Here is a 230,338-nt window from a genome sequence, read left to right on the forward strand (position 1 = left end):
GATGTAGACAAAAATGACAGAAATGTAGATGTCAGATGTGCTTTCGCATCTACACCGAGAGCATCATAAAGGCAATGTTCGGCACAACATCGGAATCAAGTTACGCGTTCCTCCTCTTACATACTTTCTGCTAGCTGTGCCCCTCGGCATTTGACACGGGACGATATTTGCGCGAAAGAATGAATGGACTACCCACGTGACATCAGGAATGGGAACTCAAAGACAGTTTCAGGACATTCCGTAATGGACGTCTTAAGGGCCCATTGCACAAAAAGAAATTGCAGAAGGAGACTCAAGAGGGATACGACAGCAACTGGCAACATAAACAAATTCCAGTGCATCTTTGAAGGCCTGAACAGGACAAATGTTGCCACAAGCAGATAGCAAGGTTTCATGTAGCATCACCCCATTTTCTGTGCTATTTCAGTGCTATAAAATAGTAGTCATCCTCAACAAACTCTGAGCTCTATCTCATAAGCAGGTCTTTACATTCTTTTGACAGCCAAGTCCACCCGGCACATAGTTTATTGTCCCAGCTGAGACCTGGTAAATCAGGTAATTAATAACTCCACCACACCACTCCTCTGTGAAGGGTGCATTTTCGCTTTGTCTGCATTCTACATCTTGGACATGGGGATACCTATACATTTAGAAGTCACTGGAAGGACAGATCCTGGAGCTGAGACTCCAAGACTTTGGCCATCTCATGAGAAGAGAAGACTCCCTGGAAAAGACCCTGAAGTTAGGAAAGTGTGAAGGCAAGAGGAGAAGGGGACGACAGAGGATGAGATGGATGGACATTGTTACCGAAGCTACCAACATGAATTTGATTAAATTTCGGGAGACAGTGGAAGACAGGAGGGCCTGGCGTGCTGTGGTCCATGGGGTCACGAAGAGTCGGACATGACTGAACGACTAAACAACAACATACATTTAGAGGACATACATTTGCATTCCTTGTGTCTGAAGAAGTGGATTTTGATCCCTGAATGTGCACACTGAGATCAATCCGTTAGTTTTTAAAGTGCCACAATACTTTGCTTTCTCTCTTTTTCTTTTTGTCCTCCCTCCACTTTTAATTTTGCCAACATGAGAAAAACATATAACATGTCTCTGAGACCAGGCTCCATACCAGAAGACCAGAGGGGGTGCCAGTGTAACATACTTCATTCATCAGGAGGTTAGACCCAATGGCCTTGCAGGCCCCTTCCAACTCAATTATCCTATGCTTGTACAATTCTACTTTTTTATTATTTATTTTTTTTAGAAAGAGAGGGATCTCATTGGGAATTTAGGGAACTGTTGTATGTTCGGGATAAATTGGTATTATTATTATTTATTTATTTATTTGATTTATATCCCGCCTATCTGGTCGGGCGAGGACCACTCTAGGCGGCTAACAATCGCAAATAATACAGTAAAATATAAATAGAGAATTCTAGGTGATAAAAACACTACATTACAATGTACAAAAGCTTTTTTTTTTCAAAAAAGTGTTCAGCATATAGAACAGCATACGCTAGTGGCAAAGAATCAACATCAGTTTTGCAAAAGCTAATTGCTGTCTAGAGTTTGGAAAGTTACTTTGCAAAAGTAGTTTTTTCCCCCATTGCTTATTGCAATGCTTGAAAGATAAACTGTTCCCCATCGTTTGCTGCAGTTTTCAAACACGGTCACTTCAATGGCTGAAATCCTGGGTCCTCACTTATGACATATAAGTCTGACAATGTCAGCAGTGGTGGCAATCTTATGGAAATCAGATATCTCTCACTTCTGTCCTGAAGCTCCCACAAAATCGTTTTCAAGAGCAATCGAAGCCGCGGGACGAGAAGGGGAGTCTGCCACATTTTCAATAGTTAAAGACTTTCCCCTTGTAGGCTTGCTAAACTTCAATGAAATTGGACAGGGAGAAATGTTCCTCTCGTTCTTTCCGAGTATTAGAAGTTAAAAGAACAGATAAAAGGAAATACTCTTTCTCAGAGGAGAGGGCCCAGGTCAATCTGGATTTTGTCTTACCAGAACCATAAGCACGAGCACGGAGTTAGATCATTTTAAAGGACAATTTGGCAAATTCATGGCGAATGAGCCTTATCCACAACAGCTACTCCTGATGTTTAGACTTTCTCAGAGCTCCACCAGTTATGCTGGTTGAGGAATGATAGGACTTGTAGTTTTAAAAGTTAACAGTGCCGACCGCTGGCATTTCCTGGTAATCTCACACATAGAATGTCTGCTTTTTTTAAAAAAAGTTGAGCTGTTAAATTCTTTTACTGATTGTATACCTTCCCTAAGATTTATTGATACAGGGCAAGCTTATTGTTATGGTGTCATGTCACTCATTTCCAGCTAAAGGTGAGCCTACAAATTAAACTTCCTATCGTTAACAACCCTGCTTGGGATCACAAACGAAAGCCAGTGGTTTCTTTTATGAGTCAATCCACCTCATGTTCTGTCTTCCTCTTTTTCTACTGCCTTCCATTTATCTGAGCGTTTTATCAGAATCATACAGCTAGTAATGCTAAAATACATACATACATCTCTAGATCTAGATATAAACATTTATAGATAGCTATATAGATATAAATATAATATGCATATATAGAAATATAGATAGACACACACGCATGCATGCCAGCAGAATAATACTGCACATTTATCCTGTCTGTGTTCTGTCCTAAGACATCTGCCGGGCCACTATGATTAGACAATCAAGGCATATCCTTGATTGGATTCAGATTCTTGATTGGTTCTTCTTATGTATCCTTTGAAATCAGAAAGGCTAGACTAAATGCATCAGCCACCTAATGATTAGAAAGCTTCATAAGGATTCTGAACAGCTCCTTTGATCATTGCTTGTTTTGCCCCAAAAAAGATAAGCTCTGTGGGAACAGAAGATTTTGCATTTGTAAGTAAACTTGCCCGGGGGGGGGGGGGAATGCAGTAGGAACAGAATGCATGGAATCCTTCATCACACCTTCCCTGAAAGGGGAAAGGTGGAATGCCTTACTCAGGGCAATTGGAAGGACATAAGATGGAGAGCAGAAACAATGGTTGAAGTGGGCTGCTTGGCGTCGTAAGTTGCACTCGAGTAGGCCCACTGAGTTAGTGGGGATTTTGAAGGGACCATGTATAGAAAAGCACTACATGAAACACGCAAGGAAAACACACCTCACCTTTAATAAAATTGAAAAAAGGATCAGATCACACAGAATACAGTTTGGAAAGATAAAACACAGCCAGCTATACATATATATCTACATGTTTTTCTGTTCCCTCAAAGAGGGAATAAGAATGGCTGGGTTTTGACTCTCTGCCCCCAGGCAAATACCAGGACCAATCTTATCCAACTTGGACTCAGCAACCTGGACAATCACTGCACAATAACTTTTTCCTGATTAGATTAGGCATGCTTCAGTCTCTAGAGACTATGGTAATATGATCTGAATAGAGGACGTGGAACTGCATCTAGTGTGGCTGAGAAGGCCAATTCGAGAGTGACCATCCCTTCCACACTGAAGACAAACACAATCTGTCCCCCGTCCGGCTCCCTGGTTTTGCTGCTTTCGGGATTGCTTCTTGGCCTCGGTCTGCTGGACAAGGGTCTCTTCGAATTGGGAGAGGCCGTGATGCACCGCCTGCCTCCAGGCTGAACGCTCAGAGGTCAAGGTTTCCCATCTGTTGAGGTCCATTCCCTTCAGATCCTGCTTGCACATGTCCTCATATCGCAGCTGTGGTCTCCCTCTGGGGCGCTTTCCCTGCACTAATTCTCCATACAGGAGATCTTTTGGAATCCGACCCTCAGCCATTCTCATGCCCGAGCCAACCTAGACGTTGGGGCACATAATGATGTCTATTAATGGTGGAAAAGAGGAAGCATAATTTCCTTCTTACCTTGGAAGTCTAATAAATTGCTTTCCTCTCAGAACAATACAATAATGTAAGCATGTATTTCCATAATTCCTGTCTATAGACTCTGTTGTAAAATTCTGGTCTTTCAGTGATTCCCACTCCAAAAAAGTTTGGATTCCTTTGTAACCCCATCCTTTCTGCCAATAGGTCATGAACCACCCATTTCTCCTCCCATCTCCTTGCACCATGAACCATCCATTACTCCTCCCATTCCCTTGTGTAACCAGTGTTATAAAAGTCCTGGTCTTCCTGTGCATGGCATGGTTTTTCTTGCCTATATAGTGGTGCCTTGCTTAATGAGCGCCCCGGTTAATGACGAAAACGCATAGCGATTTGTTTTTTGTGATTGCATTGCGATGTTTTAAATGGGAAAAATCGCTTTGCAATGATCGGTAAGCTGTTTTGCTTACCGATTTTCGCACAGCGATGTTTTCCCAACAGCTGATCGCCGGTTCCAAAATGGCTGCCAGGTAAAAAACATGGCCGCCCACTGTGTTTTGGGACAGATTCCTCACATACCGGGCAGCGAAAATGGCTGCCATATGGAGGATTTTTCGCTTAAAGGTAAGTATTTGCCCATAGGAACGCACTGAAGGGGTTTCAATGCATTCCTATGGGCTTTTAAAAATCGCTTAGCGATGTTTTCCGTTAGCGGTGATTTTTGCTGCACCGATTAACATCGCTAAGCAAGGCACCACTGTATTTGGAGGCATGACTTCCATCTGCCTTTTTTAAAAATCAACTACAAATATACAATATAAAATACAATATAAAATAAAACAGGAAAGAAAGAGAAGAAATGAAAACAAAATGAAGGAGGAAGAAAGAAAAAAAAACACCCCAAACGCTCCTCCCCTTGGGGGACAGAGATTCAGACCTCATTGCATCCCAAATTTCCCAAGTTTTCAGAGAGCATTGAAAGCAAAAAAGGAAAAACAAAGCCCATCAATCATTTTGCCCTATCCTCAGATCTGTCCTTGGGCCCAAACATATATTAAGTTCCAACTTTGTTTTGCACAGTCTCTTGGTTGTTCTCGTAGTGCTTCTGAGAGTGTATCTCGTTCTGTAATGTCCAACAGCTTCTTCAGGAACTCCTCCATTGTAGATATGTCTTCACTTTTCCATTTTTGGGCCCAGAGTAACCTAGCCGCTATAAATATATACATAAAGCAGTATTTAATTTTCTTATCAGTAATTTCTGGCATAATATTTAATAGTGTTATTTCAGGTTTGAAATTTAATTTCTTTTGAGATATTCCTTTTATTATTTCCCACAACTGTAACCAATAACCCCTGGCTTTTTCACATGACCACCACATATGGTAATAAGTTCCAACTTTTTTTTTTTACATTTCCAACAGATATTGCTGCTACCTTCTGACATTTTTGCCAGTTTTGCAGGGGTGTAGTGCCATCTGTAAAACATTTTGAGGATGTTTTCTCTTAGATTTGCTGGCTTAATCATTTTATAACAATCCACATCATTGTCCAGTGATCAATGTCAATATTATAACCAAAATTACTTGCCCATTTTATCATCGTCTCCTTTACCCTCTCATCCTCCAGTTCGTATTCCAGTAAGTATGTATACATTTTCTTTATTATTTTCTCATCAGTGTGAATCCACAGTTTATCTACCTGGACTTCATCCTCAAAAAAGCCCAAGTTTCTATCTTTTCTATATCTTGATTCTAATTTATTCAATGACCACCAATCTGTTGCCACTCCTAGTTCCTCTAATTCTTGCTTACTTTTTATATTTTGTTCTCTCTTAAGTAATTCTTTATAAGTTAACAACATCCCTTTCTGATAAGCTAATAAAAAACAGCAACCATTTGAACTCTCGTGTCAAGGTTTTTTGGCACTCAAACTTTGACTCGCTATTCTGGAGACTAGCTCCTGGTTTCAACAATTTGGTGAGTTAACTCCTCCGTAGGTTCCACTGATTCAGATGGGCCTATCCTAGTTACAATTCACTTTTGTGTAAGCCACCACTAGAGTTGGCCCATTTATATCCATGCAACTTACAGAGAAGTTGGCTCATAAACTCCCCCATTGATTCAATGGGGTTATTCGAATGTGCCTTAGCAATTAGAGATGGGCACCAATTGTGGTTCAACACTTTGCTGTGGTTTGGTGGATCGGGCCCACAGGTGTTGCACGGGTTTTTAAGTTCCCCATGCCCTCCTCGTGTGGAGGAGGTGGGGCAGGGAATCCCAGGCGCTGCCTTTTGAGTGGGTGCCTGCAGAAGAAAGCAGAGAGGGGAATGTGGGGCGCCCGGCCAACACTTGTGGGCCTGATCCACCAAACCAAGCCAAAGCGCCGAACTGTGGTTCATCTCCACTGGCCCAAGCCTTGTCGCTATAACTTTTATAGCGACAGGGCTTGGGCGAGTGCTTTGACTGCAGGAAGTGATGGGATGATATGAAGTCATGACTGGATGAAAATAATTATAAAAGAAATAGCCATTAATGATCCTTCTTAGCCTGTTGGCAAAATTAAAGGGGAAGATGGGGAGGGGAAGAGAAAGAAAAATATTGTAGCACTTTAGATTTATTTCAATGTGAGCTTTTGTGAATCAAAATCCACTCCTCCAAACGCATGGCGTGAAAATACTACACCTTCTGTATTTACCCGTGTCCCCATGGTGCTAAAAGTCATGACCAAGGTAGGATACAGACAGACAAAAGGGCAAAGCAAGGTGTTATTTATTTGAAATTCCAGGCAATAGCCATGTCAAGTAGAACAGGCGGTCTCAGAAATGCTATAAATTATTTCTGGGGCAGAGATCGGAACGTACCAGGGGAGACAACTATATTACATCCATGAGCTATTACAGAAAGCTGGATTCTTCCTATATGTTGTGTGCTATGAAACCTTGATCTCAATTTAGACCCTTAGAGATGCACTACAACTTCCCAGGATGTTCTGTTACAGATCTCGAAGCAGCTGTTCTAGCAAAAAAAAAAAAAAATCCTCCAAGGGAAGCTTTGAACACGAGACAGCAGAAATCAGCTCCCAATGCTTCTCTTTGCTTTCAAACTACGGCAACCCTGGCAGAGTGTTGGAAGAATGTGAAATGTTTGAGGAGTGGCTTATCCCTGCCAACCCACCCACCCCTGTGCTTCCAGCAAGAATCAGGGCAGGAACAGGGAGTTTGAGTAGAGCTAAGCCTAGCTATTTGACTGTGTGGACCGCAACAATGGCAAGTCCTTAAAGAAATGGGAGCGCCTGACCACCTTATTTATCTCCTGAGAAACCTATATGTGGGACAGGAAGCAACAGTTAGAACTGGATATGGAACAACTGATTGGTTCAGAATTGGGAAAGGAGTACGACAAGGCTGTATATTGTCCCCCTGCTTATTTAACTTATATTCAGAATACATCATGGAGGAATCCCAAGCCGGAATTAAGATTGCTGGAAGAAATATTAACAACCTCCAATATGCAGATGATACCACTCTGATGGCAGAAAGTGAGGAGGAATTAAGGAACCTCTTAATGAGGGTGAAAGAGGAGAGTGCAAAAAACGGCCTGAAGCTCAGTATCAAAAAAATTCAATATTCCATCACCTCCTGGCACATAGAAGGCGAAGATATGGAGGCAGTGACAGATTTTACTTTCTTGGGCTCCATGATCACTGCAGATGGTGAGAGCAGCCACAAAACTAAAAGATGCCTGCTTCTGGGGAGGAAAGCGATGACACACCTAGACAGCATCTTAAAAAGCAGAGACACCACCTTGCCGACAAAAGTCGGCAGAGTCAAAGCTTTGGTTTTTCTCTGTGAAGGAGAACCATCCCTAGAAAATATTTCAATAGGTCTAATAACCACCTATGGAAGTGAGAGCTGGACCATAAAGAAGGGTGTCCACTGAAGAATTCATGCTTTTGAATTGTGGTGCTGGCGGAGGATCTTGAGAGTCCCCTGGACTGCAAGGAGAACAAACCTATCTGTTCTGAAGGAAATCAAACCTGAGTGCTCACTGGAAGGACGGATCCTGAAGCTGAGGCTCCAAGACTTTGGCCATCCCATGAGAAGAGAAGTCTCCCTGGAAAAGACCCTCATGTTGGGAAAGTGTGAGGGCAAGAGGAGAAGGGGACGACAGAGGATGAGAGGGGAAAAAAAGACTGCAGTACTGCAGTCAAGCCTCTGCTCGTGACCTGAGTTAGATCTTTATAGATTCAAGGCTCAAGGCTGACTCAGCCTTCCATCTTTTCCAAGACTAGTAAAATGAGAACCCAGGTTGCTGGAGGGCAAGGCGTTGTTTGCATAATTATGTTCTAAACTGCCCAGAGAGTGCTTTAAGGGCTATGGGGCAATACAGTATATAAGTTGAAACAAAGATGAAAGAACACCAGGTGGGGCATCTCCTGTCCCCCAGATGTTGTATTATGAATCCAGTCCCCTGAATGACACTGAAAACTATTAGAACAATTTATTTTATGATTGCTTTGATTTGATTTCTTGCACCACCCATCTAGCCATCTTGCTCCACTGAGTGGTGTCGATTTTAAAAAGCCAACCTAAAAATGATGCATCTTGACAGCTCCCCAGTTGTTGACAAAGCCGTCCTCAATGTATAGCGAAAAAACACACACGTGTGATGCAGTAGGTAAGCCCAAGCCAAACAGTCCTTTCGATTCTCAACACAGCACAAGTCCCTTTGCAACAACAGGTCTCCGGCTGCGCAGCGTTCAGCTGTCCTAAATGGTTATTGCTTAATGCTGCGGTTTGCCGAATCCGCCCGTACAGCCGTAAAATGGAAATTATTCAAAACATGTGCACGGGTATGTGGTTTCTAGTCCGGTCCAATGAACTTCTAATGAGAAGAAGCCAAACAAGTAAGGAGGGGAAGGGAATTACATGTCCTTATGATGAGCTTACAAATCACAACAGCTGCTAAAAAATGCCCCAGGGGGGTTAAGATAAGATATCCAACCAGAGTTGGTAGTTGCCGTAAGAGCATAAGAAGGTCAGGTTCTCCTAAGTTTTGGAGAACAGCTTTTTCTTACTCTACCTTCCCTGCTAGCCGCTCTAAATTTCTGCAGAGATGACTAGGAGAATCTCAAACATAGCTACAGCAAGGAAGATGGCAGCAGTACTAAATTTAAAAAATATATAATTCACTGTGTTTTGCTTTTATCGTCTCAGCATCACATCAAAACTCAGCTCATCACCAAAGCTTCCGAGCCTTTGTGACCAGTTTTGAACTTCTGTTTTGGGGTATATAATAACAAATAATAATAATTGTTCTTGATTGCTTTGGTTTTTTTTAAAAAACTGTTTTAAATGGTGGTGGTTGTAGGTTTTTCGGGCTGTTTGGCCCAAAAAACCTGCAACCACCATCGGATCTCAGCTGTGAAAGCCTTCAAGAATGCGTTGTTTTAAACGTCCTTGTCTTGTTTTATCGCTTGTCCCTCCCCACCTTGCGATTCTTCAATATAAGGATATTGGGATTTCAATTAACAAAATGCAAATAACAATTTTAGCACTGCCACCTTTTATATGTTTTTATCCATTGTTTTTTTTTTTCTATCGGCATCGCTTTGAATTTGTTTGGGGGAAAAGGTGGATTAGAAATCATGCGAACAGATACTTTAAGAGTCCAGAAGATGGGGTGGCAGCTGTGGCTATAAGCAGACCTGGCAGAGCACAGATGCATAATGAGATACAGGAAGAGAATGATGTGGGCCAAAGGAAGGAAGCATCACAGGAAGTGTGTTGTACACACTGGTAGTTGGTAAGTGAGCTATTCTTCTGTCATAACGCCTAGGGAAGCGATTTTCTCCCTATACTCTTTCCAACCACACCTGTCTCTCTTTTCCTCGTATTTGTGCAAATCCAGACTTGCTCTCTGAAACCGACATGCTGCCTACCTGTTCTTCCTACCTGACCTGGCTTCTTGCCTCCCCAACTATTTCTAACAACCCAAATGGGCTATTTCTGCTCTTCGTCCATATTCTTAACTCTTCCGACTTGACTCTATTATCACCTTCTGCTAATTTTACCCATTCGGCCAGGTTTTCGCCCTCCGCGACCACATTTCCTACCCCAGCCCACTGACCACTAAAAAGGGCTTCATTGCCCCAAACTAAGCAATGCCTTCTCTCCCATACTCAGGGGAAACAATTTTTGGAAAATCAGAACATTACAGGGGCAACTGGGTTCTGTTTCAAAGTATCGGAAGGTGTGTAGCAGGGCCTGATGGCGGAGCTGATCGTTAGACCCCTATAGAGCTGCTTTTCTCCCATCTACATGGAGGCCCAACGTTCACCTCAAATACAGAGGAGGAAGCAAGAGTAGCCTCTTCCACCACCATCTCTTAATGCTCTCCCTTCGTGCCATGTGGCTAACTCCTGCAGAAGCACCTTCTGAGCTCACCCCTCCAGGAATGGCAACTGCCACTGAAAAAAAAGGACCACCAAGTCCCATCATAGAGAGATGGACCAGAAGGACCGCATAGCTGACGGTACTGACAGCGACTGAGGGGTCCCACAGAGCCCACAAGCACCTGTTCCCCCCATCCAATTCCTCCCATAGGCAATCCAAGGAACCAAAACTGTTACTGTTGTGAATTTCGTTGTATGTGTATATACTTACAATGACAATAAATTATTATTATTATTATTATTGAAATTAAATTGAAATTATTAAATTGAAATGAATCTACATAATATGCCTCATCCAGGAATCTGTGGTCTTGGGGAGTCCCCACGAACCCAAGCACAGCAGCCTTAATGGTCTGCTTTTGAGGTGCATTGAGATCTTGCCTTCTTGAGGACAAGTCACCCTGCTCTCTCCAGTGATTCCCCTTTTGTAAATCCGAAAGGCAATGGTCTAGCATATATCTGGTGACGTTCACCTCTCCAAGGATCCTGTCCTCATTCTCAGGCTGCACTAGTTGAAAGGTATCCATTATCTCTGGGCAAGCAGGAGCAGAAGTGATACCTGTTTGGGGCGACATCAAATACAGCGTCCAAGTTGGAAAAGTGATTTTATCAGCAAAATGCCAGACAAATTGTTCATAACTCACTCCTCTCTACACTCTTTTTCCACAGGCAGAGCATAACAGGTCCCCGACTGCTTGGAAACAGCTTTGTTGGACATCCCTGTGAAGAAACAGCGTAGGCAAAGAAAAATGACTTCGTCCTCACCTTCATCACCACGGAGGAGGTTTTCCAATGAGCCTGTAGTCTTGTGTTCGGTTGGACCTACTTGGAGATTCCCAGCATTGCCGCTCCGGTCACTATCCTACCTGTTTTGTCACTGGGAATTCTCCAGTAAACAGGGAGACTACTTTGGCTTCACTCCATGGGAAAATGCACTCATTTCACACTCTAGCAAAGTTATGCTTAAAATCCTACAAGGTAGGCTTCAGCAGTATGTGGACCGAGAACTCCCAGAAGTATAAGCTGGATTTCGAAGGGGCAGAGGGACTAGAGACCAAATTGCTAACATGCGCTGGATTATGGAGAAAGCCAGAGAGTTCCAGAAAAACATCTACTTCTGCTTCATTGACTACACAAAAGCCTTTGACTGTGTGGACCACAACAAACTATGGCAAGTCCTTAAAGAAATGGGAGTGCCTGACCACCTTACCTATCTCCTGAGAAATCTATATGTGGGACAGAAAGCAACAGTTAGAACTGGATATTGAACAACTGATTGGTTCAAAATTGGGAAAGGAGTACGACAAGGCTGTATATTGCCTCCCTGCTTATTTAACTTATATGCAGAATACATCATGCAAAAGGCAGGACTGGAGGAATCCCAAGCCGGAATTAAGATTGCTGGAAGAAATATTAACAACCTCCAATATGCAGATGATACCACTCTGATGGCAGAAAGTGAGGAGGAATTAAAGAACCTTGTAATGAGGGTGAAAGAGGAGAGTGCAAAAAACGGTCTGAAACTCAACATCAAAAAAACTAAGATCATGGCCACTGGTCCCATCACCTCCTGGCAAATAGAAGGGGAAGACATGGCGGCAGTGACAGATTTTGCTTTCTTGGGTTCCATGATCACTGCAGATGGAAACAGCAGCCACAAAATTAAAAGTCGACTGCTTCTTGGGAGGAAAGCGATGAGAAACCTAGACAAAATCTTAAAAAGCAAAGATATGCATAGTCAAAGCTATGTATGTTTTTTTCCAGTAGCAATGTATGGGAGAGCTGGACCATAACAAAGGCTGACTGCTGAAGAATTGATGCTTTTGAATTGTGGTGCTGGAGGAGGCTCTTGAGAATCCCCTGGACTGCAAGCAGAACAAACCTATCCATTTTGAAGGAAATCAAGCCTGAGTGCTCACTGGAAGGACAGATCCTGAAGCTGAGGCTCCAGTACCTTGGCCATCTCATGAGAAGAGAAGACTCCCTGGAAGAGACCCTGATGCTGGGAAAGTGTGAGGGCAGGAGAAGAAGGGGATGACAGAGTACGAGAGCGTTGGACAATGTCACTGAAGCGACTAACATTAATTTGACCCAACTCTGGAAGGCAGTGGAAGACAGGAGCATTTGGTGTGCTCTTGTCCATGGGGTCATGAAGAGTCTGGACATGGCTTAACAACTAAACAACAACTTTGGCTTTACTCCAGGGGAAGGGACACTTGAAACCAACATGGTCCACCACCTTGGCCTGCTTCCCCTTTTCAGATGCTAATGAGGGCCTTTGACAGAATTGCCTGCCTGGGGGGGGGGAAATCCCCAAGGGCCAACAGGAAAGAATTCTAATCCACCAGTCTCCTAGAGCAGAAGATCTTAATCATCCCCACCCCCGTGAAGGTGGTGTGTTCCAGTGGTCTGTTGTGTCTATGTCAACAAGATTACAGATTGCTCTTCTACACACAATCATCATGGCTATGCCCAAAACAGAATGCCTAGTCCAGACCTGACAACTAGAGTAGAACCAGATTAACTTTTAGGAGAGAACATTTCAACATACAATGAGAACTGATGGATAGCTTAGTGGTTTAGGCATCTGGCCATAGAACCAGGGGTTGAAATGCAGTGGCGGGACCTTAAGAGAGCTGTGCATAAACAAATGTCTGCAAACCTCAATGAACTGAAGCAACTACAGTAAATTCCATTGCAACTTGCGAAAGACTGATCAAGTCGTACAGAAAATGATGGCTTCAAGTTATGGCTTAGGTTTTCGCACATGGCTTGCCCGTTTTGGCTTTATTTCTGTAAAATAAAGAACGGCACAATGTAATATGACATGTGTTGTTGTTCATCTGAGGTTGTATTTACCTGCTTTTCAGATCTGCTAAGGACCAGATTATTTTTATTATGTCCTGATACGTAAAACCACAGAATTCAAAGAGGGTGTATTTTCTTTTTCACATGACTGTATTTATATTGAAAAGTATTTTTATCCATCCAACGTCTTTTAGCTCTATAATCACATCTAATTTTAAAACTGCTATTTTTAAAATTCCCCAGTGTGATGCACAGTGGATAGAGTGATGGACTGGGACTCTGGAGAATGGGGTTCAAATCCCCACTTGACCTTGGAAATCCACTGAGGGAGTGGAACTGGTAAAACCACTCCTTAAATATCTGACCCTGAAAGCCCTATTAGGGTTGCTATGCGGGGATGCTGAGAAGTATTGAGCCTTTCCCAGAAAAAAATTGAGCTAGAAAGCTCTTACTGCCGCACTATTCTACGTATTTCCCCAGGAAGTCAATGAACTTGTGACATCTGTCCTGCAGCTTCTTAAGTCCCTGCAAATAAAATTCTTCCACTGCTGGTGTAACCACTCATTTGCAGCATTAGTTGCCTCCAGAACACTCCCAAATCATTGTCCCTTTAGATTGCCAGACATGGGATCTGTCAAAGAAAAAAACTTCTCATTCTTCTGGCAGGGAAAACCATTGAACAAGACCAGGGAATATGGTGTTGGCTTTGCGGTCAGAAATACTCTGCTGAGATCCATTGTTCCACCTACCGTGGGGAGTGAAAGAATCCTGTCTCTGCAGCTCCAGTCATCAGCGGGACTGGTCACCCTCATCAGTGCATATGCACCAACACTGTCATCCACAACAGAAGTCAAAGACAAATTCTATGACGATTTGGCAGCTACTATCAAAAAAGTCCCTGAGAGAGAGCCGCTGAGTTGGTGCTGATCACAACTCTTGGCCCACCTGTCTAGGCCGTTTTGGCATTGGGAAGATGAATGAAAATGGCCAACGTTTGCTGGAGTTTTGCTGTTATTATGGTCTTTGTGTCACCAACACGTTCTTTAATACAAAGCCTCAACACAAAGTTTCCTGGAGACATCCAAGATCGAAGCATTGGCATCAGCTTGATTTGATCCTCACTAGACGTTCTAGCCTATCTAGTATTACGATCACACGCAGTTACCAGAGTGCTGATTGTGATACTGATCATTCCCTGGTGTGTAGCAGAATAAAACTGCAAACAAAGAGATTGTATCACACTAAAAAGGAAGGAAGACCACATATAGATATCAACAAGATTCACAATCAAAGAAATGTGGAGGAATTTGCCCAAGCGCTTCAGGAAACCCTTCCAGGCCCGACTGATGCGAATGCACCTGAACGATGGGAACACTTCAAGAACGCTGTTTATAACACTGCCTTGTCCACATTTGGCAAAAAGACCAAAAAGACGGCTGACTGGTTCGAAGCCCATTCGGAGGAGCTGATTCCAGCCATCGAGGATAAGAGGAGAGCTCTAGCAGCATACAAAGCCTGTCCTAGTGAGTACAACTTGCAGGCTCTTTGAGCTGCTCATAGCCAAGTCCAACAGACTGCCAGGAGATGTTCCAATGATTATTGGCTTCAGCTCTGCTCTCAGATACAGATAGCAGCGGACACAGGTAACATCAAGGGAATGTATGACGGTATCAAGCAGGCTTTAGGTCCAATACAGAAGAAATCTGCTCCCTTGAAGTCTACTACAGGCGTGATCATCCAGGACCGAGCACAGCAGATGGAACGCTGGGTGCAGCACTACTCTGAGCTATATTCTAAAGAGAATGTAGTAACGGAAGAGGCACTAAATAACATTGAGTGCCTGCCTGTCTTGGAAGAGCTGGACAGTGAACCAACTTTAGCAGAAATAAAAGCTGCCTTGGATTCCCTTGCCTCTGGCAAGGCGCCTGGAAAGGACAACATCCCCGTTGAAGTTTTGAAGTGCTGTAAAGAGATCATCACCACTGAGCTGTATGAACTCTTTTGTCTTTGCTGGAGAGAAGGTGGAGTACCACAGGACATGAAGGACGCAAACATCGTCACATTGTATAAGAACAAAGGCAACAGGGGCGACTGCAATAACTACCGTGGTATCTCTCTTCTCAGCGTTGTAGGGAAGCTGCTGGCCCGTGTTGTGCTGAAGAGACTTCAGGTGCTTGCAGACAGAGTGTATCCAGAATCACAGTGTGGTTTTCGAGCTAATAGATCCACCACCGACATGATATTTTCCCTCAGACAGTTGCAGGAGAAATGCAGGGAACAACAACAGCCACTCTTTGTGGCCTTCATAGATCTCACAAAGGCCTTTGACTTGGTTAGCAGGGATGGACTTTTTAAAATACTTCCCAAGATTGGATGTCCACCTCAACTCCTTAATATCATCAGGTCCTTTCATGAGGAAATGAAGGGCACTGTAGTTTTTTATGGCTCAACATCAGATCCCTTTGACATCCGAAGCGGAGTAAAACAAGGCTGTGTCCTTGTGCCGACCCTGTTTGGGATCTTCTTTGCTGTCATGCTGAAGCAGGCCTTTGGAACTGCAACAGAAGGTGTCTATCTCCGGACTAGATCGGATGGAAAGCTCTTTAATCTCACTAGATTGAGAGCGGAGACCAAAGTCCAACTGAAATGCATGCGGGACTTCCTCTTTGCTGATGATGCAGCCATTGTTGCCCACTCTGCTGAAGACCTCCAACAACTCATAAATCATTTTAGCAAGGCCTGCCAAGACTTTGGACTAACTATCAGCCTGAAGAAAACACAGTCATGTGCCAGGGCGTGGACTCACCTCCCTCTATTACTATCTCCATGCAAGAACTGGAGGTTGTTCATGAATTTGTGTACCTTGGCTCAACAATCTCTGACACTCTCTCCCTAGATGTCGAGCTGGATAAACGCATTGGGAAAGCAGCTACCATGTTCTCTACACTCACAAAGAGAGTATGGCTTAATAAGAAGTTAACGGCATACACTAAAATCCAGGTCTATAGAGCCTGTGTCCTGAGCACACTCCTATACTGCAGCGAGTCCTGGACCCTTTGTGCACGGCAGGAGAGGAAGCTGAACACCTTCCATATGCGTTGTCTCCGATGCATTTTTTGTATCACCTGGCAGGACAAAGTTCCAAATAGAGTAGTCCTAGAACGAGCTGGAATTTTCAGCATGTATACAATATTGAAACAGCGCCGTCTACGTTGGCTTGGGCACGTCGTGAGAATGGCTGATGGTCGGATTCCAAAAGATCTCCTGTATGGAGAATTAGTGCAGGGAAGCCGCCCCCGAGGGACACCACAGCTGCGTTACAAGGACATCTGCAAGCGGCATCTGAAGGCCTTAGGAATGGACCTCAACAGATGGGAAACCTTGACGTCTGAGCATGTCTTCAGTATGGGATTGTCACTCTCGAATTGGCCTTCTCAGCCACACAAGACACTGTTCCAAGACCTCCATACAGAGCACGATACCATAGTCTCTCGAGACTGAAGGATGCCTACAAGGAGGAGGTGTTTTTTGAGTTTGGGGAACAGATAAGTCAGAAGAAGCCAGGTTGGGAGAATAGGGTAGATGGGGCATCACTTGAAAGCCTAAGGACATCAGTTTTGCTATTGTTTCACCTGCAGTGTGTGATGAGGCATTGTCATACAACAGGATGACACCTTTGGAGAGCTTTCCTCAACATTTTTCCTTGATGTTTTGCCTCAACCTCCTAAATAAAGCACATTATTATTTTGCATTGATGGTTGAACCCTGTTGGAAATAGTCCACCAGCAGAACTCGTTTCTTATCCCCAAAAACTGTTGCCATTTGCTTCTGCACCAACCTTTGCACTCAGAACTTCTTTGGCCTGGGGGAACCACTCTGCCTCCATGCCTTAGACTGTTCCTTTGTTTCAGGATCATAACAGTAAATTCATGTCTCATCACCAGTTACCAGTTTGCCCAAGAAATCTGACTCATTTCTGCAAAATGTTCCAAAACAGCCACCAATGACTCCACGTGTTTCCTCTTTTGTTCAGTTGTCAAAAGTTTGGGGATCCACTTTGCTGCCAGCTTTTTCATTTCCAAGTTGTTGTGGATAATGGCACCAACTCTCTCACATGATATTCTCAGATATATAGCAATACTTTTGGCTGATACTGACGGTCCTACATGATCATGTCATGGTATGTATGTAGGCATCCTTCGGTCTTGAGAGACTATGGTAATGTGCTCTGTATGGAGGTCTTGGAACAGCGTCTAGTGTGGCTGAGAAGGCCACTTCGAGAGTGACAATCCCTTCCACACTAAAGACAAATACAATCTGTCCCCAGTCCAGCTCCCTGATTTTTATGGTTTCAGGACTTCCTCTTTGACTCGGCCTGTTGGACAAGGGTCTCTTCAAAATGGGAAAAGCCGTGATGCACCGTCTGCCTCCAGGACACAATTCATGTCATGGATGGCTTTCACATTTGCAGGCACAGAGACAGAAACAGGCCTTCCACTGGGTTTATCACTTTCAACACCAAAATGGCCAGTTTTAAAATTGACAACCCAACATTTAACTGTTGAATATGAAGGGCCACTGTCACCCATAGTTTGTGATATTTCATCATGGATCTGCTTTGCCCCTTTCCCTTGGAGAAACATGAACTTGATTATGGTCCTATGCTCTTCCACACTGAACATTTCTGGAGGTGCTGCCATGTTCACTTTTGACCTGAACATGAAAGATGAGTTAAAATCACAGGTAGTTGATTTTTGCACTGTTGAATACAGACAAATTGGCCAATACACCCTGCAATTTATAGCTTCCTAGCTCAATTTTTTTCTGGGAAAGGCTCAATACTTATCAGCACCCCCTCGTACAGTATAAGTTGGTTCTGACTTGGCAGTGCAGAACACAAAAGACACACATTCTTAGCAGTGCTGATGTTTCTTCCTTCCACTTCTCCCATCAAGACATCTTTCCTGTTTTCTAGAGGTGAAAGACCAGCCATGGCTCCTGAAATCTCCTAAATTGTGAGTCAGAACCAGGACTGTCCTCCCTTAATAAACAAGCGTTCTTATATTCTAAGAAAAACAGGTGGACGATTCCTTTGCAAAGCGGGAATGCACTCAAATGCTGAGTTTCAAAGGGCTGACCTCATGAGTTACCATCGCTCCTGTGTCCATTGTGTGCTTACTCTCTCACATTGAGTCTCCGAGCCACTCCTGATACTGAAATGCCATTGTAAGCCCCTTAGGGCAGGGAGGAAACCTGTCCTTCCTGCACAGCTGTAATGTGATACAAATATACATCAAAATTAAGACAAAACTTTGACTCTAGATCTCTTTTCATAAGGGTGGAATCAGAAATTGTTCTATTATATGTGGGTCAAGTGATTATGCTTTTTCCTTTACACCATTGATTGTACAAAAGCAAAATCGAAAATTAGGATCTCTTGTGAATTGATTTTCCCAGTGTTTGAACTGATTTCCCCATGCGTCGGTTCACACAATTATTCCTGAGTATGGTAAACAGATTGTTTTGGTTAATTTTCAATCTGATTCAGGAATATGGAATTGTTGAGTCACGGTAAGAAGTACGCCTCCTTAGGATCAAAAAGGAATACAAAGTAAACTTCAGCTTCAGATGTGATACCACAAAATCACCCTATGCATACAGATAACAGAATACTGTTCTTACATGCCTGCACACCCAAACGCTGGACAATCAAAGACAGAAGAACTCTGAAATAAGCAGAACTCTGAAATGTTGATTTTTCTGGATGGCAACACAGGTTGGTTAAGGAATTTTTGCAAATTGCCATTCAAAACGTATTCCTCACTCTGTCAAGAAGCACTGAGAATCAGCACAGCCTCTGAGAAACAGCCCTCCTCTCGTCAGCCACATTCAAAAAGGTATCTGTCTTTGTTTCAGCAAAACAAAAAAAAATAAAGGTGTGGATTCATGAAGACTAGCGGATGCCCTTCCATGTCAGTTCCTGTTGACTACAAAGCACTTTCCTCAGATATGGTGGCTTCATCTTCTACATGCCTCAGTTGTCAGCTGAAAGGCAACCACAGATAATAAAGGACGTGGGACCTAGGGTGATAAGATTCAGTTACGGAGAAGTATTTGTTGAACAACAACTCCCAGAATCCAATGGCCATCTTGGCTGCAGGATTATGGGAGCTGGAGTTGAAATTAACATTTCCAAGGCCTGGATAGGAATAAGAACATAAGAAGAGCTCTGCTGGATCAGGCCCAGACCCCCTCTAGTCCAGCTTCCTGGACTAGGTTAAAAGAGAGGGTGTTTTAGACCTAACTGATAAAATTGAAGATAAATAAATCACCAGGCTCAGATGTCATCCACCCAAGGGTGGTTAAGGAATTGAGGAATGAAGTTGCTGATCTCTTAACTAAAATATACAACTTGTCCCTTAAAACGGACACAGTGCCAGAGAACTGGAGGATGGCACATGTCACACCAGCCATTGAAAAGGGAAGGAGGGAGGACCCAGGAAACTACAGGCTGGTTGGCCTAACGTCTGTTCCAGGGAAGATGGTGGAAAGCCTTATCCAAGATATGTTAAAACACATAGAAGAACAAGCCTTGCTGAGGAAAAATCAGCATGGCTTCTGTAAGGGTACGTCTTGCCTCACAAACCTTTTAGAATTCTTTGAAAAAGTCAACAAGCATGTGGATGTGGGCGAACCAGTAGATATTATCTATCTGGATTTTCAGAAGATGTTTGACACGGTCCCTTACCAAAGGTTGCTGAGAAAACTCCACAGTCAGGAGATAAGAGGGCAGGTCCTCTTATGAATTGAGAATTGGTTGAGAACCAGGAAACAGACAGTAGAGGTCAATGGTTAATTTTCACAATGGAGAAAGGTGAGCGGTATGCCCCAGGGATCTGTTCTGGGGACGGTGCTTTTCAACCTGTTCATAAATGACCTGGAGACAGGGATAAGCAGTGAGGTGGCCAAGTTTGCCGATGACACGAAACTTTTCCAGGTGGTGAAGACCAGAAGGGATTGTGAAGAGCTCCAGAAGGATCTCTCCAAACTGGGAGAATGGGCGGTAAAAAGGCAAATGCGTTTCAGTATAGGAAAATGTAAAGTAATGCACACTGGAGTGAAAAATCAAAACTTTAGTTATCAGTTAATGGGTTCTGAGCTGTCCGTGATGGCTCAGGAAAGAGATCCTGGTGTACTAGTGGATGGCTCAATGAAAATGTCAACCAAGTATGCGGGATTGAAAAGGGGATTGAAAAGAAAACAGCCAACATTATAATGCCATTTTGCAAAATGCTGGTAAGGCTGCATCTGGAGTATTGTGTACAGTTCTGGTGTCCACACTTCAAAAAAGACATAGTGAAACTGGAAAAGTTGCAGAAGAGAGCGACTAAAATGACAACTGGACTGGGGTACCTCCCTTATGGGGAAAGGCTACAGCGTTTGGGGCTCTTTAGAGAAAAGGCACTTGAAGGGGGACATGATTGAGACATATAAAATGATGCAGGGGATGGATAAGGTGGATAGAAGGAAGCTCTTTTCCCTCTCATGCAATACCAGAACCAGGGGATATCCACTCCAATTGAGTGTTGGGACAGTGAGAAAGAGATTCAACATGTGGTTAGTCTATGGAACTCTTTATCACAGGATGTGGTGATGGCATCTGGCCTAGATGCCTTGAAAAGGGGATTGGACAGATTCCTGGAGGAAAAGTCCATCACAGTCCATGATGGGGATGTGTAATCTCTGGGCTTCAAAGGAAGAGACCTCCAAATGCCAGATGCAAGGGAAGGGGTATCAGGAGACAGGTATCTAGTTGTTTTGTGTGCTCCCAGAGGCATCTGGTGGGGCCACTGTGAGATACAGGAAGCTGGACTAGATGGGCCCTTGGCCTGATCCAGCAAGGCTCTTCTGATGTTCCTGTATCTCACAGTGGTCCCACCAGATGCCTCTGGAAGCACACGAGACAGCTAGATACTGTACCTGTCTCCTGATAGCCCTCCCCTGCATTAGGAGCTCCCTTCCTTTTAAACCTGGAGATTATACTTCCTCATAATGGCTTGTAACCTGTAATTAATTATTAGTGATTAATGATTAAGAGAACAATGTGAAATCAGAAGGGATTTTATGGACATCCAGATGCATCACACTTCTGTCAAAAGCAACCTTCAGGCAAATTAGCAATCAATTCACGAGGACCTTTTGAGTTCACACTGAGGACATTTAACCAACTAGGATGGTAAATCCACTGAAAACTCCTCTGGCCTCGGCATGGAGGTTTGTCTCACTTGTTCTGGTTCATTAAAAAAGATGTTTTACAAGGAAACACATACTGTGTCATGACTGCTACGCATGCAGTAGGCTCTGCAGCCTGGAAGCTAATGTGTACACTAGCCCTGGTACCCCCAATGCTGATTTCACAAATTATTCTTCCTATATAGTTATACACAACAGCAGTACGATGTTCAGAAGAGGGCACGGCAGCAGCTATTTTCAGTCTTTTCCCCCCACGGCCATAAACAGAAAACAAAAGAAACAGAGGCTGAATCAGGACGGTGTAAGCCACATAACAAACCTGGCAAAGTGAAAAAATTGTTTCCAGTCTGTGGCCCCTTTCCAGTGTGCAAAAGCCCCCAATTGAGAATGGTTGCACTAGAGAACTCTAGCAGATAATTAAAAATACATACCTGTTCTGTTGTATTTTAAAGGACGTAGATCCACAGATCGAGGGGAGCACACTAGCCCCCAACCCTCCTTTTTTCTTGCTTTCAACCACACCATGACTGTCTGAAGGAGGAGAGGCTACTAGGCCCAAGCAGCTGCTCCGTGTGAGTCAGGAGCTTGATCCTTTGGGGTTCTGGTCTAGTGGCCTCTCAAAACATGACAAAACTATCTCCCACAATGGCCAAAGGCACAAGGGGGCTTTTTGAGCCCATTTTTTTTCTTTTAAAAAGTATAGAGACGTGGTGGCGCTAAGATCGTTGTAAGATCGAATCCACGCGATGGAGTAAGCTCCTGTCGCTTGTCCCAGCTCCTGCCAACTGAGCCGTTTGAAAGCATGTAAAAATGTGAGTAGATAAATAGGTACCACCTTGTTGGGAGGGTAATGGTGTTCTGTGTCCAGTCGCGCTGGCCACGTGACCACGAAATTTGTCTATGGACAAACGCTGGCTCTATGGCTTGGAGACGGGGATGAGCACCGCACCCTAGAGTCGGACACGACTGGACTAAATGTCAAGGGCAACCTTTACCTTTACCAAAAATTATAGCTTCTGGGGGAAGGGGTGCAGGGGGCTACATGCTCCCCACTTAAAGAATCTATACAGAAACCCCACACAATCGAGGCATCGATACAAGAACTGTAGGATCTCATTTACAAAACCAGTATATGAACACCGTGCCGTACAATACGTAACGTATACGTCGTAATGCACCACATACTTTTTTAAAAGAAAAGGCATTTGTAACATTCAGCCCTGCTCTCACCTGTCCGTCACAGCTGGGCAGTGGAACATCAGCCAATGAAGGGACGGAGGGTGGTGCAGAAGGGGGAGGAGCTGAAATATAAAAGGTGTGTGTGAGGTGTGAGAGGGTTAGATGGACAGATTGATAGATTGAGAGTTAGCGATTAGCATGTTTGTAGGTCTGTGAGCCAAATAGTCTGTGAGGAAAAGTCTGTGTGATTTAGTGAATGAGAAACCGTGATTTACAACTTGATTATCTACCCGTGATTTACTTATTTTATTTTGTGAAACCAATAAACACTGTTTTGCTCTGGAAGAAACACTTGTCCTTTTTGAATATTAAATATAAGTGGTGGCAGCAGTGGAAGACGAGTAGTGAGCACTCCTGGAGGCCTGAGTTGGAAGAGGCTTCAGAGTGGCCCGCTACAGCATTTAGTAACATTTTTAAAAACCTGATTTAAATAAAATATTTTTACTTGTTGTGTTTAATCAATTTTTATCCACTCTAGATGAAAACAAGCCAGAATAGCTTCCTATTTGAAAAAATACCTTTCTGCAACAATCCATTGGCCTAGGGCCGATATTTAATGAGCCAATCACCTCCCACAGAATAATTAGGCGTTGAGCAACATTATGGGGAGCTAGGCACTCTTCACTGGGGAGAGCACTCCATAGATAAGAATTGGCCTATGGATGTTTGTGCAAGGAGGGGGGTATAGTTTCTACCCATAGTATCTTTTTCTATTTCTAGTTTTAGTAACTAGTATATTGAAATGTAGTTGTAGTACTTCCAAAATCCCCCACACGATTCAGGTTTACTGGGAATGAAAACTTACAGGCAGCAATGAATGGTTTTCCCTCCCTGGCCCAATTCTCATGCAAAAGGGATTTTATTTTGCCAGGAGCTGTGAAGTTCTATCCTCAATTCAGTTCAGCCTCCCCTTGAAAAACATCACTTGCATGTCCATTATGTTGGAGAGACTAGCCTTTCCAGTGGCACCGACATTAAGGACTCTGGAGAATAGATCTGGTACAGTACGTGACCTAATGAATACAGTACAGTACATGCTTCCCAACATCCCTCCAAGCTGTGACAGGCTTATGCTTCCTAGAAAGATTTTCAAAAGTACCTGTATTCATTTTGTTTATTGCATATTTAAACCACTTGACAAAAGAAATTATCTGGCTGGTGTGTAAAGTATTACAAACTACACAGTACAGAACATGAACACTGAGAAGAGATAATGCATAATAAAATGTGGAGCAAAAATAAAATGCTGTTTAATATCTACATGAGGCCAGGTTATCAGTACGCTGATGACACCCAGCTCTACATCACCTTTTCTCCAACAACAGTGGATGCTGTTTCGTCCCTTCGGCGCTGTCTGGAAGCCATATTGAAATGGATGCAGGTGAATAGTCTGAGGCTGAGCCCGGACAAGACGGAGATCCTGAGGGTGGGTGGCCCCGACATTGGTGGTTTGGGAAACTCCCTCTCTTTTGGGGGAGTGACCCTCACCACAAAGAATTCTGTTTGCAGTCTGGGGCTCCATCTTGACCTGGCGCTTACCATGGAAACCCAAGTAGCGTAAGTGCTCCGTACGGCCTATTTCCATCTTCAGCGGATTGCCCAGCTGCGTTCCTATCTTGATGTGGGGGCCCTCACCATTCTGGTCCATGCACTTCTAGTCTCAAGATTAGACTACTGTAGTGCGCTCTACATGGGGCTACCTTTGAGACTGAAGCGGAAGCTTCAAATGGTGCAGAACACGGTGGCCAGACTTCTTACTGGGGTGAGAAAATATCAACATATCTCCCCTACTCTGGCTGCCCGTTCATTTCCGCATGAATTTCAAAGTACTAATGATGACATATAAAGCCCTAAACGGTTTAGGACCTCAATATCTGGCGGAATGCCTCCTCCCACCTAGGTCTACCCGAGTCACTCGCTTTAGTCAAGATGGACGGCTGAGGGACCTAACGCCGAGGGAGGCCCGGAGAGAAAGAACAAGAAAGTGGACCTTCTCGGCAGTGGCCCCTCGTCTCTGGAACAATTCCCCCCCCCCCCGAAATTTGTCTGGCTTCCTCCCTGGATGTTTTCAAGAGCCAACGCTAGACCTGGCTCTTTAGGCAGGCCTTCCCCCTTGTCAAAACCTAATTTATTTGCTATTTTCAATTGTATTAAAGTTCTTTTATTTTTTATTATTCTTGAGTGTTGTTAGCCACCCAGAATAGACGTTGGTGTAGATGGGTGAGATATAAATAAAATAAATAAAAACACTGTTATTTTAAAAGCTTTCTTTTAAAAAGTATAGCTTCTAGGGGAAGGGGTGCACGAGGCTACAGGCTCCCCACTTAGACAGTCTATCCATAAGCCCCATATAAGGAGGTGCCACTACTGAAAAAGCCCTTGTTTATTCTTCCACCTCACTTGACAGGAAGTATCTGGAAGAACTTGTACAAAACTATTGGCTGAATATTTTTGCTTTGTTTCGCAGGAAGAAAGCAAGGAGTGTAACATTCACTCTCTTCCAGACAGCAATTAAAAAGTCACTCCCGTGATTCACATGGGAACCCACATCCACTGGCTTGGCCTGCACTTCCAAATCCCAGCAGGGAGTCCTCAGTTGCCAGCTGGAAAGGAGTGAATGTTTCCCCTTTGCCTTCCAACTGTGTAACAAAGTGACAGGATTTCAGCCATTGTATTAATAATGTGTATACACAAACAAACCGTTAAGCTTCTTACTGCATGGACGGTACAGATCAGGGATACAGTTCCAGGCAAAAGGGTTACGTTACTGAAAACTGAAAGACACTTTGGGGTGTCAAAGCTTTGGAAGGCTGATACTGTATAATGGGGATGCAACAGAAGAGTGGCTGGACTGTGACAACAGAAATAGGTAAAGGTAAAGGTTCCCCTTGACAATTTTTGTCCAGTCGTGTCCGACTCTAGGGGGCGGCGCTCATCCCGCTCTTCAAGCCATAGAGCCAGCGTTTTGTCCAAAGACAATCTTTCCGTGGTCACATGGCCAGTGTGATTTAGACACGGAACGCTGTTTACCTTCCCACCGAGGTGGTCCCTATTTATTCTACTCGCATTTGCATGCTTTCGAACCGCTAGGTTGGCGGGAGCTGGGACAAGCGACGGGTGCTCATTCCGTTGCGTGGATTCGATCTTACGACTGCCGGATCTTCTGACCCTGCAGCACAGGCTTCTGCGGTTTAGCCCACAGCGCCACCACGTCCCTGACAACAGAAATACAGACAAGCAATTTGCAGGGAGAGGATGGAAAGGAGACAAGGGAGCAAAGGTGGAGGGCAGATGAGAAAGATCTACAATACCCTTCTTTGAATGCTGTCATGACTTGTGAGATGACAAAGCCAGAGAGAAAGTATTTTACAATAGTCAAGGCGAAACAGAAAGGCAAAGAAGGAAGAAAAAAGCAGAAACGTGTAACTAGGGACAAGACGGTTGATTCCAGCTAATAGGTTATCAGTCACACTTAAATGACTGAATGTGAGTGTCACATGCAACTCTACAGCGCAGGTACACTATAATTAAAGTTTCTTGTGCTGCAGTCATATACACCCTTGAAAGATGTACTTGGTGAATGGTGACCCATTGCAGAATACCTATTTGTTCCCAATGTACAAGCATCTGCAGACCAAAGTCATAATCACATCATGCATCAACTCTGCTCTTCTCTTGCAGGTATCATACACTTCCCAGGGCACAGGCAGTTTCATACCTGGAAAGAGGAAGATTTCCTTTAGCCAGCTATTGTGAATATCTTGTAAGGAGGGCAGTGAAAACTACTTCCTATTCCACTTGAACACCTTGTGAATAGCAAGGAGCACAACTCTCTCACTGCATGAAGATTTATCTGTAATTTTATTTCCTTTTTAGTGCCTAAATCCTTTGTGCATAATCCTTTGATGGAGGGCAGGCCCCTGGAATTTCCCGCAAAAGCAGAGAACTCCCAAAACCTGCAGTACTGCAGCCAAGCCTCTGCTCACAACGTGAGTAGGGTCATGATGGACTCTGGTAGCCAGCTCAAGGTTGACTCAGCCTTCCATCCTTCCAAGGTTGGTAAAATGAGTACCCAGTTCAGGGGGGGGGGGGGGAGTTCTCCTTGCATAATCATGTTGTAGACACACTAGTGCCATGATGTGGTATGTAAGTCTAAACATTTTACAAAAAAAATGAAATAGATGAGGAAACTATAAACTCAGGAAAATAGGTAGTGGAAAAATTAAAATTGCTTAATTTCTAAGTACTGTATCTGTATATTAAAACTCTGAATGATGCCAGTAGTCAGGGGGTGAGAGAGCAATACTGACACTCAAAACTCTTCAAAAAAAATGAACAGCTTTCAGGGGGAATTGAGCAGAGGACCAAGACCAGAAAGTTTCTTGGAGGAAAGAGCTATTTTGAACTCAGAAAATACAAATGCAATTATGGGTGCCCAAAAAGCATGAGGACCCAGAACAAAGGATGACCAGGTCTTATACCTTACACCTGGCATGTTATTCTATCCTAAACCTACATAAAGCCAAAACTCCATTTCTCTTTTCTATTCGCTGAGAGGCTTTCTACTATTCATTAAGGGTTCTGCACTATGTTAGCTTGATACATGACAGCGAGGTATTCTAATTAGAACAGTGGGCTACCTTATCAGAAAGAGACATTCCTCTGGATGTCTCTATCTTCTAAGAACGAGAAGCAATTAAAACTAGTTTCAACTAGGCTCTGAAGGGGCCTCAGAAATGCCAAAAAGTCGACTAAGTGAAAGTGTAAGTGTTTAGCTCACTTAGAGCTAATGACTCCCTGTTTATATAGTTTGTATGTCTTATTCACTTCGCAGAACAAAAAAATACAAAAGTGAGCAATGAGGGGAAACAAAAGTAAAAGTATGAACAGGAACATGGGAGGAACCAGTATTTATAAGCTGCAAAACAGAAACCTAAAGTTCAGATAAGGGCTATTCAATCCTAAAGAAAGACCTGGCATCATCTTTATTTCCTTTTCGCTGCAGGCTTATTTTGTCAGGCTTTCAAATATTATGGTCATTTTATGCTGGCAACCTTAGCTACCCATTCTAGTTATAATCAATATGGACTCCTGTTACATTTTTATATTGTAATTTTAAGCCACTGTAAGATCTATTGCTAACAGATAGTAAATGCTTTTAATGAAAACAGATGAAGACTTCCATCATTCACAGGATTCTTTTTCTTTTTGCTACTGCTAAAAAACTTAGCTATCTATTCGACATGTATTGCCAGTATGTCCAGAAGTACTGGCCTGTGAGATCCAGCATAGCAAAAGGGTAGCAGAACTTCTAGGAATACTTCTCTAATTTAGGTAGAATTGAGCCAGTGTTAAACACTTTTATAGCCCACATTACAATGTAAGAAATTAAGCATGTTTGACATTTCCTTTTATATCAGAGGCACAACTGTATTTCATAATACAGTTGTGCCTCTGATACAAAACTTCTTAAAACTGAACTTTTTAAAAGAGAATATTCCCAGTATTTTTCCCTTATTTTATATATTGTGTGTGCCCTGTTTTTACTTAGTGAAAACCTTTGGCTCTCAAAGAAACCAACTGAATTTTATAATTTTTGTTACATATTGCATTATGTTACATATTGTACATTTTGGAGAACTATTACAATGTACAGTGGTACCCCGCATAGCGACGTTAATCCGTTTCTGCTATCCGGAAACATCGGGAACGCATTAAACTCTGTTTAATGTGTTCCTATGGGGCGAAAACTCACTGTTAAGCGAAGATTCCCCATCCGGCTGCCATTTTTGCCACATCGGTATGCGAGGGCAGGGCGCAAAAACGGAGTGGGCGGCCATTTTATTCTTCCGGTGGCCATTTTGGAACCACCGATCAGCGGTTCCCAAAACATCGCAATGCGAAGATCGGTAAGCGAAACGCTTACCGATCATTGCAATGCGATGTTTTGCCTATTAAAACATCGCAAGGCGATCGCAAAAAACACATCGCTATGCAGATTCATCATTAAACGGTACGCTCGTTAAGCGAGGCACCACTGTACATTCCCCACAGACTCTGCAGGGAATTTAGCACACACCAAGCTTTAAAAGGCTGATTTTTACTATGATGAAATCTGCTCTTGCAAAAGATTTATACAGCTCTGTGCTGCCAACTCCTATTAATCTGCTCAAAACTTCAGTCTTGTTGGACAGCTTTTCATTAGAAAAGGAATCAAGGGTTTGTTACACACACCTTTCTAGCATGTGCAATTTGCTCCTAAGGGTCTCCAATCCTGCTACTAAAACCTGTACTAGTATTCTACTAGAATAGCACTAATCCAAGGCATGTTAAGATACTATACATAAAGGACACTGAGAAATCAATGCCTTGATTGTTTTGGCAGCTTTCCACTGGGCTGAAAGTCAAATTACTTGGTGACATTCATTCAGTGGAGAGTTAACTATTTATTAGAAGTGTCTCCTAAAATGTTTTTACAGGACTAATGACTCACAGAACTAACTGTCAACAGAGAATTCTTGAAGGGCCCATTGCCATATAGGTTACATAGATGTAGACTATGGTGAAATCCTCCCTGTCCCTAAGCCCTTCCAAGTTGGGGTATCATGCCCAGTGCCCTTTCAACCAAGCCAGGGAAATTCTTGACAGATGCCATGGTTCACAAACGCAGTCCACTAAGCTCCAGAGGAATGGAAAAGAGGTTATCCTACCTATCTGCACTGGCACCATTCCCTTTGTTACTGTAATATAATTTGCTCTTTGTGCATGCTCAAAAGCTCCTCGGTAGTTGATGCAGAATAATGTTAAGGCTCCGAGATTTCTGAACACATCAACCAGACAAGAAGTCTAGCTAAAAACTTTATTAAAAGAAAGAAAAAGTCATCAAGATAAAATGAGGACGGGATGTCTCTGGTAGAGCCAGACACACACTGGATTACAAACAAAAGGTGAAGTTATAAAGCAAGGTTATAGACAATGTACAAGCAAACAAACTGAGCACACAGAACCTAATATCCTAATTGCCACAGCACCAGTTCATGGTGCAGTAAGCCTCACTGTTTCCTTAAAGCTTCTCTTACATGTCAGTTTTTAGATTGGTCCACTTTCACTGCATTCTCTTTCTCTTCCTGTACTTGCTTTGGTTTCTTCCTAGCCTAACCTCCTTCCCTTAAGTCACCTTTCTGCTCTTTTGATCTGAGGATCAAAGAGTCTCAGGTGTGAAAAGAGAGACACGCAATTGGCAAAGTCCTTTGAAGTCTGAATAGTATGGCAACTTACCTTTTGACCACTTTCTGACGAGATTAACATACCACAGGGAAAATAGATCTTTACAACTCCCAGCTAAGGTTAATTTCAGGTCTTTATCAATCCATACAAGGAATCAATTTTGACGTGTTCCGCATCTTATGACATAGACGTCCTCACCATTAGGAAATAAACTTGGACTACAATCGAACAGGTTAACCCCTCTTTGGGGTCTCAAAACCCATTCAGCCTACTTCAGAGTGCATTCAGAGAGAGGAAGCAGGTTCTCTACACCAGCAGTCAAGTGCTACTCTAACACCTGCCTTTCAAACTGAAATTGCAACAGCTGGATTTTCAGCACCATAACCTCAGGCAAGTAAAACTGACAACTCTTATCTCAAATTAACATTACCAGATCCAATCTCCCACATAATAAACCACTATTTTTACTCCAGTCTAATAATACTAGAAATACTGCAATTCTACAATGTAATAAAAGAAATCACTAGCAATTATTGTTTTTTGTTTTCACAAGCTCTCACATGCTGGTAAGAAATTTTTACTTCTTCCAAGCCACCTCATTCCTTACAATAATTTCTGATAAGCCAACTGATTACAAGTGGTGGATGGTAGGGTGATATCCAATAACACCCATCAATAAGTATGGGCTGCTTATATGAAAGGATGGAAACTAGTGGAGAAATTAAACTCACTGGGTGACTTTTGAGTGACCAGTCACGATCTCTCAGCCTAACTGGTCTTGTAAACTACTTGCCAGGAACACACATAGGAGGCTATTGTAGGTTTTTTTGGGCCATTTGGCCATTTTCTGGAGGTTTTTCTTCCTAATGTTTTGCCAGTCTCTGTGGCTGGCATCTTCAGAGGACAGGAGTTAGAAACCACCTACAACAACCATCGTATCCCAGCTGTGAAAGCATTCAAGAATACATAGGAGGTTATTGTTGCACTCCTGCCCAGTTTCTGGGTTTCTATTAGATTATCTGGTTGGCCAGCTGGTCCAATTATTGGACCAGCTAGGCCTTTGGTCTGACTGTTGCAGGACTTTTCTTATGTCCTTATAAGATTGTGATAATGATCCAAAGTATCCCACTACACTAGCTCTCGGGGAGTAAAATTAAAAACAAATACCATGTTTCCCCGAAAATAAGACAGGGTTTTAAACCAATTTTTGTTCCAAAAAAACATATTAGGGCTTATTTTCAGGGGATGTTTTATTTTTTAACGGACAACAATGTACATTTATTCAAATACAGTCATGTCATCTTCTGGTTTCTGCAAAAGGGTGAAGGGCAGGGGTTCACTTAACTGGGGCTTATTTTTGGAGTAGGGCTTATATTAGGAGCATCCTGAAAAATCATACTAGGTCTTATTTTCGGGGAAACAGGGTACTTAGGTTTGGAACAATTCTAGGTTTAGGCATCCTAAGTTTAGAACAATCATCCCTTTGGAGAGTAGGATGGAAAAGTGAGGGAGGGAGGGAGAGAAGTGGAATCCTGTGAGGATAAATAGAAGCCCGTCCAGAGAAGGAATCCGCGCCTGATTCTGCGTGTGGCGAAAGGGAAACAAATTGGCAGTTCACCTTTAATCTGCTTTTCTCCTTCAAGGAAAAGAGGAAGGAAGGGTTTGTAGGATTTTCCTAAGCCCGCCTAGCGGTCCGGGCGGTCAAGATTCGTGACCCTGATGAGCTCAAGCCACCGGGTTCAAGCTAACCCCTCCCCCTCTTCTAGCCTGGCCTACCTTCAAGGGTTGTCGTGAGGAGAACCACCAGCTGTAGAGAGAAAGGAAACACACGCCCACCTTCTCGACCCCCCCCTCCGAGGGGAAAACAACGTAAGCACGACAACTAGCAATACACTAACCAGGAAGGGGGATGTGTGAAGAAGGGTGCCGTCTGTTGACCCGCCTCAGGCAGCACAAACTCTTGGGCTGCCTTTGCCGCCTCTTTCCCCCCCCCGACACAGAAGCCCCACCCCAACCCTAATTCCCTTCCTCTCCACAGACCATGAATTCCCTTATTTTCTCTCCCCCCAGCGCCCCGCGCCGCCGTTTATTTCTCCTCAGCTCTACCCGCCGCCGCCGCCGCCGGCCAAGCGCCCGCCGTCCGGCCCTCACGCTCGCGCCCCTCAGCCCAGCCGCCAACGGTCGCTTCTGTGCCTCGAGCGCGGCCCTCCTTTTCCCCCTGACGTCATTTAAAGCGGCCGACCAATCCGGGAAGGCGGGGGAGTCCAACCCCCCCCATCCCGAGGAGCCCGCGAGAATGCTATTTGAAGCCTTGGAAGCACGAGACGAGGAGGCGGGAAGAAAAAGCGGACCGAGGAGCACGACGCTCAAGGAAGGTGGGTGGGGTCAACTTGGGAGAGAGACAGCGGCACCCGCCCAATCAGCGGCCGCGGTTCCCTCCCACACGCTACACACACATTCGCTCTCCCACAGCGCGTCTTTCTTTTCCTCCCAACCTAACTCTGCAGGAGAAAGAGTATTAAAAAAAAGAGGCGGGAGGGGCAAGGAAAACAACCATCTCGCGCTCAGAGGAGAGTGGGAGGAGGAGGGGGGGTGGGAGCGGAAAGAGTGACACCGCGGCCGGCCAATGGAAATCAGCGAGCCTTTTTTTTTTAAATGCGCCTAGGTCCAGTTCGCGTATGGCTTCCTTTCCTCCCCCTTTTGCTTCCGTCACGGGCTGGGAGCCAATCGCCGAGCAGGGCGGGTTTGGGGCGGAGGCTTTCTCTCCCCCCCCACCCCTCCCGCCCGCTCCGAGGCGCCATGGGCTGAAAACTAAACCGAGATGGAATCTCCCAGTCTGAACCGGTTTGAGCCGGTTCCGAGTCTGTGGCACTAGAGGAGGAGGAGGAGGCGCGAGAGGGGGGGGCGGCGGCGAAAGAGCGGAAGGAGAAACGCCAGCCGCGAAAAAAGAGCGAGAGCCAGGGTGGGGGGGCTACGAAAGAGAGAGAGAGTGTGTCTGTGGGGGTGTGTGTATGTGTGTGTGAGGAGAAGGGGGGGGAAGAGAGAGAAACGCCGCCGCCGCCTTTGCCGCCTCAGCAGCACCCGGTGCCTTGGCCGCCTCGACCGCGTGGGGAGGGGCTGCGGGAAGGCGGCCCACCGACCGATGGAGCGCGCGCGTGTTTCCGTCTGAGGGGGGAGTGTGTGTATGTGCGCGCGTGTGTGAAAGGGGGAACGGGAACGGGGTTCATTAAGCGCAGGAGTGGATTGGCAGGAGGAGGAAGGAGAGAGAGAGAAAGGAGGGGGGATTGTGAAGCCGTAACGTGTGTATTTATTTGGATATAAAGGGGGGGATGGAGGCCCATTGAGGTTGGAGTGTGTTGTGCGTTTCTGTGAGGAAAAGGGGGGGCTCAGTTTGCCCCAAGGGACTGACTCGTGTGTGTAAAAAGTGCTCGGAGTTGGCGGTTTGTAATTGTTGGGGTGTGTCTTTTCTGTGGGGAAACACCCCCCCGGTATACTTTTTTTGGGGTGTGTGTGGTGTGTTTATACCCCCTTGAGATCTCAAGTCTGTTTAAAATAAGGGGTGTGTGTGTGCGCGCGCGCACATAGGGTTCTTTGGTGTCCCCCCCCCTTCCCTCCATAGCACCTCCTTGAGGTGAGGGTTTGCATTCCTAGGTGAGGGTCTCCCTCTGGGTTTTTTAGATAAAAATATAGAGAGACATCCCAGTATTTGGTGGAAGGTTGTTGTGGTTGCTGCTTTTGTAAAAAAAAAAAGGGGGGGGGTTGTCGGTGTGTCTGCAGGAGCATCCCAGTCTAACTGGATCTTGAAGGAAAGGGCGGGAGAGAGAGAAGTGGGGAGGGGGGTGTCTTTTCTGTGGGTTGTCTTTGAGTGGTTGCCCTCCTGCCTGACTCGATTCGAATCACACACCCCTTTTTCTTGGCGTGCTTCTTTTTTGGGGGGGCAGGGTGGGAGGGGGAAAAGAGGGGGGCCCGAGGCTGGATGCGTGGAAGAAAAAAGGAGGCCTGTTTGAATGAGTGGCCAAGCCCTGAGCTCTTTGCTGTGGGTGTGTTTGCAAGTTGCCCGAGTTTGAGAGGCAGAAAGTGACTTCGAGGCATTTCACTCTCTCATTCTCTTCCCCCCCCTTTTTAAATTAATTTTAAAACTCCCTCCATTTCTTTATCTCTCTTTTTTTTTTGGAAGAGGGGGGGACACCTCGCTTGTTTTCCCTCCCCCTGGTGGCAGGAAGGGTCCGCGTGTCTTGTGGGGGAGGGGGGAAAAGGGAGCCGAGCCACCGGGGGCGGGTGGGCTTGGATGAAACCAGACTTTCGGGCCGCGTGTGAACTTGGAAAGGCACCCCTCTTTTGTTTCGGTGCGTGTTGTCGCGGGGGGGGGGAGGAAGGCGGGAGTGGAGAAGGAAGGGAAGGGTGGAACACAGGTCTTGCCACGAACCCACCCACTCCTCGTGTGCTGCTTGGATTACCTCTACCCCGCCACCTCGTTTTTTTATTTTTCCCCCCTCCTCTTTTTTTTTATTTTTTTGGCATTGTTGCTCTCCGCTCCCTCGCTAGAAGACGTAGCTGTGATACTCAATTAGGTAAGTGAGTGTTTTCAATTAAGGGAAACATGTGCATGGGGCTGGGCGGGGAGGGGAAGATAGGCTGGGCAAGAAAGTTGGGAGTAGGTGGGCAAACAACCTGGAGAGAAGGGAGAGAGCGTGTGGTTTTTTTCTGGGTGGGGGGGAGGAGGAAAGAAGAGAAGTCTTCCTAGGAGAGAAATATATTTAGCCCAGGGAGGATTGCATAGCTCCAGGTTCAGCCTGACGCGTGTTGATGATGCTGCTAAGGCCTACACTGTGTGTGGATGAGCTTCTGCTTTCCCATGGAAGGGAAAGGTGACAGAGAGGAGCGAGGCGGAGGAGGAGGCGAGGGATGTGCGCAGAGGACAAAGTCCGAGAGGCCTTTTCTGCAGCGGGTAGACGCGACACGGATCGGCCCCGGGCGCCTCATGGAGAAGGGACGAGAAAGGGGTGTGTTGGTGCGCGCGCGAAAAGGCCGCGGGACGTGGAGGAGGGAGCGCCGTCAGGATGGGGCCTGGGCCGAGGGGGGGGTGGAAGCCAGCGGTGGTGGGAGGGAGGCAGGCAAGAGGCCTGGCGGGCAGGAACCGGGAGGCAGGAAAGAAGCCCCCCTGGTTCCTCCCGCGAGCTTAGGCCCACGTTCGGGAGCATGGCGGGGAAGGGAGCATGGTGGGGGTGGGGGAGAAGGAGCCCAGAAGCAAGTGCGGGGCGAGGAAATCGGAGCTGGGTGGCCAAAGGTAAGGCGGTGGGTGGCCGGGAGACCGGGGGGGGGGAGGGAAAGGAGCGCCCTGGCGGGAGATTAGAGAGGGCCCTCTGGTAGAGAGGGCGGGAGGGCAGGACCCGGTCGGCGAAGGGAAAAGGAAGGAGCCGGATCTCCAAATTATGAAGAGTGGAAGTTTCCAGAAATATTTTGGTGTGTTTGTGTGTGTGCGTGCGTGCAGCAGCAGCAGTATTGAAACGTCCGCCTGGATCACGTGGGGGCCCCTGTATAGAAAGCAGGGATAGCACGAAGGGAGGGAGGGGTTGCAGTGGCCCAGCTGCTTTTTTCCCCCCTGCTGGCGGGGAGGAAACGCAGCGAGATCCCTTTCCAAGCCTCGTCCGCCCAGGAGGGGTGGGGTGGGTGGACCGGTGGCTGCTTTCAATGTTGCGGGGGGGGGGCTCCGTGATAAGCAAAGCCCCCGCCGAGCGGTGGGGCCGAGTTGTGTGTCGGTTGTAGCGCGAATGTGGCATGTTCCGCAGGCTGCTGTGGCGAAGGGCGGCAGCCGCCGAGGCCTTTCCTCGGGTGGGTGGATGGGTGGGTAGCTCTCTCCTTTGGAGGCGCCCCGTGTGCGCGCGTGTCTCGCCTCTGCTTACGTGAGGTGCCCGGGTTTTCAGCGCGGCTCCTTCAATTCGTTCACAGTTTTCCTTCCTCGGAAGTGTATGCCTTGTTCCGAGGAAACATGAACGAAACCTTTAGAGGTGCTGGAAGAGGAAGGGCAGACTGCAGTCCTCTTAAGTTCCGTCTTCTGCAGTCTCCCTTGGGTTTCTGGTCGCGTGGTGCTAGGAGCAGATTTCCTGAACATTTCGTGCACAAACTACCTGGTGTAGTGAATACATAGAACTCTACGGAACTTCTTGGTAACATTGGCCTGGATGCTGTTTGTAACAGTGAAGTTGGCAGTGGAGTGGAGAAATCGAAAGCGCAAAAGGATGCCCTCAGCAGCTCTCATTACACCAGTGTTACACATTTCATGACATGTGGAAATCTCAGTTAGTTTATTGGTTACATGCCTTTTAGGGGGTTGTCTGTTTCCTTTTCAGATAGTCAGGATATGTGTCTGTGTAATCTCTGTCCAGAGTATGTGAGACTGCTTTGGAGTCTTCTGTGTTCTTTCCAATTTCTTTTTTTCCAGTTTTTCATAGTGCCATTGGACCATGGCTCAGTGGCCATGCTGGCTGGGTGCCATGGAAGTTGTAGTTCAACACGTTTGAAAGACACTTTCTCCTGCCATCTGCAGTGTTCCAGTGTTTGTAGATTTGCTAGTGTATCTAAGAAAGTTTATTGGTACTAAACTTGGGTATAACAATGTTGTATAGAAGCTTTATCCATATGTGCCTTTTTTGCTTTTGTTCTTTAGATTAGAAGCAGATAGGTCACTGTGAAGAGGTCATGAGTAGTCAGTGAGGTTTCATGAATAGTAAATCACAGCCAAATGCAGAAAAATACACATTTAAGAGTATTGTAGTTATGCCTGTTAGAGAAGGCAACGTTTCCTTGAAGGCTAAGTGTGAGTGAAAATTTCTACTGATCAGCCTGAAATATAGATGAAAGAGATGTACAGACACTTGGGAAAGGGGCAATTGCAGTAGCTTGGGAAAGACTAAACTACAGTACATGTGCTGCATCTAACCTAATTAATGCTGTATTTCACTTTTGGGATTTATGGGTGTATTCTTCCAGAAATTTAAAATGTTTCTGATTGTGGTACATGTGGCTACAGTCCAAACCTAACTGTAGATTACTAAAGTCAATGGAATCTCTTCCAGTGACTGAACAGAATATTGCAGCCTTCAGCATTAAAAGAATAAATATGGTCAATTATCTTTTTTGTACAAATTAATGCTGCTCCGATATAAATACTGTACTATCACCAAAACTCAACGGTATCATTCTAGTCAGGATGTAATCCACTGAGACAGATTGAGTTTGCAATCACATGTATATTGTTCATTGAACCTAGTGGAGCTTACTTCATAATAGAAGTGAGACTGTGCTGTTCAATTGTGGGAAAAATTTGGCTTTTTATGCAAGAATGTGTTAAACATAGTAACCAAACTAGACTGATGTTATTGCTTCAAATTTTGATCAGATTTTTGTGAGTGCTATTTCTTTTGATGAGTGCAGATTAAAAATGCAGAGTATTGTAAACAATTTGCAGTAACATGGAAGAAGACATTAAATGGAAGGCTTGGCAAAAAAAAACTTGTTGAAGGGAAATTTGTGGTATTAGAATGCTGCTGCACTTAGTGATCTTGTAGGTAAAGGTAAAGGTTCCCCTTGACAATTTTTGTCCAGTCGTGTTCGACTCTAGGGGGCGGTGCTCATCCCCGTTTCCAAGCCATAGAGCCAGCGTTTGTCCGAAGACAATCTTCCATGGTCACATGGCCAGTGCGACTTGGACACGGAACGCCGTTACCTTCCCACCGAAGTGATCCCTATTAATCTACTTGCATTTACATGCTTTCGAACCGCTAGGTTGGCGGGAGCTGGGACAAGCGACGGGAGCTCACTCCGCCGCGTGGATTCGATCTTACGACTGCTTGGTCTTCTGACCCTGCAGCACAGGCTTCTGCGGTTTAGCTTGCAGCCCCACCACGTCCCTTGTAAAATTACTTACAATTCAGATCAGAAGCAGATAGGTCACTGTGAAGAGGTCACGAGTAGGCAGTGAGGTTTAATACATACTAAATCACAGCCATATGAAGAAGAGTTATAATTGGTTATAATTTTACAAGATATCCTTAGGTATAAGGATATATAAGTATACAGTAGTTGTAAGGATTAGAGTTCTACAAGATACTCTCCAAGATTATTTTATGGATTTTTTCTGGTTACATACAGATAACAGAATGTTACTCTCACAATGTAGCTGACTTGATGCTGAACACTTTCATTATTACCCTGTTTTCCCGAAAATAAGACCTAGCCAGAAAATAAGACCTAGTTAAGTGAAACCCCGCCCTCCACCATTGTGCAGCAACCAGAAGATGACATGACTATAAAATAAAACATCCCCTGAAAATAAGCCCTAATGCGTTTTCTGGAGCAAAAATTAATATAAGACCCTGTCTTGTTTTTGGGGAAACACGGTATTTCTGCATCACAGTTAACAATATATAAAAAGGTAGATATTAACACAAACATTTTAGTTTGCCAAGTTGATAAGTGAGAATATTATTTTTCTCTTCCCTTTATTTTAGCCTCTCTAGATACTTTTGGGTTTAACTTTATTCTTCTGATTAGTTAGCAATAATACTTGGTGCCATGTTAGATCAGATTACCACTGTTGCAAATTGTATATATATCTTTGCAACTAGTGGAGTGCTTGTACTGTAAGCATATGCTGTGGCTGTTTAATTTCTGTATTTAGTATTGGCAGCCTTACTTGAGAAAGAATTGAAGTTTACCAAGCAAAAGCATATTTGTGTGGAATGTTTTGCAATTTGACGGCTGTTTGCAGTATACAGTGGTGCCTCGCTTAACAATTTTAATTGATTCAAAAAATTCATCGCTATGGGAAAACATAGCTAAGTGAAACGCGTTTTCCCATAGAGATGCATTGAAAATTGGATAAGCCGTTCCAATGGGAACGGATTGCCGTCCTTGAGCGAAAATCGCCATAGGAAACATCGCTAAGCGAAACGCGGTTCCCCCATTAGAATGCATTGAAACCTTTTCAATGCATTTCAATGGGAGAGAGAAAAATCACCATAAATTAAGAGTCAGAACAAAGCCAAATTTGGTTAACACAGGGTTTATTAATTGCACTAACGATTTCAAGCACTCTAAACCCTTTTTAAACAATTTAACACCTTTTAAAAATAGTGAAAACGGAGCTGTCAAAAACATCGCTAAGTGAAACAGGGGGACCTAAACTGTCATCGCTAAGCGAAGCAAGGTCCCGAACATCGCTATGCGAAATTCCCGCATTGGAAACATCGCTAAACGGAGCGCAAGATCGCTCCTAAAACCTCATCGCTAAGCGAATACATCATTAAACGAGGCAATCGCTAAGCGAGGCACCACTGTATCTAAATTACAGTGGTGCCTCGCAAGACGATTGCCTCGCGGGATGGAAAACCCGCAAGACGATTGTTTTTGTGATCACTATGGTGCCTTGCAAGACGGTTTCTTCTATGGCCATGCTTCGCAAGACGGTCCCCCCCCCCCCCCCCGAGACAGATGCCTCCCAAGACGAATAAATTCTGTTCGTTATTTTCTTTTTTCCGTTTGATTTTTTCGCAAGACAGTGATTCTTGCGGGGCACCACTGTATTTTTCTAGAGGTAAAATATGAAAGAAATGTCTAGCCAGTTGGGGAGTATTTTTAGTTTGTAATGTTTTATATTTAAATTAATTTTTTAACGTGATGTTTTTCATTAAAATTTCAGTAATCTATGCCAGCAATTATGACAATGTTAGCAGACCATGCAGCACGACAGCTGCTGGATTTCAACCAGAAATTGGATATAAATTTATTGGATAATGTGGTGAACTGCCTATATCATGGAGAAGGAGCCCAGGTAGAGTATACATATTTTATTTATTTATTTTATTAGAGTTCTATCCCGCCCTTTTAGACAGAGTCTACTCAGGGCAGGTTCCATTAAACATAAACAGTTAAGACAATTCAGAACAATGTTAGTAATGTTCAAGATGGGAAAAATAGAAAATTATAGTAAGAATAGTCAAGTATTGACAGGAGGGAAGGCCTGCTTGAAGAGCCAAGTTTTTAATTGGTTCTTAAAAACATATGGGGAACAAACTTGTAATTTGATTATATAACCCTTTTTATAGAGGAAGAAGCAACTTGTTCTGTTAAAACTATTTCTTTCATGCTGGTTAGACCTGATTTGCAATCAGTAACTAAATAAAGAAATATTTTAAGCAGGAATATAGCAGTTACACTGCAAAATAATTGAGTAGTTTTGGTGTGTTGGAGCAGAATAATGAAACATAACATAACTCAGCTAAATTTTTCTTTTGCTATCAGACAGAGTACTTTAGAATATTGCTTTACACATTTTTGTTCCATTTTTGCACTGATTTCTTTGCAGTGCTTTCTCTGTAAGGTAGATAGATATTTAGCCCTTTACTTCCATAGTGCATCTGCTTCCAACTCTGAGAATATATTATTTGTAATTCCAGTGATGTAGCCCCTTTACAAAGTCGTGAACAGTTCCACCTTTTGTAAGCATGAGTGTTTTGATGCTCAGTGTTCTTTGCCTGAATTAATGTCTCCATTCTGATTCCAGTGGCCATAAGTCCATACAGTATGATCTTATTCTGCCACAACCAAGTCTGCAGATACTCGCACACTGGTATCTGCCTGAGGTATCCTTAGTTTTGTATTGCTTCTAGAGATGGGCATGGACCTCAGTTCAGTGGTTCGGCTGTGCATTCCCAATTCTCCAATCAATGACCCACTTACCAGTCAGAGTGCACACCTCTCCTCCTGTTCAATCAGTCCGTACCAGGAGCATGGGTTTGCCTGTCCTTCCTCCTTTTTGGGTGGGCCATTAGCCAAGGCGGCGGGGCAGGGAAGCCTGTGCTGGAGACTGGTAGAACTGCTGAAGAGGACCACACTCCAGTTGGTGAGTGGGGCACCAGGAGGGATCCTACCACATTGATGGTGCGGTTATACCAACCTGCATGAACCTACAAGCCAAGGAGACATTGTTAGCTTTTCTACATTACTTTGGTTTGCAGCTTGAGTTTTTAGAATAGTGGGGCAAGGAAATATTATTTTGTGAACCAAAGAGTTTAGATGGACTAGGATTATTCTGTACAGTTAATTGGTTATCTTACTTTCTAAAATAATGTGCCTGTTGGGTATGTTCAACTCCTGAACCTTTGGTTTCTTGATAAATACAGAATAACAAAACAATGTAAAATAAGGATCACGTTTAAGTTAACAGGGACTTAAAGTTTGATGAGTGTGTGGCCATTAATTATATCTCTGAGTGATGAGTGCTACAAAAGCATTTCACTCAATCAGTATTTATCAGAATTCTTCAGGAATTCACCTTGGGGAGCAAGAGGGAGAGCTCAACCACCAGAAATTCAGACTCTATATAGTTCTTTAAAATGATAGAAAGGTATACATTAGGTTAGTGTTCAGAGCACCAAGAATCAACACTAGCCTTCCTCACTTTTTTCCTTTGAGCATTCTCTGCTTGAGATTTTGTACACTGATTCTAGGCATCAGGTCCTCAGGGCAGTACTGGGAAGTACCCTATTCTCCAAACATTCCATACCTTGCATCTAATGGCAGCCTACTACAGTGGGTGTCACACATAGTTGCTGATCAGATTTCATGGATAGCCCATCTCTTTTTCAGTCCACCTTTAGGGTGTTTTTTTCTTTTTTTCAATGGGTCTCTGGATAAAAATTGAACAATGCAAGTGCACTCTGAATAGTTCATATTGTTGACATACATAAGCCGTATAAACCTATCCAAGTTTCTTGCTGCCAAACTTTAGGTGATGCGCGCCTGCATTTATATGGTAGATTGCATAAATAATTTAAAGATAACATTTCCCAAGATTTAGTTCTTATTGAGGTTGAAAAAAACCACTGTGAAGCCTCCTTTTGTATCTTGAAACTTTTGCAAGTAGAATATATAAAATAAACCTGGAATTTTAGAAACACAATGGCTGGTATTAGCAGGCTCCATTGATCTTCCTTGTATCCTAGTTGGGGAATTCATGCTAGATGGATAATTGCATGCATTTCACCCATATACAAAAAGTGCACTTACTGTATTTGTTTCTTCTAATCTAGCAAAGGATGGCACAGGAGGTTTTGACTCATTTAAAGGAACACCCTGATGCATGGACAAGAGTTGATACAATATTGGAGTTCTCCCAGAACATGAACACCAAAGTAAGTACTTTTTAAATTGATTTCTTTCTTTCTTCCACTCAGACTTTGAGGAAGGTATCTGAATTTTTAGATTTAGCATTTGTTTGAACTTTTTTGCCTGTTCTTCAAACTTTTTTAGTCTCACCCTGTATTATCACAGTGTTTGCAAAGGTTGTCAAGTATTATTATTAATTTTTTTTGTAAAATTTTGAGTCACTTGGAATTTGTTTAAAAATTCTGGTTGGAATATGAACAGATTTGAGTATTATAAAATTTTATAACCATGCCATGTCTTTAGATAACGTGTTTGGCTTTCATTTGTCTTAATGAGAGCCATGTGCAGGTTATTGAGGGCCAAATGTGTTCCTCAATTTAAGTTTTTGAAAGACTGGTGTTTTGTACAGTTTAAAGCAGGTTAGGCACCCCAAACAATTTCTTCAGTTCGATTAGCTCTGTACTCACTTGCAGTACAGCTAATCAAGTCAGATCAGCAGGGTAGTGATTGGCTAAAGTGGAGATTTGTCAGCCTTCTGAAGTTATGTTTTTGCTGTAGAACTTCTAGGTGTTTAATTGTAAGTTGTCAAACATGTGAAAGTGGTTGTCATACAGTTGAAACTTGTGCATGGCCACATTCTTCAAACATACACCTTGGAATATCCTGTAAAAAGACAGAATGCAGCCATGTTCCAATGAGTTCCTACAGAATTTGGATGACACTTATGAAAATCTTTATAATTTTTTTTTAAAAAAGAAGGCTTTGTAAATTTTAGGACAAAGTTAAGAACTTCCTCAAAGTACTAAATTTAAATAACCATGTTTGCCTGTTTGCTTGCCTGGTAAACTTTGCTTTTTATACTCACAGACATTACTAATGTTTAAGTTGATTTATCAACAGTATTTTTTAAAACTCAAATTTGTCTTGTGAAAAATGAGATGATTAGAGGAACAGAAAGAAAGCAACAGGTAAAGAATTCTTCAATTTACATAAACTGCAAATGATTGGTGCTAAATTTATGCACTATTACATTTGGCTTTTATGCAATCATTTTTTTTCTTAAAGCTGTTAACACTACCTGATATTAATCATCATGTTCCATTATGTTGATTGCTTGTAATAGGAAGAAAAGGGGTGTCTTCCTGTGCAACTGACACAGCTAGGCTTTGACGGCAGGCCTCCACAAGGTCTACCCTTTTGATTCCCTTTAACTGAATTCTGTTCATCAATTGCTTTTTTCCTTGTTTTGGTTTCTTGGGTGGTGGGAGGGAATGGGTTTGGTACATAGAATAAATGTCCCATAATAATTTCAGCCATAGGGATCATTGTATAAATTTTTTCTTTAATTTCCTGTTTCTGTCCCGTTCTGTGTATCTTGTTTACATATACAGTATTGTAGACCTCAAAAAGTGTAAAAAAGAGATTAGTGCAAATATGTGGAGTGATGTGACTGCATGGAAACTTGGATCCTTTGCATGCCCCGGGTTATTATCTTCCTGAGAATCCCTCTCACAGGTCTAGTAGGCCTTACATTTTTGCTACAGAAATAAATTGCTCTTAATGCTAGAAAGGGAATTGGACACCGATATATCAGTAACCGGGGGGGGGGGGGAGTGGTCATAGAGCCATTTGATTGTTTCTCTTCTGTGCCTAGTTTTGACTCTTTTGTAGGTGTTCCTATATGTACCATGTAGGTGTTCCTATATGTACCATGGGATACAGAACTTAATTCTCTCCCTTTTGTGCTATATGGAGGCGTAGAAGATGCAAGAATAATTTATTCTGTCACTTGTTAAGAGTAAAGTGGTATATCAGTGTTACGTGAGGATGGTGGTAGTAAGTTAAGAAAGGAGTTATAGCTCATGTTTTATATTCAAGGTTCAGGGTGTTGTCAAATTTAACCTTTTAATCTGACTACTAGTACCCATTCTCGCACCCTCTGGAGAGTCAGGAGCACATATTAGAGGTAGACATAACAGATTTTTCAGAAGAGAAGAGAGGTGAAGTTCTATTGTAGTGCCTAGTAATACGGTCCTTTTATACTGGATTAGATGAATTTAGGTGTCATCTAGCTATCCTTGTACATTTATTGAGATTGTTCTTAATCTTTTGATTTATTTAAAAAGTGAGATTGGAATGATGCAAAGACGATACATCTTTGACATTTTGTCAATATGTGTTCACAGGAAACACAAAACAACACTTAGTAATAGTCTTTTTTATATTCCAAATGCCTTTCTGTACCAGTGAGAAAGAAGGAATGCTTACCTGCCCTTCAGTTTCCCTAAGGAGTGGCAGCAGGATGCAGAGGAGGTATTTGTAGTTATGAGCTATCATGACTTACCTTCTTACTCCCATGAGTGCAGATATTTCTCTTGGAAGTCATCAGTTAATCCTGAAATGGCTAAACCTGCCATCCCTTATGCTGGCAGGTATCCTCTGTGGTAATGTAGATGGATGCAAAAACCAGAATAGTTCTGGATGGGTCTGGCATTTGGGCAAGAAGGAGTCTCGCATTGAGTCATGTATCTGTGAATGTACTCAATGTGGGCACTCTGTTGTGCAGGTGTGATACACACACACTGCTCTGATAGCTGCCAAACAGTTGGGAACTTATTCATAGGTACTCCATGAATGCTTCCTCTGTTCACGAGAAGTTCTTGTTCAGTTGAGATTTAGGCCACAATACAAAGAAGTTATGTGCATTTGGGGGGTTGGGGAGAAGAGAACTTACACACTACTAGAGCTTTGCTTGTTGTTTGTTTGGCACCAGTTCCCATTGCTGAGGAGGCAACCTGCTGTTCGCTTTTAAGTGTTGCTGTTTACTTCAGCAGTGAGACTCGCTGAAGAAACAACAAACAAAAAATACAGCTGCAGATGTAGACCTCTCCTACTTGTCACATATAACTAATTAGTGTAGCTAATTCAGATGAATTATCTTACTAGCTTCTACTTCAGGAGGTAGTAGACTAGCCTGAAATGACTGGGTCTTTCTAAATGTGCAGATTTCTGTGAGAAGTCTAAAGAGTATGAAGAATTGTGAGGAAAGTGAAAAATGAGTCTCAGAAACCTGTTGAAATGTAGAATGTAGTTTTGGGACAATCTGTATTGTAGTGAATTTTAAATGAGGCTTACATGATCCCTTTGGCTGAAATTCTAATAACCCTACTTTATATAGACACTAACAATCTCAAGAATGAACTTGTATTCTCAGTCAAATTTTGACCAGTCGTCTTATTACTGAAATATTTGCCTTTCAGGTATTGCCTTCTTTTACTACTACTTTCGGATTGAAGGGAATGCTGCACTTATTTTACCCTTTTTGGTCCTTCTCCTGCTACATTTTTTAAAATTATGTCCTTGATTTGATACAAGTGTCATAGAGTTTGTATTGGGCATTTTCATTTTCAGGAGATAAAAGGAACAAAATGGGTTGAAGAGTGTTTCTCATTTCCTACAATGTATTGTCTTGAACCATGCCATAGCAGGCTTACCTGGAAGGTAAAAATAATCTACAGTATTTATATGGGAATGGTGAACTTTTGGCTGAACACAAAAATTACTCTTGAGACAGTAGATAAAGTTGCTGTAGGGGAGAGGCTATTGTACCATAAAATGAACCTGAGTTATCCTGTTCTTTAAATAACGCACCAGAGAAATGATGGGAATTGCATCATTCAGAACATGTTAGTGGTTGTAATGTTAAGATCTGTCCTTAACACCTAAAATGTCAGGAAGCCCATGCGTGTCTCAAGTTGCTAAACTCATTTATGTAGTGGAACTTACAAGCAGTCATTTAGGCTATGTGTTTTTATGTGGCTGCTGTTTTTGCCCCCTACAGACAATTTATTTGGCTCTCTAAATCTTTTTTTCTTGTTCCCCTTCTGGTGTGGTCCTGATCAAACAGCAGGATTTTAGAATAGCAGATGAGGAAAGTGCATGGGAAAAACTCAGTAAAGGGGTGAATAGCTATTTGTTTAACCGACTTAATCTTAGTTGTTAAGTGTGAATGATGTCAGCTCGAATGAGAATCCTGAAGGCTGTTACTTCTCATTCAGCATATTCACGTATTTTACTTTTCCAATTTCAGTATTACGGCCTGCAGATCTTGGAAAATGTGATAAAAACAAGATGGAAGATTCTGCCAAGAAACCAGTGTGAAGGTAGAGATTTGTTTAGATTTTCCCCCCAGTAAAAGTCTTTCGGACTAGTATGTTGTGACCTTTGATAACTCAGTTCTTTGACAGGAATACTTGGTCTTTCCAGCTACTTAAATTCCTGTTGTATCATGGTTAACATGATGCAAAATGTAATTTTAGACACTTAACCATGACATGTTCCTTTTGTTAAGGAGGGCATCCTTAAAATGAGATGTCTCTCCCATTTGCCTAGATAAACAGGAGCTAAAGACCAGTCTATTTTCTGCTAGCATTTCAAGAAGTTCTTTGCCGTAGAAAAATTATTTCTTATAACAATAATCTCTTTACTAATGTTATTTGTCATGGAGCATGTGTTCTGTGACAAATAATAACTTTGTTTCTGGCACTAGTTCTGGTTTACAATTATTGATCGAGGTTAGATTTTTACTGACACAGTGTAATGTAGTCAGTCTCTGCCCACCCACCCCACCTCAATGCTTCCTTAGCTTGTTTCTAATAGGCAAACCCAGGTCCACACTTAAAGCAGCTGCATTTGGCAAAAGACCTATAATGGTTAGTCTCCCTCTTCTGTGCTTCCCCCCACTCTGCCCTTAATGGTATGAGCAAATATCTTGTCTTCATCACAGCATACAATGTTTAGACAGCTGCTTAGCACTGACAAAGAAATTTATGGTGGTAATACAAAAATTGATGCTTTTGGAAATAAATAGCTACATAAAAACAGACCATAATAAAGATGAGCTGCATGTTTTGACAACGCACTGAAGACCTCAGTAAGGACAGTTTCTGAATCATGAACTGTTAGCTGTAGGAAAGTTGTATGGAGTTAAATAGTATTTTGAAACAAGGAAGGTTTTTGTGAAAATGATAATAGACTTGGTATTTGGAGCGTAATTCTGAAAGGCTGTTCCTAAGGAGAGGACGCAATTGACAGCAACTGCTAAGTGGGACTAACTTAAGTCCCACTCCAAGAGCTACTTGTTTGGTACAAAGTGTAGTCTGCTGTACTGTGAACAGTGTTGGCTTTGGGTACATAAACTGGTTGCTTATTTGTTTAAAGCTAGAATAGTGAAGCTGGGATTGGTAGGATACCAGCCCTGGAAGTTAGAGGAAGAGCTGCCAGAGGTGAGCATCATTTAGCATTACTGTTCATAAAACCTGAGTTTGTATATAGCAGAAGACTGAGTGGATAGAGTTGAGCTCTAAAGGCAGTCCTGTAAACTGGAGAGTTATGTTTGAAACCTTCTTTTGACACCGCTTTCAGCTTTTAATTCTCAATTCAAAATAGTAAGTTGAATGTCTCAATGTTTTTTCAAAAGATAGAAGTGAATTTGTAAACCTAAAATATACCTACCGTATTTGCCAGCGTACAAGACGACTGGGCGTATAAGATGACCCCCCCCCCCCCCCCAATATTTCCACTCAAAATATAGAGTGCGAGGAGGAAGAGGGGAAGCAGCTCTCTGGTGCTGTGTGGGCAAGCAGGCAGCTGGCTCAGCTGCGAGGAGGGCGAGAAGGAGAGGAAGCGGCCGGGCAGGCGGCAGTGAAGGAGGAGGAGGAAGAGGGGAAGCGGCTATCTGGCAGCGGGCGGGCGAGCGAGCAGGCAACTGGCTCAGCGGGGTGGCGGGCTCTGGCCATTCAAGCATGGCCGGCTCTGCTTCCCTCCCTCTGTCCAGACCGACCGACTGACTGCCCGACTCACTGCCTTCCTCCCCTGCCGGCGCAGCCCCACGTCACACACCCGGCGTATAAGACGACCCCCCCCAACTTGGAGGCGTGTTTTTGGGGCCAAAAAAGTCGTGCTGTATGCTGGCAAAAACGGTAGCAATTTTTTTCTTGTAAAATTAGTAGGGTATTGAATATTGAACCTGAGCCAAGTGGTATCTAGGTTTTAAATATGTCCTTCAGATACAATGACAATGCATGATTAATATATTATTTTTAAATTTTATTTGATAGATTGTTTTAAAATGGAAAAACAGTTCCTCTAAAAATCTGCCATGAATATTAATTTTTGAAACCAAAAGTTTAACAATGTTAATAGTTGTCACATTATGGACAAAATTATGTTTGTACAGTGAAAGCTGATAATGCCCTTACTTGACATTGGTAACAGTTAATTATGAGCTTTATAAGCCCCCATTTAACGTTCCATGACTTCCTAAGGCTCTCTTTTTCCCCTGGGGTAGCCTTTTGGAGCCTTGGGACAGGAAGGGGTGCCTTTAAAAGTCAGAGTTCACAGCTGTTTCATCGTTACCAGAATTGGGACTAATAGCAGATATCTAGTGGTGTGTTTTTTTTTAAAGACCTTCTTTCTTTCCTAAGGCTCTGCAAAACCTTCCTAGAGCAAAAAGGAGCCCTAGACAGTCTTGGGAACCTAAAAGGAGGCATAAAAAACTTTTAATTAGTTTTAATTATTACTGGTGCCAGGTGATGTCATCACGTCTGCTGCACAACTTTATGTGAAGAGCTTTTTGCTCTGTTTTCAAGCCATATTCCCAGGTGTAACATATTGCACACAATGTTGTTACACCTAACAGATTGCCGTATCTGTATAAGATGCACTTTTCCACCCCAAAAAGTGGGAGGGAAAGTGTCTGTGTCTTATGGAGCCAATACTGTAAAACAGCGCTCCCCAGGGTCCAGTGGGGGGATGGGGGGAGCCTCGGAAGGGTTGGAGAGTGCCTTCGAGGACCCTTCGGAGGCTCCCCCCCCCCCACAGGGCCAGCGGGGGCGAAATTGCGACTTTCCAGGACACTTTGGAGGCTTGGAAAGCCTCAGAAAGGTCCTGAAAGCTGGTGATTTTGCCCCACGGGGGGCAAGGGGAGCCTCCAAAGGGTCCAAGAGTGCCTTCCAGGACCCTTCGGTGGCTCTCCCCCCACCCCTGCGGGGCCAGCGAGGGCAAAATTGCAACCTTCCAGGACGCTTCGGAGGTTTGGAAAGCCTCAGAAGAGTCCTGGAAGCTGACAGTATCAACCCTGCTGGCCCCTTGGGTGTGGGGGGAGCCTCCAAATGGTCCTGGAAGGCACTCTCGAACCCTTCTGAGGCCCCCCTCCCCCGTGGGTCTAGCGGGCTGAAATTGCCAGAATATTTTTTTCCTGTTTTCCTCCCCTAAAAATGAAGTGCCTCTTGTGGAGAGGTGTGTCTTATGGAGTGAAAAATATGGTATTTCTAAGATCTGAACTGGATGACATTAGACTGAAGCACTCTCCCCGCCCTGCTTCCCCAGAAGTCTTTGGTGCAGTAGTCTGGGAGTTGGGGCCTGAGTGATTATTTCAGGAATGTTCCAAACAGTCACCATAAAGAGCCTAAGTTTAGGACAGTGGTAGTGCTCATTAATACCTTTTTGTGATGTATTTGCATGTAACAGCACCGTGTGAATACAGGACACAGGTAGGAGGAGAAATTGAATAGTCACTTAAAGCTAGTCAAGTTTTGTTCTTATGGTTGTCATAGCATTTATGTACTCTGCTATTTTTCAGCACAACCATACTATTGATTTAAGCCTAGACAGTTGTCAAATAGGATCAAAAGAATTCAATCTGGGTGAGAGATGATGATTCTAACAGAGTTTATGCCAGTGTTTTTGCTGTTTTTACTTACCCATATTTATTTCTGATCTTAGTCCTAGTATATTTACTGAAATATTATACTAATCTGTTGATCTATTACTTAATGTATCATGTTTCCTCGAAATTAAGACAGGGTCTTATATTAATTTTTGCTCAAAGATTGCATTAGGGCTTATTTTCAGGGGATGTTTTATTATTTTCATGTACAACAAGCTATATTTATCCAAATATAGTCATGTCATCTTCTGGTTGCTACACAGTGGTGGAGGGCAGAGTTTCACTTACCTGGAGCTTATTTTTGGGGTAGGGCTTATATTACGAGCATCCAGAAAAATCATACTAGGGCTTATTTTCAGGTTAGGTCTTATTCCACCTTCTTTGGATCCATGGCAATTTGCATACAGGAGAAATAGATCTACTGATGATGCTGTGTCCATCGTACTCCATACTGTATTGAGCCACTTAGAACAACAGGGAACTTGTGCGAGGCTGTTGTTTGTGGATTATAGCTCTGCTTTTAAAACCATTCTACCAAATAGGTTGTTTTTAAAAATGATCAACCTGGGATTACCTCAAGAGATCTGCATGTGGATAAAGGATTTTCTGACAGATAGGCCACAGTCAGTAAGGATGGGATCCCACCATTCTTCTACCCTGGTACTAAGTACAGGATCTCCCCAGGGCTGCGTGCTAAGTCCCTTCCTTTATTCCCTGTACACACATGATTGCACCCCACTATATAACACCAATGCAATTATTAAATTTGCGGATGATACGAGAGTGGTGGGACTCATAAATAAGAACAATGAGTCTGCTTATAGAAAGGAAGTACAAAGATTGATACTATGGTGTAAAGAAAATCATCTCACACTTAACATAAAAAAAACTAAAGAACTCATAATTGATTTTAGGAGGAAGAGAAATGTACATTTACCACTGTACATAAACGGTGAGGAAGTGGAGAGAGTTGGTAGTTTTAAATTTCTGGGTACTTACATCTCAGAGGACCTCTCATGGACTATAAATGCCAACATGCTAATAAAGAAGGCGCAGAAGAGGCTGTATTTCCTGAGAATGCTCGGGAAGTTAAATTTATCACAGCATTTACTTCTGTCCTACTATCGTAGCACCATTGAGAGTGTCCTAACCTATGGCATTCTGGCATGGTTTGGGAGTAGCTCTGTAGCGGACAAAAAAGCTCTACAGAGAACCATTAAAATTGCCCAGAATATCATCGGGCTCCAGCTACCAACCCTGGATGACATCTTCACATCCCACTGTCTAAGGAAATCACATAGCATCCTGAGAGACTCTTCCCATCCTGCTCATAACTTTTTTGAACTGTTACCGTCTGGCAGAAGATATAGAACAATTAAGACTCGGACCACATGTTTTCTCAATAGTTTTTATCCCAGAGCTATAACTGCAATTAATAATGAGCTTAAAGACCACCAGTAGTGAATAATTAGTTGGACTGTGAAGTATGACAGAAGTAAATGCTGAGATAAATTTAACTTGCCGAGCATTCTCAGGAAATACAGCCTCTTCTGTGCCTTCTTCATTAGCATGTTGGCATTTATAGTCCATGAGAGGTCCTCTGAGATGTAAGTACCCAGAAATTTAAAACTACCAACTCTCTCCACTTCCTCACCGTTTATGTACAGTGGTAAATGTACATTTCTCTTCCTCCTAAAATCAATTATGAGTTCTTTAGTTTTTTTGATGTTAAGTGTGAGATGATTTTCTTTACACCAAATTATCAACCTTTGTACTTCCTTTCTATAAGCAGACTCATTGTTCTTATTTATGAGCCCCACCACTGTCGTATCATCCACAAATTTAATAATTGCATTGGTGTTATACAGTGGGGTGCAATCATGTGTGTACAGGGAATAGAGGAAGGGACTTAGCACACAGCCCTGGGGAGCTCCTGTACTTAGTACCAGGGTAGAAGAATGGTGAGATCCCATCCTTACTGACTGTGGCCTATCTGTCAGAAAATCCTTTATCCACATGCAGATCTCCTGAGGTAATCCCAGGTTGATCATTTTAAAAAACAACCTATTTGGTAGAATGGTATTAAAAGCAGAGCTATAATCCACAAACAACAGCCTCGCATAAGTTCCCTGTTGTTCTAAGTGGCTCAATACAGTATGGAGTACAATGGACACAGCATCATCAGTAGATCTATTTTTCCTGTATGCAAATTGCCATGGGTCCAAAGAAGGTGGAAGACTAGCTTTAATGTAATCCAGCACCAATCTCTCAAAACATTTCATAACAACAGATGTTAAAGCTACTGGTCTATAATCATTGAGAGATACCACAGCTGACTGCTTGGGGACTGGCACTATAATAGATGTCTTCAGGCAAGTGGGGACTGAACACTGCAACAAGGATAGATTGAAAATATCCGTAAAAACTCCAGCTAATTCTGCAGCACAGCCCCTAATAACTCGTCCCATGATTCCATCTGGTCCAGCTGCCTTTCGAACGTTAATATTCTGGAAAGCGCGTCTCACATCTGAAATCTGCAGTACTAGTGGTTGTCTGTTGATGGTAGATTCTAGTGATGTATTATAGACAGTAGGTGCTGGAATAATGGTTGTTCCTGTTTCCACCTCAAAACGGCTGAAAAATTGATTTAACTGCTCAGCCAGAAAATCACTGCTGCTACACAGACTGTTTTTGTTACTCTGCCCCGTGATTTGTCTTAGGCCGTGCCATACTAGACGAGTGTCAGAACTCTCAAGATGTTGCTCAATTCTCTGGCTGTACATAGCTTTGGCATCCCTAATGCCCCTTTTCAGTTTAGCTCTGTCCTCTCTGTACTGTAGTTCATCACCAGAATGAAAAGCAGCATTTCTGGCTTTTAATAAAAGGCGCACTTCTCTATTTAGCCAAGGCTTGTTATTAGAAAACACTCGTACTTGTCTGGTAGTAGTAACAACATTGATGCAGCTTTTGATATAAAACAGTACTGTCGAGGCATAAGTATCAACATTGTCCTCCTCAAACAGTGCCCAATCAGTGCTCCTAAAGCAATCTTGAAGTTGCTCAGATGCATCCACTGGCCACACTTGTATTTCTCTAATTGATGGTCTGATTCTTTTAACAAGAGGTCTGTATGATGGAATCAAAAAAAGAGATATATTATCTGACTGTCCCAAGCTAGGCAATGGCTTCGTCTTATATCCATGTATGATGTTACTATATACCTGATCCAAGGTATTTTCCCCTCTAGTGGGACAGTCCACATACTGATAAAAGTTAGGGAGGACGGTCTTTCAACTGGCTTGATTGAAATCACCTGCTACCAGCAGCACTCCATCTGGGTAGGCCTGCTGCTGTTTGCTGATAGCAGTTAACAAACAACTCAAAGCTGTGGTTGTGTTAGCATCAGGAGGTATATATACTGCTGTTATTATAACAACATTAAACTCACGAGGCAGGTAAAAGGGGCGGCATTTCACTGCCAAATACTCCAAATCAGGAGAACAGTGAATGTCCATTATTTTAACATCTGTGCTCCAATTATCGTTAATTGCAAGCGCATGTACCAAGGTAGTGAGGGCCCCCACATCGAGATAGGGCCGCAGCTGGGCTATCCGCCTAACATGGTAGAAGGCGGTTCGTACCACGGATGCCACCTGGGATTCCATAGTGAGCGCCGGGTCCAGATGGATCCCCAAACTGCGGACCCCATCCTTGGCAGGGAGGGTCACCCCCCCAAAAGAGAGGGAGTTTCCCAAACCCCCCACTGTGGGGACACCCACCCTTAGCACCTCCGTCTTGTCCAGGTTCAGCCTCAGCCCGTTCTCCTGCATCCATTGCAGTATGGTCCCCAGGCAGCGCTGAAGGGACAGAACGGCATCTCCTGCTGTAGATGGAAAGGAGATGTAGATCTGAGTATCATCAGCATACTGATAACACCGAGCTCCACACCCCCGGATGACCCCTCCCAGCGGCCTCATATAGATATTGAACAGCATTGGGGAGATAATCGACCCCTGTGGGACTCCGCAATTGAGACTCCACGGGGCCGAGGCACTCTCTCCAAGCTGCACTCTCTGGGGGTGGTCCTCCAAGAAGGAACGGAGCCAGGCCAGTGCCAGGCCGCTGATTCCCAGCTCGGAGAGCCTCCCCAGGAGGATACAGTGGTCAATGGTATCAAAGGCCGCTGAGAGGTCGAGGAGGACCAGCAGGGACACTTTGCCCCTGTCAGCCTCCCCCAACAGGTCATCACACAGGGCGACCGATGCTGTTTCTGTACCATGGCGCGGCCTGAAGCCCGACAGAAATGGATCCAGGGCCTCTGTTTCGTCCAAGTGCGCCTGGAGCTAGTCGGCCACCACCCTCTCAACCACTTTGCTTAAGAAAGAAACATTGGCGACGGGCCTATAGTTGCCAATTTCATCTGCCGCCGAATTAGGTTTCTTTCTGATGGGCCTAATGAGTGTCTCCTTGAGGGCAGATGGAAACCTGCCCTCAAGGAGAGACTCATTAATTATTACAGTGGCCAATTCCGTTGTTATAGGCCTGGCTGCTTTGATTAGCCAGGCCAGGCAAGGGTCAAGGGAAGAGGTGGTGGCACGACAGTGATCAAGCGCCTTGGCCGCAGAATCAGGCGTGACAGGCTGAAAGGAATCGAAAGTCACCAGGCAAGACAGAGCGCTGGACATCTCTGCTCGACTCACTGTATTCAAAAAAGGAGAGAGGTCCCGGTGGATGGCCTCCACTTTCGATTTAAAAAATGCTGCAAACTGGTCCGGTGAAAAACTAGGAGGCCCATCACTCAGACCAGTTCCAGATAGGTCGCGCACTATACGGAATAATTCCGCCTGCTGGTTGGACGCTTCACTTACCCGGTTAGCGAAGTATGCTCAACTGGCAGCCTTTAACTTAGCCAGGTAAAGGTTAGTAGTGACCTTGACAGCTATCCAATTATAATCCGTCGGGTCCTTTCTCCATTTGCGCTCTAGCCGTCTCCTGACCCGCTTCAACGCCCGGAGATCCTGGTTAAACCAGGGTGCCGGGCGGGCTCTGCACTGGAGAGGGCGTTTAGGAGCGATCGTGTCTACAGCCCTAGCCACAGTGGCGAACCAGCCGTCAACCAGAGCCTCGACAGGAGCGCCAGCCAGGTCAGTCGTAACACCTCTCATGGCGTCCTGGAATCCAACTGGATCCAGTAGCCTTCGAGGGCGGACCATGACAATAGGTCCCTGCTCCCTGCGAGGGGGGAGAGTCATTTTGAGGGTACATTTTATTAGGTGGTGATCCAACCATGACAAGGGTACAGACTCTAGGTCAGTCACCATCGGACCACTCTCGCTCCCACTGGTGGAAAAAACCAGATCAAGTGTGTGGCCACCCACGTGGGTGGGGCCATTGACATGTTGGGACATGTTCAGGAAGGCCATGGTCTCCAAGAACTCAAGAGCTGGTCCGGAAGACTCTGCCCCCGTACACACATTGAAGTCCCCCAAGACCAATAGCTTTGGGGATCCCAACAGTGCCACAGAGACAAAGTCCACCAGCTCAGGTAGGGAAATGGCTGGGTCGTGGGGAGCACGGTAACCCAGCAAGATCCCAATACCATCCCTGGCCCCAACCGACACGTGGAGGGCCTCAAGACCCGGCTTTACCACTGAGGAGCGCCTAGTAACCTCCAAGATGGATTTGTAGACAATGGCTACTCCCCCTCCCCGGCCTTCCAGTCTACCCTGGTGTTGGACAGCATAACCGGGCGGACAGATGAGTGCTGGGGGGGACCGATTCTGTGGTATCTCAGTAGTCAGTGAACTTTTCAGTTACTCTTTGCCAGCCTTGTTTATGAGCGGCTGATATATTCAGCATCACCCACAGTGTGTTGTGGGTGGGTGTAAGGAACATTATTTAAAATACAGCTGAATTCTGAAATATTTGATGTTAATTTGGAATAGGACAAAACTGAGTGGAGTGTCTCAGGTTTGGATATAAGTGACAGGAATTAGAGGCCTTGTTCGGGTTAACCCTAACTGATGCTTTTACTTTGCTGTTTATGAACTTTCAAGCTTTGAAATGATAACATGAAAAGGTCCACTTGCGAAGTTTCATAAAAGACTAAAATGAAATAGAGGAATGTTATTGTGTTATCAGTTCATTAATCAATTCCATCGTTTCCTTCAGGTTCTTGCATTTTAATAAAATAGTCACATCCATCATAGTTGTGTACAAGAATACTGCAGCATTTTAGATAACTTTAGTTTGCGTCCTAGCCTTTTTGCTCACCTCTGTTGTATCCTCCATATTTTCACAATTCTGACAGAGAAGGCCACATTTTAGCTTCACTATAATCATCTTCTGTATTTTTTGCTGTGCTAGTCAAATGACATGCATTCTTTTAAAAAAATAGTATTTGGATAAATGGATTTTACTTGACTTGTGTCCAAGTTTGTGGTAAAAATTAACTGTATAATATAACTGGTTGCATAGTTGTTGTAAACACAGTTTGAAGTTTTAGGAAATCAACTTCAGTAAAGGTCAAGGGTATATTTAACTTCTACAGTCAACTTACAATTAGGATTTTCCACTTGCAGCTTTCAGTAAAGTTATTTCTCATATTTATTTCGTTTAAAATGATTGCAGAGGTTTCTTAAATGACTTCTGTTGCATTTTTAGGCACTTGTGAGGGTTCAATGGTTACCCCAGGCTTATCGGACACAAACACCGGAGGCGCGTGTTCTTGAAAAACAGAACTAGGGTTTATTGAAACGTCAAATAAAGAAGTGTCAACATTAAACTTGTCAGTAGTCTTTACTCTTGCCGCTAACGGGCCAAACGAGGGCGTCCATGCATCTTGTAAAAAGGGGTTGAAACTCTGGTCGTACCAAGGTCCCTTAGAAAACGGGTTATCTTCTACCGGTCCTTTAGCTTCAATGTCCACCTCAATTAAGGGTAAGGTCTCCTCATCTCCCTTCTCCAGGTCGAAGGGGCCGGCTCCCTCTGAATAGGGGTCCCAGGGTCCGGTAAATACCTCCTCCGGCGAACCTCCTCCAGACGCCATGCTCTCCTTTCCCTCTCTTCTCTCTCTACCTTCTCCTTTTCCTCCCTCAACCGCCTCCTCCACTCTCTAGCTTCTGATTCACCCCAATAAGATGGTCTGGGGGGTAAACCTCTTCTTCGGTAGTCTGCCTCTTCCCGAAGCACCCTGACCTTTTCACATCTCCCTGTCCAGGGATCCTCTACCCAGATTAACTCCCAACCCCTGGGTATCTTGTCTTTCTCCCCCTTTATCTCTCCATGCCCTGCCTCTACCAACGGTCGCTCCTCCACCCGGGTTCCCGCCTTTTCTGTCCCTGTCTGAGTGGCCACTGACAGTTTCCTCACATCCTGTTCTAACTCACAGGTATCGACACCCTGGTGTCTGATCGTGACGCGAATAGTCGTAGACACTGTTTGAGCCGCCTCCTCTCTTAAATGAGGATGACACTCCAGAGAGTGCCTCTATAGCCTCGCCTCGGGTCTCACAGCACTCAATTGATACAAGTCTAGATTTTGAAAAATTGCCTTTTTAAATCACATGGAATAGAATGAGAAAGATAAATCAAGCATATTTTAAAGCAGTATTTTTCCTATTAGCTAGCCATTGTCAGCGATTATTGCAGTGCAACTTCTAGACTTCCATTTTAAGTACGAAGAATGTCAGAATCTTTTCACTAAAACGCACTACAGTTAAAGCTATTTTTAAAAGAAGTAGAAAGCAAGACACCTTGAATGACTAGTTTTGGTGAAAAGGTTGTGATATTGATAAATATTTGATCAGTAAGGGATTTAAATATTTGATCAGTAAGGGATTTTTCTTACGTATAGTATTCTAATCCCTTGTCATTTAAGTGACATCTTTCTCTGCAGCTTTCTAGATGTATCTTGTATATATTATGGATATTTATGATTTTTATATTTGAGCCACTGAAATTCCAAATTTAAGTACTGACCTGTAAACGTGGAACTCATTCTGATTGTCTTACTGTGCACTTTTAACACATCCAGAGGGTTGCACTAGGCAGTAGAAACATGTAGCACAGACCACCTTCCAGAATGCAGGCCTTGATCCCACCCTACCCGTAGAATTTCAGCAGTAATTAGAGGAAATTCTCTTATTCTGTAATTCTCAAATTATACAGGAAATGGACAATATGTGTTTGTGTCAAAAGTTTCCATAAATATTTGAGTATATTAACGATGATAATTGGTTCCCAAAAATCGCTATTAAGCTGTTTCATCACTAAGCGAAACAGTTTCCCATAGAAATGCATTGAAAACCAGATAATCTGTTCCAATGGAAACGGATTGCCCTCCTTAAGCGAAAATCGCCATAGGAAACATCGCTAAGTGACACGGTTCCCCAATTGAAATGCATTGAAACCTATTCAATGCATCTCAATGGGGGGAAAATTACAACAAATTTAAAAAGAGTCGGAACAAAGTCAAATTAGTTTAACAAAGGGTTTATTAAGTGCACTTATGATTTCAAGCATTCTAAACATTTTAAAAACATTTTAAACATTTAAAAAACACCCAACATGAGGCTGTCAAAACCATCGTTAAGCGAAACAGGGGGACCCAAACTATCATCGCGATGCGAAGTATGGTCCCAAACATCACTATGCGAAAATCGCCCATAGGAACCATTGTTAAACAGTGCAAGATTGCGCCGAAAAAATCATCGCTAAGCGATTTCATTGTTAAACGAAGCAATCGCTAAGCAAGGCACCAGCGTATAGTCAATTTAGCCACATTTCCCCCTCCTGCTAATAAGATTGACGGCCCTGGATTTCCAGACCCTGGTAAAGTTTCTGTTATAGCAGTGTTGAGCCCTGATAACATCAAAGAAAATAGAAAGCATAAACCTAAAGCAGAAGTGAGAGATGGGTAAGGCAAGGATATTTGTCTGTTGCCTTGCTGGTACTCAATCCAGTTGTAAATAGATCTTGTTTTGTTTGGTCAGTAAGGGTGATCCCTTTGATTCAGAGGGGCTTAAATGAAAAAGAAACACATTTCCCCAAAGCACATAGCTGGAGCACATTCCACGTTTAAAAGGATGTACTAACAGTTCCCAGAGTGGAAAGGAGAACTGAAATTATTAATGAACAGAAAAAAAAAAGCTAAAAGATATGACACTGGAAGATGGGACCCTCAGGTCGGAAGGCGTCCAACATGTTACTCACCATTCAACTTCAAGAAATGATCACGTTACAATTTTAAGAAAGCAGTAGGGAAACTTTTTTTTTTTTTTTTTTTTTTTTTTTTTTTTTTGGTGGAATTTCAAAATCCAGAAGGGAGCATGCAAATATTTATCAGATTATTGGCAATGCAAATCCTAAACCTAAAATGAATGAGATAGGAGATGAGAATATTGGAAAGATATTTCGGTGATGCAAAAATTGAAGAGAAGGGAAGAAGGCAAAATAGGGGGTTAGGATGGCAGCAGTGGAGAGAAAATTTGGGTCAATGATGACCAGCAAATGGATGGGTATGTGGAACATGGTCTGATGGGAAATGTGATAGAAATTAGTCATTTGCATGGTTGAATAAGGGCATTTGTGTCCTGTGCTGGTTCTGGTTGTGAAATCAGATGCACAACTTACTATGCAAAGGGGAAGCCCATAAGGTGGGTGAAATGCAGTATAGGTTTTCTTCCGTCAGATTTTGGCTTCAGAGGCTGTGTCAATATTCTCAGGAGGGAGGGGTAAATGGAGATTTTATAGAAAAAGTTTTCATAGCTTCAGAAGTGGATGCACCTGGGTAGTGTAAAATATTACCTGGATTAAATTTGATAGTGTTGTCAAGGACCAGTTCTGCCAATCTGATAATGCGATGTGTGCTGTGTTGAATTATGTTTGTAATTTATAAATGATAAATACAAGATGTATATTTGTGCATAAATGTTTAAGCAGAACTTTATATATTTGCGAAGGCCTTTTTATAGTTTGTGAATGTTGCAAAATGCATCTTAAATGTAGCACATGTTGTGCTGTGTTTATAAGATTTTGTTTGAAAAGCTAAGCACGTGCATATGCTTTATATAGAAAAGCCTGCCTTTTGACTCAGGGATCCTGTTGTGAAAATATTTTTTAGAAAAAAGTAGTAAATCAAGTTATGCATTTACCCTCTTCTGTAATCCTAATATTTCTGGATTTTGCATCACTTTTACACAACTACTGTTTATTTTTGCCTGGGAACTTCTTGGTCTTGTTAGTTGTACCTGCATTGAGTATTGCATGCAACAACTATTACTTTGTGCTACTCAAAGCTGCTTCTTTTAATTTATCAGGGTGTTTTTTTTTTTACATAAGTGAACCAGTCTTATGTGGGTTTTCTAAAGTTTCTTGGACCTAGGTTCACACGTGGTGTATTTTGTCTGCTAAATTGAGTGATGTTGTCGTGCAAAGTGATTAAACATGTTAATGCCAATGTGTGATATTGCTTCAGGTTGTTTGTTTTGGTGACTTGCAGATGCATAGTTGAAAAATTGTTTAATTGTCTTACAGGTATCAAAAAGTATGTTGTTGGCTTAATTATCAAGACTTCATCTGATCCAACATGCGTTGAAGTGAGTGAGAATTCTTCAAGGTATTGTGCTTAATGGGCTCTTCCCTGGGGTAATTAAACACAGGACTTAAATGTTCTTTCTTGTTCTCTTTTCAGAAAGAGAAGGTTTACATTGGGAAGTTAAATATGATTCTTGTCCAGGTAAGTCTTCTCCCCCTGGCCTCGGCATCCTAGTGCTGAAACAGTTGAGTCTTAAGAAAGCTAGTATTACACTTCTTGTGTTTCTCATGTTTTACAGATACTGAAACAAGAATGGCCGAAACATTGGCCAACGTTCATCAGCGACATTGTTGGGGCCAGCAGGACAAGTGAGAGCCTTTGTCAGAACAACATGGTAATTCTGAAGCTGCTCAGTGAAGAGGTCTTTGACTTTTCCAGTGGGCAGATAACTCAAGTGAAAGCCAAACATCTGAAGGATAGGCAAGTGATTTTTTTCCCCCATAAAGTATACAAACAGGTTGTTGCATTCTTCGTTTTAATCCCTGGTTTTACATTGCGTGTGTTTGGAGATATGTTATATGGAAGCTGTTCCTTTATTTCTGAGACATCAGCTGAAATCTTGTTGCTTAGCGCCGTAAGTCGCACTGAAGTGGGCCCATTGAATTGGTGGGGGTCTGGCGAGTTAACTTTTTTGTATGTTCCATTGATTCAACTGACTTACTCTGGCTGTGATTTACTTTAGGGTAGTAAGTCAAAACTAGTGTATACCCATTTGAATCAGTGGAAACACGTGGAGGTGTTGACTCACAAAATCTTCACTGATTCAGTGGACCTATTCTAGTACAGCTAATTGTGCTAATCAACCAATTCTCGCCCATTACGTGTGTCTCTTAGGTTGATGACAATGTGGAAGTAGAACCATTTCAAATGTTACATTTTTAAAAGAACAGCCTAAAGAAGCAGTGCATGTTAGATAATCCCGTTTCTGTTGGAATTGGCCTTAGTAATTCACTGGTCACAGATGTGAACTATTCTAGAAAATCTTCAGGGCAGGGCAGGGGGGGCATTGCCCTCTCCTTGAGTCTATTGCAAGCTGTTCCTAGGGCATACAAAGTGTTACATTTTTTACATTTTCATTGAAAAACAAGGCCAGAGGGCAGGTGCATTGTTTAACAAAAAAAAAATTGACCTTCCAGGTGCACAATGCTATATTAAATTCCCACAGGCTTTGTTGGTAAAGTCCCCCCACCCAACATTGTGATAAATATGGTAGCAGACAAGTTCCCCTTGGTACATGGAACCTGCAGGACACGGTCACTTCCCCCCCCCCCCAAGCAATTTTGGAGTTGTACTTGCTGTTTAAAATGATAGTTGGTGTGAAATTTGGTTTTGCTTTTTCTTCTAGCATGTGCAATGAGTTCTCACAGATATTTCAGCTGTGTCAATTTGTAATGGTGAGTTTGATTGCAGTATAATTTTTACAAAGTTGTTGATTTATTGTAAGGGCAGACAAACTTATATGTAGCTTTGTTAACAGGAAAACTCACAAAATGCTCCTCTTGTTCATGCAACTTTGGAAACCCTGCTTCGATTCCTCAACTGGATTCCACTGGGCTATATTTTTGAGACCAAGCTAATCAGCACGCTGATATATAAAGTGAGTGTCTGTTCTAAACTAAGTAGTCCGCTGAGAAAAGAAATGGGATATTGTTTTCAGCTAATAAGTATGTCTCTTACACCTGGTTTTTTTCTCTCTTACAGTTTTTAAACGTCCCCATGTTCCGAAATGTTTCCCTGAAGTGCCTCACAGAAATTGCCGGTGTCAGTGTAAGTCAGTATGAGGAACAGTTTGTCACGCTCTTTACCTTGACTATGATGCAGCTGAAACAGGTAACGTGGAATTTAATACCATGTTGACTCTTGTAATGTTTTCACTAAGCAGTTGTCAGGTGTTGGTCCCTTCCCTGTTTGACCTGAAGTGAAGTTGCCAGGCCTTGACTCCCTCTAAAACTGTGCATAATGGGAGTGCCAGCAGATGGCAGTGCATAGGCTGATTGTAAACTTCCTTTGAGGAAATCAGATTAGCGGCTTTGGGATGAGTTTTGATGTAAGTCCCTCTCTGTAGCTGGAATGGTTTTGGTCCTAAGTAGCGGGCAGTATAGTCCCTGTATTCAGCTTGTGTGTTGTAGAATTCTTGTGACATCCTGGTCTTCACTGTATATGTAAGTTTGCTGCATTCTGGATATTAAGCTCGTATCTGGATAGGCTGCCAGCTTCAGTGGTAACTTGCATGTGGATTGATCTTGGGGGAACTATCTGTTTGATCTTGGGGGAACTATTGTTGGCCATCAATCTAAATATATTGCTCAAATTATGTTGGCATATATTTTGTGCTATCCAATATTATCGGATATTGAGTGTTTCTGTCGTCCTGGCTCAGTATTGTAATACAGTTGTAATACTCTGTTTTATATATGGGGGGTGTCTTGCTTGATTTGTTATTTACCTTTAGGTAATACCCGTGATTGTAATACAGGGCTTTATTTATTTTTTAGATTTATTTTATTAAAAATATTTTTATCGTGCCTTTCTCTTTAAAAAAGGACCCAAGGTGGTTTTGTGTAATGGTCTATATTACTATAGTGATGAGCTGTTTCCTTAGCTTCCTGAAAAAGCAACTGGAAAGCATGGAGCACAGAAGTATTTGCTGTAGATCTGTAGAGAGATGAATACCAAAATACATTTTTAAAATGTATTTGCAGATATGCGAAACCAGAATAATATATTGCTAGTATGAAAGAGATTTTCTGTTTAAGATTATAATTGAGTCCTACTTGTTCTTAGATGCTTCCTTTGAACACCAACATTCGACTTGCGTACTCCAATGGAAAAGATGATGAGCAGAACTTCATTCAGAATCTCAGCTTGTTTCTCTGTACCTTTCTAAAAGAGCATGGTCAACTTATAGAAAAACGTTTAAATCTGAGGGACACATTAATGGAAGTAAGTTCCCAGACAGGCTTTGCTTTATTTATGTAAGATAATGTATTTTCAAACAAATCTGTAAACTTCATGTGGTACCTCAAGTATTGTAAATAGCAATGGCATATTAAATCAGTATTATTTGCGTAAGGTCAGCCCATTTTCTTGTTAAATTATCACCATTTTTAGATACACTGTACTGAAAAGTAAGTTTAGAACGCTGTCAATCATGTAAGCTAACTGACTTTGATTATTAGACCAAATACTTGTCAATTAAGCAATGCTCCTGCACCAAAAATCTCTTTCCTCCCATGAAGCGCCAATAAGATGACAAGAGAAGTTAGACGTTGAACCATCTACCCTGTGGAGTAGGAAACGTTCTCACTGGTCATTTTTGCCTGTCCTCCCTACACCGACTTTTCTCTTGCTAGCAGTGGTCAGATTCAGTTCATATTTTCTTGAAAATAATTAGTCCTTCTAGTAGAGTAGCTTCTCTAAAACTTGATTAGACTGTGTAGAGTTTCAATTTTTAAGTATACTTCAGGTATACTTGGTCAGTTCAAATGCTGCCTGAGTAATTTAACTCCTGTATGTGTTTACTTTAGGCTCTTCATTACATGCTACTGGTATCTGAAGTTGAAGAAACTGAAATATTTAAGATTTGTCTGGAGTACTGGAATCACTTGGCTGCTGAACTATATAGAGAGAGTCCATTTTCAACATCTGCTTCTCCCTTGCTTTCGGGCACTCAGCATTTTGATGTTCCCCCTAGGAGACAACTTTATCTGCCTGTTCTGTCTAAGGTAAAGGACATATCCAAGCTTGATTACAGTCCCTGTCATGGCTGTGATTATAATTTTTAGTATTACTATGTTGTTTCACGATCCAGTAGCTTGCAAAGGAATTCCATTGGTATTTTATAGATTTGGATAGCTACAGCCTATAAAGTGGGGGCCTGTTTTTGTGAGGGATAACTTCTCTGATCAGGAACATTCTGAAAGACACTTGGATTCATTGGTTATGGCATTTATTTTTTAAAAAAATTCATGGACTATATTTTCTTGGTACAGCAGACTCCCAAGAGATCAAGGAATAATCCTTGACTTGAAATCTTTCCTCCTCGAGTGTGACGCATTTTTCTTAACCATAGGTGCGATTATTGATGGTCAGTCGCATGGCAAAACCAGAAGAAGTGCTTGTTGTGGAAAATGACCAGGGGGAAGTTGTCCGAGAATTCATGAAAGATACGGATTCCATCAATTTGTACAAGAACATGAGGGAAACTCTAGGTAAGTTCATTTACGTTTGTCTAATTTAGCAGCCTTCCAGTCTGTTCTGTTGATGCATATAATATTGCCCCACAGTTCATTAAAGTGGAAGTCTTACTTGTCCAGTTTGTATGCAAGGGCCATCTATTTCAAAATAGTGCATGAAGCTACATTATGCATGGCATTCTGTGATTAGGTTCGTTATTTGCCATGTGCGACCCCTGTCTTGGCGCCGGAATGAGAGTCGGAGGCTGCTCCTTAGGTTTAACACAACTAGATGTATTCGTATACAAACTCAACTCCATTGGCTCAAACGGATCCATTAAACTAAGTTCTGGCAACGGATGATAATCCTTAACATCAGGTGTTAGAATGTCTGTCCTTATAGAGGGACGGGACCAAACCCCTCCTTGTCGGTCATGGGCCTTAGGGGGGTGCTCCTCACCGCACACACTGTCCCACAGCAAGGGTGTCACGCCCAGTCTCCCTCGTTGTGGCTGGAGTAAAGAGGGACTGGGACGGATCACCCTCCTCCCCCCACGCTGGTTGCGCGGATACACCAGTACTGTCCATTCCAGTGGTTCGAATCCTTCTTCGCACGCAGATCTGTAGGATCAGATAGTAGTCCGCCACCAGCTTGTAGGTTTGGAAACTCCCTGAGCAGTGTGGAAAAGCCCTCCTGTCCGGCACTCCACTCAGTCTGGACTGCCCGGTCCTTCTTGTCAGGATGTGTGCCCGTTAGAATGTTAAAACTTTGCGCGCCTTCTGTCCCCTTTATATCCCCCTCGCATACAATTAAGTCTAGCTCCTCCCTTCTCTCGTCAGCCAAACACACCTCCAAACTCTCTTTCTCCTCTACTTGCTCCTGTTCTATGTCAACCAGTATTCCTTCCATGCACCCCTGCCCTCTTTCCGCTCCCTGTTGCTGGGAGGACGGCACACATTCTCTCTCTCCTTCACACTTTCTTAAAGCAGCTTGAGGCACATTTGTTTACGATATGAGTGTGTCTGAGTTTTTAGCCTCTTGGCCATTGTCTATTTTGTTTTGATAGTCCCCGTGGGCTGTAAAGGTCTACCTAACCAAATAAGAACCATTTTTTTTCAATTTAGCTGTGTTTGTTTTTCCCCAAAATATCCCTTCTTTGACAAACACCTCAATAGGGTACAGTGGGGTCTTGACTTGAGAACTTAATCCGTATTGGAAGGCGGTTCTCAAGTCAAAAAGTCTGTAAGTCAAGTCTCCATTGACCTACAGTGCATTGAAAACCGATTAATCCTGTAACAGGCCGTTTTTGTTCCATTTTGGGTTTTTTCTGTTCTGTAAGTCAAATCTCAGTCTGCAAGTCAAACCTAAATTTTGCGGCCAGAGAAATCTGTAACTCAAAAAGTCTGTAAGTCAAGCCGTCTGTAAGTCAAGGGTCCACTGTAATGTGATTTTCTTGTATGTTTATCTAACTACAGTTAATTTGATACAGTATAGCCTGTATCTGTTTCAACATTAGGTATATGATTTGTTAGGCTGAAATCGCTTTCTGAATCTCTGGAAGGAATCCACTATTCATTTTCCAAGATGCCTAATTTGTTTAATTCATTGTTTGTTCCAGTTTACCTTACCCACTTGGACTACGCAGATACCGAACGGATAATGACAGAGAAGCTTCACAATCAAGTAAATGGTACTGAATGGTCCTGGAAAAATCTCAACACTCTCTGTTGGGCTATAGGCTCAATCAGTGGAGCAATGCATGAAGAAGATGAGAAGAGGTTTCTTGTAACAGTAATAAAGGTAGGGGAAGATGAATAAATGCTACTCTCTTTTTCTGGGAACAACAATTTTGCCAGAAAGATACAATGTAGTAGTATTTTTGTATCTGAACAGTAGTACCAGGAAAGAGAAGCCAAGCTGTGGCATGGGGAATTTGTTGTCATTGCGGATACTGCAGTATCCATGATGAACGAATAGGATGTGCACCTGCCCGGAAAGACGTCCTTTCCTTCAGCTCAGTCGACCCAGGCCAGCTGCTCTTTGGAGCATATTTTTCAGGGAACGAAGGAAACCATGCTTTCTCTGGCTGACTGACAGGGTGGACTTCACCTTATTATGTTCTTCCTAGGGGACAGGGGCTATAAACGTCTCTTAACAGCTGTTAGTCTTCTGGTTTGTGGATGGAGGAGGGCTGTGGTGTGCTCCCTTTTAGCTGGAGAAATTGAGCAGAATGGTAGGGGGGACGTGGAACAAGATTTGGGAAGTTCTCTAAAATGGGTTGAAAGAATAGGAAAAAGTTTCTAATGTACGTTAAAAATTTTTAATGATCCTGCCATGATGAGAACGGGTAGGCTTTGGGAGAAGGACTACCACGTTGACACTGTGTGTGGCAGCTACACTGCTACAAAAGCAGTGAGATTTGGAATATACAGGACACAAGCAGTGCCTAATTAAAGAACTCATTGCCACAAAACAAAGTAATGAATTCATTGGAAGTAATGGCTTTCAGTTTGTCTTGTTCTCTTTGTACCGAATTCAGTTAATAAAGGCAGAATTTTATTTTTATTTATTTTATTAGATTTATACCCTGTCCATCTAGACCAAAGGTCTACTCTGGACTTCTAAAAACAGAGTAATGAGATTCTGTTAGTGATTTCTAATCTTTTCTAGGGGAAAAAAAAGTGGAACCATGTGGTGCAGATCAGATACATTTTTCTCTCTTTTGTAGGATCTTCTGGGACTCTGCGAGCAGAAAAGAGGAAAAGATAATAAAGCTATTATAGCATCCAATATAATGTATATAGTAGGGCAATATCCAAGGTTTCTGAGAGCCCACTGGAAGTTTCTGAAGACAGTCGTCAACAAGCTGTTTGAATTTATGCATGGTAACTTAACCTGGAATTTTATTTCCCATTTGCAGAAATAACTATTCTTCGTGACTTAAACGTACAGATAGTTCCTGTGTTTGGTACTGAAATGGCTTCTTATATACACCTTTTTTTATAAAGGAGTGTTTGTATCCATTTCAGATTTCACTTTAGGTTACATTGTATGACCTTGCGTGGGGTAAGTCACAGTAGCCAGAATCCTCTTGGTGATTTATGCTTGCAGGAAGGCCGTATTGTAAGCAGCAGCAAGTTGCTGCTCCCTACTGGTGTGCTGGTTGTGTTCTGGAGTACACATACTTCCAGGAACATCATTAAGGAATAGCTGTTGGCCGCTGCTACTTACATGTCTGTATTGCTGCAGGCATAATTTGTCTGTAGGATTCTGTCCAGTAGTAAGGACAAGCTGGTTAACATGCTGTAGAAAAAACATTTAGGAAGCAGAAGTAAACAAATCTTGTTTTGCACATTGTTATGATTGATATAAAAAAGAGGAAATGAGTACCATGTTCATCCTCTAAGCTGAGAAATCACAGCACAGCATCTGTGATGACGTTCTTTTATCTACAAATGACTAATTGTGTGCCATGAAGTCAATCTCAACTTACGGCAGGCCTTCAAAGGGTTATTAAAACAGAAAGTGCTTAGAAGTGGTTTACCAGTGCCTTCTTCTGGGAATAATTCTGGGACCGTGTTGTTTGCCGAAGGCCACACACTGTGGACTTAAACTCCCAACCTCTGGCTGCACAGCCAGATACCAAACATGCTGAGCTATGCAGACAACTGGCTTGTTGAGCTAACTCACAACTAAATGACCTTTCCACTCACGAGAGTCAATGTGATGTGTTGTGGATATAGTGATGAACTCAGGAGACCTGAGTTTAAATTCTTGCTTGACCTTGGAGAATTGCTGGGAGTTGGTAGTGGCAAAACCCCTCCTTAAATATCTCACATACTTGGAAAACTCTATTAAGGTTTCAGCGAGGCTGATGCAACTTGATAGCACATAACAAACAAACATCTACAGCTTTCTTCTTACTTTTTCTTTAGAAACCCATGATGGTGTCCAGGACATGGCTTGTGATACTTTCATAAAAATAGCACAGAAATGTCGCAGACATTTTGTTCAAGTCCAGGTGGGAGAGGTTATGCCGTTCATTGATGAAATCTTGAACAATATTAATACAATAATTTGTGATCTTCAGCCACAGCAGGTAGGTTATTCCTGTCTATGCATTTTTCAGAACAGAAGTATTTGCAGGAAAAAAAACTTTTTGTAGAACTCATATTTTAAGAGGCAACTGAAGACATGGCTTTTCACAGAGGCTTTCCACTTGGTATCTTGCTGAGTTTGAGTTAATTATACACCTCCATCCAGTTATTGTTACTATTTTTTAGCCCTGTTATTGCTCTGGCGCCCTCTGTTCCATTGCCTAATATGCTCCAATTGTATATTATTATTACATTACTTTGTGTGTTTCATTATAAACAGCAGAGTAGTGCTTCGGCACTACTGGGAGTGGGATAATATGGATGGAAGGATGGAGAGATAGAGAGATATCACAGTGGGTTGAAATTAAAGGAGCCTTTTCTCCTCACATTTTAGGAACCAACCCCCAGACGGTTTTGTTTATGTTTTGGGGCTTGCTTGAATAGAGAGGTGCATGAATACAAAGCACTGATAAAGCACTCCTAACCTTGATTTCCCATCCCATTTGCACAAAACCATTTTGTAACATTTTGATGCAGCTTCCCCTCACTATCAAGTAATCTTCCTTCCATCCCTGGATTTTTACAGCCTCTTGTCTGATGAAGGTATCTGGAGATATTTAAAAGACTGTATTTTTTTCCCCATAATTTTCTCTGTTTTCATACCTAAAGCATATTTAAAATTAAGATTCTAATTTTTTTTTCTTGTGGTGAGGAGTGCTACATTTGTGTGAATCTTTAAGAATGTGTGTGTGAGAGAGAGAGAGAGACAGAGAATGAGAACACATTTGGCTGAATGCTATCCATTCTTTAACAAGGAAACAATTGCATTTTAGTATTGCATGAAAAAGAGAGATGGAATTGTTAGATGATAACTTGGAAGATGAGCGTTTAGAGCAGAGGTCCTCAACCCTTGATCTGCAGCCCAATGCCAGACCGGGCCGCGGAGATAGACCTCCCCCTCCCCGCATGCACTCCCCCCTGCACAGCTGATTTGCAAGTGCGGGGGGGTGCCCCGCCTTCCCCAGCCGGTCCATGGGGTGAAAAAAGTTGGGGACCCTTGGTTTAGAGAACAAGCAGTGTTGAAATGTTGTGTGTGTGTGTGTGTGTGTGTGTGTATAAAATACTGCTTATTATTCAACAAGCAGTGTTGAAATGTAGTATATGTACTATATTTATAGCATAGAATATCAGAGTGCTCAACATAATCAATGGCTTATTTTTACTTTTTTTTTTCAATTGTAGGTTCATACATTTTATGAAGCAGTTGGATATATGATTGGGGCACAAACTGACCAGACTGTACAAGAGCATTTGATAGAGAAATATATGTTACTCCCCAATCAAGTATGGGACAGCATAATTCAGCAGGCCACAAAAGTAAGAGGATACATGACAGGTCCCTCTTCAGTCGTGTTTATCATTCTGATTGTTGCTTTTTTATTAAGTCTGACTCAAGGTGCATGGTATGTTTGTGGCTGGTTTCTAGGAAAACATTTATTGGCAGCAAGTTGTTGCTGTTGTGGACCCACATTCGGTATGCATTGGCACAGACTGCAGAAATCTAGGAAGATCAAAGGCGTTCAGCTTTTGTAACAGCAGATGTTCAACTTGTACTCAGCTTCTGCTCAGTTCCCTTCCGTCTGATGCAGCATCCTCAGAGATACCTTCATGCCAGCTTTATTTTCCCTTTTGGGAATATCTTATTTGTTTTCCAATAACACATAAAACTTAGATTTTCTGCTGATTCAGAACTTTGTATATTGTCAGTCTTCCCAGAGATGAATAATACCATTCAGCCTGGATGTTTTCTGTTTCCAACTGTTCTGTAGTTTTATTTGCTTATGTTTGTCCAACAGTAACAACATTAAGTGGTATTAGTTGAAGACCTCTTTTGGTTGCAAAATACACAGGCTTGCTTCTCTTCTGTTCAACAGAACGTTGATATTCTAAAGGACTCTGAAACAGTGAAGCAGTTGGGTAGCATCCTGAAAACCAACGTGAGGGCATGTAAAGCTGTCGGACATCCCTTTGTTATTCAGCTGGGAAGAATCTACTTGGATATGCTGAATGTGTACAAGTGCCTAAGCGAAAATATATCTGCAGCTATTCAGGCAAATGGTAAGAATCACTGTATAATTACAAGTCTGTTTAATAATGAACATAACAGATTATTTGAGGACTGTGTCATGGAGGGGTAAACTAACCATAGTTCAGGCCAAGATTGACAAAAACATTCACAGGGTGAAGGGTTTCTGACAGAAACAGACGAGTAATCCCTCAATTTGACCCTGGTTAAGAAGTCAAAAGGATCTCCTCCAAGGTGTGGTTTAGGCAAAGAAGTGTACAGTGGTGCCCCGCATAAGGGACACCCCGCTTAATGACGAATCCACATAGCAATGTTTTTTTTGGCGATCGCATTGCGATGTTTTAAATGGTAAAACATCACTTTGCAATGATCAGTAAGCTGTTTCGCTTACCGATTTTCGCATAGCGATGTTTTCCTAACAGCTGATCGGCAGTTCCAAAATGGCCACCGGGTAAAAAAAATGGCCACCCACAGTTTTTGCTCCCATTCCTCGAGATGAATTAGCAGGAATCTGCAGTTTCTGATTAAATCATTCTTGCTGTGCTGGTGCCATTGTGCAACTATTTTTTGTTTGTTTGTTTGTTTGTTTGTTCGCTACCTTAGACTTCAATAAAGATAGAATGTTTTCAGTTTTCAAAATCTGTTCTAGCTTCTGACCGATCTCAAACTCTTCTAGGTGAAATGGTTACAAAACAACCTCTGATTCGAAGTATGAGGACAGTAAAAAGGGAAACTTTAAAGCTAATTTCTGGCTGGGTGAGCCGATCCAATGATCCTCAGATGGTAAGTGGACTTCTGAAATACTTCAGAGAATTCACTTTGTCTATGATTTTAATTTTACAGCAGACAGTGTGCTAAACTGTTACTGGTTTTCTCCCTCCAGGTAGCTGAAAACTTTGTTCCACCTTTGCTGGACGCAGTTCTTATAGATTACCAGAGGAATGTACCAGCTGCCCGGGAGCCAGAAGTGCTCAGTACGATGGCTATTATAGTAAACAAGTTGGGAGGGCACATTACTGCTGAAATACCTCATATCTTTGATGCTGTCTTTGAATGCACGTTGAATATGATCAATAAGGTAAGGTAATCTGACATGCTTATACCTCCCATTATTTTCTTGTGGCTGGCCAAAAGACACAGATGGCTTCACTGCCACAGATATACATGTGAGACTTTTTAAAGGCTTTTCTTGATTAAGGGGCTTTCCAGGCAGTGATTACTGGACTTCATTCCCACATTCTAAGGCAAACAACAACTTCCTCTAGCTTAGAATGTCGACTATGTTCTTCATAACCAGTCTTGCCCCTCGATCCTAGATCTCCCATCTATCTACCCTGATGCTGCATTTTCAAACTACTTCTGGTATTTCTGTTTTGATGCCTTATTAAGTTCCTCCGCCGGGATCCAGTAGTGGCATACTATGCCATACAGCTAACAATTGTTTGAGTGGTTGTAACTTTTCAAAGCACGTGCAAGGACACATCTAAAATGAGTACCCAGCTTGCTGGGGGGGCAATGTGTAGCCTGTATAATGAAATTGTAAACCGCCCGGAGAGTGCTTGTAGCACTATGGGGCGGTATATAAGTCCAATAAATAAATAAAATACCGCTGCTGTGCCTCTTCCGCAAAATGAATGGATAGTGCTACTGATGGTCGGAGCAAGGCAGTGAAAGTTCTCTTCCGGATTTGCTGGTTTTGTAGTAGCCTACTGCTCTTCTGGGGGATGTGGTGGCGCTGTGGGCTAAACCACAGAAGCCTGTGCTGCAGGGTCAGAAGACCAGCAGTCATAAGATCGAATCCACGCAATGGAGTGAGCTCCCGTTGCTTTGTCCCAGCTCCTCGCCAACCTAGCAATTCGGAAGCATGTAAATGCGAGTAGATAAATAGGTACCACCTCGGTGGGGAGGTAAAACGGTGTTCCCTAGTCACGCTGGCCACGTGACAACGGAAACTGTCTTCGGACAAGCACTGGCTCTACAGCTTGAAAACGGGATGAGCACCGCCCCCTAGAGTTGGACACGACTGGACTGAAAAAAATGTCAAGGGGAACCTTTACCTTTACTGCTCTTCTGGATACCAGGGAAAGTGTCCATAATCTCCTCATGGCTTGTATAAGTACGCTGGCAGAGCTTTTCATTTTGCCATTACCTTTCAGGATCTTTGTCCAACTCTTCATTTTTATTTTTATTTAATTCCATGCTATCTAAATTAAAAGTCCAGACACCGTTGTGAGCGTTTACCTTCTTGATCAAGCCGGATGCCCCAAGTTGACTCTTCTGTCGCTCTTGCCCCTCTCCATCTGGTCCCACATGACTTCCCTTTAAATATTAGAAATATTTATTTATTTAAATTATGTGCTGCTTTTCTCCACATGGAGGACCCAAGGCAGTTCACAATAGGTAAAAGGAGCAATTTTAAAGCACTACAGAAATAACACAGTTACAATATAATTTAAAATACATTAATAATAAAACAGATTAAAAAACAATTGAAAAACTTTTATTTATTTATTATTTTATTTTATTTATATGCCGCCCACACTACCCAAAGGTCTCTGGGCGGCTTACAACATTTAAAATACAATAAATGCATTTAAAACCTATAAGTTAAAAATCAGGATTTTGGAGATAACATACCTCTGCTATATACACTCTTATGGAGCCCACTCAGATCGATGCAACTCTGATACATGGCCTTTCAACAATATCTTTTTTGTTGTTGTTGTTGTTGTTGTTGTTGTTGTTCTTGTTCTTCGTCGTCTCGTCTTGACCACTCCTGTTTGTTCCCTGATCTTCTGTTGTTTGAATCACTGGGTTTCACTCCATGCCTGGTTCCTGACCGTACTTTCAGAGACCCTTCTGCCCATTCCTCTCATCTTTCTGCAGTTGTGTAGCATCATTATGTTGCATGCTTATATCAAACTATGATTTCAGTTCGAATGATACTGATTTATTGGGTTATTGTCTCCTGAACGTTGGAGAAAAGATTCTTCTTTGTGGTCTCAACTAACGGGTTTGTTCTGCCCTTGTGCAGATGACCTGAGAGTCTTCCAGAGGTTAGCACCATCCTAGCACTTAACACATGCTCCTCCTCCTCCTAATGGTTTACTCCAGGTCCATTTTGAGTGCTGCTGAGGTAGTACCTCAATGGTTGTCTGAAGCCTTATTGTACTAAAAATTGTGTTGTTTTGCCTTACTTTTTCCAGTTAGCCTTCCCCCCCTTATAGTTCATTTTTTACCACGTTCCCTCCTTTTTTTATGTTCTCTACAGCCCATTCAAAATGTGTGAGACTTCTGAGAACAAAGTTCTACTCATGGGTGCACACACTGTCTCAGAGAGGGTCATCAGACACAGAATCTGTCCCAAAAAAACAGCGGGCGGCCATTTTGGAACTGCCAATCAGCTGTTAAAAAATCATCACTTTGCGATGATCGGTAAGCGAAACAGGGTACCAATCATCGCAAAGCGATTTTTGCCCATTTAAAACATTGCAATGTCTAGTCGCACTGGCCGTGTGACCATGGAAACTGTCTACGGACAAACACTGGCTCTACAGCTTGGAGACAGGGATGAGCACCACGCCCTAGAGTCAGACACGAGTGGACTAATTGTCAAGGGAACCTTTACCTATCATGACTTTCAGACATCACAAAGGAGAATTGGCAACACACCATGGCCTTTGGATGCTGGGACACCAACACTTCTGACACAGGAAATAAGGGCTGTCTGTTTTGAAGTCTTGGAACAGCCCTCTCAGTACACAACATTGAAATCATCAGGCTTCCAACTCTGATCAACTATTGACCATAAAGGCACCTTGACACAGAAAAAAGTTGCAGCAAAAGGGTTTTCTAATTCCGATGGCAAGCAAATCAGGTTCAAATCAGTGTTGACAGTGGCCATACCAAGGGCACCTCAACATCAAGTAGAGGAAAACATACAGTTCTAGGGCCCATTAGGTGGAGGAGCATGCACTAAGTGCAGGGGTGGACTAACCATTTTTCTAGGTAAGTAACCTGTCCTTGTGCTGTCTGGTTTTTTAGGAAAGGGATGTTAAGAATCTGAATGCTTGTTTTTATTTTCCATATATGCGAAGGAGTAATTTTTTCTCCCCCCTCTCTCTTTTCCTTGCCAATCAGGACTTTGAAGAATACCCTGAACACAGAACAAATTTTTTCTTACTACTCCAGGCAGTAAATTCTCATTGCTTCCCAGCATTCCTGGCCATTCCACCTGCACAGTTCAAATTAGTTCTGGATTCTATCATTTGGGCTTTTAAGCACACAATGAGAAATGTTGCAGATACAGGTAACAAGTTTTATCCTAATTTTCTATATTCCTGTTGCTGAGCAGAGACTGCTTCCTATACATGAAATTTGATATGTATAAACATCAAATTTGAAAATTTTACGTTTCTCTCAAGAATTTCTGGGCATTTGGTTTCTCTTCCACTAATCAGATCTCTCATTGGGCCTCCTTGAAAATAAAATGGTAGAATTCTGAAAACAGTAACTTATTTTCGCCATTCAAAACATATATTTAGATCCAATTTCGTTTTCTCAAAGGTATGATTTGTACTTACAGTAGATTGAGCCAAATATATAATTGAATGGCTTCATGCATTTTTTTTTCAGGCCTTCAGATCCTTTATACACTCTTACAAAATGTTGCACAAGAAGAAGCTGCAGCCCAGAGTTTTTATCAGACTTACTTCTGTGACATTCTTCAGCACATTTTCTCTGTGGTAACAGATACGTCTCATACTGCTGGTAAGAAATGTAGGGTGAGAGGGAGGGAGCACAGTGGCGTCTGCTGTGGAAAAGCTGGAAGACAGGCCTGCGCAGATTCTAAGCATTGTTCTTATGTCTCATCCAGGTTTGACGATGCATGCATCAATTCTTGCATACATGTTTAACTTAGTCGAAGAAGGAAAAATAAGTACTCCTCTAAATCCTGGAAGTCCAGTGAACAACCAAATGTTTATTCAGGAGTATGTTGCTAATCTCCTTAAATCTGCATTTCCTCATCTGCAAGAGTAAGTTTGTTTGATTTCTAAAATGAAAGTTGAATTTATCTTTTTTTTAGGTTCTAGTAGTATTAATTGGCTTTTGTGTCTTTTTTTTTTTTTTTTAGTGCACAGGTTAAATTGTTTGTAACAGGACTCTTCAGTTTAAATCAGGATATTCCTGCTTTCAAAGAACATCTTAGGGACTTCCTGGTGCAGATAAAGGTATGTCTGGAATTTCCTCTTTGAACATATTTCAGATTGGAATAGACTGAATCTTTTCTGTTAAGAGCTCTACTGTCCTCAGTATGCTCTTACATTCCTTTAACTGATACTGCCCTTTTGTAGGTAGGCTTGTACTTGCCAAATCCCAAATTCTTTGTTCCGTCATTCATTCTGTGAATATTTTCTTAGTTCAGGTTTCCCATTATGCAGGGAGATTTCCATGATGTGGGAAAGCATAAATGCAGGACCCCTGCATGTTTTTCCTTTGGTATAGCATTGTGAGAAGTATACAATTTAGGATTGGTCATTGACGGAAATGAAAACAGTTAATCTTACTGATTTAGAAAAGACAAAATCCATGCCTCAAGAAGGTTTTGATTGACACTTCGATACAAAGCTGAAAACATAAATGGAATTATGGGAGTGTACTTTCCCCCCACTGGGGTGGGAAGGGCATATCCCAGCAGCTATTATTCAAGCCGCTAAAATTAAGATGGAAGTTGCCAAATGTATAGTTCCTTGAAACACTTGCATACAATTTACAGAAACAGAGCGCTGCCTTCCTGTGTGCATGTGAAGTTGCTGAGTTTACTAACATTAAACTTTTCTACGTTTCAGGTTGAACTTTTCTGAGTTTTGCCATGTGTTTGGAGTATAATAGATTTTCTACATCTCTTCCTTTTATGTAGGAATTTGCAGGTGAAGACACATCTGACTTGTTCCTGGAAGAGAGAGAGACGGCCCTTCGACAGGCTCAGGAGGAGAAACACAAACTTCAGATGTCTGTCCCTGGCATCCTTAATCCACATGAAATTCCTGAGGAAATGTGTGATTAAAAATAACCAGTTTTGCTGTTTTCTTTCTGTACAGCTGCTTTGATGCAGGAGAAAACAGGACTTGGATATTTGTTGACCAAAATGATGCCAATTTGTAAATTTAAGATGTCACCTAGTGGCCCTTTTTTCTTATGTGTTTTTGTATAAGAAATTTTCTGTGAAATATCCTTCTATTGTTTAAGCTTTTTGTTTTGGTCATCTTTATTTAGATTTGCATGAAGTTGAAAAATTAAGGCATTTTAAAAAATAAAACACTTCATGCCCATTTTGTGGCTAAGGGTAAAAGAGGCAAAACATATAAACTTGTAAAGTCTATTGCAGAATTATACATTTTTCCAGTTAGAAATTACAAGATTTTTTTAAAATTAGGGATCACTCACTTTCTAGCCTGCCCTTCAGTCTAGAAGAAAAGGGTAATAAGTAAATCCATCAGATTAACGTTTAGGGATTGGACGATAAGTGCTGTGTCATCAGACATGAGCAGCTTTTGGGCTAAGTGGTAAGGCTAGGCTCCCAGTATTTGCAAGTCATATGGCAAGTTTGCAGCAAGATCATGTGCATATCATCCCATTGTAAAGCAACTTGGAAAAAAAGAGTATGGGAACACAGTACAGTTAGTTATTTTTACACAGTTCTTTTGTTTTTGTGTGTGTGCTGTCGCTTTGTCGACAACAGCTTTTTGTTTTCCTCAATGAGGAGTGTTGCTCATTTGTGAGCCTTCATTAACTCGAAGTGAAATGGTTAAAATATTTATCCTGTTAGAATAGGCTGCATCTTTTTAACAAGCTCATTAAAGAAGAACTCTGGCTTTTGAGATGACTTCTACTAATTTACATTGTTTACCATGCTGTAGTGCTTTAAGAACACTACTTAAAAAGCAAAATAAACTTGGTTTACATTTATTTGCCTTGCCTTGCCTTCATTCTATTACTGAAACCTTTGGATTATCTTAAAATACAAATAGAACAGGAGAACTGCTGGATAGCTTGGTGGTGGTTTAGGTATCTAGCTGCAGAGCCAGCAGTTTGATTCCTAGACACTTTGTGCCTCCTGGACTCGATGATCCATAGGGTCCCTTCCAGCTCTGCGATTCTAAGATTATTTTTAAAAACATCTGCTGGACAATCTCAACAGTTGCTGTGAGACTTCTGCAGAGACCTCATGCCATAGTTACCACTCCTCTGATCTGATTTTTAAAATATCAGGTTTTCAGTATCTATGGACACTTTCATGTCCTTTTTTTGTTAGGGTATTGTGTGGCTGTTCTTAAGTAGTGTTAAGAAATAGCAGAAACAAAACAAAAACATTTAGCAATATTGGTATCACTTTTGCTTGACACTCTCCAGCGTTTTTCTTCTATAAAGCAAACTAACATTTATTGTCTTGGTTTTTCAGGGGTAGTTTGCTATCCCTGTTGCCTACAGTCCTTAGACTATCACACTCTTTTTTTAAAAAAAAGCAACATGCGTATGCCATTGTTAAAGAAAATGGGGATGGATTATTAGTGTTCATCTTTATATAAAATTTGAGTATCATAATCAAATAGTATTGTGCCTTTGTTATCCACTCAGAATCTTAGCTAGTTCTTTATAGCAGAATAATGTATGAAATCTTAATGCCTCTTGATATAAATGAGTAATGAGAGATCTGTGATCACAAAGAGTTACGCCACCTGTCATGCCAGAAACTGCACAAACGAACAACATAAATGGATTTTGCATATTGTTTGGTCAAATACATAGTTTTCCCCCCAGGAATGCTGGTGTTGGGGGTATTGTCTGGTACAGTTTTCTTTTCCCTTTGTGCAGCTCTGCTAAGTCAGATCTTCTTTTCTACATGAAACTCTTATCTGATAAACGTACAGAGGAGGGAGGCTTCATGGTCATCAAATACCCCTGTCTGTTGTCCTGTTTACACATCACATGAAGTTGAGGAGTGGTCTGAGTACCATCATCTAATGGATGAAATTGTTTGCTACTGTTAATTCCACTCTCCACCCCACCCTTTTTTTTTTCTTAAATGAAATCTGGAACCAAATTCTCAGGGGACTACAGTGACTACAACAAGTGATATCTCTTATGTTTCCCATATCTAACAGAGACTTTAACTCAGTGGTTCTTAACCTTGGTTACACAGGTGTTTTTGAACTGCAACTCCCAGAAACCTCAGCCAGCAGAGCTGATGGTGAAGGCTTCTGGGAGTTGCAGTCCAAAAACATCTGAGTAACAAAGGTTAAGCACCAGTGCTTACTGATACTGCACCAGAGAAGTGCCTTGTTTGCCCTGTTCCAAAGAGAGATCAAAATCCATTCTTTCATAAACAGACAATTTATAAGATGTTTGTAGGTGCCTCTATGGCAGAGGTCCCTGGTCTGTGGCCATGGAGACAGATCTCTTGCCTCCATTCACAGGTGCCCCTCCCCCACGTAAGCACACCCCTCACTGCATGTGCGTGAGCATGCTCCACAAGGTGCGCCCTGCCCATTCGAGCGTGGGGGGTTGCAAACCCCCCCCCCTCGATACGGACCCCGCCTCCCCAACCGGTCCATGACTCAGAAAAGGCTGGGGACCGCTGCAGTCTACAGCACATTTGTCGGGAATCTAAAAGAGCAGCAAGTAGTTGAATAAATCTGGGGAAAGGAAACCCAGCCTAACCCTCTGGAAAACATGGAGGCATTGGCTTCTAGAGACTCAAAAACATTTTGGCTCTGGATGGTAAAGCATGTATAAGAAAGATCAGAACCAGGCCTCATGGATCAGTGCCAAATATGGCCAACACTGATACCACTCTAGATTCGGTTCAATATAATCTTGGTCAAGAGCCCTACCCCTACTTGTCTGCAAGTTCAGTCTTCCAAGTTAAAGGCTTTCCAGTCTACCAAAGGAGTGTGTTGGCAAGGCTACATATACCTCTTCATGTTTTTGAACACCTCAGGATTATTTATACAGAATTCTAGTTAGGATGCATTTCAGTAGAAATAGTTCCTTATGGATGGATTCTCCAGCGCTTATTTAAATTTTTTTTCCTCCTGAGAAAGACCATTTGATGACCCTGCCTGGTATCAACGAGGCCTTCAGTACCATCAGGCCAAAGTGACTTAAGCAATGTAAAGTAACTCTCTTGGTTATAACCTTTTAATGAAGTTTTCCCATTGAAGAAGCAGAAATCTTAATGCAAAGATCCAGAAGGAAATTGACCACACAACCAAAACAGGCACTGATCAGTATAGGCAACCGGAGTGCCAAAATGGGAAACAAACTTGAACCTTCCTGGACAAATGTTGGGAGAATTCTGATCATGGAGAAAGATATAAAGCAGGAGAGCAACTTGTTTAGTGACATGAAGCCAACTGTTTGGTCTTGTCTTTTACCAGCTCCATAAAGAAAGGCTTGCCAACATGTCCATATTTGTCTGTCCCATCACCTTATATTGAAAAGCACATGGCTCTGGCCTGGCTGGGAAGAGAGCCATCGAGACTACGGCCATCAGTAAACTGGGAGACCAACTTGAGTTTATACAGAGATTACACAGCCAGCGTGGTGTATAGAGGAGACAGGACACGGGTTCAACTTCCTCTGCTCAGCCACAGAAACTCCCTGTGGAGTGGCAAGAGTAAAATCACCAGATTAATATTTCACATGGGTTGAAAACCCTTTTGGGGATGCTGCAGTTTAATGCTATTTGTGTTCTAATTTCTACTGTTCATTGTATGTTTATATAGGTTTTAGCTGTTAACTGCCCAGAATAGTGCCTTTGCACTAATGAGACAGTAGATGAGTTAAGGTAATAAAAGTCATACGTACGTATGTACATACATAAACAAATTGTGCTTTCTTAATGGCCAAAGATATGTTTTGAAAACATCTTAGTAGTGGGGCCAGGGTACATGGGGGATCTTAAACCATGGCAGAATTTCCCTCATCATACCCCTTAAAGCAGCGGTCCCCAACCTTTTTGGGACCGCAGACTGGCTGAGCCTCTGAGGAAGGCAGGGGGGGCCCACAGCTGTGCGCAGCTGTGCGCGCTCTTGGGCACATGTGCAAAGCGGTGGGGCAGTGCCCGCCCGTTAGCCCTGGCGTGAGCGCTCCTCCACCCCCTCGTGCATGCACAAGGTCGCCTGCAATGTGTGCACCCTTCCCTTTGCAGAGCGCTCGGGCGCATACATGAAGGGGTGGGGGAGCGCTCATGCCAGCGCATGCACATGTGCAAAGCAGCTGTGGGGAGGGGAGTGCATGTGGGGGTGTGGGAGGTCTCTTTGCAGCCCAGTCTGGCTCAGGCCACGGACCGGCACTAGGCCACGGACTGGGGGTTGGGGACCTCTGCCTTAAAGAACACAAGGGGGGGGGTTGAGCTAAAAACATTTTTTTAAAAGAATTCCAGGATGCTAGGGAGCACATTAGGGCCCCTGAAGGCTGCATGCAAGGAACAACTTTGGTGAACCTACACCTGCAATTAATTTTTTGTGTGGAACTGAAAGAGTCCCATATTCTTACCTTATGTGCTCCAGTTATTACACCCTTTTCTTTCTGTTTTATTGTTGTGTGCCACCAAGTGGTCTCCAACATATGGCAACCCTATGAATGAAGGATCTCCAAACTGTCCTATCTTCAACAGGCATCCTCAGCTCTTAAAAACTCAAGCCTGTGACTTCCATGATAATCTATCTTATATTTGGTCTTCCTCTTTTGCTGCTGCATTCAAAATTTCCCACAATTATTGCCATTTCCAGAGAATTCTCCTTTCTCACATAATACGTCCAAAGTAGGACAACCTCAGTTTCAACATTTTTTGCCCTGAGAGATAATTCAGGCTTGATTTGCTTTAAGACCTACTTGTTCATCTTTCTGGCAATACAGGATAGCCACGAAGCTCTCCTCAGCACCACATTTCAAATCAATCCCTTTTTCTTCTTGTTGGCTTTCTTCACTGTCCAGCATTCATATCCATACATAGTAACTGGGAATACAGTACTGTGAATGATCTTGACTTTGGTCTCCAGTCTTCTTTATTTGTATCGGAGAGTTGCACAATTTAAAAATATGGACATATATAAATTATGGTAAAATTAAAACGTTCAGACAATTAGACTATTTTTGACCAGAAGTGGGCTTCCTTAATAGTGTTTTCTCAGCCATCTGTTAGAACTGTACATGCGGTGGGACATAAATTGCATGTGCTGACTGAATTTCTCCACTTCTCCACTCCCACAGAAAATTTCTCCTGCATCCAAGTAGCCCCATTTTACTTGATTATCCTTCAATCCCCCTACTTCATTTTGAAGTCTATTAAGTGACCTCTGGATGGTCCAGCTAGTCTTGTCCAGATAGGAGACACGCTTCAGCATTCATGCAGTCTCCAGTGAAACATCCTTACATCAGATGATGAGAAGAGACATATCTAGTATAAAGATTCCGAGTCTGTTTTCTTCATTTTTCTTTGCTGCAGTCTCCATTTGCATTGATGGTTCGACTAAGATATATAAAACATTCAACAATTTCAATGCTGAAATATTAAATTTTCGACTGCACATTCCTTGGGGCAGAAACCTGTCCTCTTGTATTTTGTAAAGTGCCTTGTACATGATGGCACAGTAATGACAGTTAAGAAATAAAAATGTCTGTTTACAGAATCTGTGCTCTGTATCTCTGAAACTGGGCTGCAGTCAGAAAGTGTAAGTGCCAAATACAATATTTTAGCCTTTTAACGGGCCACAACATACTTTGTTGTTTTGCTTCAATGATCCACAGTGATTTCTCCTCAGCAAGAATTTTTCAGTTCTTTTTAAGAAGAAAGTTAGCTCTGGAACATCCAGCGTCACCAAATCTTTTAAATAAAAAACCAGTATGAAGCCTCTAGGAATGAGGCTAACTAGTCCAATTTTTCGGTTAACTCTACTGAAAGTCATCTGGCTCCCCTGACTTTGTACATTTTAATTTATCTGTTTTTTATGGTTTATCCTTTATCTTCTATAATAAACACAATACTTACAGCTGCTGGAGAAGAAAACACTGTCTGAATGTAGACACATCTGTTGCAAACAACTCAAAAAGTATGGACCTGAAAAATTACAAAAGGGAAGATTTTTTTAAAATCTAGGAAAATATTGATTTTTAACAATTCCCCAAATTTCTGATGCCATCAAGCGTCCAAATTCTTTCACAGGGAAAACAGTGAAGGAAATCTACCATGGCTGATGATTTTAAAAAGCTAGAGGAGCAAAGGCAGGATGAGAATAGAATAGTAGTGATAAAGGAAGGCTGCATTGCAAAAATAAAAATGAACTTTTTAAAAGACAATGCAATCAGTTTTATTGTGCTGATTGTGCTTTTTAAAGTTCTCCTCTACTTCAGTCTATCACTTGGAATGGAAATATTATGAAATATTTATTTGCTTCATGGGATTCCTTCATGCCTTGGGCAAAATGGGTCTCCTGATTTAACTTTCTCCTTCAGACAAAAACACTTCTAAAATATATTTATGGAAGTTTTTATAATGTCAAAAACATTAAGCAAACTTTTTTTTTCAAAGCATAAACATGTAAGATGCAAGCAAATGAATCCATAATTACAAAGTACAGAATTTCCTCATACAGTGGACCCTTGATTTACAGATGGCTTGACTTACAGACTTTTTGAGTTACAGACTTCTCTGGCCGCAAAACTGAGGTTTGACTTGCAGCCTGAGAATTGACTTACAGACCAGAAAAAAAACAAAATGGAACAAAAACGGCCTGTTACGGGATTAATCGGTTTTCAATGCACTGTAGGTCAATGGAGACTTGACCTACAGACTTTTTGACCTGCAGCCACCGTTCCAATACGGATTAATTCCATAAGTCAAGAGTCCACTGTATACAAATACATAATGTAAGAAAGGCTCCAATAATTAACCTGTTAATTAAGTTAATAATCCTTCCAGAGACTTCTGTGTTTTTGTGGAGGACAGCGTGAAGCCCTACTCTATTTAATTTTTTTCAGTTGGTTCATCTGTTTTTTATATTATTATTATTATTATTATTATTATTATTATTATTATTATTATTATTATTATTATTATTATTACTACTACTACTACTACTACTACTACTACTACTACTACTACTACTACTACTACTACTACTACATCTTTGTGTGATATTGATACCCAGTTTATTTTCAACTCATATACCTAGAATAAGCAGACTCCTGACTAGGAGTGACTCTATTACTACATGCTCAAAGGTGCTCCTAGTTACTACTCCTTCACATCTTTCGTGGGTACACCATGATATTTCAAGAAGGAATTAAACCCCATTTCATATTAAGCCCCATGGAACAGAGTGAAGCGCTAGAATTGATTTAACACCCCATCTTTCTAATGGTTCAGGATACAGAGTGGATCATTACATGAATTAAAACAGCTGTAGCCGAAAACTGGTTACATGAGTTTTGTGGTGCACATGAGCCTCATGGCGCAGTGGTTAAACTGCAGTACTCGGCTCACGACCTGAGTTCAATCCTGAAAGATTCAGGTAGCCAGCTTGAAGTTGACTCAGCCTTCCACCCTTCTGAGGTCAGTAAACTGAGTACCCAGTTCATTGCGGGCAGGGAGGGTCTAATGTGCAGCCTCCATAATTATGTTTTCAACTGCCCAGAGAGTGCTTTAACCACTATGAGGCACCTTATAAGCAGAAGACTTTATAACATTGAAACACAAGCACTGAATCTAAATAATGTAGAAGCACAAGAGAAAAAGTATAAAACTCGCCGTTAAAAGACCCTCCTCCTCTGCATCAGGGGTCAAAGATCTGTTGAAGAGTTTTGTTTGATTGTTTTCAAAGTATTTGCATGCCAGCAGAAAGCAGGAGGGACACAGCCGGCCTGGCCGCCTTTCCTAAGGATTTTTCACAGCCTGAGGTTTGACACTGCGCTCCCCCCTGGGTTCTATGGGGCTACACTCTTTTTTTATCTTGCAAACCCTGTGAACTTTATAAAGATGTGTAAATCCTTGATTTTCTTCCAAACAACAGAACAAAAATTGTAGTAACAGAAACATAACCCAGACTGGATACTACCAAATATATACCTTTTAAGTTCCATTCGCTGACACTGGGGCAGCGCATGAGTTGCTTGTAGGGCAAAATGAAGTTATGCAAATGTCTCTTCAGGCCAAGAGCAAAATTCCAGACATCTCTGGCACCCAAAACTTCGCTTGACCCTCCAAACCTTTCTCAGTTGCAGGATCAAGCCCTGTAAAGAGAAAGCGGGCACCAACTTCACAGCCCCCTGACACTGTCTGAGACTTGCCTCCTCTTTGGCTGCATACTAAGCCTCCTTCTGCAGCCGTAAGAGACACCGCTTCACCTTCCCTCTTGATGTCAAGGCCCTCTATGCGTCCGGCATTGAAGAGTACCATCTACACTACTACTGATATCCAGATGAGAGGAAAACCTTTCTAGGATCCTCGACAAAGAGGCTACGTTCCTCCATTAACACCTGGAGCCCAACTCTATTATTGCTGAGGTTTTGCAGGCAAAAGTGGGATGACACATCGTAACACCTAGTAACAGAGAGGGGCGGAAACTAAACACCTTTGGAACATACATTTGGTCTACCACCGTGCTTGGGGTAAAGGTGGCTAATTATCAGGCAATTGTGGCAGTGTATCCTAGACATTTCTGCGACAAACTGTAGCCCCTCATTGATTCCCTGCCTGAGTACAAGAAAACGCTGGTGCCCAATTGACACCAAGATGCTACAGCCGTGGCAAAACAGGAGATGTACACTGCCTGTCACGTGACTGACTGTGCAGCCAAAAACATGACTGCTACATCCACAGTCTTTCTTGCTTTTCCCTTTCCCTTCTCCTCTCTCAGACGCCTCTGCTGCTCACAAGCCTCGGCTTCACCCCGTCTCCAGCGATAGTCCACCTCTTCCCTGGGTACCCGGAGTCTTTCCCATTCTCTGGTCCACGGATCCATTCCCAACCTCGGGATAATCCTTTCTCCTCCCTTTTATCTCTGCCGTCCCCGCCTCAATCTCCACCCTCTTTTTCCTACCCGCACAGTTTTACTTCTAGATCCCGAGTATTGGAACCCCTCTGTTCTTTCTTGATAGAGGATCGAGTTGGTGGAAGAGACGGCACTCCAGAGAGGGGCTTCTTTCCCTCACTTCCCTTCTTACACCCTCTGATTGTAGTTCGGAAAGATTGACGAGGGCAACAATTGAAAAAGATAAACAGGAAGAAACTTGATGCTTACTTACAAAGCCCTAAACGGTTTAGGACCTCGATACTTGATGGAACGCCTTCTCCCACCAAGATCTACCCGTGTCACTCGTGCAAGCCAGGAGGTGAGGCTGAGGAGCCTAACGCCGAGAGAGGCCCGGAAGGAAAAGACCAGAAATAGGGCCTTCTCGGCGGTGGCTCCTCGCCTCTGGAACAACTTACCTCCTGAGATTCGCGCGGCTCCCTCGCTGGGCATGTTCAAGAAACAACTAAAAACGCTGTTGTATAAGCGGGCCTTTCCAACAGAAAACTCCTGACGATTTTCTCTCTATTCCTTTTTAATTTCTATCTTTCTTAAATTGTAATGTTTTAAAATTTTGTTGTTGTTGTTTGTTGTAAGCCGCCTAGAGTGGTCTAATACGACCAGATAGGTGGGATAGAAATAAAATAAATAAATAAATAAATAAATAAATAAATAAATAAATAAACGGAAAAGCTCATGAAGGCTGTAAAAGACACGTCCTGTAAAATGTCTGAAGGCTTTGATCAAACAAAGAGATGAGCCAGTCTACTGAAATGAGCATCAATAAACTCCAAGATCAAATTTCAGGGGTCTCAGAGGAGCTGAAAGATATCAAAAACAAAATTAAAGAATCAGGGTTGAATCAGGTTAAAAAAATAAGCAGCTTTGACAAAAAAATCAATGAAACCAATAAAAGGTTGATCTACACGGAGGATAACGTCAGAAGGTCTAATATAAAAATAATGTATTTCCAACTGCAACACGGACAAGACCTCAAAAAAAAAAAAGAGATTATAGCTTGTGTTAACTACATAATGGGCACACAGCATCTGGTTGAACAGGACATAGAAAGAGCACATTTCCTGGGTAACCCAAAAAGCCCTAGAATTAGACCAGTGGTGGTGAATTTTTTTTAACTATACAAAGAAAGAACAATTTATGAGAGTAATTAAACAAAAACAAGGCCAGCTGGTCTATCGGTACAATAAGATACAGATCTTCCAGGATTTATGCAATGAATCTTTAAATTGGGAGAAAATCTATGAAGCCTGTCACAGCAGTGTTGATGGAAAACAACTTCAGATATCAATGGGGTCATCCTATTTTTTTGAAAATTTCTAAAGACAAGGTTCTTTTCAAAATCTACTCTTGCGATGAAGGTAAAGAACTGCTGAAGGCTTGGAAACTCTGGCAGAAGAGGAAAGTCAGGAGTCAACCCCAACTACAAGTAAAGAAATAGAAGGGTGAACCAGAAACGACCAGATTTCTGGAAGATGATGGATCAATGTTTTTCCCCCTTTTAAAATTTCTTTTTTTGTTTGTTTTTTATGTTTTGTTTTGTTTTTGTCTTTTCCTTATTTATCTATACTGACTTCTTTCTTTTTGATCTTTTCTCTTTCTCTTTTTTGTTTTTATATATATTTTACTGGTATAATTATATTAAATATACTAATTTTAAATAGTAAAAGCAATAACAAAACTAAAATTACTAAAAATTGAGCCTTAAATATTTTTTTCTAATGATTTATAATTAAAGGGAAAGAGAGGCAGGGAAGGGTTTTTTGCTTTATTAAACATTAAATAGAAATGCAAAAGCCAAATAAAAAGATCAAAGGCGAGGTTCTGGTTGTAGTTCTGCCGGACGGCAATGGCTTCTCCCCCCCCCCCTTTTGCCCATGCCAGTGGTTATGGTGTAAGACTATGGTGGAGTGGGAGAAAAATTATATGTTCACAAGATTGTCAGTGGTCAACTATTGGGTGTTGTCATGTTAATTTTAAGTTTTAGTTTATTTTTGTTAGTTTGGTGGGAGGAGAGGTTGCACATGGGACCTATTGGAAGGAGAACTTTTGAATTTACATGGGTAAAAGAATAAGACTTGCAATTTTAAATGTGACTACTGAAGAAAAACAAGGTGGACATTGTCTTTCTGCAAGAGACACATCAATCAAAAAATTTGATTAATGAATTAAAAATGAACAATATAGACATATATGAAAAATGTTTTGGAACTTCTAAATCCAGAGGTGTAGCAATTATAACGTGAATTTAAATTGGAAAAGGTAGTAAAAGATTGTAATGGTAGATATATAATAATACAAGGTAAAATGGGGTTGGAAGAATATACGGTACTTGGGTTAATTTATTTATGTATTTATTGGACTTATATACCGCCCCATAGCGCTACAAGCACTCTCCGGGCGGTTTACAATTTTAATTATACAGGCTACACATTGCCCCCCCAGCAAGCTGGGTACTCATTTTACCGACCTCGGAAGGATGGAAGGCTGAGTCAACCTTGAGCCGGCTACCTGGGATTTGAACCCCAGGTCGTGAGCACAGTTTTAGCTGCAGTACAGCGTTTTAACCACTGCGCCACGAGGCTCAGTGTTTATACATCTAATAATAAACAGGGAGAATTTTATGATACGGTTTTTAAAGAAATGGAAAAGGTAAAGAAAGGTTATGTTGTTATGGCAGGAGATTTTAATACGGTTATGGATAAGATAAAATAGAAAACTTTTATGGTCAGAATAATATTTATCAAAGAAATACAATACTGAGCAAGAATGTAAGAAAAAAGCAATTGAACAATGTTTGGAGAGAACTGAAAGGTGATGAAATCAGATATACTTATTCTTCAGCTGTACATAATAGTTACTCTAGAATAGATTTTATATTCACATCTCAAGATTTTACAGTATTTCTAAGATTGTTAATACTGAAATTAATTCCATTAAAATAACAGATCATACTTTGATCTCAATAGGGATTGAAATAAAAAAATTATAAAGACTCTAAAAGGTGGAGAATGGATAATAATATTTTACAGTACCCAGAGGTAACAGAAAAGATAAAGAAGGAATGGTTATGGACAATAAATTATGCAGGGGATGCTAAATTAGGTCTGTTGTGGGACACAATGAAAGCAATTTTAAGAGGAATAACGATAAGAGAATCCTGTAAATTAAAAAAATTAAGGAGAGAAATGTTAAAAAATTGGAAGAAAATCTGAAAAATTTAGAAAATAGATTTTTTTAGAAAGAGATGGAAGAATTTTGGTAGAAATTCAGGCTAAGAAAAAGGAACTAGATAACTTAGAAACAGAGAAAGTCCAGAGAAATTTGATGCATTTAAAGAGACTTTTTAAAATTTTAATAATAAAAATTCAGAATTATTAGCTAGAATGTGCAAATATAGAAGAGTTAAAAACTCAATTGGGATAATTAAAGACAGAACAGGTAAGAGTTGTAATACAATGAAAGATAAACTGAAGATTTTTCATGAATTTAAGGGAATATAGAAAATTATATGAGAATGTAAAAATTAAATTATTGGAATATGATAAAAGAATATTAGAGGAAGTGATTAAAGAACAAGAAAATGCTGAAGTTATCAATAAGCTGAAAAATGGTAGAACACCTGGACCTAATGGATTGGGTCCAGAATTTTATAAGCATTTAGGTTAAAAATATTTTATAACAAAATAATGGAAGGAGAGACAATGCCTGCTTCTTGGAAGCATTCATTAATTATTCTTATTCCAAAACCCAACAAGGATCAAACAGATCCGGGATCTTATAGGCCCATTTCTCTAATAAACCAAGATGGTAACATTTTTACTGCTCTATTAGCAAATAGATTAAATAGATTTATAGCAAATTATATTAAGGAAGATCATTGTGGTTTTATTAAGGGGAGACAAATGGAAAATTTAACTAGATGAGTTTTGAACATTATATATGAGATAGAAAAGGAAATAAAAGCAACTGTTTTATCATTAGACATATTTAAGGCTTTTGACTGTGTTGAATGGCCAACACTAAAACTTCTTATAAGGGGTTGGGGGTTTGGCAAAAAAGATTTATAGGGGTTATAGACCAATTGTATTCAGATAATACTTCAGAAGTAATAGTTAATGATGGTTTAACAGAACGGATTTTTCTAGGCCGAGGTACGAGACAAGGCTGTCAACTTTCACCAATATTGTTTTGTATGGTTATAGAATTGCTAGCTATAAGAAATGATGAATTAATTAAAGGATTAGGAAAAAGTGATACAATTAAGATTAATTTATTTGCTAATGATTCATTATTGACTATTAAAAACCTATTAGAAAGTATGGACAATATTAAAAAGAACTTAGAAAAATTTGAGGAAATAACAGGATTAATTATTAAGTGGCAAGAAACACAAATAACCATGTTTAATCACAATAGGAACAAGAAATGTTTATGAATAAATATAGTTTTAAAATGTGCAATTATATTAAATATTTAGGTATAAATATAGTTAAAATGACTCAAAAGTTAAAAGAGTAAAATTTTAATAAACTAAAACATGATATTAAAGATAAATCGCAAGAGTACTCTAAATTGAAATTATCGTTGTTTGGGAGAATCACTATGATTAAAATGAAAATATTGCCAAAAAATTATTTTTTATTTAGGATGCTCCCAATACAATTAGAAGAAGAAGATTTCAAATATTGGCAGGGATTAGTTAATCGATTTTGTAATCAAGGTTAAATTCTGGAATAAATAAAAGATATTGGAATAAAAAGGAGGTTCAGGCATGCGTAATGTAAAAAAAAATTATATAGCAAATCAATTAAGGTTTATTGGAGAGATTATATACAATAAAGAAAAATTAATCTGGTGGGATATGGAATCCTCAGAAATAAATGGGAATGTTAAAAATACTTGTTTAATGTAGTAAAAAGAAATACAATAAATCAGATTAAAAAAAATCCTTTTAAAGAAATATATTAAACATATGGAATAGATAGAGAAGCTCTGTCCCTCAACTTCACCATTAAAATTAGTGAGCGAAATAGAAAATTTTCCTACAAACTTAAAGGGTTTAATAGATTTGTTTGATAAAAGTGTTGCAAGATTGAAAGATTGGATGAGTAAAATGAGATCGAAGGAGTTGATTATGGTTAAACTTCAAACTAATAAACTATCATGGTAAAATTATATTCAGTTAGACACTTGAACAAATTATTGGTTGAAAACTAATGGAAAATGTAGAGAATGCACTAAGTATGAACAATTTCTATCATCACATGAAGATGTGCAGAAAGATGCTTTGTTGAAGGGAATAGTAAGTAGAATATATAATTTTGGAACAAGAGAAAATAGAGAGTGGAACAGAAAGTATGAAATTAATTTGGGAAAATGATTTAATGACAGAAATTAAAATAGAGGATTGGATAAAAATGTGGAAGATGAGAGTTTTAAGGTTAATGTTGATAAAAATAAAGGACTTTTAAAAAAACCTGTTTAAGGTGATATTTGACTCCTGTGAAATTGAATATAATAAATTCAGATTACTCGAAAGCTTGTTGGAAATGTGATGAAGAAATTGGTACATATTATCGTAGATGTTGATTATTATTTGAAGGAATTGATTTCTAACTTTATGACAAGTGCTAGAATATTAATAGCTGGGTTTCAGAAAGACAAAAATGATATTAAATTAGAAGATTGGTATGGTGAAGTATGGGACATTGCATTAAATGATAAATTGACTATTGAACTCAAGATAAAAAGAGGGGAAATAAGTTCCAATATTTTTTATGCTATTTGGGGTAGATTTGTTGAATTTGTATTAGTGAAAGGAAAGGGGAAAGCCTCTAAACAACAATCTATACAATTTTGGAAAGGACGTTTGTAATAAAAATATTATTCAATGGGGTCCCGTGGGTATGGGGTGCATGGTAGAATTTAGTGTTATAGTAAGCACCATTATTTGTATTTTTGTATTTGTTTTCTGTTTTAAAAATATTAAAACAAGAAGAAAAAAATATCCAGGCCAGAAAGCTCCAATTCGTCCTGATGGCTCATCTGGGAAAAAGGATAAGGCTAAACCTAATAAAACTAAGACACCTAAGAAATCAACACGAATAGATCCAGCTCAACCGGGGCCTCCATCACTGATCCTTGAGGAGTCATCTAGAGACGCCCCTGGCTCAATTTCAGATAGAGACGATCAAACTTTAACACTGGCTCAGGCTGCAGCTTCCATTACAAGCCTCTCGCCGAGTACTGTCCTATCTCCGGCTGATGTTCATTCCAGCCCAGCCTCGGCCCATTTGAGACCTAGATTATCAGGGCGGGCAATACCTATTCAGGTCTCTGGCTTGAAATCGTCTCACCAGTCTCCCCGCAAACGCTGGGCAGAGAGACGACACCTTTCTCGGTCCAATATGCCCCTCCATGCAGGAAAATTTACTGTTATCATGAACCATCTCGATACCCAACTCTAGATGACTATGGGGATCAATACTATGACTATGACCCCTACTATCATGAACACCAGACTGAGCATGTCTATTATGACAAACCAAGGAGGTTCTTTAATTACACTTCACTTTCTGCCATCAGAGTGGTATCATCTGCATATTGGAAGTTGTTGATATTTCTTCCGGCAATCTTAATTCCGTTTTGGGATTCCTCCAGTCCTGCCTTTCGCATGATGTATTCTGCATAAAAATTAAATAATCAGGGAGACAATATACAGCCTTGTCATACTCCTTTCCCAATTTTGAACCAATCAATTGTTCTTCATCGTGGTCTTCTGTGAATGCACACAAAGGGTTAACTCCAGCACCAGCGTCGGTCCTCTCGGAACATTCTCTAGCTGCAAGAGAAAAGTAACAATGTTTAGGACTACCCCTACTGCGCACGCCCAGCCTAACCGTCCCTCAGTTCCATTTTTCCGCCTGGCGGTTTGGAACCTCTCGTTCTTAGCTACATTTATATATCTTAAAATAATTAGACTATTTCCTTCGTTTTGACCTGGATCGCTATACGGACTACCCTCGTAATTTTCCTTCAAACTAGACGACATCGGACTCTCTTTTCTCTTGCCTCCCGGTTTTGACTTGGACTGATATACGGACTTCTTTGCATTTTCCTTCGAACTAGTCGACATCGGCATCTCCCTCTTCTACTTTCGGCTTCTCCTTGTCTCTACCAACCTATGTCCCCGTCCGGACCCTTTAGCAGGTGTGTGGTGTGCGATAGGAAAATCCCCCATCAAGACGGACACGATACTTGTTTGTACTGTTTAGGGGAATCGCACAACTCCAAATCTTGCCCACACTGCAAAGCTTTCACTAAAGCGGCGCTTAAGGCTCGCCAACAGCGCCTTAAACTTCATCTGTGGGAATCAACATTGTCTTCCACAGCGCCTTCAGAGGGAGAGATGGCTTCCACTTCCAGAGCAGCCCCCGTGCAATCGGTGGTTTCGAAAGTTTCAAAACTGTCGAAGAAGTCCGCGGCGCCTAAGTCGACCGCTCTTGCTTCGAACCCCGAGGCGCCAGCTCCCGCTCCACCTAAAGTAAAACCATTGAAAACATCGAAGGCCAAGGCATCCACAAAGCCAAAGGCGACGTCCCTTCAGTTATCCCCAGCCTCGGGATCGATCCCTTCTCCGATCCTCGAAGGGTTGTCGAGACGTTTCGACGCTTCGTCAGAGGCGGCCGTTCCACCTCCTTCTCGACGAATTGAGCCTGTGCTGCCGGCGGGAATACCATCCCCGACGCCGAGTCAGCTTGTTGGAGCCACTACAGGCTTAACTTCTGCCCCACATAGCCCATCTCCTGCGGGCCAGGGGTCGTCTCCTCTGTCGATCTCCTCCGTGCATTCGAGGTCGGGATCTTCACGAGACAAGTGTCCTCGCACAGCCGTGCGTTCGAGGTCGAAGTCCCCTCGAGAAAAGCGTCCTTGCACGGAGAGGCACCGTTCCTCGAGTCGGTCCCCTTCTACCGACCGCTCGAGATCGAAATCTCCTCGACGGAAACGGTCGAAAAGAAAGCACCGAGCCTCGACCCACTCCGACTCTTCCCACCGTTCGGGGTCGAAATCTTCAAAACATAAGCGTTCCTCCAGGAAGAAGCGCAGATCGCATCGACATCGTAGCAAACACCGGCGTCGATCCTCTTCTTCCTATTCTGCAGACTCGGACCGACCCAAACGTCGCAAACACCATCGACGTCGACATGGTCGCTCGAGATCCACTTCCTCATCTTCGACGTCTGCTTCTCGAGAGCGGCGTCATAAGAAGATCCGATACATTTACCTATCTTCTTCGTCGGAGTCGATGCGTCCTCAACGTTGACGTCGAATCATACGCGTCGGGGCCAAACCCCCTTCCTTACCGGTTGCCCCTTCAACGCAACCAGTGCCTTCAACGTCGGCGTCGACTGCGATCCCGTCACAGCCTCAAACAGCACCAGTCGACGCCGAGAGACCACCCCCAAAAAAGAAAAGGGATGTGTTCTCCTCAGATCCTGATGAAGTTTCCACTGAGCAATCCTCGGATTCTGAGCAAGAACAACCTCTGCCTCTACCACCTCAGGAGTTGCCTCAGGGAGACGTGGTTGTTTCAGACACTGGAGATCCTCACGCATCTTCTCCATCTGAGGATTTCTCTTGTTACTCCCAGATGATGACAAGGCTGGCAAAAACCCTTAAGCTGGACTTGAATCTTCCCTCACCTCCAGGTGAAGACTTATTTTTCGGGGACATAAAAAAGGATAGCACTGCTCCTCCCAGTATAGCCTTCGTACTAGTTGTTATGGAAACCATTAAGGAATTCTGGGCGCAGCCTTCAAATACTCCAAATGTTCCTCGTCGCACAGAGAACTTTTACTGAATTCATGGTACTGACACCCAGTTTCTACTGAAGCATCCAATTCCAAATTCACTGATTGTGGAAACAAGTTGCTCCAGACCCTCTGCCAAAGCTCACGTTACCCCAGTTGACAAGGAGGGTAAAAACCTGGAAATTATAGGCAGGAAAATATACTCTCTTATCACCTTGTTGCTCCGAGTCATTAATTATCAGACTGTGTTAGGGGCTTACCACAAGCAACTCTGGCTGAAGATCTTGCCAGGTCTGAAACTCATACCTGAAGATGTCCGGCAAGCTTTTCTGAATTCATATGAGGAAGCCCAGACAGTGTCCAAACATGAGCGCCTCTCTATCCGCCATGCAGCAGAGATCGCTGCTAGGGTACTTATGTCTGCCATTACTGTCCGAAGGCATGCTTGGCTACGCTCTGCAGACATACTGGACGATGTAAAATCTAAGGTTGAGAGCCTTGCCTTCGATGCTAGTGGCTTGTTCAACGAAAAGACTGACTCCCACTTAGAAGATCTCCACAAGGCCAAAAGAACAGCAAAGTCTTATTCTGTTCAAACTCAGTCTAGGCAGAGGAGGCCTCAATGGCGTAAATCTTACGGCCAATATCAACAATCTACTCAACAATATCGCCCTTATAAGAACTTACCTCAGCAACGTTCCGGTCAGTCCTCCTCTTCTGTTCAGGGATACCGGCCTCGTCAGTCTCACCGTCGCCAATCCTTTAAACCACCTGGGAGAAAGCAAAAGCAGTATCTTTGACTTTCATCCTCCCATACTGACTCACTTACCACCCACCACCCGTCTTCAGCCGTTTCTACACAACTGGTCTGCTATCACAAAAGACACATGGGCTCTAAGGATCATTCGATACGGTTACCAGCTGGAGTTTATAAAATCTCCTCCGCTAGGCTTCATAAATCGCTCCTCCTTTGATTCCTCGCTAAAGGAAGAAATCTCATCTCTCTTGGAAAAAGATGCCATCTGTACAGTACCACCACACGACATAAAAGACGGGTTCTATTCCCGTTATTTTGCTGTGTCAAAAAGAGGAGGAGGCATAAGGCCCATTCTCGATCTAAGGCTCTTAAATACTTACCTGCGGCCCAGACGGTTTCGGATGCTCACCTTAGAATCCATCATGCACCTGTTGAAGAAAAACAACTGGTTCGTCCTTATAGATCTAAAGGACGCATATTTTCACATCACTATCCACCCCGACCACCGCAAATATCTTCGGTTCATCTTTCAGGACACGATTTATGAATTCCAGGCCCTACCATTCAGTCTGTCCACGGCTCCCCGAACTTTCACCAAGGTCATGGCCCCAGTGGTGGCTTTCCTTCGTCTCAGAGGCATCCACGTCTATCCATATCTGGACGATTGGCTGGTGGTCTCCACGTCAGAGAGACAGTCCCTGAAAGACACAAAGTTCATCCTTCATCTCCTTCTCAATCTCGGCCTCACTGTCAACAGAGAGAAGTCCCAGCTCACCCCCTCCAAGACGGTGCAATACATAGGGGTCTGCTTAGACGCCATCATCCCCTAGAGAGAATACGCAAGATACAACAAGCCATCAGAAAGTTCCAACCACATGGCCGTGTGACAGCCCATCATGCCCAACATCTTCTCAGCCTGATGTCTTCTACCACGCCGGCGCTAGCACACGCTCGACTCAAGCTGAGGTCGCTCCAGTCATGGTTTCTGTCTCTTTTCGACCCCATGATAGACAGCCAGGGGAAACGTCTTCGTGTCACGCCGGAACTAGTCAGGCAACTCCAGTGGTGGGTATACACGCCTCACCTCAGGGTCGGCCGTCCTTTTCGTCCACTTCGTCTCACCGTCCAAGTCACAACGGACGTCAGTCCGTCGGGTTGGGGGGCACACTGTGCCCATCACACCATTCACGCCCTCTGGACTCCACAGGAGGCAGTGTTTCACATCAATCACTTGGAACTGCTTGCGGTCATCAAGGCGTTCAAGTCGTTCCTCCCTCTAGTGCAGGGTCACGGAGTTCAGCTAGTAACAGACAACACCACCACAATGCACTATGTCAACAAGCAGGGAGGAACTCGATCTCAGTCACTTCTGTACCTCTCCATCCTTCTCTGGGAGTGGTGCTACCGTCATCATGTTTATCCAGTGGCCATCCATGTGGCCACAGAGGACAACGCAGTTGCAGACACTCTGAGCCGACTTCAACACCAGACACACGAATGGGAGTTGAATCCTCTGGTCTTCCAGGACCTTTGCCAACGGTGGGGGACTCCCGTATTGGACGTTTTTGCATCCCCTCAGAATGCGAAATGCCCCATGTACGCATCCCGGGCCGGGCTCGGCCTACACTCTCTCGGAGACGCATTCATGATTCCATGGAATCAAGGTCTGTTGTACATGTTTCCACCTCTTCCGTTAATACAGAGGTCCCTAGTGAAGCTTCGACATTCAATGACTCCAGCCATTTTCATAGCACCCTTTTGGCCTCAACAGGTCTGCTTCCCCACTTTAGTCAAGATGGCTGTGGACTCCAGAAGTCTCCCCTTATGGCCCGATCTGTTGACCCAGGAGGAAGGGAAAGTCCTTCACCCGGATCTCGAGACCCTCCACTTGACGGCGTGGAAGATCGTCCCGAGATCAAGGAAGTGTTAAATAATGCCGTCAAGCCTTCCACGTCTCGCTTGTACAGATATAAGTGGAAAAGTTTTTTGAAGTTTACCCAGCAGAGGGATCTCGTTCCGTCCCCTGTCTCTCTTTCAACACTTTTACAGTATCTGCATTACCTGTTTGACTTTAACCTTACTCTTTCCACTATCAAAGTGTATTTGGCAGCTGTTGTCTTCTTCCAACCCAGAGACTCACCCTCTTCTCAGTTTTTCTGTCACCCTACAATTAGGACGTTTTTGAGAGGCCTCTCTAACCTTCGACCTCCTATTCGTCCACCGATCCTGCAGTGGTCCCTACATCTGGTCCTGCAGGCTCTTTCTAGACCCCCGTTTGAGCCCATGGCTACCTGTGACCTTAAACTGCTTTCTTTGAAGACATTGTTTTTGGTGGCTATAACATCCGCTCGCAGGGCTAGTGAATTGGCAGCACTTCGCTCTGATCAACCGTTCCTTCAATTCTTCAAGGACAAGGTTATGCTCTACTTGGACATTTCGTTTCTCCCTAAGGTGGTCTCGGACTTCCATGTGAATCAACCACTGATTCTACCAACCTTGTTTCCGTCTCCGGCTACCGATGTTGAACGCATGCTCCACACGCTCGATGTTAGAAGATCTCTGGCCTTCTATGTATCTAGAACCAAAGAATTTAGGCAGGCGAACAGACTTTTCCTCTGTTACTTTGGTCCCAAGAAAGGTTGTCCAGCCTCACCCTCGACACTCTCTAGGTGGCTTGTATCTACCATCGCTCTCTCCTACGAGCTTAACCACAGAGACCCTCCGGAAGGACTTAGGGCCCACTCCACCAGGGCTATAGCCTCATCAACTGCCCTACTTCGTGGCGTCGACCTGCCCGACATTTGCCGGTCCGCTACCTGGTCCAACACCTCTACCTTTATAACCCACTACAGATTGGACATGAGGGCAAAAGATGAGACGAGATTCGGGAGAGCAGTGTTAACATCTGTTCTTCAGTGACAGCCCACCATCCGGTTAGTAAGCGTGCTAGTCACCCTTTGTGTGCATTCACAGAAGACCACGATGAAGAAAGAAAGGTTACTTACCTGTAACAATGGTTCTTCAAGTGGTCATTCTGTGAATTCACACAATCCCGCCTGGCCTCCCCTCTGTATGTCTGTCACTGGTATCTCTAATGGGTTCAGGTACCTGTGGCGGACAAATGGAACTGAGGGACGGTTAGGCTGGGCGTGCACAGTAGGGGTAGTCCTAAACATTGTTACTTTTCTCTTGCAGCTAGAGAATGTTCCGAGAGGACCGGCGCTGGCGCTGGAGTTAACCCTTTGTGTGAATTCACAGAATGACCACTTGAAGAACCATCGTTACAGGTAAGTAACCTTTCTTTCCTTATCCAGTTCTAACTGTTGCTTCCTGTCCCACATATAGATTTCTCAGGACATAGGTAAGGTAGTCAGGCACTCCCATTTCTTTAAGAACTTGCCATAGTTTGCTGTGGTCCACACAAAGGCTTTTGCGTAGTCAATGAAGCAGAAATACTGTACAGTAAATGTTTTTCTGGAACTCTCTGGCTTTCTCCATAATCCAGCACGTTAGCAATTTGATCTCTAGTTCCTCTGCCCCTTCGAAATCCAGCTTCTGAGATTTCTCGGTCCACATACTGCTGAAGCCTACCTTGGAGGATTTTGACCATAACCTTGCTAGCGTGTGAAATGAGTGCAATTGTATGGTAGTTGGAACATTCTTTGGCACTGCTGTTCTTTGGGATTGGGATGTAAACTGATATTTTCCAAAACTGTTCATTACAGCCCCTTAAAAATATATTTAATCAGAGGTTTTAAAAAGGTGCTTTTGTGTACTACTTTCTTTGGTAGAGTTAGTAGTAAGGAACGCTGACTGGAGGGTTTGGGGAGTTGTTGCCCAAAACTGTGAGTTTTTCAGTCTCAATCAATATACAAGTGCAACCTGACAATGGGGAGGAATTCTGACAACCTTTACTACAGCAATGTGTGCTGTGCCTTATAATCCCTTTGGACCAGCTTCAACAAGTGGGCTGAGTCAGTGCAAGGCGAGCTGTAATTGGAATGGTCTATGTTTCAGCTGCATCTAAGAAGTACAGTACTTATTACTGTACTGCAGTTCTCTGCTACATAAATTCATAGCATGCACTGAGCATGTCTATACAGTAATTCTGGAGCTCCTCTGACAACTGCAACTATTTGGCCAGGGACAATAGTATCTGACCTGGGACTGTCTTTTGCAGTCTTGAGCGCACTAAAAGACAACTTCCACTTTTACTGTATAATTGAGCTGACCTTGGGGCTGACTTGTGGGTGTGAGAAAAGATACTTCTTAGACAGTTAGATTTGGCTTTAGGGCCTCCAGTCAGTAATAATTATTGTGGGATATTTATTTATTTTATAAGCAAATAAATAAATACTGTTAATTCATTTTTTAAATGAATTTAATGGAAAATAATTTATTTGACTTTATTTCATAATTCCTTCTAGCACTTTTTACTGCTATACAGTAGGGGTTCCTGACCTTGAGTAAACCAGGTGTTCTTGGACTACAATTCCCAGAAGTCTTCACTAGCTGTGCTGGCCAGGATTTCTGGGAGTTGCAGTCCAAGGTGATCTGAGTGACCCCAGGTTGGGAACTACTGGAGTATAGCAAGCAGTGGCAAACCCTGGATATGCATTTCAACATTTCAGCTCAACTGACAACCCCCCCACCCCCACCCCCACCCTCAAAATTTGGCAAATAACAATATTTGGATGCTTGGGGAAATGGGAGCAAGGAGGCTTTGAAGAAATCTGGTTGAGCTTGAAGACAGGAAGGGCTGTGTGTTTTGGGGTAAAGGCAAGAAGAATTTGAGGAAGTCTGGAATGAAGCAATGCTTCACATTCCTGACAGAAATTGTTAAGTGAAGATTTGGAACTACAGTACACCTCTCCCTTGGATTGCACAGGTAAGTGCAACCTCTAATTCAGCATCTTAAGGCTCACACATGGCACCATATGGAAGGAATTGTCAATCCTATAGAAGAGAACCCCAATAAGAGAGAACTGTCCTATGTATGTGTGTGAATCAACTGTTTATGCTTTGTAGCTTTGGGGGCACAAGAATTATACATAGCTTTTGAACTACACGGAGGTCCTAACCCTAGCATTGTTGAAGGGAGAATTGAACTAAGCTAGCAAGCTAAAGGGCAGTGTTAATTAAGGTTGCTAGGTCTACAGTTCTGGTCAGAATTTGGGCTACCATTTCTACTACATACTAACATATGTACTGTTCTACTTTAATTATCTATCACCATTGACTGTGTTGGCTAGGATAAATGGGGTCATACACTCCAACACCTAAAGACCCACATATTACAACACCTTAAGGATGGAGAACCTGCCTCCCTCTAGATCAGGGGTGTCCAACCTTTCACCTTCTCTGGGCCACATTAGAAGATGAAAATGTGGTTTGGGCCGCACATAAATTTGGTTTGGACCGCATGGGGGGGCATCCCTAGCCGTCCTCCACAGCCCCGCTCCAAGTGCGCTTACCTGCAGCTGCGATCTCAAACAGCAGAGGCTGCCAGCTTCGACTCCGGCGGCTTTATGGGGCCGGGAGGGGGTCCACCTATTGATGGAGATGGCACAATGCAGTCACACAGCCCCCCTATCCCCTCCCCTCCCCCTCCTTCCTTCCTTCCATCTCTCCCCCTCCACTGTTGTGACATCCCCCGGCCACATTCCGGCCGCAACTGCCGGCAGTGTAACTTGAAACTTTGGAATTTCTTTAAAAATAAAAAATTGCACTGGGCCGCATTATGAGCTGACCTGGGCCGCATGCGGCCCTCGGGCCGCAGGTTGGACAAGCCTGCTCTAGATATTGTTGGTCTACAAGTTCTAACTCATACAACCATTAGCCATACTACCAAGGCAAAGCATGATCATCTATTTATTTAAGATATTTTCATTGCAATTTGAGGTTGGGGGAAAAACACCAAAGTGACTTACAATACTTTGAACTTAACAAAATATAAGAAAATTCAACAGGTGAGAAAACAATTCTGCATAAAATTACAACTCATTCAAGGAGAGGAGACCTATCCTTTATTTTTTTCTCTAATGGAGGTGTTTTGTTTGGCCAGGCTGATTCCTCAGCAAAGAAAGAAGCCTAGCCTTAGTCCCATGATTTCCACAGCACCCGTCCTAGTACAATTTACTACAAAATGAGCATCCCAGCTTTAAGGGTCTATGCTCTTGACATGTGACTGGCTTTGACGCCAATACTCTTGCTGAAGGGGAAAAAAATTAGGATTGAAAAAAAAATATGAGGACTGAAATACCAGTTATGTACGTACTTTTCCACTGGGAAACAGTTGTTTGCCCTGAGGAATTTTTAAATACTGTACACTTTTAAGAAAATAGGGAGAAACACCAGCACCTAGGTTGGGATCCCCAAGGTGCCCCAAGTTTGGTGTCTACTTAAAAGTAAGACTCATTGAGTTTGATGGGTAAGCGAGTCTGTAGGATAGTGCTGGCGCTAAAGCCGAGCCAGCCATAAATGGCAAGAAAACAAACATTGCTGGCAGGCTTTCCACACCAACTCCGCTGACCACCTTCCCACCTCTCTTTTTCCCCCTCTACCTTCCTCTTCTTCCCTCCTCTCTTTTCTTCCATCCTCACTGACATTAGTCGGTGCCATCTGTTTTTTTTTTAAATAGGGTTATTGCTACCAGTTTTAATATAACATCGCTATAGGTTTTAATATTTCTATTTTCTATTTTACAAGTTGTAACACGCCCGGAGTACTGCTGTGACACTAACGAGAGCAGGATAAAAATGGAATATATATACAGTATGTCTACTTCAAGGGATGACAGCCCTTGGGAGGCCTGTCTATCTATCTATCTATCTATCTATCTATCTATCTATCTATCTATCTATCTATCTATCTATCTATCTATCTATCTATCTATCTATCTATCCATCCATCCATCCATCCATCCATCCATCCATCCATCCATCCATCCATCCATCCATCCATCCATCCATCCATCCTGTGAAGGAGAGGATATAGATATATTTATATATATATATCCCATCCTTCAGTGTGTGTGTGTGTGTGTGTGTGTGTGTGTGTATACATACATATATATACAGTGTGTGTGTGTGTGTGTATATATATATATATATACACACACACATACACACATGAAATATAGACACACATACTGTTTATGTATGTACATATATACATACATATACATATACACACATACATATACACATACATATATGCATATATATACATACACACACATGTGTGTGTATCTATATTCCACTTGTGTGTGTGTACAGTGAAGGATGGGATATATATAGATATACAGTATCTATATATTCTCTCCTTCACAGTACTGTATATATATATATGTCGCCTGTGCTTTTAACCGCAGCCTTGGGACCTGAGGGAGAGGGATGGTGGGGAGGAAAAAAAAGAGGCTGCGAAAGCCGAAAAGAAAGAGGGAAATAATAATAATAATAATAATAATAATAATAATAATAATAATAATAATAATAATAATAATAATAATAATAATAATAATGAGGAGGAGGAGGAGGAGGAGGAGGAAAGAGGGAGGGACGGCACGCGAGTGAACGTGTGTATGTGGGGGAGGCGCGCCTCCATTCCAGCTCAAACTAGTCAGCCCAGCGTCGCTTTCCTTTCCTTCCCTCGGCTGCTTGTTCATCCGCATCGGGACTGCCTGGTCTTTTTCACCCGTTTAAAAGGGAGGGAAAAGTTAAAACTCAAACAAAACCGTACCAACCCTGAAGCAAAACAGCGACGGGAGGCTAGGAAGCGGCGCCCCTCGCTGCTTTCCTTCCTCGCAGTCTGGGGCAACCCGCCTCCACCCCCAACAACAGTTCCCAAATCAGGAAGAAGGAAAAAAAAGGGAGGGAAAGGCAGCTCTGCCCTCACAAACTCCCTCCTGCCGCCCCGTCGCCTTCCACTGAGGCGAGGAGGAGGCCGGCAAAGCGCAGCCCTTCCCGCCTAGCGCGCGCGCGTGAGGCGGTGAGTGGGCGGAGCCAGAGGCGCCGCCATTTTGCCCTCCCAACCCCCTTGGCTCCATCTCTCTCTCTCTCTCTCTCCGTCCCTCACGGAAACACCCGACGCGAGGCACGTCCGTCCGTACGCACGCACGCACATCCTTTACGTACGTACGTGCGCGCGCTCCCCCCCCTCGCCTTCCTCTCTCCCTCCTCCCCTCCCGCGCACGTCGCCTGGCTCCTCCGCCTTCTTCCCCTCCCGCCTTCCCTCGTGCAATCCCCTCCTCCTCCTCTTTTTTTTTCCTCCCTCAGCAAAATGGCGGCGTGTGGAGGCCTCGAGAGCCAGTGAGGGGACTCGCCTTCTCTTCCTCCTCCTCCGTCCCTCAGGCTCATTGGCATTGGGCAGCCGGCCTCCCCCCTCCCTCATACCTCAGCCTCTCTTCCTCTCCCCCCCCACACCCACACCCAACCCCACAGACCACTTTCACGCCCCCGGGTTCGCCTTCTCACCGCCCTCCCCCCCCTCGACTCCATCTCCCCTTCTCTTCCTCCTCCTTTTCCCCCCCTCCTCCTCCACCTGGATTAATTATTATTATTGTTATTATTATTTTTACGGTTCTTTCCTCCTTCTCTCCTCCCCTTTCGCCTCCTTGTCACGCTCAGCCGCCCCTCTTCCCTCCCCCCTCCCTCTCACCGGCCTCCTGTTCCTCCCCTCCCCCACCCGCCGGGCCTCATCCCCCCCTCCCATCAATCAATCAGCGGTGACCGGGAGCGGATCAATCAATGGTCGGGAGGCGGCGGCGGCGGCGCCTGCTGCTGTTGTTGAATGAACAATGTGTGAGAGCTGCGCCGAGCTGCTGGAGGTGTTGAACGAGAGTAAGTGCCCGGGGCGAGAGAGAGAAGGGGGGATTTTTTTGGGGGGGTGGGGTGGGGAAAAAAGGGAAGGACAGGAGAGGGAGAGAAAAACAAGGAGGTGATTGGGACGGAATCAGAATATATGGGATTTTCCCCGATCCCCCTTCCTCTATTTATTTATTTATTTACTTGCACGCCCCGACTGCAGGGGGGGGTGGAAAGAGAGAGAAATGGAGTTTGTGCATATTTTTTGGGAGGGGGAGAGAATGCAAGGATTGGGAATGTTGGTGCCTCGTCTTCTTCCCCTTAACCGCCCTTTTCCTCCCAAGTCTTACTTGGCCTCGTTGTTGTGTGTGTGTGTGTGTGTTATAAGTGTGGAAGGAAGGATTGAGAGGCGTCTCCTGTGAAAGAAAGGAGAGGATCCGGAAGGCCTGATTCCCGGATGGAGGCTGCTGCTGCTAACTGCCATCATCCTCTGCAGACTTTTCCAAACGGGCAGCCAGGGCCCAAGTGGGGAACTCGGTTGGGACCGACTCTCGAGGAAATGCATGCCCAGGAAGGGGGATGGCAGAGGATGGAGATAGGTTTCGATCCCCTCCCCCAATTGCTTCGTTCTCCTCCTCTCTACAGATTGGGCAGATTTGGATATTATTGGCCACAACCAACCTCCAACCCCCCCTTGAAAGATCAGGAGAGGTGGAGAAAGTTGCAAGTCTCTCTTTTTATGCCTGTTCCATTTAAATATGTCCTCCCACAGCTGTGGTCTCCTTGATCTTTGCCAGGAGGCCAGTCTGCTGGTTAGCAGCCTGTATATATGTTGGAAGATGGAAGGAGTAGAGGTCTAGTTGCAACCTCCTCTGTCCACCTCATTCATGGTACAGTAGTCTGCTCCTAAAGACACCATAGGCGAGGGAAACTTGAACTGGAGTAACCTCTCCGTTTTGAAAACCTGAGGTCTCTATGGAGGAGTAGCCATGCATTTCCTGTTTGGTATTGGCTATAATTCTTGTTTCTCTTTGCCCCAGTGTAATTTTTAAAATGAATATTTAGGGGGCCGCTAGGTTTTTCCAGTCTCTCCCCCCCCAAATCTGCCGTTCTGTAAATACCATACCATTTTTTCAATTATTTTTCAATTCCCAAGATCACATCTTTTCCCAGGCATTTATCTCCCCCCCCCCCCCCGCTGGGATGTTGAGTGCAAAAAATTAAATAAAAAAGTCTTGTTTATTTTCTCTTATACTAAGTAAGCAGTTGTGTAGAACACTCATCTTGAAATAGAATGCCTTGTTTCTGCAGCAAAGTGAACCTTGCTTCTGTGTAAAATATGCATAAGTGGTTGCTAGTCTTAAAAAGAGCCCTGATGTGTTACAGATCTGACATCCATTAACTGTTGTGAGGCTTAATAAGTCACTTATCTAAGTGCACATGTATCACCCATAATATTTTAGGGATGGGGGAGAATCTGTATGTGAATTTTGATTGCTAATCTCTAGAAAGATGCAATTAAAATTTGTACTTTGTATTATATTTAAACCTTAGAGAAAGAAACAAGTCAAATTCAAAAACATCAAGTTACTAACATTTGGTTAAGTTGCATGACTGGTTATCTTGCTTATTTACTTGTAACTGTTGTTTCTTGTTGATATATTTGTGAGCTGCATCCTTTAGCTCTTCTTATTTTAAGTATTTGATATGTTTGTTTTTACTAGATGTGGCTCATAATGATAATGGCCAGTGTTCACCTACTCATGAATAATCATCACAGCTGTCATAGTAAATTACTTGTAAAAATGTTTGTTGGGTTACAGGCAATGATTAATTTTACCAGAAGATTATATACAGACTTGTTTGCTATGGCTGATAGAGATTCAACCTTGAGAGACAAGGGGGAAAATCCCTTTATATGTGATGCCATTGGTGTTGGGAGATTCTTCTGGAATGACTTCCCTAAATAAGAATTATGCAAGCAAAGAAGCTTCTTTTGAGATTTTTGTTTTCTAAATGTTGAAGCATTCTTACTGAGCATCCTGAACTAAAATTTTTTAAATGCTTGTAGAAGAAAGGATGGTTATTTTTAAAAATAGGATTGTAGTTAGATATTCATGTACAGTATTTTAAAACAGTTGTTACACTTGTTTAAGAAGTGGCATGAGAGATTCAGCTTCAGCATCTTGAATTCAGAAAAGACTGTTGGCTGTTCAGGTTATAACAGTTGGTTCTTGGCTTTATGTTTCTGTTTTCCTTAACTTTCCAACTAGCAATGTCAGTCAGTACAGTATATCTTTACTGTGAAGTAAGTTCCGCTGTACTCAGTGGCTTTTACTCCTCAGTTAATGGACTTATTGCAGCAGAACTTCACAGTCTAGAGAGGCATGTCTTTTGTTGGGCAGCATGGACAGATGCCCGAAGGCAGCTTACAAGAAATACTTGTGTATTCTGTCATGATCCTGTGAACTTCCTAGCTGGAAATGAAAATTCTGGGACTCGGTTTTGCTTTGTTGGGGATTCAGTTCTCTTTGCCAGCACCTCAGTAACAGTGTCACCATGATATTCATTTGACTTAAAATTCGTGCCATATCAAGGATTTTGGCAAGTGAGTGGGGGCCAGATAGTAACAGCATGCGAAATGATAGCAATGCATAAGAAATGCAAGCTAGAAAACATACTGAATAAAATGTTAGAGAGTTGCAGGGATCAAGAGTTTCCCCCTCTTTCTTTCTACTTAAAGCTGCTTAAGTGGCTACTTAAATATGGGCAAGTTTAATTTGGTGTGAAGCTTTTATGGATTGTATCCCCCTTCATCAGATGTAATCTGATAAGATTCAGTTAGATGCATCTGGCAAAGTGTACTGTCAGTGAAACTTCAGAATTTACATTACATGATTTTTGGTTACAACAATTTTAACACAGCATCCTCTGTGTTCTGTTTACTATGGAAAAATAAGACAGGAACAGGAGAGCAGTTATGAAGAACCTTTATTTCCGCTGAGTGCTGTGCATTGCAGGAGATTTTCTTTCTTACATTTTTTTATTTTGTTAAATTTCTTTGACAGTGTTCTAGAAACTTCAGTGCTTAGCAGTTTTATTAGTATTGATAGAAATCTAAATTCTACTGTCATATTAAAAATGATAAAACAGTCAGAAAGCTATCAGCTATGAGGTCTTATGAATCAGAAATGGCTGCTGTGCATATTTGGATTTCCTCTTCCTTCTGTTGAAACTGCTGGAGCTGAGTCCTAAGATAATTAGAGACTAAATTAAACTGCGAACTTTATTAAAGAGTATTGGTGTATGTGCCAAGCAGAATACACAAAATGTGTGCGCACATATCTGCATACATGTTTTATGTTTGACATTTAACTACTTGTATGTTTATGTATGTAGAAATATGCAGAAAATGACTTGCATATGTTTCACATACATGCAGTAATTGGCATAAGATGGGAAAAATAGAAGTAAAAGAATGTCAGTATTATGGCATAAAGTTCAGAGATGAAGAGATCACATAGATGTATGGTTGGCATATAAGTAACAGTGCCTTTATTGATTTCCTAATTATTTTTCAGAATTTTCTCTTTTTCTCACTGCTGCATGCAAGCTGGGAAATTATTATTTCTGTCACAACTAAGAGAACAGGAGAATGGGTTGTTTAGAAAAGGCAAGGTGTGGCAGTGTGGAGATATGCCCCAAGAGACCTGTATTTATGATGCCTTAGTTTCCCCTTCCCATTTTTTAATGTGAAACAAGAGTTAGAGACAGGAGGAAGAAATCCCAGTCAATAGCAGATAGATCAGTTTTTACATGCATCTGATTTGTTTCAAAAGGACAATATTTCACAAAAATACAAGACACTGTTGAACACTGCAGTATAAGTTATTGGGAGCTGGTATACCTGCTGTACTATTCATACAGCATTGAGGGTTGGAGAACAGAAATTCATAACATTGTGGAATATCATATTCAGGAAGGTTATGTATCCTAGAATGCTGTACAGTTTTGTTTACTATAATATTACACAGACTTGTGAGCACAGTCCGGAGGAGAAGAAGAGCCAGTTGGTATTCCTGTAAATTGCAAAAGTCTGCAACTCATATACTTCCCTGGTCAACATGTTGGTTTAGAGTGGTGTAAACTGTAGTCCAGTACATACAGAGAACACTAGTTGGTGAAGTATAGGGAGGAATGTTTTCTAGGGCTTAGTTATTTCATAGCAAAGTTTTTGTTTCTTTTCTTTCTTTTCTGTTAGGAGAAATTGTCATATTCGTAGTTACCAGATCCAAGGCCAAATGTCCAAGGCCATGTTTGTATCACACCAATTATAGGGAGAGAAAAAAATCTTGTGGCAAAGAGGAAGTATGTGAGAGAGGATGTGTACATTGTACTGATAACACAAAGCAATATCAAGTTAGGAATTCACTCATGAAGATGAAATCAACCCCAAAGCTGATGATTAATTTCTCTTTTACTTTCACAAACGCTGAGGGGTTTTCGCCTTTCTAGGATGTTTTTCGCAGCAGTTCCATGGGTTACTAGCCATGAGTTATACCACATCTGCTCTTCAGTTAAGATTCTCTGTGTAACAAACCAAAGCAAAGCGTGCTGCTTATATACCGCCCCATAGCGCTTCAAGCACTCTCTGGGCGGTTTACAAGTTAATTATGCAGGCTACACATTGCCCCCCCCCCCAGCAAGCTGGGTACTCATTTTACCGACCTCGGAAGGATAGAAGGCTGAGTCAACCGCTACCTGGTATTGAACCCCAGGTCGTGAGCACAGTTTTGGCTGCACATTGATATGTTTTATGTTTATAAGGCAGGAATGCAGACATGCTAGTTGAGCCTCTAACTAATCCAACTTCCTTCCAGAGTGAGTTCCATAATCAGCTGCACAGAGGGGAGGCCCTGTGTTACATTCCCAGAAACCTAGCTTTTCTTGGTAATGAGACGTAAACCAGGGTCACAGGTGATGATCATATTCTGTGGGCAGGTTCGTATGGAAATGGGTGGTCTGTCTGATATCTTAGTCCCAGGCTGTTTGGGGGAGTATAGTTAAGAGAAATTGCCTTGAATTGACTGGAGAAAAGTTTGGTAGCCAGTTTTAGGGCTGTAGGAGTGGTGTAATGTGGTCTGCATGTACATCAGGTACCAATCGGCCTGCAACATTTTGCACCAGCTTAACTTTGCAAATATCGTAAAGCCAGATACAGGAGAATTGCTTTCTAGTAATCTAGTAATGGCCTCTAACCAGATTTTACTGTGGTCTAAAACTGAGCAGATGATAAAATGTTTTTTTAAAAAATACAATGGTGCCTCGCATTGCAACGTTAATTCATTCCAGCAAAATCGCTGCTAAACGAAAACGTTGCAATGCGAAAATAAAAAGCCCATAGAAACACATTAAAACACGATTAATGCATTCTCATGGGCTTCAAACTCACCGTTCAGCGAAGATCTCCATAGCGCGGCGATTTTTGGTGGCTGTAGAGCGAAGAATCCATCCCAGAAAACAGCAGGCGGCCATTTTGAAACTGCCAATCAGCTGTTAAAAAGCATTGTTTTGCGATGATCGGTTCCCCAAGCAGGGAACCGATCATGGCAAAGCACTGCCAGCCAGCCAGCCCCGGACGACACCCGGCCTCCTTGCTGGGGCTGTCCTGGGGCACAGACAGGCGGGCCGGAGGGTCTTTCTCCAGCGAGCGAGGGCTCAGAGGCAGCAGCAAGGGGCGTGCCACCCACCCACCGCCAGCCAGCCAACCAGCCCGGGAGATGCCCGGCCTCCTTGGACGGCGAGCAGCGGGAGGAGGGCTCGGAGGCAGGCAGCCTCCTGGGGTGGGAAGGGGCGCCCCACCCACCGACCGCCAGCCAGCCAGCCCTGGAGACACCCGGCCTCCTTGGACGGCGAGCGATGGGAGGAGGGCTCGGAAGCAGGCAGCCTCCCAGGGCGGGAAGGGGCGCGCCACCCACCGACCGCCAGCCAGCCCGGGAGACGCCCGGCCTCCTTGGACGGCGAGCAGCGGGAGGAGGGCTTGGAGGCAGGCAGCCTCCTGGGGCGGGAAGGGGCGCCCCACCCACCGCCAGCCAGCCCGGGAGACGCCTGACCTCCTTGGATGGTGAGCGGCAGGAGGAGGGCTCGGAGGCAGGCAGCCGCCCAGGGCGGCAAGGGGCGCGCCACCCACTGCCAGCCAGCCAACCCCAGATGCCTGGTCTCCTTGGCAGGGCGCAGATGGGGTGAGGAGGGGGTCTCTGGCATGCCGCCCCCCCGATCCAGCCGCTGCCGCCCTGATCCTGGTCCCGGGTGGGCGCCTCCTCCTTTGCAGCGCCTCCCGCCGCGACGGCTCTCTGGCTCAGCGCCCTAGGGGTGTGTGCTGGGATCGGGGCCAGGCCCTTCGCCCCTCCTTTCCTCCAGAGGTGCCAATCCGGAATGCCCCTGCTCCCCCCCTCCCGCCGTCCCCTATTTATGCAGGAGCTCTGGGGGGAGTAGCGTGCAGCTCCGATCAGCTGTTTAAAAAGCATTGCTTTGCCATGATCGGTTCCCCAAGCAGGGAACTGATCATCGCAAAGCGAAATTCCCCCATAGGGAACATCCCAAAAGCGATCGCAAAATTTTCATTGCAAAGCTATTTCATTGTTATATGAAGCAATCACTATGCGAGGCACCACTGTATGCCGTTTCTTGCATTGGGTTTTAGGGTAAAGTAGATCATATCCTCATTCCTTTTCCTCCATTGGTTCAATATGAGCAGTCTGTCCATGAACTCCCTCCTTGATTGAATTAGATTCTTCAAAAGGAAGTTGCTTTCATTCATTGTTAAAATGGTTGTTGCAAATTCTTCGTTTAGCTTACTGGAGTGTTCTTTTGAGGTACATCATATCTGAAAACTATGAAAATGTGGAATAGTATCAAGAAATAGAAATATCTGGTCGAATAAGACCAGATAGGCGGGATAGAAATCAAATAAATAAATAAATAAATAAATAAATAAATAAATAAATAAATAAATAAATAAGCAAGCTGCATCTACTTTAGAGAGAAGGTGTATGAATGCTGACATGGCATTTTTCAGTGCACAGTGGATATAAATTTACTGTGAAATAGATTTGTATGCTGTTATTCTGTGAAAAGCATTTTAAGTCTTAAAAAAAGTCCTTTTAAGTGCCATCACTTTTGCTTCAGCTAATGCCATTGCTTATTTAGGAGTACCTTTACCTGGGGGTGTTTTTATAGTAAAACATAAGACCATCTTATCTGCTGTTGCAGAACTACATGTAAGCTTCCATATATAACTGGCCATCATACAAATATAACCTCTGGTCTGCTCCACTATGGCTCTTCAAGTTCTGACTTCTGAATACCTGTATAGGGACACATTCCTGATTACAAAATACTGATAAAATTTGTAAACTATACATGTGGTTATTTAATTAACAGAGACATATGTACAACTTGCACTTAGGAGCTGTTCCCGGAGTACTATGAATCACATGTTTATGTTTAAGTAATTACAGTAATATCCAGCAGGACAAGTTTAAGCACACACATTGCTTGTCGGTGTTGAGTAAAGTCTATGCATAATTATTTGGGAAAGTACCTTATGAGCAGGGTGTACAACATCAATGATTTTCTTAAAATCAAATTGATTTAAATCATGATTTAACTTTTTTTAAATCTACCTTGAAAGATCAGCCTGGCTCTTATGGTAATAGGTTTTGATGTTTTTAAATACTTTTTCATTTCAATAGGCCTAGAGCCTGACTGATGTTTGTTCCATGTTCTGCAAAATGAGATTTTTCTTCCTGTCCTTTGTTTCTCTTAAGTAATGCGGCCAATTCCTTCCTCCTGACCTAACTACGACTTGTGGCGAGGGAATAATCTGATGCTCAACCATCCTAGTATATCCTAGTCTGTTAGAAAAAACGTCTTTGAAATTTTCCTCTGTTTTTCTAACTTGATCAATTTGGTCAGATTTCAATTCCTCTCCTAAGGATATTTCTTGCGTCACTTGTAAACAAACCTGTTGCTTCAGGGCCTAAACCATTTTCTTCTGCTTCCCCCCACAATACCTCTCTTTCCATTCTTTCAATAAGTTCACATGGAATGTGCCGTTTTCTTCTTTTTAGCTGGCATCTTTATCTCATAATCTACCGGTCGTATCCGCCTGAGTACTTCATAAGGTCCTTGCCATCTGACAAACATTGTCACGTTCTTGGCGGGTAGCAAGAGTAAGACTTTTCGTCCCACTTCAAATTGTCTGGGGTTAACCTTCAAGTCATACCATCTCTTTTGGCCTAGTTGTACTTTTTCTAATCATGTTCTAGCTATCTCTGCTACTCTATTCAAATGATCTCGCATTTCGATTGCTTGTTGCACTACCACTTGAGCCTCATCTTTTTCTTCACCAAATCTAATATTCCCCTAGGATTCCATCCATACATCATTTCAAAGGGCGAGAACCCGGTAGAGGCTTGGGGTACTTCTCTAATTGCAAACATCAAAGGAGCTATTAACAGATGCCATCTTCATGGCTTGTCTAACACTAGCTTCCTCAACATTCCCTTAAAAGTTTTATTGAACCTTTCTACTAAGCCATTAGTTTGAGGGTGGTACACTGCGGTGTGGACCAGTTTTACTTCTAATAAACGCCATAATTCTTTTACAGTCTGACTCATAAAATTGGTACACTGGTCAGTTAAAACCTTCTTGGTGAAACCTAATCTAGAGAATACAGTACTTGTATTAACTCCCTAGCTAAAACCTTGGCAGTGGTAGACCTCAAATGGATAGCCTCTGCATATTAGGTAGCATAATCTATTATAACCAAGATATGTGTATGTCCTCCGGCTGATCTAATCAACGGGCCTACAGTATCTATCCCTATTCTCTCAAAAGGTTGATCTACCAATGGCATGGGGATCAGAGGGGTCCTGGGACATGGTTTCACCTGTGTCTTCTGACATTCCTCACAAGCCTTACAATATTCTTTTACCTCCTTACTCACATTCGGCCACCAAAACAGTTGCATTATCCGAGGCATCATTTTGTGAGTAGATAAATGTCCAGCCATGGGTACATCATGAGCTAATTGTAACACAGCCATTTTTGAGGGACTGTCAACTGTTGGTTTCCTTCTTTGTCTACATTATATAACAAGCCTTCTTGTATTTCGAAACCTGAGTCACCCTTCGGGACCACTCCTTCCTCTTGAGCCTCCCCTAGGGCTTTCTGTAATGTGAGATAATCTTATTGCCATAACTGGGCTTGTTCTTGTGAGGTATTTTCTAAAAAATTACTTCCGTTTCTTTGTTCTTCACATGCCCCTTGTAAGCTTTCTTTTAACCACAATCATTTGTGGGCCCCTACCCAATCCCATCCTAATAACATGTCTTTTGATAATCCCGGTACAATCTCTTGATAATCCCAGTACAACCCCCACCTTCAACCTTCTATGTACCCCCTATATATCTATGTCAGCCCAGGCCATACCATGCGATTTTGAATCTCCATGAATACACTTTACATATAATCTTTCCTCGATTATTGTTCCTTTTAGACTCTGTATAAGAGTCTTACCATACCCTGTATCTATCAACGCTTTCTTCTTTTCTCCATTCACCCACACTACCACCTCCCAGCCATTCCGTTCAGAGCCTTGGACCTGCATTGTCTTCAGGTTCTGTCCGAACCAGGAACAATCTGTCCCTGAACAATCGCAACGTATGTTGCCCTCTACTCTGCATTCAAAACAAACTGGTCATCCATCTCTTTTTCCCTTCCAACCATTCCTGTTCTCGAACAGCTGATGGTCGAAAGTTATGGGACGCACTGGTTTTGGCCCCATAGGTTCGAAACTTCGCCCTTTCGCAGTTACATTGGAGCTGAGGACATCTCGAGGCGTCGCATCCAAACCGCTGCTTGCTGCCATCTTCTCTCTTCCTCCGTTTCTCTCTGCCAAAGGGGTGGGGTTATCTCATCCATATTCTTCTGCATTACAGAAATCCTCCACTAGGTGGATCGCTTCTTCTAACTTCTTGGGGTGGTTTTTTTGCACTTTTACTTCTTTCTCCTTCGACTCCTTTCCTTCACTTTCTTTCACAACTAATCCTTCTTTTTCTGTTACTTCCCTCTCCTTTCTCTCTCCCTCTTTCTCTGATGCTTCTACTTAAGGGGACGGCTCACTCTCATTTTATTTATTTATTTATTTATTTGATTTGATTTGATTTGATTTGATTTGATTTATATTCCGCCCATGTGGTATATTCTACTACTCTGGGCGGCTTACAGAATATCAAAACAATTTAAAAAAATAAAACATTAGCATACAACAATAACAAATACTGTAGTGCAGGAATAAATAAATAATAAATAGCAAAGCAAAAGAAATCAGTAGTTGACAGGAGGGAAGGCCTGGATGTACATCCATGTTTTCAGCTGGCATTTGAAAGTACCCAGCGTAGGGGCTTCGCGAATCTCCGGAGGAAGGTTGTTCCAAAGGCGAGGAGCCACCGCCAAGAAGGCCCGGCTTCGAGTCTTTTCCTTCCGGACTTCCCTCGGCGTCAGGCTCCTCAGCCTCACCTCCTGACTCGTGCGGGTGATCCGAGTAGATCTTGGCAAGTATCGAGGTCCAAAACCGTTTAGGGCCTTACAGGTATGCATTAGAACTTTGAATTCAATGTGGAAACGGATGGGCAGCCAGTGCATCATGGCCAGAACAGGAGAAATATGTTGGTGTTTTCTCACTCCAGTAAGGAGTCTGGCCGCTGCATTCTGCACCACTTGAAGTTTCCGCATCAGCCTCAAAGGCAGCCCCACATAGAGCACGTTACAGTGGTCTAATCTTTCTCTCTTTTTCCTATTTCTCCTTCCCACCATAATTTACTCTTTTGTCTGAAGTTAGAAAAATATGATTAGGGAAAAAAATCAACTGCCAAGCTATATTTTGTAAAGTTGCCTTTTCCACTAAAATGCTGTAAAATTAAGTACAAATTTTGGAGATAACACTAAGCTATGGTTAGTTAAAAATCAAACAGAAAGCTTCTGATGTCATAGCCTGCTGGAGGAGTGGAGGGCATTTTAGTCCATGGCTTTTGTATCTAAAACCAACATGCTTCTAGTTTTATTTTTGAAACAGGGTATTGAGTCATGGTGGTTATACGTCTTACCTACACTGTACTGATGAAGGCCTTATCAGTTTTTGATGATAAGCAAGTTAAAACGGAAACACAGTGAACTAGATTGTTCCACTAAAATGAGGGTGAGTCAGAGTCTGCCCTCCCAGGTCTGTTAGGACTACATCTTCCTACTTAAGGAATTCCTCCCCTTCAAAGCTGTGCTTGGCTCTTGTGTCGTATAACTTTGTCAACAACGGAAAGGTTTTCTTTTTCAACAGTGGTTTTAAGCCCAAAAATGTTTACTTTTAAATGGTACCAGCTTTTATTTGGTGGTGTGAGCCTTGCTGCCCCCCCTTCCAGGGGTGCGGCAGCTGTGGAGTCCCTCAGCAAAAAATTCCTTGGGCACTCTGAGTGACTGGTTAGGTCACTCCTGGCAGCTTGTATTAAATGCACAGAGTCAGTGTTCCAAGGGGATTGAGTTTCCGGCATGAATCCTCTGGGCACTGTAAGTTGAGTTGGGGCCCAAGTGATTTCACAGGGATCCCCAAAAGTCCCGGTCAAGAAAAGCAGGCAGGAGTATGAGTCCCGATTCTAGGATGTACTTTTATGGAGGGCTGATAAAAGCAAGTTATGGAGACTGGGCTCCCCTATACTGCTTCTCTCAGAGCCTCATTTGTCATGCCTGTTGCTGCTTATGTCCCCAGCACAAGTCGGGTTGGGGTAGGCTCTGTGGCTCCCATTGGATGGCAAGGACACCAAGACTATGGGTCGCGATGCACCGCATGCAGCCAGCGTCCTGCTCATCACACCAAACTCAAATGAAGCCTGGCTGGTGCTGCTCCGCCTTCCTGCTCTTCTTGTCACTCAGCAGCTGAGTGGGGAGACTTGTCATCCTGCCTCCTGGCTGGAATGGCCAGAAGAACAGGAAGGCAAAGCAGCGCCAAGCAGGCTTTGTCCGAGATTGGTGCAGTGAGCAGGACACGTTGGTTCCGGGACGCAGGACTGGGGATCCAAGTCCTTCTGGGTCCAGGCTATTTGTAATAATCTACAAATATGAATATCTCATCTCTACTGATTACCTTGAGCCCTATCTTTCTACCCCTCTTATTCCCACTCCCCCATCTGTTTTGCAACAGATGGTAGCCTTTCTTCTACTTGTGTCAGTGCATCCCTGCCAGTGAGTGTTCTGGGAGACTTGATTTCCCCTGGGCTTGTGGGCAGGACAAGATGGCCTGCTGGGAGCATTCAAGGCAACACCTTCACAGGTGGTTACAAAACAAATGATCGATGTGGGTTTAAAACAGTTAAAATAGTTAGGGAAGAATATCACAGGACCTAATATAAACCCCGTTCTTCTGAAGCAAGGTGTGGTCTGTATCTTGACAAAGGACACATTGAGTAAAAACTAATGGGAAATTTGGATGGGAGGTCTCTGAGAAATGGGGAACGGAGTGCTAAGACTGCAGATTTTCTAGACAAGATCATTAGTATACTGTATAGAACTTTTACCTATCTGCAAGTGAGAAAGGAATGTGGGGATTAAGAGGTAAGATTTGCTGGACTGAGTTAAGAAAGCAGAAAGCCACATTGGCTTACTTAATTCAGAATTGCTTATACAAGCCTGTCTGAAAAGGAGGACAGAGATGGCCAATTCAGAGGTGGTGTGGTAGGCACTTAACAGCATTAGGCTGGGTGCTTTCTGGTGTTCCTTGGCCAGTCTGTGGCCATCTTGCAACATGAGCAACCAATAGTTGCAACCAGTGTTCCCTCTAATTTTCCAAAGTGCTGCTCACTGGCTCTGCCCCCTGCGTGCAGAGCTCCAGTAGCAAGTGGGAGGAAATAATTGCTGCACGCCTGTTGCAGCGTCACCTGCACGGCTTAGAGGGAATGTTGGTTGCAATGCTTAGTGCCATAGGCCAGGAGGACCCTGTCCTTGATCTTTAATTTCTATAACAGGGACAAAATAGCAATCTATTTGTGAAAGTCATCTTTGTTGCTACTTCCTTGCCTTCCACCATAGGGCCAAGAGGGTTCAATGACCATTCCTGGCATCACAAACCAGGGACCTTTTACTTTGTTGGAACAAAAGGCAAATAATACACAGAGTCACTGTGAGGAAGATGTAAGTAACTGGAGAATATATTAATGTTTGTGAACTAAACTAACAAAATAGTGAGGCAACAGTCTTTCTGACAGCACTCTCAGTTGGCCAGGTAAGAATATTCTAGCAGACTAGACAGAGAAGGATAAGTAAATCAACAACTGGATACATTGTGATGGGCCATGTCAACCAAGAGGCAAAGGTAATTGTAATCTGCTCTCTTATAGTTATTGAGGGTCAGAAGGATGATTAGAAGAAAAATCAAACCCTCTAGGCCAGTGGTTTCCTATCTTGTGTCCCTAGATGTTCTTGGACTACAATTCCTAGAAATCTTGGCCACTACAGCTAGTATGAAGGCTTCTGGGAGTTTTAGTCAAAGGATATTTGGGGACCCAAGATTGGGAACCACTGCTCCAGACAGTTACTCCAAGTACTATCTTTCCTGATCATAGGTTATGGTGGTTGCCACTGCTGAAATTTGCAGTCCAACAGCATCTGAAGGAATGCTCAAACAGCTGCCCAGCTGCTCTTTATATGCTAGGATCCTTTCCGTTTCTGAGTATTGCATGTGTAGAATCTACATCAGTCTAGGTCAGTGATGGCAAACCTTTTTGGGCTTGTGTGCCCAAAATGGGGGGGGGGGAGAGAAACCAGTGGCTGTCGTGCCACCCGGAAGACTGGTACCAGAAGTGGCAGTTGCAGGGGGAATCATGGCGACAGACACAGAACAGGAAGAGAAAGGGGAGGAATCATGGCAACGAACACAGAGCAGGAAGAGAAAGGAGGAGGAATCATGGCGATGGACACAGAACAGGAAGAGAAAGGGGGAGGAATCATGGCAACGGACGCAGAACAGGAAGAGAAAGGGGGAATCTCAGCTGCAGCCACTTCAAAAGGTTTCTGTCCACAAGGGCGGTTGAGAGGGCCACTAATTCGTCGTGTGCCAGAAGAAAGGGCTTTGCGTGCCACCTGTGGCATGCGTGCCATAGGTTCGCCATCACTGATCTAGGAACATATGCTCTCTCCTCTGTTGTTGGTGAGGAAATGGAGCACATTCTCCAGATTTTGCTCAAGTGGTCCTGACCCACTGTGGAGATGCATGTCAAACGATGTGAGTGTATTATTGCTTCACCAGTTGTATTGGCTCTTGCCTTTCCATTGGACCATTTCAGCAACATTGAGAAAGGGGATCTGCTGCTTGGGTAACAGCCTATTCTCCATATTACTTTACCCAGGCTTCATGCTCTGGAGAGGACACTCCTCGATACAGAGCACGTTACTATGGTCTCTCGAGACTGAACGATGCCTATGCTATGCTATGTGGCCTGCAGAAAGGGTGGTGGAGACAGCATCATGTGTTGGCTTTGTTCTTGAATAGGCAGCTGCAAGGTTTGTTTGTTTTTTCAATAGCAGTGGTGAGTAGCATGCCTTCTTGTGTGTTGATTATGCTACCTGTAATTTTTTTCTTTGCTTGCCCTTCAAGCATAGCCATGAATTCACTAGCTTGCTTAAGTAACTGACTCTTCACCTCTAAAATGAGAAGAAATCTGTGCATGTTTTGTCTGTTGCAATAGCTTACATAAGTCTAAAGATCTACAGGTTTGGTTTCACATTCCAGTTACCTGCTCTGTATGCATTTTCTGTTATCAGTTCATTGATTTCATTGAGGGAGATCTACTCTCTGCTTCTGTTTTCGTTGTTTGAGAAATGGAAGTGTCTTCTAAAATTGTAGGTCATCTACAGTCCTTTTGTTTGTAATACACCCTATGTGTAATGTCTTCCAAGTCTGACTCTTGACCTTAATGCATTATTCAGAAACACATAATGTATCTGACTTGACTTTTGCCATCTGTTTTATTATCTTTATTTCCTTTTGCTTTTGAAACAGCTGTAGCATTTTGTTTGTTTGTTTTTTGAAGAATTTGTGGTACTCTGCATTGAAAAAAATTAAAAGGACTATTAGTTTAAAAAATCGAAAGTGAAAATATCAGTGGATTTTGTTCAGTTGATGCATGATAATTTAATTTTATGTATACAGTATTTTGCTCATTGTCAAGGCTGTAGTGAGAACTGGGAACCAAAAAAAAAATGTTCCCGGGTCCCTATGATGTGATCGGGTCTAGTTAAATATTGTTTATGCAGAGTTGCAGCTTTTTTAATACTGAGTAAGTGCTATGCGCTCTGGATGTTCCTTAGCAAGAGGAAATTTTGAAAATTAAACCATTGAGAAGTGGCACTAGAGTTTTAAAATGATACTGAACATTTTACTTAAATGGCAGTTTAAAGATTATACTTTTGTGTTCAGCATTCATTCATGTTCTGACATGCATCCAGCTATCTGCACTAGTGGAAAGGTCAGAGATCCCATCTTTGCTTTTCTGCTTAACTCCACCCCAACAAGGGCAGCCATCACTTGTGCTTATGGACTACAGGCTTTAAGCCTCACAGCTGTTGGAACAGTGACTCTTATTCTGATTTCTGTTTTCCCATCTTGAATGATATTGCTATTTGTTCTTAAATTGTTGTTTGATATATTAGATTGTTTTTAGGTTTTTTATTGTTGGCCACCCAGAGTAGACGTTGTCTAAATGGGCAGGATATAAATTTAATCAATAAATCATAAGTATCATCATTTCACAGGTAGTATGTTCTTTGTGTTCTTCCATTTCAAAGCAACCTACAGGTTTTTTTAATGCAAGCTGGACATCACACCTTGGAAACGACACCCTTTTGTAGATGTTGTTTAGTCATTAAGTCGTGTCCAACTCTTCGTGACCCCATTGACCAGATCACGCCAGGCCCTCCTGTCTTCCACTGCCTCCCAGAGTTGGGTCAAATTCATGTTGCTAGCTTCAATGACACTGTCAACCATCTTGTCCTCTGTCGTCCCCTTCTCCTCTTGCCCTCCTCTTGCCCTCCCTTTTCCAGGGACTCTTCTCATGAGATGGCCAGAGTATTGGAGCCTCAGCTTCAGGATCTGTCCTTCCAGTGAGCACTCAGGGTTGATTTCCTTGAGAATGGATAGGTTTGTTCTCCTTGTAGTCCAGGGGACTATCAAGAGTCTCCTCCAGCACCACAATTCAAAAGCATCAGTTCTTCGTCAGCCTTCTTTATGGTCCAGCTCTCACTTCCATGCATTGCTACTGGAAAAACCATGGGATTGACTATGCAGACCTTCATTGGCAAGGTGATGTCTCTGCTTTTTAAGATGCTGTTGAGGTTGGTGATCGCTTTCCTCCCAAGAATCAGGCATCTTTTAATTTCATGGCTGTTGTCCCCATCTGCAGTGATCAGGGAGCCCAAGAAAGTAAAATCTGTCACTGCCTCCATATCTTCCCCTTCTGTTTGGCAGGAGGTGACGGGACCAGTGGCCATGATCTTAGGTTTGGTTTTTTTTTGGTTTTTTTTTGATGTTGAGCTTCAGACCATTTTTTGCACTCGCCTCTTTCACCCTCATTAAGAAGTTCTTTCTTTAATTCCTCCTCATTTTCTGCCATCAGAGTAGTATCATCTGCATATCTTAGGTTGTTGATATTTCTTCCAGCAGTCTTAATTCCAGCTTTGGATTCATCCAGTCCTGCCTTTCGCATGATATACTCTGTATATAAGTTCAATAAGCAGGGAGATAATATATAGCCTTGTCGTACTCCTTTCCCAATTTTGAACCAATCCGTTGTTCCATATCAAGTTCTAACTGTTGCTTCCAGTCCCACATATAGATTTCTCAGGAGATAGACAAGTTGGTCAGGCATTCCCATTTCTTTAAGAACTTGTCATAGTGTGTTGTGGTCGACACAGGCAAAAGCTTTTGCATAGTCAATGAAGCAGAAGTAGATGTTTTTCTGGAACTCTCTGGCTTTCTCCATAATCCAGCGCATGTTAGCAATTTGGTCCCTAGTTCGTCTGCCCCTTCGAAATCCAGCTTGTGCTTCTGGGAGTTCTCGGTCCACATACTGCTGAAGCCTACCTTGGAGGATTTTGAGCATAACCTTGCTAGCGTGTGAAATGAGTAGTTGGAGCATTCTTTGGCACTGCCCTTCTTTGGGATTGGGATGTAGACTGATCTTTTCCAGTCCTCTGGCCACTGTTGAGTTTTCCAAACTTGCTAGCATATTGAATGTAGCACCTTAAAAGCGTCATCTTTCAAGATTTTAAATAGTTCCACTGGAATGCCATCACCTCCACTGGCCTTGTTGTTAGAGAAGTTTTCTAAGGCCCACTTGACTTCGCTCTCCAGAATGTCTGGTTCAAGGTTAGCAACCACACTATCTGGGTTGTCCTGGTATAATTCCTCTGTGTATTCTTGCCACCTCTTCTTGATGTCTTCTGCTTCTGTGAGGTCCCTACCATTTTGGTCCTTTATCATGTCCATCTTTGCACAAAATGTTCCTTTAATATGTCCTATTTTCTTGAACTGATCCCTGCTTTTTCTCTTTCCATTATTTTCCTCTATTTCTATGCACTTTTCGTTTAAGAAGGCCCTCTTGTATCTCTCCTTGCTATTCTTTGGAAGTCTGCATTCAATTTTTTGTAACTTTCCCTATCTCCCTTGCATTTTGTTTCCCTTCTCTTCTCTGCTATTTGTCAGGCCTCGTTGGGCAGCCACTTTGCTTTCTTGCATTTCCTTTTCTTTGGGATCGTTTTTGTTGTTGCCTCCTGTACAATGTTACGAGTTTCCGTCCATAATTCTTCAGGCACTCTGTCCACCAAGTCTAGTTCCTTAAATCTGTTCTTCACTTCCATTGTCTACTCATAAAGGATTTGGTTTAGATTATACCTGACTAGCCCAGTGGTTTTTCCTACTTTCTTCAGTTTAAGCTTGAATGTTGCTATGAGAAGCTGATGATCAGAGCCACAATCAGCCCCAGGTCTTGTTTTTGCTGACTATATAGAGCTTCTCTATCTTTGGCTGAAGAGAACATAATCAATCTGATTTCGGTATTGCCCATCTGGTGATGTCCATGTGTAGTGTCGCCTCTTGTGTTGTTGGAAAAGAGTGCTTGTGTTTGTATTAGTAGATATATTTTGACAACTGTGTACACAACAAGGCCATTGTGTATACAAAAGGCAGTAGTATGATTGTGGCAGCGGCTGTTTGCTTTTTTTTCTTCTTGATTTTGTTCCATTTTTGGGTAAGATGGCAGATCTATTATGAAATATATCATTTGTCTCTGTAACTATAGATTTCTCTAGTTGATTATTTAGGTTATGAAAATAGATGGTGAATTATAGGGAACAGGAATGGTGTATATTCAAATTATACATTCAGCTAAGTAGGGAGTAATTCATCTGGTCCAGTCTTAAGTAAGATACCCGAAAGCCTTCATAACAATACATTTCTAATTTTACTTGAAATGCTGCCGCATTGCAAACTTGTTTTGCAGTCCATTCTATTTCCTTTGAGAACTTTCAATTGTTGACTGGAATGCAGATTGGGAGCTCTCAGGGGCCCAGTTACTTATTGAAAATTTCCCATCCTGCCTTCTGTAGAGTTAGTCACAAGAGAATGGTATTAGCAGTGCAGGATTTTTCTTACATGAAGGCTGGCCAGCTCTCTTAAAAGAGGTAGTAATGCAACTCCCATTGAAAAGCTCTTGCATAACCCAGTAAAAATGAAAGTGATTTGGAAAACTATTGACCAGATTCTGATTTCTGGCCTGGGTGCTTCGGCCACTCGCCCGTGGCCACAGCGGAGGCAGCGGTTGCCCAGCGCCGAGAGGCTTCAGCTGTCTGGGTTTCTTCAGCTGCTTGCCTCCTGGCTCGCCTCCCGCTTGCTCCACGCCACCCTCCGTGGGCCCATGGCGGGAAATTCAAATGGCAGAGGACGGCGAAGCGTCCGAAGAAACCCAGACAATTGAAGCCTCTCGCCGCTGGGCTCAAGCCTCCCGGCGCTGGGTCACCGCTACCTCCATGGTCGCAGCAGCAGGGAAGCCCGGGAGGCTGAGCCTCCTTTTTCCTAACCGTTGGGGCGAAGAAGCATCCTCTTCACCACCAACAGTGTGAATTTCCCGCCCTTTCCCTCTGCCTTTTTCCTTTCGTAAGTGGAAGCTCCAGCTGCAAGTCGAACCAAAATTTTGCAGCCGGAGCTTTCCATAACTCAAAATTTTCATAAGTAGGGATCTGTAAGTTGAGGCACCACTGTACTTTCTCCTTTTGAGGACAATTACTGTGCAGTTTAAGAACTGAAATATTTACCATATGTATGTGAGTTTTTCACTGCAGTCACCCAGGTAACAATAGGTCACATTTAAACTAACTATTGATAGTTTGTAATATTAGGCCAAAATCCTGCAGATACTGGTTGAAATATAGCACACTGCATGCTGAGTTTCCTGTGATTTTGGTTTACTGTTGGACAAGTGAGAGCTCATCCTGACCCTGTAGACCAGGGGTTTTAAACTCAATTTACCTGGGGGCCGCTAGAGGCAGAGTCTGGGTGAGGCTGGGCCGCATCAGATTTTCCGCCAAGTGGAGCAAGAGCCCGAGGAAGCCGCCCAGGAGTTTCTTTAGCCGACAGACAGGTGGGCTGGCTGGCAGGCTGCAGTTCTGGATGGAGGGTGCAAGAGGTGCTGTCTTGGGAGAGAGCCGGCGAGCGAGGCAAGGCTTTTTTTTTACTCTTGACAGCAGAGGATGTGAGGGCGCTTTTGGTGGGCAGGCAAGGCAAGGGCCACAAACTATCATCTGGGGGGCCACAAATGGCCCCCGGGCTGCATGTTTGAGACCCCTGCTGTAGACAGAAAAAAGGACACATGTAAGAAGGTGTATTCAGGTATAGTCATGGCCAGACATATTGGCACCCTTGCAATTCTGTCAGAAAATGCAACCCTTCTTTCAGAAAATTGCTGCAGTTGCAAATGTTGTGGTTGCAAGGGTGCCAATATTTTTGGCCATGGCTGTATATTGTATAATAGGCAGAGTCTTCCTGCAGTGCTTTCAAAATCTTTTACCAATGTGATTGAGTTCCAGTCACTCTTGATAATTCCTATTGCCTCTATGTTCTGCCATTTCTTCATCGATCTAGTGGTAGCATATCCTAGCTTACTAAACCAGGAGGTGCTTGAACGTCATGGAAGTGCACATAACCTGTTCACTTTGCCCTTGCTCATTCCTTTGCACAGCCCTGTAAACAACCAGGGAGATGAAAAGTTAGGGCTGCATTTAATTGCTCTGAAACAAGGCAAACATTGTAACTCAATTTTCAAATCATGGTTTAAACCTGGCTTCCCATTCTTAATAATCAGGATGCATGGCTTGCTGTTGTGTGTTTATGCATCCAGAACTTCTTACCTCCTATTTCCAACTTGATGCTGCTTGCATTCTTGATTACAGAAAGAGATTATTTCTAAGCAGATTCTAGCACTTTGGTTTTAGTTTTGATAGAAGACCCCAGTCAGGCTTCTACTATAAACTTAATAACTCCCCAAGCAAAATTTTCTTTGGCAGTAATGTTTTCCAAGTTAGATAAGTTCTTCATCAAATTCTTGTACTCCTATCAGTACAATTAAGTATTACTATAAATTGCTTTCTTCAACTCTAAAAAATATATACTATGCTAAAAAAAGCAAAGCAAAGCGTGCTGCTTATACAGTGGTGCCTCGCTAGACAGTTACCCTGCATGACAGTTTTTTCACTAGACATTGACTTTTTCTGATTGCTATAGCGATTCGCAAAACAGTGATTCCTATGGGGGAATTTCGCTGGACAGTGTTTGGTCCCTGCTTCGCAAACCAGTTTTTGCTAGACAACAATTTTGACAGCTTCCTCCGCACTCGCAAAACAGGTATTTTCGGGACCTAAGCTTCGCAAGACAGCGACTTAAACAGCTGATCAGCGGTTCGCAAAGCGGCTTTTTCTATAGCCGATCTTTGCTAGACAACGACGATTCTTCCCCATTGGAATGCATTAAACAGGTTTCAATGCATTCCAATGGGGAAATGCTTTTCGCTAGACAATGATTTCGCTAAACAGTGATTTCAGTGGAACGGATTATCATCGTCTAGTGAGGCACCACTGTATACCACCCCATAGCGCTTCAAGCACTCTCTGGGTGGTTTACAAGTTAATTATGCAGGCTACATATTGCTCCCCCAGTGAGTTGGGTACTCATTTTACCGACCTCGGAAAGATAGAAGGCTGAGTCAACCTTGAGCTGGCTACCTAGGATTGAACCCCAGGTCGTGAGCACAGTTTTGGCTGCAGTACAGTGGTTTAACCACTGCGCCACGAGGCTCGACATTGAACCTGACTTTTGTTGTTGTTTAGTTGTTAAGTCATGTCCGACTCTTTGTGACCCCATGGACCAGAGCACGCCAGGCCCTCCTGTCTTCCACTGCCTCCTGGAGTTGGGTCAGATTCATGTTGGTAGCTTCGATGACTGTCCAACCATCTCGTCCTCTGCCATCCCCTTCTCCTCTTGCCCTCACACTTTCCCAACATCAGGGTCTTTTCCAGGAAGTCTCCCTGGAAAAGTGAGCTGACTAAAATGCTGACTTTAGAAAGTGCTAATCATAATTTCCCCCCTCCTGGTTCTTTCCAGAATCATTTAGTAAAAAGAAAATTTATCTTGCTTTACTTTTAACAGAGAGCTGTCTGCTTCATTGCATTGATGATTCTATTATTTTTCCTTAGTATCCGACATTGAAGGCGGTGATGGACTGCAGCTCAGAAAAGAACATGCACTCAAAGTTTTTGCTTATATCAATTCTTGGACACAGAGGTAAATTTAGTTATTTTAAAAGTGATCATAATTCATGAAGTATCTGTATGTGTAGGTACCTTCTGTTAAAATTGTATAGTCTTAAGCATTGAAAAGATTGTGGCTTGGTGATTATTATGAAGGCGGAGTATTAAGTTGCACCTTGTAAAAAACCCCACAAAGGCTTATTTTATGCAGAAATGTAGGGAAAAGGTGAAATGCACTTATTTATAATTACATGTAAAATTAAAGATTCATTATGAGGTCTTATCCATTTGAAAAACAGCTGTTGCCAGAATTATCAAAAGCGAAAACCAACTTACCATGTTTAGAAAGGTTTCAATTTCAACTACTGAAGCATTATTTTCATTGAATGCTTACAATATACTGTGCTTGAATAGAAAACCCACATTATAATGGGTAAAGGTACTCAGAGCTTTGGTGAGAGTACAAATAGTAATTTTTTCAACTCAGAAGTGTTCCTGGAAAGAGACTGTGATTGGTGGGAAAACTCTTACATTCTGACTGCACAGTGAACTGAGGGTTTGTGGAACACTCTAGTTGTATAGAAGGAGCAGATGCTTCTATTCACTCACATCTAATAAATCTCTTGGAATGTGGGAATTTCTGTCCCCGCTGAGTATGGCTTTGCCAAAGAAAAGAATAGAAAAGAAAAACATTTATGATAACTAGGTTAGGTGTTTCTGGTTTTATTAATTTACTTGCACTTTTAGACTGCCTGCTAACTGGAGTTCTGTGAATGGTATGTGGTGTATGAAAAGCATAATGCAAACAATAAAACTGATAAAAACAGTACTTAACAAAACCAGCAGCAGAGGGTGAAAATGCTGCAGCACATAATACAAATGTAAAACCATCAGCAGCGCACAAGAGTTATGAGATCAGAAAACACTAATAAAAGGTCTTCCCTCTGGTACTGTGAGGATTTGCAGCATCCATGCCAGATGAGACTCTTTGGAAAGGACATTCTACAGGATGTTCTTTCTGCTGAAGAACAGTAGAAGTGTTGTTGCTTTTGAGTATCTTGAACAAAACAGATGGTCTCCTTGAACAAACCACCCATAACTATAAAGCTCATGCTTCACTTCAGCTTCCTGTGAATTTTAGTTTTTGCTACCATTCACTTCACTGTGAATCATATATAAATATATAAATGTGTGATTGTGATTTTTTTTAAATCCCAAAGGCCTTTGCTAGTGAATGTAACATAGTTGGTGGCCTGTTTCCTGGATATTCAACACATACTGATTTTCCCTTCTTCCAAATTCCTTGAAGATAATTTTGTGTCAGGTATAAGAAAGGAATGATACCCTTTGAGGTCCTCTGGCAAAGAAAGAGTGTTTGTCATTGTAGAAAGTCAGAAATAGCATCAATATCTCATTGTTTCTAACGTTCCCTGACACCGGGTGTATATTTGGCTCCTGCTTTGCACTGGACACTGACGAATCCTGTAAGCAGCAACGTAAATTTATAGCTTATTATTTAAAAAAATGACTGGCATGCTGCCAGTCACCAAATAATATCCCTTAGCAGAATGGATTTCCTATCTCACCCCCGTCATCAGCTCTGGAGGCAGCTATAGAGCAGATTGGTGCCCATGTGGATTGGGAATGAAAAAGAGTTCAGGGAATGTGTGTTGCCATATTTCATTTCTCAAGACACCAGATTCATAACATGTTTTATGGTTTTACAAATGCCTGGGACAAGATTGTGATTTTGTGTGTGTGTGTGTATATGTATATGTGTGTATGTATATATGTATGTGTGTGTGTGTGTGTGTGTGTGTACTGTATATATTACATTACAACCACTTTTTTTAATTATGCAGTGGTACTGCTGACTGTTTCTGAAGTACTGTATGATTTTTCTCTTTTGGTTCACCACTTTAAATACATTTTTAAACAGGCAATGTCTGTGCTGTTTCAAGGAATATAAGCATTTGGAGATCTTCAACCAAGTTGTGTGTGCACTTATAAACTTAGTAATTGCCCAAGTTCAAGCTCTTCGGGACCAGCTGTGTAAACATTGCACTATTAACCTCGACTCAGCGTGGCAAGATGAGAATAATCCATCTGATGAGGCACTGAATGTAGAGAGAGAATCTCATGGAGAAGAAGAAAATGGTGGAGGACACAAATCCACAGAGAAAAAGTTAGACTCTGGGAGAATTTGTATCCTGACAGAAGAAGAACCCATAAAGGGCACTGATGCCTTCAGCATATGGAGTACTGAGGAAAAGGAAAAACTATTGCTTTGTGTAGCAAAAATCTTTCAGATCCAGTTTCCTCTGTATACTGCTTACAAGCATAATACACATCCTACAATAGAGGTACATATTCTTCTAACTGATAGTTAACATATCTCGCCTCCTGGTTTGGTTTTGTTTTGATTTTTTGAATAAACTGAAGTAAAAATCAGCTTTGAATCCTGGACATAATTAAATATGGCAATAAACATTTGTGTTATAATTGAGTAGCCTTCATTTGAAATGTATTTTAGTCTGGAATTTTTGAGGTATTCTCTTAAGCATGATCCATGCTGGAAACATAGCATGAGTTAAAGGTCTACAGTTTAGTTGTTGTTATTTAAATGTACAGTAATACAATTTTTGTGAAACTGATGGATATCATATAGCTGGAGAATATTACTATTCCCCCCATCCCACAAGCAATGTAGATTACAAGAGAATAATCAGGAAATGAATGAAAGAACTGGACCAAACATTACTGTTGCCAAAATGATTAGAATCCTTGTAAGCATATTTTCTGTAGATTGATGTGAATACATCATACATTGAATTTCTGTACTTAGAATTTACATCATTGGCAACATCCTCTTCAGAGCCTGCAGTTTACACAGTGGGTTCTGCTTCATGATGTAACCTTGGAATGTTTGGTGTTGTATATACCTTGTTTCCCCCAAAATAAGACCTAACCTGAAAATAAGCCGTAGTATGACTTTTCAGGGTGCTCGTAATATAAGCCCTACCCCAAAAATAAGCCCATGTTAAGTGAAACCCCGCCCTCCACCATTGTGCAGCAACCAGAAGAAGATGACATGACTGTATTTGAATAAATGTAGATTGCTGTACATGAAAAAAATAAAACATTCCCCTGAAAATAAGCCCCCATGTATTTTTTGGAGCAAAAATTAATATTTTTGGGGAAACATGGTGCCAGCTTCTTGATGTCATTATTTTAAATATGATTCATGTGAATAAATGCACATCCTTTTTGTAGAGGTAAATTTAGGATAATTGAATCTGTCCAGATTGTGCTACAATTTTAGTAATAGCTCAGAAATGGAAGCATGGACTTCCAAAATATCCAAGAAGGTTTCAGATATTTGTGTTTAAGGCTATATAAGGTTAAAACACACAGCGTTAAAGGAAATGTGTGCATTTTAAGAAATCTAAGAGCTACAACCTAGCTTTACAGACTCTTTAATTGCTGCCATTTAAGCGTGAAGTTTACTAGGCATTTTGGCCCAGTAGTATGGCTGAAAAAGAAATAATTCCCAGAAGTGGAGTGTGATGTGTTATAGCAGAAGGGTGCTTGGCTTCTGCAATTCCCCTCTGAAATTATGCCTATAAATATTTCTTGCACTTATATTCATAATAACCTGCGAAGAAGGTTAGTCTGAGAGACAGAGACAACATACTAAGGTCACCCGTTGAGTTCATGGCTTAGTGAGGACTAGAACTTGGATCTCCCTGCTGTTCGTCCAACTGCTAAACCACAGTGACCCACTTTTTTGGTTTGGGTATTCTGTTGTGTGTTTGTCCCTTATAAGCATTCTGTCTGATCCAGCCCTTGTAGTGAGAGATGTGAAAATGGCATAACAGTGGGATAGGTTGATTGAGGGAAGATGATTATCCTAATCCTTTTCTTTCCCCCATTACAAATAGCTTATATACCTGTGGATACTTCCCCCTGACTTCTGTAGTTCATGGGACAACCAAAAGTTTAGATACAGTTTGACTTATGTCATGTTTTTATACACATCTCATATTTTCCCGCTGAAATAATCTCCAGCCAGTATTTTTCTTTGGCTGGAAGTGGGTAAGACGAAGACAGTGTTCGGATGGAAATCTCTGTGTTGTATCTCTTTCTCTATGCACTTTAACAACTTTTTAGGGGCTACCTAATTTTATTTTCAGAGTAACTGATGATGACTGGCTCAAGGCCGTTCAGTGAGCTGTACATCTTAGCAGGAATTTGAATCCAACCCTTCCACTCTTGTTTCAGATAAATGACTACTTCATACTGGCTTTAAATTAAACTCTCACCTTTGAGCATGGTTCTTAGCCACCTTTCATGCTGTGAACTTTGTCTCTCTTCAGCCTGGTGACATTTTTAGCATTCTTCAGCTGCCCAGCTTGTCCACTAATTACTATACTACTGGTGAACTGGGCCTTTTTTGTTTGCTTGTTTGTTTTTTGTGGATCAGAAATCGCCTTCTATGCCAATACTTCTGATCATTGATCTGGAATAAATTTTTAATATTTCAGCCTCCTATTACATATTATTCACGTTGGCACTTATTTTCAGATGCTATTGGAAATTCAAACATACCAGTCCATGTGTTTAGATATGTTAAAATATCCAGGTGCTGAAAAGGCTCAGCCTTCTGTACTTTGGGAAGGAACAGGTTCATGATACAGAGGAGACAGCGGGTAGCATTTAACAGCAGAGTAAAGTGCCCTGTACATTCTCTTTTCAAAGAGTTGTCTTAGGGGTGTTGTACTTCTGGAAGCTTTGGGGCTCATGAGGTCACCTGACATGGCTTGAACAATCTGTGATGGGTGCTGAGTTTTTTCACCAGTGTTTCAGCAGTTTGTGTTAAGTTCAGGCTAGAATTGCTTATGATTCGCTGGTGAGGTAGAATGTTAACGCTTTTCGGAGGCCCAGGCCATTCATTGGTTCAATTTTAGACTTCATTATTTGTGAATGTAGCCCAGGATTGTCTATACTGAGTGGCAGTAGCTCGCAAGGAGTTTTACTTCATCGAAGATCCTAAGGAGTGAACCTAGAATCTTCTGCATGTACTTCACCTCTGAAGTACTGTATGACTTTTCCCCAATTTTTCATAATTGTTATTTTATCGAAGGATAGCTATTCTGCCTTATTTAATGGCATAAATAGGATAGACTGCCTATGCTTGGTCATCACATGTTATGGTTTTCCACAATACAATACAGTCTAGTCTTCCCCTCTCTCTTCTCATGGCAGTGAGGTGTGTGTGTTTATGATTACTATTAAATATGGTTAGTTTAAATAAGCCAAATTAATAAACTGTAATTTAAACTTGTCTTGTTGGACACTAAATGTTAACACCAATCATCATTTGCCATATATCGATAATATAACACACTTTGGTTAGTCAGAAGTGAAAGTAAAAGTTTCTAAAATCTGTGAAAAGAAAGGAAAGATTCTTTGAGTTTGGGAAAGGCTAGGTTATTATTCCACATCATTCAAAATCACAGTGATGGCAGCTGCTGACAGGTGAATAATAGTGCTGTTGCAGCTTAAGCAGGTACTATTTCAGGACAAAATAGGGAAAAACCAGTTTGCAAGGCACACTGGAAGTGTATGACCATTAACGTCTGTGTAGTGGTATGTACGTGGTGGGACGTGATGGTGTTGTGGGTTAAACCGCAGAAGCCTCTGTGCTACAAGGTCAGAAGACCAGCAGTCATGAGATCAAATCCACATGACGGAGTGAGCTCCCGTTGCTTGTCCCACCTCCTGCCAGCCTAGCAGTTCATAAACATGTAAATGCAAGTAGATACAGTAAATAGGTACCACCACAGTGGGAAGGTAACGGCGTTCTGTGTCTAGTCATGCTGGCCACGTGATCACGGAAACTGTCTACGGACAAATGCTGGCTCTATGGCTTGGAGACAAGGGTGAGCACAGCACCCTAGAGTCGGACACAACTAGACTAAATGTCAAGGGGAACCTTTACCTTTAGTGGTATGTAATTAGGCCTTTAAAGTGATATTACTCATACCAGAGCATCATAGTTGTCCTTGTATAACAGTTGAGCTGGCCTGGGCTGTTTTTGCATTCTCGTTCTACTATGCAGCGAAATGATTTTGTTCATTCATACTGGCTGAAGTTCTGTTCTGTTACTTAATCCTGTGGAAAGGCGATAACATCAGCAGTGAGGAGCTGCAGAACAGAAGTAGAAAGTTTTGAATTACTGAAAATGACCACCTCCAGATGGTCATTACCAGCAGGGGGAGATTTTCAGTAATTAAAAATGTCCTTCTTCTGTATTGTAGCTCTCACTGCTTCGGAGTGATAAAAGGGTATTACTCTGCATAGGAATCGGAATTACTAATACTGTAATTTCTGTCTGCCACTGACATCACTACCCTTTCCCAGGCATAAGTGACACAACAGGATTTTAGCCACTGATAGAAGAACCCTTGTGAGGAATCTAGTGATCTGTGGCTCACTGGATTAAGGTAATATGCCATACACTACCCAAACATTACTTTCTAGCTGCCCAAGGAAATCCACAGTCTGATGTTGGAGAAAAGTAACAGAATAAACAGTATTTTCTTGGTCCTAATGATTAAATAAATTTCCTTATGCTCTTATGTGTCTTTGTTTTAGTGTGTATTTATAAAGTATGTTAGCCTTTGGCTTATGTATTGATTTACTTTAATGTGCTAAATAGTTCTAATTCTTTTAACAGGATATTTCTGCACAAGAAAGCAATATACTAGGGGCATTCTGTGATATGAATGTAAGTTTATTTGATATCTATATGTATGATACATGTAGCTAATAAATTGCAGCTCAGTAGCTTTATTCAGTGAAGCCTCCCCCATCCCAGTGGTTTGTGTTGCTTCATAATATGTACTGTATAATATACTCTAATGCACTATAAAGGAAAGTGAAGATGTCTTGTCCCATCTTTGTTAGCATTAAACTTGCTGGACTGCAGACCACTTCTTCAGAGACACTGACGTTGTCTCCTCAGGGTTTCAGATGGGTCTTTTCACAGCCTTTCCTAAAGTTTGAATCTGTGACCTTTTTAATCATTCCTTTTCTTGATGTTTACAAGGAATCTTCCTGCCACCTTAACCCTTGCCACTGAAGATGAGAATATTTAGGTGTCTATAGCTCAGAATGGGGTGGCCAGAGTTTGACCCTGCAGCTGACCTTATAATGCCCAACATTCATTACCATTAGCTGTGCTGGCCAACAGTAATGGGAGTTGTAGACCAGCAGCCCCTGTACTTCACCCATCCATCATTTAAAATAATTGTTCCTAACATTGGGTCCCCAAATGTTCCTGGAGTAAAACTCCCAGAAGCCTTCACCACTTCTGGGAGTTGAAGTCCAAGACCATCTAGGAACCTAAGGTTGGGAAACTCAGGTTTAGAGAGGTGGTGGGATTTTGGTGCAGCTCCCGAGGAGCAGAATGCCATAGTCACAGGGAACGTGTTGCAGACATTGTCATCTCCAGGCGTGGTGTTCAAAGAAAAATATTTGGTAATTTCACCTTAGTTCTGGCCGTTCCATCAAGATTTACTGAGATGGTCTTGCACTCGAGAAAAGCAAGAGGTTAGTGACACTCCTCATGAACTCATTAAATACAGTCTGTGTAGGTTATGTACCTACCTCAGGGCAAATAAGGAAAAACAATACTAAAACCCAGGTTTTTTTCTGTAGTGTCAGTCTCACTGTGGAATAAATTAGACAGCCCCCCTCCCTGTAGATCTTTAAAAGACCAGTAAAAAAACAAATCACCCTAGGTTAATTTTTGAGACTCGTATTCTATTGCAATTACTGATTATTTTATGATATTACTGGATATTTTGTTGTTACGTTATGGTTTATATAATTAGTTTCACCTCAGCCACCAGGTGGAAATCATTGGTCACCCTCCTGCTTTTCTTGTTATTTGTTTCTGCTATTACCTATGCATTCTTTTATTATTTTAGTTTGTGTGTTTTGCTTAATTATATAAACTGCCCCAAGTAGTATTTTACTAAGTCAGGTGGGCTAGAAGTTCTATAAATATATAAACAAAATAAATGTTTGCCTGTGCCTAACATGGCCTTGTTAGTGTGTTTGGGGTTGTGTGTAGGATGTGGAGCATAATGCCTATTTTGTGGATGTCAAATGACCAAGCACAATGTCAGTCCCCCATTTCCCATAGGTTCCATTCATATCTGTGAAAGATTCTGGGTTCCTGTTTAGGGGTGGGAAGCCTGGTTCAGCTTTACGTATTACACCTTGCACAGGCTTGTGATATGTGGACTGACAGCAGAAACAGAACTGCAACTAATAAATGTAACTACCCTGTTTCCCCGAAAATAAGACCTAATCTGAAAATAAGCCCTAGTATGATTTTTCAGGATGTTTGTAATATAAGCCCTACCCCAAAATTAAGCCCTAGTTAAGTGAAACCCCACCCTCCACCATTATGCAGCAACCAGAAGAAAATGACATGACTGCATTTGAATAAATATAGATTGTTGTACATGAAAAAAACCCTGGAAACAAGCCCTAATGTATTTTTTTGGAGCAAAAATTAATATATGACTGTGTCTTATTTTCGGGGAAACACGGTATGTGGTCAGAAATACTGCTCAGTTTATGCTGTGCCTTTAGCACTGTATTTCTACAAAATACCAGACTTTGGCTTTATCGCCTAGTGATACAAGGTCTGAAAATTGTCTCTGAATATGAAACATGGTCCTTCAGAAGTTTTCACTTCTGAATACTGAGCCCAAATCTTCAAAACCTCTGTGTACATCAAAGTCACCACCTTAAATTCTGTCTGGAATTCAAAGGAATTCAAAAGAAATTCATAATAAGTACAACCTGACATATATCATTCCCACAGAATCGACTGGAGCAGGCAAAATTAAGATAAACACATTGGAATGTTTGCGAGAAATATTTTTTATTCTGTTCTTATTTTCATAGGATGTAGAAGTACCATTGCACTTGCTTCGCTATGTTTGCTTGTTTTGTGGAAAAAATGGCCTTTCACTCATGAAGGACTGTTTTGAATACGGAACCCCTGAGACATTGCCGTTTCTCATAGCACATGCATTTATCACTGTGGTCTCTAACGTAAGTACACATCCAAATTTCTATACTGTTTTTATTCATGGAAGCAGCAAATATAGCTTGAAATGTTGTCTTATGTCTAGAGACTTCATTGTGCTAATGTGAGTTCTGTTCCTAGCAGCCAAAGTCAGAAGGAATAGCCTTGGGTAAACATCTAATCCTCATAACTTTGCAACCATCCTCAGTTTAGGTACAATAATTTGGCTGCTTGCAGTACAGTGGTGCCTCGCTTAACGAGCGCACCATTTAACGACGAATCCGCATAGTGACGGGTTTTTTGCGATCGCTAATGCGATCGCATTGCAATGTTTTAGATAGGGAAAACATCGCATTGCGATGATCGGTAAGTGTTTCGCTTACCGATCTTCACATTGCGATGTTTTACAAACAGCTGATCGGCGGTTCCAAAATGGCAGCCCGCAGCGTTTCCACGCCCTGCCCTCGCTTACCGGGCGGCGAAAATGGTGGCCGGATGGAGGATTCCCCGCATAGCGGTGAGTTTTTCCCCAATAGGAACAGAGTTTAATGCGTTCCTATGGGTTTCCCCCCCGCATAGCAACAAATCCGGATAGCGATGTTAATCCTGGAACGATTAACATCACTATGTGGGGCACCACTGTATTATATTTTTTTATCGTTTCAGTTCGTCTTGCTTTCAGGTTAAATGTCTTCTGAAGTCAGGCCTGAACCTCACACGTGGTGGTGCTGTGTCACCACTGATGGGAGAGACTAGTACACTTCCTTTGAGTGCTGTTCACATGATCTCTGTAAACCTAAGTGGCGAAAAATTCATTAGTTTAAGCCCACTACAACAGTGGTAAATGTACAGTACTAACATAAATTGTGTTTGGGGATAGTGCATTAATGACGGATTCAATAGTCTCAGAAGTAGAATCAGCTCTTCTCAGATTTCATCAGCAAGATTACCAGATGACATTTTTTTCTCCTTCCTAACTTTTCTTGAAAAATTCAGGTGGCCAAACCCGATCCATTTGGGTTCCCCAAAATAGTTAATTTCAAATGTTTTCAGGTAGCGGTTGCTTTTGACTGACTGACCCTGCTCTCTTCTGTGCCAGCAGTAGCAGCAGCAATAATCTCTCTCTGGGACCTTAGCTTCAGAGTGCACAACAACAAACAACTGTTAACTTCAACTAGAATAAAATAGACCTATTTAATGGGAGGTGTTGATCACTAATAACCTAAGTTCTGTTGATCTCAGTGGATCTGCTGTGCTCAGAACTGACACTAGATTTAGCCTTCAGAACAGTTTTTTCAGTTTGTTTTAATTTTTTATGTGTTTGTATGTGTCTTGTTCACCTGCGTTAGCCAACCTGGTGCTTTTCGGATGTTTTTGACTGCAGCTCCCATGATTCTTGAGCATTAGCCATTTTCATGAGACTTCAGGGAGTTATAGTCTATAATGTCTCAGGATACCTACCTATACCAGGATGTTGGCCCTTGATTTGTTTCACAAACAGTGTGGACAGTTCCCCATGTTGGGAAAGAGAACTTTGGAGTTAGAAAATAACTGTTCTACCTGTACTGATCAGTTTCTCTTACAAGCCAGTTCATACAGGTGGGTCTATAATGAGACACAGTGAGGTAAACCCAAGTATGGCTAACAATGCCTCAAGTTGGTTTTGGATGTTCTGAAAGAGCAGCATATTGAAGGGAGCAGACTTTTGTCAAGCAGCAAACCCAAGTGGCAGAGAATGCCAGGAAGAACCGAGGTAGGGAGCACAGGAATTCCGCTCCCTGCTGGTTCATGTTGCTGGAGCGGAAGACATTGAAGGAGGGTCATTTCCTTGGTTTCATCAGCCTGTCGGAGCTTTGCAATTTAAATTTTCATCCCATTGAAAGCTGTGAAGATGAAACTTATGTCAGTTTCAGGATAGCACAGCTGATGAGCCCAGTTCAGTCCCACTGCATGGGAACATCATTCCCACCATCGCAAAATCTTCGGTCTGGAGACTATGTTGGTAGTAGTTTTCCATCTGCACTTTGATGGGCATAGTGGTTTCTCAGAATGCCACTTGTGCCATATACTAATCACCCCCAACAAGCAATATTAGGAGGTTAGGATTGCACATTTGTTGTTTAGTCGTTAAGTTGTGTCCGACGCTTTGTGACCCCATGGACCAGAACACACCAGGCCCTCCTGTCTTCCACTGCCTCCTGGAGTTGGGCCAAATTCATGTTGGTTGCGTCAATGACACTGTTCAACCATCTCGTCCTCTGTCGTCCCCTTCTCCTCTTGCCTTCATACTTTCCCAACATCAGGGTCTTTTCCAGGGAAGGATTGCACATTAGGTCATTAAAATTCTAAATAACGTAGGGAATCATGAGATAATTTTTAATATGAATATAGATTAATGTTATGTGAAAGCATTTTCTACTTTACTGGTGTTTATTTTGTTGATTCATTGTGAAAATAAAGTAGGTTCCATATTCAGGACTAAAAAAGTGTTAATACCCTGCAAGTGAAACCAATAATTTGTTTTGAGTTTAATCTTACAGGCAATCTGTGAAAGCTTAACGTTCTGTTCCCTATGTTAAATATCAGTGTTCTTTGAAAGTAATATATGCACTTTCAGGTTTTTTTCCCCCAGATTGGAAAAAATGGTACTGACACAAGAGCAAGTGATTAAAAAGGAGCGGGCTCTGTTGAACATTCAGCCCCTGGGCTTCTCAGAGTCTAAGGCCTATCTTAAGAGCAATTCACTCATGTGACAAGAGATCCCATTTTCTCTCAAATACTTCCAGAACAACTAGGAGCTTTAAAATTGAACCCAAATGGCGATTTCTCTCGAAAACAGGATAATAAAATTGAACAATGGTGACAGCACTCCTTTCAAAACTGAATGGAAAATATTTGCCCTAAGTTAACATCAAGTAATGTATTGCCCTTTTAAAAAATCAAGTTGTGTGTTCCAAAATAATTCGCAGTAAACAGCACCACAGCAACATATTTTTGTTCCATGAAACTCAGCAATGTTAGGCATGTCTTGATGCAACACAAGTAGTTGATTTGTAAATATAAATGAGATCCAAGCACCTCTGATGGAAAACCACTGGATAGAAGTGGGAAAAGTCAGTAAACTTTATAAGTATCAGTGTTTAACTTCATCCAGACAACCACCAGGTGAATCAGCACATTGGCAAATGACTGCATGGATACTGTAGATTGAATAGGGTTTTTCATCTGAAGTATACTTATTAACCATAATCCAGGTAGATTATTTAAAAAAACACATGGAATAATTTCAGAGGATCCTGTTTCTTTTTTTTTTACCCATGGAAATTCCTGTATTTTGAGGATTAAAAGAAGTATTAGTGGATCTTTTCTTTTCTGGATCCACAGAGAGTTCCAATTTTCTCCCCCAGTTTCAAATGGGACCAGAAACTCCTTGACATCATGACTTGTTGAAAAATAGTGTGGGACTTTTTGTGTGTGTGAGTCTCAGTAGATTACCTTGACTGGAATAAAAAGGTTCCCCCCAATGGCAAAATGCAATAGATCTGTCAGAGCATTCCCCCCCACCAAATTCTTTTTAAAAGTGTCCTGTCTGCTGAGATGAAATGTTAAAATATGACTGAACTTCTGAAATGAATGGTGCTTTGTTTGCACTGCCACAGGTGTTTACAGTGGCCTTTTTTCATTATTTAATAGGAACATTGTGTAGATAGTTTTTTTCCAAGAATGCCTCTTTTAAGCAGGAATGTTCTTTGAAGAAAACGTATACATATAAATATCAGAACTGAGCTAAGATTTATATATTTATTTGATTTATACCCCGCCCATCTGGTCTAAAAGACCACTCTAGGTGGCTTGGACTGCTAGCTTGGACTGTGTTTGACATCTGTAAAAGGCAGTAGATAGAGAAAAGTAAATGAACTCATTGGTCCCAGTGGAGACAGGTCTTTTTCACCATGAACTGGAGGACCAAACCAGTGACAGGCAGTTGGGTAGTAGAACTCTAATACTGCAGCAATTGGGGAAATTAGCGTGGAAGCACAGAATTTCAGAGCTTGCTTTCCCCTATAAGCTGACTGAACCTGACAAGCCGCTGTCCCTCAGACCTTGGTCTACAAAATGAAAATACAGTGGTGCCTCGCTTTACGATTGCCCCGCATTACGACAAAACCGCATTATGACAATGGTCTGAATGGTGGGTTTTTTTTTTTTTTTTTTTTTTTTTTTTTTTTTTTTTTGCTTTGCGATGATTGGTTCCCTGCTTCGGGAACCGATTCTTTGCAAAACGATGGTTTTCCTCCATCTGATCGGCGGTTTCAAAATGGCCGCCGGGTAAATAAAATGGCTCCCCGCTGTTTTCTGGGACGGATTCCTAGCTGCACATGCACCGAAAATGGCCACCCTATGGAGGATCTTCGCTGGACAGTGAGTTTCCAGCCCATTGGAATGCATTAAACGGGTTTTAATGCATTTCAGTGGGCTTTTTATTTTCGCATTACGACGTTTTCGTTCTACAGCAATTTTGCTGGAACAAATTAACGTCGTAATGCGAGGCACCACTGTAATACTTGGCTGTCTTACCAGGAGGTTAACAGGAGCCCTGAGGGCAGAATTGAGTGTTTTCTGGTGATATAAATCTTAATATTTATATCACTAGAAAACACTGGTTTTCTGCTGCAGAGCAGTGGGATGGGAGCAAAACTTTACAGGTACTCTGTTTATTTGTTTCAGCTTGTATACCGCCTCATAGTGCATAGTGGTGCAAATCTCTCATCCCCAAGCTGCTTTTTCTTGTCCTGTGTCAAGCCAGCCTCTGAAACTTGAGTTCAGGAAAAAGCAGGTGGGATGTTAGGGATGCAAGGTGAAGCTTTAAGTAACCTTCCCCACCTCCACATTTCAAATACAGTAAGTCCCTCTTATCCACAAGATCAGTCCACTGAATCACTTTCTGAAAACATTAAAAATATTAAAAGAAAAAATATATCGTGAGCAAGGTTCCCAGTTAAGATTTGCCATCCATTCTTCCCTAAAATGATGTACTGTATATGAAACACTTTGACCTATACAGATTCTGAACTGGTTGTTATTGACTGTCAGGTGTGTTTTTTTTAAGGTGTAGTAGTGACAATTTTTTGCCAGACTTTTGGGCCAAGTCCTGGTTGAAGGATCTTTCTTTCCTTCTCTGTATAGTAAAAGTAAAAGGCACCAGGAATTGGTTTAGAAAAAAATAGTTTGTTTCCTCTCATATACAGTGGCACTTTGCCAATCTTGAGCTCTCCAGATATGCTGGACTACAAAACCCACATTTCCTAGCCAAGATATGCAGGCTGGGAACATTGAAAGTTGGAGCTTCAACACATCTGGACAAGATAAGGCTGTGTAGTCCAGATGGGACAGTAGGAATATAAAGGCACACAGGAATTTCAGCTCCCTTTCAGACTGCCATTCTGGCACTGGGGAACCTGGCAAAAAAGTCCCCTTTTACTATTTGTCATGATCATATTTGTAATGCACAATAGGAAGAGAGAATAAATGTCAAACCTTTGGTAGCAAAATTTCTTTGAATTGCATATTAATTCTTGTGTGATGTGTCAGTTTATTCTGTTTACGTTTTCTGAATAGTTTTTATCCCAGAGCTATAATTGCGCTTAATAATGAGCTTAAAGACCACCAGTAGTGAATAGTTAGTTGGACAGTGTTACTTAGCCTGCGGTGTAGATGGTTTGCATTCTTAGTGGGGGATTTTTAGTGGGTAGGGAGTGTTTGGGGATTTTTTTTATGTGTGTGCATGTGGGTCTGGTCTCTGGGTGCCTGTGTGAATTTCGTTGTATGGGTATACCGTGTATATACTTACAGTGACAATAGATTATTTGTATAATAAATTAATTGTATTTAATTTTTGTGCTTATGTAGATCAGAATATGGCTGCACATACCTGCTGTTATGCAACACATTATACCATTTAGGACCTATGTTATAAGGTATGTTTTACAGATACTTTTCTGTTCCTGGGTTTTCTTTTCTCCTATGTGCTGACAATTTCAAACTATCCTGGCATTGTCTATAAAATTATAATCACAAAAACGAAATGGTATTGTTTGCAGTAATTTTTTGCGATGTCAGGAGTGGGACAGATGGCTTCAATATGTGCAAGTGGTTTTGTGCTTCATTTCTAAGTGTGGATTTACACAGATTGTCATGTAGCCTTCTGTGTACCCATGTTTCTAAACAATTAGACCCATATACACCAGTGTCACTGTAGTTTTATTGCCTCTCCCTCTTCAAGCTCCAGCTAGCTCTCCCTGTCCGCACATTCTGGTTGCTCAATCCCTTAGGTCTGTCTCAGTTTTATTCCTTTGCTGTGGTCTTTTGGGAGTCAGCAAACAGAAATTCAGTTGTTTGTGTCTCATGTGCACTAAATATTAGGAAGTCACCTGCTGGTTCCAAAACAGGCTTCCAGTTTTGGTCTTTCTATCAGTAAGCCAAGTTTAGGTATCTTTAGGATGTCTGTCAGTAGAACTCCCAGAATGGAGAATTCTGGGATTTGTAGTCCAAAAAAAAGGACATCCTTAATTGTCTTACGCCAGTGCATTAATATTCTCTGTTGTGTTGTCCATCTTGCCATTATTCCAGGCACTCATCTCACCATCATCTTCACCAGTTAGCTGTATCTTCTCCACAGCACTAAGGCCTTCTCCTGGTAGCACAGCAACTGTCTGTTTCACAGATAACTCTACACAGATTTCTATGTAATTGTTATGGCTCACAATACAGTATTGACACATTTGAGCCACAGTACCATTGCCAACCCCATTATCTTCAGTGCTGGTCCTCATGTTAGATATTATCCTTGCTACAGTACCAGTTCACATGTTAGTTTGCTCAGTGTTTCAACCTCGGTACTAATCATTTTTACTCAAATAGCTGCATCGACTTCCATTGCATTTTTGCCTCCCACCATCTTAACACTGAGAAGCTTGTACAACACATTAAGAAGATGTGAATGAGTTGGTTGTCTCCCATTCTCCTCCTCCTGACTCTGATGTGGTTTTCTTATGCTCTGTTGCTTCATCAGTATGTCTTGCGTTACTGTCAACATGCTGCCTTGTGGTCACATTGATCCTCTTTCTCCTTCAGAAGTCTATATGCACTTCCCATTCTGAATTATCAGTTCACACAGCAAAGCTCCTGCAGATTACTTCCCAACGAGAGGAGCCTCCCAAAGACAAATCAGTCTTTTGGGCAGTGCCTCAGTAACAGTTTCTGTATTGTCTTCCATAATGAAGATTATCGACACTGTGTGGTATAACCCATCTTTGAAACAAATACATTGGATTGAATCGAGTCACTCTAGAGCAGTGGCGGCGAACCTTTCTGGCTCGAGTACCCAAACTCGGGGGGGGGGGGAGGAGGAGGAAGCACCAGCCAGTCATGTTGGCAGTGGAACCGGAAGTGGCAGCGGAAGGGGGAATCCTGGGCACGGAGGTGCCTCGAGACCCCACTCCGGATCCTGCCCTGCCGCCTATCGAAGCACCAGCACTGTGGCTGCAGCTTCCTCCTGAGGTTGCTGCTCTAGAGAATTGAAAATGATTAGTGTTGAATTCTCCAGCCCTTAACTCTTCTTACTGTTGCTTCATCTGCAAGAAAGAAATAGTCGTTGACTTCATTAGACAGACAAGATTATTATTTGAGCCTCGTGAGCTGTGTGCCACATGAATCACATTATGGTCTTTGCAGCTCATCCTGGCAGCAGTGATGATGGTGGCAATTTTTGTCAATTAAAGTGCTCTCCCCCACATATCCTGAGGCTCCCAAAGGTTTTGGCAAAGCAAAAGGAGCCCCTTGGCAGCCTTGGATCCTGATAAAGAGTGGGTAGGAAGCTTTCAATTAGATTAAATTAATTATTTCCAGCAGTGTTTCCAGTTTCCAGTGGGGTAGCCATACAATAGGATTATGCCTGTTTTAAATATTGACTTAAATATCTTTTTTTCCCACCGAGAGTAGGGTATATAATTCTCCCGTTGTGTCTACAATTCTCCTGTTATGTCGTTGACCATATGGTTTTAGTAAAAATGATGTTGAGGATGTTCCAGAACTAAACTGGCTTTCTTGAGAATCGGTTTGATCTTGTACTTCAACCCCTTTGTTCAGGTATTTATGTAAACTATCGGACCAGGAGCTAAGACAGAGTGCAGCTCGTAACATGGCAGACTTGATGTGGAGCACAGTTAAAGAGCCGCTAGATACTGCCCTGTGTTTTGATAAAGAGAGTCTTGATCTGGCATTCAAGTATTTTATGTCACCAACTTTAACAATGAGATTGGCCGGACTCAGTCAAATAACAGTAAGTTTTAAAAGTAACTTGTATATTTGTGTAGAATTTTTCTTCCTTAGTTTAGTATGATATAGGCATTTCTTACCACCTTATTAGCCAAGCTAAGGCTTATTCTATAGGTTGTGACAGAATGAAGTGGGAATGAGTGGTACAGTCTTCATTGTCCATAAACAGCTGGCTCAGTTTATGGTTTCCTCTTGGATGGTACACTACAAATTCCACAACCCTGTTTTAAACAAATCAGTGTAAGAAGCAAGATAGCCAAATAAAACCACTCTAATTCCCTTACAATGTTCCAGTTAGTGTATGTTTGAAACAAAAGCTGTCAGCCCTTTAATATATTATAATTATATCTGTAAACCAGTTGACGCTGCTAGTCATGTTTATGCAGGAGAGAGTAGATGCAACCTTGTATACAGTCTTGCTGTCTTAGGACATAAAGGCGGATTTGCAAATAGTAATTCAGGGGGTAATCTCCCTGTTCAGCTCCACATCTTAGTACTTTTTTTCTCATTACGCATCTTTAAAATTATTTTGCCACTTTCTGCTACAACTTTTAGAGTCTTGCAATTTATCCTGACTCATTTATATGACTGCATGAAATGCCCAAGGTGGCGAGAATAGTCCCCTTTATCTTAAGCAGTTATTTGGCCACTCCACATTACAGATCTGGGCCTGTGGTAGTTGCTGTGTTTTATTTGCCAGTACTGTGCCATAAACAACAGTTACTGTGTGGGCAAGGAGTTGCTTTGGATGCAGTTTTTTTAGTACAGTACTTCAAATTAAATATGGCAGAATAGTTCAGTGAATGTCTGCCATGGATGGACCTAGCTTCTCTGCTTAAAGGACACATGTTTCTGCTTGATCCATCAGATATTCCTGCACATGGGTGCTCTGTTCATAGTCCTAACGAAGTACAGTGGTGCCTCGCACAACAATTGCTTCATACAACAATGAATTCACACAGCGATGGGTTTTTTTGAGGAATTTCCCCCATCGTTTAACAATGTTCTCTATGGGGGAATTTCACTTAACAGTGTCCCTTTTTGCTCATTTAAAAGTGTCTTAAAATGTTTGAAACCTGTTTTAAAAGCTTGGATTCCATAGTGCACCTTGTGAAACATGTGCAAACTTAATTTGGTGTTGTTCTGAGTCGTCCTTAATTTTTGGTGATTTTTTAAATTTTCTCTCATTGGAATGCATTGAACTTTCCGTCCAATGCATTCCAATGAGAGAAAATTCAAAAAATCACCAAAAATTAAAGACGACTCAGAACAACATCAAATTAAGTTTGCATAGGGTTCAGGAGGTGGGCTAACAATTGCAAGCATTTAAAACCTGTTCCAAACATTGTAAGGCACTTTTACAGGAGTGAAAAAGGACTTCGCAAAGCCATTGAAATGTATTGAGTCGGCTTCAATACATTCCAATGGAGGAAACATTGTTTCACTCAACGATGTTTCCTATGGGTTTTTTCACTTAAAGACGGCAATCCGTTCCAATTAGAACGGATTAACCGGTTTTCAATGCATTCCTATGGGAAATGGTGTTTCACAGAACGATGTTTCACACAACATTGATTTTTTGGGAACCAATTAACATTGTTGTGTGAGGCACCACTGTAGTTGTATTGCATCATAGGCTTTGTAGTCTTACACTTGCTGTATATGTGATTAATTGGACTTGGGCAAGTGCGTGAGCACAAGAATTTTTTTACTTAAAATCATAGGTTTGTCACAGTAGTAGTAGTGATTGGAGAGGTGAGCAGCAGCAATATTATTTCTGTTTAGGATATTTCACACATAAATTGAAATATAGTTTCTGTTAGGGGCAGTGGTCTGAGATTTATTCCAAACCAAAATATGTAGGTGAAAGAAGCAGTAGTTGAAGCTTCCTGGAGTATTGCTTGCGGCAAGTAAAGAAGTATTTTACTTGCCCACATAAAGCATCTTGGCTGTAATAGCAGAAAAGAGGGCTGTTACCAGAAAGAAACAGTTCCTAAAGCCTTCCTTTTGCAAAGCTCCGATTATGGCTTTAGTCACTGGAAGGTCTACTCTAAAGAGCCTTTTCCAAAATGTCCGAAGCATTAAAGAGAAATTAGTGAAAACAAATATAAGTATTTGTAGTAGATACTGTTAAGAACATCAGCTTGCTTAATTTGCTATCAGTTAATTTGCTGTTGTTCATTAAAGATGGTTTTACATCAGTTTGTTGGCCTTTGTTGCAGAAATTGAGGTGCTGATTTAAATCATTTAGTGGAATCCCTTTTATGTTTATAAAACTAAGCTTTAATTTTTTTTTACCCCTTCTAACTGTAGAATCAGCTTCACACCTTCAACGATGTGTGTAATAATGAATCTTTGGTTTCAGACACAGAAACGTAAGTAGGTTTGCTGCTTAGAATACTTCCATTTGATCATAGATCTCATGAGCTTTGGAACCAGCATTAGAATCTGTACCTCACATATGCTAGTTTTGAGGTCCAGATTCCCCATGCGGTACCTATTCTGTTGTTATGTCCAGTATTTGACTACTAGGTGAGATTGGGAGGGAGGAAAAGGAGAGCTTTTAGATTTAAATGAACAATCATAGAATGGGTGTTCTGGATTTCTAATACTGAGTAGTATACATTATTTGAAACTACAATCTCGAATATGTTGTTTCAGTTGCCAGTATTTGCTGCAGGCCTGAAAGAGATATGTGTGTCTGTTGGAGGTTTGGATGGGACTCCGTAGCTAACAGTTACAGTGGTACCTTAATTTACGAACTTAATCCATATTGGAACGACGTTCGTACGTCGAAAAGTTCGTAAGTCGAAGTACCATTTCCCATTGAAATGCATGGGAACGGAATCAATCCATTCCAGCATTTCAAAAGGCAAAAAAGCAGGGGGAAAAGGGCTGGAAATTTGAATATCCAGCCCTTTCTCCCTGCCTTTTTGGCTTCGGAGGTCTCGAACGGCTTCCTCTGATGTTGGGGGGAAAGCCCTTTGAGACCTCTGAAGGTGCTGATCGCGGCGGCGGAGACCCCCAGGGAAGTCTCCCAGGGCTTGCCTGCCACCATGGGAGACCTCCCTGGGGGTCCCTGCCACTGCGATGGGTGCCTTCAGAGCTCCCAAAGGGCTTCCTCCGATGTCGGGCGGAAAGCCCCTTGAGAGCTCCGAAGGCAAAAAGGCAGGGAGAAAGGGCTAGAAATTAGAATTTCCCGCCCTTTCTCCCTGCCTTTTTGGGTTCGGAGCTCTTAGAGGGCTTCCTCCAATCTCGGGGGGGGGGAGCCCTTTGAGAGCTCTGAAGGCAAAAAGGCAAGGAGCCATTTACGAACAGCTCCGTTGGCAAAAAAAAAAAAAAAAGGCATTGACTTGCAAACGGAGCCTCAACCACGTTCGTAGGTTGAGCACCATTCGCAAGTCGATGCCAATTTTTGCCAACGGAGCTGTTCGTAAATCGAAAAGTCCGTATGTAGGGCCGTTTGTAAGTCGAGGGTTGACTGTACTCCCAGAGAAAAGTAATTTCAGTACATTTTTAGAGTAATGTCTTAAATGTACAAATCCCTGCTCCTACTGGTTTTACAGAATGTCATATTAGGAACGGGATAATTGCAGACCTAAAATAGCACTACTACTAAATTGAAATGGCCTTGCTATTCTTGGATTAGGATAAGCAGTCTCTTCCATGCTATCCAGGAAATGTTATCCTCATATACTGTAATTGTGTTTCCAGAAGAGAAATAGTCAGATCTCAGTTGGTTTTTTATTTGAAGTAATAAAAAAATACAGAGTTCACTGTGTTTTTTATTGCTTCAAATTATGTCCTGTCCTTAGATGCATAGCAACCAAGGTCTTAGGTCCATTGATCATCAAACTGAAACTAGTCACGGAATGGCAAACCTGGAGGCATATTTTGGTTCTGGGTTCTAGCTTAAGTGAATTTCTAGCTATATAAAACTCCTTGTTTTAGAGACTCGACACAGTATGAAAGTGTAAAAACATTTGTGCCCTCCCTTCTTTGTGTAGGTCAATTGCAAAAGAGCTTGCAGACTGGCTAATCAACAATAATGTGGTGGAACATATTTTTGGACCAAATTTGCACATTGAGGTAGGTTTAAAATAAAGTAATGAGTTATTTCTTTGCTGCAAAGTATGGTTCCTGGTATTTTAATTTAGTTCTTACTGTTTCAATTTTGTTTTAATATTTTCCAGATCATTAAACAGTGCCAAGTGATTCTTAATTTTCTTGCTGCTGAAGGCCGGCTTAGTACACAGCATATAGATTGCATTTGGGCTGCTGCACAGGTATACCCTAACTAAATGTGAAAACCTAAGAAATATGGTCTGGCTTAGACATAATATGAAACTTTGATTTAGTGACAGGAGAAAATGAGCTGTGGTGAGACGGATGCTCATATATTCTTTTCTCCCCAACTGTTCTCCGCCTGCTTTGTGGGAACTGAATTGAAGGGGATTAAAACTTTTCAAATTTGAGCAAGTCAGAGTTCTGGAAACTGTACCATATCTCAGCTGTAGTTAGTGCAAACAAACCAGGATCTGAAACAACGTTTCTGATTGTTTCGGGTAGCAAAAGTTGGAAGAAACAATGAGTTTCTTGGGTTCAGTAGACACAATGGGAAGTTACAGAATAACTCCTGCCAAACAACTTAATTGTACTACTGAAATGAAGAAATGTTGTACTAATCAAGAATGGGTTTGTGTGTAGAAAAACTATGAGAAAAAATGTTATGCAAAAATCATGTGCCGATCATTCCTTTGGTGCTCATGCCTTTTGCAACGGGCTGCAGCTGGTGGATTTTGGGTGCTCTAAGAAAATACAAAGTCAGTCCCACCAGCCTCAAGTCTGGCCACCACCATGTCAGATGGGGTCTTAGTTTTATGGCTGAACCAGATCTCTCTGCCTTCTGTATCTTAAGTGATTGTATTTCTGGTATTTAATTCCGGTTGTGAACATTACCATTTGCAAACTATTTTCAAGTCTGTATTTACACATTAATAATAGTTGAAATATTAACAAAGTTAACCATCTCTTCCCCCCAAAATCATTTTCTCTTATGTGTATCCTGTGTTTTTGTAGTTGAAGCATTGTAGCCGCTATATACATGACTTGTTCCCTTCACTTATCAAGAATTTGGATCCTGTTCCACTCAGACATCTTCTTAATTTAGTCTCAACTCTCCATCCAAGTGCACATACTGAACAGGTAAGCGCTGTGTTAAGGCAGTCTGTTTTCTATAGCATTTAATCATGTTGAAATGAACCAAGAGTGTTCACAAGCAGAAGTCCACCCATGTGGGGCTGGATTTCGTACATTGTCTCCACTCTTTTGTTATAGAAGGACACTTATGTTTTTTTGGAAGAGCTTGAATTTCTCAGTTTCAGTGCAAGAAAGCAATGTGGTTCTGTATCAAATTACAGTTTATACATCGTTCTGACATGGAATGCCACAGTTTGTTTCCTGTGAACTTACTGCAATCTCCTTTTGTTTACAGACTTTATACCTGGCATCCATGCTCATTAAAGCATTGTGGAATAATGCACTAGCAGCTAAAGCCCAGCTCTCAAAGCAGAGCTCATTTGCATCTTTACTTAGTACAAACCTACCAATGGGAAATAAGAAAGGTGAGTATATTCGCTTCAAGAACAATTATGAAGTGCACTTGAAGCTAATTTTATTGTAAAAGAATTATTGAACCTTTTCACCTAAATTATGTTCACCTGAAGAAAAGGCCCAGGAAGCAGGCATCATACTTTCTTGTTTGAAAAGTATGAAAAGCAACTATCAGGGCAGCTTCCTTTTCAAATAGGACATTTCCAACTTACCAGATGGGTCTTCTATCCAGTTAAGCACAATTTAGATGTGAGATCTGGGTCATGGAAGAAAGGAGAATTATGGGACTTTAGGGGAAAAAAATCTGTAATTCACATTCCTCCTGAATTATTGCTTGATGGAGCTGCAGGATGTTCTCTTATGGAAGGGAACAACACCTTGTTGAGCACCTATCATGGTGTTCAGGTACTGAGTCTTGTGTGGGTTAAAGGGGGGCCTTTGCCCCCTTTTTTTAATGAAACTGAGATAAGACAGAGAAAAACTTAGGGAATATCTCTCATATCCCATGAGAAGGATTATGATTAGATTAGAAGATTGTCAAGGTGTACATATACATGGATTCTTACACTCTTCAGATGTGCAACAAAAGCCAGTAAAACCTTCGTAGGGTGTGGGGCAAAAGCCACATGGCAGTGCTCTGTCCTGGTTAACAGACACCCTGAACATTTAAAGCAGAGAAGCCTGTTTTGAGATGGATAGCGTGGTACATGGAGGTATGCCTCCATTAGGTCTAGAGATCCTTGATAGTCACCTACCTGCAAAATTTCTAGGATTGTTGTCAGAATTTCCATATGAAATCTCTGCTGTCTCGCATACCTCTTTGCCCATTTCAAATCTAGAATGGTCCTCTGGTTCTTGTTCTTTTCTGGAAAAGAAAGGATATTGAGCATTGTGTAAGATCTGGAGAATAACTGAGCTGATAGCATTTGCTCTGTTGCCTGGGTCATAGTAGATGGTCAGTGGTTTTGAGCAGGACCTCATTCTTCAGTGCTTACATCTGGGGAAGGATCAAAAATGAATGTGGGGAAAATCTTGGGCATTGCTGTTGGACATAAGTCTGGACTCCCCACTTATCTGTCAGTATCTACCTCCACCTGCCTGCTACATACAGTGGCCTGTCCTCCGTAGCTGTATCTAGATCATCATTGTCATGTGCTGTCAAGTCCATTCTGACTTACGGCGACTCTTTTCAGGGTTTCCCAGGTAGAGAATACTCAGAAGTGGTTTACTACTCCCTTTTTCTGGGGACATCCTGGAACTGTGCCGTTTGCCCAGGTCACATAGTTGGCTCTACTTGTAGGAGGCATGCTAGGGAATTGAACTCCCAGCCTCCAGCTCTGCAGCCAGATAAATTAAACCATCAAGTTATCCAGCCGCCGTTAACTAATTTTATTAAGATATACATCTGGATAATCCCTAATTTTCTTATGGTTTATATGTGGTTGCTTGCATAGTCACTTTTGTTTCTTCTTTTAAATGACTGAGAGAACTGCTATGCTGTGGGCTGGGATCTATGGTCATTCTGTGGAAATCTGAGTTTTGTGTGGCCCACGTTACAGTGGGGTCTTGACTTGAGAACTTAATCCGTATTGGAAGGCAGTTCTCAAGTCAAAAAGTTCTCAGGTCAAATCTGCATTTCCCATAGGAATGCATTGAGAACCATTTGATCCGTATCTGCTCTTTTCCGTCCTTAGAAACTAATGGGAAGCTGCTATTCTGCCTTCGACCACTAGAGGGGGATATTTTGTTTCTTTTTTTCTTAGGTCAAGAAAGGTTCAGGGAAGGCAGGGAAAATACAGTCCAGGCAGGACAGTACCAGGCAGTCTGAAGACTGTCTCCCAATCCACTCTCTAAATGCTGGGAGGAGTGAGGAAGCAGACAGGCAGCCTTTTCACTGGCCAACAGTTAACTGAAAGTTCACATTTTGCACTTTCCCTGCCTCCCACGTGGTTTTTTTTCAGTTCTTGACTCAAATCTAAGTATGTAAGTCAAGTCAATATTTTCCTATGAGAGTGGTTCTTAAGTCAAAATGTTCTTAACTCAAGCCGTTCTTAAGTCAAGACCCCACTGTATGTGGAATGTTGGGTGGAAGGATCTGCAGTTTTTCCTCTTTTTGCCACTAGATGGAACACCTTTCTTCCACTCCTTGTTTGTATCAAAATGTTGGAAGATTTGCTTCAAAAAGAAAAAAAGTACATAGGCTACATTTGAATTTGGCATCAACATTTCTGTTCTTGAATCTTAAATGAAGCCTTATGTCAACATCTGGCACCATGGCTTAAGAAGAAAACTGTCAGGGGTCTCAGCTAATATCTGCTGTGCACATAGCCAGCTTAGCTATTCCTTGCCTTAATTTGGTATTACTTTGAGGAATGTCAGCTAAAATTTCCTAGGCCAAGCATACAGATGCCCAGGTGAGTAAATGGTGGCTGCAGAAGCTTGCATGGCCAGGATTGATGCCCCTTGAGACTTAAATAAAATAATTCAGTCTTTTTGTCATCAGATTTATAAGCATCATGTAGTGCTACCATGACTCATCAACAACTGGAATTTCCAACTTGTCCATAATGAGACGGGGTGGGGTGGGGTGGAGTAAAAGCACTTCATTTCATCTCTGAAAAATGGAACTGCCTCCGGGGATCACAGTTCATCTGTAACTGTCTCCAAAAACAGGGGAGGGAAGGGTCAGGTAGGTATATTTGACTTTGGTGTGGAGTTGATCTTCTAGACTTTAGCCTTAAGGTTGGGCTCAAGAATGGTCGTGGTTAGAGGCCAGGGGCGCCCCGATCCCTGCCAGCAGGCCATCTCACCTCTCCCCAGACCCAACAAGATTCCTTAGCTCTAGCTCCCCCCATAGACAAGGAAGGAGCCATGTTGGACTGGGAGTGAGTGGAGGAGGCAGAAATTACGGAGAAAGAGAAGGGGGAAAGGGTCCTCTAGAAGAGAAAGGGAAGGAGGATAGAAAAAGAGAAGCAGGAGAGGGAGGAGGAAAGTTGGGGAGAAAAAAAACATGAGGTCAAGAATGAAGCCATGTGGAAATGCCACCATGGGTGCTTTTAAGGAGAAAGACGGGGGTCAATATATTTTAAATAAATAAATTTTAAATAAGAGGAAGAGGAGAATTGGAGAGATGCTGAAGAACCAGCAGTAAAGTCCCATCTAGCTGGGGGAGGAGGAGACAATCCGATTTTTCATATCTGCTTTGCAACAGCAAAAGGGCAGCACTATTGCTGACTCTCTCTCTCTCTCTCTCTCTCTCTCTCTCTCTCTCTCTCTCTCTCTGCCACTGTCATCTGGGCAAGGATCTAGCCTATCCCTCTCTAAAACCCAGGACAGAATCAGAACCAGTCAAGTATCGGGAATGGGAGACTGGGGAGATTCTTTCATTCACCACCACCACCACTGTGATCTTAAGGCTGTGAGAAACCTTCCAGCTCAAAGGTGTCCCTGTTCCAACACAGCACATCCAGAGAGAGAGAGAGAGAGAGAGAGAGAGAGAGAGAGAGAGAGAGAGAGAGAGAGAGAGAGAGACACACACACACACACACAGAGAGAGAGAGAGAGAGAGAGAGAGAGAGTAATAGGGTTAGGGAAGTAAGTTTCACTGCAACCTGCATACAGTGGTCATTACCAATACTGGTGGCTTCTGTGGTTAAGCAAGAACTCCTCTTGTTTCTGCCAGTCCAGTTATATAAATCCTTGGAATTGTCTTAAGAATACTTAGGAGTGGTTTGCTTTTGAACATCGTGGGAGTCTTCAGGCAAAGGAGGCGGTTGACAGGTTGGCCCCACCTCCATCCTCCAAAACAGGAAGTATGTAGACAGATAGATATTAAAAATGGAAGGATATCTTAAGATCCAGCCAGGGGGCCCTTTTGAAAGAGCCGTCCCTCAAGGAGATAAGAGGGATGGCTTGTAGACAAAGGGCCTTTTCGGCAGCTGCCCCCAGACTATGGAATGCCCTCCCGACTGAGATTCGTCTGGCGCCGACGCTGCTGACATTTCGGCGCCAGGTCAAAACCTTCCTGTTCCAGAAGGCTTTTAATTGAAATAATATCAGCTGTGGGTCCTGATGGCAATTTTTAGAGTATATATTTTAATTGCATTTTAATTATTTTGCCCTTTTATTTTGCCTTTTTATTGTATTTTAAATGTTGTAAGCTGCCCAGAGACCTTCAGGTAGTGTGGGCGGCATATAAGTTACATAAATTAAATAAATAAATATATGTTCATTTTAGTGAGTTTGCAAGTATTATAGTTTTTATATATGCTATTTCAAAAGGTTCCTAAATATTCCAGCACCTGGGGGCATTGAACAGCTAGTTATTTCTTGGTCAGTACTTTGACACATAACTGTTTTTTCATATATTTTAAGTTTTGAACCATCTCCCTGTTTTTGTCCCTTTCTCGGCAGAGGAAGAAGAGCTCCGAAGAGCAGCTCCATCACCATGTAAGTTTTTGTGTCAGGATATTATGGTGTCAAATGTAACCTTGGTGTTACACAGGGGTGGGCAAAACGTGGCCCTCCAGATGTTGCTGAACTGCAACTCCCATAATTCCTAGCCTACACAGCCAATAGTGTGGGGAGATTTGGGCCTAGCCCACACAGTGAGGAATGTTGGGATTTGCAGTTCAGGAACATCTGGAGGGCCGCACTTTGCCCAGGTCTGGTGTTACAGGTTGTCTCTGAATTAGAAACATCCAAAGGCCTCCCAGTTTATCCAGACTTTTTTGTAGGTAGAGACTTAAAAAAAAAAAGATTCAAAGACTGAGGCCGCTTCCAAGTTAACTGTGAATGCATACACACATTAATGTATTCAGGATTTTGAAAAACATTTTGCCCTGTGCATCGAAAGACTTCATAGTCAGTTTACAGCTGTCATGGTGTTTCCCATGCATCAGACTTGGCTTCTGCGAAGTCAAAAAGCTAAGTACTGTGTAGAAAGACAAAGCAGGTTTGTAACAAGAGCAATAGTTGCCTTGCAGTGAAGGCAAGAGAGGAATGGTATATCTGGCTGATGACAAATCTGAAGAATTCGCTGGGGTGAGGACTTGCTGATTTTCCATTGAGTATAAGTACTAACTTTGCGGTTACCTGGATTAACCTAAAAGTTCTTCCCAACAACAGGGTCACCTGCAGCAAGTCCCCAAAGCAGTGACAATAGTGATACTCATCAGAGTGGAGGGAGTGATATTGAAATGGAAGAGCAGCTGATTAGCAGAAATAAACATGTCCAGCAGCGGCTTTCAGACACAGAGGTAAAATAATTTTCTTTTTTCTGATGATGGTAACTACCATAAGCAGGCAGGATCATGAACATCCCGTCAAGGATCTCGAAGGGTTGCATGTTCTCTTTGCACTCTTGATGGATTTGGTTGATCTTCCTTAAAATCCTAGTTAAACTAGGCAGATGTGTCACGGCCCCACTGCTTGCCACTGGGTTGTGTACCAGAAGATCTAATCTATTTAGGCCCGCTAGTTGAGTGCACTGAGGACCTGAGTTTTTGCAGGAAGTAAAAATGATGTCTAGGGGACGTGGTGGCGCTGCGGGCTAAACCGCAGAAGCCTGTCCTGCAGGGTCAGAAGACCAGCAGTCATAAGATCAAATCCACAGGACGGAGTGAGCTCCCGTTGCTTTGTCCCAGCTCCTCGTCAACCTAGCAGTTCGAAAGCATGCAAATGCAAGTCGATAAATAGGTACCACCTTGGTGGGAAGGTAAAATGGCATTCCCTAGTCACGCTGGCCACGTGACAACGGAAACTGTCTTTGGACAAGTGCTGGCTCTACGGCTTGAAAAACGAGATGAGCACCACCCCCTAGAGTCAGGCACGACTGGACTAAAAAATGTAAAGGGGAACCTTTACCTTTAAACTGATGTCTGTCTGGTTTAAAAACTTAAGGGTAAGTCATAGAAGAAAAGGACCTAACCTCTGAGTGAAAACTCTTCAGATGTTTGTTCAGTCAGGAGTATACCCAGTATGAAAAAAGTACCAATTATACACCGAGAAAACCCTGTTACTTCAGTCAACCCAGTGTGCAGATTCATTCAATTCATATAATTTCTTCTTTGTGCTCTCAGTGACTCTCTCATGTGGGTTGTTCCGTGCCTGCACATTGCAATTCAGAACCTACTATGAAAATAATTATGTCGTTGTACCAAAAAAAACCCAGTTATGTAAATTAACCCAGAGTGCAAATTCATTCGTGTAGTTCTTCTTCCAAAATCAAGAGTTAGTCTAACATCACAGGAATAGATAAAGAGATAGTGTGTGGAACTGGAACCCCAGCACCTCCTATCTCTGCAGGTTCTGCGCAGCTTCCCTTTTGACTCTGGGGATTTCTTTAGGGCTGCCAACTAGTTTTTGAGTTTTTGTCTTCAGTATCAAAGGTGAAGTAGTTTGAGTCCCCCCCCCTTTTTTAAAAAAAAAATATATGAACGTTTTTCCAGGATTCAGAATTCTGTATCAGATTTTGGGTACGCAAAGCCACATTGGTTTGTGATGGGAAGCCCATTTAATATTATTTACCCATATCCCTTCTCTGTGTCATCTGGCAGTCAGATATCTATTGAAAAGATGAATTCATCAGTGATCACCTGGGTATGTGAGGGCAGAAAGCAAATGTAACACATTTCACACTGTGTGACAAAATTTGACAATAAGAAAATGCTTAATAATCTCTAGTGAGGCGGAGTCTGCATCCCTGAGTAACTTACCAAGAGCAAGTGCAGTGGATTGTGCAAATAAATAGGCAGGTATATGATTGAAACGAAGGCCTGGTGACATTGGAGAGGGTTTTTTCAGTACATCTGTCCATGTCATTTCATTTTAGCTGTTGCTTTGGCAGAAAGAGATCTTTTAAACCTGTAGAATATCTTTCGTTTTCATACAGGTTGTGTCGAAATGCATTTCTGGAGTGTGTTCCTCTTGCCACGTTTTTAGACCTTTCCTTGTATTTTTGTTGCCGCTTGATATTTTTGGTTTTTAAGAGTAAGCCACCTGGGAGCAGCAGTTGGTGCTGAAGGTGCAGGATGCATGTTTTAGAACTTACAAATCGATGTTGTCTCCTTCCAAAACATTTCCCAGGAATCCATGCAAGGGAGTTCTGATGAGACAGCAAACAGTGGGGAAGATGGCAGCAGCGGGCCAGGCAGCAGCAGTGGTCACAGTGACGGATCCAGCAACGAGGCCAACTCGAGCCATGCGAGCCAGTCTGCGGGGAGCCCAGGCAGTGAAGTGCAGTCAGAAGACATTGCAGACATTGAAGCACTCAAAGAAGAGGAGGAAGAGGAGGAGGAAGACAGAAGTCACAACTCCCAGAAAAATGGTCGGGGCGCCGAGTTGCGAAGCAGAAAAATGGAGTCTCAATCAGGCATTTGTTTAGGGGATTCTCAGGGAGCAGCAGAACGGGGCGGTGTAAGCAATGGAACGGGAAATGACCATGTTTTTAATACTGACTCGGTGCCACCAGTGGAGAGCAGAATCAGAATGCTAGACCCCTGTTCACACACGGAAGACACCGACCACGATATGACTGGAGAAATGAGTACGGCTCATATATCACAAGGTTCTCAAGATTCCTGTATAACACATACTGGAGACTTTCTTGGGGAAGCCATTGGAAATGAATTATTTAACTGTCGACAGTTCATTGGACCACAGCATCATCACCACCATCACCACCACCACCATCACCACCACCATCACCATCATGAAGGGTAAGTTATATATATGCTGCCAGAGAGAAATCAGCATGTCTGCCAGGATGGCTGAATACTATGCCTTAAAAACTGTGATATGAGTAAATTATGCCATATAATATCTACATACCTACTGCCATAGCTTGGAGAGGTTACTCTCTTTAATAAAGTTTGTAGAATTCCTCCAACCAGTTATATTTACTAGAAGACTCTGGGTCACAAATAACATTTTTTTTTCAAAATTCTTGACTATTGCTTGTCTAGACTGGTTTTTTTCTGCATTTCATAATAATGGACAAGAGCCATCCCAAGCCCTGGAATTTGCATGGCCGCCAAAATACTGCTAAGTATTCTCACTGTGTTTTTATTGGTTTTGGTTTTTCACAATCATTTGAAGCTGATGGGGAACATCTTAGTTTAAAATGTTTCTGAAATGATGGTATTTCTACGATGCTGAGATTTTCAGTGCTGGATTTTGAATGACCAGTATATGAATACCAGGTATCTTAAAGGATGATCGGCATTAACTGAGGTCTGCCAGAAGATTTTGCCTTTTGCTTTATACTTATTTCCCCCCCCCCCCCTTGGAGAATGTTTAAGCTGAAGGGTTAGGTTTCTCATTTTTATTTAATTGAAGATGTGTTGCATATTTTCTCTGGTGCATTTATATGGGCATCTGAATATGATCTGTAGTAGGGAAGGACATAAGGGCTATAGTAAGATAAGCATAATCTAGTCTCTTATTGGGGTATCAAAATAGGATTTTAGTTGCTAATGTAAACCTGGAGTGTGCAAGCACTGAGGTTGGGGCTAAACCCTTCATCCTCCCAGGATTGACTCTGGGCCATACTACTCTCCAAGAAGAGAAACTGGTAAATTTTATTTATTTATTTATTTATTTATTTATTTAATTTAATTTAATTTAATTTAATTTAATTTAATTTAATTTAATTTAATTTAATTTAATTTAATTTATATCCCGCCTATCTGGTCGATATGACCACTCTAGGCGGCTTACAAAGTCAAGGGCCAGATGTTCACTTCTTGTTTTATAAAAACACTTTCAGGAACAAAACTAAGGTTCAGAGGAGTGGAATTTATCCTTACTGCTCTTTAAGGTTTTCTTTTCATCTGAGGCTCATACAGTATCATTTTCCCATTATGATCTGTCATACTCGGGGCCCTCAGAGGGTAGTCTCAGCAACTTCCCTTGGTTGGTTTAAATATAAATTGTTTTGCTCTGAAGGATGGAAATCTCATCCTTTTTCGTCAGAAGGATGCATTCAAAGCTAGTTTATTTCTCATTTCATTTTGCCCTCTACAGGTTCGGTATTTTCTGTTTCACTTTTTTATCACAAAATACTCTTTCTTTTGAGTGACATTACTCCCCACACACACCCCACACATGTGGGGCTTTGGGTTTTCATGGACTGACGGCTTTGCTTGCCTGTGTGTTGCAGACACATGGTTGATGACATGTTAAGTGCTGATGATGTCAGTTGTAGCAGTTCCCAAGTCAGTGCAAAATCGGAGAAAAATATGGCAGATTTTGACGGAGAGGAGTCTGGCTGTGAAGAGGAACTGGTACAGATAAATTCTCATGCTGAGCTGACATCTCATCTTCAGCAGCACCTTCCAAATCTTGCTTCCATTTATCACGAACACCTCAGCCAAGGTAAGTGCTAGTAAAGTGAAAGACATTGGTGCTTTGTTTCAGCCGGCCAAGCCGCGGAAAAGAAGAAGCAAGACTTATAAGACCGAAGAGATGGACTTATAAGAATAGCTGGCTTGACTGTTTGCTTTTATCAGAGTAGAATAACTAGATGAGGCTACTCCTCTTCATTTTGGGTCCTGCACCTGTAACAAAGGAAAACACCTTGAATGATGCCTTCCCTACCTGTTCCAGGGGAAGCTTCAGACTTTTTACGTGGAGGCTGTGGTGAGCGTGAGATCATGTCTATTAAAATAAGCAGCAACCCTCCCATTTTAGTAGTGTGGGGAAAATGTTGTGAAAGAGATGTTCGTTCGAGAGAAACACACCTTTCTATTTGACCATTCTTCTTCTTCTAAGACTAGCCACTTTCAGAAGATTGTAAGGGTGGTATACTTGGAAGCACATCAAAAATAAAAAGTCCATCAAGATCTATGAATATTTTCAAGTATTTTGAGATCTTTCAGCTACCTCCTTATTGGCGATATGGTATTCCACACCGAAAAGGGCTTTTGCGTAATGGTGGCACATCTATGAAACTTTATTTTTTGCCTTTTAAAAAAAGCAAAAATGTTTTTGTTTATCTGCATTTTAGTCTTGAAAAAGTTGTATATTGAACTTTAAAATTCTGTTTTATTTTTATAATGGCAGTTAACCACGCACCATCCGAAAAGTCAAAGAGCAGTGAAAAAACATTTTAAACATGAAATGAAAACAAAAGACAGATAATAAACCATTGCACTGGCGGGACAAATTGACTAGCCTATTGACTGGGTTTGTAGCATTGCCAGCTGTGAGAAATGCCTTGTGGCTTCCAGACAGTAATCCATGTTTGACTGAACTTAATTCTTATCCCATAATTCCTGTAATTCATTTATGTAACATTATCAGCACCAGTTTGTGTTGAAATGTGATTTCTGGAACATTTTAGGAAGGATGGGGCAAGGGTGCCCCCACCTGCACGGTCCAAGGGCTGTGCATTCAAACATCACATTTCACTTGGAAAAATAATTGCAGCACAGCAGCATTTAGGACTTGCTTAAATTAGGAGATATATATAGCTAAGCCAATCTGCCTAGAAAATAGTGTCGATCAAGCCTAGATGGCACAAGAATCTTCTTGGGACAGAGGTTACAGCCAGGATTATGTCTTCAAAGTCAGCCACATGTTTTAATGTCTTGTGTTTTGACTTTTAGAGAATTTATTGTCCTTTCTGTAACAGATTGTCTCTTTTGATTGAGGCCCACTTAATTCAGAACCTGCCCTACAAATCAGGACTGACTCCTTTGCTACCTCCTCCCAGTTCATTGCTGGCATGTTAACAGTATCTAGTCCTAAGTGGAACAAATGTATTTGGTCATGTGTAGGGCCTGCATATATGATGCAAACTGCATCCAGTCTACACACGTGCATGTACCATAGATTTAGACCAGACACCCTTCCTTCCCTCCCTCCCTCCCTCCATTTATCCATCCCACTTTTCTCCTTTGGACACAAAATGGCTTACCTCATTAAAAGACAGTATTTAAAATTAGCAGCAGTGAGTATACAAATACTAAATGGATCAAATGAATACCATGCTAAAAAAACACAAGCAATATCAAAATATGTTCAAAGCAATAGGGTGCAACAGTCCATTTTAAAAACTGTACTCAGACAGCCAGTGTCTAAGGGAAAACATGCCTGAAGAGAAAGATCTTTGCCTGCTTGTGGAAGGACAGCAAAGATGGGCCAGCCTGGCCTCCAGTGGGAGGGAGTTCCAAAGTCTTGGAGCAACAGCAGAGAAGGCCCTCTCCTGTGTCCCCACAAGATGCACCTGTGAATGTTGAAAGACTGAGACGGAGGCCTCTTCTGATGATCAGAGGAAGGCCTCTCCCAACATATTCTCTAGTTTCCAGTCCTCAGCAGAGTTCTGTCCCTCGCCTGCAGAGCTCCACCCCCACCTGTATGTGCCACTTCGCCACCCCCTCCTGTCGCAACCAGAACCTAAGGGGTTGAACGCTGTCGCTGTGCAGAAGGGGAAGAAAGCTGTGTGGAGGGAGGCAGAGAGACGCGCACACCCAGCTTAGAGGGAACCTTGGCCTCACCTGATGATAGACATGATGTTCTAGATCTGTGTTCTCGATCCCAGGTGTTCTTGTACTGCATCTCCCAAAAGCTTTCACCACTCATATGTGCTGGCTGGGGATTCTGGGATTTGCAGTCCAAGAACACCTGGGTTACCCAAGATCGGGAACCACTCTCCTAGATGGTAATCATATGATCCCACTGTGCACACAGACATCTGCTACCAGCAGAGGTTTCCCTATGGGAAGGGATTAGCTTGAAGCATAGGCAGGGCTACATACACAACACTATCCCTCACCTAAAGTGGTTCAGCACCACAAACTGCAACTCTGAAACAGGAGAAAAGTTTTTAAATGCCTTTATGGTTTTGCCACAAGCTTGTGAACCACTGATTAAGCGACTTTTCTAGCATGCACAACTTTCTAAGCAAATGCAGACATGTTAGTATGGTTGCCATTTTTCTTATTAGATCTGTTCCAATGCAAAATTCAGCCTGAGTGTTGGTCTGTTGATCATTCTTCCTGTTTCTTGGTTGCAAAAGGCTTGCTCCATTGTTTTTGTTAATTAAACAAATTAAATGAATTAAAGAAAAGTCACCTATGGTTTTCACATCATAGTGACTAATGATAATTATTAAAATGTTTTAAATGGTGAAGAATCCCAGAATGTGGGAACTTTCTTCAGTAAATAGTATTGGCTTTACCTATAACAGTAGTGAGTTCATCCACACCTCATGGAACAGTCTTCAAGACTGAATTGTTTTAATGTATGTCTGTATGGGGGAGGGCGTTTAGCACTTATTATCAACTGTTCATGGACAAAGTCCATTCAAACCAGGCTACATGTTCCATATTTTTTAATAACACCTGTCTTTTGCTCAGGGCCAGCAGTTCATAAGCACCAGTACAACAGCAACGCAGTGACAGATATTAACTTGGATAATGTTTGTAAGAAGGGCAATACCCTTTTATGGGATCTGGTCCAGGATGAAGATGCAGTAAGTTAAATATCACTCAAAAATATTTGCTAAAAAATTGTAATAATAATTATCAATAACTTTTCTCTTACTTGCCCTAGATTCATCTCTCTGAAGGTTTGATAAATGAAGCAGAGAAGCTTCTGTGTTCATTAGTATGTTGGTTTACTGATAGACAGATTCGAATGAGGTTCATTGAAGGCTGCCTTGAAAATTTAGCAAATAACAGGTAAAAGGGCTTGAGGTTCACTTCGCTGTTTCAGTTCACATTTGCCTGTTAAGTTTCTAACAGTGAAAAGGTGATTTCTCCGCAAGCATGTACAAGCATTTCTTTGCTTGACCTCGGCCAACTCTGTTGATGCCAAAAAAACACTTGCCCAGAGCCTGCAGAAAATAAATGGGGGGCAGAGTTACTCATAAAATTCATGTGGATGTGTTTTTCCTGTAAAATCCATTTTACGTTTCCAACTGTGTGGATACCTCTAGTGTGGGAAAGGGAAACCATAGGCTTTGTCACTCCTGACCACAGCTGGAATGTGCCCAACCCCAAACTTCTGTGAAACTGAATTTGGACAGTGAAGTGAAAAAGTTCTCATCCATTGCTCTGGTCAGAACTGGCTGCCCACGGAAGAAAAAGTTCAGCCAGTTTTCTGATTTCAGATGCCCTAGTTTCCAGAAATAGCCTTCACATGTAAGCGGCTTGTTCACCCACACAATTGTGCATTCAGGTTATGTATTCAGGCAACCCTGCCGTATGGTGATAAATAAGGTCTCCTTGTTTGCTCATGGTTATACAAAATCACTTCCCCTCTAAACACGGTTTTGTGTTGACGTTTAATTTAGAGGCCATCAATATTTAGGGGAGAAAACTGGGCCACGATTCAATATGTTATTTTTCATTCAGTTATTTATTTATTTCCTTAGATCGGTAGTAGTTTCTCTTCGTCTTCTTCCAAAATTATTTGGCACCTTTCAACAATTTGGGAGCAGTTATGACACACATTGGATAACAATGTAAGTATAATGTTCAAAGAAGAAAATGCTGCTCGTTGGGGAAGTGGTCTTCTAATACTGGCTTCTTTCCATACAAGTTACTGTTTCAAACGTAGAACATACCCTCTGTATCCTGATGCTTCAGAGCACTTTAGCATTTACTGCCCCTTGGCTGTTTCTTCTAGTTCCTTAACCATTGTATTTTTTAAAAAATAAAACATTCTAGTCAGTTGTTTCTATTCCCTTTTGCTCCATTCATATGAAAAAAAAATCCACATGCAGTTATACATGACGGAGATCAAACAGCTGTCCTCCACCATTCACCTTTTCCTGTGTGGCGTTACATGTGTGGGGGTGTTACATGTGGATATTGTTTTTCTCCATCAGCATGACCATAAACTGAAGCAGTCTGTTCTTGAGGCAGAGAACTTTTGAGCCAGTGTTCACACAAACAGCTTGTTCCTTGATCTTTTGAAATTAATTCCCGAGATTTCTATCCAGACATTGAGGGGTTGCATTCAGTCATAATATATGGCTGTTGTTATCCAAAGGACCCTTATTACCTTTATAGGCTAAGAATCTTTGCATTTCTTCTGATTTGGCATGTGGTTCTCTCATGCTGTCCTAAGGTTATGCCAGAAGGTTCAAATCAATGATTTAGCAGCACAAGAGAGAGAGAGAGAAATCTTTGCTTTTCCCCACATCAACTTCTAGCTTATGTTTCAATGTATCACTCACCTTTGCCTTCATATTTAATGGTTAAAATCTCAATATGCATATACAGTTACAGTGAAAATGTACATGTCAGGAACAATAAACCAGATCAATTTCATACTCTAGTATAAGCTAGGGAAAGCCTGTTTAAATGAGTACATTTTTAGAAGGCATTAAAAAGTTGAGCCCATCTCTATTCTTGAATTGGCATCCGGCTTTACCACTGTGCTCAGAATAGATAAGGCTGCTATGTATCTGTTTCTAGGAATGAAAAAAAGAATGATTAAGTAGAACAATGGAAGTAATTAACCTGCCAAAGATGGATGCATCTCAAAAACACAATAGTAATTAGAAGGGAATAACTTGGTAAACCAGCTTGAATCTGTCTGAGGCCAGACTGTCTGTCATTATTCCAGTCTCCTGAAATTTTATTCATGTATATTCAACCTATCAGATTTTTCTTTCTAATATTAAAAAATGTCCAAACCACGCCTGCCTAATGAGCAATATATGTAATTAGGACAAAGAGAGCAAACTAAGTTGTGCACAGCCTCTGTTTTCATTGATGTTCCAGGCAGTGATGAACAGAGAAATTGTCCCACGAGGCGTTGTGTATAATAAGTACAGACACTCCACTCATTTGAGCAGCGTTTTCGTGGAGAAATGTAATGAGGATGCATGGGGTGCTGTGATTAACTGAGTAAAAATATCTTTCATCGCTAGCTTGTATACAATTCCCCCTAAGATCTCTCTTGCTGTTAAATGAGCAATCACCACAGCACTCCGAATACCCTTGGCTTTCCTCTGATTTTGAAAGTTAAGCAGGTTTGAGCCCAGGTAGTGCTTGGATGGGAAACCACCAGAGAAAACTGAGTGCTGGATTGAAGAAGAGCTGCAGCTTAGTGGCAGGGCAGGTGCTTTGAATGCAGAATTGTAGATTTATAGAATAATGGAATTAGAAGGGACCTATATGGCCATAGTGTTCTACCCCCCCTGCTCAGTGCAGGAACTAAAATCGAAGTATATATTACAGATATTTGCCTAATTTTCTCTTGAATGCATCGAGCATTGCTTCCAAAGTAATTGGTTCCACTGTTGTACTGCTCTAACAGTTAGTAAGATGTTTCTGATCTTTAGCCATAATTTGTATTCCTGTAACTTGAATCCATTGTTACCTGTTCTCCACTCTGGAATGATCAAGAATAGATTCTGTCCCTCTTCTGTATGAGACTGTCTTTCCAATATTTGAAGAGAGCTGTTCTATCTCCCCTTAGTCTTCTTTTGTCAAAGCTAAACCTGCCCAGTTCTTCCAGTCCTTCCTCCTAGGGCTTGGTTTCCAGTCCCCTGATCATCCTTGTTGCCTTCCTCTGCACTTGGCTCCAGTTTGTTGGCATCTTGAAGGTCCCGGGTTAAGTCCCCAGGTGCTTCAGGTAGAATTAGGGAAGAACTCTGCCTGAAACCCTGAAGGATCATTGCCAGTTAAAGTTGACAGTCCTGAGATAGATATATCAGTTTTGTGACTCAGTACAGAGCAGCCTCCTGTGTTCCTAAGGATTTCTGTATCTCTTAAATTGAAACAGGTGGGCTGAGAAGGAACTTAATATGATGAAGCTTTTCTTTGATAACTTGGTACACTACATTCAAGCTGTCAGAGACGGACGGCATAAGCATGCATTGTAAGTATGATATTGCAAAGTCTCTTCCATTCACACGATATGTTTAACTCAGCTATGTTAAAATCCCCTTCTTTGTGGCCAGAATTGGCTCCTTGTTGCCAGAAACTATTTTTTGTGCCTGATTTTCTTGCTGCATTCTCATTCCCCAGTTTCTCTTTTCAACCCACATAAGCACTTGGGGTGGGGGTGGAGAGAGAGGCAAGGATTGTCAAAACATATATGCTGAATGAAAGAAGATGGAAAACAGGTGTGTTTGTGTGTGTGTATGTGTGTTTTTTAAAATGCTGGCATTGACTAAAGGAGCAAGCCATAAATTCATCTTTAAAATACCCGTCGCTCTCAGAGCAGATACAGAACAGTGTGTTCCATGCACAGTTCCTGCTTGGCAGCTGTTTGCAAGGGGGCAATCCATCGAAACCTTTTAGAAGCAGAAAGCACTGTTCAAAGCAAGAGGGGCTGGATTCCCGGGAGGGAAGTCACAGAGCACTCATGAACAAGATGATGGCCTGAGAGCTTAGTTCCTCTTTATATTTAATGTATAAACATAAAAGTAGTTCTTTGTTAAATGAGACCGCAGTGCGATAGTATAGATTTATAATATCTTCAATATCCCACATTTCATGCTCTCCCTCCTTTAAATGTTGTCTGGCACCAGTTGCTTGTTAGTGAAAATCTCAATTTAAAATAAATTCTTGTAAAATGTGCACACAATGGTAGTGGATGGCACCTAGTTTATTACAGAATAATCAGTGAAAGGCTCCTTGAGGAATAAATTTTTTTAATGTTTTTAATTTCCCTTTGGAATCAGTTATAATCCAATACTGTATGTCTAAGAGAGTAAGCAATAGAAGAATATGTTGTCAGTGATCAAGCATATCCTGGAATAACCTGTAACTTCAATGATAGGTACAGCCACAGTGCAGAAGTTCAGGTGCGCCTTCAGTTTTTGACATGTGTCTTTTCAACTTTGGGATCACCAGATCACTTCAGTAAGTTTTCACTCATTCTTCCAATTAGAGCAAAACAAACAAACAAACAAAAAACCTTTGATTTACTGGAATTTCTTTGGTGGGAATAGAATAAATATTAGTATTCTGTCAGATGGAATGAAGGAGAAAGGTAACCTACTAAAAGCATAGCACTGTTTTCAGTTAGTAGGAGATAGCTCAGAAATTGTGCAATAACACTGTGAAATTTTGTGTTGCCAAGCAGTGTAGAACCCCCCCCCCAATCCCCAGTAACTTTGTGGGATTTTCCAGGTAGCTATGATTTGGGGGACTGAGGTGATGTTTCAATCTAAATCATGATGTAGAGGAATTCAGTGGAAAGGGACAATGTCAGTACAAATTATCTCTCTTTTTTTACTAGAGATATGTCTTTTGGGGAGATGCAAAATACAGTGTCAGTACAAATTATCATCAGAACATTATCATCTATTGTTTTGCATCTCTAGGATTGAGTCTGGAACAAGTGGACATCCTGTGGCACTGTTTAGTAGAAGATTCTGAATGTTATGATGATGCTCTACACTGGTTTTTAAATCAAGTACGAAGTAAAGACCAACACGCCATGGGAATGGAGACCTATAAGCATCTGTTTTTAGAAAAGGTAGGAGATAAATCCACCTGAATGAATTTTTCAAATGTATCTAGAGATGGGCACAAACTACTGGTTCATTTGGCAGCTGAACAGGTGTTCTGTGCTTCCCAGCCCCGCCTCCTCTGGCAGGCGCCCTGTTCCACCTTCCCTGGGCGCTGCCCTTGAGTAGTCGCTTACCAGAGGTGGCGGGGCTGGGAAGCACAGAACACCTGTTTGGCCTAGAGTGGTCTAGTAGTCCAGATAGGCGGGGTATAAATTAAATTAAATTAAACAAACAAATAAACAAACAAATAAATAAATAAAACAGCCATCAAACCAGCAGTTTGTGCCCATCTCTAAATTTATCTAAATATGTTTTTGTTTTGTTTTTGTCATTTGAAAACAAGCCCTATTGTTGATTTATTGTTGCTTTTCTTCATATTCCCAGCAAATTTTACTGTTTTACATTTTTTTTTAGTATTCTAAGCAAAACCTGTTTGTTTGATTGCCTAGATGCCTCAGTTAAAGCCCGAGACAATTAGTATGACTGGATTAAACCTGTTTCAGCATTTGTGTAATTTGGCAAGACTGGCTACTAGTGCTTACGACGGTGGTACAAATTCAGAAGTAAGTGACAACACTCTGTTGCAATTTCCCTTCTCCCTAAAATGTAGATGGTTTTACTTATTCACAACAGGGGTTTCTTGAATCAGTGTTTGTCGCCATATGTCCTTGAACATGGAACTGGGTGGAGCTGTATTCTAGTGTGTAGAAGCACAAGTGAGGATGACTTTATTAGGTCTCTGGACAGAATAAGGTTGAGAGATTTGGAAAAATAGAAGTCAGTTAATTAATGTTAATAGAGGAGATGAGGTTTTTCTCCTACTCTATCTCATTAATAGCTGAGTGGCTTACGTTTCTGTCTGTGGGGCCAGAGGTTGGGAGTTCAATTCCCCACTGTGCCTCCTTGACAGGGGCTGGACTTGATGACCCATAGGTTCTTCTTCGTGGCCTCTCTGAAATCACACTAATGGGTTAATCTGCGCTTGCGCAGATGGTCTCGGAATGTTCTAGAGCTTAAAGTAACACTTTTGGCTCCGCCCCCCAGGACCTCGTGGTCCGCCCGCCCTAGGTTAGGAGTTCAATTCCCCTCTGTGCCTCCTTGATAGGGGCTGGACTTGATGATTCAGAGGGTCCCTTCCGGTTATAAGACTCTAACTGAAACCTGGGATATTGTACTCAGAGAAACAGTGCAATCTAAGAACACCGAATTTAAACACAACCAAGAGTATGAATAAGAGCCTCGTATGGCAGGTGTTATGCTTTGTTTCTTGGAAAGCCCTATTGGAATATCACAACACCAGCTTGAATATGAATCAGAGGAATTTGCCTCATTAAAACATTAATCAGTTCCTTAAAGAAAATATGTTGGGTTAAGTTGAGATTTTGAAGATTAAAGCATTTATGCATGTGAGAGCTTGTAGTGTCATAAGGGACAAAAGGCTTGCTGTAAATCGGAAATGCTTCCTTCTGATTTACAGCAAACCTTTTGTCCCTTAAGACTTAAATCTAGTGCTGATTCTAGTTGCACCACAGTCCTTTTACAGTGTAGTTGACCATGGTGGCCTGGGTCAGATGTGATAATGCACTGAGGTTTGAACAAGTCTAGGCAAGCCCTTCCCCCAGGAGCTGGGAATGTTTGTTTATTTATTTTTATTTATTTAATTTATATGCCGCTCGCACTACCCAAAGGTCTCTGGGCAGCCTACACCAATTAAAATACAATAAAAAGATAATACAATAAAATGTGTTCCATTTCCATTAGTTACATTACTTTCACTTTTGGTTTACTGGCCAAAATCTTGCTGTGTTTTAGGTCTTCATAATGCAGTTGGCATAAATAAATGAAGACAGTGTAGACATTTGCTGTTTCACGCTTCTACTGGCTTCTTAATCTGTGGTGCTTTGCTCCTGAAATTTTCATAGGTAGCATTACTCTGGCAGGCATAAATAACAGTTACATTACCTCTGTCAAGTACTGACCCTGAATCCTGAACTGTGATTAATATTAACTTAAATAAAGACAAATAATCTTTACTGTATTATCTTGAGACAAGCCAGCTTCATAAAATGAGATTCAGACTTGGTTTGTTTTAGCAGAAGACTAAGCAGAAGCCATCTGGTTCTGGGCATAATCTTACTGTTTATAGTTAAAACCAACACTAAAGCTTCCAATTTCCATTTTGTGGCTACTCTGGAATGTTTGCTGTCCAGATGTGGTGGACTGCAGCTCCTGTTGGGACTAACCAGCAGTGACAATTGCAGGCCGACCACAGCTTATTTGCTGTTAGGTCTAAACAAGGAAGTGTGTATTCCTCTGTGTAGACTGTAGCAGTCCAGACATATTACTTGGTGTTGTGGAAAGCACTCCTATGACCCACAGTGGTATTTGTGTGGTCTCCCAGATAAAAGAAATAACTACTTTCTTATTTCTTTTTATAGTTGTGTGGCATGGATCAGTTCTGGGGCATTGCCCTAAGAGCACAGTCTGGAGATGTGAGCCGAGCAGCAATACAATACATTAACTCCTATTATATTAATGGTATGAAAACTCAGTTTGAAATATTCTTCTGTCTTGACCTGAGTGAGATATTATATATCAACTTTTTTTTCTTATAGGGACAGAATACATTCCAACATATTTATGGAACTTCTGTTTTTAAATCTTTTTTTTTTTCAGGAAAAACAGGTCTGGAGAAAGAGCAAGAATTTATTAGTAAGTGCATGGAAAGCCTGATGATTGCCTCTAGTAACCTTGAGCAAGATGCCAATTCAAGCCTCACCATTATTGAACGAGGGCTCCTGATGCTTAAGACACATTTAGAAGCTTTTCGGAGAAGGTGAACAAAATCAACCATACTACTAAATACAGTGTAACTGAAGGAAGCAGACAGTTATGAAAGCTCTTTGTGGGGGTTAGATTATCAGTCTTCCTTATGCTAGCTGCAGGGGTTTTACGTTAAATCTAGGAATTTCAGAGATGTAAAGAGAACGTAAAAGCAGTAAATTTTATTGTATAATCTATGTGTTTTATTGGATCTGCTTAAAATGGACTTTTATTCAGTGTCACAGAAAGCAGGGTAGACTATTTCAGAAAACATGAACTCTGAAAGTGGAACCAGTGCTGAGACTCTTGGAGGACATGGATAATTAGCCCATGACATTCTCAATGGAGAGCTCATTCAGCTATCTCTCAGATGCTGCTCCATTGCAAACCCAGTTTGATATTTACCCTTGGGTGGGCTGTTCTTCAAAATAACCCAAGTCTGAAGCCTCTTTGCAACTCATGAAGCAATGTTTCATTGTTTTTCTTTGGATTGGGTCAGGAATGTACAGAAGCAACAAGGGATAAACATAAAAGGAATATGCAGCTTGGGGGTTGTATGCGCACACCCCCTAGAACTTGAGTACAGCCTCTCAGCCCCTGCACCCACACCCCCCAAATGGAAATAAAAATTGGCTCCAAAAGGTCTTTGTCCTGTTGAGTTTTGAGGATCCGTGTTTCAAGATCGCTTTCTTGGACCCCTATTCCTTCAATTATTTTCTCTAAAGTGGACACCAGGGAGCAAGAGAAACCCTTTTTAGTTTTATATTATAAAATATTTCCAGGGTGGGTACATAAGCATCAGATGCAGGTCCAAGGATGGTGGGTGGACATATGGTCCCCCTGGGCCTTCGAACGGTGCCTATTCCTGGACTAAACATTTCAGCCAGTATCCTGTTCTGCATGAGTGGAACACAACACGTGGTGTGTGATTTTCACTTTAGACATGGGGAGCACCAGTAAAATCATACCAAGTGTCCACTGGCCTAAGGAGAGGTATGAGCATCTTTACAAAACTTTCTTTTTCCCAGCCATTTCCGGAGTTTCACAGTGCTGAGGCTTCCTGCAGAGACTTCTCCCTGCATCCTTGAAATGTCCCGGCTTCCTGTGTAAATAAAATCCCAGGCTCCTTTTCTTTATTCCCTGCCTTCATTTGTGTGTGGGAAACTGTCAAGTTTTGCACAGCTTACTGTCCTTTGAATCCTGGAAGCAATGATACAGTTCTTTGGATCTCATTGCCTATTTTGGCCCCTTTTCTCTGCCCTTTCCTCGGGGATCCTGTCCAGGAAAGATGCCATTCTATGTAGAAATTATAACAATACCCTGGCACTTCTTCTCTACCCTCCCATTGCCAAAAAAGATCATGAAACTCCAGAGGACCTTTCAAGGTTGCACGCCAGATTTCTTTAAAGAATAACACCCACACAGAGAAATGTACTTGCAAGGACCAGAGTTCCCCCCCCCTCCTTAGCCTGCATCTGAGGAGGAGAGGCAGAGATTCACATCGGTACATGATGCCTCCTTAGGCTACCTCCATGTGTCTAGACATGCCCAACAGTGTTGAGTGAGTAGAAAGATGCAGCATGATTCTCCCCTCAAGAAGTTTGTTGGACTCTCCTAGATTCTTGATCTCTCCTGGACTTGCTCAGGTCCTAAAGCTTAAGAGTGAGATGGAAAGTCTACAAGTGCCTCCAAAAATGGTCTCAAGTAGTTCCACTTGTATAAGCCACAGATTTCTAACAGTATTTCTTTTGATGATGGTGGTGGTGATGTTTTTTTTCTTCATTAGATTTGCATATCACCTGAGGCAATGGCAGATTGAAGGTACTGGGATAAGCAGCCATTTAAAAGCTTTAAGCGACAAGCAGTCACTGCCTCTCAGAATTGTTTGCCAGCCAGCCGGGCTTCCTGACAAAGTATGTTGGGGCTGATATTATTTTTAATCATTTTTAAATGCCGCTGTTTTTTTCCCCTCCCTGTTTCTTCTGAACTAAGCCCATGCTATGTTTCAGATGACGATTGAAATGTATCCAAGTGATCAGGTAGCAGATCTCAGAGCTGAGGTTACGCATTGGTATGAGAATTTGCAGAAAGAACAGTTAAACCAACAAGCTCATCTGCAAGAGTTTGGTCAAAGCAGTCGGAAAGGTGACTTTCCAGGTAAGTCCAAAAAAAGTGGTGAAGAATGTGAGGCAAGTAGATGATAGATGATCTCTCTCACACACTTGCTTGGTTCTTCATATGCTTGATGATGTAATGTGATTTATTTATTTATTTATTGATTGATTTATTGATTGATTGATTGATTGATTGATTGATTGATTGATTGATTGATTGATTGTATTTATACCCCGCCTATCTAGCCCTATCCTTGACATCAGAGAGCGATCATTTGCATATGTGTTAGGAAGAATCCTCAATTAATGACGCCAAAGCATTGACTGCTGGAGTGTTCCTGTATAGAGGGTATCTGAGTCTGATCACACCTTCTGCTTTTGAGGACATTGCTGGGCAGGAGGTGTTTTGGGTTATTGTCTTTGATCAGAGACTGGAGATGGGAGAGATTTTCTCATATCCTGCTAGTCTTTTCAGCTGTGGGAAGGGTGTGTGTGCTCACAGACATCTCTGATTATTGATAGGCGATAACGGGAGAATTTCCCCTGTTCCCAGTTGGTAGTGGAGGAGGGAATCAGAAAGGGTGGGGTGACCCCTAGACCTTACATAAATACTATAACTGGTGTCTGGGTTATTGGTACATGTTTATTTATTTATTTTATTTATTTATTCAATTTATATGCCGCCCACACTACCCAGAGGTAGTGGGCTTAGGGTTCTCCTCAGGTAATAACTGCTAATTGAAATAAATTGTATTGTTTAGATACTTTTTTTTTTTTTGCCTCTTTGGGCATACTGTTTTAAATTTTCAAAATGATTCTCTCTCTGTCTCTCTCTCTCTCACTCACTCACTCACTCTCAAAATCTTCTCTCCAAAATTTAGAAAAAGTAATGTTACTACTATTGCTGCTAACTGCTGGGTGGTAGTTATAGTAGTAGTAGTCTGATAGGGGAAATGAAACCAAACTAGTCCATCAGTAATTAATGAATGGGGTCAATTTGAGAAATGAATCATTTAATATTTACAATATTATAAAAAGATCTTGCCTTTTATCACAAGTGTCAAATAATAAATCCAAACTAAAAAAAAATCAAGTTTTGTTCTTTTTTTAAGGTGGTCTCATGGGACCTGTAAGAATGATCTCTTCCGGGCATGAGCTAACAACTGACTATGATGAAAAAACTCTTCATGAATTGGGATTTAAAGATATGCAGGTACTGACAAATACATACAAGAGGTCACTGTTCCACATAATGGTCACATACAAATGATGGCTTCTCGTTTATATACCACCATCACTGTCCATGCTTCTGTGCAGAGCTTTATGAAATATATAAATGGATAAAAATCAGGCAGGTCCCTGTAATAAAGAGCTGAATCCAGACGGTGAGAAAGACAGCAAGGGGTTCTGTTGTTTCTGTAGAGTCATTTGTAATCCACATTGAGTTTCTCTACTGAGAGAAAGACAGGTTAGAAAATAAACAAGGTTCTGTAGGTATGTTATCAGTGGTTGTGCTTCTTTTAAAAGTGTATATGTATATATTCTCTTTTGTTGCTTCAAGATGGTGTTTGTATCCTTGGGTGCTCCGAGGAGAGAGCGGAAAGGTGAAGGGGTCCAGCTTCCAGCCTCCTGCTTGCCGCCCCCCCAGAAGGACAACATTCCGATGCTCTTACTTCTGCAGGAGCCTCATCTTACCACACTCTTTGATTTGCTAGAGATGCTTGCCTCTTTTAAACCTCCCCCAGCAGAAGTGGCTATGGAAGACAGTGAGGTAAGGTCACTTGAGTACTCGTGTAACTGCGTGGATTGATGCAGCGAGGTCCTTTGTTAATCAATACATTATAGGCATAGGTGTAAATACTTTGTAAAACATGGCAGGTCCTGTCTTCAGAATCAGTGGCTTCGATGGAGTGCATTCATGACCTTCCTGCAGTGTCCTTTGCTTACTTATTTTTATTATTTTGGGTGCTTATAACTTCAGTTTGGGAAGATAAACATCTTAAAATCCTTCACTACAATTGTTTCGTTGAATCAACTTAGTTCTTTTGTGTCTGCTCAGAGTGCAAAATGTGAGGAACTCCACCTTCATGCAGAAAATCTTTCAAGACGAGTCTGGGAGTTATTAATGCTGCTGCCTACATGCCCCAATATGCTCCAGGCATTTCAGAATATTTCAGATGAACAGGTGAGTAAAGAGTCATTCATTAGGTATTCACATCTGTCAATTTAGAAGTTTGGTAGCTCCTAAGGTGTCGTCACACCCTGTTTTGAGGTCCTACAGACTTGTTTACAACCTGGCACTGTGATTTTATTTCTGACTGTTTCAGTGGCCGTGTCCTCTTATCTGACCAAGAACTCAATTACAGTATTGATATGAAAGCAGTAAAAGTATATCTAGGGCTTATTAACTGCTGAAATGATGAAGATCCATGGATATGGATTCATATACTTAATGTATAAAAAGTGCTTTGTGTTACAGTACAACATGTTAAGGAAGGTCTCCTTCCACCACTGAACAGCAGCGGGTAAGAACTGGTGTGGTTTCGCCCACAGAATGTCAGAGTAGAATCCAGGAGATGGGGATTTAAATCCTCATTCAGGCATAGGAACTCACTGCAGATTAGTAGTAATAAACCACACCTTGAACAACTCACATACGGACCCACAGCTAATATTATTTCATGCTTGACTACTGTAGGAACAGAGTGGTTGGACTGGATAGTTATTCTGTTTGTTTCCTAAAGTCCATTCCAGCTCTTCTTAACTTAATGTTTGAAAAGAAGACCATTTGACATGGCGAAGGGTTTCTTCCTATTTCCTTCCTCCTGCATGTTGCCGGGGGAAGCAAGCTATTTTCAATTTAATTCATAAATTCACTGGCCTCTTCTTCAACTGATGGAATATCAAATACGCTTCTAGCCATATAGCATATTCCCATCTTATTTTCACGTTGGACTCTGGAACTCATAGATGGTCCTCAAAGTGCAGCCTAAAAACCATCCATTCATGACTTAGCAGAAATACCTCCCAGTAGATATAATTTGAGTTCAGTGCTGCTGTTGTAAACAAAAACACAATGATTATAATCAGATGGTTCTCCCACTGTCTTATATTTGGTATGTTGATGTTTGTTGCCTTGTTGAGCATTAATTTTTGTTCTTTTCAAAGGGTAATGATGGATTCAATTGGAAGGATCTTCTGAGAATCAAAAGTGCCCATAAACTTTTGTATGCCCTTGAAATAATTGAAGCTCTCGGAAAACCCAATAGAAGAATACGACGGGAATCCACGGTATTGGCAGTCTACATTTCAAAATTCCATGTTTCTGCACAGCATGGGCTGCCTCTCATGTGTTACTTACTTATCTAATAATATATTTTTGTCCTTATCTATAGGGGAGCTACAGTGATCTGTATCCAGATTCTGATGACTCAAGTGAAGATCAAATAGAAAATAGTAAAAACACATGGAGCTGCAAGGTCCGGTATTGCCATGTTAATATGCCATCCTGGTAACAATATTTGTGTGTTGATGTCCTTCAATGTCCTTTCTTTTGAAATTGGTATAAAATCAAGAATTTTGCTTCTTTAACTAGGATTTTATAGCAGGCGAGTCCAGGGTGAAGCTCAGAAGTGCCTCACATACTGAAATCATTACATTATTTATTTATTCCAATTCAAAGTAACCTTTATTGGCATAGAAAAGTTAAAAGCATACAGATAGAAAAGTTAATAAAAAATAATAAATAGACATAAAGCTAAAGATGTAAGAAATTTATTTATTTCTTTTATTAATACCCCGCCTATCTGGTCGATATGGCCACTCTAGGCAGCTGTCACCGGAAGCTCCCAATTGATGAATTGTTCCTCGGTGTTACATAAAGCGAGAAAGACGAGAAAATAAGCCACTGACAGTTAAATGCTAGAGTTATGCTAGTGAGTGTAACTTAACAAAACCCTGGATGAGGTGTTTCATTAAAGGGAGAAATAGTTGAGGTATTCAGCCTTACATTTAGAAAGGGACAAGATAGTATTGCTTTGATGTCATAGCAGTCAGCGAATTCTGTGGTCATATCTCAGTTTGCCAAACAAAAGGAAGGTAATTTACAATTTGGAAGTATTATAAAACTTTATGGTAAGAAAATACAGTGGTGCCTCACACAACGATGTTAATTGGTTCCAAAAAAATCAACGTTGTGTGAAACATCGTTCTGTGAAACACCATTTCCCATAGGAATGCATTGAAAACCGGTTAATCCGTTCCAATTGGAACAGATTGCCATCGCTGAGTGAAAATCCCCATAGGAAACATCACTGTGTGAAACAATGTTTCCTCCATTGGAATGTATTGAAGCCGACTCAATACATTTCAATGGCTTTGCGAAGTCCTTTTTCGCTCCTGTAAAAGTGTCTTACAATGTTTGGAAGCTGTTTTAAATGCTTGCACTGGTTAGCCCACCTCCTGAAACCTATGCAAACTGATTTTGGTGTTGTTCTGACACTTTGTTAATTTATGGTAATTTTTTGTTTTCTCCATTGAAAACAATTGAATGGTCTGTCTAATGGTTTCCAATGGAGAAAACAAAAAATCATCATAAATTAACGAAGTGTCAGAACAACACCAAAATCAGTTTGCATAGGGTTCAGGAAGTGGGCTAACCAGTGCAAGCATTTAAAACAGCTTCCAAACATTGTAAGACACTTTTACAGGAGCGAAAAGGGAGATCGGGAAAGGGCTCTTTGATCTCCGTTTGCCTTTTAAAGCTCTTCCCGATCTCCCTTTTCGCTCCTGTAAAAGTGTCTTACAATGTTTGGAAGCCGTTTTAAATGATTGCAATGGTTAGCCCACCTCCTGAAACCTATGCAAACTGATTTTGGTGTTCTGACACTTCGTTAATTTATGATGATTTTTTGTTTTCTCCATTGGAAACCATTAGACAGACCATTCAGTTGTTTTCAATGGAGAAAATTCAAAAAATTACCATAAATTAACAAAGTGTCAGAACAACACCAAAATCAGTTTGCATGGGTTTCAGGAGGTGGGCTAACCATTGCAAGCATTTAAAACAGCTTCCAAGCATTGTAAGACACTTTTACTGGAACGAAAAAGAGACATCGTTGTGTGAAAATCCCCCATAGGAAACATTGCTGTGTGAGGCGGCAAATTTAACAGAAAAAGGCATTGTTGTGTGAATTCATCGTGTGAGGCACCCGTTGTGCGAGGCACCACTGTAAAATATTTTAATTATTAAAGGAACTTTGCTTCTAATTGTAAAGCTGCTAATTCTTCTGTCCTGAGATAACAGAGTTCTTGATCAGTTGCATTTCAGAGAGCAAACAGAGGGTTGCATTTTTGAAAATATAATTGTGTAGAAGTATTTGAATTCTTCAGTCGGATAAAAAATATTTAATAACATGTGAAGAGAGATCTGAAACCCTGACATATTTTTATTTGTATTGCCTGTCATTTATTGTCACTTGCATAATTTGGTTGCAGTTTGTTGCTTCTGGAGGACTTCAGCAGCTCTTGGAAATCTTCAACTCTGGAATTCTGGAGCCTAAAGAGCAGGAATCATGGACTGTGGTGGGTGACAGTTCATTACTGTAGCCTTCCTTTGATTAGATTCATACCTCGCCTTATCTTTCTTCATCATAATCATCATAATTGCATGCCATCAAGTCAATTCTGATGTATGGCAACCCTTTTCAGGGTGTTCGTCCGTGTGTGTATTTGAAATATTTTTATCCCAGCTTTCTCCTTAAAAGTACCCAAGACAGTTTTCTAGATAGGGAGTACGCAGAAGTGGTTTACCATTCCCTTCTTCTGAGGATGCCCTGGAACACTGCAGTTTGCCCAAGGCCACATAGGCTGGCTGTTACCCTAGGAGGGGCACAGTGGGGAATTGAATTCCCAACCTCTGACTCTGTGGCCAGGTGCCTATCCATAAGCTGGTACTAATTACACTTGCTTTTCGTTAGAAGCTTGTTTCCTTCTTTCAGCCATTGGTTGTCATTCTGAACTTTCTGTGCCTAAAAGGATCTTTCAGATTTTGACCCTGAGGTGCAGATTCGTCCATGCCAAGAGATCTAAGAGCAGAGCTACTCCTTTTTTGTTTGTTTGTTTTTAAATACGGTAAATGGAACGGCCAACATGCTTAGAAACAAGTTTTAGTTGTAGACCAGGTAGTCATGTTGGTCTAGGCAGGCATTTCTGAAATACTGCTTTTAAAGTGTCCTGTAAGTAAAGTAGGGACATGGTGGCGCTGCGGGTTAAACCGCAGAAGCCTCTGTGCTGCAAAGTCAGAAGACCAGCAATCATAAGATTGACTCCACATGACAGAGTGAGCTCCCGTCGCTTGTCCCAGCTGCTGCCAACCTAGCCGTTCAAAAGCATGTAAATGCGAGTAGATAAATAGGTACCACCATGGTGGGAAGGTCACAGCGTTCCTTGTCTAGTCGCGCTGGCCACATGACCACGGAAAGTGTCTATGGACAAACGCCTAGCGCTCTGGCTTGGAGACAGGGATGAGCACCACCCCCTAGAGTCAGACACGACTGGACTAAATGTCATGGGGAACCTTTACCTTTATCTAAGTAACTAAAAATTGCAATGTAGACCAACGTAGGCTTCTTGCTGAATGTTCTTATTTGCAGTGGCTGCTGGACTGCCTTGCCTGTTTGCTGAAGTTGATATGCCAGTTTGCAGTGGATCCTTCTGATCTGGATTTGGCCTATCATGATGTGTTTGCCTGGTCTGGAGTGGCAGAGAATCATAGGAAAAGAACTTGGCCTGGGAAATCGCGGAAAACTACGGGAGATCACACAAAGGGCCTTCACATACCCCGCCTAACAGAGGTGAGAAACAATGCTTGGACCCCCAGATCTTTAGTGTGATAAAGCTTCCCAGCAGCAGCTCGTGGCTTCAGTCTGTGCATCTCAGGCTATCTGACCTTCACTCCAGGATACCCCTGTAGCCCCTATATAGAGGCCTACAGACAGAGACGCTCATTACTTACAGAATGGATAGCTAAAGAAGACGATGTTAGACAGGACCTTGATAAAGGCTTGTTGTGTTAGATCCCAGGAGAAACATTTTGGATGCTTGCGATCAAAGAATTGTATTCCCACTGCTTGCCTGGATGCTCTCCCACTCTGCATATATTGGGGTGATGCTTAGGGTCCCAGGGACTGGATTTCTTCTTCTTCTTCTCTTAGCTGGTAGTCTAGCTGGTATTGGGAAGAAGCCTGTCACCATCTCTGATGTCATTTGGAACTTTTATTGTAAGCTGGCCAGGGTACCGGCTTGGCCAACAGATGGGTGGGGTAAACATTAAAAAAATAAAATAAAATAAACTTTCATATGCCCCACATTTTAATTTTTGCCAAGCGTAAAGAAATATGGTGCCTTTTTTCTTCTGGATGAAGGCTGCCTCTCACCCATAGCTCCCCTACTAGATGCTGAGGGTGAAAAGAAAGGATCCCTCCCCAGTGTACACCTATTCCTATTGAAAGTGGGCAGGGGGAGTCTCTAGAGGGTGGAGTTCTGGGATTGGGGGACAGACTTCCCCAGACCCTTTGCTGTCTGAATTGTGCTGTGCTGGTGGTTTCTTCTCTTGCTCTGTATATCATTTCCATGTGCAAAACCCATTCTCACTTTCCATTCCTGCAGTTTTAAAGAAAGTAATTGAATATGGTTGTTGTGGGTTTTTCGGGCTGTTTGGCTGTGTTCTGGAGGTTTTTCTTCCTAACATTTTGCCAGTCTCTGTTAGGAAGAAAAACCTTCAGAATACGGTCAAACAGCCCGAAAACTGCACAACAACCATTGGATCCTGGCCGTGAAAGCCTTCAAGAACACATTAATTGAATATGCTTGTTTTTTCAGGGTGTCTGGCTTGTTCCTCTATTATTGACATCCATATAATCCATACTGCTATTGTTTTCTGATTTATATTAAAGCAATAAGAATATGTTTAACTTTTAAGGCAGCAGTTGCATTAACTGTTTTCTTTTGACTTCCAATTTTTTTAAAGGTGTTTCTTGTACTTGTCCAGGGAACCAGTTTGATTCAGCGACTTATGTGTGTTGCTTTTACATATGACAACTTGGCGCCTAGGTACAATAACCTTTTTTTAATATCTTTGGTAAGATTTATAGTATATATATATATATTTGTATTAAAGCACTATACTTAAAAACAGATGATCTAGTCATTTCAGTAGAGAATAGTTAAGACACCACTAGGAAAAGTCATTCAGGGCTGTTGCCGTTCGAGAGACCTTAGTTTCAAACACTTGAATGCCATATTTAGCCAACCTGGGCCTCAAGTCTTGCCTGGAGGTATACAGGGAAGTGTGGACATGGGGTCTTTATTGACTGAGGCCCCAAGGTTGACCGAGAATCACACTACTGCACTGTGGCCCAGAGGCTTCACGTGATTGAAAAAGAGTTGAGAGACCAGTCCAGAAAAGCTGAATTAACCAGTGGAGGTGCTGTTTCATAGTAGTAGCCAGACACTGTGGGCTTGCTTTGTTCCTTTTCCTGGTAGTTCACAAGCCCCTCTTTCCTAGCACAGCAGCACTGCTGCTCTATAGCTGTGATAGAACTTATTTCTTTAGGCAGAAACAGGCTTCACGCCAAGAAACAATGGTAAATGATAGATTGGGAATGTCACTTGTCACCTGTGCAGCCATGATTGACGTCAGCCAGACCCAGCAGTTACACCTCTTGGATTCAAGTTCCCATGTCACTGTTTTCTTTCTGATCTAGCCCCCTGTTATGAAAGCAGCAGACTCTGAGCATGCTCTCTGCTCGTGTGCACAAAGCACACCTAAGGAATTATGGGTGAAGGTCAAAAGCTCCCTTCAATTAACATAATATTTGCTGTTTTGGTAATCTGTTGAAATTGAATAGATTAAGTAATGAGCGCTAGTAAAAAGCTACCTAACTTCATTGCTTGACTTTTTCAGGAATACATTTTGATTTTGCACCATGATCTAATTTGGCTGGATTTTATTCCCGTACAGGGTATTGAAAGCTCAAGCTGATCATAGGTCAAGACATGAAGGTTAGTTAATAGTTCAATTTATTGAATTATGCAGTCTTTGGGGCTACATAAGGAAGCTGCTTTACAGAAGTTTTTGTACCTGAAATTGCTGCATGGTAAAAATGAACAGTTATGAATATTACCGACACTGGCTTAGTTTTAGCATGTCACTGGTTGAGGCAGATGTAATTCTACCTGGCAGAGCAAACACTTCTGCTGGTGAAAAGAAAACAGGTGTACCACTCACAAGTAGCTATAGTCCCTTGCTATGACTATATTATTAGGCATCCTTCAGTCTCGAGAGACTATGGTAACATGCTCTGTATGTCTAGTGTGGCTGAGAAGGCCAATTCGAGAATGACAATCCCTTCCACCCTGAAGACATACAAAATGTCCGCTGTCCAGCTCCCTGATTTTGCTGCTTTCGGGACTGCCTCTTTACCTCGGCCTGCTGGACAAGGGTCTCTTCAAATTGGGAGAGGCTGTGATGCACTGCCTGCCTCCAGGCTGAGCGCTCAGATGTCAAGGTTTCCCATCTGTTGAGGTCCATACCTAAGGCCTTCAGATCCCGCTTGCAGATATTCTTGTATTGCAGCTGTGGTCTCCCTCGGGGGCGGCTTCCCTGCACTAATTCTCCATACAGGAGATCCTTTGGAATCAGACCATCAGCTATTCTCACAACATGCCCAAGCCAAAGTAGACATTGCTGTTTCAGTACTTGCTGTGACAGTAAGCCACATATAGAAGTGCTTCAGTTTTAAAAACCTTGGGGGGGGGGAGAGAGTTCTTAACTTTGTGAAAGTGCATGGTGTGTTGTTCCCCCCCCCCGCCCCTGCTTAGAGTACTTTTAAAGGAACTAATTGGAACTAATTTCTAGCCTTCATTGAGAGACCATTGTGAAAAATCTTTAATTTTAAAAAGTTGTTAATATAAACAAAAATGTTGCACTATTAGAAAACCTCTTGTCTCCTTCAATGACTGAAGTTGTATGTGAACAGATTAATTCTCTTAACTTCCTTAACAAACGGTGCTATCCAAATTATTTTAAGACTGGTCCCTTTGGGTCAGCCCCATCTCTCGCTTAAAACACAGTCACATCAGCTGCAGTCATCTCGGTCTAACTTATACCACACAAACCGTATGGCCTCATCAGGTAGCAGTGGGAAAATGGAGACCAGGGGAGGCCTTTGTAAGCCATGGGACAGGGGTGGGAAGCATTTAAGAGCCAAAAATTGCTGCCAGATCACCAGTGGTGGCAATCCAGTGATTTTTGTTTGTTTGAGATTTTTTGTTTGTTTGTTAAACACTCCCTGTAAAAGCTTCTCCAGGGCAGACAAAGGCCCTGAAAAGCATTAAAGCAAAAGCAAAGTGTGCTGCTTATAAACCGCCCCATAGCGCTTCAAGCACTCTCTGGGCGGTTTACAAGTTAATTATGCAGGCTACACATTGCCCCCCTCCGCCCAGCGAGCTGGGTACTCATTTTACCGACCTTGGAAGGATAGAAGGCTGAGTCAACCTTTAATTTAATATTAATTAAGTATAAATATAACAGGGCAGCTTTGACACCAACTACGAGAAAAAGTACTTCCTCATTTCACTCTGCTGGAGGATCAGATACATTTTTATTACTTTAACTGCAGTGAAATACTTACTGGTATCTTATCAAAATTGTTTCTTTGCAGTTTGTCTGATGCAGTTCTTACTGGCTTTAGCACAGATATATTGCCTTTTGTATCAGAAATATTTCCGTTAAAATCTCCCTGCCGGATCTTTCCTTTAGCTGTCTGTTTTCTGGAGTGACCTTGCTGTATCTAGTTGAATCATGGATCATAATGTGTATTTCAGATACTAGAAAGATAAAGTTTTGATTTTTATACTGGGATTCTAAGTCCAGATGTGAAAGAGACCAAATGGTGTTCATGTGAGAAAATTCTATGCATACAGAATGAGCGACATATAATTACTGTGTTTTATTCTTCCCTTTAGTTACTCACTATTCAATGTGGCTTTTAGTGAGCTGGGCTCACTGCTGCTCTTTAGTGAAATCCAGTCTCGCAGATAGTGAGAATTTACAAGACTGGCTAAGGAAACTGACTCTGCTTATTCCTGAGGTAAGCTTAAGAAACAAAGATAGTTTCATGATATTAATATGAACTTGCACCAAAGGTAAACATTTTGCTCAGCTTAAGTGGCTTAGTTTTCCATGAATCGTTTCTTTAATAGTGCAGTCAAATGCATGTTGATTCAGAAATAAGCTTTTTTGAGCCCAACGGGACTGGTATATAGAACTGTAGCCTGACCCAGTGAAATACTGTTAGGTGCAAGAACAGTGCCACTCATGGAACATATATGGCCACGTAGCTATATATTTGCTACCTCCAATATTTCTTCTTTTTCTTTTTAAAAATGTTAACAGAATCGTGCCTCCCAAATTTGTGCCCCTGCTTTGTTTCAGAAGAAAAAAAAATGTCTGTGTCCCCTTTGGAGGTGTTTCTTCACCCCAGATAGGCAGGAGCCCTCTGCTTACTTGTAGCTTCACTTGAAAAGATTTGGGGCCTATGGTCCCCAGATTTGCAGAACTCATCCACCTCTGATTGACCCAGTGTATAAAATACGTTTCTCTCTAGCCTTCTAAGCCCATTCCATGTATGGATTTCCAAATAAATTCTCCTTGCACGGCATTTTTAGTCTCTTCCCTCCAGCCTTTGTTGGACATCCTATGATTTTGTTTGCCTTGGGTTGGGTTTTGGATGTCAGTAGCTAGCAGACATGCTGAAATCAGTTCATTCATTCATTCATTCATTCATTCATTCATTCATTCATTCATTCATTCATTCATTCATTCATTCATTCATTTAACTTATATGCTGCCCACTCTACCCAAAGGTCTCTGGGTGGCTTACAGCAATTAAAATACAATAAAAAAGATAAAGCAATTAAAATAGAAGCAAAATATATACTCCAAAAATTGCCACCGGGACCCACAGTTGATATTATTTCAATTAAAAGCCTTCTGGAACAGGAGGGTCTTGACCGGGCACCGAAATATTTGCTTTGGCACCAGATGAATCTCAATTGAGATAGTGTTCCATAGTCTGGGGGCAGCTGCTGAAAAGGCCCTTTGTCTACAAACTATCCCTTGTTTATGTTAAAGTGTAAATGTACCAGTTTTCACTTGAACTGGCTTCATTTTATACTGCTGCTTTTAAATTTCAGACTGCAGTCCGCCATGAGTCTTGCAATGGTCTCTATAAATTATCACTGTCAGGTTTGGATGGTGGAGACTCCATAAACAGGTCCTTTCTGCTGCTGGCTGCCTCAACGCTGCTTAAGTTTCTTCCTGATGCCCAGGCATTGAAGCCTATCAAGGTAAAAAAAGAAAAAAAAATGTGAACTGCGATAGTTGTTTGTTGTACTGGACCAATAAACAAAGAAAAAATAGAATCCTCCCCATGAATTACAATAGCTCAGCTGTTCACAAATTGATGAGACCAGTTTACCCAGGGAAGGGGTGACAGTCCCTAGTTGACAGTAGATGAAGACCAAACATTTCTTCATGGTCCGGTGGTGGGTGCTTTACATCAGCGGTGAAAGTCTCCATCTTTGGCTGTCTTTTATAACACAGGGTTACAGTCCTTAGAAGATAGCTGGGAAATCTTAATTTCCAGAATTATGTGGCCTTAGATGCCAGATCAGTCCTCATTTCCAGTTTTCAATTGCATTTCTTTCCTTCTGTATAGTTAATTGACACGTAGGTTTGTAGCATCATTGGTAGACACAATCAGTATTGCTTTGACCCTCCATCCCCCGGCTGCCGTTCTTATAAATTCTTATATGGGTTCCACCCTGTTTGGCATCTTCAGAATGTTTAAGATTTTTGTTAGCACGTTTGTAGATCAGATATGAAAAGCAAAAAATACAATCTTTTCTCAGGTTGAAGATTATGAAGAAGAACCCATCTTACAGCCTGGCTGTAAGGAATACTTCTGGTTGCTGTGCAAACTGATAGATAATATACATGTAAAAGATGCTAGTCAAGTAAGTACAGTTGATTGACCATTAAAGAACTTCAACTGCCTTCAAAATGTAAAAGTTATACAAATTTCACATTAGAGCATCAATTGGCAGTCTCTTGAGTACTGAGGAATAGCTCATTGTCTCGCCAACCAAGGCAGTTGTCATATTGATTGTATTAAATATCAGCCCATTGGAACGCATTGAACGGTTTTCAGTGCATTTCAGTGGGCTTTTTTATTTCGCTTTACAATGTTTTTGCTCTACAGCGATTTTGCTGGAACAAATTAACGTCAAGTGAGGCACCACTGTAGCCTTCAAAGTGACAATAGATTCTGTATAAACATTCAATATAATTGTTTTAATTGTTGGGGAAAACTTTCCATAAAATTGCTAAAAGCATCTTAAATTTCCAAACAGCTGTACTTTGAATTTCATAACATCTTCACTACATTTAGAGAGAAGTTGGGCAGTGGAGTTAGGCTGATTTTCAGAGGTTTGAGAGTCTAGAACTGTTGAGCTAAATGTGCATGAAAGTATCTTACTGAAATATTCTGGGTGAACTAATTATTATTGAGTGAATCATAGCAACAAAAGGCATTGGCCGAAACCCAGTATAGGCTGCCACTAGAGTAGCCCCAAGTTCTTATTTGTGATCTCAGTGAATCACACCCTGGGTAATCCGTGCATGCGCAGAACCTCGTCAGAAGATTCTAGAGTTTCTGTGGTAGCAAAAAAACACATTAGTGTAGACCCCTCTCCCTCAGTATATGTACCTTGGCCCCAAGACTCTCCCTTCAGTTTCTTTCAACCACCGCATTGTATCGATCACTTCTGTGAGTTTTTCCTAAAAAGAGAATTTGTTATTGATTTTAAATACTTCAGGAGAGAATCCTTCATACTCTATATGCCAGAAGGGCTCTAGCATTTTATTTGGCCTGCACACATCCCTTTTGACATTCAGCTCGACTCTTCGTCAGCTACCAACCCCCTACTAAGGGTCTTCAAGTGACCTCTCAGAGAATTTCTAAATGGGATGCTTCCACCATTCACCTGGCATACCAGCTTGCTCGACTGGCAGCTCCTCAAGTTATTCACCCTCATTCTACTAGGGCAGTGGCAACATCTATGGCGTTTCTTCGTGACGTTCCCCTTCCAGACGTCTGCATCCCTGCCACATGGTCACAGCCGTCCATATTAATGAAGCACTACAGATAGGATGTTCAGCAAAAAAACTGATGCAGCCTTTGGACATGCTGTGCTATCCTCTACCTTAGCATGACACCCTCCTCTGGGTAAGACAGCTTGCTAGTCACCCAGGGTGTGATTCACAGAGGCCGCAAAGAAGAACGACAGGTTATTCACCTGTAATTGCAGTTCTTCGAGTGGACCTCTGTGATTCACACATCCCAACCTGACCTCCCCTCTGTCACGCCATACAGCTATTCTGTGCCGTGGTTGATCTAACTGAAGGAGAGTCTTGACACCAAGGGACATATACTGAGGGGGAGGGGTCTATACTAATGTATTTTATTGCTACCGCAGAAGCTCTAGAATCTTCCGACGAGGCTCTGCCCATGCGCAGATTACCCAGGGTGTGAATCACAGAGGTCCACTCGAAGAACTACAATTACAGGTGAGTAACCTGTCATTCCTTTGATTCAGTGGGCTTACTCTAGTTGCAACTTACTACTAGATTCCAGCCATGATTTGTTAACGTGACCTGCATTGGAAGAAAATTGGAATTAAGACTATAGCTGTATTTCAAAGGAAAGAAAATAAATGCCTAATTCTGTATAAAAGTGATAATAAATTCCTTCATATTTATCCTGTTAGTCATAACTGTACATATGTGTATACTCTTTCTTACTGTCATTAACTGGGAGATTTTACCTTCTCCCAGTGCACTTTGCAACTGCTTTTCAGTTATATTTTGATTTTTTCCCCCCCTTAGACAACATTACTTGATTTAGATGCCTTAGCCAGACATTTGGCTGATTGTATTCGAAGGTAAGCCTTAATTGTGCGAATTCTCTTAGAATGCTTCCTTTGTGTGTTTTTGTCAAGAAAATGTTTTTAGGCAATGCATGCTCTGTTTTTCCTTTGCAGCAGAGAAATCCTTGATCATCAGGATGGTAATATAGAAGATGATGGGCTTACAGGCCTCCTGCGTCTGGCAACAAGTGTTGTCAAGCACAAACCACCTTTTAAGTTTTCCCGTGAAGGGCAGGTAAGAATTAAAGATCTAAACAGAGCTAAATACAGAATATGACTACCTTGTTACCTTGCATTTTTGTTAACCTAATGCCCCAGAGTAGCAATTTATTTCTTTTGAATTATCATACATTTTTGTGTTTGTGAACTGCAACAATTCCCAGAGGTCTCTAGGCATGATGCCAATATACAGATTCCCTCTCTGTCCTCCTTTGCCCCCCCCCTCCACACTTTCCCTCCTCAGTCAGATATATTTTCTGGCCTGCGATTCCCAGAATACATTTCCCATCTGTGAGGTGCAGGTGCATCTGTGTCCACATGCACATTGTTAGATGAATTCAGTCTCCCCATAATATTTTTGTTTTTCTTGACAATTTCAAAGATCTCAGAAAAGTTTGTTTGTTGTTACTGATTATTGTTGTTATTTTGTCACTGTTTTATCCTGTTTTGTAAACCGCCCAGAGTGGCCTTGGCAGTCAGATGGGTGGTATATCAATCAAATTTATAAATAAACAAAGGTTCTATTATTAGGAAAATAATTCTAGAATGCAAAACAAATTTGGGCGATAGTCCTGGTCCATTGCAGAGTCTGAACCTCAAGGGTATCTATTTACCACTAAACAAATAATGCTGCGCAGAGAGAGTGCTCATCCCTTTAGGCAAGAGAGAGAATTTGAGGATGAACCATGCACACATCACTTCGCATATAGTATCTATTTATATATTAGGACCATGGTATAAGCCTCTGTGCTGCAAGGTCAGAAGACCTGCAGTTGTAAGATTGAAACCATGCAACTGAGTGAGCTCTCACCGCTTGTCCCAGCTCCTGCCAACCTAGCTGTTCAAAAGCATGTAAAAATGCGAGTAGATAAATAGGTACCACACGGTAGGAAGGTCATGGCATTCCGTGTCTAGTTGCGCTGGCCACATGACCATTGAAACTTTTCAGACAAACGCTGGCTCTACGGTTTGGAGACGGGGATGAGCACTGCGCCCTAGAGTTGGACAGGACTGGACTAAATGTCAAGGGGAACCTTTACCTATCCACAGGGAACACTTCCAGTCCCTCCTCCCCTAGGAACTGGATATGCCAACCCTATATATAGCATAGTCTCTGATTCCCTCTAATGGCCAGTTCTGGTAATACACCTTGGAAACATGTATTTTTGGGTTTTTTAATTTGATATTTTCAGGCAGCAGATCACTGAAACAGCGGTTACTGATCCTGCGGACACATCGGTCCTACTGGATTTTTGCATTCCACAGTCAAATCTACTCCGTAATTTTCTTCATCGTCCAAATATCTAAATCAGCTCTGTGTTTAAATTTCAAAACTTTAGGTGCAACCCAAAGAAAAATTGTCTTGTTAAATGGAAATTGTGCACTTCAACTCCAGGGGTTTCCATGGAGCTTTGGCATGCAGCTTTGGCCTTCTCGGTAGAGCACCTCCGGGCGTCTGTGTCATTGTCAAATTCTTCCTTTTCCCAGGAGTTCCTGAGGGATGTCTTTAACCTCCTCTTCCTGCTGCCGAGTCTGAAAGATCGGCAGCAGCCAAAGTGCAAGTCCCATTCTTCCAGAGCTGCTGCTTATGACTTGCTGGTAGAAATGGTGAAAGGTTCGGTAGAGAACTACAGGCTGCTCCACAACTGGGTTATGGCACAACATATGCAATGTAAGAATATTTTGTTAATTTTTCCGCCATTGGTGGGTGACCAAATGATTTTTTTTTAAATCCTGAAGGACTTATTCAGTTTATTTATAAAACTACTTAAATCCTCCCTCCTTTTTCTCAGTATTTTTTGGAAGACTCGTAATGTTACAGTTACCTTCTGAAAGAAGGCCAGTGTTCCTTATATGTTTATACCCTGTTTCCCCAAAAATAAGCCCTAACCTGAAAATAAGCCCTAGTATGATTTTTTTAGAATGCTCGTCTTATAAGCCCTACCCCCTAAAATTAGCCCCAGTTAAGTGAAACCCCTCCCTCCACCCTTGTGCAGCAGCCAGAAGATGACATGACTGTATTTGATTAAACGTAGGTGGTTGTACCTGAAAAAAATAAAGCCTCCCCTGAAAATAAGCTCCAATACATTTTTTCAGCAAAAATTAATATAAGATGCTGTCTTATTTTGGGGGAAACACAGTATCAAACAGAAAAGAATGCTGTATTTTTCAGGAGAGTTAATATTTAGAACAATTCTTATTTTGAGTAGGCAATCAGAGCTCTCATGTGCTGACTTTAGAGTCTGACATTAAAATAATAATATTAAACCTGCAAAGCTGGAAGAGACCCAATGGATCATTGCGTCCAGCCCCTGTCAAGGAAGCACAACCTCCCAGCAGTTCTTCCTTGCATTCCCCGGGGGGGAGGGGACAACTGGGAAGTGCAATAGTTTTTATTCCCGAATTCCCAGAGGGTGAGGGAGGGGGAGACACTGGTAGACAACATTCAGCTTGTTCTTTCTTCTGCCCCCTTCTGAGAGAAAAGAACAGGACCTTGTTTGTCACTCAGTGGTAATTTTCTAGTCAACGCAGATAATCAAGCAAGTGGTTTTTTGCAGCCCTGTGTATATTTTTTTAAAAAATAAACCACCATTTTCATCCTCTTTTCCAGCTTCTCATGCACCTTACAAGTGGGATTACTGGCCTCACGATGACGTCAGAGCTGAATGCAGATTCGTGGGTCTGACCAACCTTGGAGCAACGTGTTACTTGGCATCAACTATTCAACAATTGTATATGATTCCCGAAGCAAGACAAGCTATCTTTACTGCAAAGGTGAGACATTTCCATTTTGATTTTGAACAGATCTTAAATTGTGTGGCGGGTGGAGGGGGGCAAAGGTATCAGGCAGGAGTAGTCGTAAACCAAGCAGATGGTCTCCATGCAGACTCTTCTTTCAGTTCTGGTTGAAGCCACATTAGTAAGAACGTTTGCCTGCGGTTTTGGAGAGATGGCTGCCCTTCAGAGTAATGGTGCTGAGCTAGATGCACAAAATAGATTTGTCTTATTTAGTATGACAACAGGGTGTCGTGTTATATTCCCTTTTCAAAATCTGCTCATTTGAACGAAGCACTTTAGAAATGACACAGGCTTCAGAGGAACCAGATCAGGGTTTAGTGGCCAAAATGTGAGTGGAACTTTGCTTTTGTATTTCAACAAATGCTACAGTTCAAGCCACGCTTCAGGAACACTAAATGTGTTCAGTTTAATAACTCCATAAATCATATGAATGAAATAATCTTCCTTGTTTTCCTCTTCCTATCGCCCTTTTTCTTTTAAAGTATTCAGAGGACATGAAGCACAAAACCACCCTCTTGGAACTTCAGAAAATGTTTACACACTTAATGGTGAGTTTAGAAAGGCTTAGATTCATTTAATTGTTTTTAACCTGATAATTTATCATGCATTGTAGTTTGACTTGTTTTAATATGGGGAGCCAGCTTGGGTCTCCTCAATGGGAGAAAGGAGGCGTAAAAATGAGTCAGACAAATAAAATATGGTCTGAGTGCCATGACTTCAGTAAGGGCTGTTTAACTGTGGCAGTCATCTTAGGTTTCCTCTCCTTGAGCTCCAGAGTAACAAGGTGTTCTCTTTTTTTACACACACACAAAGTAGGTATGCCCAGGAAATTTCCCCAAATTCTTTATTAGCCCCCTTCTCGCCCCCTTCTTCCTCTGTAATGAATGTTGGTATATTTCATTTTGTCATTTGCTGTTTCAGTTCAGTTTGGTTCAAGTGAGATTGGGGGGGGGGAGAGCAATGTTTAGATGTGATGGGTTGATGGGATGAAAGTTCCCATAGCTCACAGATCCTAGGCTTGATTGGGTTTCACAGATGTGGGTCACATCCTCCACCCCTTTCCAGGGAGGACATATTTCCTCCTACCCAGTACACCCATTGATACTTTCATGAAGTCAGAAGCAACCCCTTGTATTGCTGTGTCAGCCTCACATAAAGCCTACTGGGTAACCCTAACTTCAGCTTCACTCTATTTTATTTTATTTCTCTACTGCTTTATTTAGTGTCATTTCCACTACCCTGGGTAGTTTCCAACCATGAAATAAACATCACTCAACCACACCTCACCCAACCCCCAAATATAAAATATAAGAAGAATTATACACCTCAACACTCAAGATGGCAGCAACGAACAAAATACAGATTACAAAATATCACCAAAAATAAGACTGAGTGATAAGAACTAATGAAGGAAGGATTTCTAAAGGGAGGATGTCCTGAAATGCCTCCCTTGAAAAGCAATGTTTTAATGTGCTAGGAATATGTTGGCAGACTTCTAGTGAGTTTGTTTGAACCCCATCCAAAATGTTGGCTTTACGTAGCTCAATTGTAGCAGCATCTTTCTAAATAAGGGTGGGCAAGGATGCAGGTTGTTGCTGAGCTGCAAATTGAATAGCCCCGAGTAGCATAGACATGGGTGCAGAACGCTGGGAGTTGTAGTTAAGCAGCAGTTAGCCCATCCCTAGACTACATCGCCCGATCGCCTAAAGAGTCAGTCTATAAAAAGTGCCTTCTGTGATCGCCTTGAACCCTTTCGACCAGAAAGAAATGAATAGTAGCTGTAGATGCCACTCTTAAGTAAAATACAGTGGTGCCTCGCTAGACGATGATAATCCGTTCCACTGAAATCGCTGTTTAGCAAAATCATTGTCTAGCGAAAAGCATTTCCCCATTGGAATGCATTGAAACCTGTTTAATGCGTTCCAATGGGGAAGAATCGTCGTTGTCTAGCGAAGATCGGCTGTAGTAAAGCCACTTTGTGAACCGCCGATCAGCTGTTTAAATCGCTGTTTTGCGAAGCTTAGGTCCCGAAAACACTTGTTTTGTGAGCGCAGAGGAAGCTGTCAAAATCGTCATCTAGCGAAAATCGGTTTGCGAAGCAGGGACCAAACATTGTCCAGTGCAATTCCCCCATAGGAATCACTGTTTTGTGAATCACTATAGCAATCGCAAAAAGTCAACTTCTAGCGAAAAAACTGTCGTGCGGGGTAACTGTCTAGCGAGGCACCACTGTAATTGTGTGTATCATTGGTTTTAAGTTTGAAAAGTTAATTGCTTCTGTCTGTGTTTACACAAAGGAAAGTGAATGCAAAGCATATAATCCAAGGCCTTTTTGCAAAACCTATACCATGGATAAGCAGCCCCTTAACACCGGTGAACAAAAAGATATGACAGAATTCTTTACGGATCTGATAACAAAAATTGAAGAAATGTCTCCAGAATTGGTAAGTTTTCTGTAAATGATACTGAAAAATGACCATCCCTTATTTTTTTTCTGAACTTAACTGAAATATATTACTATATTATTCCACAGAAGAATACAGTAAAAAGTTTATTTGGAGGTGTTATCACAAACAACGTTGTTTCTTTGGTGAGTTGATATTTGTGCTCGTTTCTCCCCAGCCCTACAAAGCTACCCTGTTTCTTTGAAAGTAGTGGGATTAAGTTCATTGATACCAGTTACTGTTTATTGGTTGACATCTCTCATTTAGGACTGTGAACATGTCAGCCAGACAGCTGAAGAGTTCTACACCGTGAGGTGCCAGGTCGCAGATATGAAGAATATTTATGTAAGTATATATACATTGACAGTGAGCACTGCAGACCTTTGTTGAGTAAATATTCAAATCATTGGTCCCTCTAGCCCCATATTGTCTGATTTGAATGGTAGTAACTTTCCAGGATCTCAGCTGAAGTATTTCCCAGTACCTGTAGTGCTCTACCCCAGAACAATTAACCTATCCCCGTAAATAATAAAAAATATAACACACCCTCTTGTGCTGCTGTGCCAGCATTGCAGGAATGGCATCACCAGCATTAGTTTTCTGCTAATTAAAGAGCTCCTTTTTGTGTTTCGCCGCGTGTGTGACTTGTGTGCAATGAGACAAAGTTGCACATAACCTGAAATTGAAAAAGGAGCTCTTTAAATAGTGGCAACCTGCTGCTGCCAGTGATGTAATTCTACCTTTTCTGGTAGAACTGTGCAAAAAGATACCAGACTTCAATTAATCACATGACAAGAGATAAGGGCTTATAGCTCTTGTCAGCGTGTCAGTCTCTTCTCCTGAAATACAACACCCAGTATTTAGGTTTCAGTGCTTTGGTTCTTGATGGAGAGGTGGGGCATGTTCTTCTTCGAGGAGGGGGTGAAGCAACTTCAGGAGGGAGGCAGGAGTGAGATATTTGTATAAAGAAAGAATCTTCAGCGATTCTGACAATTTTCCAGAATAAATAGTGTTCCTAGGATTTCTCAAGTAACGTGGGTTTTTAAAAAGTGTTTTACAATATTTGTTTTGTTTTTAAATTATAAATTATGATTTGCTTTTTGTTAAAGGGAGGAGAGTTGGAGGGTGATAAAGGGGCTGGGAAGAGGTGTAAAAGTTTCTCAAAAATAAAACAGGTGTGATGCCAGTACGTTCCAAAAGCCAGAATCCTGAACAATTTGCAGTTGATTTATTTGCAATCATCCTTGCTCAGAGAGTGTACACTCAGAGCTTGAGACTGCACTTGGTTTCTTGTGCAACACTCAAGTCCAGTCAGTGGGCCTACTCTGGTAATAAAGGTAAAGGTTCCCCTTGACATTTAGTCCAGTCGTGTCTGACTCTAGGGGACGGTGCTCATCCCCGTCTCCAAGCCGTAGAGCCAGTGTTTGTCCATAGACAGTTTTTCCTTGGTCACGTGGCCAGCGTGACTAGACACGGAACGCCGTTACCCTCCCAACAAGGTGATACCTATTTATCTACTCACATTTTTACATGCTTTCAAACTGCACTTACTATAAATATATCTCTGTGATGACAGGAAGTCAAAAGTGCTGGCTTAAACTGGCTGGAATCCTGTTGCTTAGCATAGTAAGGTGCAGTAGGCCCACTGAATCAAGAAGTTCTTTTGATTCAGCAGGCCTTCTCTAGTTGCATCTTACTACCTTAAGCAACAGTATTTCAGCCGATGTGTTCTCCTCCCTTGTAGAAAGCCCATGTATTGCTCATGTACTGCTCATCTCTCATTTGGTGAAAATGCTTAATTTCTTAAACAAGTTGGATTCATTGTTGTCTTCAACGGGTGTTTAAATAAATCTTTCTTTTTTTAATATATTGTTTATAGGAATCCCTCGATGAAGTTACTATCAAAGATACACTGGAAGGCGACAACATGTACACCTGTTCTCACTGTGGAAAGAAAGTACGAGCTGAGAAAAGGTATGATTTGGGGCGGGGAGGTGGGATTAGAACTTGTTTATAAAGGTAGCAGTTTACATAAATATCCGTACCAGGAATAGAGGTACTGGCTGGCTGTTAGCTATTAAGACATTTTTGTTGTTTTGATGCTGACATAAAAATCCTAAGTTTCAAGATACCTAGCGGGCCATGCTTGTGTGTTCCTCCTTAATCCCCGATAAACTCAATGGGGTCCTTATTGGTTTTTCTATAACCAACGACACACAGTTAATGGACATTCTAAGAAGTCATCTCCTCCTGCAGCACCCTCTGCTTGTGGTTTGAGCTGCTGAAATTGTGCCATGCCAGTTGAAAATGTACTTTTAAAAAGTAAATTCCTCGGCTCATGATTATGATGTCTTGTTGTTTTTGATGATGTTGCTCATTGTGTTTTTAAATGATAATTTTGCCACTAGCTGAAACCTTGTTGCTTAATATAGTAAGTTTGAACTGGAGTAGCACAATCAGTGGAATTTAGGAGAGAGTTGACGCGCCAAAGCCCCACTGATTCAATGAACCTACTATAGTTGTTATGCTAAGCAACAGGATTACATCCGTTGTCTTACTCTTTACGTCACATATGCATTTTGATGTGGACTGGATTTAGTTAAAAAGGTAAATAAAGCTAATCTGCGCAAAATTTTAATATGCACAAATTTGGCTTTTTTGGATTGCTACTCCTAGAATTTTCTCCAGGTGGCATAGCCGTCTAGCAAATTCTTAAGAGTTGTAATCCAGAAGCACAAATTGGCATGCCGCTCATTTGAGCCATTTAGTGATTTTCTTACATCAAGTAATGTGTAAGTGCTGTCGATGAATAGTAAATGCTTGCGCAATACATGAGTAACTTTTTTTTTTCTGGGACAAAAGGTTGCTCCCAAATGCCAGCCCTTAAAAGAGGCCATCTCCGCAGGAATTTTACCGTTGTTTTGTCTTTAGGGCTTGTTTTAAGAAATTGCCCCGGATCTTAAGCTTCAATACAATGAGATACACTTTCAACATGGTCACCATGATGAAGGAAAAAGTCAACACGCACTTCTCATTTCCCTTACGGCTGGACATGACTCCTTACACTGAGGATTTTCTCATGGGAAAAAGCGACAGGAAGGAAGGTAACTGATTTCAGCTTCTTTTCAGAGTTTTCTGAGGTCTGGGTCACCTGGAGAAAGGCAGCAATAAAAAAGCTCCGTTCACTGCATGTGCTGCCTTGCCTGAAGAGGAAAAACACCTGCCTCAGAGACTGGCCAACACTTCCTTTGCTCACTAAAACTCACTTACTATCTAATTTTTTTTAAATGAGGCTTTTCTTTTCCTTTGGGAACAGTGGGAACTGGCAGGGGAAAGGAAAGGCACCAACTTGCTTTCTCTTACCATTTTGTGCATGTTCAGTGCATGTTTCTCTTACCGTTTTGTGCATGTTCAGTGCATATTTTGTGCATGTTCAGGAGTCGTCTGCCATTCATAACACACAACCAGTTCTGCTGAGATTCCGTCCACAAAGCTTTCATGTGCTTTATCTCACAGATGGGGGGGCTGATTGGACTCTTGGTATAGCGCATAAGACACATGCCGTAATTGTACTGTCTTTGCCTCCCATGTGCCTCAAATGTTCCCAGGTATGTGGCAGAACAGTAGATCTCTTATGCTGACTTGGGACTTTGGTCCATCTAGCAAAGCATGGACAATAGTTGACGGGTAGCGCTGGCTTTCCAAGGTTTCTTCTCTAGTTCCATCTGCCTGGAGATGTCAGGGACTGAACCTACAAGTTCCTTACTGAATGCATTCTTGAAGGCTTTCACGGCCGGGATCCGAAGGTTGTTGTAGGTTTTTCAGGCTGTTTGGCCATGTTCCAAAGATTGTTCTTCCTACAGCTACAGATACTCAACTATCCCACAGACTACACCAGAGCACAGACAGAGTTCTAACTCCTGTCCTCTGAAAATGCCCGCCACAGAGACTGGAGAAACGTTAGGAAGTAAAGCCTCCAGAATGCAGCCAAACAGCCCAAAAAACCTACAACAACCATCCTAACTGAATGTTATTATATTCTGTTTAAGGTTTCAGAGATGACAGTGACAGTTCAAAGGAAACCAGGAGCTATGAGTACGATTTGATTGGTGTAACGGTACACACTGGGACAGCAGATGGGGGACACTACTACAGTTTTATCCGGGACATTGTCAACCCTCATGCTTACAGAAACAACAAGTGGTGAGTAGCGGGCATTTTAATTTTTTTAATTGTGATTTGGAGGCAGAGTGCAGTAAATATTTTGCCAGTTCAGGTATACCAGCAAATAATCGTTAGACCCTAAATTCAGAAAAGAAATTTAGAAAGTAGGTAAAAGAGTAAATCTGTATCCATAAAGGAAGATAAGAATCCTGGATTGATAGATGATGGTTTAATCCTGGAATAAACTTGTTCCGTGTTTTTAAATTCAGTTTTCACAATTCTTTTCTTAACACGACAGACACCTAGTCAGCCATGACTTCCATAGTGTTTGACTAAAGTGTACTTTAATTAGGAGTGAAGTTCACTTTTTCCTTGCAGTCTCACAGCAAAATTCAGGACTTTGATGGACAACATCCACATTGCTGTCAGTAGAGGAAAACTTTGGCTTATAAATCAATTTGATGCCTGAGTGATGCTTTGTGTTTTCTAGGTATCTTTTCAACGATGCTGAAGTAAAACCATTTGATTCTGCTCAACTGGCTTCAGAATGTTTTGGTGGAGAAATGACAGTGAGTTGTAATGCCTTCCTGCCTTCTTCCCCTCCATCCATCCATCCATCCATCCATCCATCCATCCATCCATCCATCCATCCATCCATCCATCCATCCATCCATCCATCCAAATGTAAAAGTAAAAGCCCCATTTTGTCACAGCTTCTATTAAATATTTTCATTGGATTTATTAGTATCTTGGTACATTTGCAACACTTTACTCTTTCACAGAACTCTCTCAGTCTATAAGTAAGAAGCAGAAATGGACTTGAACAACTTAGGAAAATGCGAAGTGCTGCTCAGGTCCCTTGGCGAACTGGACTTGTAAGCCTCAAGCCATTGTGAATCTCTCAGAGCTTGCTTCTACAAAACTGAAAACTGAGATTCCAGTTCACAATTGCAGAGTGCCTTCCCAGGACTAGAATCGTACTAATTAGGTACAGTTAGGCTAGTCAGTTAGTATCTCATGAATGCAGGCAGTAATTTATTTATTTAAAAAAATAACAAAACAAAAAATATATTGCACAACAAAATTTTACATGGTGCAATAGGACACATTCTTCTTTTCAAATAATTTATATGGTCATATGAGTGCTCAGCTGGAAAAATCAAACATAATTCCATAAAGAAGACCTGTATCACTTCTGTGCTAGTAGGCGGGCATACATAGAGTTGGTTCTTGCACAGCTATAATAATAATAATAATAATAATAATAATAATAATAATAATAATAATTAATAATTAATAATTAATAATTAATAATTAATAATAATTAATAATATAAAAAAGTAGTAGAACACCCCCTCCCCAGTCTTCTGGATCAGCATTCACTTATCCAGTGCCTATAAATATTAAATAAAACCCCACAGAAATATGTATAAATACGTATTTCCACAATGTATTTACAAGAACTGGCCAGTAGAAGGAGCCAGAGACAATGCTATGGGTAGCATTCACTACTTCCTCATTTTCCAGCATCTGGGATAATGCTGGAGGGTTGGAACCGGCCCCCTGAATACTACAGTTCTAACTCTACTGATAGAAATAACTCCTTATTTTTTTCACCTTTTTCTTGACAGACAAAAACATACGATTCTGTCACGGACAAGTTCATGGATTTCTCCTTCGAAAAGGTACTCCATTTCTCCCTCCCCCCGTTTCAATACAGAGAGTAAGTGTGTATCAATCTCGCTGTCCCCTCCTTCTGTTTTGAAATAATGTTGTTGGGTTGTCGTTTTGCTTTCTGCAGACCCACAGTGCGTATATGCTTTTTTATAAACGGATGGAGCCAGAAGAAGAAAACGGCAAAGAATACAAATTTGATGTTTCGTCTGAGTTACTAGAGGTACGTGTGGCAGTCGAACACAAGGGTGCGAAAAGAACCTAGTTCAAATTATCTTCATCCTTTTGTTTCCCATTTTCAAATTTTTTGTACACTACGGCCGTACTCTGATCCCTTTCAATGCATAGCTGCCCTAATATGTGCATTGCCAGCCATTTGCCAGTGTGACTTGATATCTACCTTCTGTGTTTGCTCTTGCAGAGTAACAAAAGAGTGTGGAGTCAGCTCAGTGGCCAATACTGTTTCCTGGTGGCCAGGGCTTGAGTCTGTGTTCCCCTATTGGTCACTTTTCATAACACTGAGCATCCTCAGGGTGCCTGTATTCTGAGGAAAACAAAATAATATTTCATATTTTTTCCAGTAAATTAAAATAACGAATTAAGCATTGATACTCTTTCGTGATTCTCAAGCTACAAATACTGGACCTAAGGTGCTGAAAGATAGTGTGAAAGTAGCAACAGCATAGGAATTGTGATTTCAGAAAATGAGCAGCCCGGAAATTCACGAATTTTGAAGAAACATGTCCTGTTCTTAACCCTCTGTCTAATGACCCTCTAGGACGGTGCGCTGTTAATGCATCTCGCATACACAGTTTGATCCTTAGGATCGCCCTATAATTGGGACTAACTTCCAATTCTCTGGAAACTTCCAGACAGAAGAAGAAATTTTGAAACGATGTGCTTAATGTGAAAACTGTTGGTGTAAACCTTACCAACCAACCACTCAGTTTTTCATGTTCTCCTGAAAAAGTAAAAAACAAAACAAAACTCTGTACATATATATTTTTTTCCTCTTCCTCTTCAGTGGATATGGCATGATAACATGCAATTTCTACAAGATAAGAATATTTTTGAGCATACCTATTTTGGGTAAGAATCACTTTTGACTTATACATCTGATTGGGGGGGGGTTGTTTTAAAATACATATATATATCACCAAGGTTATAAAATCCATTTTAAATAATTATGTGTATCTGTCGGACCTTAGATTCATGTGGCAGTTGTGCAGTAGCATCCCCAGCACCTTACCTGATCCGAAAGCGGTGTCTCTGATGACAGCCAAGGTAGAATTCCTGCCTATTCCTAATTTTATGACCTTCAAGATTGTCAGCATCTATCTATTCATGGTCGTCTGTGACGGTTAATTATTGTTTTACAGCTGAGCACTTCTTTTGTCCTGGAAACTTTCATTCACTCGAAAGAAAAGGTAAGTTGCTTTGCCTCTTGTATCTCATTCGTAATGTTTCTTAAGGTGTGTCATTACCTTTTTTAGTGGATTGAGAGAAATGTAGCTGAAATTTACAATGGGATTTCAGTCCCCACTTCGGTGTGAGGAAGAATCCAACAGCAAATCTCCCCTTCTCTCACAGGAAGCAAAAAATGTTTTGTTTTGGTGCTGGAGGTCTCAGATCTTTGCCCACTCCATGATCTTCACCAAAGAGGATGTATTACAGTTTTCTCTGGACCTTTTCTCAGACAAAATCTGTTTTCTTTGGATTTACTGCCACCATTTTAATTTTTGGTTTAAACTCTCCAACTCAAACTGTAATTTTTTTGAACTGGTTGATTATAGAACCCTTTCAAATATGACAGCTAAAGCTGGTTGTGAAGTACCCCTTTCCTGTTCTGAGAAAGGGCCATCTTCCTCTTAGACCTCCTGCAAATTAGCCTGTAGAAATTAATTATTCTATGAGCCACCACGGAGGAATACTCGGTGTTGCTTTCAGGCCAGAGAGCCCTAGGTCTTTCCAGCGTTTGAAACGACCCCTTTTATAAAATAAAACACTGTCCTTCCCAGAACTAATCGTTTTGGGGAGAAGGTGGACTTGAGCCAAGACCTTGCAAGACTGCTGTTGCATCATATTTGCTTTTTCAAACTGCAGTACTGTAGGGGGGTAGCGGGAGGGTGTCGCTCAACATTGGCAACATTCATGCTACACTTGGAATTTTCTGTTCTCTTTAGCCAACAATGCTTCAGTGGATTGAGCTGTTGACCAAGCAGTTCAACAACAGTCAAGCTGCTTGTGAGGTAAGGCAGAAAATACGAATTCTCAGGAGTTAGATGTAGAGGAAACTTGTTGGTGTTGTGTGAATATGGGTTTATTATTATTGTATGCGGGGAAGAGGATTCCTTGGAATTCTGCAGAACATGCAAAAATCAAATAAATAAATAATAAATAAATAATAATAGCCAAGTTAAAAAGAAACCCAGAGCACAGAGTGCTGTCCTCTGAAAATGCCGGCCACAGAGACTGGTGAACCGTTAGGAAGAACAACCTTCAGAACAAGGCCAAAGAGCCCGAAAAACCCACAACAACCAATAAAAAGAAACTTGCTTGTGTTTTTATTTTTTAGTGTAGGTACAGTCTCCTGCTACTCTTGGAACAATTGTTTTTATATCACTTGCTCTTGAGGGAATAGATACGGCACATACAAAGAAAGAATGGCCTCCTTCTCATATTTATTTTTTAAAAGCACCCCACAGAGCTTATTGTCTCCATTTTTTAAAGAGAGATTGCTTTATCACACAATAGAGTAAAAGGAAGGGGTTTTTGAAGAACACTCAGATAAGGCAGAACTTTTGTCAAAAAGAGAAGGTGGACAGTCTGAACAGCTGAGACATGTGGGCCTGAGAAATACTGCACACATTTTCTGATATGTTGCTTTGGGGCAATAGTTTGTTATCATAAAATCATGGCGTTGGAAATGGCCTGTCAGACCATGGAGCCCAACCCCCTGCTCGAGGCAGGAATCCAAGTCCAAGCGGATCTGACAGCCGGTGGTGCCATTTTCCCCTGAATATTTTTTTCTAAAAATAATACAGATTCACCAGTTTGTCTAGGTTTTTTCCTTGGAGTTAATGTCTTTTTTTCACAACGAAGATGGAAGCTTTATTATATCAGGCTTCAAGCTGGTCTGCATAATTCAAACCACAAAGCCTGTTGCATAGGGATTCCTAAAAACACACACCAGTGTTCAGATTTTGAATCACAAGTGTTTACATGGCAGCAGAATGTCAGGGGGAGGGATCAGCTGTTAAGCAAGAAGATCACATAAGAAATTATTTTATTCATTACAGAGGACTGTGCATCAGACAGGTTACTGTAAGTTCTGTGTCTGTCAGAAGCCCTACCCTTTGGCCATATGGGTAGACATGTGTCGTGTTTCTTTAATTAGTGGTAACAGCATACACTCTGATTGATAGCAGGGTAGTAAAGGCTGCCCTCGTGCAGAGTAAGACATGAATTTATGTGTATTTTTTGCAGTGGTTTCTGGATCGTATGGCTGATGATGACTGGTGGCCCATGCAGATTCTAATAAAATGCCCCAATCAGATTGTTAGGCAGGTAAGAGAAAAATGACCGTAATATTTTGACATTTAAAACTTCGTTTTTATTTGGTAGTTGGTCTTCCTTCATGTGGCCACTAATTCCTCTTCTTTAATAGAGAGTTTCCAGAGGTACCAAGCTCTGGGCTGTTCTCTCTGCCTTGCACTAGTAGGCAGTTCAATTCATGGAGTGTATTTTAGCCATTAAAACTGAAAATGATCCATTGTAGCATCTTCACTTTGGCTGCACAAGTATTCTTTGCAGACATGTCAGCGTACAGTAAGAATTAAAAGAATGCAGCAAAATCACTCAGCCACGTGTCATGGCAGACTGCAGACTAGTGGTGAAATATGCACATCGTATGTGGGAGCTCATAGGTCCAGCACTGGTCTTTTCCATATGAAGTTAAGGGAGAAGCTGCCTGGACAGAGGGACCAAGATTCTGACTCAGTGGCTGAAATCCAGTTGGAAGAGGCTTGATAGCATAAAAGCTGATGATGTCAAATTAATTAGGGATAAGTTTCATATCCCCCTTTTCAGCTGAGACTGTGGGAACAAGAGAACACAATGAACGTAGGTTCTGTGTATTGTGGGGAATAATCATTGGCAATAATAGGTGCTGGTTCTTAGTGGTAGATGTCTGATGACATTGGGGACCTGGTGGCAAAAGAGCCATAGAATTTGTGCATTTGTGCTGTTTGAACACAGAGCAGTCCATCTGTAGGTTCACAGCACAAGGTTAGTTTGTGTCGCACTCACTGCGTTGTTTTGGTGATTATCAACACCACAGGAATAGTTCCACTACACTTGTTATTGTCAGTTTTGAAATCAGTTCATATTGTCCTAGTCCAAAGTTTCCCAGGTCTTCCTGGACTACAATTCCCAGAAGCTTTAACCACCAGCTATGCTGGCTGGGATTTCTGGGAGTCACAGTCCAAGAACACATGGGTCACCCAGGGTTGGGAAACCACTGTCTTGGACAATGGCTGTCTTTTTTTTCCACCTGCCATTCTTCACGGCAGAAAGAGGATCAAAAGGAGAGAACCCATAACGGCCGAAACGGCAGCTTCCTCAGTTGTCCTTTTAATGTCGCTTTCTTTAACAACGGGATTGTTTTCTTTAACAATAAGATTGGAAAACTAGAGGTGTAACAATTTCGAACAAATTCTTTGAAATCGTTAGATACATGATAGAAAGACAACATATCAGTAGTTAGTTGTCTTGGAACAGTTGAATTGTTCATAACGAAGGTTCCGCCCAGAGTGGTCGACCAGACCAGATGGGCGGGATATAAATCAAATAAATAAATTCCTTTTACTCCGGCGTTTGCATTATTTTTAACAAACCAGTACATTTTCCTCTGTTTTCGTCTGCACACCATGTGTGTCCAATAGACAAGTTTTAGAGCAGTGGTCCCGAACCTTTTCCAATCGGTTGGGGGGGGGGTGGCGCACCCACAGGGGGGCAGAGCTTGGGCACATTCATGCGCACGTCACACTCGGGGAGGGGCTCGTGTGCATGCGCACAGCACATTTGCAGGGGGTGGAACACGCTCTCGCTCATGTGCGTGATGGCGCTTGTGGGGGGGGTAGGAGATCTGTGTCCACGGCCCCGTCCTAGGTGGGCCGCGGACGGTCGCAGATCAGGGTTTGGGGACTTCTGTTTTAGAGTATACATAAAAAAAACCAGAGGTGTAACAATTTCAAATTCTTTGAAATTGTTAGATACATGATAGACAGCGTATCAGTATTTGAGTCATGACTGAAGTTTTGAACCAAGCTGTCTTAGAATACTGATTTTGTGCTGACATGATTTCTGTGTAGCCCCCAAGCAAATTCACGCTCTGGCTTTGACTTTACAGATGTTCCAGCGCCTGTGCATTCATGTGATCCAGCGGCTACGTCCAGTTCATGCGCATCTTTATCTGCAGCCTGGAATAGAAGACTGGTAAAATATTAGTACCAGATAGAGCGTGCTCTTTAAATTTCAAAGACTGTTTCAGAAGTTTGTTTGATAATCATAAACTTAAAAGAATTGACCATTTCCATCCTAAATTTTCAGTTTCAATCTAAACAATTCTGCTGAGAAAGTTTCAGAAGGGTTTACTTCTGGAGCAATCACACCCTGTGCATTTTTACTCAGAAGCACGAGCTTTTTAATTCAGTGGGACTTAATGGCGAGTTAATTGTATGTAGGAGTGCAGGCTTTTCTGTTGTGCATACTATGGTAAAGATGCATAAATTCAGCTTGCTCTGAGATCATTTTGACTGCAGTAACCTAAATATACACTGAATGATGCCAATTGAAATGTGTTTTCAGTTCGGATGACATGGATGGCCCTGTGGAAGATATTGGTAGTCGCTCATGTGTAACACGCTTTGTGAAGACGCTGCTGTCGATTATGGAACACGGTGTCAAACCTCACAGTAAACATCTGACAGAGTACTTCGCCTTTCTTTATGAATTTGCCAAAATGGGAGAAGAGGAAGTGAGTGCCGTTTTGATCATTTCAGTTCTGTACAATTCTGCAGTTTGTATTCAGAAATAGAACAGGCTACAGGGCTGGTCTGCTGTCTGTTTCAGACTTCTGTGATTTTTCTTGAACTATACATTTTAAGTACACGTCTGTTCTGATAATTGTGTTTGTTGTAAAGCTGCCCTGAGAGGAAAGTGTGAAGTAAATCTATGAATCATATTGCTCACATATTCTAATGTTCAACTGTTTCCAGAGCCAGTTCTTGCTATCGCTGCAAGCCATATCAACAATGGTGCATTTCTACATGGGAACCAAAGGACCTGAAAATGTAAGTTTCATAGCAGCCTTGTTAGACAAGTATATTTTTCCTTCTGAGATCAAACAGTGTTTAGTTTCCCCTATCTAATGCTTATTGCAGATATGTTTAGCCTTGAGAAAAAAAGACCGAGGGGTGATATGATAGCACTTTTCAAAGATTTGAAAGGCTGTCATACAGAGAAAGGGCAGGATCTGTTTTCAATCATTCCTGTGTGAAGAACACACAACAATGGGCTCAAGTTAAAGGAAGCCAGATTTTGGTTGAATTATCAGGAAAAACCTCCTAACTGTTAGAGCAGTACGAACGTGGAACCAGTGACCTCGAGAGGTGGCGAGTGCTCCAACATTGGAGGCATTCAAGAAAAACTTAGATAATCACCTGACAGATCTGCTTTGATTGTATTCCTGCATTGAGCAAGGGGGTGGACTTGATGGCCTTGTAGGCCTCTTCCAACTTCACTTTTCAGTGATCATGCGTCACGTGCGTTTCCCTGATACCGAAGAGATTTCACACAGATTATCTCCATCATTATTATCCCTGTGGGTATTACCAGCCCTCATTTTGCTGAAGTGGTTAAGGAGAGCATGGCTTGTCCAAGTAGCTTACAGGAGCGTTCGTGCCTGTGTTTGCCCTCAGCTGTTGTGGAAATTGGGCCGTAAGAGATTTGTCTCCCTTCTTGTTCTTCAGCCACAAGTGGAGGTGTTGTCAGAGGAAGAAGGAGAGGAGGAGGAGGAGGAGGAAGACATTCTGTCTTTAGCAGAAGAAAAATACAGACCAGCTGCACTTGAGAAGATGATTGCTCTGATAGCCCTGTTGGTTGAACAGTCTCGCTCAGAAAGGTAAGAGGTGCCCTCCACAAGGACTATTCCAGCTTCTTCCTTGCTTTAAACAAATCAAATAAGAGTTGTGCATTTAGCGAAGCAGGTCATGCTTGCCTCTTAAAGCACCTTTACGACCCACCGGGAGAGAGAGCTGGTCAGGGAAGCGCTCTTGCAGACTTTGCCCAGAATAGCAGAGAGGCACACCCCCCCTTTACTGTCTTCTTTATTTGTCACATTTGTATCCTGCCTTCTGTCCTGTGAGCTGAAGGAAATATACTTGGTTCTCCTGCCCCTACTTGATTTTCACAATAACCCTGTGAGGTAGGCTGGGCTGAAATAAGTGACTGGCCACTAAGGCAAGTAGATTAGCTTTTTGAGAGACTGTGTGTCAGCACTCTGAACTGAGAGTAAACAGAAGCCATGTAAGTGTTGCATGGCACTTCTCTCCTTGCAACCCAAATATTCTCACCCTCCCTGTTTCAAAATATCAGAATGTGCTTGTCAATTTTTTTTTTGCCTTGGAGGTTCTGAGCCTCGTGCAGCGGTTAAATTGCCATACTGCAGCAAAAACTGCTCACAACCTGGGTTCAGTCTCAAGGTTCACTCAGCCTTCCAGCCTTCTGAGGTCAATAAACTGAATTACCCAGCCTGCTGGGGGCGGCAATGTGTAGCCTACGTAATTAAATTGTAAACCACCCAGAGAGTGCTTTAAATGCCATGGTGTGGTATGTGAGCAGCGCTCTTTGCTTTTGCTTTGATTAAATTCTGGAAGGAAAAACCCTCCTCACTGGTTCAGTGACTCCCACCTACTGACAGACAGAGGCCAAAGGTGTCCCCACCACTCTTGCCATGGCTCTCTAGAGTGTCCTGTCTGTCTTTTGGTCCATTGCGGCCAACTTCCTGTAAATGCAGCTTCATAGGGATCAATCGCTGCGGGAAAGCCAGTCACCGAAAGCAGCTCCTTTTTTCTAGGCTAGTTGATCACTAAAATGAACATTTCTTGTTTGTCTGTTTTAGGCACTTGACGTTATCCCAAAACGACATGGCAGCTTTAACAGGAGGCAAGGTAATAAACCTAGATATGAAAAATGCAGCTGTTTTAAAACATACATTTATTGAGAAGCCTGCTGTAGTAACATGTCCGGATTCGTTCCAGGGCTTTCCTTTCTTGTTTCAACATATCCGGGATGGTATCAACGTCAGGCAGACCTGCAATCTTATTTTCAGCCTTTGTCGATACAACAACAGGCTGGCCGAACACGTAGGTATCAGCTGCTGTCGAATCTCTTGATCCCAAGAACTTCAAAGAGGAAAAGTATCACTCCATTTGCATCTAAGCAAAGTTCTTGTTTCCTTTTCACAGATTGTATCCATGCTTTTCACTTCAATAGCCAAGCTGACTCCAGAGGTATGTAGAAATATGTTGGACTAGCAGTCAAAATGTTCATATTCTTCAGAATTGTTTATGATGATTATTATTTAATGCATTTTTCAAGATGAGGATTGTACTTCCTTTCACGGGCCCATCTTGTAAGCTGTTGCATCCTTTTTTGGTCCACCACAGGCGTGCACACAATGCCCATCTTTGCACTGAGGCCATCATTCTTGCACTGGTGTCAAGCATCTTGTCCATACCTTGGTGCTTGCACTTGTGTGCTCAAACTTTTTCCTGGCCAAAGGTGAAAATTGTCTATCCAGGACTTTAGCTAGCTGGAAAAAGGGGCAGGGGAGAGATAATTAAAGTTTGCACATTGGATTGTTCCAGCATTCATTCCGTCCGTCATTCTGTATGTATGTGGTATTTTCTCGTTGTTGCTCTGAGCTTTCATTATATATTTTCGGCTCCTCTTTAATAACAGCCCTTTACTTGAACATCCAGTGGTAGCATTGCTGCCTGAGGATGATTTCATGCTATAGAGAAGAGCCACCTGTTCACCAGAGCCTCACTGGGGTGACATTTATGAGGCTAGCACTTAGTGTTGTGTGGTCCATTGCTCAGGGAGCTGAGAAGTGATAAAATAAATACCTTTTGGTAATAGTAGCCATGGTACTTTTGCCTTCTTCCACTCCTAAAAGTGAGTGACTCTAGTTTAAAGTAATTTATAGTCAGAAAGAGCTTCCTCTGCCTGGAGAGCCACAGGCTGTCCATGTAGGCAATACTGGGCTAGATGGAGAAATGCACAGGTGTGAGGATGGTATAAAAGTACCAGTGGAAGACCAGGATTTCACCACATCAAGAAGGTGAAACTAGAGAGAGTTCTACCGCTGGGGGCTGGTGTCTCTTACAGCTCTTGTGAAAAATGGCTGGAGTGGTCTTAGGTGGGAAGAAATATGAGAGAGGAATGAAATGGTTTCTGGGACTAATGGTGAGTAACCAAGCCTGTGCTGGAGGAGATTGGAAGCAGGGCAGTGTCCACCTTCCTTGCCTGATAGCACATGAGTCCCAATCTCACTCATTCTGCTGTTGATGAATAGCACCCTCCATCTGGTTGTCCTTGTGCAAGATGTGCAGGCAGGCTCTCCTGTTGATTGGAGAAGGGCCACTCCCGTGGGCCAGCTCAGCTGAGGATCACACCGTATGCATCTTTCTATAATTCATAGCATGCTTTGTATTAGCTGCAGAATATCAGCCTTGCGGCTGTTTTGATTTATATAAAAGCCATGGACAGGTTGAGTCCATCATGGATTAAAAGTTGGTCGTCAGGCTTGTCTGTGATTTCTTGAAAGATTTGTATTCAGTGTGTGTCAAATATCCTTTTCTGTATTTTATTTCACTCGCTGCAGGCAGCCAATCCATTTTTCAAGTTGCTCACCATGCTCATGGAGTTTGCCGGTGGGCCACCCGGGATGCCCCCCTTTGCTTCTTACATTCTGCAGCGGATATGGGAGGTAATGTATGCAAAGTTTAAGCACAGATTGATTCCCTTGGCTCTTGATTGCCTTTCTCTGCCCTCTCATCCAAGCTTTTGAGAGACGGTCGCCTTCAGGATGAAAGATGGGCAACGTGTGCCCTTAGGAAACCCCCCAGCGAGGTTTCCCAGCAGCTTTGCCTCTCCCCAAAACTTGAAACAAATTTCATTCCTAAAATCCCCTTGTGTTCCATTTATTACAAGGTTTGTGGTATTTGTCTTCATTTTTCCCCCCTTGCTCCTCATATTGCAGAAATTAAGACTTAAGTTCTTAAATAACTTAAATTTAGAAAAAATAGTACCATCCTTTTTCTGGTCCTGGTCTGCTGCTCTCTTGCTAGTGTAGGATATATTTACGGTTTTGCTTGTACAGTCTGAGTCTTTTGTATTTTAAAATTCCAAAAATTATTGATTTATTTACACTGCCCCATTAGGGTAAGACACTATTTCGGGCAGTTAACAAACAATAAAGTTAAAGAGAAATGATAGTAAATCAAACAATGAAAATAATAAAATAAAGAACAAATCAAATCAATTGAAAACATCACAAACCAAGACAATGGGGGGCATTTCCATGAATGGGGCGGGCAAGGCAAGTGGCAGATTCACATGAGGTTGCCATCAAAGGCCTCTGTAAAGAGCAGCACCTTTAGCAACCTCAAGGAAGGTAGCTTGACCAAGAAAGAGTGCCAGCTTGCCGGTGCCACAATCAAGAAGGCCCGACTTGTACTGGATGTTTTCCTGGCTTCCTTTGGTGTGGGGAAATCCCCAGGGAACCGCCACTGGGGCCAGCCCAGCAGCAGTTGCATTAAAACCAGGGAGAGATCTCTGATAAAGAAAGACAGACTGCAGTCTTTAGTTATGAAGCATATCACCGGTGAAGAAGATGTCTGCCTTCTTCTTCCCCCAGACATGTCTTTTTATTAAGTACCATCATTAGCATTTTTTAGCATAAAGATAAGATTTTAGCCAAAGAGACATTGAGAAACTTATCTTATCTACACATTCCATACATGCGCAGAGAGAAAATCATAGAACAATGCTTGATTATGCTAAGCACCACGGGTGTATCCCTTAATAGCCACAAGATGGAACCCTAGACCAAAACTTCCCACTAAAAAGTTCCCACACTTTGGTGTGGCAATCTGGAGCACGGTCTCAGAGGATCAGGTGGCATGGGTAAATGATCTTAGGGAATGACGTTCCCACAGGTAACAGGGTCCCAAAACCATGAAGGGCTTTGCAGATAAGCACCAAAACCTTGAACATAGTATAATTTCATATTCTAAGGAATTTATCAATTAAGTGATTTGTATTGCTAAATCAATACAAGGTTGATGTAAAAGTAAGTATCGGATCTATTCAGTCAACCTCCCCCCCCCCCAGATTTCAGTTTGTCCTCCCAAAAAGGTGGGTGAGGAATACTTCTCAGAACGTTCATTTCTAGTGTTGAAGGCTGTTGGTTGATTTCGTTGTGCCCCTTATATGATGGCTGGTTGCATTCGGAGGGAGGAACCTGTTTCTGGCTGCACAGTTCTCCAATGCTTCTGTGGGTCCTGAACATGAGCAGGAATCTATGAACAGTCATCTTAATGTCTTCTTTAAAAAGAACATGCTTTTTAAAGAAGTAATAATTGCACCACTTGTCAATCAGCCAAGTTATTATTGTTAGATCATTAGTGGCTTTAGTTATGTATGTTAGGTATGTATGAATAAAATAAAATAAAGTAAAAAAAGAATCAACCAGGTGGCCATTGTTGTTACTACATTCATGCAGAAAGTTCACTGTCATGCATGGTGTCATGCATGGTTTTTAATAGAGAGCCCCAGAAATTCAGAGAAGGGCTCTCTAGAAAGCCTCCCAGTTTGCAGGGGTTGACATAATCTTTTGTGCCAACGTTTTCATTTTCTCATTTTTTTTTAAAAAAAAGGTGATTGAATACAACCCTTCTCAGTGCCTGGACTGGCTAGCGGTGCAGACGCCTCGAAATAAACTTGCCCACAGCTGGGTACTGCAGAACATGGAGAACTGGGTGGAACGCTTTCTTCTGGCTCATAATTACCCCAGAGTGAGAACCTGTAAGTTGTTGCGCGAGAGAAAAACAGCCTCTTTTGGTTTGGACTTCTGAGGGATGTCAGTTGGTGCCCCAGCAACTCCGTATAGACTGGATTGTGTCAGAGGGCAAGGATGTCTCCCAGCCTGTGGCTGAGGCACCCCGATTCTCTCTGATGCTTTTGGGTCTCTGGTGAAACATCTCCTCCTGTCATTTTATATGGGGACTGGGCTCCGTTGTAGATGCGGAAAGAGGAGCTGGAGCAAAATCCCCTCAGCCAAGGTTGGAACATTCTTTTTTAAGAAGACCTAATTGCACCCCTCGTTACTTCGAATCAGCCAGGTGGCCTTTATTGTTACTGCATTGATGGAGAAAGTTCACTGTGTTGTACAATACGAATGCCATGCATGGTTTTAAATAGAAAGCCCCAGAAATTCAAAAGGAAGGGCTGTCTAGTTCCTTTTAATGGTCAGTTCTGATACTGGTCTGTGACATATTTCATCCAAATATGAAAGGGTGCTTCTCTTGAAACCTAGGATTCATGAGACTTAAGTTGGAAGAACTCTTATTTAAAATGCCTTTGAAGAGGCCGTTTAAAAGTAAAGCAACTGAGTACGTAACTTGTAGCTAGTCCCTTCCAAGCTCTGGTCTTGAGGTGAGGGGTTGGCTTTCAGTGCAGAGGGGACTTCCAGAAGGAAGTGGCCACAGGGTGGCAAGGGAGATTCACCACTAAATCCCAGCTCTTTGCAGGCCAGATCAGGCCTTTAAGCCAGGGATGCTCCCCACCTCCCTCCCCAAGCTCTTAACAAGAAGCACTGTTTCTGGTTTAAAAATTGGAACGGGCACAGGATGGAAGCACTGGCCCAGTTCCTTCACCTGCCTGTCCCTCCTTTGCAGCTGCAGCCTACCTTCTGGTCTCCCTCATTCCAAGCAACTCGTTCCGGCAGATGTTCCGATCGACCCGCTCCCTGCACATCCCCACTCGTGACCTCCCCCTGAGCCCCGACACGACCGTCGTCCTGCACCAGGTCTACAACGTTCTCCTCGGGTTGCTCTCGCGAGCGAAGCTCTACGTCGATGCTGCTGTTCACGGAACTACGAAGCTGGTGCCCTACTTCAGTTTTATGACATACTGTTTGATTTCCAAGACAGAAAAACTCATGTTTTCCACCTACTTCATGGATTTATGGAACCTGTTCCAGCCAAAGCTTTCGGAGCCTGCGATCGCCACTAACCACAACAAGCAGGCCCTGCTCTCCTTCTGGTACAACGTCTGTGTCGATTGCCCCGAGAATGTGCGCCTTATCGTGCAGAACCCCGTGGTGACCAAGAACATTGCCTTCAATTATATCCTGGCGGACCATGATGACCAGGATGTGGTGCTTTTTAACCGCGGGATGCTGCCTGCCTACTACGGCATTCTGCGGCTATGCTGTGAGCAGTCCCCTGCCTTCACCAGGCAGCTGGCTTCTCATCAGAATATCCAGTGGGCCTTTAAGAATCTCACGCCACACGCCAGCCAGTATCCTGGGGTAAGTCCATAGCCACAGAAAGAAGCGGTAGAGAAGGCACTCAGAATTCTGGACTGGCCAGCATTAGGAGTGTCATTTTAAGAAGAAACTTTTAAGAGGTAGATGATGAATTAGAGCTAGAGATGGACAAGAAACTAACAACAACAAAAACCTGATGAACCAGGCTGGTTCCACAACCCAGTTCGGGGAATCCCTTTTGCTGAAGCAAAAAGATATGCCAACCTTTTTTCCATGGCGTTTCATTTGCTTCGGCAGGCAGGAAAGCCTGGTTTGCTGAAGCAAAGGGGCTTCCTTGGAAAATAGTTGGTGAGCGCATGTGCAGAGGCAGCCACCCAGTAACTCCATGGACTGTGGCGATGGCACCAGCGGCAAGTAGGCTGGGTGGCATCGGCAGGGAAGCAGAGATGGGCCCGAACCAGCACAAACCGTTTTCTGGTTGCCATTTTCCTGGTTCGTGCCATCTCTAATTGGAGCTAATGTGGTGTGGCAAGGTACAGTCGATGAGTAGGAAGCCAAGGCCTGAAGCCCTGGTCTTCTGCAAAACTCACTTGTCTCTCAGCAAGGCTGTTCTCTCAGAGGAGCTGTAAGGACAAAGCAGGGAAGAGAGAAACTGTCCTCGCACCATCAGGCCTTAAGCTCGTTGGGGGAAGGATAGGGTATACAGGGGTGCCTCGCATTACGACATTAATTCGTTCCAGCGAAATCGCTGTAGAACGAAAACGTAAAGCAATTTTAAAAAGCCCATAGAAACGCATTAAAACCCGGTTAATGTGTTCCTATGGGCTGGAAACTCACCGTCCAGCGAAGATCCTCCATAGTGCGGCCATTTTCCCTGCCTGTGCAGCGAGGAATCCATCCCAGAAAACAGCAGGCGGCCATTTTGTTTACCCGGCAGCCATTTTGAAACCACGATCAGCTGTTAAAAAATCATCGCTTTGCGAGAATCGGTTCCCGAAGCAGGGAACCGATCATCGCAAAGCGAAATTCCCCCATAGGGAATATCGTTTTGCGATCACAAAAACATCGACGTCAAGCGGTTTCATCATTAAACGGAGCGCCCGTCTTGCGGGGCACCACTGCACGTATAACAAACTAATAAGAACTTATTTCTGCAAAATGGGACTGCTTGCAGATATAACTGTCTCTCTTGCCTTTGGTGTAAGTAGCCGGAAGCCAGTCGGTGGTACTGGCACTACCTGTGCTTGGCTTTGAAATCCCTTGTTTTTCATCCCTCATTAAAGACGCAAAGGAAAGACGGAAAAAGTGTCTGTTGCAAAGGTGGGGAGTAAGATAAAATATTAGGTGTTAAATGAAATATGGTGAGGCTTGTAAAGCTGGTTTCCATATGGCGTTTGAAGTGTGCATTTCTAATTTTCTGAAATTTCCCCCTCGTCGTCACATACCTCTTCATGTACGCATAACAGTTAAGACGCAAGAATTATTGAGCTGTTTACTTTAGCCTGGTGCTCGTTCTCTTTTTCCAGGCAGTGGAAGAACTGTTTAACCTCATGCAACTGTTTGTAGCTCAGAGGCCAGATATGAGGGAAGAGGAACTCGAAGATATTAAACAGTTTAAGAAAACTACCATAAGCTGTTATCTTCGCTGTTTAGATGGACGGTCATGCTGGACTACTTTAATAAGGTATTTCACTTTTGGAAGATGGGTGCAGAATAAATGTGTGGCTCTTAGAATTTGAAATGCCAAAAAAAAGTAAGTTTTTCTGGTTGTTACATGGTGGGGGGTGTATTGAGTCTGCTCCAGTCAGAATTATAGTGCAAGGTCTGCACTGAAAATTAATACAAAATTATGTTGCATATTTATGCCAGTGCAACATAAATCGCAGGAACATAAAACACAGCAGCTACATGCAGCTAGATAATGAGTTGCCACTTATGTTCGTCACTGTGGGCTAAATTACAGGACCGGTGTGTGATCAGGAGCACAAGCATTGACTCCTTAACTAGCAGCAGTTTGCTACTGTGATTTTGCGCTGTTGCACTGACGCCAGTGTGTGTAAACAATAGGACCTCGGGTGTTGATACTGTGTGTTCTGGACACGGGATACGTTTGAACTCCCGAGTACTGCCTCAGTCCTTAACAGCTCATTTCAGAACTTCCAAGAAGCAGAGAGAGGAGTATAAAGAAGAGTGTAGACTAATACCTTTGCTTCAAACATTGGATTTCAGAATTAGGTGCTCCTGAGGACACCTTTTAACTTGACAGTAATTTTTTTCTTGCTTTTCTTTCTTCCCCCTCCCCCAGTGCCTTCCGAATATTATTAGAAACTGATGAGGACCGTCTTCTTGTTGTGTTTAATAGAGGCTTAATCTTGATGACCGAGGTAAGAATCTTGTTGGCATGGACTTTTTTTTTAACTTTAGTCTTATGGAAATATGATGGAGTAAAGTAGCTGATACCAATATTTGAAAATCTATGTTCTGCCATTTTTTTCTTTTCAAAAAAATCTTAATTTTGACAGTCCTTCAACACATTGCACATGATGTACCACGAAGCCACAGCTTGCCACGTAACCGGAGACCTGGTAGAGCTTCTCTCCATATTCCTTTCTGTTCTCAAATCCACCCGACCATATCTGCAGAGGAAAGGTTTGTGTTTTTTTTAATTTATTGATTCAAACGTATTACATTTAATTTCTCCGTCAAAAGAAGAAAGACGTTAAAAACTGAGGGCATCATTGCGACTCTTGATCAAGAATTTTACAGAGGCTGACTGTTAACCTAGTGGTGTGTTGTATTTGCAGATGTGAAACAAGCCCTGATCCAGTGGCAAGAACGAATCGAATTTGCCCATAAGCTTTTAACTTTGCTGAATTCGTATAGTCCTCCAGAACTTAGAACTGCTTGCATAGGTAAGGTGCTTTAAAGTTAGTGCAGTCCAAAGGGGGTTGAAGAACTGCAGTTTTAAGAAAATATTCTGTTGATTGCTCTGTTTCTAAGCTTCAAGGTCTGTGTGCAGATTTGAAGCACGCAGCGAGGTGGGGGAGGGTGCCCTGATGATGAGACAGTAGACGCTAGAGGTCTGCTGCCCAGTGGAATACTAACTAGTAAAGGGACTTCCATCTTCTCTCCAGTAAGGACTGCATGTCTGTGCTGCTCTCCTGTCGTGTTCTTTGAGCCAGGTTCATCCCCTACCCTCCCACCCCATGAGTCATTCCAGGGGGGGCAATGGACTTGGTCTCTCTCTACCCCTGAAGGCATTGTGGGAGAGGCAGGGTGAAGAGGGGCTGGGATGAACAAGTCACTCAGGAAAGGTGGGGGTCTCCTGAGTGGCGCTGACTCAGAACGTAACATTAATCACCTGAAGTGCAAAATAGGAACATTTTAGTACTTGCTACTTGTGGATGTTTTCCACGGAGTTCATAAAAGCCATGGGTGCAGAGTTTGGCTTTTTTTTTGAGAGAAATAACCCTCATGACTGCAGACAGACTGCAAATTTAAAAGTAAATGGATGGGCGAAGCTTGCTAAAATTTCATTTATTGATTTATTGTATTTATATCCCACCCATCTGGTCAATTGACCACTCTAATGACCACTAAAATGTTCAGAAGATGGTGCTGGGAGATTTTATGAAGTGGACTGCAGGTTCTTTGACCATTGGTGGGTGTCCTGCCTACCCTTTCGACTTTTCCCATGGCTAGCAAAACGAGAATAAATTATGTAAAATAGCAAATATTTCAGAATAAAACATGTAAAATGGGAGCTGTTATACACATTTGCTCAATTTCCAGCATTTATTCTTAAGTAAAATGTGTTATTTTTCTAAGTACGCATGCACACAATCCCACAACGTGGAAAAATAAAATAAAATAAAACCAATATTTGCTTTGCAGATATCCTCAGGGAACTGGTTCTCTTAAGCCCTCATGATTTCCTGCATACTCTGGTTCCGTTTCTACAGCACAACCATTGTACATACCACCATAGCAACATCCCAAGTATGTGCTTTCAGTGGACCACTTTATTGTTACTGTATGTGTACGCGCCTAGCACTTCACAGGAGTTTACCTTTAAGGTGAAAGGGGGGTGGAGGAGTGGGGAATCTTCCCGGTGAACTTCACGGTGAGCAGAATCCACCTGTGATTCTTTACCTGGGGAGCCATGAGGATGAGATGGTAGAAGCTTTTGGCCTAAATGGTTGCTGCAGTTGTCATCATCACTTAGGCACCTTCTCCTTCCAAAGAGTTGGATAAGAGGCTTATGGGAGTTTCTGCGGGAGAAGGGAGTGTTTTGAAAGAGAGAGGCCACAGTCTCAAAGGGAAGGGAGGATGATTGTTCCAAGGGTTGCATGAAACCAGATGCTCTTGGGTCTGATGGATTTATAGATTTGAAGGGTTCAGAGCGTGAACATAGTCTTCTAGGCATTTAGCAAGCTTAGCTTGTTCTGCTTTTTTAGTTTTTTCCCGTCCTAGTGTCCTAACCTCTGGTTAGAGCAAGATGTTCAGAAGCAGACACAAGAGTCCAGCTTCCCAGTCTCCCTGTGGGTCAGTGGCAGCTGGTGACTGCAGTTTCAGAGGAGCTGTAAATCTGCTTCAGCCTGCGCTTGACAATGGCTGCCCAAAAGTTTGAGCCCTATCCCCCAAATAGTTTCAGCACCTTCATAATTTCTGTGAAGTGCAGACAACAAATCAGGCTAAATTTATGGTGCCCACGCCCACCCCTAGTTGGAATCACCAGCCTCCGCAGCTTCATTGGCAAAACCAGGAGGTGGAGATTTGCAAGCCAAGACATAAAACATGGGAGAAGGAATCCTTGCCAGATACATATTTTTGTGTTAATTTGGAAAAACGAAGCAATTCACCACCGATTGGTGCTTAAGGGTAGAATTTTTTCTCTAGACTCTCATGTTTTAAATTATCCTTCACGTCCTACCGAAAAAACCCCAACCCTTAATGATTATATAAATCTCAGTATATTTGCAAAATGCTGTTTAACTAAAGCATCAGTTGTTCGGATTATTATTGATGTTAGAGTCTTGTTTCAAATTGCGTAAGCAACTGGCTGTTCGTCAACACAACTGTTCACACGGTCACTTCATTTACATAACCAGGCTGCTTGCATTTGGTGAATGCATCTTTTGTTCTAATTCCCAGTGTCTCTTGGTCCTTATTTCCCATGCCGTGAAAATCTGAAATTAATAGGAGGCAAAAGTAACATCCGCCCACCACGCCCCGAACTCAATATGTGCCTCTTGCCTACGATGGTCGAAGCCAACAAGGTACATTTCTTGGAAACGAGAAGGGGAGGCTGGCGGGTTTGCCTTTAGGACTGTTACTGGGATTGGGTGAGATTTTCAGAAGAATGATGCCTTCAGGTGTCCGGGAGGAGAATGGTATTTTAGAGATTAGCTCCCTGTCATTGCTTAAGACCTGACTGAATTAAATGTTCGTTGAAGAACAAACATGCCATGTTTGTTTGTCTCAGTATATTTGCAAACTTCAAGGGTGGGAGACAGACAGAGACAAAGTATGGCGGTATTCTAAAGGCTGAAACATTTGGCCCGCTACTGTATGAGAGTTCATGGATCAAAATCCACTTCCGAAGATACATTTTTGTCGAAAGTCCCAACATCTTGTCCTTGAGTTTGCTTGTTTTACTCTCCCAGATGTGCGCCCAATTTCTGTATGTGTCACTTTTGGGCTTCCAAAATACATTTTTAATTAATTAAATGATGCCTATTCTCCTGATTTAGGTTTAGAGTCTCCCTTGGGCTCCCTTTGGCCCTGGGGATGCTTTTGGAAGCCTTGGAGTGGGGCAGGGAGCAAGGTATCCTCTAAGCTGGGCGCGCGCATGTCTTGGCCCCCTTGCATGCAGCTCTCCTCCTCCTCCTCCGCACAGCGATCGTGTTAGGTTCTGGGTGTGACGGAACCTTGTGCGCTGGGGGGATGGGCGAAGTAGCACACGAGAGCATTGGAGCCCCCACCCAGCAGGGCTGACAATTAGAGGGTACGTTGGCAGGGAGCCTTTAATCACCAGAAATCGCCACCGGATCACCACCAACAGGATCAGGACCATCAGCAATGATCCAGCAGCCATTAGTGGGGATTGAAAGTTCTGTCCCATCCGGAGGCTCCCAACGGCAGCTTCCCCAGGGCTCACGGGAGCCTTGCATCTCCGGGGGGGAGGGGGCTATAACTCCCATCAGGCCTTGTTCATGGCACCGGTGGTGAGGAACGCTGGGAGCTGCAGCTCAGCGACCTTCAAAGCGGCACTTGGTCCACTCCTGGACTAAGTCAAGATTTAGTAGGAATTGGTGTTGTCTGGATTTTGTGCCAGCATATTGACTGCATGTCAGAAGTTGGAAATGGTTCCTTTCTAGGTCTCTTGCTGCTGCAGCTTATCTGGGGTTTGTTCCCTCCTGTCAATTCTTGAATTCTGTCTTTCTGTTCTTTCATTCCCCATCTTGATCATACTATATTATTGTTTAAATTTTTATGATTATGATTGTCTTTGATTACGATTGTAATATTTTTATTGTCATTTAATGATATTTTATGATTTTGTAAGCCGCCCCAAGTAGACGTTATCTAGGGGGGCGGGGTATAAATTGAATGAATGAATGAATGAATAACAAAACTCCCTTTTAAATCTTCAGGGCAAAGATGAAGTTTATGACCGAATGTTGCTGGACTACTTTTTTTCTTATCACCAGTTTATCCATCTTCTGTGCCGCGTTGCCGTTAATTGTGAAAAGTTCACGGAAACCTTAGTGAAAATGAGTGAGTATCTGCAATGCTTGAAGGCCTTTGATGGAAGCAGTGTGGCCTTTGAGACCTAAACGTAACATTGCATTTTTGTTTTTTGAGTGAATCTTAAGCATTTTGTTGGTTCTTTAAAAGTCGGCTCTTTAAAAGTCACTGGTTTTGTAAAAACTGGAAAAGGGGGGGAATCTTAAGTCCTAATGAGCACTTCATTTTGAAGGTGACTGGAGGCAAACGGTGGAGTTCTCAGCTAGGATTACTTATGGGCAGGAATAAAGAGGCAGACTTTTGATTTGTAATTTTCATAGTGGCTGAAATCCAGTATGTTGTTGCAGCTAGAGTAGGCGCACTGAATCACTGGGGATTTAGTAAGTCTATATTCCTCAACTTGGTAAGTTATATTAATTCAGTGGGCCTACTCTAGTTGCGGCTTATTGGTGTATTTCAGTTTTTTCTTGCTTGTTTTTATTTTAATTAAATGCAATCTAAATTCAGCCAAATGTTTAGCTGATTTGTTGTCCAGTAGCAAATGTGACTGTTTTTGAATTTATACCTGCCTCGGTGTTAGCAGATTTCCTGGTTAAAATTGGAGATGAATATACCTGTTGTGGGTGGATCAACTTCGCCGTGCGAACAGGGCTGAAGTGACTTAGCATCAGACTAAATTAGCAGCATTTGACAGTGCAGCCATTACAAAAAAATGCTGATAACGTTATTCTGTGCACACATCCGGAGATAAGCTCCCCTGAACTTTATTTATTTCTTACATTTTTATACCATCCCATTAGTGCATAGGACTGTTCTGGGCAGTTAACAGCATAGTAATAAAATACCTAACATAGAACGTTACATTAAAATCAACTCATGGTTCACTAATAACAGAAGAGCCATATTCTCTGAATGCGGAAACAAGAGCAACATACAGTAATTTGAAATGGAACTTCTAATCATGGATCCTTTTTTTTCTTTTTTACAGTAGCTCTGTATTATGCTTCAGTCAAGAGTATTTGGCAAGTGTGTCACAATAGCCAGCCTTCCTCTTGAATGAATCATAATTTTGATTTGAGATATTTGCTCTATGTAAACTGTGTGCTAATCTCAACCCATTATTATCTCTTCCCTTATAAATTTTAGGTGTCCTTGTCGCATATGAAGGATTGCCTCTTCATCTAGCTTTGTTTCCCAAACTTTGGACTGAGCTTTGCCAGACTCAGGTAAAAATAACATGTATTTGGGGAAAAAAGGAATCTTGCTTTTTTAAACCAAGACAAGATCTCTGTAGTGCTTATCACAACCAGTTCTTAAATAAGTAATGTACCATAGTTTAGACATTGAAAAGACAGGGCCTTTGCTCAGAGGCAGATTGCCTGGTTTGCATGTAGAAAACCTGCCATTTGTTTTCTGTGCCTTCGTCCATTAAAAATAATCCAGTACTCAGCCATACTGAAAACTTCTGCCTGGCACCCTGCTGCCATTTGAAGTAGATAAAACAAATAAGCTGGCCTGGAATATAATTCCCGTGCTCCGTATGAAGGTGGGTGCAACTCTAGATGTAAAAAATGAGCAATGCAGCTGTGGATACATTTTAAGCTTCAGAAATAGTAGGCTGTGGAGTTTTGAGAAGCTGCTACAACTTTCTGCTTGCAGTTATTCCTTTAGGAAGTCTTTGAAAGCTCCATTGGAATGACTGTGCTAGGACTCCCATATCCACGGATCCTGTATCCGTGGCTTCAGCTGTCCGCGGTCACCCCTGCTGCAGCCCAGGTTGCAGTGCACAGTTCACACACTGACTGCAGTGCACAGTCACACATCCTCTTCTCACTCTCCCCCCCTACCCCCAATCCCACTCTCTTTAATGAGTTTGCTATTATCCGGGGTTTCATGGATCCACGGGGCAGTGGAAGGCTTGGAGCCTTTTTCTTCCACAGATGTGGGAGTTCTGTTGTATGACCAAAATAGCTGCATGTGAATGATTGCAAACCTGCACTCCACTGGGGACATAAGTCTGGTTTCTGTTCTCAAACCATTTTTCTCTCCTTGTTTCAGTCTCCCATGTCAAAGAACTGCATCAAACTCCTCTGTGAAGATCCTGTGTTTGCAGAATACATTAAATGCATTCTAATGGATGAAAGGACCTTTCTCAACAACAATATTGTCTACAGCTTCTTAACACATTTTCTTCTCAAGGTACCTGGAGTTGTTGGGGATCTTCTGTGAAACCTCTGTGACACGTTCAGCATTTATTTATTTTTTTCTAATCAAGCCCAGAACCTCATGGAAGGTCCTAATGATGTAATCTTAATTTTAAAAATCACTGGGCAAGATTTTCAGCTTTCTTCTTGTCTTCATTTGCTAAGATAGATCTCTTTTTTTCTGGACACTTTACCCCACACACCTCCACGGTCACGTTTCCCCACCTCTCATTCTGTCTGCATCAAGAAGGCTTTGCTGTGCTGAAGTTACTTCAGCAAATTGCATCTCGTGAACCGAACTGTGGTCGTTTTTAATTTGTATTTCTGTTTTGTACAGGTGCAGGGGCAGGTGTTTTCTGAAGCCAATTGCGCTGGGGTCATCAATAACTTGGTTACCAATCTGATCAATCAGTATCAAAGCCTAGAATCGGATTTCACCAATCAGCGAGTTGAAATTTTTAAAGCAAGCTCCACTTTAAATGGGGTAAGCTGTGGCTTTTCCAGTCTCTAGTTGGTTTGTTCTACCAACTCACTTAAGAGTATTTATACCTGAAAACGGCTGCCAGAAGAGCAGCTTACGAAAGTCGACAATAAGACCATCTGCCTCCTCAAACTTGCTATCTGGAGGACTTAACATAAAAGGAAAGGAATGGGGAGGGAGGAGGAACAGCAGGCAAAGGCCTTTATGGCAGCACTAGGCTGTTCACAGCTCAGAAACCGGCCTTGCTAACCTTCTAGGAAATGACTATGGCTTGGCCATCATGCAGCTAGAAGACATTGGCCTGAGCAGCCAGGCCTTGGCAGAACCTTATAATATTCTTAGTCCTGCCATAGCACATGTCACTCGTGACCCATGAAGAAGGTGATTCCACTGCTTTTCCTCACAGGCTTTCTCCGAAGGCAAAAGAAAGAGCCAGCAATCCTTCTAAGAACAGTTGGTGCATGCCTTCCTCACATGATACTTGTTTTCAGCTTTTTAAGGCCAATTTTAGTGGCTTTCTTTCATTAAACAAAACCCTCAGTGTGTGTAGTAATACCTGGGTCTGTATTTAGAGGTCTTTTACGCAGAGATGGGCACCAACTGCTGGTTTGCGCCAGTTTGTCCTTTGGGTGAAGGACGAACTGTCCTTCGGCATTTTCCAGTCCTGCCTCCTCTAGCAGTCACCCATTCAGAAGCAGCACCCAGAGGAGGTGGGGCAGAGAAACCAGGGTGCCGCCTCTGCGTGGGCACACACCGGAAAGTGCCGAACACCTGTCCGTCCAAAGGACAGACCAGCAAGAATCGGCGAACTGGCAATCTCTGCCCATCACTATTTTGATGTTGTATTCAGTTTTGCTGACTTTTTTTCAAGATGGAAACCAAGAATCAGATACAAAATGTTAAGAGTGAACACACGGAAAAATCGTTTTATCAAGAATTGTTAATTTATAAACAGGGAATAAATGTTAGCATGCCATAGTTGCAGATCTTTTTAAAATAGATATATTGATAGATACAACTTTGTTGAGTAGTGAAGGTCTTTTCCCTGTGAATTATAAGTTCTTTTCTTTTAATTAATGATTTCTTTAGCATTGACGCTTCAGTAAAAGAACTATTTCCTCCCATACTTTTGCCTTATTCTGACATTTCTGTTTGACTCCCTCTAGAGAAAAGCTGAATGTGTTAGATAAACCCAGACTTGGCTTTTAAACAAACGCCATTGTAGTTTGAAATAGTGTCAGACTTCATTTTGCAAGAAGAGAGAAATGTAAAGGTCGTTCCAGTAATAAGTATAGATGTGTTAATTATGTTTTTGCAGGATCTTCGTGCCCTCACGTTGCTGCTGTCTGTGCACACGCCCAAACAGCTGAACGCTGCCTTGATTCCGACTTTGCAAGAATTGCTGAACAAATGCAGGACTTGTCAGCAACAGAAGAATTCACTGCAGGAGCAGGAAGCCAAAGAAAGAAAAACGAAAGGTGCGTCTTTTGATCAGTCCCCCCGGCCTACGTTGCCCCTTGGACTCTCCAGTCTGAGCCCATTCGCCCTTCTGTCCATCATTTGCTGCCACCACCTCCAGTGTTCTTATGGGTGTCAGTTCCACTGCCAATCTGGAATATTTTGGCTTCTTAAAAAAAAAGGTTGCCCATATGAATTGCCAGTGTCAAATTCAGTAACACAGAGCTAACTGGCTACATCCAAAGCATGCTTCCGCATAGGTGTGTTTTAATTTTACTTACTTTATGTAATCAGTATGGTTTACATCATTAAAGTGCATTTAAGGTGGTGGGAGGCATTCAGTGTTCTGTGACCAGTGGGATGCCTTGGTGTTGATTGGTGGCCAGTGACACCCTCCTAGATGAGGGGTCGGCAGAGTTCAGTCCCCCAGGTGGTGTTGGAGCGCAACTGCCCGCAAGAACATCTAGCCAGCCAGCGTTTGCTCACTCCTTTCGCAGAGGAAGATGTAAGGATGCAGACATTCAGCCTGATAAGCACCTGATATCTGAATCCTTACTTATCCCATGCCTTACCCCTTACATCATGGATGTGGGGGAGGGAGTGCCAGATCGAATACTAATTAGGCCCTCCTTCGATTTGCAAGAAGGATATGTTGCACATTTCTGTAAAATAATCTGGTCAGTATGCTTCAAGAGGGTTGGTCTGTGGCAGCAGAAACGAGCTTGTTTTGTTTTGTTGGAAATAGTTTTAACCCCACCTTTCTCCTTTAAATAAGGACTCAAGGTAGTTTGCATTATTAAAAACACAATGTTAAAAGCGAGGGGAAATGACGTGAAGTGCAGACACAGTGCTGATTATGTGGAAGATTAGATATAAAATAATGTTTCAACTCAGAAAATAGTAACTGATAAACATCCCCACATTCGTAAGTCAATTAAGTATTGTAATGTGATTTTTTAAAAACCTGTTAATTTCAAAATTTTGTGAACAGTGGAGTGAATATGCATCTGTTTTTAAAAAACCAAGTTAGAGGAGCATTGGCTTATGTTTATTCAGGGGTTCCTCTTGCTAGCAGGAACAGAGCAAAAGGAGGTCCCCTCAGGATGCACGTATGGGGACAGAGAGAGAGAGAGACCCCAGTGTCCCTTTCCAAACTGTTCCGTAGAGTTCTTTTCCCCCAAGCCTCTGGAGCCTGTTTTCAGGGTCAGGAATGTAGGAATGCCCTTCCTGGCTGTGGGTGGGAAACAGATGTTCGATACCGTCTGCCTCATTGAGCAAACCAGTCCTGCTTATTTCAGCATGCGCTGTTTTGACTTTACAGATGACGAAGGAGCTACTCCGGTCAAAAGAAGACGGGTGAGCAGTGACGAAGAGCACACGGTAGACAGTTGCCTCAGTGATCTCAAGACTGAGCCTAGGGAGGCCTTGACGCCCGCGAGCACCTCGGATAACGAGACGAGGGACTCCTCCATCATCGACCCAGGCACGGAGCAGGACCTGCCTTCCCCCGAGAACAGCTCTGTTAAGGAATACCGGATGGAGGTTCCCTCTTCCTTCTCGGAAGAGATTCTGCTCGCCACCCGCTCGCAGCACGGGGAGGAGCAGCCGGGGGGCAGCGGCAGCAGCCGGTTTGAAGAATGTAAGGATCTGAAGGAACCCCCCGGCTCCAAGGATCCCAGCGCCATCGAGGAGGACCCCGAGTTCCCCTCCACGTCCATGTCGGCCGTTCTGTCTGACCTCACAGATCTGAAAAGTTGCGACAGCCAAGCCTTGCAGGACCCGGAGTCTGGCTTATTGCTCAGCTGCAGCCATTCCAGGGGGCTCTTGAGTCACCTCCAGCAACAGCAACAAGACATTTTAGACATCTTGTGCAGGACCATTGAGTCGACGATCCACATGGTCACGAGGATATCGGGCAAAGGAAACCAAGCGGCTTCTTGACAATAAAGGAGCATGTCTGCTTTTAAAGTCTTTTTATTTTATTTTTTTTCCTTCACAAAACGCTGTTTGTATAAGTTTTGCTTATTTCTGTTTTGTGCTTCAGTTTGTCCAGTGCTTTCTGCTTGAATGGCAAGATTACATTTATAGGCTTAATTCTTGGTCAGGCAGAACTCCAGATTTAAAGGAAAAAGGAAAAAGATTTAGCACCCTACCACACACTTTCTTAAAAGGGCAATCAGATAATGAATATGTTTTATGTAATTCAAAGTTCACTGTAGTGGCTTTCATTTAATATGGCTGTCTGGGAGAATGGGGTCTCTGCGCCCCGATGATGTAATTTAAACTTACGGCATTTTTACTGTGTATAATATGGTGTCCTCTGTGCCAGTTTTGTACCTTACAATAGAGGCAGATGGCCTCCAATCGCTGTGGTTCTTATTATCAAAATTAAGTTTACTTGTATACTAAACAACCACAAGAAATTTGATTCTGTAAAGAATCCTCTTTAGCTGTGGCCTGACAGTATATATATATAAATATATATGGTGCTTTATTTAACAGAATACCTGTGGAGGAAATAAAGCACACTTGATGTAAAATTAATTGTTTTATTTTTATTGACATGACCGATTGCTATTCTGTGCACTTCATTAAACTGATTGTGACGACTTTTCATTCGTTTTTATATATGTTGCCTCAGTGGTCCAGAATTTTGGGGTTTTGGCCAAAGCGCTGCCCGGAAGGGAGACTTGTACGTAGTTGCTCTGAAACCATCCATCTTTGGAAAAGGTGCATGGATGGTTTGCTCTTTTGCAAAATGTTCAAGCAGGGACTCCTTTCAGTCTCACCTGGGAGATGTTCCCATTTTATATTCTGAACAGTTTTTTCCTGTTCTTTCTCTTTCCTTAATCTACGTTTAATAAAACAAAGGATAATGAAATTAATCTAGTGGTTCGTGCATGCAAAGGGACACAAATGTTTGGGGAAAATAAACTGAATTACAGGGAGAGGGCAACAGGGTGAAATTCCAATAGGGATTGAATGTAATATTGGATAGTACATGGAACAGGATGGCAGAGATAAAATCAGATGGAAAGGAAGCAATCATTTTTTTCCGGAAGGGGTAAATAACGTATAAGGCATATGGCAGACGTCCTTGGCACTGGGCCTATAATCCAATGTTAGCGCATGAAGCTGACATCTCTGGCGCAGAGTCTTGTCCAGTCCAGGCAATCCAAATAACTCACGTGTAAACAGGCAGCTTCTCCCGACACCAAAGTATATTTACAATATATACAGCAGTTCCAACTGGCAGCATGACATCAAGGTGATGATGAAGGATAGTACATCATCAGTTCAGCTTCACATATATATATATGCATGTACATACTAGCATACAACCAATCATAACAGATGTTGCATCATCTATGACTCAGCATATGTTGCATCATCCACGATTCAGCATTCTTGCACAGATGCACAATCGTGGATGCTCATTAATACAAACCTTGTTCTGCCAGGTTAGGAAATTATTCTTTACAATTTACCAATCTTCTGGCAAAATCAAAATAATTAGGTTATTGCCGAAATCTCTGTGGGGCTCCTGGTGGCAGGGTACAGTAGAAGGAAGAGAGAGCGTTTATGGCTTCTTCTTTCCCCATGTACCCTCAAATGTTTCTCTCAGTGGGAAAAAACACATCTGGACCCAACTCTGGCCCCGATTCACAATTTGCCCTTCTCCCTTCATTAAATTTCACCTGAACGAGGAAGATTCACTGTGGGTGAGCAACGTAAGGTCCCTTGTCTTCCTTCTCTAGTTCATCTTTAAGTAGAGTTCTCTACTTCTGGAATCCCTAAGTCCACTGATCATGTTATTAAATTAACCAATACCCCTCATGCTGGAAACATGACCACTTTTTCTCAGTATCGCTGGATTTCTAGATATTGTCATTTATGTACCTGCATATTAAGTCTGTGGGAGCAGGAGAAACACAGTGTTGTTAGTATGACAAAAGACCACAGGGAAATGAATATCTCTGCTAACTTTGGGCAATAGGATGACATGCTTGAATAAGAACATGGAATTTGGGGGTGAGTGGATGGTATGAGGCCTCCATAGTGTAGACGTAGAGTTACTCATCAATGGTACCTGTAGCTTTTGGCCAAGACCCACTGAAACAGAAATCACCTGCACATTATCATCTGCCAGCTGTTCAAAAAGAGGACTGGGGGGGAAGGCACATGGCCACCTATCCCTCTCACCTAGTTTCTCCAATCTCTCCAAACACATTCCCATCCTGTTTTTAACTGATGTTTAAATCATTCTCCAGCAGTAGCTTGTCCCCTCCAACTCTTTTGCCGACCCAGTGTGGATGATGACCTAGCGTGCAACAAGAAAGGCCAGAAATGAGAGCCATGGGCCTGACTCTGCAGTTTTAAAAAATAGTTTCAATTTTGCAGTGAATACTTTGCTGCTAGAGACGGGCACAAAAGCACTTCATGCAGTCATCTCAGGTTGTCGGCAACCCCACTTGCCAGCTGACACACAATGCTCGTTCCTTTCTCATCACACGATCTTCCAATCCCAACAGGAGCACAGACTTCTCTTCCTCCTCCCCAGTAAGTGGCTACCGATAGGCTGCACTGCAGGAATCCCTGCCCTGCCTCCTCATCTGAGGAGGTCAGCTACTGGGGGAGGCAGAGAAGGGAAGTCGGTCCTTCATGGCGTCGTCTCACGGTCACCACCTCTTTGTTCAGCTGGTTGATAAACCAGCCTGCCTTCTGGTGAGCAAAGACCTCCAGAGCCACAATTTCCCCCCTTTCCTTTCTCCCTTTCTCTTAGTACAGCGAAACTCAAAAGGGTCCAGGCAGCACAGGGAAGTGTGATGGCTTCAAACGAGAAACCAGCCACAGGCCAATTTACCTTAACATTTACTTAATGATGAAATGGAAGACGAGGAAGGAAACCTGTGTTAGGTGCGCAATAAAACAAAACCTTCCCCCCAGCAACGCCAGTCTTGAGACGCAAGTCTGCAAATTGTCCACACACACTCCTTGGGTTGTGGGTCTGCCGGTCACAGCATCTCTCACAACGGACTGCGCTGACCAAGGCTGTTGGAAGACCAAACCCAACCACTTCTGAACTCCCTCTAATGAGAGATGGACATGAAACGGGACGTCTGTCAAAAATTGCCAGTTCGTTAGTCCGTCCGTTTGTCAAAACTGAAAACCAACATGGATGGTTTAAGGCGATGTTTGGTTCGGTGGTTCGATTTTTTTGCCCATTTTCTCCCCCCTTCACGCCCCACAACCTGACCCCCTCCCTGCTGACCCTAAACCCCTTACCTGGTCCTGCCTTCTCCTCCGTCATCTTCCAGGAGGCTGGGTCCCAGCCGATCTTCCTGATCAACCGGGATCCCAGCCCATAGGCAGAATACCAGGCCTGACTCCCGGAAAGGAAGCTGGGTCACTGTCTATGAAGATAGTGGTGTTGGGGGGGGGGGGAGAAGAGGAGGTGATGACAGCCCAAAGTAGGGAGACAATGGGAAAGGGGCAGGTGGGGGATGGCTTCCCCTCCTCCCAGGCATGAACTTAAAAAAAAAGTTTATCGTTCATTTTTTAAAATTTGGAAAGTCTGTGGTTCATGGGTAGCCACTAACTATGAACCACCACGGACTGCCATTTTTCCTGGTTCATTCCCCATCTCTACCTCAGGCCTTCTTGGATGGGGCACCAGCCCTTTGAAACCAGCTGCCGTTTGAGCTGTGCCTGGGCCATTCCCTGCCCACCTTTAAGAGGTCAGACGTGGCTCTTTCCAAAAGTTTTTGACGGCCACCTCCAATGAACCTGCCATCTATCTTCCCTGCCTGTCCAATCATAAGGTTGATGTAGTTGGCTAACTGGTCTTGCGATGCCGGAGCTGATGGCTTTATTCGGATTTTATTTGTACTGTTGCTTGATTTATGGTTACCTTAATGATCGTTAACCACCCAGAATAGTGCATGGCACTAATCGGGCGGTATGGAAGCCTAAGAAATAAACAAGGAGAAGGGAAACTCAGGAGATACTCAGCAGTTTCTTTTCAGCCCACACAAACACAGGAGGCGGTGATACCTTTGATTGTCCCACTCAAAATAAAGCAAGGAGAAAGCTTTCCTGGATGAAATCCACTTCTGCAGGCTGTAAGCCCACTCGCTTCATGGACGGTGCAAAAAAAAAAGTCCTGAAATTGATGTTACACATCTGGTGGAGAGGGTCCGATATTCTTGCGAGGCGGGACCTCCAATGTCTTTGTAGCAAGGTCTGGAATTTTTACACCCTGGCTCTTGAGACCAACAAGCTGAGAATTACCCTGGGATCACACCCCCCCCCCCAAAAAAATACACATTGCTTGCTTGAAATAGTGTTTAACGCCCACTTCCTTGGCCATGCAGGAGAGATTAATGGAAGCAAGAATGGCCCAAAGATTGGACACACTAAACAGCTCTGCTGAAGTACAGCAAGACACACACACACCGCCGTATCCACGCAGGATCAGTTTCAAGGCCGACACACACCCCGATGCTGAAAAACACATTACAGCTAACAATTAATATAGCAAATGCATTTGCTGTTCTAATTGTTAGCTGAAATGTGTTTTTCAGATTTTGTGTGTATGTATATACGTATATATATATGCACTATTTTAATTGTTAGCAGTGATAACAATTATATGGTCTCTGGCTCCCTCTAGTGGCCAGTTTGTTAATTTAATCATTAAAAATAGATTTAGGAGATATTTTTCTTTTAATATTTTTAATATTTTCAGATCATGGATAACTGAAACAGCAGATACCAATCCCACTGATAAGGAAGTCCTACTGTACTTGGGGAAGATCAAGAGCTGATCTAGAGTTCAGTTTGTTTGGTGTTCATCGTGCCTCTCATCTTGATTATAACAGCCAAGTCCAGCACACCTCTTTGAGACAGTACCCCCAATTGTGTTAAAAGTAACAGAGTGAAGACCATTTGTCTAATGGAGGAGCCGCCTAAAATGCTAGTGTTTGATCCTGTGACTTAATTATGACATCACTCTCTAGCCAGCTCTTCTCATGCTTCCAGGAACCCTAAATCATTACAAAGTCTGGAAGAGGACAGTTATATGTATTAAAAAGCAAGAGATTTATTAACTCGTCATTTATTTCAGTACTGCAATAATTCAAAGTGAACTTGATCAAAGATACATTAAGACACGACTCGTGTAAAGGCGTGTTTACTAACTCAGTGAGCCTTCCTGCTTCTTACAAAGTGTATATGAACAGCACAAACAATAATACTATTGTGAATTTTTGGCATGAAATAAATAGCACTTTCTCCTATTCACTACCAAGATCAGATTCGTTCTGGAATCCAGGGGAAGGATTTTTGAAGTTCCAAAAAGTTGCAGGAAGACATAAATGCAGTTTGGCTTCTCTTGCTGAGAAGAGAATACCCAGTACAGAAACATTCTTACACATAATTATGGGGTTATTTTGCCCAGCCCAGAAATATTCCCTATTGTACCATAAGGCATGACAATACTAGAACTGGCTAACATTATGTCCAGATTGTGACCGCGTGCTTCAGAGGGTTAAATCAGATCTTCTCTAGGGACCACAGTACACTTCCCTGGACCGGCTACTGGGAAAGCCGCCTTAGGTCCCATCCAGCCAGAACTTGGAATCTTCCGACACTGGTAGCACCACTTCAATCCAAACCTGTTCTAACTTTTGTACACCGGCTCCTCTAAGCTCAAGCAGGTTCAAAGCATCACAAGGCTGGCACTATAGGAAGGCAGCCTACAGAGAATCCACCATGACCTGCACCTATGGCAACAGAGAGTCATCACAGGTTACAGATTTGCATGCCTCACCTTCTTTTCCGATGGGTGCCCTGCAAACATTTAAAAATGACAAGACCCCTCTTCTTTCGGGAGCAGACTTGCCACAAAGTGTTGTTTCAATGGAGAATGTTACAGATCTGCTGTTTAAAA

General features: G+C 42.2%; 2 protein-coding genes and 1 long non-coding RNA gene across 9 annotated transcripts; 2 read left to right on the plus strand and 1 right to left on the minus strand.

Annotated features, from left to right (window-relative positions):
* The first annotated feature begins 32,136 nt into the window (after window positions 1-32,136).
* Window positions 32,137-77,650, plus strand: XPO1 (exportin 1). Of its 7 annotated transcripts, XM_078382078.1 has the most exons (26): window positions 32,606-34,400; window positions 39,530-39,661; window positions 41,922-42,023; window positions 43,121-43,184; window positions 46,088-46,160; window positions 60,262-60,323; window positions 60,419-60,463; window positions 60,561-60,742; window positions 61,668-61,716; window positions 61,800-61,919; window positions 62,024-62,152; window positions 63,107-63,265; window positions 63,850-64,047; window positions 64,395-64,533; window positions 66,117-66,298; window positions 67,227-67,383; window positions 68,434-68,597; window positions 69,838-69,972; window positions 70,530-70,713; window positions 71,358-71,464; window positions 71,565-71,759; window positions 74,822-74,990; window positions 75,317-75,451; window positions 75,558-75,717; window positions 75,816-75,912; window positions 76,602-77,650. In XM_078382078.1, exons 7-26 carry the CDS (start codon window positions 60,449-60,451, stop codon window positions 76,746-76,748), a joined length of 2,823 nt encoding a protein of 940 aa, XP_078238204.1. In that variant the 5' UTR covers window positions 32,606-34,400; window positions 39,530-39,661; window positions 41,922-42,023; window positions 43,121-43,184; window positions 46,088-46,160; window positions 60,262-60,323; window positions 60,419-60,448; the 3' UTR covers window positions 76,749-77,650. The 7 variants fall into 7 exon arrangements, with proteins under 7 accessions (XP_020670713.2, XP_020670711.2, XP_078238204.1 ...); XM_020815054.3 differs by lacking the exons at window positions 32,606-34,400; window positions 43,121-43,184 and adding an exon at window positions 32,137-32,204; XM_020815052.3 differs by lacking the exon at window positions 43,121-43,184 and having other exon boundaries at window positions 32,604-34,400.
* Window positions 77,651-79,321: 1,671 nt separating this feature from the next.
* On the minus strand, window positions 79,322-100,628 carry LOC140703415 (uncharacterized). Its single transcript, XR_013539378.1, has 8 exons — window positions 95,905-100,628; window positions 95,724-95,771; window positions 95,274-95,357; window positions 92,322-92,617; window positions 84,813-86,576; window positions 82,737-82,805; window positions 81,581-82,217; window positions 79,322-80,344 (listed from the first exon to the last, which is right to left on the minus strand). It is a non-coding gene; the product is annotated as an uncharacterized LOC140703415 (long non-coding RNA).
* Window positions 100,629-104,020: 3,392 nt separating this feature from the next.
* Window positions 104,021-225,001, plus strand: USP34 (ubiquitin specific peptidase 34). Its single transcript, XM_072986991.2, has 80 exons — window positions 104,021-104,183; window positions 125,997-126,084; window positions 127,990-128,413; window positions 132,790-132,840; window positions 135,036-135,185; window positions 141,070-141,137; window positions 143,308-143,500; window positions 145,810-145,871; window positions 147,504-147,585; window positions 147,690-147,782; window positions 148,576-148,701; window positions 148,991-149,120; window positions 153,523-153,558; window positions 154,237-154,367; window positions 156,196-156,827; window positions 158,270-158,484; window positions 161,469-161,584; window positions 161,665-161,792; window positions 162,488-162,577; window positions 164,851-164,946; window positions 165,853-165,935; window positions 166,400-166,554; window positions 167,038-167,151; window positions 169,027-169,126; window positions 169,265-169,424; window positions 171,198-171,324; window positions 171,421-171,568; window positions 172,638-172,738; window positions 173,087-173,296; window positions 173,585-173,710; window positions 174,694-174,816; window positions 174,921-175,004; window positions 177,022-177,108; window positions 178,179-178,379; window positions 179,555-179,637; window positions 180,548-180,588; window positions 182,554-182,678; window positions 183,784-183,936; window positions 184,501-184,605; window positions 186,536-186,591; window positions 186,691-186,811; window positions 188,284-188,467; window positions 189,407-189,570; window positions 190,077-190,142; window positions 191,892-192,038; window positions 192,128-192,184; window positions 192,306-192,383; window positions 193,918-194,012; window positions 194,970-195,142; window positions 196,088-196,241; window positions 196,693-196,771; window positions 197,834-197,887; window positions 198,004-198,099; window positions 198,901-198,965; window positions 199,085-199,160; window positions 199,256-199,303; window positions 200,060-200,125; window positions 201,363-201,443; window positions 203,287-203,372; window positions 203,745-203,913; window positions 204,155-204,229; window positions 204,908-205,059; window positions 206,059-206,107; window positions 206,198-206,302; window positions 206,405-206,449; window positions 207,826-207,930; window positions 209,882-210,029; window positions 210,902-211,536; window positions 213,021-213,178; window positions 213,800-213,878; window positions 214,017-214,143; window positions 214,299-214,406; window positions 215,389-215,493; window positions 216,649-216,773; window positions 218,151-218,274; window positions 219,391-219,470; window positions 220,303-220,443; window positions 220,786-220,932; window positions 222,248-222,407; window positions 223,709-225,001. Exons 1-80 carry the CDS (start codon window positions 104,141-104,143, stop codon window positions 224,326-224,328), a joined length of 10,683 nt encoding a protein of 3,560 aa, XP_072843092.2. The 5' UTR covers window positions 104,021-104,140; the 3' UTR covers window positions 224,329-225,001.
* The last annotated feature ends 5,337 nt before the right edge of the window (window positions 225,002-230,338 follow it).

The sequence above is a fragment of the Pogona vitticeps genome, chromosome 1 (genome assembly GCF_051106095.1).
Source record: "Pogona vitticeps strain Pit_001003342236 chromosome 1, PviZW2.1, whole genome shotgun sequence".
Lineage (NCBI taxonomy): Eukaryota > Metazoa > Chordata > Lepidosauria > Squamata > Agamidae > Pogona > Pogona vitticeps.

Bases quoted from the DNA above. Each gene is read 5' to 3' on its own strand.
- XPO1 (XM_020815054.3), top strand. From the start codon at position 39,536: ATGCCAGCAATTATGACAATGTTAGCAGACCATGCAGCACGACAGCTG. The intron at 60,743-61,667 runs GCAAGTGATTTT...TTTTTCTTCTAG, and splicing joins GCCAAACATCTGAAGGATAG to CATGTGCAATGAGTTCTCAC. The intron at 71,760-74,821 runs GTAAGGTAATCT...CTTGCCAATCAG, and splicing joins CGTTGAATATGATCAATAAG to GACTTTGAAGAATACCCTGA.
- USP34 (XM_072986991.2), top strand. From the start codon at position 104,141: ATGTGTGAGAGCTGCGCCGAGCTGCTGGAGGTGTTGAACGAGA. The intron at 135,186-141,069 runs GTAAGTACACAT...GTGCTTATGTAG, and splicing joins TTATCACTGTGGTCTCTAAC to ATCAGAATATGGCTGCACAT. The intron at 165,936-166,399 runs GTAAGTTTTCAC...TTGCATCTCTAG, and splicing joins GGGATCACCAGATCACTTCA to GATTGAGTCTGGAACAAGTG.